Source organism: Conger conger, chromosome 2, assembly GCF_963514075.1.
Source record: "Conger conger chromosome 2, fConCon1.1, whole genome shotgun sequence".
Lineage (NCBI taxonomy): Eukaryota > Metazoa > Chordata > Actinopteri > Anguilliformes > Congridae > Conger > Conger conger.
In genome coordinates this window covers 10,115,111-10,382,847 of record NC_083761.1, presented here as the reverse complement: position 1 = coordinate 10,382,847, position 267,737 = coordinate 10,115,111, and the positions used below count along the sequence as shown (strand labels likewise).

The 267,737-nt window shown below is 40.3% G+C and overlaps 1 protein-coding gene across 1 annotated transcript; it reads right to left on the bottom strand.

Annotated features, from left to right (window-relative positions):
- Positions 1-67,324: 67,324 nt before the first annotated feature.
- Positions 67,325-264,809, bottom strand: sorcs3a (sortilin related VPS10 domain containing receptor 3a). The gene is made up of 28 exons (XM_061225390.1): positions 263,906-264,809; positions 180,054-180,121; positions 153,920-154,019; positions 144,747-144,905; positions 123,760-123,833; positions 115,663-115,727; positions 114,846-114,964; positions 111,486-111,575; positions 109,941-110,120; positions 106,296-106,442; positions 102,001-102,103; positions 100,887-100,963; positions 100,675-100,766; positions 98,547-98,654; positions 97,780-97,897; positions 95,656-95,789; positions 90,392-90,505; positions 89,421-89,592; positions 82,372-82,558; positions 81,598-81,731; positions 81,316-81,439; positions 80,479-80,591; positions 75,138-75,269; positions 74,746-74,845; positions 71,853-71,958; positions 70,328-70,488; positions 69,616-69,715; positions 67,325-68,526 (listed from the first exon to the last, which is right to left on the bottom strand). Exons 1-27 carry the CDS (start codon positions 264,620-264,622, stop codon positions 69,657-69,659), a joined length of 3,753 nt encoding a protein of 1,250 aa, XP_061081374.1. The 5' UTR covers positions 264,623-264,809; the 3' UTR covers positions 67,325-68,526; positions 69,616-69,656.
- Between the last annotated feature and the right edge of the window lie 2,928 nt (positions 264,810-267,737).

Sequence of the window (267,737 nt, the reverse complement as noted above, 5' to 3'; positions counted from 1 at the left end):
TTCAAGAAAGGGCACAGAGGTAAAGGAAAGTATGTTCCCCTGAAAGTTTTGACATACAGGGATAGTGACCAAACAGAAGAAGGGTTGCTTAAGCCTTCTTCCCTATACAAACATTGATTGACAGTACTGTAGTTCTGAAAGCTAGAAAGAAAAAAGTTAGAAGATCACATCAAAACAAAAAAAGGAAGGTTGGTACGGGCTTATTTCTGTGCTTGCTTTGCTGTGTGCATTCTCAGAGGATCCTGCTCAACTGGTAGTCGAACTTGCACTCCCCACATCATCATGTCTCGCTGCAGAACATTTTCATGCTCCAGTACAGTATTCAGGGGCACCCTGACTGCACAAAAAAAAAAAAAATATATATATATATATATATATATATATATATATATATATATATATATATATATATAATTATTGAGATGAGCTCAAAAGGCCATCATGTCAAAAATACTTTTATTAGCACTTCAATGAAACCATTTTAACCAAAAACAATGTTTCATAATTATTAGCACCTTTGGTTTTGTACTTGGTGCATCCACCTCTAGCAAAGATACTAGCAGTACTGATTCGAAGATTCAGGTTGACTCGCTCAGCTGCCCGTTCATAAATTCACATAATTCATGGACATTCAAGGACAGTCACCTTGTCATAATTCTGTATGGCTGAGTCAGCTGACCTATGGAATGCCCCACACATCTTGCCCATGTTATATAAACAGAATGTCTATTTTTGGGACAAACTTCCATACTGGTCATTATCAACCAGGTAGCTACAAGGCATTGACTATACAGCATGCAGTAAAAGGAATATTTGAAACATTACCAGATAGTTTGGCCTAGGCAAGGTTTCAGTGAAGGCCCATTGGCATTAGGAAAACGCCTGCTTGAGTAACTGTGTATCATTGGTACTATGGACTGCTTGCTTGCTTTAATTGCATGCCAGATGCCCTTCTCCTTCCTGGAAATCTGGTTGTATTCTTGTGACAAATCAAAGACAGGCTTTTTTGGAATAGCCCCCATGATTCACCCGGGAACCCAGGCAATGAAATCCCACATGTGTGGAACGGGAGGAGAAAGAGTCGCGGCACGAGGGGCTATGTGGAGGTTGTGTTGCTATAGCAACCTGCTAGGAAACCCAAATGGCTTTGGGGCAAAGGAGCCTCGGCTGCTAGTTAAAGTTCAGCACAGCTGAACAAGTGTTTGTCAAAATTCTGACAAGCAGAAGCAAAACTCCCATTATTCCGTTTGCCTGTCATAGTATCCCAGAGGGTCGGGAAAAGCAGTCCAATAATTTTAAAAGCCAGCTGATTTATACCCCCTATCATAATGGCCGTGTAGGAGAGAGTCTGCTGGGAACAAAAAGCAGGAGTATGGATTGATCTTGAATAATCAAAACCGGGAGCAGAACGGCGGGGATACAGTGCTGTGTGGTTTCAAACCTTTGCGGACGTTGCCCCAGACGTGGCGTGTGACTAAATCGATATGCCGTTACAGGTTGTCCCCTCCGGGTAGGAAACCTACCTGTGGTTATGGCATGCTGCTGCGAGTGTCAGAGGTGGCAGGTCCGGGGCTCCGAAAGAAAAAGTCCCGCCACGTGCTTCTTCTAGCCAGCTGACTTCACTAGTCTTGTCTGTGGAATTGTGCTAATTATCCAATCACAATACAAGTGAGTAGGGAGGGCATTTGCTTTCTGAACCTAGATTTCTCACGCCTGGTGAGCGCTGCTTGTTGAATTAGATGTAACACAGCACATTGCATTCTTTGCCATCTTGTTTTGCATAATATATTTATTACTGAAACATCATAAAAATATCATTATCTTCCCTGTATGAGCACAATTACAGTGGCCCAACACTATGGTATTTATGCAGGTGACCATCACATACTGGCTGCAAGGCAAAGTCGCTTTTGACACTTTTGACTTTGACTAAAGCTGTGAGCAAAAACGAATATGCAGTAATAAAAAAAGTTATGTTTCCATGACCCAATTTAAATCTTAGAGAGAAAAGAAAAAGTAATTACTCTAAACATAGTCTTGGTTACTATCCTGTTGTTACCCCCTGGTAGAAGCTTCAACTGGTTTTAATGATAATTCAGCTTGTGGCCAACTTTGCTGTGTGCTGTAATGAGTCTCTAGTCCTGCTGGTCCCTAAACTGTCAAAAAGCAGCTTCCCTCCTGGTAACTGAAGCTATTCACAAGGTTTTTTAAATCTTTTTTCATTTTATATTTCTCCAAAGAGGGAGCTATACACAGCTAACATTAAGTTAATTTTGAGATTAATCCAGAAATATAGCCCCTCACCATTCTCCATAAACTGATTTTTGGATGATTGTGCTGCAAAAAAAAAATTTCTGATAAAGGAAACTACTTAACACAGCAGTCCATGGCTGGCAGGAACTTCTTGGCAGACAGTAGATGAATAATGGGTTGAGAAGGAGTTCAGGACCCCATCCTGGTAAATGTCCACAGTGCAGTGTCCATTTTAGGACATCATCAGGTATCAGGCTTTAGCCCTTAAACAATAGAAACTAAGTCATCCCAAAGCCCATTTGTCTTCATTCTGAATTGATTGTTGCCTTCATTCCAGGTTCTCATATGTCTCAGCTTTTAGGTCTTTAGGTACATTGCTGCTCTCATTGATCTAAATGGCACTAGCGCCAGGTGTAATATTTTGGCAGTCCTGAACAGAAGACAGAGTTTGTGAAGACAGAGGAGAGGAACGAGGGGGGTTGTCGGAACTGACCACAGACTGAGGTGGTGATGGCTGATCCAGATAGACATCCCTGTTTTTTTTTGGGACTGTCCTCAATTCACAACGAGATAAAGCAAATCTTTAAACTTTACTGGTAACACTTTGCAATAAGGTTCCCTGATTTGGCATGGACTAATGCAGTTGTTAATGAACTACTACTGAGAAGTCAATCTGTATAGCCCTTTAATGTATTTGTACATGAGGTATAGCTAATTTATATTGGAATGAAAAAGTCAGTTAATGTATTTGTTAATGGTTAACTAATTATTTGTTATTCCTATGGTTTGATAATGTATAAATGACATGCAACAATATGTTAGTTGTTACTGAATGAATTATCCAATGAAAATTTAATTTCATTAGTCTACCCACAAGTGAAAATGGGTAGTTGGATTCCTTAAAGTATGAGCTTCTTTTGCATCACCAGTGTACATTTCATTTTTAAACTATACCTGCGAGAACATAATTGAGATTCTGCATAAAATAGCTCAGAGATATGTATATTCCATGGGACTAGGCTGGAAAAAAACATTTCTTTACCTTTTCTTGAACATTTTCCACACTGTATGTGGGTGGATATAATGTATTTTGCTGAAACCAAGTTTTCCCAGCAATGGCTGTCAATGACAGAGGAAATAATGTGCTGAACTTTTTATCTTTTTCCAGCAGAAGTGACATTAGCTCAATCATCCTTTTAATATTCACATTTTCACCCACATCATAGAGGTGTCGTATGGATGATCAGCTGAGACTGTCATTTTGTGGAAATCAACAAAACTGCAGTTTAATGACATTCCACTGTGAAGGACAGGAAAGTTACGACAACCATAAAAAGGTTTGTTGTTTTCTTTAATGCTGTTTTTGTTTATGACACATTTCACTGTGAGCACCATTCTGTCATCATGTCATTGCTATGTCATAACAAGGAAATGTTTTATGCAGTGTGAATGAGCATTTCTGATGCAATTTCTTTTTCCTCAATAAGACAAAAATCACATAATTTGAGTCTAACACATTACTGGTCGTATCTGGCTGTATAAAATAATGTGGATGCCTCTCAGTGAACCATGATATTGAGAAGCATTAGTAATCATCTGAGGATGGAGATGGTTCACTTAATGAAATGGGCCAATTATTACATATGGGGCACCGTTTAGGAAAAATCATCCTTTTAATGTACGTTTGTTTGGCTATATAATGGCTTGACTGTCGTGTATATTGGTTCACCTCATACAGTATATTGATTAGATCTGCACATTTACATATTTGTTAGTCATTAATATAATATAATATAAACTGTTTTTTCATTCTTTCTTATTGTGTTAAGTCTGTTAATTATAAGTCTATTGGTAGCATTGGCTGAACTGCTTTCTTCCCCATTCATCTGCTTACAGAAGTAGCTATGCTAGCTGTGGAACAATACACAACTGTATAAAGTCAGTAAAGAGTAAAATCAGACCAACCCTGATTTCAAGATTCAGGTTTACTCATTCAACTGCCAGTACAAATAATTGATGGCAAGCACCAGGTCTTATTTCAGGACAGTGAGGGCAGTTTACACTAAAAAGTCTTAATTTGACTCATACTGTAGATACTCAGTTATTAGTCTTAATTGGACTCAACAGTAGTTATAGTTAGTTCTAATTATCTAGAAAGACAGAGTACAACTCAAGATCTCGGTAACACTTTACAACAAGGTTCCATGAATAGGCATGAACTATTGTAGTTCAGTAACTACTACTGAGAAGTTAATCTGTACAGCTTTGTTAATATATTTCTGCATTCATCATTGCCTATTGTCATTAATTTTGTAATGGGAAAGACACTTAATGTATTTGTTAATGGTTAACTAATCATAAGTTCATCCTATGGCTTCACAATGAATAAATATTAATGTAACAAATAGGTCAGCTCCTTATAACAAATACATGCATTTATCCATCATTAATTAACGTTAACAAATACATTAGTTAATACCAATTCATGAACCTTATTGTAAAGTGTGACCTAGATCTTTGTTTTGCGGCATTAGAAATTAGGTAGCATAAGCTTTTACATAACAACAAAAATCCTTTTACATTGATCAGTGCTCAATGTCATCTGCAGTCCATAAATAATGTATCCTTGGGCACTTCTGTCTTCCCCAAATCCGTCTAAGCAATGACAGTTTTCCCATTTGTTTTTATTTGCGAATATATAAAGTGTATTTCTCACAAGAAGTTTTATAGAAACACAAAATTGTACATGCTTATTTGAATTATCTACATTGTAAAGTAAGCCATACCATTAGTAAACTGGCAGACACTGCAATCTCTGACGAAAATTGGATTCACTTCCACCCAATTTGAAGAATAGCAGGTCCAAGGTCTGTTGACAATATGGCAGTGGGAGGAGGAGGCTTTGCCAGAAGCAATTTGTCGGACCTCTGACAGGTCTCCCTGCGTCTTACCCACCTCTCCATGTCATCATGCGCCATTAAGACCGACTCCGTATCGTTTCTGAGCGCGTGTAACCATTGAGAGGACCCTCTTTATAATGGTAATCCTGGTGTTCGGCATTTCACCTCTGCTCCAGGTCTCAAGGCCATATGCTTCACACGGACATCAACTATAAACCAACAACAAACAGGAAGCTAATGGGCTCAAAATGAATGGGTGCTGTATTGTAAATGTCTTGGGTTGTTCAACACCCACTCCATATGAGTTTACGGTATGAGATTGTAGTATTTTATTAAACTAATTTTATTAAACTTATTGAATCACAAGTAAACCATTTGAGAGCCACATAATTGTTTTCACAAGTTAGTAAATTACAAGTTCTTAATTACCCTTTATTACTACACAGTTGTTTTGTTTTAATTTAGTTGTAATTGTTGAATAAGTAAGAAATAGAGTACTGTTTGAGGAGGGCATCCTGTCAAAATAAACAAATTATGGCAATAAAGGGCTCACTGTTCACTTACATCTCCTGCACAACTATGTGACTAACAGCCACATCTTCTCACAAATGAAAATATTTAGAAAATTGGTTTCATTACATATTTTTGTATTTGTATTTCAGTGTGACTCATGGAAAAAAGCAACAACTTTTTTACAGCATGAAATTAATTTTAAACTTTCCAAATGTCACCATATTAACCCCTGCAATCTTCTGAACCTGTGAGGTAAGCCTGCATTCACACTTTTTAAAATGAGTTTTGTAAAAATACGTTTATCACAATAAATATTGATAAAAAGGTTTATGCAGCTTAATATTTGTAGCTGAAACTAAAAAAGAAAAATAACCTAATGACTTGGGATAACATGTTCCTCACAATTCTTTAAATATTTAATCTCATTATTTATATTAAATATATTATATTAAATCCCAATTCAACTCCTTGCGAAATGAAACAAGAAATTGTGTCTAAAAGTATCCGTGCGAGGAGCACGAGCCTCGTCAGTCAGATGATTATTTCAGTTAATCCAACCACAGCTGTCACAACTACTAATATGATTGACTGGCAATACTGCAGTTTCGTCTTACTCATATATTATCAGAGACCGCTATGGGCGGGTAGCCCTGCCAGATAATCCTCTCTAGATTCTCATTAGCAGATCGATTTCTGCAAATTGATCTAAACTGTTTTAACTGGAAATTGAAATGTTGGTGGTTGGTGGGGAGAGATGTCAATAAACGTTAGAAACAATTAATAAGGATAACCCAACCATACTAACTGAACTTGGCGGGTGAATTGACTATTTGTTTCCCTTTGAGCTTGAAACCCCTTCATAAGACATTGAATCATATAGTCATATCTGTTGCAACTCAATGAGGGTCAAATATCACACATTCCTCTTCTGTCAGAAAATTCCCCAGCCACTGACCAGATGGTTTATTACCTAGCATCTTAAATTACATAATCAATCACTTTACAATATTAATATTTACAAAAAGTATTATTAAGTATATATGTTTATTGTGGTATAGACTGGTTCTGAAAGGCCCATCTAACATACTAAAATATTTCAATAGAATACGACAGCACATAACTGCCCATAATATTGTCGTTGGAGACAGTGTCATGGGCAGTTCTGGAAAATATTGCAAAGGCATTAAAATAAAAAATAGTAACCAATCAACATGGGTGACTCAGGTTTACCTCTAAATTTTACTCTAAGGATGGAAGGTAGCTGGAGTTAGTTTAAAGAAAATGAGTATGACCAGCTCTAAAAGGAATCAAATTTGTTTTTATCATACTCATTATAGGTTTTGTGCATTACTGCATACTGCCTGCTGGTACTTATTGTAAGCGCTCAAACTTTGTTCTGTAATGAGCGAATCATTGAATTTCCCCTGCAGCCATGCTCTTTAAATTCATAAATCTTTCCACTTATTTATCATTTGTCCATTTATGTCTTAGTCTTTAGCCTACTTACACATCAGTGATGAACAGCTATGTACTGATAACTGATGGAACTGAAGACTAAATGTTCTGAAAACCAAGAAACATGAATATTTTTCAAACATACTTCAGTTATTTTAGGTATGAATGTAAAATTCCTCATCTGTAGGAGGCCAATGAGCAAATGGGGAGAGTTGGGAAAGGTCATGCCATGTTGCATTGATTTTGAATGTAAGGACCCACAAGGGAAGGGAGCAGTTGCTTGAAATGCTAAAGAGAGCTGATTGATCATTGTTAGTGAGTAAATGTGCCTTGTGGGAAATTATTATTGCTTTCGATTTGCATTAGCATGTCTCTCCTGTATGTCTTTTTTTTGTTTTTAGATAAACTGTGGGCTCCAGAATTGTTGGCACCCTTGATAAATATGCACAAAAACTGCTAAATAGTACCGTTATTTAAATAAACGTTATTTTCTAACATGTGTGAATTAGTGTGCTTTATTAATGATTTAATGATTCAGTGGATTCAACAAAAGTCTTCCAATTTTTGAATAACACTGTATTGGCAATTTAAGTTTGTTTGATTTTATTTACAATCATTGTTAGGGGTGGCAATCATTTTGATACCTATGGTCTACAGAAAAAAATGAGATGACTTGAAAACATTGAAACATGAGAATCAATGTGTTGAAATTAAAGTAGGGTGAATTCAGGTAATTAGAGACACTTACATTTCTAAGTCTAAGACTGGTGGTGAGGGCAGACTGAAACTGAATTTACAAGCGTCCCAAATGACCTGAATTCACCCTATATTGTTTTCCTATATGTTTGAACATAACACATAGATTATTATCTGTGTTGCTTACTAAATACAGCCTTTTTTTCATTTTTATCAGGGGTGCCAATAATTCTGAAGGCCACTGGAGGTATGCTCTGTTTCTTGGCTAAGAATGTGTAACTTATATCACCAGAATTTTCATGGGAAACACTTTCTTCTGGAGTGCTCTCAGACTGGCAAGAAAACTTGCACTTACCATTTATAATTCACTCTCGTCACGTGCCTTCTAACAAGTAGCAATGACTGGAGGTGATTGACAGACACTGATTAGTCAATCAGAGCTCATTAAATGTGAACATCTGTCATTACTTTAGGGGGGGGGGGGAATAACAGCAACAATAACATGGTATTGGAAACCCAGTCGTCTTGTGTGACAGTTGAATTTGCCTATGGTTGTCATTAGTAGGAGGAGAGCAACACGCCCTTTTTGATGCTTGTTAATTGCATCACTTACTGTGCCGTTTCTTAGTGGGAGACATCTGACGAATCCGCCCCTTTGTCACCACCTACTCCGTGGACTTACTGATCCGGGAGCCAGCGTCTCCCTGTGCTGACAACTGCAGCTAGTTCCTGCCTGACAACCAGCTCATCCAGAACTCCTGGCGCTGCCTGACTAGTCTTCTCTCTCCCCTCGTCTGTTCTCACGCTCCCTCTCTCTTCATCTCTGTCCACGCACGACCGGTCTCACTCTTGTATCGGCTTAGAACTTTGGTGCCGGCAGACCGCCAGCACCCCCTGCACTTACAGCTTTTCCCTATGGGCTTACACTGCAGAACAGTGTCTGTCTTAACAAGTGTTTTTCATCTTGTAATAAGACTTAAGGTCTTAGGACTAAGTGCATACGTGTAATGCTCTTATTCCATTTGCAAATCTTGAAATGAGTCATAACTATCGTACCTAATTGGAAATATGTTTGCCTTATTTAGCAAAAAAAAGTACAATTCATAAGATTTTAAGTCTCAATATTGAGATTGACTTATTTTGGGGTTTTTGCTGTGCACGCCTTGCAGAGCCTCTGCTTATCCAGCTTCCCAGAGTAAGAGTGTTGATCTGAGATGAGATTTTCCTTTTGACTCAAAATGGATAAGGTTAGGACACCTGATCCTTCATCAGCACTCCTGCTTTATATTCACAGATTATAATAACCTGGCCCATATTCAGGCGCATACAACGTTGAACCATTTTCCGTAAAAAAGCCTTTACATTTCTTCTCTATTTGGTTCGGACCTGCTGTCTATTTGCAAATTGAACAGACTTGTTCAATTTGGCCATATTAACTGCCAAATAAACAAAACACATTCCCTCGACATTTATCTTCTCAGCAGCAGGAATGCACGAGAACAGTGAAGGAGCTGTTTCGCTTACAGAAAGGTCATTTTACCCACTGACCCCGACGTGCAGCACTTGTTTTACATGTGAAAAATGACATTTCAACTGAGCAAGTGTCGTGAGTGTCTCCGCGTTATCCATGTGGATCGGAAAGTACTTCATTAGCATCACTGAAACGGTTACACCTCAGTGTGCAGTGGCTTGCAGAACAAAAGCCTGTCTAACACGCGTGTTAGTGAAGAATGATTGTATAATTCCTGTAATATCGCACGCGTCCTTGCCAGGTTTGGCACTCCATTTGTTCCCCTGGAATAAATTCCCAGAGGGATTCGTCTGTAAAGCTATGCGTCAGTTTATCCCTTCGGTTCCTCGCCAGTCTCAAAATTAAAGAGAGCAATCCCGTGTCCTTTCGCAAATGGTACGCAATATTTAACAGGGAATTTATTTCAAGGAAAATCACGTAAAGCGCAACTATTTCATTAATTTAATCTTGAGATTTATTGAAATGCCTCAGGCCACATGGAAGAATGTTGCACCAGCGGGATGATTTTTGTACACAGTCCCCTGGGCCAACTGACATAACGGTACTCCCACCAACTTTAGACATGCATCAAAATATATGAGGGAAGGCATCTTTGTGTTTCCGTAATACGTTATTCGTTTATTTTCCTCGGCTGGACAGACAATACTTCTTTTTTTTTCACTCTCTAGGCAGTTTTCAAATTGTAATTACAAATCAAGAAGCTGTCAAACCGCCAATAATCAAGGGGGGGGGGGCTACAAGACCGTAACAACAGCAGAATATTTAAATTAAACAAAACACCTTCAAATGTGATACTTACTCATTTGAAACTGTTTATCTGAGTAGTCTTTAACACTAATGCAGGCTTAATATTGTGAAGAACTGCAGTATGTAGACAAGCCAAACATGTGTATTATGTGAATAGTAAATACTGGTCCTTTGTGGTACATGTTGTGAGAGGTCAGGCGTTAGGTTTGGTTGGAGAAGTAGAGTATCAGGGGGTAGGGAACTCCCAGTTCAGGAAGAACATCCAGCTGTATACATGGACTGTAAAAATGTGTCCTGGATATGGGCATCTGTTCAATTCCAATATATAAATGTGAGTGTGTGTGTGTGTGTGTGTGTGTGTGTGTTTGTGCATGTGTGCGTGTGTGTATGTGCTTGTGTGTGTGTGCGTGTGTGTGTGTACTATATATACAGTAAATTGACATAGTAGACTGCCTCATTTTCATTCTGTGTAACAATTAAAAATCAAGTTCTAACTTAGCATTCTGTGATCATCTAAATTAGTGAAACACAGGCTTGTCTGATCTTATCCTGGCAGGCGTTTTACTCCATGGAAAACAGAGAGCTTAAAAGCGCAGCCCTGCAGCACAACTGGGGAAAGTGTTTAGAATATCTGCGGTCAGAGAACAGGTTTGCCGCTGGTGCAGCCAGGAGCAGCGGGCCGGAGGAGGGGTCAGGAGCAGCCACGGGTCAGATGACTGGGTCGTAAAATATTTTTAATAATTCACACATAAGTGGAATGGTGTTTCATAATACCTCCCCTGTCTTCCCTTTGGGCGATCTAACTGCAGGTCAGGATCACCCACATTACGGAGAGCAATGCCTTCTTCTAATTCGATAAAAGGATGACTTTTGATATATTGCACCATACATTTTTACTTATGCTGTTTTAATGTCGTTTGTCTAATGTGGTTAAGCTCAGAGCAAGGTGCTTTTTGGCATTATGATTGCATTCAGTGTCTCCTGTGAACATAATGCATATTGATTTTTTATGGGCCTCCAGTCAAAACTGAAAAAAACCGAGTGCCAGGGTAACAAATAATAACGGGGTGGAGGTGATTCCCTGTTCTCTAATACCGTGTTGGGGTGCCGTGAGTCATTGTGGTCTTTGTTTTATTGTTCCAACACATCAATATTACCGGCTCATTATGATGGAAAATGGTACAGGTATTTTAGTAATGAGCCTTTGACATTTGTGGCTTGGTGGAATGGGAATTTATTCCAGAGGGCAGGCCTGATAGTTTTTTTTTTTTTTTTTACAAAACATTATGGCATGCACAGAATGAAATGTCAGAAGAATATTGCTTTATTTTTGTGATCATTTTTTTTTTTTCTCTATTTGACAGAAATTGTCCAACAGAACATTCAACAGTATTTTCTCTCCCACCCCCCAGTCAGAAGAATATTGTTGAAAAGAAAGATATGTTTCATAGGGCACTAGTATGCATATGTTCCTGGGGAGACAAACCTAATCTCCAATAACATTTCAATGAAGGATAAGAAATATCCATGCAAAACCCTTGGACAAGGCAAAGCTGGCTAGCAATAGATGCTAATGGTAAATGGTTGGAATTTATATAGCGCCTTTATCCAAACGCTGTACAATTGATGCTTCGCATTCACCCATTCACACACATGCTCACACACCAATGGCAAATGCCATAAGCGGCCTGTAGCGTAGTGGTTAAGGTAAAGGACTGGGACACGCAAGGTCGGTGGTTCTAATCCCGGTGCAGCCACAATAAGATCCGCACAGCCGTTGGGCCCTTGAGCAAGGCCCTTAACCCTGCATTGCTCCAGGGGAGGATTGTCTCCTGCTTAGTCTAATCAACTGTATGTTGCTCTGGGTAAGAGTGTCTGCCAAATGCCAATAATGTAATGTAATAAGCATTTAGGGGTTAGGTATCTTGTCAGGGACACTTTGACACACCCAGGGTGGAATCAAACAGGCAACCCACCGACAGCCAGACGGCTGTTTTTGCCGCCTGAGCCATTGTCGCCCCCTAATGATACACAAACACTGGCACTAGCTTCCTATGCAGTAGGACACCATGCAGTTCCCACCTTTGACACGCTGTTACATTCAGTACTATCTACTCTGCAATGCAGACGTCAACAGCAAGCCCCGTGACCCTATGCACAACTACAGAGACAAAAGTTTACAAGCTGATGAGTGAAAAATGACATTAGCAATTAATAAAAATGAGCAAGTGTAAATTTATGTCAAGCCGCCCTTTGCATTGCCAAGTCATAAGAAAAAAAACGTTTTTTAGCTTGTTGCCTTTCACACGACGTGTCAGAACGAGTCTCTGTGCTGACAGCAGCTGCCACACTCTAACACGTGGCAGACAGAGGACACCAAAGATGCGTGCCACCAACAGGAAAATTAGCATTTAAATCTGCCGCAATTAGATCCTTAGACATCAAAAAGACGAGAGTCACGGTGGAAGACTTTGCTGCTGAAACGATTCATAAATTATGTGAACTCAAAATCGCAACTGCTGAGGGACTACTATACGGGCACTAAACTCCCGAGATCTCCATTGTGTCACTTCTGCTAATTCATCATTCTTTGACATTGTAAGTAGACAATCGAGGCTCTTTTTGTAATTAAACTGCCTTGTGATAATTTTTCAATTATATGTCCTGGAGGTAGCATAAAGTTCATAAATTATGTTGTAAATTCAGTTCAATTGCACCAGACTACATGTTTTTTATTCTGTGAGCAATCTCTCTCTCTTTCTCTCTCTACCTACTGATGATGCTAAATTCAGCTGTTCTTATCAACCCGGATTTGTGCTCATTTCATTCCTCTCACTCTTTTTACATCCTGTCAGTTTAATCAGAGCTCTTTGATGCTTATCGCAAAAAAAAAAACAAGACTCTGAAGTATCCCAACTTAGTCTGAAGTCAAAGAAAAATGATGACAACAACAATACATGCTCGAAAATGTGCTAATCATGGCATTATCACAGAGAACATAGAAATAACACACACTCTTCCACAAGTAGATGTTTTCAAGCAAGCGCTATTTTCAGAAAGCTAGTATATGCAGGTGTTGGAATATAAGGACCGGTTTGCAGATCAAACCTGTCATTTTCATTCTGAGAGAGAAGAATAGTGACCGCCAAGGGGGGTTTTCTTCTGAGAGAATTGCTAAATCACAGATAGTTTTGTTTGTCCGAGACAGTTAATTTTCTGTGTTGGTGAAATTGTTTTGGCGAAAAGTCCACAATTTTCTATTTGGCATTCACAATCCAAATAGGTGCAAGATTATATCCTGCTAAAGTTTCAAGAAACCCATCTAAACTGAAGTCCAAACTAGGAGATATAGATGTGATGTTTTATTAGACCACAAAGAGTTGACTTGATTCGTTAACCATCTATTCATCATCTATTGTACCATTATATACACACTCTGAGCAGAGCATTTTATTAGGTAAACCTATACACCAGTATGTTAATGCAAATATTTAATCAGCCAATCATGTGGCAGCAAATAAATGCATATAACATGCAGACATGGTCAAGAGGCTCAGCTGTTTTTCAGACCAAATGTCAGAATGGGGAAGAAAGTTACTTTACATGGAATTATTGTTGGTGCCAGACAGGGTGGTTTGAATATCAGAAACAGTCTCTAGAGTTTGCAGAGAATTCTGCAAAAAACAAAAACCATCCAGTGAGCAGCAGTTCTGCGGGAAAAAAACACCTTGTTAATGAGAGAGGTCAGAGGAGAAGGGCCAGACTGGTCGAAGCTGGCGGGAAGGTGACAGTAACAGAAATAACCACACATTACAACAGTGGTATGTAGAAGAGCATCTGAATACACAACACATCAAACGTCTTCAGTGAATAGGCTATAGCTACCGAAGAAAAAATAAATACCAAATAAAGTGCTCACTGGGTGTATATACCTTAAAATCTTATTAAAGGTTTAGCCTTATACCCTATAATAATACATATTCAGATTTTTTTGTATATTATAGCTATCATCCATCTCCTATGTGTCTACTCAGAAGCTAAAATGGCATTCCTTAGAAGTGTGTCTGCTTTATTATAAAGTAAGATCATGATCAAGGCCATGCTAAAATATCAGCCAATAGATGGTCCCAGTCTTTTTTTGAAGTCTGTATTTCTATTTCCTGAACAGTACTCATGGAAATGTAAACTGTATTAATTTTTTCATTTTTTTCTGGCAAGTGCTCCAAATGATATTCTTAAAATATCTGCTGGAATGAAATTACATTGAAACTAAATATAAAACTGAAATTCTCAAACAAGAATATTGGAATAAAACAAATGAAAGTCTTTTTCTGTGGTTGGGGAACTGAGAAAGAAAGAACACTTTTTGCTGCTCCGGTGGGCAATCTCCCGCAAGTGCTCTTGATCGTCCATTAACCGCAGACATGTTGCCTGTTCCTTTAGATCAAGGACCGGGCCTCTCCGGAGTACTGCGGCTCTATAAACACTATCCACGGTCCTGTAGACCCCACTGTCAGACAGCGAGCCCCTGGTTCAAGCTGGGTCAGGGAGTATATAGGGCACCACTCCACACTGCCTCCCATTGCAGTGCACATGGGTGAGATAATGCATACATATTGCAGTATATGCATTTTCTTCCATTCCCTAGATGTATTAAATACTTTATCTTTGTCTGTCCCGGTTTTTCTACCTGCTTCATTACAGAATGGCCTTAGAGGTAAGAGGAAGGTGAAACACTCTGATACGGTATGTTCTTAATGTACATGTCTTAGCCCCACTCAGAGTTTACCTTCACCGGAAACTAAAAGAATTGAAACAGATTCCTTTTATTTTCCTTCTTCAATTGACGAGTGTGTTTTTCGTGAAGATCTTTCAAGATGCGAAGGCACGCGCTTTGCTGTAGAAAATAACATTCTGACAAGGACTCCTCCCTGACAGTATTTCAACAACAATGAATCCCTCCGGCTATTCAATGCCAGAGTTATTTATTCTGTTGCTTATTCATTTGTTTTCTTTATACATGTTTTAAACGCAACATGGCCTATCCACCCCCTGAATTCAAATGGCTTCCTATTATATGTAGAAGAAATGTGTAATAATCGCTGAAATGTACTTTACAGCGTATAGGAGTGCACAATAATGAAAATGCATAAACATTTTGAGAACTTGTAGTCTAAAATTCAACTCAATTTTCATATTAAAACATACATTAACATGCAGGATACATACACTCACTGAGCACTATTAGGTAGACCTGTACACCAGCTTGTTAATGCAAATATTTAATCAGCCAATCACGTTTAGCAAAACAAAATGACATGGTCAAGAAGTCAATTGTTTTTCACACCAAATGTCAGAATGGGGAAGAAATGTGATTTAACTGATTTTGACCATGGAATGATTGTTGGTGCCAGACAGGATGGTTTGAGTATCTCAGAAACTGCTGATCTCCTGGGATTTTAATGTGCAGCAGTCTCTAGAGTTTGCAAAGAATGGTGCAAAAAACAAAACATCCAGTGAACAGCAGTTCTGCAAGAAGAAATGCCTTGTTAATGAGAGAGGTCAGAGGAGAAGGGCCAGACTGGCCAAAGCTGACAGGTAGCTGTAGGTAACAGTAACACAAATAACCACACATTACAACAGTGGTATGCAGAAGAGCATCTGAACACACAACTTGTCAAACCTCTAAGTGGATAGGCTACAGCAGCACAAGACCAATCAGTCTAAAAAAATAAGTCTAATAATACCCTGAGTGTACATCAGTAATCAAAACAATATTTGGTTAATATGTCTTTTCAAAGGCATTTGTAATTTAGGCATTTTTTGCGAGACTTATACGCCAGTAGACAGTTTAGAGGGAAAAGCAAAAACTACAACTTGCCTTGTCTTTTGATTCCCGTTGCCATTAATATGTCAGGAAAAAGTAATTCATATCTTTGATCTGCGCCCCTATTGCAAAGTAGTGGTGATTAAAACTGTTGATTTAGCCTTTACTTACAGTCAAGTCCAACTTCAATGGCCAGAAAACTAGCTGACTTTATCAGCTTTATCAGTGATTATAAAAGGTATCTATCTTTTTATTTGGGGTGGCTCCTGGTAGAATTGCTCAATATTTGCTTTGTCTTAGCCATAGCTATATCTAAATCAAAAGTGCATTTTCCAAGGAAAGTGTCTTTTGCTATTAACTTTTCAATTGCATTTTTACTTGAATTGTTTCAGCAGATAGCAGACACTCTTACACAGAGCAAATTGCACCGATGACACTTTTGCATGCAGTCCAATTGAGCAGCTTGATCTTTTACTGAAATGACGCAGGAGTAGTAGCTTATTAAAATGCACAACAGCAACAGTCCAGTTAAGAATTGAATTTTTGAACAAAGCCAGCTCCCTTATGCCATTCTGCCACCCAAGCACAGCTCTCGCCCTGGGCAAGATTATTATTATTTTATTTGAAAAAAGTTGGTGAGGGGGGGGGGGGGGGGGATTGGGGGTCTGCCAAATGTGACCACAATCACCTCCCCAGATGCTTGTGTTCCCTATGCCTAGGGCTGCCACCATCACTTAACAATACCCAGTATTGTCACTGGCAAAAAACATATTCAATTAAGCCTAAAATTAGAACATCAGTAGTTTAAATTTTCATCAAACATTATAATATATATTTTCTCATTCAAGCAATATGAATGAATTCCATCTTTAGCATCCTGTACAGAGACATGCAGTCAGTCGTGAGGACAAAATGGCACCCTGCAAAGTAGCGTGACAAATTCATGACTCATTTTTCACCTGCCACTCTTCTTCCCATGGTGGCACACTCTGTTCCTTCAACAACAGTGACATAATCATGTCATTGCTTTTGTAACACAAGACAACTTCCTAGAAAGAACTCATTTTTTCCCTAAAGTACTTCAACAGGGGGGGTTTTTCTGCTATGGAGCTGCTATGGAGGCCTGAACCTCCGAGAGAAAACTGCTAAACCCAGGAAAGCCCTCATCTACAGCTTGCTGTGACTCCGTAATCTCTGCTCTGACCTTTTCTACAGGAACTTCAATCCAACTCCCATGGATACCGAGCCTCCTATCTGTGGGGGTCATATTCCTCCAGTGAAATATAATATGCCTGAAAATGAAGATAAGTCAGACTGAGAGCCAGGAGGCCAGCCCATAACACCAGGTCCCACATTGTGTTTCTGCAGCACCAGGTCTCTGCATTATCACACACATTGGGTTCACTGTTGGAGACATTATTCTTTTCCCGCGCCTTTAATAATGGTGAGAACAGACTGATGCTGTTCTCCATAAATCCAGTGTGGATCCTCTCCCCATGGCTGGATGGCTAAATGGATGCATCTTCTTTCCTACTGATGTCCTAATAATAATTGGACTGTGCCTGGAACCGGGAGGGTATGTTGTTGTTGCAGCCCTCCCTGCTGGTAGCTAATCCGCACGTTCTCCATCATGTGGTGAGATAGAGTGCATGGCCTGTGGTGAGAGCATTGACATTTCAAACACAGAGAATCAGGAGAAATGAAAGCAGGCTAGCCAGTAAATAGATAAATAAAAATTAAAAAGTACACCACAGAGTATGCCCCGCCGAGAAAGAAGTCACATTAGTTCTATTAACTGTGGAAGGGTGAAGTCGTCACTTAGTGAAACCGGGGAGGGTCTGCAGCCTGAGAGAGAGAGAGAGAGAGAGAGAGAGGGGAGAGAGAGGGGGAGAGGGAGAGAGGGAGAGGGTGAGAGGGATGGAGAAAGACAGAGATCAACAGATAGAGAGAGGAATGGAGAAAGAGAGAGAGACAAAGAGACAGCCCTCTGATGCTATAGGTGGCTGGCCCCTCTGTGATGTTAGTGAGAGCACACAGCTGTGTACTAATGAGATTCTCTGTAGCTGTGACTCCACTGAGCATGAGGACAGGTCCGACCGCATGCTCACCAACGCTTTGATGACACCTTCATTCAGCCTGCCTGTCTCAGCCCGTTTTCTGATGCACCACGCCAAGCATGCTAATCCGCAGTTCACAGCTTCATTAAGATAGATAGACACACCTTCCCCTACTGCTTACCGACACCACTTCCCGCAGCAACTTAGGTTTCCCAGGAGGTCTCCCATCCAAATACTAACCAAGCACACACCTGCTTAGCTTCAGCCTTCAGGAGCAGAGTGCATTATTGTATGGCTGCTGGCTAAATGGAGCCGATACCATTTATACAATTGAAATCCCATGCTCATGTCAGTATGAATCCCAGTAGTCTTTCTCTTCGGGCTGAACATATCTTAGATCAGGTTTCTTTTTATTTGTTTCTTTGCTTTGTTGCTATTCTTTTTCTCCATAATTTTATTGTCATCTGACCAGCCTTGGTTACTTATCTTATCATGCGCTGTTTTTCCAGGGAGTGTAATTGAGGCAAGAACTACTATCAGGTCCCTTTCTCCAGTCTCAACATGATAAAGGGTGAATTAAACCTTAATGAAGATTGCAGTTACTCTGAGATATCAGAATTTATAGAGTTTATCCCGTAATTAATGGCACTATTTGACCTCTGGCAAGTTTTAGCGGAATCAAAATAAATAAATAAAGAAATACAAAAGAAACAAGAGAAGAGGTTCTTATCCTGTGCCCTGAAGTAAACTTTATGCGTAGGACTTAACAGTGATTGAGAGGAGCTTTCCATCTCTGAACATTACTCCGGTAGTTTGACATTTTCCAAATGGTAAAAGGGCTCTATTTTCCCCTTCCAGGCCGCAGCATACGGGACAGGACACCAGGCAATGTGCATCCGAGCATCTCATAGACCAGAGGCCCCCCACAGCTGGGACTCATCAGCAGCTGGGGAGCCCGGCTTTTATCACGTGTGATCTGGTGGAATCCACAGATTCAGTTCATAATCTTCAGTCGTCCATTGCCTAAAGGATGCTCTACATTTCAGACGCCAAGCAGCTGTGTCTTAACCTCATCAAGCACGCTGCCAATGGCAAAATGAGCGAAATGCGACAGTACATCATGTACTCGCTTAATTGATTGATATTAAACTGGCCAGAAAGAGCTTGTTATTTTTGCTCTGAAGCATAGAGCAATTGCAGTGCCATAGGCCAGCCAGAAAAATCTATTTAATTCAGTTCCACCATTATTTGTTTTAATTGACAACAGATAGCTAATAAAGGTAACACATTTCATCACATTGTCATTCATAGCAAAAAATGCTTACATCCATGTCACAGTACCCTTTAGCATGTTTTATTTATTTCTTTATTTCAAACACAATTATATGTTCTGGAATTGCACCCAGGCCTGATAAATCACAAGGTATTTCATTAGAATCTATCGATATAGGCTTTAAACTGTCTGTGGTTTGCATCATTTCAATTCAGAGGTCTATTTCAATGTTTGCTAAATTCAGGCACACTCACTGTAAATACTGTATGTATCCGAATTTTATGAGGTAACATACAGACATGTGTGCAAATGTTAAGTTGCCTGAGCATAAATGTACATATCAAATCAAAGCATGTGAATACTCTTGAATTATACCTACTACTGTATATGTGCTTATGCAACAATATATGGGCCAACAAATTTGGTGGGGACTTTTCCCAGAAAATTGCAAAGACTTTGTAACTGCAAAAAATGGAGGCAAATAAGTATTTTAGTTTAGTTTATTTCTATAAAACTTGGTAGGGTCAACTGAGAATTGAATTCTCATTGGCTGTGACAGATTGGCGTATCAGACGGGATAGAAAATGCGATGGATTTTGTTCCCAAACACATGTAGGGTGGATAATTAGATGGCCGGATACAGATAGCCCTGGGGTTAACACCTCAAATCTTTCTAAAAGTGTCATGGGATCTTTAATGACCTCAGTGAGTCAGGACCTTGCTGAATGGGTCCCTAATGAGAAAGAACAGCAGAGAGTCGCTCCTCTAGGCTAGAGGCACTGGATTTTATTTGGGCCTGAGGAGAGAGTGTCCACCTGTCGGGCCACAGTCACATCCCTCAGCAACAACTTTGTTTTTTTTTTCCAGGCCTCCCATTCGATTGCTACTCAAGCCCCAGCTTGCTGAGCTACAGCTCTTTGACATAAGGAGGCTACAGGGTGGTATGTCTGCTGGGTGGCAGCGAGTAGCTAGTCGGCCATTTTGCCAAAATGACAGAGAGCAGTCTTGAATTGGAATTCTCCGCATCGGGCAGAAGCATTCTAAAATTAGACACTAATAAAAACTAGTTTGACTTTCACCACAGTGCAATTCCGAAGGGTCCCAACACATCCTCGACAGAGTAACTGAACCTTTTCATTAAAAAAGAGAGGCTTTTAGTCAGATATTACTATTCTATGGGTCTACGGCAGGGGTTTTCAGCGTTGTCTGATCCAGGAACCCCCGCCAAGGCTCAGAGGCATCCACAGGACTCCCGTCATAAGTTAAAAAGGGTCATATTTTCTTTTAAACAAGGTTTAATACTTTTGTATTTCCCAAACCTATATATATATATATATATAGTTATTGCGTATGAAGTCTGGCCAGGGACCCCCAACAGTATCTTCAAGGAGCTCCAGAGGTCTGTGGACACCCTGTTGAAGACCTAAGGTCTTATGAAAATGTACACCAGGAGTCTACTAAGGAGGTCATGACTGGGGACTCCATACTGCACATATGCTTGGTTAATAACATTAGTCAGTCTTTATTAAGTGTTAATATCTTTGACAAGCAAGTTGAGAGATCATCAAGATTAGATCCAAAAAAAAAATGTTCCATTGAACTTTTCCCCCATGTATTTGTCATTCAAAGTCGAAAGTGTTGGTTGAATGCAGGCCACACTGCCTACAGCAAAAATATAATCATTAGATTTTTTGGCTGCCAGAATGACTGGCGTCAACTCACACTTCAGAACTGAAGTAAAATGTACAAAAACGTCTCAAAAGTTGTTATTCGTGTGGGTGTTTAATCTATGGAATAAAAAAAAAAGTCTTGAAAAGTTTTCTTTTTTTTTTTTTTGAGCAGGACTTTAATATTTCAGTCAGGATGTAATCTTCTGTTCCAAATCCAGCACACAGAGGTGATGTGATATCTGCCGCAAGTCTGTACATTTCTGGCTAACTGATATGCATCAAGCAATGGGCCTCATGCATAATTGTTACCTTCTCGGGGAAGACTGGCCTTGTAGAAAGAGAAATGCCTGTAGCTATCGAGGTTCTCTTCTCCGATGAACAGAATAGAGGAGAGGAGAACAGGGAATTAATGTTCCTTTACAGACTCACAGCAAACCATTATACCCGTACACATAAAACCCACTTCAAGGTTCACCGCCTCGTGTGTTCAGAGATGCTCACTATGGTTACTATGGCCTTCCTGTCATTTTGAACCAGCCTGATCATTCTCCTCTGACCTCTGACGTTTGGTCTGAACAACAACTGAACCTCTTGACCATAAGTGCATAAAGCATTGCTGCCACACGGGTGGCTGATCAGATATTTGCATTAACGAGCTGGTCTACAGGTCTAGGTACTGTAATAAAATGCTCACTGAGTGTAAATACAGTACAAATGTAAGGTCAAGGGCAAGAGGAAAGATGACTTTGAGTCCCAGTCCCCCGCTGGAAGAGAACACGGGTTGTTTCTATAATCGAGCAGCATCCAGGCGGGGGGATGGCAGCACGCTCATCGTGCCAACTGTCACTCTCGCAGCTGCATTATCCGCCCCCACGGGGCGGGGCCACGTCAGCGCCGCTGTGATGAACAGTGTGAGGCTCACGGAACAGTGTTCTCAGCAGGGTGCCCCGCCCTGCGTCATGTAATTATATTTATCCCTCCGACTGACGAGAGACCACGAGGCGCCAAAACACTTGACCTTTCTGTCGGACCGCAACCTTCCAAATGCAGCCCTCTTTTACATTTATGATAGTATATTAGCAAATAAATCATGTTGCTTTGTTTGACAATAACTGCAGTAACTATTTAAGTTATTTAAGTCTGACTATTTGAAATCCAAGCTTTATGTGCAGTATAATATCGGCTATATGGAGTTATTTGTGTACAGTAACTTAAATGAGAGATACAAGAAAGATGTCTGACTTAAATTTAGACATTCAAATGTGTTTACGTTCCTGATAAATGTGTAAGCTTCTTCGACACCATTTTCACATTTCACAGAAATGCTTTTTCTATTGTCTACAATATCCATGATCACATCAACTTATAAATGGATCTTTGATCCATAAAATACAATGCTAAACGTTGGTAGAGATGGAACCTGACTTGTTTCTCTCTGATAGGCAATTACTTTTTTCCCATTTTACAAGCACATAGTGCAATGATTTGCTCGCATAGAATCACTGGCAGAAGCTGATAAGATATTGAATTTTTAATTGCATCCCATCAGGAGAACAGCTAGTTAGCATATTTTGCTTTCTAGAACCATTTTGCAGACTTAGGCCACAGGAAGCAATAAAGTCTTGTTCAGTTTGGACTGCAAGATTGAGAGAAGTGTGCAATAACTGCCAGCACAGTTGGAGGCAATGTGGGAATCAACTGAAAATGCTCAATGCTCATCCGGAATCTGAGAAATAGAAACAATCTTTCTACAGCATATCACATTTATTTATTTATTAATTTCACAAACACAAACACTTTTTTAGATGGAATCTGTTACTGTTACAGTCTCCTGTTTCTTGGCTGATAGAATTGGCTGCGACAATCGTTTTCTGTGATTTAGGATTATTGAAAAATAACCTTTTTTTTATTCCATTTTAATTGGCAACATTTTTTACTTTACTTTTTCTTATATATTAATAAATGAAATAGACTGAACTTTATGTAGAGCATGTATATCCAATTTTCTTATTTATTTATCGGTGCTTGTTTCTGGTTACGTTCTTTCCTGTCTACCTTGATCCAAGTTATCCATTGATTTTTCTCATTGTTTACTTATTTATTTATTTTATTTTATTGTCTTTGTTTTTATTGCTTAGAGTTGAGGGTAGATGTTTTTTTATGTTCTGGGGGGAAATCACTGAATCACTGACTCTTAAAAAAATGCTGTTAATTTTCAGCTCAGTTAATGAAACGGCGTGTAAAGTATCTGAGGAGCACTATTGATGAAATGTAAATTTGAGTGCTGAAACAGCAACATTGCAGAACCTGGAAATTAATTACCATTTTGGCTGCCATTTCTCCCTTATCAGTCAATCCACTGTGATGACTGAATGTAGCAATTCATTTATGTACAGCACTTTCTATTTTATACTTTATCACTTTCAGATATCAATGGCATGCTGTTTTAACCAATGAAGGGACATTTGAACCATAAATACATGCAAAGTTGGGGCAAAGAGACTCCAAGGACAGCATTAAAAATGCAAAATACTTATTTGTATTTATTGAAATGCTTTTGAATGCCGTTTGTATATAATAATTTCCTTCTGACAGTGATTTGATAACGAAGGGGATATTATTCATGTCTATGACTGTCAGGATTAGCATATTTGTAGCCTACTATATAAGTGAGAACTGTATTTTGTTTTCAAAACTCAGAGGCCAATACTGTACTGAAAGAAAAGCTGACGACTTGACAGGTTTGCATACGGGTAATAAAAGAAGACATAAAAGTAAATGGTATAAATTGTAAATCTCAGCGGAGCAATTACTAATCCGCCAGCGACAAGCTGAACTAAATGGACTGTGAATCAGGGCACCTGTCCCTAATGATCTATGGAAAATCCTGGACATCAAAATATTAAGAGCTGCATCAGGCCGTGCTGCTCTCTCGTGTTTCATTCTAACTGCAATTTGGCAGTTTGGATTTACAATGTCAAGTCTGAAGTCACCAAAGGAGAAATAAACACTTGTATTTGTTAGTTTAGACAAAAGCTCTGCTTTACAAATTAAGCCTTTTTAATGCAGCGTAACTGCTGGATGTTAAATTAAGCGTATCCGTGACAACTGCCCCTAATGTATTAGAAAAACTATGGAGCTTGATTGCCATTTCAGCCACACGTACCCTGCAGTTTTAATGCCTTATTAAATGAGGCTAGCGCAGGAGCAGTCAGCAGTGGGCCACTGTGAAGAGGACTGAGAGGCTTTTTATAACACAGACAACTGACAACTTCACAACAGACAACTTCCCTTCAGTATATTCACAGCTATAGTTTCTAATCCGAGCATTCCCATTTAGTTTTTCTTAAATTATTTGAGAAATGTTAATGCATTTCCGATGTGTGTTAGGTTGAATAGGAAAATTACAAAATGATACTCAAAAAACATGAAAACATGAAAAAGGCAGCTCTTTACAAAAATATATTTCAAAGTATAAGTGGTAGCATTTATAGTAGAATATACCCACGTAATTCTTTTTTGTTTTAGATTACTAGTGGCATGCCATATCTTCATGCAAATGAATAACGTACAAGACATAGTCTCTCTCTGAACTGAACTGTCATATGTTCAGAACCCAAAAAAAATCATTCATCAATGCTGTTCAATGAAAAACCAACTTGTGCCATGTTTATGAATCTTTACCCGTTTAATATATTTAGAACAGCTTAGTTACAGTCTTGGCATCTGCCTTGTATTTTTTATTCTGGACAGTCTCTAGAGCATCTGGAAAGGGATTTTAATATATGACTGTATACATTTTTGCCAGCATTTGAGACGGGTCCATGGGGGTTGGACCCCAAATGCACGACTCAGAAACAATAGTTAGATAAAGTCCCATCAGGGCTTTATTCTGGACGAATCCCAGGAGCGTAGTCAAAACAAGCAAAATCCATACACGTGGATCCAGTCAAACAAACAATAAACAAACAAAAAGCACGGTGCCGAGGGAAGAGGCAAACTCGTAGTCGGTAGACGTGCAGGGAGGTCCGGTAGCAGGAGAGCTGTCAGCAGGGCAGAAGTACAGGCGGACAGCAGGCAGGGTCGTAGTCGAGGGCGATGCAGGAGTCGATACCATGAAACAATCAGCAAGGCAAGGATACAAAAACGGTAGGCGAGGACGTGGTCAAAAACAAACGATGGTCAACGAAACAGAAATCAATAATCAATGGTCGGTAAACAGGCTTGGATCTTAACGTGTAATCAATGACAGTAATGCTCAAGCGTTGCTTTGACGTACAAGAGGCAGACAATTTCGCGAAGAACAGTAGTGCGACTGGGCTATAAATGCAGGTGTAGACAGGTGTAGACAATTAGTTAGAGAGCAGCAAGGGAATGGAAAACAGGTGCAATGGATGACAAGTTTAACAAGGTAATTAGTAATCGTTAGTAATAAACCTATCCTGCCCTAGCATTAGTAAATTAGTAAATGACATGCACGAGAAATGTAAGGTAACATGAACACATGATTAGTTTGTTAGTTTTACCCAATCCTGATCTAGCGTTAGTAGTTTTAGTAAAATAGACAAATGGAAACAATTAGGGTGTGAGTGACAGAAAGAGAGAGAGAGAAAGCCGGAACGCAAGGTTTGCAGAAAGACATGTAAAAGTGTATGTTTAAACAACGACCAGTCAGCGTAACAATAAACATAAATCAAAACATAACACTAAACGAACTAAGACAATAACCACTCAACATAACAAGGTAAAATCATCGTAACTAAACATAACTAGACATGACAAGAAAATAAATCGTAACAAGAAACAAACTAAACAACATGACAAACCTAGACTAACATAATACATGATAAGACAATACGAGACTAAGACAAAATGAATAAACATAAAACATGGCAAGACAGACCTGAAACGTGATAGCATTGTTCTTATTAAATTGTTCAAATGAAAATCGAATCAAAATGCATTTATACAGCACATTTCACAAACAATTCTCACAACATGCTTCACAGAAAACCCTGGCTTAATTCCCCAGAACAGCAAGCCAAGTGCAAACAGTGGCAACAAACCCCCTGATGGCAGTTAGGAGGAAACCTTGGAGGAACCTGAACCCATCCTCCTCTGGCCAGCTCAGAGTGTGGGGTTTTAATGAGCTACGCGGTCAGTCGGTCAGTGTTCAGATTACTGAAATTAACCACCGCTAGGTCAGGGTTCTGAGGTGGAGTCCCAGGCAGTCTGTGGGGCCAGACGGTGACGGACGGGGAGGGGGGGGCAGGCGATCATGAGGGAAGAGCGGACCACAGTGGTGGGGGAGTCCACATCATAGCGTGGGATTCTTTGGATCGTGAGCAGTTTCTTTCTTGTCCTCTTTCCATCACTTGAGTACAGGTTAAACCTTCCCTCATCTGTCCATTACACTTTGTTCTTTATCTGTGCATACTTTTTCCCAAGCCAGGCCATTCTGCGCTTGAGGCCTCTCAATGCTAATCTTGCAGTGAACCCTCTGAGGTTGTGCCAGACTGTGGTGTAGTCTTTTCTTTGTTTTAATCTTTGACACATCTATGCCCACATCATGAATGGGTGTTCTTGCTCTGTTTGACAACTGAAAAAGGGCTTTGTCTTTTCACAATTGAAAGTATTCTTTTATCATCCAGTGTTCTTTCATCTACTACTGTTGGTTGTATGCTGTTACTGAGCTCAGCCGTGCTTCCTTGCTTCTTAACAATGTGGCAAACAGTTGATTTTGACACAACCGATGTTTCGGTTTCTCTTATCAATTTATACTGCTTTCCCACCCCATGATGGCCTGCTTTACTGGCAGTGACACTTCCATGGACCTCATGTTAAAAGAGAACAGACTCCAAATGCTAATTCCATACCACGAATCGATGCTAGACCTTCTGTTAGCTTCCTGTGCGTGAACTAATGATGCAAAGGCACGCAGCTGGGATGGCCACAAAACTGCTGAGTAGCCAATTGTCCAATTACCTTTGGTTCCCCAAAATAGGAGGCTACGTAAAAAAGGGCTGCAGTTCCTAATCGATTCACCCAATATGCCAATATGGATTTAAATGTGTAAAAGGCTGGCAGTGTTTAACATTTAACCTTATATGCTCATTTTAAATCCAATGTGCTGGAGTACACAGCCCAAACAAAAGAAAATATTTTGGACTGTACAATACATTTTTGGTTATGTTGACGAAACAGGGCATAACTAATAGAATTGTGAAATCATGACTTCTTGTTCATACATTTGTGAATTTGGGCAGCTATCCGATGCGCTGTGATTGAAGGGGTTCCTCAGGAGATGGACTTTTATAGTCTGTTTCTGGTCAATAAATCCAAGATTCTGTTCCATCTGTGAAGCCCTTTTTTTAATTAATTCAACTGCCCAGCAAGCTCTCTGGAGGTCTGGTTTTGTGCAGACTCAGAGAGAGATCAAACTTAATTGACCTTTACATTGATATTTGAACCTAGCCAGATTGCTCCGTATCCTTTTAAGCTGTCACCCCCCTGTTGTTTCATGTCAATTACCCAGTCTATAAATAACCGACGGCGTTCGCGGACACGCGCTCGATTTATACATCACGGGGACGCCTCGTGAGTGCAGTCAGTGGCCGGCTAACTGTGTAGATTGACCTCCTGCGCTCTTGTAATTTGGAGAATTAGAAGAATCTTGAGACAACCACTCTCACAACACAACACTTGGCACGTTATCTGGCACTGGCTGTTGCGAGGCTTTTCATTAAAGCCTCGATTCGCAGAGAATTGCACCTCTGTAAAACTGGATACTGAACGTAGCACAGAAGTGCTGAATGCTTGTATTTTACCTCTGTTAACCCCTCTGCTGCAATGCCGTCAAACCTGGTGCAAATGCTCATTCTAAAAGAACATCAAGGTCTAAATTAAAACCGGTCAGGAGAAATGTCTTGACATCCATCTCTTTCATCTCTTTTGTTGTTTTTTTTTGTTGTTTTTTTTAGGGGGGGTAGTTGGCATCTGCTACTAATTTCATTAAGGTTTATCATAACATATTGGCTAAAAAGATCAGTGGTTGCTTGAAGGATACAAATCAAAGATTGTTCGATTTTTTTGTGGTCTTTTCTAATCTGGCTGATAACACAGGAGAATACAGGAGCCTTGTGAAAAGTGTTTGTTTGAGTTGTTTTTCTGAAGTGCCAGGTGCAGCCCTCGAGCTCATCCTCCAGCTGTCTCAGCGTCGGCGTTTCTCCCTGATAGGGTATTTATTTACGCATTCTTCTGATCCTTCCATTAAATCCCACATTTTACTTCACAAAGGAGAAACTTTGGCTGAGGCGCGGGAGATAAAACTTGGCGTGCCGGTCCCTGGAGTCTCTGACTGTGTCGCACTCCACCTGTTCCTGGGACATACGGGACAGACTTCACACGCTGACACGTATACATAAAACAATTAGGTGGCCGTTTGGATCTTTATCGAAATTCAAGTCAGCACTATCATTTGTGTCTTTCCTCTACCTTGGTACAGGAAGATAAATGGCTCAAAATTGGCTGTGTCCTTGCCAACCATCTCTTTTTATCAGTTTGTGTCAGTTTGTGTCGCCTACACTGTTTTGTCATTAATGCTACCACGAACATGTTTGTCATATTTCAACGCATTCGGAGTGTCCATTTGGCTGTAATATCAGCCGTGATTTTCTCCATCTGCACATTTCGGGTTGAAAGCTTAAGCAGAGATTTTCTCTTTTTCAGGAATGAATCCAGCACTTAGAAAAAGGTTAAATTGTTTAACGTTTGAATCGTAATCAAATTGACATTTTGCTGTGAAAGAATTGGAACGAAGTCAGCGGAGCTAGAAATGGTGGATATTGTTGCAGTTAAGAAGAGGCCAGAGAGGTCTACCTTGACATTGCATAGGCTGGAAATTACTGCTTGCGTTCAAAGTGTAGGTAATAGGTAAAAAAGGGCTTCAAAAGAAAAGGAAGAGAAAAGTGAGGCTGGAAAAACAAATTATTTCCAGGAATATACACTGTAAGGAAATATGTACAGTACATTTCAGAAAACCAAGTGCTATCTGATATGGAAAATGTAAAAATGCTGATACTGTAACTACAATTTATTGCAGCCTACTGTTGCAATTGCAGATATTATATATTGCAGACTTTTTTCTATTCCATTCCAAAAACTGAGGCAACAACATCTAGCCATCCAGACATCTATAAATCTCCTGTTGATTTCAACTCTAAATAAATTTAGTCTAAAGTGTATCTCCGCAGTCCTTACAAATTTTGACCGGCTGACTCAATACAAAAATAAATTATGCTAAAATGATGTCCAAGCCGACCATAAAACATGAGGTTGCGTGGGCTGGGTTGCATCCTGGCAGGATGACCTTGCTGATTTATCTAATATTTATCTGATTATTCCAATCAAATGATCAGGCACTGACAAGATTTGTTTCCGAAATGTTTTTCACACTAAAAAGTATCACAATATTGTGACCATAGTGATATTTTAGTGGTTGTCAAGCTTCAAAATAGTGGTCAGTACGCTACTGGTAGATCAGCCAAAATGTTAATAAAAATCAAGCCTAAAATGTGTTTGCTAATCTGAGTCTCGGGGTTTGAGGAAGCCACCAGGACACAAGCCAGACCGAGAAACCTGGAGAAGGGTTTAATGAATTGCAGCATACAGACAAACACAAGCCGTAAAATGTTATGAGGAATGCATTCTCCAGCCGAGCACAAACTCCTGTAGAATACATATCAGGACGTCGTTTATCCTTGTTCAGTGCTCTGCTTCGCCCTCCGTGAATACTGTCCCGTGTCATTCTGCTGCTTCCTCGGGTGTCAGACAAAGCTCTCTCAAGTAGAAAACGCATCAGTCAAACTGATGTGGAGATTAAATGTCTCCATGCCCCAACGAAACTCTAAAAACCCATCTGCAAACAAAACTTTTTAACAGTCCACAAGTCTTGCAGCTGCATTTACCCAAACAGAACCTTACTTAGTTGTACTTCAGCCGTTCGGGTAGTGCGCTTAAAGAGCACCGACACATGCAACCCCATGTAATTCTGTGTGAAATGCTTGTGTCTGAATATACCGTCATGTGAGTTTATCATGGAAATGAGAAAATTAAAGAAAGCGAGTTTTCGAAATAAGTGTTTGTCAGCGGGCAAATTAGAGTGATCCATTGATACATTACTAATTAAGGAATCATTTCCCTGCTTAATTGAAGTGAATGCATAATTGCAGGGAAATTGCGAGCACATGGAAAATGCATTTTGCCAATTGAAAATTGTCAATGGAAGACAGGGGAGCGCATCTTTAAATAAACAACCCTGAGGATTTGCACAATGCAAAACGGCATTATTTCTGCCGCCATTTTATTTTGATATATTGTTATATGAAAATATGCCAATGCCCAAGCACTTTTGTTCAACTGAGGAAAGAACTGTAAGCCAGTAGAGAAAATATTCACTATTGGAGGACATTTGTACAACTGAGACCACTTAGGCAATTTCTGTCCATAAGCAAGGATGACGTTATAACAGGGGGATATTGTAGCAGTGGGGTATTAAACATCTTATTTTATATACATGAACCCAGCCTTTTTTTTGACTATATATGCTTCAACACTTTAGATATTGCACTGCACATTTTGAGGAATGTACAGCGGTTACATCAATTATCACATTTTAATACAAATACACGATCCCTTAAGACAGATATATTTAAGTCTCTGGCAAGCGGTAGTACTTAAGTGTTATAATTGCTTAGAATACCATAAGTATTTTGATTTACTGTTTGCCAGGTGTTTCATTAGTGGTTGTCTTTCAGAGTTTTCTTCTCAAGTAATTTTGCTGTACAAAGCATCTGTAGTAACTAAACCTTTTGTACTTGAAATGTGAATATATTTTCATAAGAAATGAATAAACATGGTTTGAAACACCAAGGATGTAGTCTTAATGCACTTATGAATCACAACGTGGATTGATGCCATTTTCCAATTTAGTATCCAGGGAGCAAATGAAAAATAAACTAATATTACTTTTCATTTTACTGTCAGGTGTTTTGGAGGGAAAAAACAACATTTATTTCTTTGTATCATCTTTGTGGTGTTAAACCGTTCACAGGACAGAGAAAATAATTTTCAATAATGCAGCACAGAGTGTAACAAACTGCACTACAGGGAACTGATTTCAATTTATCTGACTGATGAATTTATGTCTTTTGATCACCACTCTTTCATCAACCAAATTAAATAAGTGCGCTTGCTATGGTGTTCCCATACTAAACATTTATATTTGATTGACTTGAAGTTTTTTTTTAAATGAAGGCATGGCAACCTCAAGCAGTCTTTCATTATTTAGTTGCATTTCAGCGTAATGAGAAAGTGAATCATTGTGAATCCAAAACTGGGTGGAGATATAGGTTGTCAATCGCTGACTGATATTAATCAATCAGAAAGAAAATCCCTTGTCAGTCAACGATGACACATTGCTCCATAAATGTAATGAAGCCTGGGCATTTGTAGGCCAGCAATTTAATCCAGGGTGCCATGTTAGTGGTACTTTTAAGAAATAAAATCAACATGCTTATGTGCATCTGGAAGCTGTTACAGTGCTGACAATACTGCACATTTATGAAACTCAGCTGCAAAGTCATTGCAATCATGATGCATTGTGAGGGTTTTCTCTTACTTTAATTGCTTATGTGTTCTTGTGTGTGTAATTCTCTGCAATTATGAGTCAATGGGGGTCGTGTATTCTCAAAGTTCCTCCCCAACTGCGTATTCTTCTTCATGTCTCCCTGTCCTGCAGGTCTCCCCACCAGCCCAGAGTCTTGAGCCCCATTCTGAGCTCACTTGCCCATTCTTTCCCCTAGCAATGAGTCCATTAGGTTCGCAAATTAGCATTAATTGACTTTTCCATTCCAATATGAATTGTACAGATGAACTTCTCAGTGGTAGTTAGTTAACATGTACATTATATCTTGCCAATACATGGAACCTTATTGTAAAGTGTGATTGGTTTCTTCCAATATACCTCCTTGGGGGTCTTTCCATGCCAATGTTGCTCTAGGCACGTGTTTGTGGGGGGTTTTGGGTGAGGTATGCCATGAATTGAATAGTGAAATGCTTTATACAATTAATTATATGGCTATATGCAGTACAAATGTTTTGACTTGATTTTATTCCATGGGCCTGGGTGGGTGATGTCTGAATCAGTATAATCCGGGGCAAACAACATTGTATTTTGTTATACAGTACTTACTGTACCACTGCATCCAACAGAAAACTTTTGTTTTTGATCACATTTTGTTTTTATCAAAACCTATTGTTGCCAGAATCTTATGGGCCCATTTAAGCTTTGAGGTTGAGCTTTGCAAGCTGTGAAAGGATTTTTTTATCCGGGTGACTGTTTTTGTGAAGGAAATTTTCGCTGATGTGCTAAGCAATGCATATCAGCTTTTCTCTTTCCTTTTAACCTCACTTACGTTCTGGGAAGACGTACTGGAGAGACAGTAAAGTCAGCTAATGTGGCGATGCGTAATGCCAGACCCTGCAATCTGCAGCAAAGTCAGGGTATCACAGACAGGCACAGTCAAACATTACTATGCACACATTTTGCCGTCGTCGAAAAAAGAGAAGCATTCTCAACGGACCTCCCCTGGTTAAATAGAGGATTCTAAATAATAATAATTAAAAAGTTAACTTCTCATACGACTTGCTGAACTTGCTTGACTTCCGTAAAAAATAATATTGCAGACATGCTTTAATTTGCGTAATTAACAACAGGCAGCCAGAGCCATCAATCTTAAAATGATAACACGTCTGCTGTTGTGAATGATATGTAGGTCCTATTTTTTTATTACTATTTTTTTTAATCCCTCTACTTTTTATGACTTCCATCCATCCACCTATTTTCTTAAACCACTTATTCCTGGGACGTGTCTCTTAACTACTGTGTCCTCAGAATATGCTGCCTACTGTTTTGTGCGTATATTTTAGTAGGTGAATGCTGAATACCCTGAATACTGATTATGCCCGAAACAGCAAGTGAGCGCTCTGGATGGCAAAGTTCAGTAGGAAAAAGCTTATCTAAATGTAGTATACTCTCAATCCCCAGATGGTTTCACCTTTCAGGAAGTAAACCATACTTTTTAGGAGGTCCCACAAAGAAGAAGAGGCAGGGTCATCTTAGGGCCCAATCACAGTGTAATAAATCAGAGAGGAAAGGGGGGGGGGGACTTTTATTACTAAACAGGGTGGACTTCATAGGATACTTCCACTGCACCTTTGAAAAATAGTATGGAGGATGCGGCGGACAGTTGACAGTATGCTCAGCAGACAGTACTTTATTTATATTTTGAGGACACATATTATCTACTATTATCTAGGGAAAATTTGGCTGATTTAACAACTTTCTCATCCGGTGTATTCAACATACGTATATACAGTATACTTAATAGTAGAGAAGTAAGCTGTTCTGGACAAAGCCCTGGTCTGGGTCGTCCCCACCTGGAGCCTATTCCAGCATGCAGTGGGTGAGAGGCAGGAATACCATCGCAAGGCCCGAAAACCATTCACTGACACATGCATACCTACAGGCAATGTAAAGTCTCACACTAACCTTGTGCATGTCTTAAGACTGTGAGAGGAAGCCAGAGTGGACACCCACACAGACGCATGAAGACCATTCCAACTCCACAAAGAAAGACCCTCGGTCAGAGTTTGAACTTGGTACCTTCTTGCTGTGAGGTGACAGTGACTATTGACTGCACCACCGTGCCGTCCTCCATTTTATGGCTTTCCCTAGATACCTATGTGTATCTAAGAGCCCGATGTCTCATCTCCATGCAGGACTGCAAATTGCAGTTTCACAAGCATTTTAAAGTGGGATCTGTAGGAGTGGGAGTAGGCCCATTCACTGAAGATGTCTGCATTCATCCTAATTGGCAATTACATTGTAAAAGATCTGACTCGTGTCAAGTGCATTGCTCAGAGTAATCACAGTGGTAACTGACATTTAACCTATTAGTTTGCCCGGAATTTAGATTTCCTTTGAGTCGCAAGATTCGGGCGAATGGTATCGAGCGGAGTCTACACATTGTATTGTGAAGTGTTATTATGAAAGGAATCTATGGCGGCAGAGAGGCTTTAATCTGTGGCGCGGTGCAGAAAAAAACAACATCTCACTGCGGCATTGAACATCCTCTGAGAGCTACAGCATGGTGAACATCAGTTGAATTCAGGACTAAATTAACAATGGAACTAATAGTGCCATGCTAAGACTAAGGCCCTGCTTAATTCCGGAGGGAACGACATCAGACAGCAAAGTGTAACTAAATCAACCTCAAAGAGTGCACGGGAAATGCTGCAAGCATATGGGCGATCCACATACTGCATAAGTGCTGAATGTGTTCGCTCCAGACTGCTCCAATTAGAGCTCTGCATAAAGAATAAAAAATTATTCCGCTTTGTGCTTTTATTCATTGTTCAAATCATTGTTTCATTCTGCGTGTTCACAGTGGGATAATACTCTCAATAACACACCAATATTCATGTTGTCTGTTTTTGTTTTCTTACAAATAGAAATTTCATTTCAGTGCAGTGAATTAAGGACATTATTTGAGAAGAAATATATTGTATGTACAAACACTGGTCCAACACACTTGCTATAGCGGATTCCAATAGAGAATATTCTACTAGTTTATATTGGGTTGGACATTACATAGCTTTTAAAAAATGAGCCCCTGCCAAACAAACCTCACCCACATACCCTGTGTCTGCCCCCCAACTCCTGACCCCCAATCCCTAGCACCTTATTCTCCATCTTAACATTCACTCACTGAGCACTACTAGGTAGACTAGGTAGATGTGTACACCAGCTTATTAATGCAGCCTGTAGCGTAGTGGTTAAGGTACATACAAGGTACCCACAAGGTCGGCGGTTCGATTCCCCGTGTAGCCACAATAACCCTGCATTGCTCCAGGGGAGGATTGTCTCCTGCTTAGTCTAATCAACTGTACGTCGCTCTGGATAAGAGGGTCTGCCAAATGCCAATAATGTAATGCAATGCAAATATTTAATTAGCCAATCATGTGGCAGCAAGTAATTGCTTGACCATGGACTGATTGATGGTGCCAGACAGGGTGGTTTGAATATCTCAGGAACTGCTGATCTCCTGGGATTTTCACACAAAACAGTCTCTAGAGTTTACAGAGAATGGTTCAAAAAACTAAAAAAAATCCAGTGAGCAGCAGGTCTCTGTGCAAACATGTCTTCCTAATGAGAGAGGTCAGAGGAGAATGGTCAGACTGGTCAAAACTGTCAGGAAGGTGACAGTAATGCAAATAACCACACATTACTACAGTTTTACGCAGAAGAGCATCTCTGAACACACAACGCGTCAAACCTCTTAAGTGGATAGGCTACAGCAGCAGATGTCTAAAAAGTCTGATAAAGGTATTTATTAGAAAATAGAAAACAGAAAACATGCACTTGATGTTGTTCTGGCCACCCATAATCCCACTGGAAGGTCACTTGTAAGAGCACTCCTAGTACTACTGCCTGGACGACTAAGATGGGGCTTGAGGAACCTTTGGGCACCTGAAGACACAGAAGAGTGGGATTTGGGACCCAACTGTGAAACACACAGTGTGAGAGTAACAGTGGGAAATCGGTTTTCTGGCTGTGGTTGTTGGAGTAGTAATAATGATAACAACCCATTGGATGGCTATGACTGCAGATTTCCCCTTCCCCCTCTCCCTCCCGGTCTGCTGTGGAGCTTTTGGGGAGTCAAGGATCATCTGAGAGGCTTTCAGGCACTCAGCACCACTATGTGTAACTGTGTAGGTGTTATTTTAATGATCTGTCTCTCTCTCTCTCTCTCGATCCTCCCTCTTTATCCTTCTCTCGCACCCTCCTTCCCTCTCTCTCCCTTTCCCTCTGTCTCTCCCTCTTCTTCTCTCCTTCCCTCCCTCCCTCCTTATCTTCCTCCCTATCTCTCTCTCCCTCCCTCTCTCTCTTACTCCCTGCCTCTTTATCCCTCTCTCTCTCCCTCTCCTTCTCTCCCTCCCACCCTATCTTCCTCCCTAGCTCTCTCCCTCCCTCCATGTCTCTCTGTCCCTCACTCTCTCTCTTTATCCCACCCACTCTCTGTCTCTCAGTCTCTCTTTATCCCTCCCTCTCTCCCTTCCTCCTTCTCTCTCTTACTCCCTCTCTCTCTTTATCCCTCCCTCTCTCTCTCCATTCATCTCTCTCTTTCCCCCTCCCTCTCTCTCCCTCCCACCTTCCCTCTCTTTCCCTTCATCTCTCTCTCCCTCCCTCTCACTCTCTCCCTCCTTCCTTTGCTCTCTTTCCCTTCATCTGTCTCTCTCTCCCTCCCTCTCTCTCTTTCCCTTCATCTCTCTCTCCCTCCCTCCTTCCCTCTCTTTCCCTTCATCTCTCTCCCCTCCCTCTCTCTCTCTCCCTCCTTCCTTCACTTTCTTTCCCTTCATCTGTCTCTCTCCCTCCCTCCCTCTCTCTCTTTCCCTTCATCTCTCTCCCTCCCTCTCACTCACTCTCTCCCTCCTTCCTTCGCTCTCTTTCCCTTCATCTGTCTCTCTCCCTCCCACCCTCTCTCTTTCCCTTCATCGCTCTCTCTCTCTCCCTCCCTCCTTCCCTCTCTTTCCCTTCATCTCTCTCTCCCCTCCCTCTCTCTCTCCCTCCCTCATTCCCTCTCTTTCCTTTCATCTGTCTCGCTCTCCCTCCCTCCTTCCCTCTCTTTCCCTTCATCTCTCTCTCGCTCTCCCTCCCTCCCCCCTTCCCCCTCCTCCACTTATGCTCTGCCTCTTCTTACTTTCACACCATGACTCCACAAATCACGGCACCCTGGGGAGAATTCAGATGAGTAACCAAGGTTTTCCCTCTCCCTCTCTCAGGTAGCATTTCAGCTTCCGACGCTGATAAACTGCCAAAACCCGTTTGATGAATGTGCGTTCAATGCCAAAATGCAGGCCCCATATTGAAAAACTGCTGCCCATGCTACTTCATGAGAATGCTATTTCATCACACTGTGTGCGTCACAGTGCAGAATAATACAATTCATGCAACCTGCAAGGATCTACCTCCGATAATGTCTATTTCAATCAAGGGATAAGTAACCTGCATGAGAAAAAAACAAACTCTGCTGGTGAAATCATTGTGTCTATGAGCAACACTTGTTGAGAACTCATTCTGGGGTACAGCTACATTTTACAGACATGGCCAGACATGGTAGGGTGGCCTGTAGCGTAGTGGTTAAGGTAAATGATTGGGACCCGCAAGGTCGGTGGTTTGATCCCCGGTGTAGCCACAATAAGATCCGCACAGCCATTGGGCCTTTGAGCAAGGCCTTTAACCCTGCATTGCTCCAGGGGAGGATTGTCTCCTGCTTAGTCTAATCAACTGTATGTCACTCTGGATAAGAGCGTCTGCCAAAATGCCATTAATGTAATTAATGTAATGGTAGCATGCGCATTTTCATGAATAAAAAATGGTTACTCTGTAAATTCAATGAGGTCATGTCTTCTCATTAAATGCTCAGTTTAAGCCTACAGTTGAGGCATCATTTGTTTATTCAAAGGACTCCCTCGCCTTGTCACCCTGACATCGTAGACTGACATATTTCACAAAAGCATTTCTGCAGTGCAGAATAAATTATATATTCTTGTCCCACAACATTAAGCAGATTGTCATTCATGAATTACATGGATTATTAAAAGCCATTGAAACACAAACAATCATTGATGTCAATCATTCAAAAAGATTATGAAGGCATTATGCATACTACATTTAAAAAAAACAGCATAATGTTCTTTATCACTAGAAGCATACTGTGCTGACTGTACATGTAATTCCATAAAAGATTACAAATCTGGCAACCCTCATCCACTGATGCAGTGTTCTATTCTGAGGCTTCTATCCAGAGGTGAGCCTCACAAAGAATTTTAAATGAAAAAGCACACTTGTATAATTTACAATGCCAACTTTATTTACAGTGTAACTAAATTATGATAATAAACCAAATGAAGCACATATTTGGTGTTACTGCTAAATTGGCACGTGTTTTATTCTATGGAATAAAAGTGGTATAGCAAGAGAAAAAAGTCTTCATTGGTAGACAGACTTCAGCCCATGCCCGATATCTGCACATTCATTTGCGTTACTGTCACCTTCCTGTCAGCTCTGACCAGTCTGGACCTTCTGCTCTGACCTCTCTCATCAACAATGCATTTTTGCCCACAGAACTGCTGCTCACTGGATGTTTTTGTTTTTCTCTAGATTCTCTGCAAATCTAGAGACTGTTGAGCTTATCTCAATAATGAAAAACATGTTTTATCATGTATTTTTATACATTGTCAGTCAAGGGTGCCAATAATTATGGCGCCCCCTGTATACTGTACAGGTATATGATTCTTTTTATACTGTATACATACTTCTACTTTATGTCAACTGTTTCTTCTCATTTGCATTATTAACATAATTACTGTTGTGCCAACTAAATAACACCTTCCTATCAGAAACATGAACTTGCCCATGCAGTAAATATTTCAGCTTTCAAAAATGTATTCAGGGGAAGAACAACATTTTCTCACAAGTGAGCTAATGTCTGAATTGTCAGAATGGATTATCCATGATTTGAATAATTCTATTTGCCTGTGGCAGGAGGCAGACTATGAATTTCAAAAATGCAGTTTATACAAATCCTATGCATGTAATCAGTCATTTATAACCCCAAGAGCAAATGATCCCCAGATTGTGGAACTTCTGTGTGGGGATTTGGAGAAGTACAGGTTTTCTTTAGCTTTCATTGTCTCCAACTGGTTCTTAAGAGGATTGTCTGACAGGACGCATAGACTGCAACTCTGGTGTGTTGCTCCAGGAGTGGCAAGACTTGCTTTTGACAGCCAGGCCCCAATCCCATTGAAATATTTAGGTCCCTGGACATGAGTTAAGTGCATTATTTGGTTTGTGGTTGTAGAGACAGAAGATGCTGGTCTAACGAGTTCAACGTCAGAAGATGCTTGATGTTTTATGATCCATCCATTTCAGTATTAGCGCGTCACTTAATTATACAGTATGGAGGAACTGGCATCAAATGGGAAAACAAGGCACGATAAAATGAGAATCTTTTTGATGCACGGCCAGCACAAACAGTGTAAAGTCAATAATAACTTAATAAAATCGTCATGTTGTTTATGATAATGACTCCATTTGGGAACCATCAGCAACTTGTTTTAGGACAGTCCTGCTGTTACACAATTTTGGAAGTTTGGTACGCATGGAAGAGCGTTTGTATTTGTTGGGCATGGTTGTACCCATTCACCAAGAGTATCACATCATTGGGGACATCCCCCAATTACATTTTGCTATTCATGATATGCACATTTCTGACATGTTGGAGAACTACAGTAGTTGTGCCACCTCGAATAGAAATGGTTGATTTTATATTCGTACTGTATACTGTATGTTTACAGTTTCCGGATCACTGTCAGCCGCACACGGTAAAATATTCAGTGTTAGTTCAGTTCAAAACAGAGGGGCTGCCCTCAAATATACTCAGAATTGATTTAACTCTTTCCTGCAGGAATACCACTTTTGTACATTATGCGTAAAACTTCCCCATTTCCAACTTGTTCACACATAATAATGGTTTCCATTTTCAGTTTCAGTTTAGTATTTGGAAAATCCAACAGTGAATCTGAATCGAGCAGTTTAAAATACCCAAGTCCAGAAATAAACAGTATAAAATGCACAATAACGGGCCTGCTCTCACATAAACACTATCCGAAGAGCTATCATTGGCATGACAAACGGCTTCTTTCAGCCATATCTGCACTGCTTCGCCACCAGCATCCAGATAAACGCTTCTGTTCCCATGAAACCAGGTTTGAGCATCTCCAGAATAATTAATGGCAAGTCAAGAGTAGTCACACCACCCACCTCTTCAGTCTGACCCAGACACTATTTTATGAAGCAGAATGAGAAATCCCGGCTCTTTGAGAAAGAAACTCAGGCTGAGTTTTATGCCTTCAATGCTGCTGATATGGCTTGGTTCACATATTTGCCCGTGGGAATAAATATTGTATATGTACGTCTTTGATTATTTATCTTCAATGACACAGGTACAGGATTAAATTGTATATCATATGGTGCAACAAATGCTGTAAGTTCTAGGGATTCCGCTTGGCACAAGTTGTATAAATTACTTTTCAAACTTTTGAGCAAAGCATTTCTTAGAAGCAGAGACCAATCAGAAAGCACCCTTTGTTGAAATGCTATTCCACATTGCAAATATAAGATGAGAGGTTATATTATGTATCAGATCAGTGTGCATAATCTCGGTATTCTGTCATATTCAAGTGTGCTTTGAGCTGTTGGTGAATCACCATCTCAGGGGGAATTACATCGAGATTTGACAGGCTGTTCATGAGCCATCTGTAATCAACTTTTAGCACATGGGAACAGTGCATATGTAAGACACCACCAATGCTGCTACTTTCAGCTTAGTTTATTTTGGGAAGTTTTGTTCATCTTATGCAAGATCAATCAGCGGTATCTTATACGAGATCATTTTCATATTTTACATATTGTGCGTCACTAGTCATAGACATCCATCCATCCATCCATTATCTTAACCCGCTTATCCTGAACAGGGTCGCAGGGGGGCTGGAGCCTATCCCAGCGTGCATTGGGCGAAAGGCAGGAATACACCTTGGACAGGTCGCCAGTCCATCGCAGGGCACACAAGCCATTCACTCACACACTCATACCTACGGGCTATTTAGACTCTCCAATCAGCCTAACCTGCATGTCTTTGGACTGTGGGAGGAAACCGGAGTACCCGGAGGAAACCCACGCAGACACAAGGAGAACATGCAAACTCCACACAGAGAGGCCCCGGCCGACGGGGATTCGAACCCAGGACCTCCTTGCTGTGAGGCGGCAGTGCTACCCACTGCACCATCCGTGCCGCCTAGTCATAGACATGTATGTTCCAATTTCCTACACAACAATCTCTAGAATTTCTATTGCAGTTCCTAGTGATATTGTGTATTGTTGGAAATGTGTTCTTACAACAATCTATTTTGTTCATTTAACTCTGAAAGAACAAAATAAAACTGAGTGCAGGTCTTACATTTTTCACACACACACACACACACACACACACACATGGGTTATACTAGCAGCTTCTGGCCTGACAAACTTATCTGTAAAATATGCCATCATATTTATTCTAATTCATTTGAAATGTGTCACTGATGTTAGTGTGAAATGTGTGCACAGTACAAATTACACTCACTGAGCACTTTATTAGGTATTTATTAGACTTTTTTACTTACTGGTCTCTGCTGCTGTAGCCTATTCACTAAAAGGTTTGACACATTGTTTGTTCAGAGATGCTGTTCTGCATACCATTGTTGTAATGTGTGGTAATTAGCATTACTATCACCTTCCTGTCAGCTTTGACCAGTCTGGCCCTTCTCCTCTGACCTATCTCATTAACAAGGTGTTTCTGTCTGCAGAACTGCAGCTCACTGGATTGTTTTTGTTATTCACACCATTGTCTGCAAACTCTAGAGACTGTTGTGCATGAAAATCCCAGGAGATCAGCAGTTCCTCAAACCACCCTGTCTGGCACCAACAATCATTCCACGGTCATTTAGATCACATTTCTGCATTAACAAACTGATGTACAGGTCTACCTAATAAAGTGCTCACAGAGTGTATATTAGCATTAAAGATCATATGACTTAGTACAACAATGCTTATATGAAAACCAGTCAAAGAAGATACAAGGAACAGGTTTGAATAAGAAACAAAATAATAGCTTTAAACTGATTCTATGTGGTCTCTAAATAAAGCTGAATCGAAAAAAATAAAGTCACATATGTTAGTTTATAACATGCGGGGGATCAGATTTCATCAACAACTTTCAAAACTCTCACGAGACTAATGCAATCCAAAAGATGTGGAATTGAGGATTGAAAATGTATTGTGCAGAGGGCATATTTTGTGACAAAATATTTATTTCTTAAGTCATGAAATAAACATGAAAAATTTTAGTAATTGCAAAGTTTAATTGCTATCTGAAGTATGACTAAAGATCGCAATCACAACCACTAAATCTCAGTTTACCTACCGGCTTGTGGCAAGGTCCAATTAGTGTTGAATTGAAAAAAGAAAATTCATGCAGGACGAAGGCCTGCTGTAAGGCACCAGTGGGCTGTATTTGACTGCAAATAATGTCAGGAGCAGCAAAGGTCTCTGACATAGGAATGCATATATAAACTGCTTAGCAATGCCTGCTCTGTGAATATTAATCAAGGACTGGTCCCCCACACTCGCTGAATGTTTCATCCTCAAGATAGAATGCACTCAGTAGAGTGCAAACCTCCACGAGGACACAGCAATCTTCATTTGTAGGCAATCCAGTCATTACTTTGAGAGATATCTTTGTGGTGCTAGCAGAAAGGTCATGAGCCCACCAAAATCAACAGGTTTCGTCGTCTGATGAACATGAATATTCTCCGGACAGTTCATGGCAATCTGGCCATTACTTTTCCAGGTATGACTGTCACAGACGGACAGAAAATCCAACTGACATAGTATATCATGACATAAGCTCTTTAGCAGAGGTGAAAACCAGTTTAGAGGAAGAAGCAAAAGATGGGCAAGATGCAGCAGAGAAATGTTAAACAAAGAAACGAAACACGGTGTCTCAAAAAGAAATACTGTTGACCAATGAGCTTCACTTCAATGGGCTGAGTCTCTGTGGGAAAAATGAGTGGTTTCTTGATATTTACAAGAAACTTATGGCAGTGTTGAATTACCCTCTGCATGTCTGTTTCTTTCAGTTCAATTTGACATTGTTGCATCTTGTGAGGATGCTTTTCAATAACCGGTCATATAAATATTAACACATGTTTTCAAAACGCCATTTTTTTATTTCTTACATGGGATTATCTCCCTTTCACTGGGTTGTCTTTCCTATCTCTGTTCTGACCTTGTTGTTTAGCACTTAGCCATACTAATATAATCAGGTACAGAAAAACATCTACATAATCATTACCTTCCAGTTTAATGATGACAGAATACTGTTTTCATCAGTCCAACATCAATCTCTGCTTTTTTTTTTTTTTTTAACAAGGACAACAAGGGCCTTTTACTGGTTGTTTATTAAACACTACCAAATGTACAGTGTGGGTGGACCATTTTAATTATGGTAGATACAGCACGCTTTGAATGTGAATCATTAATAACCCTGCTGTAAAATCCAGCTATGCCAGCTTGGCCAGCTTGGAAATTGAGCCTGTCAAACTGGTCATGAGCTGGTCTGGCTGACTATGAGCTGGTCAACCAGCATGGCCAAACTAGTCATAAAGCTGGTCTAGCTTGGTATGAGCTGGACAACGAGCCAGTGCTGGTAGCTTGTCTGAACAACTGTTTAAAAATATAGCTTGAGCTTGTCAAGCTGGGAGCTGGTCTTAACTGATCAACCAGCTGAAGCATATCAAGCTGGGAGCTGTTCTAAACTGATCACTCAGCTACGAGCTATTTCATAAACTAGCTTGAGCTGTTTCTTTTTTCAATAGGTAGGCGATCAAATTTCCTGTAGATCCTTAATTTGAGTAAAATATGTTCACTATATAAAATATATTTCAACTATATGTCTGAAAGACTTTCAGAGCTGAAGTTTCTGTGGAGAGGGAAGGTAAGAATTGAAGAATTGAAACTGAATGTATTATGTAAATAGCAGAACAGAAGGATTTAAAGTGCCTGATCTTCATGTGACAAGGTAAAGGTTTTGGCTATTAACATTTTCTTTTCCAATGCATATGAACGGTTTCTGCATGAGAAATGTGCTATGTGTACATAATTTTGTGGCTCTTATAGCCTTGAGCTATAACTGAAGGACATGCTGCCTGAGGGACATCCAGAGCTGGATGGACAACCACCATCTAAAGCTCAACCCAGGCAAGACTGAAATGATATTCATCCCTGCTAAAACCTCTCCCCATCTGGATCTCTCCATTTCCCTCGGGGATACCACACTCACGCCGTCACCCAGTGCAAGGAACCTCGGCGTGGTGATGGACAGCAGACTGTCCCTCTCCGAGAACATTGTGGCGGTGACCCGGTCATGCAGGTTCTTCCTATACAACATACGAAGAATCCGCCCCTTTCTCACCCCCTACTCGACCCAGCTCCTGGTCCAAGCGATGGTTCTGTCCCGCCTGGACTACTGCAATTCCCTCTTGGCTGGCCTCCCAGCGTCTGCCATCAGACCCTTCCAACTCATCCAGAATGCAGCAGCTCATCTGGTCTTCAACCTTCCCAAATACTCACATGTCACCCCCCTGCTTACTTCCCTCCACTGGCTGCCTGTCATGGCTCGCATCAAATTCAAAACATTGGTGCTAGCCTTCCAAGCAGTTAAAGGGTCTTCCCCAGCTTATCTACAAAAAATCATCAGACCCTACACCCCTGCCAGACCTCTTCGTTCAGCCTCCACAGGCCGCTTGGCACCTCCCCCTCTCCGAACCTCCGCATCACGCTCACGACTACTGTCTGTTCTAGCTCCACGGTGGTGGAACGAACTCCCCGTTGAGGTCAGAACTGTAGAAACTCTCCCCACCTTCAAGCGCAAGCTGAAGACACACCTCTTCAAGCAGCACCTCTCCCCATCCCTCCCTACCTCCCTGTGAACCTTAATTGTTGTCTCTGTGACTTGCTTTGTGTATCGGAATTTTTAGTTGGCTAGGTAAGCAGTGTTTGGATAGTTAACTTTGGTCACTTTTGCTCTGTTTGTTTCTTTCTTTGTTCTCAAAAAAAAAAAAAAAAAAAAAAAAGGGCCCTCGTCCTTATCTTTGTTGTACAGGTAGCAGTTGAAATTGTACTTCCCTCTAGGGTCTTTCAGCGAACTTATCCCTGGTTATGGGTATGCACTTTGTTGTACGTCGCTCTGGATAAGAGCGTCTGCCAAATGCCAATAATGTAACATGCTGACAGTATAATCTTTGCTGTACGTTGAGAATGCAGAAGAAGAACAGATGACAGAGACACGGGACTCGGCCCACATTTAAATCCAAGCATTTCGGTCTGAAACAAGGCTTCTGAAGGAGGACACTGGTGGTCTGACCTGCTGAACTGGAACAAAGTCTAATATGACACAATGCAACTGAAATGCCTTTTCATGCTCCCATTCTGACAGTGCTGTCCATACTTACAGCACTATGCATAAGCCCCCTCCTCATGTGAAAGGGTCCCATCTCAGCTTATATGCATTGTCTGAAATACAAAACGTGCCCCCTGCCCACCCCAACGACACAATTCTGCTTAGAGCCCCGGAGAGCTTACTGTAGGGATGCCCCTACGTCCCTGTGTTAAACTGTACTGAATGTACCCAACTATATGTGAATGACTCGGTTTTTCACAGAGCTGCTGTCACAAAGATGCTTAAAGAGAAAAAAAGAAAAGAATTTGGGAAAGGCGAGGTCTGAATCCTCAAAAAACCAGCAAGAAAGGGATAAGAGACTCTCAGTGTGAGGATTTAACACTCAGTGCCAAACCCCTGGCAGGAATAAATCTTGGGAGGAACTCGGCTATGGAGGAAGCCCATCCTTCTCTGGCCAGCCCAGTGTCAGTATATTGTTACAGTAGTTCCTGTTATATGCCAAATAAAGGCCTGTGCCATGTTTTTCAAAGGTATTCTCTACCTCGTCACTGTGAAAGACCAGTTACTTTTGATCCACCTGCTCATGTTGTGCAGGCATTCAGTGTACTCCTTACAGCATGTTGAGTAGCTGTAGGATTGAATGAAGCAAGGCCTGGTATTGTCTGGTAAGGAAGCACTAGGGTATTGTGATTGAAAAGCTATCTGGTGTTCATTTAACCTCCAATTAAATGAACCACTGCCCACATTATACAAATGGCAACAATTTGACAGTTCTGTTTACACTGAAAAACTGTGATAAATTATGAATATTGTTATACATTAATGGCATTTGGCAGAGGCTCTCATTCAGAGTGACGTACAGTTGATTAGACTAAGCAGGAGACAATCCTCCCCTTGAGCAATGCAGGGTTAAGGGCCTTGCTCAAGGCTGTGCGGATCTTATTGTGGCTACATCTGGGATCGAACCACCGATCTTGCGGGTCCGAGTCATGTACCTTAACTACATCCTAGGTTGAAAAGCAGAAGAATGTTTGGCATTCCCAGATGATGCTTGTAAATTCTGTGCACTGTCTACAAGCCACTCCAAGGTAATATCAAAATTTGTTCCAAAAAGCTATCAAGATGCGGCCCAAATTGCAGGTGGGACACTTGATCGATAGAGTGGCAAATCAGTAAAATACTGATTCAGTGTGAATAAGTTATGAGAGAAAGACTTTAGCAAAAGTTTCAGTTTCAAAAGGGCTGGAAATGGATTATTCATAATGTTAAATGTGTTTTGATCTCCTCTGAGCCAGCATCTTGATTTTTTTGATCCATATATTGAATTTAATTTAGCACCATAATACACATTTTAAAATGCTGATTATTAGCAACAAAAGGGATATTTCATACTTTTAACATCACCTCTGTAATTCTAAAGGATAAAGCAGTATTATAAAGAAAAATGGGGAAAAGAATAATATTAAATAAAAAAAAAACATAATAGAAATGTGATTATACTGAATATTCCTTGCAATATCTGCCTCATTATTGGCATTGGCATAAAATGTATTGAATGGAACTTTTTGGTGCCTGTTATTCTGTGCAGTAACGCTACATAACAGCTTGTTATGGGTTAAATGACTGACAACATTATTTGTGGAAATGAGGTGAAGTAGAGAAAAAACTATACAATGACATTACAGCATAAAAACAGTCTATGTCTAGATTGTTTACTGACCTAGTAATGTATGTTAACCTAATGTCATTCTGAATGATTGACCTGGGGAACAAAATAAGATACACTGTAATGATTAGGCCACAAAGAGCAGTTCTGCTTTAGCTCAGCTGCCTGCATTAAGAAGATCCTTTTAGTATTTATTGTATTTTCCAAAAACACTCAATTATCTATTTGGCTATAGTGGCTCGTACAGTGAGTTCCCAGCTGAGGAAAAAAAATTCCACTTGGACAGTAACTGTGGAAGTTCGTGGAACTGCTGAGGGAGTTCTGCATTAGCTGTGCAATGGTTTCCATCACACTGGGATTCTAGTCAATTAGCGGTGGCGCTTTCTCCCAGAAATCACTTCCACTTGCTGAAGAACATTAATCAGCAAGGACATTTTATTGATGTATTTTTTATTAAAATTTGATCTGATACACACCAGCAGGAAAAAATGTGTTTCAGCAAGTGCAAAAAATATAAATTTTCAGCAGACACATATAAAATAAAAATAAAAATAAAGCATATTCAAATGTTAATTTTAACAGTGTGAAAGACTTTCCATTCAAGAAATAGTTGCATTTCAATTAGATTTATGTATTCTGTTATTATTCTGCCTTTCATGATATCTGTATAATAGACCATATAACTGTGCTTATTCATGGTCATTTGAATCTTTTTGTTATCCTGATCTGTAAAACCTTTCCTCGGCTGCCTAAGTTCTCTTCATGAAGCTGGGAACACTTAGGGGAAAAGGACATGCTTTTAACACAGCTGGGCATCCCGCAGACTGCCGCTGCCCTTGGTTTATATCCTAAATGTGTAACTAAAGCTTGTGAAACGGGCTGGCCGCTACCTGTTTAAAGTCCGCCGGAGACAGGGCTCAGCGTGCTTTAGACCGTTTCACGCAGGGCCCTGAGTGCCAGAGGGGACAGGTTTAATGGAGGGCCCCTGCTCTGTGAAGAGAGACGGGGCCCGGCTGTTACCGGGCCAGGCGCTTCCAGGAGGAGGCCAAGGACGGCCGTCAATCAGAGGCACGGAGCCGGCACTTCCTCCGAGCGTGGCTCCCTCCCGCTGGCCTTTCCCCTAACTCCCGAGCCTGTGCCTTTCATCTGGAGAAGGTAAGTTGAATCGGTTGGAAAAGCCCACAAGTGCAGCACTCCCCCGGGGTCTTAAATCTGCACATTAAGTCAGCCTTTTTCAGCCTGGATCCATCGCCCGCTTTAGGCCCAAGGACAAGTGATACGGTATGCTTCATTTACCTCCGCATCTGGCAGACAAGGCCCGGGAAGCTCACGCAGCTATAGATACGGATGACACTTTCACTTATATCACTGCCAAAAGTACAAGGAGGGCGCAGAAGTAAAATTGAGTACTGAGCGGATGAGAAAATATTCCAGAACTGAGTTTGGGAACGTCAAAGTTAGATGTTGGCACCTGGGGCCAGATCCCCAAAGCAGGATAACAGAGTTAGCTGGATAACTGCACAAAGTACTTCCGTCCAGAATGTCTGGGTTTTACTCAATGCAGTTATCTGGATAACTTGGTAATCCTGCTTTGTGGAACAGACCCCTGGTGAGAGGGCGGTACCACAGGCATCCATCACCTTCTTCTCACTCTTCTGTAGCCCTGGGTTTTATCTAGTTTATGTTAATCTACAGAAAGTCTGTAAAGTCTGGTGGGCCTGAGGGTCAGTTTTAGTTTCTCACCAAATAGGGCTGCATGATATACCATATACTGTATTTATCATCATCCAGATAGGAACATCGCAAAAGATTCCTTTATTTATTCCTAGTATTTATTTAAATGATGTTCTGGTAAATTGATTGGTTGTTCATGTGCAATTTGTTAAAAAAAAGCATGTTGGAAATAATGAATTTAGATTTTATTAAATGGGCATAGGCTATTCATTGTCTGGTCTTAGAAAAATACTTGATAGATTTAGTACCATATTTGGATGCTAAAGTTGTGCTCTTGAGAAAAGTGCTTACCCTGAATTGCCTTTGGCTATAAACAAGGACTAGGAAAAATGTAACTACATATTTTCTTGTTCTAGGTTCCTGTCTTTTCAATCCATGGCTAAACGCTATAGCGATGAGATGATCAATATTTTCTTCAACATAATTCTGGAAGAAAATTGGTAGCAGAGAACATTATGCTTTCATAGACTGAAGTACAGTAACAGTCAATTGCTTAGAGAATAGGGAGTTTGATATCTGTCCACAACAGTGAAGAGAGGTCCAATCTACAAGGATGGAACCACAATGACTAGAGACGGTTATTCATTTGACCCCACTTAGTGAGACCCAGACTCAGGCTTATTCATACTGTTAGTGTCCTGGTACAGGCATCACGGACACGGTGGGTAGTGGGGAGAGGGGGGTTGAATCTGCTACAGAGCATATTCTCCAGTAATAAAACAGACATTATTGTTTAAACAATATTTTACTATCACGGTAAAATATTCTGCGTTAAATCAACTCCTAGTGAGTACATGTGGTCCCTGCTGGATGTAAGAGTTGGATAAATACTGGACATTTTATGGCCAAAAGGCATATGTATCAGATTCATGGTACGTTTCTTTATACTGCAGTAAGTATATGTATATACCAAAATGTTTCTATGCTTCTGTTTCCACATCCCTGTAGATACTGCTGACTCAACGGCGCAATAGCATCCTTAAATCCTTTTGCTTGACAAGGAGCAGGGTGACGTTAATCTGGTCAATCTGTCAGATCTCTCTATCTGCCCATGCCTGAGGTTGAAAGCATGAGAACCAATTGTGCTTCCAGAGAATTTAAGACAGGGCCATCATTGGAATTATTTGGAGACAATATGTCAGCTCTCAATGCTCGTCAGTTCATGAACCTCAGCAGTAATATATAAGAAAATAGAGGGGATTGCGAATTGCCACGTTTTGCTATGATTTGAATTGTGTGTATGTGTGTGTGTGTGTGTGTGTGTGTGTGTGTGTGTAGCAGGTACAGTACACTTTTCTGACTCGTCAAATACAGTGCAAGGAGGAGCTTGACTGTATTTTAACATCATTCTGAATTTTTGTATTAGCTCAGATAATTCTGTACAAAGATACATTTCCGTTCCGGCACACCAACTCGATAAGCAGACCACGTGAGGATTAGCACTGTGCTCTTCGGTGTGTCACCGAGCTTGTCTCCGGCGGCGGAACATATTTGTCGCCATTTTTATTTTTTTATTTTATCTGTCATTATGAAGAATGAAATGCAGAAAGATCACCAAGCTTCATTTTTTCCCCATTCCGAGCGCAGGCAATCTTGAAATAGTGAAAGATATAGTTGGCCTTTACAGAGGAGTAGGTCAGACATTCATTACATCTCGGTTGTCAATCACTGTGCTGCAGAGCTCTGTGATATCCTTCCCCAGAGGAAGTCTCAGACCTGGCAGATTGGCGATGCTTCGGAGCAATTGTGCTCATAAGTGGGGATTCCTTGAGAGGTTATAGATGAATATAACTACAACTTAACAACCAGGCTCATCAAGTGGGTTCCACTCTTATATTACATTATAATCATCTAGCAGATGCTCTTATCGAGAGTGAGGCTAAATATAAGAGGATGTAAGTGCATGTAACGTGCATGTTACATGAGCTACTGCACCGTGCTGGACCTGGCTAAAATTCCCAGATCAGAAAGATCACTAATGACTAAGAGCGCTCAATGTAAGTACATTTTTCCAGCCTAGAAACAGTTGATATTGATCACTGCGTCATATAGCTAGCATACATACCCATCCCCTGTACATTCGATATAATGCAAAGACTTCATACTAAGTATAATTCAATATGTTTTTTTAATGCAATGCGCTTACATAGAACTCATAGGTGTTTTTTGCACCGTAGTCATTGTTAATAAATCATTTTATAGTTTAAGCAGTGTCATAGTAAATGTATTTAATAATTAGCTGCATCATTCAGTAAGTGTAATGTTGTGTCGGTGTTAATCAGACTCATGGGGTGAATATCATATTACAGGGTGAGAAGGTACAGTAATGTGACAGGAATCTGACCTTTGGTTCTGATATACTTATCCTGTGATTAATATTCTTTCCCATTTTCATTTTGGAGTATGCCTACCAGCAGCGGAATCTTTTGAGTTGAAATTAATTTACTGTACATGAAGTACTTCACTTGAGAAGATTTTTTCATCACAAAAAAAGTTAGGCAGCTATATCCGAAGCCAACTTTGTAGTTTATGATTCTGACAGGCTACAAGTTCATTTTTCATCTGGGCAATCAGACGCGCCATTACAGTCTAATCATCATGACTATGATCAGTACCATGCTGGGGGTTCAAACAAAGCGGGGCCATTACTCCAGGAATGAGTGCTTACCTGTTGGGTTTGGCAGCAGTACACTGCCCACCTCATTAAAGAAGTGTGGCTCTGGCACCGTGTGCCTGTCACCATGGCTCCGGGCATCACAGCTTCCCGCCGAAAACAACCACACCCCCGACCATTCCGTACTTCTCTGCAATTTTTCAGTTTCGGGCTAGTTTGTCACAGAGACAAAGTGCTGTCAGAACCGGTAACTTCAATATATGATCTCCATGTGCAAAATAAAAAGTCTAGCAATCTTGCCGCTCACCTTTGAAAATGAAGTGCGGTCATGATTTGAGTGGACCCGTTGATCTACGGAGGCGCAGGGATGAGTCGGCTTTCAGGCGAGAATGAACACTCTCTCCTGCGTTACTGTGATTGGGGGCTGACTGCCTTTGATCAGAACACATCCAAGGCTGGAAGCTGTGGTGTGATTTAGCTTTTTGACTGATTCAGTCAGCAGTCTAGAGGATTTAAAAGGTCACCAGGTGTATTTTATTGGTTGATTTGATTTGATTTGATTTGATTTGATTTGATTTGATTTGATTAATAATAATAATAATAATAATAATAATAATGAAAGGATGTGGTTAAAAGAATACATTCTTGGACAAGCTGAAAATAAAATTTTTGTACGTTCATTCAACTAATCCAAATATCTAAGTCTGAGTATGTAAATAACCACATTTACAAAGAGAGAAATCTGCATTAAAAGTCTGTCACTATATCAGAGACATTTTTCTGCCATCTGTATATCATTATTGTTCTATTTCAGTACCTGTTTCCTGACTCGTGTAGTCCCTGAACTGCGCAAAATTACTTGTTTTAAAAGATTTGATGTTAGAATTCAGAATCCGACATTTCATCAATATTTACTAACCAAGACGTGGGCTCATTCCAATCCTTTATTTTTCCTCGCTTCTTTCCTTTCCTTGCTTCTGACCCCAGAAATCGATCGAGGTCCACCATCTTTAAGCACATTCCAACCAATTAAATGTTCCTTCCAGTGCTAGAAGCAGAAGTTAAGAACTCCCAAACTTTCCTTTCTTGTGAGGAGGGACAAGCACATCCTTTGTGGAAGTATTTTTTCCCAAACTGTGACATATCGACCTGGGTCCTGAGATGGGTCCACCTCAGCCAACCTGCCATGACCTGTAATGACGTTTGAAGGAAGAAGGACACTCCGTTAGCCGAATTCACATTTTCTGGACTTCCTTGTCTTTACGGCTTTCCTAACCTCTCCCGATGGCTGGAGCTAGGGGCAAGAAAAGGAGAAAAGAAAAGGGATTGGAATGAGCCCATGAACTGGTGTCTTGGTCAGAGATTTTGGAGTCATCTCCCTGGACCTCCCTGGACCGCCAATCAGGCCCTTCCTTTCAGCATCCAACAGGACTGTGCAGGCACCGAAAGGAAGGGCCTGATTGGCTAGTGTCCTCTTTCAAAATCACAACATCCAATCAGTATGCTTGCTGCACCTAAGCATGTCCTGTGCTTGTATTATTGATGGCTATAAATGGTTTCATTTGGTATCAGACCTGTATACAACGCAGTAGCACGGGAACATGCAGAAGCTGTTTTGTTAAGGATATGCCCCAACAAAAAAAGCAAGTAAGCACTTCAATGACACATAATGGATTATAGCCTTGCGGTTTTTGGACCTGTTTGTTTTGTGAATATATTGAAACCGGAGAGCATTTTTTTAGGATCCCTTTGATAAATATGTGGATGCTGAAACGTGCATCTTGTAAATAAACGCATCAGCAGAACGAGTGAGGGTACTATTTCTCAAACTTTTTTTTAATGGAATATGCTAAAATAATGCATATTCAAGCTTTGAATTACAACAAATAGCCTTAGGCATGTCATACTGTACTAACTGATCAAAAACTCCTGTACATTTGGCAGCTTCATTTCCATGTGAGGTGTCTTATGCATATTTATCAATCCATCTGCTCTTAAGGTAAACAAGACCATAAATAACTACATGTAAATGGTCCGTATTTAAATAGAGAATGTGCATGTCTCACGAGATTTGTAAATGTAAGAGTGATATTTCATGCGCAGGTTTAGAGGTTCATAGGTTTATAGGTTTAGAGCTGGAATAGAGAGATATTTTAATTTATTGAAAAGTAGAGTGGCTTTGATAATAAATAATAATAATAATAATAATAATAATAATAATAATAAATACATAAATGCATAAATACACAAATACATAAATACATAAATACATAAATAATAATAATAATAATAATAATAATAATAATAATAATAATAATTTGGTAAGCAATGTAATTGATTGTATTATGAAAAAACCCTCCCTATGAAGTGTTTGTACATCCCAGAGTACATTTGTAATATATAAAATGGATAACGTAAGTAATAATAAGATCTACTGTACCATTCTACCCTATAACCTTCTGAATGCAAAATTCAGTTAATTAAATAGTACGATATATTATATATCCACTTTTGGTTTTGACGTGTTGTGTGTTCAGAGATGCTCTTCTGCATACCACTGTTGTAATGCGTGCTTATTTGCGTTCCTGTCACCTTCCTGTCAGCGTCGACTTCGGCCCTTCTCCTCTGACTTCTCTCATGTTTTTTCCCCAGCAGAACTGCGGCTCACTGGGTTTTTTGTTTTTCTTGACCATGGCTGCCACATGATTGGCTGATTAAATATTTGCATTAAAAAGCTGGCATGCAGGTCAACCTAATAAATTGCTTAGAAAATGTTCAATTTTACGCTGGTTTTATGGCTTGCAAGCTCACACTCCATCATGGTGCCTTATTGAATTCACTTATTGTAGCCCTGTTCCCTTGTCTGCTCCGCTTAATTATCCTACCTGGTATCCTATCTCACAATATACTCTGGGTAATTACACAACTGGAAATATTCCTCGCAATCTGGCAAGTGTTAAGAATCAATTTTGACTCATGCTCATTTTCGATTAAGCCTCCTTTCGATTTAAACCGAGCCTGTCCTCCCTCAAAGCGTAGCGGTGTATGAGATTGCTTCATTGTCTTATCCTATCACAGTGAGGAACGTCTTGCATTATTTCAGCAGTTTTTCTACTCCACATCTTTGTTTGAAAAATGCTTGGGGTCATTTATTCCAAAGTCTGAAAGATGTCCTTCCCAGAGAGAAACTATGCTGAAAGGACTTCATATCTCTTATCAGGAAGGCCATCAAAGGACTCTGTTTTGCCTGTCGCTATTTAATGTCTGTCTATGTCTTTCCTAAATGCATATTTTTAGTGCCTAAATATAAGTATGTCTCATATTTCTCTCTGTGACCAACTATTGCCCTGGAACAAAAACAATGTAATGTATTTCTTTATTTTTCTCTTTACTCTTACCTGAAGCATTGAGTGTAGACCTTGCAAGCGTTGACAACAGGGCAGCCTGTAGCCTAGTGGCTGAGGTGCATGACTGGGACCCAGAAGGTTGGCGGCTCAAGTTCCGGTGTAGCCACGATAGGATCCACACAGCTGTTGGGCCCTTGAGCAAGGCCCTTAATCCCGCATTGCTCCATTGTGGATTTTCCCCTGCATAGTTTATTCAACTGTAAATTGCTTTGGATAAAAGCATCAGCTAAGTAGCAAATTATTATTATTAGTATGTGCTGGACTAACTGTATGTCTGCTTGACGTTGAATTGACTTACAATTAATTTTAATTTTGACTAATTTTAATTTTGACAAAACTGTCGTTCTCTCTTACTGATATCTAATCTGACACAATCAGTCTCAAACTGATTGGGGGCATTGACCTTCTACCATTCCTGTCCCTCTCTGCTCTTCTGTTTGTATTATTGTTTTGTAGTTAACAAATTGTTTTAAAAGTGGTATGGTACATTTGGAAAATGGACTTCATGAATAACCGACTGCATACCTGAGGGCTCCATCAAGGGAAGGCCAACGTTGTATAGTGCATAAACCAGCCACACAAAGAGGGTGATTCTGTGCAAATGCTAAAGCCACTCACACACAAAATACGTGTGTGAAAAGAGGGAAACGTCATCAGGGAGAAAAAGCAAACACGGGCGCGTGGGTTTGTTAATACTCTGTCAATGCAGCTGATGCATGAGAGCAGAAAATGGAAAAACTGAAAGGCCTTAAGCGAAGCCGCATTCATCTGGCCTGAGCACTTCATTTAGCACAAGCTCCGTCTGAAAGCATTTCAACGCAAGGCTGTTTACTCTGCATTGTGTGATTCTACTTTGCATCTCATTAAATACAAGATTTTTTAAAATCTGTTTGTGCCTTTGTGAAATTACGGGTAATTACTGCACCTAGAGGCAAAACATAGAGGGCTTTATCAAGAATATTACATTTTTATCTCAACAGGTCTTCCGGAATTAACAAAACAATCAGTAAAACATTTTGTGAGGCGACACTTTTCATTTGACCCTAATCAATACTTGTGGTTTTTCTTTTGTTCAATAAAGGCCTACAATTTAACATCGTGGGGATGCTGACACATTGGGCTGGCACTGAGATCCAACAGACTTGTTTTGTGTTTTTACTGTTCAGTTGTTTAAAATAATCATTCAAAATAGAAACAGTTGACCTTATCAATCATATTAGTTCAAACATAATGTTTGATCTAATATTACAGGCAGGTTATACCCGAGGTACTGGTGAAATGTATATTACAGCATGACCGGGCCTTTGCATATCATACATGATGCAAAATCTTATGCACACGAGACTTCTCTGTCGCCCTTGGATGAGGGACAGCTTTTGATCTGGCCGAGTGGCGTTATTTATCAAATATGCTTTCTGAATTTGATTTTGTGGCAGACTTATTAAAAGGATTAGAATTATGCCTTAGCCCTTGCTAATCTTGTCTCAGTCTGTCTGTCCCCAAGGGAAGGGTGAGGTGACGTGGCTACATGGTGTTTGTACAGGAAAAGGCACTTCTGTGGCAGTTAATTACAAATTACTCATTAGCACCATTACAAAGGGGAGAGGTGTTTGTTAGGTTACAGTTCACTTCCAGTATTTCTTTACTTGCCAAAATACCACATATATTCTATGTATCGCAATATGAAAATGAAGTCCAAACGGAGGTGCCTTATTGTTTCAGCAAATGTGTTTTAAGTGTACATTGCTTTGCATAAAAGCGAAATAAATGTAATGAAATGTAGTGAAACGTTCACTATTTTAAATGAGTAGACAGCCAGCCCCCCTTTACCCAAAGCGGGGTTTAATAATAAGGTACTGCAGATGGGATTGCAGTACAGCGGGGCCATGGCAGGAAACTGACCCTTTGAGTAATTGTAGGAGGGTTTAAGGACCATTATGGATGCTAACATTATCAAACCCACCTTGCTGTTTAACAGAATTAAATCAGCAAAAAGGGCTGTTTTTAAATGAATGAATGGCAAATATTCTGAAACAGACTGGTTCAAATGTTTATATTTTTGGATGGCTTTTCCTTATTTGAAGCTTGTATTAAATGAAGTGATAATGCTATCTAACATTCAAAATTGTTCAATGTCGACAAGGATTATTTGAACACATTGCTGATAAATATGCACACCCGTCCATTCTGGTACTGTTCTCTCCGGATAGGTTTCCTCATTGGCAAAATTCTGTGCAATGAATTCAACTTAAAAGCAACCAAGTTGGTGTTTCTAAATTACATTGATTATAGTGTATATACTATAGTTGCCAATGTTGCTCACTTCAATTTCATCCAGCTGTTTGGTTAAAGTTTAAAGTTTAAAGTTTATTAATTTAATTAAATAATTATATATTCATGTTGTATAAACAGTCCATCGGGAACACAATCAACATGTATACTGTTATATATTTTCTTCACTATTCCTACTGGTACTTTCTATCGGTATAAATATTGTTTGGAAACAGCCATCCAGGGAGTTTCCAGGCTGGTCAGTACAGACAGATCCAACAGAAGAATGTCATTTAAGAAAGAAAGAAAAATAATTGCAAGGCCTTTTTCTGTGCTTAAGCAATGGTGCTGAGCAACACAACTAGCTGGTACTGTGGATTCTTCTCTTTTATATGGCAATATGTTACTGTGAAGGAGGTATCATTTTGAGGGGTCCTCCATAACAGTGTGTATAAACTGGCTGTATACAGCAACACAGCATTATTCTAACACATTCATCCAGAGAAGCCCCCCTCACTGGGCTGCGGGAAGCAAAGCTCAATGTATATTTTCCCTTTTCAATAAGTTCAGAATTGTCACTCCAGGTGGCTGTGAACTCACCCTCCAAGTTGAATAGTTTAAGCTTGGTCCTTGTGGAGACAATACTGAGATTTCTGCAGTATGAAATGTAAGCTGGAATTGTAATATATTGTGGAAAAGAACTCCAGGACGTAATCCAATACAGACCAGGTGAATAACTTCAGCTAGCCCCCTCCAGCTAGTCAAATGTTCTCCAGGTTGGGTGCAACACATTCTGACCAATTTAAAATAAGATGACTCCACAGGTACAAGAAAACTTCAATCCACAACTTTTCCCCAAGGCATTTATTTTATGACATGAAAAAAGCTATTTATGTTCAGTTTTAAGATCAGTTTTTACAGTGAAATAATTTAATTTAGTCTACTTACTGTATAGCAGTAATTGCTCCAATTTATATATGGAATGCATTGAATTGAAGAATAATTCAAAATGATCATATTTCTATACAGCTTTAACATATAATATGTTCTATTTTAGAAATAATAGTACCAGACATTAAATCTGAAATCACAGTCCAAGAACTTGCCTGCAACAATTAATTTTTCAACAAGAATTGAATTATGCACATGATTCTGGGACAGAGGATGGGGCTCTACTGCCAAAGTTAATTTAAAAAAATGCACACTTGCCATGTACATAAAGCATTATAGCTGACTGTAGGCACTATTTTATTTCATCTAGTTATCTCATCTAAATTCAAGCGAATAATATACAGTAGAAACCAAAATATTTACAGCCATCAAATCTATCTTTACATTGTTGTGAAAAGATGCAGGTCATTTCCACATGTTTTTGAGGCTGCAGTTAACATAGGTTTAAATAGGTACACACCGGTTTACTTATAGAATGTGTAAAAGACAGCTTATTACCCAGAATCCTCTCAGTAGTGTAATCTTTTCCCTCTGTTGCTGCTTCTGACAAACTGCAGAGGGTAACTGCAGAACACATTCTGCGATATATAAAGTTACTCCTGTTTTTACTCCTGTCTGGAAGTTGTTGAAAAGGACATCATAGCCACGGTAAGATATGGCAGTGGATGGGACTGTTTTGTAAGGACCAAACAACCAAACTAGCTCCACACTAACAACACTAACTCACCACAAACTAGTTCCACACTAACAACACTAACTGACCACAAACTACCTCCACACTAAACACTAACTGACCACAAACTACCTCCACACTAACAACACTAACTTGCCACAAACTAGCTCCACACTAACAACACTAACTGACCACAAACTAGCTCCACACTAACAACACTAACCGACCACAAAACTACTTTAGCACATATCAGCCTCAGTTTAGCCAAAAAAAAACAAAAAACTGTGGTATAGAATCAAGATTACAGTTGGAGGATTCTAGAGGATCCTGTACAGTTGGAGGTTAGTACAACCAAACTAGCTCCACACTAACTGACCACAAACTACTTGATTGCATCTCAGTCTCCAGACCTTCACCAAGCAAAAAAAAAAAAAAAAAAAAGAACCCAAAACAAAACTGTGGTTTAGTTGGAGGATTGTGAAACATCCTGTATGGTAGAACGGCTAAAGACTCCTAAAATATGCTTACTACGAAAGCAGGCCCTGGGGTGTTGGGGGCCCGAAACAAGAACACTGCTGTGGCCCCGTAGTGCTCCAGCATAAATCACACAATTGAACTGAGTGGCTCAGGGATGGTTACGGCCCTAAACGACTGCGCTGAGTGTTTATGCCAGCGGGCAGCTCTGCTTACTGACCTCATAAAACACTCAGCAGTGTTAACCTCGCGAAGGGAGGAAAACCAAAACCCGGGCTTGCATTAATCTTATCTTTTTGGGAAGCATCTTTGTGTGTGTGTGTGCTTGTGTGCGTGTGTGTGTGTCCCGGTTATATAAGAAAGATGCACTTCATTCCACCATCAGCGGTTTCCCGCTAACAGCATACGGGTCTATCAGTAACCCTCAGTAAAGGTTAGTGTCTGTGTACAGGGTTTTAAGAAAGCTGTAATGCATGGAACAGAGCTGCCAAGGTGAGGGGGAGAGACAGGACTTAAGATTAATCTAACCTACAGCATAATGAGTCCGCTTCCTGCTCTCCCAGGTGAATAAAGACGAATGGGCCTTGTGTATGCCAGGTTGCCCGCCACAATATCCATTTCATGTTGGAGTCCCATCTGCCAACGCCACAAACTGCACGAGTGAAATAAACTGTAATCGAAGGAAGCCTATTAACTGACAGAGTACTTTCATAGTCTGGTGAAAGCAATCCCATGGGCAGAGTTGTGAAATGACAATGCTGTCATATTTCCTGACAGAGGTCTTTTATCAAGCCTGGTGAAAATTCTGCTCCCAATCACTTAAAACATAAATAAAAATCCCAGTTTGTTTCTCACCGCTGGAGTTTGGAGGTTGTGTGGATCTCAAAAGCAACACCCATCAAATTAAAAGCAATTTTCCTGTCAGAATGCACAGAATGAGGGAGGCTCAAATGGGTTCCCTTTGGTAATGCACTGACACAATTTCCATCCAAAGTACTAATTATTCTATTACTCAAGGAATATTAACTCGCTGGTTTTGATCACAAGATTTGCACATTCCCTTGTAAGGACACAAAGAAAACATTTAAAACACAAACACAAGCTTCCTAACAAGGAGACATAAACAAAAAGCATGTATTAATAAACTTTAATAGGAACTACTGCTGTGATATTAATTGCCATGCAATGAAGCATTTGAATAATAAAAACAAATGTCAACACATCAATATGTTTGCAAGGATGTTGATAAACTGAAATGGTTCTACGCAACAGCTTTAAGATTTTTTCAGTAAGAAGTTATTCTTTTTTTCCCCCAGAGTGCTTGGTATGTATTTTCAAATTCTTGGGATCTGTTGGTAAAGACTCTAGTGGGGCCCTATAGGTCAGACATCAGTAATTGAAGAATATACACTCAGTGAGCACCTAGCACTTAGGTATTTATTAGACTTATTCACAGTCACCTTCCTGTCAGCTTTGACCATGTCTGGCCCTTCTCCTCTGATGTTTCCGTCTGCAGAACTGCTGTTCACTAGATTTTTTTGGTTTTGTTTTTTGCAACATTCTTTGCAGACTTTTCAAATTCTATAGACTAGTGTACGTGACATCCCAGGAAATCAGCAGTTTCTGAGATACTCAAAGCACCCTGTGTGTCACCAAAGTCACTTTGATTTTTTCCCCCTTCTGATGGTTGATGTGAACATCCTGACCCATATCTACATGATTGTATGCATTGCACTGCTGCCACACAATTGGCTGATTAGATAATCACATGAATAAGTAGGTATATTTTTATCCAAGGAGACTTACAGGTGATTAGATGAAGCAGGGACCAACTCCCCAGGAGCAATGTGGGGTTAAAGGTCTTGCTCAAGGGCCCAACAGCTGCACTGATCTTATTGTGACTAGACCGGGGCTTGAGCCACCAACCTTCCAAGTCCCAGTTATGTATGGTAGGCACCGCTGGATTAGAGCCTGGTAACTGGTGAGAAAGAGGCAGGTCTCTAACGGCTGATAACTGGTGTCTGAAATGTGTTTGAGTGAAGCTACTGCAACGCAGTGACATGAAGAACCGTGGCCAATATAAATACAGGCTTCCCCTGACAAGACAATCCAAGCCATGTCAGACTGTGTTAAAGTTGGCTCGCGACATCATCTTGTCTCAAACTAAAGTATAGAGACCAACAGGCACTCATGTTCAGCCCACTTAAAAGCACAAAGAGACAGTGTCAATCAAACTGTATTTTAACAACAGCAAAATAAAAAAAACTTAGTAAAGTTTACTGTGCAAAGGATTCCAGGATGACAACTTTAGCAAAATAGACACTAGATGCTGTTGACAAGGGAATGCATTATGCATGATAATAGTATATTTTAGTTATCCGCCTAATTGTAATTTCTCCCCAAGGTATAGTTGCATGCATATGTCATCACTCTAACAACCTCTGTTAATGGGATAGTTCTAGTTCTCATATTACCCTAGTTTATTGTACATTGCTGTATGATGTTTTAGACATTTTTAATGACGCTTTTGACGGCCTTCCAACTTTACAATGGCAGCTAACAGGCATCCAGGAGGCTTGCGTCCGAAAACCAGAGAATTCATCAGGAACTCCAAAGCAGTGTGTTCAGTGAAACAATGTTTACAGAGGTTGTAACTTGCATATTTACTTTTATTCATAACCGTAAACATAAATATCAGTTTTTGTACTGCGCCTGCACCTTTTTCTTGAGAACAGCATCTTCAGGTAGCATAGGTCATACAAAATAATTTCAGCTGGAAATAATTTTTAGCACTTTTTTCTTTTCTTTTTTTGAAGAATTATCATCAGGTCATAAACGTTTATACAGTAGAGGATGTACAAGCTCTGGAGATATTTATAACTGTTATTTCCTGCTTTAAACCACTAACCCCTAAATGTCATACACACTCACTGAACATTGTATTAGGTAGACCTGTACACCAGCTTGTTAATGCAAATATTGACTCAGCTAATGATATGGCAGCAACTAAATGCATAAAAGCATGCAGACGTGGTCAAGAGGTTTGGCTGTTTTTCAAACCAAATGTCTGAATGGGGAAGAAATGTGATCTCAGCGACTTTGACCATGGAATGATTGTTGGTGCCAGACAGAGTGGTTTGAATGAATCAGAAACTGCTGATTTCCTGCAGAACTGCTGGATTTTTACATTACAACAGTGGTATGCAGAAGTGTCTCTGAACACACGTCAAACCTCTTAAGTGGACAGGCTACAGCAGCAGCCTAAAAAATAAATACATAAATACCTAATACCTTCATTTCTAAAAACCACCCACAACCCAAGGTATTGTGACAATGACCACCTGGCAACTTAATTTGGAAACACTTGATTCAGTGGATGTCTTGTGCATCACAAAATGTAATGTTTCTCCTGCTCCAAGGGAACTTCGTTTTGCAGCCGTCCTAATGGAAACATTGTTACAGCTGCTGTCGTCTTGAGACACTATCTCCACTATTTCTACAGCACCTAACGTCCAGGGGGGTATTTCACAAAACAGGATTACCGAGTTAGCTGGATAACTGTGCTGAGCAAAACCCACATTGCACCATCTCTTTTTACTCCTGTCCATGTTCCACAAATGGGAAGGTTTTACTCAGTGCAGTTATCCAACTAACTCAGTAATCCTTGCTTTGTGAAGTACCCCCCAGCTGTCTGGAGTACAAGCATCCGTCCTGGAATCCAAAAATGCCTGAGAGATATATTCCCTGTGTGGGGGGCTGAGGTATGCTGCCAGTCCCTATTCTAGCCCATAAGAATGCATTCCAACTGCAGAAATGGAATGTATTTTTTATGTCCACCAAAGTGCCTGATCACCATGGATACACACATACTGTACCTGGCTTCAGCCTCCCGGAGGCCCCATTCTTCTTCCTGTTGGCAGCCGTGACATTTTATTTCAGCTGCAGCAAGTGCAGGATTCATCACGGTTTGTAACCACAGTCACATTTACAACAGCACAGTAAAATCCCCATAATCACATCAACATCTGCATGCCAACAAGCGTTTCGGCTCGAGTGCGACTCAACATATCGTTTACGTTTCTGCAATTGCTTGGCATTGAAATTAGATTTTTATTTTGTAATTGTTTTCTTGGAAATATTGGCACTACGTTAAAAACTTGGTTATTTCATCTGAAAATGCTAATATCAATTGGATTCGCTTTACAGTAATTAAGTCTCATTTACATCTTAAATATGTATTGCTGGAATGGGTGCTTTTAGAATAGCCCAGAACCAAAACTTTATTAAACTAACTTCTTTAAACAGGACCTATATTTGTGAATCTGCAGTAGGATCAGCTGCAAGGGAAGCCTGCCTGTAAAACAGCCCTTATTTTGTAAGATTGGACACCCCCGTCTTTAGATACGACAAGCATACTGTACATTTCTTCATGCCTGTGTATGTTTATAATAGTAAAGGCTGTAGCATAATTTCTCCTGTAAGTGCAATATGCTCTCCTGTGTATCAACATACTGGACTGAGCAGTTGACTATATTTAGAACAAACTGTTAACTTATTTATATTTTCACAGATTACCCATTTTTCTCTCATGATCAGAGATAGATGAGATGCTCCACTTTTCTGCACACTATTTAATGTGCATTTATATGCTGTATATGTATTTACTCAAATAAATATAATACACTAGCAAATAGCCATACTTAGGAGAATTCCAAACAGAGCATGATTTAGTATGTTTTTATCTTGTGAATGTGCCCGTTATTTCAGTAACATAGCTCCCTACACTCATGTAGACAATACATACAGTATGGAACTTGAATAATAATCAGCAGTAGCCATTAACCCGTGTATGGTGTGCAATACAAAACACAGAGATATTGAGGAAAAGAGGGTTCTGATGTACAAAAATACATTTATTTTAAACCATTTCAAAATGACAGCTTCTTTACTGTAGAAATATTGACATGGAGATGTAACTGAAGGGTGATGACACATGCTTTTTTCAGACTGTGCGATGAACAGTGTTACAATGATTTGCCCTTTCAAACATTTTTAAGTCGTCCAAAATGGTGAATTGGGTCTTCACAAGTATAATAGTCTACTGTACAGAGATGACTATATAATATAGACATATTGTATCAAATGGCCAATTGAAACAATACAAAAATAAAAACAGAGATACCTAGAAAGTTGTTTTTGTCCAATGTTCAGCTGATTTATATTCTCTGGAAATTTGAGACATGCACTTTAGCACAATTTTGCATGTAATGTTTGAGTGTTGGAAGGAAAAGGATTTAAAAAAATAAATGAACAAACAAAAACTGTCACCCAGATAAGAATAATATGGTAATAAGACCGAAAGCACACAGGCCAGGCACGCATGCACGCACACACACACACACACACACACACACACACACACACGCACAAACGCTACATATACAGTATAAATGGGTCCATGTTACTTCCTAAAAGTTGAGGTTTGCACTGTTGTGATCAATGAGCCTCGCAAAATAACAAGACATGTTTCCCATTTCTGAGGTGCTTTGCGCTAGAAGGCGCATGCGATGGACATTCATATTCCATAGCATTTAAAATGTTATGCTGTGTGCTGGATTTTATGACAAAACAGCACATTAGAGTTGTCATTGAACATCGCATTGCATACAAATTCTAATGACATGGATTGTATATGTCAAAGAGACAAAGATGCTCCATTCTCTTCCATTATTAGTATTTAAAAAAATGTATTTATTCTCTGCATGTATTGAGACAGATTTGGAAATCTTATGAAAACAGCACAGTGAGTATCTGAAGAAAACTGGTTCAGATGACACAAGACATATTCATCGGCTTTGCAGAAATACTGTATGTAATTTGGCATACATGTGAAAGTCACCTTTAAGCATATAGACTTTTAAATAATATTTTGCTACAGGATAGAATCGAAATGGGTATTTCTGCATACAGTACCAATGTTCAGCTCCAGCATGGTGGCATGTGGTCTTTTTATAAAGTGTGTTTTATCACAGTAAGAACTCCTGCTTGAAAGCGAGGTGTGGGTAGGTGTCTGAAATGCTCTGCATCCTTGACATGGCATTGTGAAATGAAGGGAATTAATAACAACACTCATGCACAACCATTCAGTAATTCTACCTGCAAAGGTCCCCATAGACACTGCGGAATTAATAAAAATACCTCAGTTTCTCAGATCTGTCAGTTGTGAGGACTGTATAATATATAAATAAATAAAATAATAATACAACTATTAGTAGACAAAATCAGAAAAAAATAGAAATAAATATAAAAAACCTGACCCTACCTGAATTAGAACTTGAGGTTAGAAATCTTTTGAACCCTACGTAGATGTTGATGTGTTTTAAATATTCCCAATAGTGGGCATTACTTTACATTACATTATTGGCATTTGGCAGACACTCTTATCCAGAGCGATGCACAGTTGATTAGACTAAGCAGGAGAAAATCCTCACCTGGAGCAAGGCAGGTTGAAGGGCCTTGCTCAAGGGCCCAACAGCTGTGTGGATTGTGGCTACACTGGGGATCAAATCACCGACCTTGCGGGTCCCAGTCATGTACCTTAACCACTACACTACAAGCCGCCACAGTGGGAGTTACCCAACTTGGATGTCCAGGGGGTGTTTCAAGAACCTGAAACTGCAGTTATGTAGGTAATCTATGGATCATTTGTCTCAAGACAGGTGACCTTACTATTACATGCTCTCGCACTGGTCCAGAAAAGAGATCCATCTGTCAATGAAACTTGACATGGGATGGCCTATGATAGCAATACACATTCTATCTATGAAAATTGAAAAAGAAAAAATCAAATAGAAACATATTTGTAATAAAAGGGCAAACCATTGAAAAACTGTGATGGGTTAATGATTGATTAAAGACTGAGTGGGGTGACTCAATCTGACACCAAGCCTTTAGGATACGTCAAAAAGTCAATAGCAAACGTATGGCAGGACTGCCTGTCTCTATATAACACCTGTCATTTCACTTTGGAAAATCAAAACAAGTACAACCTTTGCCAAACATCATAACTCGATACAGATATAGATTTTTTCCTGTCAGTATCACTTCGGCTATTTGGCATCAGTATGAATCATCCACTAATCACAGAACAACTATACATAAGACTTTTTTTCAGGATGTTTCATAAGTAAATAAAACAGGTATATACAACAGGTGCTTATCTACAACACACAAACCGCGTCCTCAGTATTAACATGCACAAGTCCAGGACCTCATTAAACAAATCAAAATCTGTTTTTGTAAGTAATGTCCCTTAACACATTTTTTACAAATCAGACTGTGGTCAGTCAGGTCTATGGTTTTGTCCTTTGTACACTACTCCCATGTGGAAATCAGTTATACGTATTTACAGAGAAAGATAGCATGATATATATAGCACAAGTAAACCCTAATCCATTGTAGACCAAACACTTTTTCAAATATAAAGACACAAACAATATACTTTCTGTACATTCTCACATACTGTGGTTGTTCCGGTATTTTACTCATGTAATGAAATGAATACAGTCATAATACCAAATGTACGATGTACTGAGGATTAAAAGGATGGCTGGGCATAATGCAAAACTTTGATTGAAGGAAGATTACAAAATAGAACAAAACACAAGTTAAACCCATTTTCTTGATTCAAGGGAGATAACAGAATAGAACAAAGCTCAAGTCAAACCCAATTTCTTGGTTTAAGGTGAACGCAATAAAATTAATGTGGCCTAGCTTCCAAAGGCAATCAAGCTGCCTTTGCAATCTGAGTTTAAAAATGAATAGGCATGCATCACAACTACTCCTACGACTGCACTGTCAGTGCACTGACGGTCAATTCAGTCAGCGAGTTATTTGTCTGTGGATTGTCTTACTCTCGATTTTACTCTTCACAATAACTCAAAACCCCAGCTTTTAAGCCCAAAATGTAATTATTTAACCCAAAGAAATAAATGTATGGTAATCACTAATATATGTTTCAGTTCTAAGTGAAAATCTGGAAAGGGGTGGGGGGGGGGATGTCCTCATAAAACATAACCATCATTAAAAAAACATTTATTTAATAAAATTTAATAAAATTTAATTCTTCTGTTAACTGCTCTGAGATAATGTGTTGAATATCAGTGATTTCACTCTGTGCTTATTTCTGTCCAGTTCTCTGCAGGCTGAAAGTGCCCAGGGAATATACTGAACCTACCATATTCAAGTGCATTTCATTCAGCTGCACTAATACCTCAGACATTCACTGCTGTTTTCCAATGCGTAACATAATATCAATTCACTGTCCAAACACATTTCACCAATGGCCATGTTATATCATCGTACATTCCCTAAGCTCTGTGGCTGACCAATATTTCCAAATAATGACAGGAAGGATGTCACTTCAAATACTTGCTTATGTACTTTAAAACAAGTGTTTATTAAATAGTATCTTATTCTGTCAAATGAATATTGAAATTACTAGAAGCCTCTTGAAACACAAATATTTAATTAATATTAAGCATCCAACTGTATAGATCAAATGTCCAACATGTCTGAATTACATTTTACATTACACATTTGAACAGATGTATTGAAGCTCAACAGAAATATAATATCACGGTTGACATGTACTGGAATAACTTCAAATTACATTTGTGTATTTCAAATTACATATAAAGATCAAGACATTATTCCATGTGAAAATACAGTTTACCTACAATGATTGCACTGATAAAAACTTAAACTTAAGTATTTAATATATCCTATCGAAGGAACAGCTAAACTCTCTGAACTGAGCTGGACATCCAAAACAAATCGCTGAACTACTCAAGGTCCATGCAATGAGTCATGTCTTTGCACATAAATCAACTAATCACCACTAGAAAAATGCTAACAATATTAAGTCATGTTTAAACATTAGATTCACTTCACTAATGCTGATGTGTCAGTTTCACTGTTGCTGCTTGAGAAAACAGTAGTGGTCGTTTCTCAAGGCCATTTTAACACTTTAAAACACTTTTAAAAAGCACATCAACACTAGTGAATGACAGTTAATTAAAATACTTGTTCAGTTATATAATACAAAATATATTATATAATTTGTATTATACCACGTAGGCCTAGTACAGATACATTCATTTATAGCTGGACGTTATGTGGCCATTTGGACACAGTCATTTTGGAACCATGAATTATTTAATATATTATGACCATTGGAACTGGCCAGAATGAATTCATACGGACTTACAAATGACCCATGAAATGTGTCCACTTCCATCTAAAAAACCAAAAGCAAGCTTTGTAGATATGTGTGTTGCAATGTTGTGTACCACTATGTTGAGTAAAAATTCAAGTTTATTACAATGAAAAGCACTTGTTTAATCATATTTGAAAGAGGTAGTGTTATCCAGGGTTTAACCAGTATTATTCTGTATGATGGATTTAACGGAAATATATGGGCTTTTTATTCTTTTAATCTTTCAAAGGCACGGTAGGCCATGCAGAGTGGAAACCACTGACCAATCGAAAAGCAGGATGTCTTGCGGGGAACAATGAGTGGCAATGGCCTTCCCGATCGCTGCATCTTGAACGGCACCACCCGCAGAGTGTGCCTGAAGTCGAAATACCCATATATCCATAAGAGCAAAAAGGTGGGAAACTCATTCGGAAAGCACTTAGGTGCTTTTGACATGCCATTATTTCAAGTCAGACTCAGAGCCTTACTTCTAAGATGGAAGCTGAAAACCGGCTGTATTGTACGTCCTTCGAGAACCTAACGTATGGGTTTAAAAGATACACGCTCGCACACATGCATGCACACACACATATGCATACAAGTCAGTGTGTAAGAGTTTGGACAATAACACAATTTTTGTTGTTCAGGGCTCTGTACTTCAGCACATTTGATTATAATAAAACAATGAATACGAGGTACAGACAGGTACTTTTGGTCCCCTAAAATGGGAGACAATGTGTAAAAAGGGCTGTAATTCCGACATGGATATGGAATCACCTGATATGGATGTAATTACCCTCAGATTAATGCTGACAGTCTGCCACATATTCATTATTTCATTTCAAATTCATTGTGGTGGAGTACAGAGCCAAAACAACACTCATTTTGTCATTGTCTCAATACTTACAAACTGCACTTTGTGTGATTTCGAAAAATGGCTCACTCTTTTGAACTGTTTTATAACTGTTTGTTGAGGCATAAAGCAAAAACAGCACATCTGTATTTACTGTAATAGGATAAAACCACCCATAAACATCAATGGGATTTATCAATTCTGCTAAACATTATACTTCTTACTGAAACCCGTGTGTGACTTCAAGAGGAAAGAACCGAAGGTTGACTCTACCATAATGAGTCAAATTAAAGGTATTTTATAGACATCTCAGATGCTGCCAAGTAGAAAATAAATCTTTCAGAACAGCAGTTAGAAGTGTCTTTAAAATCATAAAATGATGTAATGACCAGAGTAAAATACATCAACAGCCTACATGTGCATATACTTTACACTTTCTCAAAACTAGGAAAGGTTTATTTATATTTAAAAAATGCCTTGTCAAGTAGATTTAGACTTGAATGCATAAATCTTATAAAACAAGACACCCATGCAAATCTGTATAAATGAGGTCCTTAAAAAACTATTAACATTGACTGTGTTTTCAGAATTACAAAAGAAAGAAAAAAGAACCTTCAAAATGGCGATACGTCTGTACACACACATCCCCCATTTTAGACACTCGTGCAGTTGGGGATTTCCCTTGTGCTCTCGCATACATTTCCCATGCCTCCTGCCGAAAAGGAACACAAAAACAAATACTGCTAGTTCAGCAGGAAAACACTCTTTCATATGAAAAGCATGTCATTTGCTTAATGATGTACATTTATGAAGGAACTTAACAAGAGGGTAATGAAATGGCCAACTGAGATTGGGAATTTGGGCAGGGCACTTGGTTTAACAACCTTCTCATTTAGTAAAACCTGGAACTGTAAGTAGCGATGGAGAAGAAGGAGGAGGAGGAGGAGAAGAAGAAACATTATATGCAACTGGGACTTACTGTGAAATGCATAATGACTTTGATGAGAATTGAACATGCTAATGAAATAAAGTTACACTTCAGATAAATGTCAAACCCAACAGTCACACTACACGTTGGCATGACTACTGTTGTACACAACAGATGGTATAGTTTCACAGGTATATTTTGTCTTATATAAGTATCTGTATAATATGAACAAATTTGCGTTTCAGGACAGATGCTCCTACCAAAAACACTGGAGGTATTTGAAACAATTCGACCAGTGGTTTAGGGGGTAATAGGTGTTTTTTATAACTTTTCCTCCGATGAATGAATGAAGGCTTAATGCACAGGACAGACAGACCCAAAGGGCACTGGCCTCACCTGTAACCCTGACGTCCATGTCCTTCTCTAAGAGCTCCTTGGGAGTGGGGAACTCACTGAGTGATATTTTCGGTGTGCTCTCGCTCTGACTGACTGAGCCGATCATCTCCTGCTCTTTCTCGTGGTTAACCTCTGCATATATATTGATCCATGGGATTTTTCTGGAGAGCAGAAGATGTAGAAACACGCAGGTCAGTACTGTTAAATTAGGAACAAGGTAGGATTACATGTGTCTCCTGATTTCATTCAGGAATTATTCATGAGCAGATTATTAATCTCCGACACAACAGGAACTATGTTCCACTGACTCATAAGAGAGCAACCACTCTAAACAACATTAAACAGAGGAAAAATATTATTTCCGGGTAGGAGAGCTAAGTGACACACATATAATTCTGATTGTTAGTCATGCCCTAGCATGTTTTCCACCTGCCAAGAGTGACTCATACTGACATTTGAAATGTTTCTGTTTCTGGCTGTAATTAGGACCGACAATCATTTCTTATTTTTGAGACCATTTTTGAAACACGTTTCAACTGTTTAATTGGTTGTTAAACATTTTAGGGATTGGCATGATGTTCTCTCATTCATATGTATGACATTATTCAGACAAAGTATTCCACAAACATATTTCAATCTACAATTAATTATTGTGTATAATTGCTTTATTTTGTCAAGTGTAGCATTTCAATAAATACGGGTCCTTTTTAAATTAATGAGAAAAAAAATCCATATCTATTATTAATACTAACTTCACTTTTTTTCTGGGTCTTCTCTACATGAGTTATGAGCTTCAATAAATAATGCAAAAAGTAGCAAACAGTTTTCTGGCAGAGGTGACACTGTATTAACCAGTTCCATGTTAGTTTCTCTCCACCTTCAACTTTCTGAAACTCTTATTAATTTAGATGATTGTGCCTCATGCATAATAATGAGGCTGAATTCATTACGCTGGGTTTCTCCACCGCTGGACTGAGACCTGGAGCGGGGGTTCTGACGGCCCACAGAATGCTCTCTAAAGCCCCGGCTCCTCACTGTGCTCGTGATCATAAAAATAAACCAGATTGATACAGCCGCAGCGGTGTAGATAGGTGGCAATATTTTCTCTGGGATTGCCTCTGAAAAGAAAACATTCCTGAATGCTACGCTAATGATCGTCACGGATAATGCTTTGCCACTTTGCCTTAGCTTAGTGCTGCCTCTCTAAGCTTGCTGATGTCTCTGTTTCACTCTACGTGTCTGTCGCAATTTCAAAAACAAATATTTACTCGCATATTTAAAGTGCACCTATAGCAAATGGCACGCTGGCTGCCTTCTTAAAAGATGAAGAACGAGGGTACAGATGGTACCACGCAAACCTTTTACAGTTTGAAAGCATATAACTGTTCACTCTTTAAATTAATTGCTAGTGTGAACTCGGGTCCAGAGTTGAAAAGAAAAATAACAAATGGAAAAAATAATAATAACCAGGGAGGGAATTGTCCATGCTCTTGAGAAAGAGCACGGACAAGAGAAAGGATGTTACCTTTTGAACTTGTAGATCAAGAAGACGGCTAAGCCCAAAAACACGACAGAGAGAAGCATCAACATGGCCGAGCTACTGTGTCTCTGGCTGGAGTCGACCAGGGGAGCTGCAGATTGGAGAGAGATGAGAGAGATGAATGATATTGCTGTTTTAAGCACTGGAAACTATTTGGCACGCCATTAGCCCATCTCTGCAATTAGCAAGAAAAAAACAAAAACAAAGCAAAACAAAAACAAACAGAGTCCTTCTACCATCATTTCTGGTCCAATAAAAGCTTGTTACAGAACCACTCAATTCACTAAATTGACTGTAAAACATTGCATACAAATTTGAGGGGCGTGTGTGTGTGGGTGTGGGTGTGGGTGTGGGTGTTTGTGTATAATATGAAATCTACAGCACTGTTGTTCAGAAGATTTATCAGAATAGTAAGAAATTGCAAAAACTCCAGCCACTGCTAATGTGCTCAGGACCTAGAGGACACCTCTATGAACTGTACCACCTTGCAATAACTCTCAATGTGGTTAGATGTTCACGTGTACCAATGCCATGGAGGTGTTACAATGGACAGCACAGAATCTAAGCCCAACAAAATCACACAATCACATGCATGTAAATCCTGAGTTTGACTGAGCAATACAAAAGACCACTCCAAACACATTAGACTGCAAGATGTAATGTTGAATGGTGTAAACTGTAAAAGAAGACAAGTCTTGATATGTCCACTGTTGCTGTTCTGCTCATCTCATCAGTCGTGTTGCGTTGGCCATTAAAGTTTCATGTTTGTCGAGTACTGCAAGTAACTGCAGTACATGTTGTTTTGCTGCTGCAGTCAGTTTGCATGTTCACATTGTCACTTTCAGCATCTTGTTATAAGTCTCCTTTCTGCAGAACCCTGTATACAAGACATCGGCTTGTACATTCTTGGATTGTACATTCCAGGAAGAACAGAACAAGGGCACATTTTAAGGCGATGTACATTTAATGGGCTGTAGCAGCTTTAACCCGTGTCATAACATTGGTTTACACATTAAAAAGAATAGTCTGTGTGAAGTTCAATTAAATGGAACATCTTTTCACTTGAATGCTTTGTGAAACTCTGCAAAGAATGCAAAGATCACTAAGTTGCACGGCAGATTTTTCAGCACCATTCTCCTTGTTCAAATAACATTAGCCATTATGTGAAGAAGATGCCACTGATGTGCAGTGCTGCCCATTAATGTTTCTTTGTGAAGAAAAAATGCTTTTCTGTCTTTAGAAAAACTGCTTTAATCTTAGAGAAGCAATCTCTTATATCAGTAATTGTGGAAATGATCTTTCAACTTAAAGCATTGCACATTGTACAATCATTGCTTTTTAGTGTGTGTGTGTTTCATATATTCAAGTCCTATTCATGCAGCTCAGAAATTGTGTATCTGCCTGTCAAGTAGACCAACACATTTATGGCACAATCTATATTTTAGACAATTACATTTCATCACAGCATACAGAGTATATGTATGCATGCCCTCTGGTACACTATGCACAGTGATTAAATGTCACAACAATGCTCAAACAAAATAAAGCTGTGTAAGGAAAATTAAGTATATACACATTTTCTGTCTTTATTTCTTGATTTAATATTAGAGGGAAATTGGGGTTAATAACTATTAAGGCAGATTTGTTTTTATCTATTCATTCGTTTTATATATTTGTTTTGTTCTGTAAACAGCTGTGGCAAGCGGTGAAGCCGGTGACCTTTCCGACTGCAGCTTGGAGGCTTTTCAGACCTTTGTGTAGTGACAAATGGAGGACAATAAGCCGGTCAAGCGTGAGGCACACATTACGCTGTGTAATATGGGCGCTAGGTAATGCACCTGTTCACTACATGTGCGTGTGCTAGCGGCAATATCCAGGCATGTCACCGAACACACACTGCACATACTGCACTACGGGTCCTGCCAAACGCACACCGATGCCGTTTTAAAAATGGAAAGCGGTGATGTGGTTCAGCGTTCATCAAAACCGCAGGACGAATTGGACGTGATCTATATAAGGCTCTGTTCACAGTATATTAAATTACCTGGGATGCTCCGAGGCTTTTGACAAGGTCAGAGAGTTCACCCGGCCTCTGCAATTTCAGTCCAGTCTAAATGTGACAACTCTAATTTCCAGGAACATCAGCAGCTTTTCTTGTTAAAAAAAGGCAACCACTTTGCATACATTATATTTTCGGCTACTGCTGTCGACTGTGAATCAACAACCTTTTTTATGAACGGTAACCTTTTCCTCATTTGCATAAAATTGAAAAAAAAAACAAATGTTAAAAAAAACCTTAAAGTAGTTATTAAAATGAGTAAAGATCCAAACAGCACAGTCATTATTTGACTGCACTAGTCTATTGCAGTTTATTTTGGCTTTTGCTTACTGAGAGATGCAAACTGGAGACAAAAAGCAAGCTGTCAGTCATTAAAGAAATAAAAATGAAAAGAACACAGCAGTAATGAAGGTCATTCACAACTCATGGAGGTCTTTCAGGAAAGGACATCAAAATACTTTGATACACTTGATATACTAACTTTCATATAACTAATTTAAATAATATATTTATTGGAATTGCTAATCATATTACTCTCTTTGTAGAGTCTTACTTTTTGTTTTTTGTTAGGTCTTTTAAAGATGGCAGGTAATTTTGGCTGACATTTTACATCAGAGAAAACAAAGACCTTAATATTAATAAGATACTGCCTCCGGTTGTTTTGGGTTACAAAGATATTTCTTTAGTAACAATAATGACCACATTGTCAAATTGTCATTTGTACAATAACAAATAAATGATATTATATATTGTATTATATATTATATGTTGTAAATAAATAAATAATGCACATCACAGATTATAACGTACATGTCTTACCCAAAGTTAACTGTGTGATATAGACGATTACTCGATCCCCAGGTTTCAGTTCAAAATCAACCAGATTTTGGTTCAGGGCACTCACCAGAATCTCTGATATCTGGTAAAGAGAATAATAAAGATATATAGCAAATTCCTCTAGTTTTCCCTTAAGGATCCTCCCATCTGTTGATACTGTATATTCACATAAGTATTGCAGCATTAAAAAATCACTTTAGCAAGATAAATACATAAAATATCCATCGGTTTAAAATGTAAACATCATCATTATCTTACAAACGGAGTGCAAATATCATTCAGTGAATAAAGCGTATAGCAAATTACCAGACAGATTCAAAAGGCTGTGTCTCCCTGAAAATGAAAAGCAATAAAAAAAATTTAAAACAGCTCACTTGATCAAGATCCTCCTCAATTTTTTTCTTTCCTTCTGACTGATTCTTGTTTGGCAGAAGGAAAAGTTCAGCAGCGGTAGGTAAACCAGGGAACACTGCCACCAGGAGCTGCTCCTCAGGAAACTCAGACACCTGTTGGTACACAACAGAAAAAAATGCACAAAATAATGAAATAGCTCTCAACTTTTTCTTATAGAAAACTACTACGGGGTTTATTGGGGATAAACATTCAATTGAGATATTGGGGATAAACATACAATTATCTCTCAATAGCACAATGTGAAATAATTCCTGAGACACTCATTCTCACATGCTCAGAATTTCAAAGTTGGCTACCTCTTCATCTTAGGGCAGAATGTCGCTTGTTAACATGAACGTGCTTCCGCATGTTTTTAGCTCTCTGCAATTCGGCTGTCCCTACTGTGTAATTATTGTAAACAAATTGACTCAGTGTTTGCTAAAACCACAGCTTTGTCTGGCAGTTCTACAATTCTACAACACAGAGGCCTTGGAATTCCCCATCTTTAAGGTCTATTATTGCCCATTTAACACTTTCACTTGAGAATGATTGAGGCATCTTTGATGCAACCTTCTCGGTTCTAAGATTAACCATTTACTTGTCAAATGGAAACCATTACTCCGAAATCAGGCCCTGTCATAACTCATTGTTGAAAGGTCTGGGAAGTTATTGAGGGAAGTCTCGGAATAACAAGCTTACTTCATGGTTCCTCGCCCATTTGGGATAATCAATTTTCATTGGGTGGGGGTCGATGCCCTGCTTGGTCAACCAGGACTGTATTAACTCTTAATGATCCGCTTGGTGCAAATGGCATGCACAACTTGCAAGGTGACCCTCTCTCTCACCACCACGTCATTTCTCATGTCCTTACAGATTATTCACTCAGCCGTTCATGCCAGTACAATTTGGCTGGATTCAGGCTTAGACATGCATGTATTGGTTCTTAGTAAATAAAGGATTTGTATCACTCTTAAACGGTGTCGGTGTCGGGTGTCGGGAGTCGGGAGTCAATGTCGGGAGTCGGGTGTCGGGAGTCGGTGTCGGGAGCTAGACCCATTGAGTGAATTAATACTTTGGTAACTTCGTCTATAAGGTGACATATTCGATTACTATATTATTTTTGAAATTTCTGAACTCACAAAGTTTGGAACATCAATTATTTTTTTGTAAACATAAACATTCAATTAATTTGATTCAATTACACCCAGAATGCAATTTCTTATTAAGTTAGCTGTAGATCCCTTTGATATGATTTGTAAGTTGGAACGATTGAAACAATCGACTCTGAAATGTACTGACGTTTTGGAAGGACGTTGCAAATACAGATTCTGCATGCCTTCACCATCCCTGTCCCTTTTGGATGATGACGATAAATTGTACTTGTCTGTTCCAGATCTTTGGAAGATGCTTTGACAGCCACAATTATTTTTACAATGGCTTGCACATACAATAGTCCCAAACAAGCAAATAAGTAAATAAATACATATTTTTTCTGTTTTTTTTTTGTTTCCTTTTAACAAAGTTTGGCAAGGTAATTTTGGTGATCCCTGACATTACTTTGCCAAATAACATTTCAGAAAAATGAAAACATAAACATGTACAGATAACTCAAGCTTAAAGATGGATTCTGAATGAATCCAAGGCACAGCAGAGCCATTGCAAGCTGCAATGTTGATCACGTTCAACTACAGGGTAAAATGATACAGCATTCATCAATACGTGTATCCATTTATTTAACACAAAAATACAGTGTAATATCTGTCATCTATTTGTCATATGCTCTTATCTGCAGGAATTTAAAGGTCACTAAGTCAAGAATGATATAGCTCATGTCATTACAGTAACATGCATAAGAGTAAAGGTACAGAATAGCAAGTAGCATGTGATAAAGTATCACACTGAAAAACAGTGTCAAGATAAAAGCATACAAACATGAATGAATTATTTTACACATAGATACACTTGACACACTTCAAGGTGATCACATATCACTGGATAGACATGGTGCCTAAATAATGATCTACAACAGCAAGATAATGGCATGTCAAAAACACTACGATAGATAAGGATGATGAGGTACTAAGAGCAACGCTAATGCGTGTACTGTTCAATGTTCAGAGCGAAATATGAAGTATTTCTTTGACGCAATATTTAAATGTCCCCATACCACTTCTGTAGTATAACCTTACTCATAAATAATGACGCGACATGGATTTGGTTGCATTAGCAACTCACATTTTACTTATGTTGTCAATTCTATTACTAATCGTTATAGTCCTTTTAGGGAACACTGCCATAAGGCTGACATAACATGGTCATACACATGACATAGCAGTCACAAGATGGCATAACAGATGTCAGTTGATGTCAAATTATATTAGACTGTCATACTATTATCTGTAAACATTATCTGTATGACAAGTATATGTCATTCGACATAAGCTGACATCATCTGCTATGCCATCTTGCGACAGCTGCTCTTTAATGTGTATGACCGTGTGTAATTTTATTTTATTACTGTAAAGTTACACTTTACTCAAGTTGTCCTAGAGCCCTTTAAGATGGATTCTTTTTGTTGCATGAATATTGTTCTTTTCACAACAATTTACACCTTTTTTTTCATCCAAAACTGAGGCACTGAAAAGCATGCATGTAGTCCTCCCCTCTGTCTGCTGCAGTCCCATAGCTGTGCTGAAGGAGTCCACTTGATGAGCGGTCGGTACCGCTGTACTGCATAATCCCGCTTCACCAGAGGAATCACTCTTTTGTGGTGAAACAAAGACAAACCTGCCAATTGAAACACTCCCTCCCCATGCAATGCTACTGCCAATTACGCTCCGCCCCGTGGGACTGCCAGGCATGGCCAGAATTAGATAACAGATTGTGTGGGGCCCTTCGGTACAACTGAGCAGAGTCTGGGCTTGATGAGCTCACCTGGCAACCCCATGTGAATTATCACAAGCCATTAATATTGAAATCTGACAAAGGAGTATATTAAAATTGCAGGCATATAAATGTGAACAGCGAGATTTAAAAATAATGGATAGGTCTTTTGTATGCAGTGCACTCCACCTGCAAAACAGGTTCAATTTATGCCGGTTTTGGCTGAAAATAATGGGAGATCAGGTAATCTTGAACATTTTTTTCAACAGCCTGGTCCTGTATTAAGCTGCAGGCCTTCTTGCACGCATACCAAACTTTAAAAGTCCATAAATGAGGATTAGACTAACCTGAATGCTCACTCATTTTAAACAGGAATCATCACTTCTGCAGAACACAACCTCAAACATAGGAGATCCAATCAGAAATTAATTTATCTTCACAGCACAGTTTGGAAAGTTCTGCAAACACCCAAATTAACGAGCCAAGCTGTATTTGTATCACTTGTGTGTACTTGAAAGCCAAAGTAAAAGAACAAACATCCAAGTAAGAATCACAAATTAAGTTGCTGCTAAACTTCACCAAAAGAGAAACAATTATTTTCTCGTATTGTTTTTGTGTTGTTTTCTAATCATAAAGCTTTTTTGTTTCAGCAAAATGTTGAAGGCATAGCAAAATGCATGTTACACTGAATGAAACTGAATGAAGATTTCACACTGTACTGTGTATTGCACTATCCACAGACATTAATCATTACGGGAACAAAGGCAGAAATACTGTTGTACCAAATAAAAGTTTGACACCAGTAGTAGGCCTACACACGTGTGTTAGCGTTTGTTCTTTCAGCTAACAATATGCCGAAAATAAAATGCTCTGGGGTTTCCGTGGCGGAACAGGAGGAGCAGGAGCCACACTTCTCACTGTGTCGGTTTTGATGAAAGTTTGGTCTGGAAGCTCTGAACACGGCAAACGATATCAATTTGAGGAAAAGTCACCGCATGACTGAGAACACACTAGGGCGGGCGTGAATCCTACAAAGAGCTGACTCCAAAAGTAACCCCCTAATGCCCGTGTCATTTTTCACAGAATGGCTTTGGGGACTTGAGGGCCTTGCATTGGAACAGTACCACCTTCAGCTGCACTACCACACAGCTCTCAACACAAATTACTGTATCCACAGTGACCTCATCCCTGCCTTTCCAGGGTTTTTTACAATACATATGCTCCAAATAAATACATAAATAAGCCATCTTAAAGGTTAATTGCAAGATTTTATTTCCACTTCTTACATCTCTTTGGGATTAGGAAGGACTTGTAAAAATAAATGATTCCAATTTAATTACCTTGTCCTTAAATACAGCTTAAGGAAAATGCTGGGGTTTTACTGCAGCATATTAATTAAATATGTGTTAAATCAGGTGGACAAAAGCATTCACCGCAGTTAGTCGGCATTCATTAAGGCTAAAACCTTTGGAAAAAGACACAAAACCCTTTTGGGGGCTTGTTTATTAGTTTTGTTTTCATTAAGTGATAGCTTTGGCTGTAACACAACATGATCAACATGGGTATTTTTAGAAAGAAAATGAATCCTTGTGAAATTTAAAGCCATGGTTCCCTCCCACCACCACCACCCCTGTAACACTGGTGGTCTGCAGATCAGTTTCTAGTTGGAACACACATCAAATCTGTGGTGAAAACACACAACATTTCCAAAACAATATTCTTTCTTTAATAACCCCATTGTCACTGAAACAAACTTTATTTTGTTTATTAACAAAAAAAGTTATTTGAGTAAAAGCCAAAAGGTTCAGGAAAATAAGAGGAGAATCCAGAGGCCCTTATAGAAGGCTGTCATTATTTGTTTATCTTTATATTATTTTATTAACATTGTAAATAGGCAGATGCTGGATTTATATTCAGATTCATGAACTTAATTTGCTCTAATTGAAAGTCATTGACCACCCATTTGCACCGAACAGATGAGATCTACTGCACCCTGCAAACACACAGCAGGGATAATGGAATAGGTCCAGGCATGAACATACTCTCAATGACCTAGTCCACCACGGCACATACAGACAGACGGACACTGCTGTACGTTCCTCACAGACAGACAGGGATTATGGAGCTCCATAATGTCTGGGACAAAGACATGTTTCTTCGTCTTCTTCCAGATGTTGTAACCAAACATTTCACATGTGGTTAAAGTGCATATTCTCAGCTATTATTAAAGCGGGTGATTTTTCATACATTTTGGTTTCACTACGCATAAATTACAGCTTGGGAATGCTAATTGACAAATTTAAATTGTGGAGCATAGAGCCTTTTTACAAGGAATTTAAATGTTTTGTTTCTTTCCCCCTGGAAACAGTAGAGAACTCACCATGGGAACTTGCAAGGACCCTAATGACTTTCAAGCAGTAAGAGAAAAGTGCCACTCACTTGCAACAGGGCTTTCTTAATCAACCTGCCAACATCTTGTCTCCACTCGGGAATGTCAGGGTTGTATTCATCCAGATTAGGGGAGAAAGATAAAAGCAGCGATTTGAAAAACTCTGTGAAAAGACAGAAAAAGGCCACCGTTTCAGTTACATTAATTTGACAGTCATCCACAGGCCCCTTTACCACTCAAATTATTTTTTGTTAATGCAACAAAGGTGAGTTCATCATTTGTCAAGCAACGATTGCTCAAGCTGCTTCTGTGATGATTGTAATTACTTTTTCAAACTTTCCACCAGTGATAGTATCTCACTGTGCCAGCTATAGTTAAGTAGGATATTCAACTGAAGACAATAATGAGGATATGAAATTATTTACATCTAATTATTTACATAATGTCAAGGGGCAACATTAGCTCAGGAGGTAAGAGTCGTCTGGCAGTCGGAGGGTTGCTGGCTCGATCCCCCTGCCCTGGGGGTGTCGGAGTGTCCCTGAGCAAGACACCTAACCCGAGCTGGTTGTTGCCTTGCATGGCAGCCAATTGCCGTTGGAGTGCGTGTGTGTGTGTGTGTGTGTGTGTGTGTGTGTTTGAATGGGTGAATGGGTGAATGAGAGGCATCAATCGCAAAGCGTTTTGGATAAAAGCGCTATATAAATGCAGTCTATTTACACATCTAACAATACAAATAGTACAACATGTGCTGTAATAATGCAAATACTGAATGCTGTGTTTTAAATATGAATGTAACCATAGCAAAAAGAAATGTGGGATACAATCAAATCCGTGCAAAGTATCTTAATTATAAACAAAGAAAAACACATTCACATCATGTGCTTTACCTTGAACTGCGATTGTCTTTGTGTCTTGGGATATGATGTCCCCAGAAGACACCTGTACTGTAACAGATGTCATGCCCTCTGTCTGAAAGGTGTGTGCGATGCTTCCATCCAACGTTATTATTGGCTGGAAAGAATAAGAATGCAGAAATGTGTGGTTTATGATTAAATCCCACACGAGGAATCTGAGAAACACACAGTACACAGTGCAGTCAACAAGCTACATTTGCTGTGGCAAGAGCAGACTCCAATCAGCATCGGGCCAGGTTCGGTTAGGAAGATTACCTCAGTGCTGTTCCCAAACCACCAGAAGTAGGTAACGGTTCTGGAGTGGCTGGGCCAGACGACAGCAGTGATGTTGACTTCCTTGTTCCTGATGGTAACGAATGGAGCCAGGAGGTGGACATGCTCTACTGGACCTGAAATAAATCACTGGCTTTAAACGTCCAGGCTGGACCAATGAAGCAAATTAAATAAGTATGTTTAAAGTGTAATTTCTTGTGGACAACTACACAAACTGCGTACTTTGCATTGTGTCTACCACAAACTTCACTCTGTCTACACTGGACCAAACTTTGGTATGTGTGGCTGTATCACAATGCATGTTGTAAACTAGAGAAACTACAGGTAATCGTGGATTACAGTACTATTACTAATAGTAGATCTATATAGATAGATACATATTAATAGTGGATTCCCATAACAATTACTGTAGTAAATACGGTAACGGTGGATTCCCCAACATACTCAAATGACGCTTACCTTGTATTTATCTGGGTTCAGTTTTTAAATCCCCACCTGTTTTAATGGAACTAAACTTAATCCAAGTTTTAAACAGCAAGACTCAGTTTCAGGCTCATCTAACACTCAAACACTTCAAACAGTTAGCAGGGAGATCAGTTCAGAATTGTGTCCAATGCAGTGCCAATGTCAATACCCGGACAACCATGGTACAGCAGAAAGCCAAGAATATGTGTTTGAAGTGCTGTCTTTGGTAAAAAAAAAAAAAAAAATTTTTTTAAATAAAATAAAATAAAAAAAGAACGTCTGACAACGTACACGTTATGTGCAAGTAGAGGGTAGTGCTGTCAAACCCGAGGCTGTTTTCTGCGAGCGCCGTCACTCTGAAAATCCCCGCCGTTCTGTAGACGTGTCGGATGCCGTCCTCGATCCAGCTGAGATTAGAGTAGGAGACTGCAGTCCCATCCCCAAAATCCAGCTGGATGTTGGTCCTCATGGAGTCCCCCTGCAGAGATCAGGGAGAACCTATTCTCAGAGGTGCTTCTGTTAGCACTCTCCCACTGTGTACACAGAAATACAAGCAGGTTCATATAAATATTTCATTGTAGCAGATACATATTTTGCCTGTAATATCTATGTAGTATTTCGATTATAATTAGAAAAATTAATTTTCTTGAAAACTATCAAAAAAATACTCGTCACATTTTGTAATATTTTTATCCAGGAAAAAGCAAGTAGGCCTGTCATGATTCTTTATTCATGTTCAAAAGTTTAAATGAACAATAATTTCTCTGAAATGGTTTAATAATTCATGTGGAAATGGATGACAATGAAATACATAATCCAGAGCCAAACAATATTAATGAACATTTAAGTATCTTCATTCTATGAAAATAGAATAAATAGATCACCTAAAATAACTTCACATTACATGACTACACAATCTTTTTTCATCATATCTAAATCTAAGAGCAAATGCACAATCATTTCCTTATGCATACAAAGCTGTTACAATATTTTAACATGATATAGTTCACGCCAGTTGCACAAAATAAAATACCGTTCATTGGCAAATACATGACTCAAATGACAGGTTTAAAAGCCTGTGGCAATGTCCTCAATTACATGCAGACTGGTAATTTGTCCCAGTCACCTGTTGCTATGGCTGATCTGAAACTTGTCCTACACTTATATGAAATAAAATGACCTCTCTATACACTCTGTGTGACAGCTACTGCTAGCGCACACAATGCTATAGCACATGAGATTTGGAAGGCAGTGACTGGGCTCTGATTGTATATTGCGTACATTATGTTCAATTCTGGATATTCTCTTATGAATGGGAAGCTTTGGGTGACACATATCTCGATGGCACTTCCCATGAGGTAAGCCAATCCAATTAACGCAATGGCTATAGATTTCCTTCAGCCTTAAACCCATCTCGGTTTGCACATGTCACGCAGCATGTACACCAAACAAAAATAAATTGGGCGCAGAAAAAGCATAATACGTCAATGGTCAATCTTGTGTTTCATAGACGTTTTATGTTTTTTTGATGAAAGTCTGCTGAAGTTTCACTAAATATAGAAATTCAGGTTATTAAACTAAAACCTCTGGGATTCGCCGGAGTTTTAGCAACCTTTTCCTGAGAGCGACACGTACAGCACAGCACATCTTCACTCAAGTAAAACCTTCTCATGACACTCGTTTAAACAAGATGTCCTCGCGCCGTGACTGTGATTAGGCACTGTGGACCCACACGGCTTCATTGGGCTTAATGAAGTCCCCAGGCAAGAGATCACAGGCCAAGTCAGAGCAGTCTTCACATGCACAAACTCTGCACATACGGACAGGGAGGACAAGACTGAATGCGTTGCGTAATTAGTGACTGAACGTACTGAAAATGAATGAACGTATGGACTCCTGCTCTTGGCAGGGGTCTTGGGGGGGCTATGTTTGGCACGCCGCGTGCGTAGACGGTGTGCCGCTCGATGGCCCCAGAGGCTCCGGCTTGAACATACATGCTTATCCCGACCAATCCGTGAAGCCCAACTTGCCCTCTGGCACACAGTAGCACACTGCGACGGAGATGTACTCATTTGTAAGATTGCTGTTAATGAACAGTAGCACTAAAGGCCTCCACACGCAAACCATATTTATTTTCGGCACGCGGTTGACTTTCAAGCACCGTGAAGCATTAAAAAAACATGTGTTTGCAACGGTCGGGTTTTAACCTAGGCACTTTGTGCCAGTTTTAGCTAAGAAAATTAAGAACAAAACAAAACAAAAAGAAAATGCATTTGCAGAAGCGCAGGAGATTGTAAATGTAATGCAATGCTACTGAGGCGCATGCCGTGGTTGTTATTCAGCGCTTGTTGTTGCTCGTTTCATCACTGTTTTCCTGTCAGGCATCCAGAGATCTTTCATCTGCATTTGACAGAGACGACTCGAGGTTACAGAAAGCAGGCCTAAAGGCTACAAGTGCGCGTCTCGAAAGCTAACAAAACAAAGAGCATTATGCCGTGCAGCCACGTTCGCACGCGTTAGCATTTGATTCACATAAACGGAAGAGTGCATACAGCAGAGTAATCTATTGTAGAGCCACAGATACTATATCAATCTTAGAACAGTATTCACTGAGGCTATGGCAAAGCCTTATTAGAAATAATACACCACCGGCAGGAGCAATATTGATATGTACCCACCAGTAGCAATAATATCATCAGAAAATATTTCAATGTTGTGGAATGAGTGTAGTTCATGAGTGACAGGGAGAACCTTCATGCCCTGTAAATGTCATGACACAGTAAGTTGGGTGGAAGTTTCAGTGTGTGGGGGAAAACATTTTTAATAAAATTTTCAGGCAATATGAATCTAGTTCTAGTTCTGAAAAAACGGCCACTATAAGGAGACAGAATAGAAACTTCCAGCTGTTTTCACAACCACAAAATGGTGCTGGTGGTGGTCCATAGCACCTTAACCATGTCGTATGCAAGACAACCTAAAAACAAAACATATAGTACATTATTCTAAAGAAGCTTAATCCATGGATCTCTGAAAACTAGAGGGAAGTGGGGCATGTCATTTTTCAATATCGAGTAGTAAGAAATATTTTTTTGCTGGAAGAACTTTTGAAGATCAGCGTCTTCATCTTGACAATCTGTCATGTAGGACTGCTGCAACCAAGAGTCATTAGTACCATGAACATTCTAAAAACACTACTGCCTTTATGGAAGTGAAAATTGTTATGTTTTTGCTGAATACTTACTTATCTTGGGATTTTAGATCAAAAGATTAGTGACATACTGTATTTTCCTGCATACTGTATATGTTTTATCATTTTACAGAAACAGATGAACTTAAAAGTAAATCAGAGCAGTGCTCGAATATTTGGTTGCGTGGCACTTAAGTGCAATGACTGCATCAATTCTCCAAACCAACTGAGATGAACATGTTTTTTATTCTTTTGAAATGCCAATCCAGACCTTCACTGCAGCAGGTTTCAGGGGATCTTTGTTTTGGAGGGGTGTTTGAATGGATTTTAATCAGGTGACTGACTTGCCGAATCCGAAACATTCCACGGATAATTTTCTTGCATATACAGTGTGTTTGGAGTAATCGTCTTGCCACAGGATGAAGCACTGGCAGAGGATGTTGGAATTTCTTCGTACATTGCCAGACAAAATCTGTTCGTACACTTCAGAATTCATCCTACTGCTGCCACCATTACATCATCAATAAAGATGAGTGACCCTGTTCTAGAAGCAGCTATACATGCCCAAGCCATAGCACCACCTCCCCAATATTTCACAGATGAGAGGGGGTGTTTCGGGTCATGGGCAGTTCCTTCTTTCTCCTCAGCTTTCCATTGCTTTAGTAAAGGTTTATTTTGGTCTCATTTGTTCATAAATCTTTATCCCAGAAAACAATTTTGGCTCGTCTCTGCATTGTTTCTGTTTATTCTAATCTGGCTTTCCATTCTTGCTGCTGATGAGAGGCTTGCATCTTGCAGTGTAGTCCCTATAATTCTGCTAACAAAGTCCATGCCGTATGGTGGCTTGTGATATCTTCACCCCCTGCCCTCTGGTGACTGCTGATGGACGTAATTTTAGGGTTTTTCTTCACAGCTCTTAGGATTTGTCTGTCATCAACTGCAGCCATCTTCTTTGGCAGTTATCTTCCTTGGCCAACCTATACAGTGTTCATTATTGAGCCTTTTTTCTTTTTTTTTTTTTACTTTTCCCAACTGCTGTATTTGAAATACCCAGTTTCTGTACTCTTTTTCTAAAATATTTTTTCTGTTCTTTCAGCTTACAGATTAGTTGTTTTTCAACCATAGTTAGTTCTCAGGTCTTCACTGTGGTGTATGCCTCTGACTCCAAATGCAATCTCCACAGATGAAAACGAAGCATAAAATCAATAACAGACACACACTGCATTGTGTGAAAAATTCAAGCCAAAGAAAACACCTGAGCAACAGTCAAAACCTGCCAGGCATCCATTAACTTAACGCCCAGCAGGAAATGGGGGGAGTAAGAGTTGATTGTCTGTACTTTTGACTCATATTAATCTTTTGATCTCAAATCCAAATGCAAAAAAAAATAACACATTTCATGTACTGTTACCATACTTTTACAGGGCAGTGTACAAACAGTATGTCTGTCAAAACAAAACCCTACAACATTCCAAAAAGACATTTACATTTTCACACTTGGGCTATGAGACATAACAGTACTTACAGTATCAATGTAAAACAATTCAGGGGTGAATACTGGTGGGTATTTTACATTTGACCCTATGGCTCGGAAGAGTTGAAAATCCTTACAGTATGTGGCAAATATGTCTTTATATCGGCATGTATATTTCATGGCATATCATATCATATGCAAACTTGCAAGAAGTTAAGACCTTTTTTGAATAGACATATATACATTTTCACATGGATTTAGTATCTTCACACACTAGAAACTCATTTCAGAACTCACATAAACATTAATACAGCTAAATCACCCTAACACATGAGAGTATTTGAACCACTAATAACTGTTCAAATATGCAACAGTGTTTATTTTGAAATTATGCCTATTGCACATTCAAGCAATGCAACTACGCATAGAGCAAATGCACAATAAAAAACCACACTTCATAATTGGAATGAAACTTATTACAAACATCAGACAGTAAACAAAACTTTTCTAGAGAAAAGAGATCAGAAAAAAATGAATGGGATTTATTTGATATGTTTTTTTCTGTTTCCTTGGAATAATACAAACATTGTGTGAGAGCAGACGTCGTTTCTTAATCTATCGAAGGGATTTTTCCTCCCTAAAACTGCCCTGTGTAGTACCTCGCGCACATTAAATATTTAGGGCCTTTCGCTCTGCCCAAGAAATACCACCATCTCAGGCTTCATGAATATAAATTAAAGCTGAATTCAACTGGAGGATTTCCAAATGCATAAGACTGCCGCCATGAGGATTCGTTACCCCTCTCCGCCGCCCTCTCTCGCACCCCCCCTCCCCCTCCCCCCGCGTTATCACTTTTTCATATCTGAGAATCCTCCTCTTAATGAAAGAAATAGGCCTCATTTCCTCAACTCATCACACGGTAATATGACAACTGTGCCACGGAGGGACCCCAGGAGAGACACACTTACCTCCGGCCGTGCGGAAAGACTGCGGCCTGCCTTATCAACCGAACATATTCCCCAGAATTTAATGTAGACTAGAACAACATCATCTGGGAGCTCTACGCCCCAGCAATACCCAGGGTCCCCCGCAATATAATGCAATAAGGGCTGGCTCTCCTTGAAAAATTCCTGTTTGAGGTTTAGCATTTTGGTGCTGTCAACTGTAGGCAACGGTGAATTCATGCATGTCTTTCACATCAAGCAGACAGGGTTAATCGTTTTGTCGTATTTTTGATATTAAGTAAGTCATTCCCAAGCCATTTTTTGTTCTTTTGTTTTATTTAATACAAAAAGATCCAACTCGGTTTTTATAAACTGAGTAGACCACACATGGCAATAAAATCTATAAGAGCAAGCATAGCAACTGGGATTTTTTTTTCCCCATTCACAATTTTGTCATTTTTTTTCCAACACTGTCATTATTTGATAAGAAATAACCACCGAGACTGCAGGCTTAAAGCAGAATTCATGAAGGCTTTCCAATATTTTTTTTTTCTCCATTCGCGCTATCATAATGACAGCTTTATGGTGATCGCCAAGAGGAGTTTTAGGACGGTGCCACTCTAGAAATGTGTGTGCATTTACACAAAGCCCACGATTTGAGATCTATATTTTTCTAAGTAGTCCCTTCTGGATTTTGCAAACCTGTGGTTCGAGAACTTATTACCCCGCACGACCTCGACAGGTCTGCACACACAATAACAAGTCACCCGGAAAATGTTTCGCGAAAAAAACTGTTAAAAACACATTTTATTTTATTCACTATGCGTTCATTCCTATGCGTGCCCACCGTGGGTTTCGATGAACTGTGTGCATTTACGCAGTCGGCCCATCGCAGGCTCAAATGAGGTAGCGGTTCCACTGTTTTCTCTCTAATTAGGTCTCAAACCTGTCTCTGAATATGCTTGGCGAGAGGTGTTCCAAGTCCAAATAATATTTGATTCAAATGTGTTCTGTCATCACAAATGTGATGTCGGAAATATAATTATGTTTTGAAAGCAATTTAAGTCCTGAGACATATTGTTTTCTGCACACATTTACTTTGGGATTTACCATCCCCAGGGTTTCAAAAACCACACACTCTCGTCATTTGTTCTGGAACTTTCCGTTGTGTTCACTACTCACTTTGAAAGCCCTGAGAAAACGCTCATTCGTGTTATTCAGATATCTGTTCGTGAAATCAAATGAAAAAATGGAAATCATCTGCAAACACAAGCACGTGGCTGTGCAATATGTTTTGCGCCCTTTGGGACCCCGGCTCATGATGAAATCAAGGCCAAGAATTAGCACGCAGGCGTCGTGGCAACACCCAAGTTCAGGAGCCGTTACACAGTCATTTCCCTTTCAGCCAGATCCAAGATTTTAGGCAGGACAAGGAGGTAGGTAGGGAGAGTGGAATGAACATCACATTCAAACCCCAGGTAAGGGATATCGTAGCCAGCCAGTCATATATCCTGCACATGCATATTTTGTAATCAGGCTTGCGTACAGCTAATGTAATGTCAAAGTTTGGCATGGTTTTGAGGCAGCGTGGGATTTAGCTTCGCTTGTTAGACACCTTTCCTTTCCGTGGAATGTTCTTTCACGCACGCAAGCGACACACAGCAGGACTGGCACACAGCGTGAGCCACACACACAGAGTGAGCCGCACACAGCGCGAGTGGCGCGGTTGACTCACTTCTTCCAGGTGCACGAGGAACGTAACATTGCTGCCGAGAGTGGCAGTCAGCCGGCCCTCCCGGGTGTCGAGCTGGAGGCCCCGGGGGGCCAGGTTCGGACACTGCTGCTTCCTGGCCGCGTACATCTCCTTCACCCCCTTCGTGCAGTTATTGGAGACCACCTTACGGTACCTGGGGAGGCCACATCCCAATGTGTAGAGGGAAAAAACACTTTTTTATCTACAGTATATGTGCGTGCGTACGCACACACACACACACACACACACACAGACACATACACAAGCACACCACAGTCAACACACACACACTGCACACGCACACACTCCTGTGCATGCACACACACACACACACACACCCACCCACACCACACACACTGCACATTTGCAAATAAATGTACATACACACGGGCAGAGATTTGATAGATACCACTGTGCATATTTTAAGAGAATAGATCCGATAAGAATCATCGGTTCTATCAGTCATGCTAGAAAGCGAAGAAACATATCTTCAGAGACTGTAATTAGGCTGCCCAATGATGTATGACCTCCCCGCCCCCCACTCCTGCCAAATAATGCCTGAAAATCTAGTGAAACAATCCACCTTGTTAATAACCGTACGAGCCACCAATCTACAGGAGGGCGCACAGGCCTGACCTCATATCTAAAAATATCTTTAACTATCACTCCTCAGGAAGGGTGGAAACAGCTTGTGCCTTCTTGGCCTTAGCTGAAAACCAAGGCTGGAATAATATCACACGTGCTTGGGATGTGCCCATAGATCAGACCACTTTGACAGAACACTGTATGTTTATATTTAGAACTTCTTTCAATGACTACAAAAAATAAGGACTGCACTAACCCTGATGTGAGATACAATAAAAGGAAGTATTATTTAATTGAAATTAAGTGAAAAACAAAACATGAGTTTAACAAGGTTCATAACTGTAACACATTTGAAATGTTGTACTCACCCAGTGCTGTTGAGGTAGTTTTGCCCATGACTACAACTTCTGGATACCATAGAAGGGTTAAACCAAAAAGCTGGAAGACAGTTCCCATCTGTCCGACGCTCATATCCATAATCACTATCACATACAAAGAATGAAAAGTATTAGAGCCATTGAAAATGTTCTGGCTCAAATCTCAAATACACATTTTATACAGAGAATATATACTCAGTGAGCACTCTATTAGACTTATTTTTTAGACTTACTGTTCTTCCGCTGCTGTAGCCTATGCACTTAGAGCTTTGATGCATTGTGTGTTCAGAGATGCTCTTCTGAGTACCACTGTTGTAATGTGTGGCTATTTGCGTTACTGTGCCCTTGCCACATAATTGGCTGATTAAATATTTGCATTAACAAGATGGTGTACAGGTATACCTAATAAATTGCTTATTGAGTGTTGTTGGCGAACAGTGATTGAGATGATGAAAAGAACAACAAATCAACCCTTAGAGTACATTACAGATGAACATGAGTGACATTTAATCAGTATGAATAAATTAGTCATCATTAGCATAATTTATTTGGCCCACAAGTATCGCTAAGTATAATTAAAATCAGGGGCCTCTGATATCATACATGATAAAGAAAGTACTGACAAAGAGGGACATTTTACAAGGTGCAATGTACATTTACATGAACACTCTTTCCAGCATTTACATAAAAGACATTTCTGCATGAGGGCAATTGTAAGACTTGGGAGCACCGATTCAGGAAATTTGGGCCGGTGAAACACATGAGAAGTTTGAGGGTCGGTCAGCTAACAATTCTGCGAGGAGTAACCCTCTCTCTCAGACCGAAGCTGAGCCGTGTCAATCCCGGGGAAAAAGCAGGTCATGAGCAGGGTCTTGCCCCTGAGTCGGATAACACGGTTGACCCTTTCACACCAATGGCAAACAGGGGATTTGCCCAGGTCATTGCTTTGGTGTGAAAGGGGTATCAGCAGGGAATGTCCTCAGGACTAACAGCCACACCATGCCAGACATCTCAGTGCCAGGAAGGCAGTATCTAGGGATCTTCAAGGCAATCAACAAGACTGTTCTTATCTACATATCAAAGGATGGCCCATCAGTGCCTGAGAAAAAAGATCAATAACACACAAAAACTCTTCACTTGCCAATTCAGGGCCAAGGTTCCCACATAAGGTCTAGCTGTGTCGCCCATTTTTTCCTAAAAAAAAACCTGTGAAAAATTCACTACTCACTGCTCAGAAGGAGAATAATTTGGCCAGGATTCAACAAATGAATGTCAACAACTTTGATATAAATAGGTGCAAGGATATTTCGATTTTTAGTTCATTAGTTAGTAGTAGTTCATTCTAGGGATTATTGCGCTCCAGCTCCTTAGACTATTTTTGCACACACATACCTTGACTCTTAAAAGAGAGAAAAAGTAAAGAACTAATGTTGATTTTCATCTAGGCTTTCATCTTAAACCTGGCTGTTGGCCCTCAAGGACATTCGCACTCTTAAAGGACGCGGCTGTAAAACCCAGCTTACCCCCTTTCCTGATCAATGATATCAGACTTGGCTTGCCGTCAATGGGCTGACCTATCTCAGATCATTACATTACGCAGCTCCAGCAAAGATAAAATGGCCCCATCAACCCCTCCATCCTTCTTAACACTTTACTTGCAGTGTCGCCTATGGTGGCCCTGAGAGGACATCTCAGGAAAACCTCCATCAGCCTCAGGGAAATGTCCATCAGTCTATAGGAAACCCCCTTCAGTCGATGGAGATACTGTACTAACCTTAGTCCTCCCTCCTGATTTCCCCCGCCCCCCTTTCTGATATTCCTATCCTCCTTGTCTAACCCCAAAAAAAAAAAACTTTTTTATGATTACTATATGTTCAGAACAGCATTTCATGTGTATTTTCCTAGTTATGGATGTGATGCTTTGACTTGTGGAAGAACCTATGCACTTGTAAGTCGCTTTGGATTAAAAGCGTCTGCCAAATGACTAAAATGTAAAATGTAAAATGTACTGCTGTACTACTAGTCTAGAGCAACTTTTTCAGCCACGGCCATGCCAAATCATGCCTCTTTTCTGGGCTTTTTGGTGTGACGTGTTGTGTAAGTCTTGAGAAGCTATAGGCCTAGCTAGTTGGCCTTAGCTGTAGTTGGCCAAGCTATAGGCCTTATCTTTGTTGTGCAGGTAGCAGTTGAAATTTTACTTCCCTCTAGCACACTTATCCCTGTCATGGGTATGCACTTTGCACTTTGTTGTACGTCGCTCTGGATAAGAGCTTCTGCCAAATGCTATTAATGTAATGTAATGTAATGTAGTTGGGTTGTTGTTTGTTTCAGCGACCATCTGATTACAGTTGTTTACCTTGACGTACTTTCCCAGCAATAGAAGAAGTTGTACAATCCAATCTATCCAATTTCTTCACTGTAGGTGGCTATCATGTAATTAATCTACTGTTGTACCACCTTAAAGGAAACACTGGGTACTGTGATAATGGTTATTGAGAAAATGTTGATCTGTATAACACTGCTATTTCTTGTCTAATTAGCAAGATGGCTAGGTTAGCTAGCTAGCTGTATAAATATTTATCTCTCAGTATTAAAAATAGATATAATATAAGATAATAAAATGCAACAAGCTCCCGGTAATTCAGTGATTTGTTTATAACATGAGTGCATGCCAAACACTACATTTCTTACATAATTCCATGAGCTGCTGTAAATCACTGCACTGTTACCTAATGGAAAGTGAGACATCACAGGACCCTGTATTCCCTTGTTCAAGCGTAATAATTAATATTACTATGATCCCCTCTAAACTGTGTGTACACACTTCAAAGTCAATTAAAAGTTTCTGTTACAGTTTTTAATTAAAAAGTTTTAGAAATCCTTGGATTCGTATTAAACCGGAATGTGCATTTGAGTTTGGAAATCTCAAACGCTAATCAAAACAAACAGAGAGAATAATGGAATCCAATTAAACTCATAATATTTAACCTTGGTTGGACACCATTAACGTATAAAAGTCCATTCCGAATTCCATTTATTCAGATTGCATATGACACCAACTTAAGAGCCAACATGACACAATCACAGCCTCCAGCTATCTATTGTTACAGTCAGAAATACAAATAATTGTTCATGTATTTTCAGTTTCATAGTTCAATTGATATTAAATGTTCATGGATAAATTCCATTTATCTCACGTGGGCTCAAAAAGACCACAAACAAACACATTTTCCAATGTGGCCCTCCACAGCTGAGCTTTGGCACAACTTAAACAAAGTTATGAATGGTGCTGCAATGTGCAGCAAACACTTTCCATAAATAATTCATCAGGTGTGCTTATTTCAAGCATCTAAGAGCTTAATTGGTAAGCCGGGTTAAGCCCAGCCTGGACTTTTGACATAATGAATATTTCTTAATTTAAATGTTAAAACCTTGATAAATCAAGACATACACCTTGAAACGAGAGATTCATAATTATTTTTTTAATTGAAGATCACCTGAATGTGTGACTATCTGCAAAACTTTCTAAGCTCGGGTGGACTTCAAAAGTACTCTCACCTTGTCTGCCACAGTAAATGAACTCAAACAAGCCCCTGCCATTCTTTTGTCAAAATTGGGCAGACCCTCTGTACTAATAATCCCACCCTGAGACATTTGTTCACTTCTTTTTGTTTACTTTCCTCCCCTCAGACAGAAAAAAAGGCGAGAAGGGGAACAACAGGCAATTCAAACTTCTCTCCATCTAACGGTTTGTGCTGAAAATAAAAGTACAGAACAAGAGGCTATTTCTTTCAGCACATGCAGCAAACAAAGGCAAGCAGGCCCAGATGAGGGACCTGGAAGGTGCCAATCCAAAGGTTAATGATAACAGTGGAGCTCTCTCCAGACGCTATTGAGATGCATAAACTATTTCATCAAGCAGATTGTGTGGGATCTCATTTCCCCCTTCCTGGACTCCAGCCAGCACCTGTACACTGGCTGCCTTGTAGAGGAACACCACCCCTGAGAAACCCATTTTGTGGAACACAAGGTGCTCCCAAAACAATCGGTTTGCCAAAAATACCTTCGCTGAGGGGTCAAAAGACTCAGGCATATGGACGTTTTTGACAGTGATGTACTGTGTACAGCACAGTTGAGGTCAGTCGGATTGCAAAGCAGTGAAATCAGTTCTATGTGAATGTATTTTGTTCAAATAATTAATAGGTAACACACGATTATGACTTCATATTTTTAAAATTGGTTAATTGAAACTGAATGCTTTTCCTGAATTGATTGAATTTGAAATTGACAAAAACACTTTTATACAGACGAATGATACCGGTAATCCACAGTGCTATGAGTCATACAACCAAAGGAAAATACATCTTCTCCTGATTGTAATTACTAGCGAAGAAGGCAGAGCAGCTAAATCAGATTAGAATTTCCAGGAATACTTCAGCTTGCCATAAGACCGTTGATATGGAATTGCTGTCAACCACAAGGGGCCCGAACATGCTATTGCCACACAATACATCAAGAGATGCATTCAAGGCTTACATTTTTAAACTCGATACATTGGGTAACCCAGATTTCCCCAACTGCCTCCAAAGTAAGTTTAGAGTGAAGGCAATCATTCTGCTGAAAGGAACACAGCTAACGTCCCGGGTGGGACATAACCCACAGCTCTCAGCATCTCAAGAGTCCGGCGTCTTCAAATGCTAGTCTGAACTGTCCCTGAACTTTGCCACTCACAGCAGAAAAACAGGCTTAAAGAGAGGTTGGTTCAGCACAAAGACAGGCACTGTCGGCTCCAGAGGGCCAAAGTAGTCATCAACCCACGTCAACATCACGACGAGTGCTTTGAACTGTTTTCCTTTTTACACTGAGGACTAAGGGAGAATTAGACCTAGAAAGAAAACATTGTCTATCTCTGCTCCCTACTGGCCGGATAGGAACATCAGATCGTACCATATCTTTGAGGTCCATGTGTAATTACATGCGATGATATTTAAACTTGAGACGTCCACTGAGATGGAACACATTAATTATGTCCGCCTAATTTGAGTGACCTTGGTATAGAGGTTAGGCTTGAACACAGTATATCATCAAACATTCATTGTTTGAACATTGTAGCCTAGCTTTTAGGTCATTGTAGCTTCTTTTTCCAAACAAGCAGGACACTGAGAAATGGCTGGGGATCCTTTCACTGATTTAGAGCTTTGTGCCGTGTGAAGTGCCATTTTCCACCATAGAAAATGAGAAATAATTAAACGTACCATTCAAAATCAGAGGCTTTGCAGATACATGGCTCCGCGGATAGAATTCTGGCATAGTCACGTCCCAGCATGCAACGGTTCCCTGGCCTCCGTTTCATGTAGATCTGCTTCTCTCCCATTACACAAGGCTCACCCTATGAAAGCACAACAGTGTGGAAGAAGCAATACATATTTAATGCAACACGTTTAAAAAAGAAAGGAAAATATAATCATTTGATTCTTGATTACAGACTGCTCGATGCATTTGATATAAGAGATGGATGAATAGACAAGCTGACAGACAGATAAACCACATTTGTCTTTTCAAAAAGGAAATGTGTGCTAGTGGTGTTAAATCCACAGCAAGTGTAATGGCGCAGGACATATTGCCTCAGGCGGTAAGAGCAGTTGTCTGGCAATTGGAGGGTCGACAGTTCGATCACCCGCCTGGGCTGTGTCGAAGTGTCCCTGAGCAAGACACCTACCCCCAAAAAATTACACCTAACCCCATCTACCATTTAGATCCAAATAAATAAAACACAGTCTGGTGATAGGCGTTATTGGGCCTGTTTTACACTGAATATCAGTATTACATATGGAATAAAGCAAAACCTGTTCTGCTTGGTGCAGTCCAAAAAAATGACCAAATATGACCATATATTTTTTTTAACTACTATTAGAAAGTCATGCGCACAAGTTAACTTTCTCATGCGCAGGCGTTACCATGTGCATGAGTGGGTACTTTACTTTTCTTTTTTTTTCTTGCAATGTCCCTTTAGGGGCTCCGTATAAAACTGACTTTTGACTTTTCGGATAAAAAATCCTGCATTCTGTATATTAAGGATAACGATTTAGCATAAATGGCAATAATTATGCTGGACAAGCTACAAACAATAAAAACGAAAAAATAACACAATACAAAGCTATCAGATAATTTACAGTCTGCTACGGATTGGAACTTTGGGAAGGTGACATTCCTGCATTTCTGTCAGCTATGCATTAAGTTATTAATTAAGTAACAGAAGTCACTCATCAAATTCTTCTACATTATATGCAGATATTTTAAAGAAAATTAAATATGATTCAGAAGTGCCATAACAAGTTCTACAGCTTTTAAATGATCTATAAAGAATAACTTCTTTGCAAGCTCCTGTTCAACTTTTCTTTTAAACCGAGGATGACATGTGGGTCTAATGACTAGATGTTATAATGGGCCGTACATTGTGTTCTGAAATGCGTGTGACCTTAGCTTCAACAATAGAGCATTACTTTAGAGTGAGGGCATTCACATCAGTTTTACATAACCCATTTTAATAAATTGGTTGTTAGTTTCACAGCGACTATGACTGCGTTGAACCAACCAATTTATGCATTCAAAAATTATTTTCAATTCCTACGCCTAAAACATAGTCATGTTTCACAGAGGGTGCTTTTAGCTTGGAGACCGACCAATTTCTTTTCTCCCAGACCCAGAATCAACAACTGTGGCTTTTGAGCCGCTCAACAGCATTACAAGGGAGTAACCACCAATCAGAAGAGTGTCCCAGTGACCACCGCTGGTACCCTGCGGCCCCCTGCCATGGCAGAGAGGAATTGCGATATTACGCGAAGGCAGGAAACCCTGACTGCTTTAAATACATACCCCACAGCTGTAGACTGCTGGGCACAGCCAGGTAATCACATAGAGCTGGCTCAAACTCATGAATATAAGGCCCAACGCATTCACCATCACCATTCAGGAGCCCCTTAAGAGCTTCATGGCGTATACCAAACAAGAAATACCCACTGAAATTCAGAACTGGATATTTATTCATTTTATTTCGCTTCATGGTCTAATGCTAAAAAAAGAAAACTGAAATACATAATTTCATATATTTTTGTGAGATAACTTCTAATATCATGGTACACTGAATCAGGAATTTTCCTTCCACGAGATTCAGACCTACAATATCCACAGGTTGAGTTCAAACATTCTGACTTACCATTGCAAATTCAATTCAATATGAATGTGTAATTTCATTAAGTCCGAAGAACATATTATCTGATAGGTCAGAATGGACAAAGGCACAAATGTCAGAGTTCTATAATAATAATAAGCATTTCATATTTCATGCATTTATTATTTATACCCTATTTTAGTCTCACCTGATTATGGAGGTGCCAGGTCTGATAGTCTCCCTCTGTGCATCTCCTGGTGAAAATGGACCTGTAGTCTATTTTTATCAGCTGCCATTCAGAACGGTGACTGAAGTGTCCAAAAAATCTGTAATAATTCATTTACATGACATAATGAACAGTTACAGGCTTAATCAAAAATTCAAATTTTAATGGGTTGCTCATTAAAGGTCCTAAAAGGAAAGTTAATTTATTATAACACAATAAAGGTAATTTTATTATTAACTTAATTGCAATACAACTCAACCAATCACAAAAGGACCTCCATGCATTATAGTCAAAGTCCTCTGGGCATTTAATAATCATTTCTACAGCCCAACCAAACAGTTGGTCAGTATCAGGAAGCCCACACAAGTCTTTTCCTGGGCTTGTATATGTGTCAGTGTAGCATACGGGTTAAGCACACTGGGCTTGCAATTGGGAGGTTGCTGGTTTGATTCCCAGGTGGGACATTATTGTACCCTTCAGTGAGGTACTTAACCTGAATTGCTCCAGTACATATACGGCAGTATAAATGGATATAAATGGATTGTCTGTGAAGGAATCTCGGCTGTGTAAGTCATTCGGGAGAAGACCCTGCTACAGCTATCTAGCTAGGCCAGATACTAGATATGTGAAAATTGCAGGATTCAGTGCGGAAGCTGTGATGTTTTTGTTCTGAACTCATGCCCCCAAGCAAACAGCCCCCCCCAGACAACAATTATGTGACTCCATTTTAGTGAAGAACGTTGACTTACGTCATTATCTGATTCTCTATGCCAGGCTCTATGAGGACTCCATCCACGTACAGAGGCACTAAAGAGACACTGTGCCTACTCCACTGTCTTCCTTCATCAAAGCTTACCCTGTTTGCAACACAAGAAATCACATTTGCTGTCAGAGAGAGAGAGAGAGAGAGAGAGAGAGAGAGAGAGAGAGAGAGAGAGAGAGAGAGAGAGAGAGAGAGAGAGAGAGAGAGAGAGAGAGAGAGAGAGAGAGAGAGAGAGAGAGAGAGAGAGAGAGAGAGAGAGAGAGAGAGAGAGAGAGAGCACATACAGAAGGCAAGAGGGACAAAGGAATTCAGTGGCTGGTGATTGTGAATTATTTCAGTATAGTAGTACATGAAGGACTATCCGATTGCATAAAATGAGTTTCAGCTCTGCTGAAAGAAACCTGCCGCTTTTTGCTACCAAAGCACAAATACAGATACGTATGTCAAGCCTCTTTCAGTGGAGGTGGAAAGTGGCACTGTAAAATTGTGAAATCAACTCCTATGAGTTGTGTGCCTCAAAAGGGATGATGCTATGTGCACGGGCTTGTCGACAATGAATAAAAACACACATTTACAATTACAATTTACAATGTAGTCAGTTGGCAGATGCTCCTACCCAAAACAACATGCAAGACTGCATTTCATGTGATAAGCAAGTAGTACAAGAGCTACAGTAGAGAAAAAGTGATAAGCATAGGTGTCACTGTCAAAATCTATGCCTCAAGACCTGTGAGATAAAGATACCTTTTTGGGAAAATAAAAACAAAATATCATTAATGTACCTGCATAAACCACAGAAACAAATATTTCCAACCTTTCATTGCAAATTCCCACCATTATGTGTCGTCAGCTTATCAACGCTACTTCAGTAGAGAGAACGTTGAAAGTCGTTCTGGGACAAGATTAAGACGACAGAGAAGCAACAGCTCGCTTGTTGCTTCGAACTTAAATTTGCCTTCATCTGCCGAAAGTGCATTGACAAATCTGGCAAAATTAACAGCTTTGACGTGCATCCATTGCAGGAGGATATAGGGCTGAAACGTGTTTGATGTTGAGGGGAAGGTTGTCTCCTGTGGACGTGCACTCGGAGAGCAAGTTCAGCCATGGGCAGAAACTCCAAACATAAAGTGGGAAGAAAAACACAACACCACACTCCGCAAGTTCTTGGCCTTACATTTCAAATTCTTCTAGAAGCAGAAGAGATTTAGATTCAGCCAGCTAGAACTGAACTGCAGAGAAGACTAAGCTTTTTACGCTTACAGGCAGACATTTGTTAAGGCTCAGGATTCAAAAAATGCAATTTTCTCCCCTGTGGAAGTAACACAATTGCGTGTATTAATATTGTGGTCAGAAATGAGGTGTTAACTCATGCTGTCACAGAGTGTTCAGGGTTTAATTCAGAACAGAAATGTGGTTTTTTTTTCAGCGTTCAAGAGAGGTAGGTGGGGACATGAACCCTAGCTTTTGTATTTTGAGTTTGTTATCGGACTTCCCTACTACATCTGTATTTTCTGAAATTTGGCCACCACATTTTAATGGTAATTATTCTGTGTCTCTCAGAATAATCAGTACAGTAATTCATCAGGTAGTCATTACTTTGACATGTAGCACATCTTGTTATACTTGTTTGTCCTTTGAATAAACATAAGCAGAATATAAAATTCTAAATATAATATTTTGAATGAATAAAATAGCATTTTATTCACACCTGAAGAAAAAAAGTATTGAAATATGCACTTGATTGATCTTCAAAGGCAGAACTGAGGCATTGGGTAAAAAAGCTGAATTATTATCAAAATATACACAGGCCTTGACACAGTTATCTCATGAGGCAGTTCTCTTCAAGGTAGTTTCAGTCAGAAAATATAAAGAGGTACCTGCATTTCAGCTTTAAACAAAAATATAGTGACCACAAACAACCAAGGCACACGCACAAAAGCAAATAAGAATAAGAAATAAGAAATAAGATGAAATTGAGTTTTATATTGAATTTAAATGATTCCACAGTTGGACAGTAGGCTACAGCCCCAAGGGCTTTGCAGAAACAGTTAAGACAACATTCACAAAATAAGCACCTTTGTTTTCAATGAATCCAATAAGATTTTTATACATACCAGATATTCCTAACTGGTACAGTTGCTTGTTTGACTGCAACCAGGGCCCCTCCTTTATCCAGAAACCATATACTGTGCTCTTCCTCAAAAATCTGGAAACCCCCCAAGAATACATAGTTATATCACTGTACAGTATGCCCAATTAAAAATAATTAAAATACGCATGGCATGGTGTTGTTATATCAATCACCTGTCAACCTGTTCAATCTTACCTGTCTCCAGTTATTCCCAGCATCTGAAGATATGTACATTCCAATATTACTGAATGAAAGCTCTGATCCAATGTTACCTAGGGAAACAATTCACTCATGAAATCGTATGTCAGGTCTTGAAAACTAGCTATCTTTGTAACCTTTATGAAATCAAATGTTTTTTTTATTCAACAAAAAATCTCACAGAACACTGTCTTTTTTTACCCTTGAAACCGGTTCAATATCCCATACATGGAAGACATACAGCGTGTCATTATGCCAAAATACAACTCCAGCCAGAAATTATTAATATATACAACAATTGGTATAGATGCTATATTTGTATCAAACTGCAGCAGAGAAATCTACTCTCTGAGATGAATAGTTTCATTTCCCCTTGTGTCAGAAAATGTTTTGACAGTTTCTTTTTGCTCATGGCCACTAATAGTACCATGAGAAGAAGCAAACTGTCTGGAATCCAATAAATCTAAACCTTAAAAATCTTTCAAATCATATTGAACTGAGTCTTCAATTTGTCATTATTTGTGACCAACAAATTGAAGTATTATTTTAATCATAGTTTGCTGAGATAATATTGATTACCACTTACTTTGCCATCTTGTGAAGAAAACCAAGAACCAACACATTATTGTTATTAGTGTGTCAAAGTTACTTAAAATGACCTGTGTCTTCTTCACATTTTATGCACGTGTCAAATATTATGTCCAAATTTGAACAAGGATATAGAGAATGTGAATTGGAATTTGGTCACTTACTTCATAAATGTTGCAAATAAATACATACAAATGAAATGTATTTTACTGTATATGAATAGACACATATTCAAATTATGCTCTGCTTAGAACAAACCATTAAGTACTTACCGTCATGCCTGTTGAGCAGAGGAATCACTTAGCTGGTTTGTTCTGGTTTGATTATACAGTAAATATACTACATTTAGGACAGTTTCACATTCACAGATTAAGCTTAGTCCTACACTAAATTGAGCTTTGTATGGAGAATCCATCCTCCATTCAAAATCGAATTTATTCAAGAACTAGGCTTAATCCATGTCCGTGAAACCCAGCCCAGAATGAAATGCTACTGAACGGCAGGCTGAAGAGTATGCGCTCACCGGTGGCAACGATGATCCCGGGAGCGGAGCTCCTGCTGGCCATGCTTCCGGAAGTGTACGGGTTCTCGGGCATGTGCAGGTGAAGATGCAGGGAACAAAATGGCTGTCGAGACAGAGGGCACAGGACAAAATGGCTGTCAAGACAGAGGACATGGGTTTCAGTTGAGGCTGGTCAAACCAATTACACACCACCAAACAAAAAAAACGTTCAACATCATATGATACTGTGAATAATTTAACCAATGATGGTCATAAGCCAATGACAACCAAGTGTCAGTGTAATACATTCCACTAACTGCATAGGGGAAAAAGATTAAGAGATTAAGATCACGATTTATGGATATGCTCAGACTTCGGAGAATTTCAGAAACTGTGGCTTGTGAGAAATGACCAACGAACCCAAACCCACCCCGTTAAAATAACATATGGCATCACTTCAGTAGAATGCTATTTTATAGATTACACAGCCAACACTAAGCAATCACTCATACTATAACTGGATATTATCTCACATGTTATCACTAAATGAAGTGGCATTTTGCAACTACTACAGCGATGACATATATATCTGCTTCATAATGACTAAATAATGATGACATAAACACTGATAAAACAGCATAAACACTGATGTGTTCATTTGACACATCAGTGAACCAAGGGATCCATTTCAACATGCTGATGCAAATTCAATGGCATCTCGACTCCCTGTGTCATATATTACACACACACACGCACATGCACACACACAAGCACGCGCACACATGCACACACACACGGACACACGCACACACACACTTCATCGCTCTATTTATCCTCCCTCATTCTGACTCTTTTCTCATTCCCCTTTCGATGATTTCCTTTAGTAATTTGGTATCATTTCCTAAAAGTCAATATAGCAACTTGTACATTGCACTGAATAATTGAAAAGGGAGATACAGAGAGAAATGCATGGTTTAGTGGATTATAACTGATACAAGGAGAAATGCAAAGTTTCATGATCTATCGTTTTGGTATTTTATTTTATTTTGCAACAATCCGCCAATGTCTGTGGATATATACATGGATTAGTACTACCAGAGTTTTAATTGCTATTATCAGTCATTAGAACAAGGAGGTGGTTGGCTTGATATGAAAGCATCATGCCAATTCTCCCAGGCTACCGAACACCTCAAAAGTCAATTATATCTGTTCAGAGAGCAGAAAAACCAAACGTCCCCCTTCATCTCTTCAACTGATAGCATGACTTTGCTAGGGACACCAAGGGCAACTGGATTTAACTTCGTACTAGATTTCTGTGTCAGTAATGGCAGTAATGGTGTAATATGAATGTACTGTGTTAACATTCGAGCCATTTCAACCCCACATACTGTACCTCATCATATGCATTCTGTAACTTTTTTTAACCCTTAATTTAATCATGGGAGAATCATCGAGAAGGTGTTCTCCCTGGAGCAGTTTTGAGGTGAAGGGCCTTGCACAAGGGCCAAACTGCAGGGTTATTTTTGCGTTTTAGGGACCCAACAATCGCTCCGGATGCAGGTCATCCCTATATGCCAACCAGGGGCTCAAACCAGCAACTCCACTGTTTCCACCCTACCATTAGGCCAAGGTACCACAGAAGAGAGTGAGAAGACAGAGCAGGGAGTGAGACTCTGGAATGGGCCTAAATCTATGTCTCCAAAACAGCTTTTCACAAGGTATTACGGTATTATGCATATTATCAATTACATTTGTATCATATTAAAAATGTAATGCAAGAGCCTTTTCTCTGAGGAAGTAAGCAAAGTTATTCCAGAAACAAAGCCATTTATGTATGAACATCTGTTATTTCAGAGAGAAAAAAAAACTATGAAAGGCATAATTGTTTCCCACATTGCGGTGCATCATTTGCTTGAATGCATACTATGATTCAAAATCATTAATGAACTATTATTATTTTTACATAACTAACAGAAGAAAATGAACCAGAACGACTGAGGCAGACACAGATGTAACTATGCACCAACCAAAGCAATTAGTACTTATGTTATTAATATGTTTTTTTGCGTTAAGAAAAACAGTGCCTGACAATGGAAAGGCATGTAATCAGAATCAAGCGAAGGAAAAATTACATAACATTACATGCATGGCATTTGGCAGACGCTCTTCTCGAGAGCGACGTACAGTTGATTAGACTAAGCAGGAGACAATCCCCCCCTGGAGGGTTAAGGGCCGTGCTCAAGGGCCCAGCGGCTGTGCGGATCTTATTGTGGCTACACCGGGATTAGAGCCACCGACCTTGCGGGTCCCAGTCATGTACCTTAACCACAGAACAACAAAATATACAAAATCTAGAATTGGACACAACAGACACCTGACACCTTACATCTGACTTAGCAGAGCATGGTGTGGGACTCATGTCTGACACTCGAAATCTGAAGTCAGAGGAGGGAGCGAGGGGCAAGGCTGACCTGAATTAAGACAGCACCCAGGTGGCAATGGGCTCGAATTCCCTCGGGAGATGAAGGGTGACCACCCAGACAGAGCACACACACACAGCTGCCCAGACAGAACCCACACACACAGCTGCCCAGACAGAACCCACACACACAGTTGCGCAGACAGAACCCACACACACAGCTGCCCAGACAGAACCCACACACACAGCTGCCCAGACAGAACCCACACACACAGCTGCCCAGACAGAACCCACACACACAGCTGCCCAGACAGAACCCACACACACAGTTGCGCAGACAGAACCCACACACACAGCTGCCCAGACAGAACCCACACACACACAGCTGCCCAGACAGAACCCACACACACAGTTGCGCAGACAGAACCTACACACACAGCTGACAGAACCCACACAGTTGTGTTGCACATCAGATCAATCAAAGTGCAGGTCCGAGTGTGATAAGTGTGTTTAACTGACATGGCACTTGTAGAGATTGATTGGCGGCCTGACATTGATGTTCGACAATGATGAAAATCCCGGGACCTAACTCACCACCAGTGTGGAGTTACACAGTGTCTGCAGTTCTGGAAGGGCACAGTATGTCTTCATTCTACTCACGTAACAAAACCCTCCCCCTTCCCTGCCCAATGAGAATGGCTGCTTCATAACCGGTGCTACTTGTCAGAAGGGATTGTGTTGTGGGGCTGGTTATGTGAAAGGTCTAGGGCCCAGTCGCCAGCAAACCGGCACCATATTTGACCAGATGTCACACTAATTTTTACAACTCGAGCACACCCACAATAAGTGAAAAATATGATCAATTAACTAAATTGTTTGGGTTTATCACCTAATTAGGCAGTGCAAACCAAACATTAATTGTTCACAATTAGGTTGTAAGCACCAGAGCAGCAATCCTGTAAAAAGCAAGATTAAACCAAAATGGCACACCTCCCTGAGACCTAATACCCAAAATAAAAAGGGCAAGTTCAGTGAAATCAAAAAGAAGACACAATATGGACAAGCAAGAGTGTACAAACACATATATTACATATTATATAATATTTTGTTTATATATATATATATATATATATATATATATATTAACAAGGCACTTGACATGATTAAATTAATCAAGTGTGGAATTCTATCACACCATGTCATTGGGTGAAATAAGCAAATTGCCAGGACACACAAATAAACGAATGGCGGAGTGAGAATAAAATGAATTTGCTCAGCACTGGCATTCCGTGCGAACATCACAGGCAGGCAGCGAATCACTGGAGGAGAGACCACCATCAGAACAGCAAGGGCATCGGTCACCACAGGCTGAACAGGTCACGGGAGAAAATGGCACAGAACAGAAAACGGAGCCTGTAATGTTTAATAACCTTTTTATCAGTAAGCTGGAAAAGAAATAAGCTGTTTCACAAAAGAACCTCTCTGGGTCGGAAAGGCGTACTATGGTAGTTACTGCTGCACTGCCAATGGGAAACTCCACATTGTACTAGCACCATACAGAAAGACTCATATATTTTTTCATTTGTTTGTAAATTGCAGTGCATCATTAGCACTGGCACTTGTATGTAAATCAAAGTACTTCTGCAACTAGAGGACTGAAAGGCACAAGAAGCCAAAACAGACACTATCATTAGTATCAAGTCAATGTTAAGGAAAAACATTAATTAATCCTGTCCATTTGCATACATTTCATCAGAGACTTTCTGTCAGGTGTACAATATTACTTGCAATTTACAAACTGTGAGAATAATAACACACAATTTTGAACAGAAAGTTGAAAGAAAGCTATGTGAATACAGCACGTGAATATACAATGTGAAGATCTGATAATGCTTACCAGAACGCAGTGGATCTCATTGCCAGTGAGGTCTACAGCTGGAGCCTGTAGTAGACGCCAGTCTCTGCCTTTGTTGTAGGTGATGTACGTCTTCGCTTGGTTCTCAAGCTTTCTGTTGGCTATGAACATTCCTTTAATCCCTGCTACCTAGGAAAAATGGAAAAGACTAAAAACATGTACTCACACAAATGAGCTACAGATGGAATTCCTTTAATAATAGGATTCATAATCTTTTTCTTCACGCTTAGAATTGCATCTCTGGAGCAACACAGACGAGCCACACGATTCATCGAGCGAAAGGTCACTAAAGTCAAAAAGTAAATGGAAAAACCAGTAAACGTGGGTTTATATCAAATGACTGTTTAAAAAAAAGTGTTCAGATGTCCACAGAACTTCTCCAGATCTGGGAGAATAAGTGGCACTAATAGGCACTTCACTTGACAGTGGCATTGAAATTCTGAGGGCAGACCCAACATGGTTAATGAGCCACCCTCCTCAGATGACCACACATGCCATTCAACATGGTAATTATTTATCACCCGTAAAATAAATTCCCTCCAGTGAGTTCAAGAGCAGACCAATTCTGAATTCAGACGTAGTGCAAATTCAAGATCTCCCGCATAAAAAGGTAAATATACAGGTAAATGAATGCTGGTAAAAAAACATTTTGCCGTCAATTAAATGATATTGAGAGAATATATATTTTTTAAAAATCTGTTTTTCAGAAAGAAACTGGTGTCATCTGGGAATGAAATGGATGAAATTCAAAATTATGTGTGGAAATGTGAGCACATTGGAAACACACAGTTGACAAACGTGTACCTTTTTGTCAGAGGCAAACAGATAAGGCAATGCTCTGTTACTATCTGCAGACAACCTGCAACAATTTCCAATGTGCGATTAACGAAGGTGTCCGTGATCTATTGCAGATATGGATCTGCTGCTGAGTCGGTCCTCCTGGGGTTTGAGAGTGTTAGCAGGAGGCTGAAAGTGTATCATGAACAGTGCATTAACTAAATCATCTCATGCCCCACTCGCTAATTCAAAGATATTTTTAGCCCTTCGGCAATGACCAATTTGGGGGTTTTTTAGACATGCAGAGGGACTTCAGTTGAACCGTGTCATCAGTTCTGCAGTGCAGTTCCATACTTTGAGTGTATTTTGCACTGTAATAGTTTTCACTCTGTGGGCGTATGGAGCGAGAAAGCTGAATCACGTTACTTTCTGATTCAGCGATATGGATTGGATTCAAATGTGTTAGTTAATTTATAAATTGCTTGCTGCAAGATAATTTAGATGAATCATGTTTTGTTCTTTTTTTCCTCTAATCAAGAAAATGCTTAGAGCAAGTAATGAGGAAATGCTTTTTAAGTATCATCAATCATAACATTTACACAAGAAATTCTGCTAAGACACAGATAACAATTTGAGTCATTCTCACAAGAAATGGGAATGAACAAATAGAAAAATGTACCAAACGCTAAAGAAGAAACACATTGGAATAAATTACAGCAGTGGTACAGCTTAACAGTATCCATTTACAGAACCTGATAAGAATACTTCAACTGTCCTGAAGTGTTTTGGCAATGGCTCTCTACATATCTCATGCAAGTATTGAATGAGTATTTCCCTTATATAATTTAAGGGAACAACTTTAATTGCTGCTCATGTGCCTCAATTACTTTTTTTCTAATGAGGAGGGTAATATGGAGTAGGTTACCTTATCAATAATAATAATTGAAAATAAAATACCTTGCCCTTGTAGTTTCTAGACATTAGAAGTTTACTAGACAGTTTTCTTTTCACTTATCATCACAGAGTCTATCTGGCTACTTCTGCAGTCCTTAACACAACACGACAAATGTCTATTTCATGGTGATCATCAGTGAGGTTTATCAAGTATTGCCAGTGTTGGGTCAAGTATAGAAGTATTAACAATTAGTCATTCTACAATTACAATGTACATTAGTTGTTAACTTTTCAAATATGTCACCACTCACCACTTAGAACTGATTTTGACGATCTGTCATCATGCTCTTTTTTAGAACATGCATGTTCAACTGACTGTTCAGTAATGAACCAACTCTGGACGTGTCCTGTTTCAAAGAGTATGTTATTTTGCCTGACTTGTAGATCATTGGACTCTTGAGGTGACTATAAGTTGCTGATATTTGCAGTATTTCTGCCAGGGAGGGGGAGGAAACTGCAGAAAGGAGTGGGGGCGGAGCCAGGATGGGCTCTGGATGGGCTCAGTCTCCCATGGTGCAGAATATATGATTTGGGGAAATGCGAAGATCAGAATTCGTGGACGGGAGAGTGCGTGGGAGGGTGTAGGAGTGACTGAGACAGATAGGGAAGGGCCATTTAGGGCTCTGTAGGTGAGGAGGAGAACTTTGAAGCACAATCTATATTTTATAGGGGGCTACGCCAGGTTATAGACGGGGGGGGGGGGGAGTTATGCAAGGACTTGAAGGGGTCGGACAGGGAGGTTTTGGACCAGCAGCTGTCTGCTGAGAAAACTGAAGGGTGGGTCAGAGGGTAGGGCCCCAGTGTCATCCAGGCAAGAAAATATGCATGCGCCAGAAATTGTCTAGAATTATAATATTAATATTTTTTCTGCTATTATTCACCATGGTGCTACGTGAGTGATATCTTCATTACCATATAAATCTGCTCCCAGTTCTCCCATCACAGTGCATGAGAAGCTCACCTGAAATCTGCAACTAAAAATAAAAAATCTCTTCATGTGTATCTCTGAACTACTACAGCTATGTTTAGATCCAGCTTTTAACACATTTGCCTCATAAGATATAATATAATGCTTCAAGATGATGTTAGGTTATTATTATTATTAATATTATTATGGTATTCTTTATGCTTTACAGAAAATGCATTCATGTCTGAGTTAGAATATGCTATTTTTGCGATGCTACATTGTTTACCAGAAGTGTTCAGTTTTATGCAGTTCTTATTAGAAAGCTTATATTTCTCGTTTTCTTTGGAAAAACATGACAGCAAAAAGGATTGAAACTGTAATATTTTAATGTAAACTTGAAGGAAAATGTACTCTCTCTTATTATTCCACTTCATTAGAACAGCAGGCTATAACACTTAGGCTGCAGCTTATCACACTAAATCAATAGAAACAGTATTATTTAACGACCAAAAATGAAAATACGCTGCTGCTACTGAATTTTCCATTATTTGTTGTCCCTCTGGAAAACCATTTCCTCACTACTTGATTGCAAAGAGTACCATACAGGCTAACAACTGGTTACTTGATTAGTTAATACGGTACCAATGGTCAGTAACAAAAGTAAGCAAAGCCTTTTCAAAAATATCCCATTCGCACATGAAATAACCACAGTGCTTTGATAGGTAACTATGTCATATAGGTCTAATGAAAATGTGTTTCTTTTCTTGTTTTGCTTTTTTTCATTTCTGTAGCCACCTATTGATATCTCGAAGATATCCCTGTAATATAACATTGTTAGTGTTTCCCAAGCTCTTATAACCACATAAGATGACTCAAATCCCCAAAAGGTTTTAATCCACAGGAACACAGACACCGACTGTAACAAGCAAGATAACAGTTCAGAGGTAAACAATGTGGCCTTTGAAGCTACACTGGCCATGAACACATACCTCATACAGGTCGATCATGATGTTTCCTTCCAGTCCCTTACTGGTTTTGACATTCTCCAGGGCCAGAGTGAAGTGGATCCCCCGCGGGTCTGATATATAGAGGTTATACGTGTCGTTCTGATTCCACTCCTGCACAGCAGCGAAGACCTGGTTCTCATCCGTACTGACGATGTGCATGTCCTGTGAGGGGGATGCTAATTAGCCGGAGCCGCAGGGGAGCATTGCTTACACGGGTGGACAAGCCAGAATGAACTGACTCTTCATAAACACCCTACTGACCAGCAAGAGACCTTAACCTCCTAAGACCTGGCGTACACATGCGTGGACTCTACATTTTGGGCTGTACAACCATAATACTTAATTCTGCTTAACTGGGGCCCGATGTACACATACGTGGATACCTCAAAAACTACATCATGTCAAAAGATGATGCTTAGTTTTTATACTTATCAGGTCCCAATAAGCCCAAATAGCAAAGAGAAATTAAAAATGCATACCAAAAAAGAGTGTGGGTCTTAGGAGGTTAAGATGGCAAACATACAGTGCATTTACATACACTCAGTGAGCACTGCATTTATTAAACATATTTGTTATGTCTTCTGCTGCCTTAGCCAATCCACTTAAGAGGTTTGATGCATTGTGTGTTCAGAGGCGTTCTTCTGCATACCACTGTTATAATATGTGGTTATTTGTGTCACTGTCCTGTCAGCTTTGACCAGTCTGGCCCTTCTCCTCTGACCTCTCTCATTAACAAGGCGTTTCTGCCTGCAGAACTGCTGCTCAGTGGATGTTTTTTTGTTTTTCGCACCATTCTGAGTAAACTCTAGAGACTGTTGTGCGTGAAAAGCCCAGGAGATCAGCAGTTACATAAATACTCAAAGCACCCTATCTGACATCAACAATCATGCCATGGTCGAAATCACTTTTCCCCACATTCTGATGGTGCACATTAACTGAAGCTCCTGACCCGCATCTGCATGAATTTATGCATTGCACTGTTGCCACACGATTGGCTGATTAGATAATCGCATGAATAAGTAGGTGTACATGTGTTCCTAATAAAGTGCTCAGTGAGTCTACATGTTCATACTCCAAGCCTGATTGTGGCAATACTCTAATTATTGAAATGGACATGTAAAGCCAGGTATAAGGTCATAATTGTATATGTCTTGGGCCGATTTAGTTCAGGTTTTTGAACCTGCACATCTTAAGCGGGGGTTGAAGATCCAAGTTGAGAACAAGCACGGCCATGCTGCCACGTAAAGCATTTGAGCATAGGCCAATTATGGAAAGAATCACGTAAACACATTACTAACATTATATCCATGTCTACACAATAATTTAAATACTGGCATAAACTAATTACTCCCAATAACCGGCGGAATGGTGAGCATGTAAACATAGCCAGTGTTTTTTCAACATCTGCTGATTTCCCTGGGGCATTTAAACCCACATTTTACCTTGCAGCAAAACCAGAGACATGAAGGGATTCTACTGTCGTTCATTACAAAACCTGTTCCAGCTTTTTTCATCAAATGTACTTACCTTCGGAAGGGAGTATTTAGGGAGTTTAATACGCATGAACGGTTCTCTCTGATAGGATACGTAGTAACTGGCCCTTCCTGCTGCAGTGACCTACAGAACATAACAGAAACAAATATTAATTCTGAATTTCCTGTCTTGTACAGTAAATGTACAAATTTAAAAATTTTCCAACAATACTCAAAGTCCAGTATCCTGTTGTTTTGTGTGCCTTTATTGTACCTATACCAGCATTCAGTAATAAAGAGATCTACAATGTTACAGATATTGCTTATATTACATATTTTTGGGAGGGGGTAGGGGGCTGCATGATGAGGTGTGGATTTAGAAACATCACATACGCTTTACCCAGAACACCCTACTGCAAACCCTTGGCAGAACAGGACAGAAGCTGCATGATAATCAATCACACAACACCTACAGCACACGTATTTACACTGGACTGCTATCACCAGAGGATATCTGCTCCTGTAATAATTACAGAGAGTACCTGTACTGATCCTGGGCCAGAAAGCCTACAGTTTTTCAGTGAGCCAAGATGTCCTCGGTTAAAACTAATCCCGTTCAAATCAATATGTCTGATTTTACAGGATACAGGCTTTTGATACCATGGGGTTAAAAGGAAAAGACAATAAGACTCAAAATGAGTTTTTAGTTCAAAATAATCTTTTTTATTTTTTTATTTCTTTGCATATGCACATGGATATATTGTATAATGCCAAAACATACTGTAGAGATGGGAATTAATGTTAGTGAGACCAGATACCTTGCATATGTCGATTTTAAGGGTTTTAAAACGGGAAACAAAGCTTACTCTTGTAATTGCCAATTTGAGAGAGAGATAGTGAGAGTGGTAATATGCATGCTTGTGTACGTGCATATGTGTGTACATATTTGTAAACAATATGAGTTGACTGACAGTCATTAGCTTTGAGTTCAGAGTAAGCCAACCTAGGCAAAGTCTGTCACCTTTCACTTCTCTCCAAATAAGACACCGAAGGCGAGTGACTGAGCATGAACAAATGAAGGTTTTAGTGAAAAACATGTTTGTTTGCTGATAGTGATACCTTTTTTCTTACTCACTTTATCAGAAGGCCAGTTCTTAAAAGTGCCTTGTGTCCTATTTAATGTTTTTGTGAAAGATTTTGTATCATCTCACTCCCTTGTTTAATATAAAATAAATTGTGTTTATTTTACAGAAACACACATTTCTATGTGAATATTTCTATTAAACCAGTGCCCAAAGTCTATTTTTCACTCAAAAGTAGAGTATGAGCTGCTGCTCATTCTATAGTACCTTTGCACAGTCGCCTTTCATTGCAAACACTGACATTAAACAGCAAAAAATGAATGTTGTATTGCAGGGGACCCCAGTTGGCAATTCTGTGAAAACCCTCCACATTGCAGATGTGCAGATGTGATAATAATTACATTATCAGACCTCCTCTGGTGATCCCATTTCACAGTCAATAGTTCTTGTGCTATCGCGGGTAACATCCGCATGCAGAGCGCTCTGTATTGAGAAACATAAGGAATTATCTTTCCATTTGTGGAGAAGTCTATTGGAGACTGGGACTCCTGGCCAAAATTCAGAAGATCTGGCACTATTACCATTCTGTCTCCTCAGAGGCTATAAGGCAGAATGTCTCGCAGGACAGTCAATACCCTCATTATTCTTTGTCGAGAGAAATCTTTAACTCTCTCAACCAACGCCCAGTATTGTGTGAAGAAACACATTCTTATTGATATAGTTTCCAAGAAAGAAAAAAAAAAAAGAAAAAAAACACTTTCAAGGTTGTTAGAAAATGAACCACATATCCCTGTGCAGTGCTTAAACCAGTCTCTTCCAATCATATTGCAATAAATCCATTCTTTTGCCCCTCTACTTAACACAAAAGCAATTCTTGAAGTGGGAAAAACTAATAGTGGGGACACATTTAATTTATTTTATTTAATTATTCCCATCATTGAATTTGCACAACATGAATCAACTTTACTTCAAAAAGGCTTGTTATTCGCTGTATCAAAACAGCTCCCACAGTTTTGTTGAATGAGATGGAAATAGTGGGGGGTCATGTATATGCTAATGGCAGGTTTTCTGAAGCAGTCACAGACTGCAGTTCAGTGCAGAACTTAAAAAATCAATGGTAACCAGAGGCAGCTGAACTTCAGAAATTTAGAAGGATTGATTTTCTTTATGAAAATCTTTCAGCTGTGATATAATGTGATAAGAACGAGGAGGTCTCAAATTGTCGGGAGTTCAGACAGTCACATCGTTGGGCCTTTGAAAGACCAGGATGTTGATTAATTTCACCCAGAATTGGGTCATTCTCAGTAGCTCACACCACAACTACAATATTACGCTTTCAAAGTGTAGACCTCATAGAAATCGTTGTGTCATATATTTACTACTTGTGTCAGAGCAAATATTTGTAAAATATTTAAAATGTAAAAATAATATTGGAAACTGCACTGCCATGCTGTACTCATAACTCATTGCATAGAGTAAGTATGAGACTTTCTCCTGGACACATTATGATTAAATTGATATCACCAAATCTGAATTCTAAGAACCTCATATACATAGCCTAGATCATTCTTGATCATCTGACATGGTATTCATAGTTGCAATAGGCATCTAATGAATTTAGTTAAAACATTTATTAAATTGTTAAAACTACAATAGTATATAACTGGATTAAACTCTATTTTCTCCTTTACACATATAAATGAATAATATTTGATACATTTAACTATGAAAAAGCATAATATAACCCGGACTCAAACATTCAAAACTGTGAGATTAAAAACTTAACCTTTTACTTTGTGCATGGAATAGGTTGAATTCCTCCCAGTGAAAGCATGAATGCTTATATTATCCTTGTTGAAATGGAGGTTAATAATGCTAGAAACCTGCTAACATGGTTGAATTAAATAAACAGACCCACAAAAGACACATTGAGAATAACATTACAGCGGTTTCAAAAAGAGAAAGACACATTTGGTAGCTAGACTACCACACTGATCTGTCAGGAAGGGAGGAGACACAGTGGGTCAGGGAAAGCTACGTTCTGTTCAAACCCTTTTGCTTTTTTCAGTAAAGAAGCAAAGAAGACCTGCATATATGCCGCTGACCCAGCCATTTGAGTACAGCAAAGGTGAGTATAGTAACTGTGATGTTTTAAAATGTCTGCACTGTCAGGTTAAGCCCAATAGTATTTTTACATTGTTATATATATACACATATACGCAAATACATTAACTGTCACACAAAGGCTAAAAGTCGGCACGGCATAACACACATCTCCAAAAACTTGTGGTTAGTAAGTACTTGTGCCAACCGCAGTATGGTAAAACACGTACCTGAATGAACACATAGTTATCCTGAATCACAAGGGAGTTGGTATCGATGTATCCTGGGAAAGGGTGATTTCTGCTCGACTCCGTGCATCCTTGAGCTTTGCATGTTATATACTGAGCACCTAACAGGAACAAGGGGAAAATGCCTGAAGTATTCATTTTAAAAATGATTTTAAATGTTATATATTAAAACCTAATAATACAACAGCTACAGTATGTTTTACTCATGTGTTTGTATATTTGTCAGACTACTCAATACATTCGAAATTAAATTGTAAACTGTAGACCTAGAACAATGTAATTTTGAGTTTTTACCTTAACATACTATACATATGTCAACCTTAAAAATAAAAAATAAAATTTAAGGGAAAGAAATAGTGACACACTTTTGAGTACAAGTTAACGTCTGAGGCCAGAGGCCATCCCTTTTATTTATAATTTTTTTTGCTCACAGGTGTTCTACATAGCCTCGATAAATCTCTTTAATTAGTGGTTAGAAAAGAAGCCATATGTTTCCTCAACGTGCATTCTGGACTGATATTCAGTGATGAACATCACTAAGAATAGGACTACGCCGATGGAAGACCTCGGTCTGGTGGTATTGAGAATTATGGCACCAACATCCAGTGCGTGAGAGAAAAGAGAGATGAAAGGAAAGGCAGTCTACTGGCCACTGCATTTATCAGGGAAGTAATCCAGGGCTAGGCCCCCGGGGATGTGCATTAAACCCAGGGAGGAATGTATTTCAGTCTGCTTCCAGCGCCATATAATTGGAGGAGGAAGAGGCTTTTTCCACGGCCCGGGAATTAGAGCCACTCACGTCCATCAGCGGTGTGGAGCTCCATGTGCACCAGGTCTGCCTCCCTGTCCAGCCCCATTATCGACCTGAGAGAGAGGAGAGAGGGCAAAGGCAGGGAGAGAAACGGTCTCCAGGGACTATCACGCACAGCCAGAGGCAACTTTGGGGGGGGGTTTCAGTCCATACAAAGACGGCAATAATGTATTGCTGCTGTTGTCGCTGTTGGCCCCAATCCCCACCACTTTTAGATGCACAATTAATTCACCACCTTTACCAAATTTTATTACTTACATAAATAGACAATCTAACTAATGATGGTTGTCTTATTGAAGTACCACACTACAATAAATGAAAATCAACCTGCACTTATTGTATTCCGAATCTTCAGGAATGTACAGTATGAGCTAAGTTATAAAAAGTTGTCTGACTCCTTGTGTCAGTGGTTACCAATCCTGTTCCTGTAGGCTTTTACACCAAACCCAACAAAGCACACCCCATTCAACAGCTAGAGATCTTGTTAAGCTGCAAAATAGTAAAACAGATTAGGGTTAAAGTTAAAACCTACAGGATGGTAGGTATCCAGGAACAGAGTTGGGAACCACTGCATTATGTTATGCATATTAATGCTGCAAAACCCAAACCAGAAGTAAAGATTTCGATTAAAAAGAGTTTCTATTTTAATACCTTCAGAAAGTATTAAAAGTGCATGCCATGTTGTTGGGGAATCCCCCCCAGTACTTTTTCTTACAGCAACTCTTAAAAAGCATACGCATCTTTAAACCCCTCTTCATTTTTTTTTTTAAATGGCCGCTTATGGGGTCATTCAAGAAAGCGATTTACCCAGCATTAACCCAGCAGGGCCTTAATATTATCTCTTCAAACCTGCAAACCCCAGGATCTGGAAATATAAATCCTAGCCCCTACTCTGCCCCAGGGTATTGTAAGTGAGGTGCATTATTTAGGCAGCAGTGTGTGGGAACACATCTCGGAGCGAATACTGCGCATGCCAGCAGTACACCATATCCTTTACGGAACCGCTCTCTCATTATTTCATGAGAACGAGGCCCTTTTTTGTGAGGATTCATAGAGTTCACTCAGAGTGTGCTTATTTCCTTGCTCTGAAATGAAAGATAGAAAAAAAATCTATTCTGAGGGGGGGAAATGTGCATCACATTTGAATTGCATGTTTCCCCTATTACTTCCTGCTTGCAGGTCATAACTGTTCACAACACACATGAATTATCTTTTGCAGTGGGCTTTGTGTACCTAGTTATTGACTAGCACTGTATGTCAGCCTCTTGTCAGCGAAATGTCATCCCGTGTTAGCGGAGATGATATCAGGAATTCCTCTGACACGGAATGCCATTTAATAGCTCCCTGAAAATGCTATATCCCGGAATCAGAGTTTCGGATCTCGAGAACACACTGCATGTGAGCGGATGGTTCCAGACACTGGCTTGTGTTTGAGCATCCTAGCCAGATTAGTCTGTGCAAAGAGCTGAGGATGGATCAAGCATATTACTGAGGATTATGCTCTGTGCTGGAAGTAGCTGCAGATTTATGCCAGTTACTTTGGACACAGCCTTAGGCAGGCAAAAGCATCTCAGGAGCAATGAGCCAAAATGCAGTCTGAAGCACATCTGTGATGAGCGCGCACATCTAGAGAAGAACAGGCTTTGAGGAGCAGATCTGATGAGAATGAACAAGAACAGACAGGACACCCCACCGCACTGCATTACAGATCCAACCCAACACCGGGATGAACACACCCCACAATGAGAACAGAGAGGCCACCCCACCGCACTGCATTACAGATCTAACCCAACGCCGGGATGAACACACCCCACAATGAGAACAGAGAGGCCCACCCCACCGCACTGCATTACAGATCTAACCCAACGCTGGGATGAACACACCCCCCAATGAGAACAGAGAGGCCACCCCACTGCACTGCATTACAGATCTAACCCAACGCTGGGATGAACACACCCCACAATGAGAACAGAGAGGCCACCCCACCGCACTGCATTACAGATCTAACCCAACGCTGGGATGAACACACCCCACAATGAGAACAGAGAGGCCACCCCACCGCACTGCATTACAGATCTAACCCAACGCTGGGATGAACACACCCCACAATGAGAACAGAGAGGCCCACCCCACCGCACTGCATTACAGATCTAACCCAACGCTGGGATGTGCACGTTTGCATCATTGTTCGCGTTTGTTTGTTGTAAAGTATTTATGGAAATATAGTGAGTGTTTACACATCGTATGCGCAGAGATCAAATAATGCAATGTGACAACAAAGGAAACTGACAGATCTCATTGCCTGCCAGTTGCACAGTGTTATTTGTGTGAATAGATATGCCTTTCTACACCTACACAAACTTAAAATTGTTGTGAACTAAGTGAAAATGAACACTGTTTAAATATAGTGCTATAATTACTGGACTTGCAGCTACATTAATGCAGGGATAATGACAGAGAACATTTTTACAGTGTTTACAACAACTTACCTAGTTACATAAAGGTAAAATAAAGACAACACAGTGCAGTGATAATTCTATTTATCTTGTGGGACATCTTATGAATTCAAGTATATCTTAACACATTTTAGAGTCACCAGACCAACACCCATTTCCCCCCACAACTGTACATTATGTATTACCCTCAGACTGCAATATTCTATATACCGCAAGAGAATTTATGAATGTGGGTCCAATTTGACCACATAGGCTTTATTTTATGGTGAACATTTTATATTAATTATGTGCAGTAATTCAGTAATTCATTTAATCATCGGCTGTTATACTGGCAAGCTGTTCCATAAATAACTTCCTCACCAAAGGACAGCTTTTTAGGACTCACATTTTAGCATACAGTTGAAACGGTGCCTAAAGACATGGCAATCATAATGATTTTCTGCCATCGATTTTCAGGGATCATTTTTGAAAAGATACAGCTCATCAACTCAATTTAACAACTGTTGCCTGACCCTAGTTGAAAAATGGTAACCAGTTATAATAGAGTAATATAGTAATTGCTCATGTTTTGGCCTTCCTGCCACACTATAAATATACGGTGGCTTTGAAGCAGATCTTCTACTGTCTTGCACCCCTTGGTCCCGTTGGTATGTATACGTGTCTGGGTCTCTGCCATTGTTCTCGCCATCTCATTTGGTCTGGGCTGAGGTCGGCTGCCTTTGCTACTATCCATCCATCCATCCATTATCTTAACCCGCTTATCCTGAACAGGGTCGCAGGGGGGCTGGAGCCTATCTCAGCATACATTGGGCGAAAGGCAGGAATACACCCTGGACAGGTCGCCAGTCCATCGCAGGGCACACACACCATTCACTCACACACTCATACGGGCAATTTAGACTCTCCAATCAGCCTGACCTGCATGTCTTTGGACTGTGGGAGGAAACCGGAGTACCCGGAGGAAACCCACGCAGACACGGGGAGAACATGCAAACTCCACACAGAGAGGTCCCGGCCAACGGGGATTCGTACCCAGGACCTCCTTGCTGTGAGGCGGCAGTGTTACCCACTGCACCATCCGTGCCGCCCTTTGCTACTATAATTATTTTAATTTATATTTGCATTCGTATTATTATCTGTAAACGACATCCATAGGTGGGCATGCCCTTGTTCATTCAAAATGGTCCTTAGCGGTCCTAACCTTATTTGGACTTGGTCTTGACCCCGCTCAAGGTGGTCCAGACTAAGCCCTGATCTTTAGTGTAAACCCAAAAACAAAAAGAACATGTAAATGCAAAAAAAAACAAAAAACGCACATCTCTGAAGTGAAACTCACAAACAGAGGAAAAACAAAAAGCAGCATTCAGACACACAGAGCTGGCCACTCACTGCCTCACATATACATAACAATACTGTCCAATTAAAATGTCTTACAAGACACAACAAACTCGCCAGCAAACCAGCGATTGTTTTCCACACAACACGCCACACAGTACTACAGGGGAGCTTGCGTCAGCCAGAGGACAGGAATGTGCATCTCTGGGCACATTTAAATTGGGCAGCAGGGGAGCGTGACGCCATTTCATTCGGCGAAGATGAACACAGGACCAGCCCGAGAAGCCGCGGCTGATTGAATCTCAATCGGCTTTGCCTCTCGCCAATTAATTGGTCAATTAAAATATTTGATTACGCAGGTCACTGAGCTCACCTGGTTCCTTGGGTCAGAAGTGCTTATTGATTTTAAGATGGAAAGGAAAGCTGCCACACCCTGCAGCTTCCCAGGGCCAGGGAGACTCTCATCCTCCTTTCCAAAAATCTGCTGTTTCTTTTACAGAAAATGAGTTATATACTAAACAAAATAAAAGGCTGAGTAGTTGGCAATGCACTCCACAGCCCACTCAACCAAAACAACAGCTTACAGTATCATCAAGTGCTGGCTACCCATCTTGCCTCTCCCTTGTTCTGTTGTATTGTGTTAAATGTTTGGGTTCGAATGTGAAAAGCATATCCAAAAAAACTGCTTAGGCTACCGGCTGTCAGTGTTCATTCAAGATATCTTTTTGAAAGTTTTACCTGAAGTTGAAAAAAGTGTCTGATTTACATAATGTCAGTTAGGATGCTCAAAGAGATTAAGAACAGCCCAGGTTTCTCAGACCGCATGTCCCTGTAGCTTAGAAAGGGTTTACAATCGATGCTGCATCCTCACCAAAGGCCAGAGAGTATTCCCCATCCACAGACCTTGAATGCCTTCTGAGAGCGACATTGAAGCTAATTGATAGACGCTAGCGAATGTGCACTGAAACCCAAATTGCCCAGCTTGTTTATCTATGCAGGTGCCAAAATGTTTGACAGTGGAAATCTTGCCGGCCCTTAACAACTTCAAAGAGGTGACGTGATCCCAAACAGGTTTCTGTCCCTCAATTACTGGAGAACTAGCAACTGTGTATATAATGAGCCAAGCCTTTTCAACAACCCAGGCATTCACCAAAGTGTGAAGACAAGAACATCAATGTGTTATAAATGTATAATTTACTACTACTAGTAGTAGTACTACCACTACTACTACTGCTACTGCTACTGCTACAACTAAAACTACTACTACTACTACTACTACTACTACTACTGCTACAACTAAAACTACTACTACTGCCACTACTACTACTACTACTACTGCTACAACTAAAACTACTACTACTACTACTACTACTGCTACAACTAAAACTACTACTACTACTAGTACTGCCACTACTACTATTACTACTACTGCTACTACTACTACAACTACTACTACTATTAATAATAATACTAATTATAATAATAAAAGTCTGACTTGAAAACAAAATACCTGGATGGACTTTCAGGAATAGAGAATCAGGGGGCAGGGATTACCAAGTGCTCTAATTGCAAGCCAATTAACAGGCACCGAAGGAGCAGTCCTGCGGTTCTGCACTAATTGAATCAGACGGTAAACTGGGGGATGAACGTGCCATCAGAGAATGGGATTACGCTCGCCTTAATGCACGTGTAGAGTTCCTCTGGCCATTCAAATGCCTGCAGGCAGGACCAGCTCGACAAATTATCTCAAACAAGGCCAAATGTAATGAATATAAGATAGCAACAGAAACGAGAACCGCTCCCTATGTATCAACACTCAGTTTTGTATCATTTCTGGTCATTAATTTGGCTGATTCAGGTCCAACATTGCAGTGACTGTTAAAGATTTCTCTAAAGGACACTGTATTAGCATTGTCCCACCGTAGGACCAAATTACATGGCTCATCTGTTGAGCACCGATGGTCAACACTCATGACAGCATAATCATAATGCACAATAGTGATACAATATATTTTCATCTTAAATTCAGGAGAAAGTCATGGCCAGTGATACTGATTTTTGTCCTAAATTATTCCACCTCATTGCTAAAAACATCTGCTTTTTTTAATCAGTCCATGGCAGACTGTGGGCAGCCCCATTCCAGCAGGAATCATCAAATTTGGCTCTCGAATGCACATCCAACCCTGCCCTTCCTTTCTCTAGGGTAATTAACTGAACAATTAGTGCAACTGATTGGCCAAACTGTCCTCACACCTAACTCCTAGGAAAAGGGAGGGTGGAAAGCCAGAAGTTATCTTGTTATTTGATAATCCTGGCCTTAAGGCATTCCAGGTCTCAATCCCAAAGTTACCACAGATGGTGGGTTTTCTGCAATTCATATTTTTTGATGCACATAAATCAGGTGACTGTACCTAACTGACATTACAGAGATAAAGCATCACTGCAGAGGCATATGGCACGAAACAATCACCAAGGAGCTTGTAGCAGCGATGTATAAAACAGCAAGCATTTTAAAGATCACTGGGTTATGGATTGTACTTCAACCATAATTCACTCAGAACACATTTACTCTATTAGCAGCATGACAGTGAAAGTACCATAGCGTTGCATAGCTCTCCAGAACAATAGAAATAAGTGCATGAAGAGAAGATGAGCTTGGTTTTATTCCCGTCTCTGGACAGTCTAAACGACGGGCAATCCTGCCGCGCCTCACTCAGAAAATGCCGGGGGAATAATTTGACCACTGAATGACCAGCGATGATTACGAGCAGGCACTTATGAGTGTTTACAGAGTACCAAGGCCTCGCTTTTCACCATTTCTCTTTCCTTCTTCAAATAAATCTTACTCACAGAGCACTTAAAAATATCCACTGCCAGACAGGATGATTCCCTTCAGAACAGCATCATTGACAATTCTTAATTTTCTTCAAAGCTCTGCATGTGAAACGCTCTCTCCACTTTTGGAGAGCACTTTGCACTTCTGTACAAACTTCCACAAGGCTCCCAAATCGGTGTATTTTAGCACTTGAACTAGCTGCTTTGTAGCTTTTTTGTATGAATACATTTCTATTTAAATGAACCTTTGAATCAAGCTGTGCCTGCTACAGTATGTTGCGTGCTCCTGGATGTGAAATCTTGTGCTTGTGTAATGCATAATGCATTACGTGTGCTTTTATAAGTGTGATACCAAAACCACCATAAGCACCAAATTTGCTTTACAAACTTCAAAATACATAAACTGATATTTTTTAATCATCAATAGCATGACAGACCTCAGCAGGCAACCAGGAAAAAAAATGATTTTAGCAAAACTTTAGATAAACCAAGACACTGTGAAAGATGTGAAATAGGAAAAAATAAATCATATGATTTGAGTCAGGTCCCATGAGAGCTATCTGCTTCCAAAGGAGTTTCATTTACCCTTTTCATGTCTGTCATGCTCAACAAGGCTCCCAGGTTTCAACCTGGTGCTGCTTTTAATTGATTGGCTGTTTAATACCTTTTTTGCACAGCAAAACCCTGAACTGTGACAAGCAGACAACTTACACAAACAAATTTGTACTTCCTGTCTGGATTTTCAGGTCCTTATTTCGCCATCCTCTGACAACCTTTTACTTTGCTTTGCACTTTGCTTTGCTTTCAAAAGTCAAACGCTTACATTATGGGAGTGTGTTACACATATAAATACATGCTAAATGTAGAAGTTCACAAGTTCCATACATTAGGGGATTGGCATGCTTTTTTGTTTGTTTTCTTTAGATTTTTGATGTTACATTTCACCATTTTCAAATAATTTTCAAGAATTCCTGACTGAAATTGCCCACAGTAAAATGTTCAGTGTTATAGTAACTCTTACAGAGTACACCTTAACATACAGTCCCCATTTAATTTAATGAACACTGAAAATGTACAGTACCTGGGCCAAACACTACCAGCTTCTACTCAGAACTTTCTTAGAAGGCAGTACTTTACACAGACGACAGAATTAGGCTGTAAATGTGCATCTGCCGTGCACACTTTCTGGTTATATGAGAGGTGGTGAATTAAACGGCATTACATTTTTAAATCTGAGTTCCTAACATTTAAAAATGAGTTGAGCAAGAATTGTTTATAAGCAATTTAAAATGTTTTGTGCCAAATGTTGGGGAACAGATCACCAACTCAGTGTGAATTAATTTTTATTGATAGTCTAGACAGCATAAATTATCATTTGAGCGTGATGATGAGTCACTTATTTCAAAGCACTGCAGCAATTACTGAGAATAAGCAAGTAAAATAGGCCTGCGTGACATACCAGTAAAATCTGTTTGGAGTCACATTTTCATGGACAAACTGCCATTTTCTTCCAAAGTCCATCGAGCTGTACAGCTGTGGAAGAGAAAAGGGAAAAATATTAGTATACTTTCAGCAGAAATTAAAAACACATTCAGAGCATACTGTACATAATGGTAATGGGTTAAACTGCCATTATTTAGGCATATAAACTGTTTTCTATCACCAATGAGCAATTGAGACAAACGAAACGACAATTTACCTTGACAATAGTCTACAACTTGAAAAGAGATTTAAATGACAAGAACATGTCTGACCTTACCAGGGTATAGCTACTAAAATACTAAAATGAGTCTGTAATGAGCGGATATAAACCTTTATTATGACTGAATGTCACATTAAGATTTAGAACCTCTTTCATAAGTGAGATCTATTTAAATCTGGGCTAATGCAGAAATTGTCAAATTGTCAAAAAAGTTTCAAAAAGGTTCAGGACAAAAGACGCTACCATCCTTCCGTTTTTATCATTCATGGCCTGTCAGTGGCCATCAAGTATATCCATTCTGTTCAAGTCCATCAAATGAACAAATTATGTCTGATGGCAAGGTTGGACAGGGAAATTGGGAGAACATACTGTTACGAGCTCGTGTGAGTTCCCTTCCTGCGGTGACCTGCTTGTCAGACACAGCAGTCTTCATTAAATGACTTTGCTTTACACCTCTTAGGCAAATGTTGTTTTCCACTCTTTTAAATGAAAGGAAATGAGTGTTGTAGGCCATCATTTAAGGCTTTCAAAATGTGTCTGAAGACATCTTCTGCTCTGGGGCTATGTACATGTTTCCAGACGCATTCTAGGGCAATAATATCTAAAGGGAGAAGACCGCTTTTTAGATGAATTGCTTTCAATGCTTTCAAGGCAAGGTTTAATTGAAACTGAATTAAACATGGAGAAGTGACATTTGCATGTAAAAACAGACAATTAGGAGCATTATAAAATCTGATAGCTGCTGAAACACAGTTCAATCGACACGTGTTCCATTAATTGTATTCATTTTTGCATTAATCAATTAGAACAGTAGGTTTTTGAAAAATTATTTAAGTAGTGTGATAAGTTCAATGATGTTTTCTTTTATTACTGGGTATGCCCCATCTGTTCCCAAACTCATTAATCATATTTTTAATGGCACCTAAACCATGCCTAATGGCTGAAATTGTATTATAACAGCACAGTCACCTTAAGCCATGGAACAACCACCTAAGCACTGATTGCAATTAGGTTTTTCATTGCAGCACCATGAACTCATGTAAACAGAATGTACTGCTGGAGATCTGGAAGAGGATGAATTTTATCGATTCGCCAAAATAATTTTAATTAAGGGTAACTGTTCACGTTGCCCTGCCAACCACTATGGATTCAAAAGCACTTTTCAGTTGTTTTGAAAAATAAGCGGAGTAAACTAATTGGTACAGAATCGTTTGATGGAGAGTGCATGTTTTCGTTCAATAACAGGCACGGTTATCGACTGAAATCATCGCTTATATGACAAAGCCGTCCTATCGGCCGTGTTGACGGGAAAAGACTGCCAGTGTCAAACCTCACTCTGTGAAAGACCAGGGAGCAGCCAAGTCCAGCACATGAGTTCAGGACTCTATGCTGGAGCAATCTCACATAAACTGACTGAAGCCCCACCACACATAATGATGTTAATGGAGGTACTGCATTTTTAGTCTTCGCTATTGCCCAATTGCCACGATTCCCCCTTACCTTTGAGAAATAGCATGGTTATTAAATTCAAACACCTCCACAGATGTGAATACTTGCATTTCCGTTCCCAATTAAACCTGCCTTTCAGTAAAATTACGCACACTGCTCCTTTTCCTGCTTCCCTTCTTGTGATTAAATGTTGCTAAGCAACAAACTAGATGTTTTTGAAAAACTGTCAGGACACAGGGAGATAGGGCAACACTGCGTGTGTTATGTTGAGGTGAATTTGACAATTTTTACCAATGCACATAATTAAAAGACAGATATTAATATGATTCATATAAGACAGACATGTCAGAGATTAATGTAGGTTGCAAATTCAATCAGCAGCATGAAAATGAAAAAACAGACATGATTTCTGAAAGAGAAGAATGATGTCCAAACTTAAAGGAAGGCTGTCAGTCAGTTCACAACCACCCTCATTAAAGGACTTCAATCTGTATGGGGAAAATGAGGGATTCATAACTACCCCCTGTGCATTGCATTACATTACATGTTATTTAGCAGACACTTGTATCCAAAGCGACTTACAGTTGATTATACTAAACACGGGACAATCCCCCCTGGAGGAATTAGAGGGTAAGGGCCCAACATTTGTGCAGATTTGCTACACTGGGGATTGAACCACCAATCTTGTGGGTCCAATCTTTCATGTACCTTAACCACTACACTCCCAGCATTTAGGAAACAAATTAATTGAATTTATCACATAAAAACAGCATCAACTGACAAATCAACATATGGGAAAGCATGCCGTATGTATATATTATCACGCCTGGGCATAAGCATATGTTTCCCCGCAAATAACCATGCTTTCATCAGCCATCTTCCCATGAGGGATTACACGCACATTTGGAATTAAACTGTGGTGAAAACAATGTTTTATTCCAATGCGCCAACTCAACCACCCCAGAAGGAACACTTTTACACACAGCATGTTGGATCTTACACAATATAAAATGTCTCACACAATGGAAGCTTTCTCTCGTCTTTTTGTTCTACGCTGATAATCCACACCCGCCACAATGAATCGCAGGGCACCTGCATTGTGGGATTTGATATGCAACCCAACAATATAACACTCAAATGATTTCATCACACATTCCATTAAAAAACTGAGATGTGGAGTGGTACAACCAGTCCCAGCTGAAGTACGGAAAATAACAAGCACAAATTATGGTTTTCCATTTCACCAAAACGGCTACTGAGGCCGAGATGCAAACCCCACGTACAGTAACATGATAGACACACACCTCAACCACATAATCCCCCAGGGCACAGGGAAGCAGAGGAATTACATGTACACACATGGTATAATGTCAGCGTACTGATTGTGTTTATTTACTGCATGTGTGCGCTCGCAATTAATTACGCCAGTGTTTATTCTCCATTATATTGATTAATGAGGTCATAGTGGCACTCCCTGCTGCGTGCATTACAGAACACTGTTATTTTAGTCCGAAAGCAGGAGTCAGCAACCCAGTCAAGCTCAGTAATTTCACAGAACTTATAACTTATCTGTCAGATTTTTTTAAATTATACACATGTATACATGCCCACTTCAGTTCTGTTTTCACAAGAATAATTCCAGACAAAAGAAAACGTGATTATGTAGTTTTGATTAAAAACCATTCTGCATTCTGAGAAATGAGTGTGGGTTTTCCGCTGGCTTGTATGAAACAATGTGTAAACATACCCATTTATATCTTCCTGTTAAGTGGACCTGTTGTTTTTCTGTGTGTTTTAAACCCACTGCACAGTACTCTGTCTGTTCTGTGGAATCTTATGTTCTATAGCCATCCCAAAGGTGAGATTCATATTTGTTAAGAGAAGATTAATGGTCGGCAATATACATACACTTTATGAACTCGTATAATATTGGCGGTAAGAAAAATACACTAGCTATTAAAGAAATGGACTAACTTCAACGACTAGCAATACAATAGGACTGGGATGGGATAATATGGTCATCCACCCATAAGTGATTCATCCATATTGCTATTTTAAACACCATACACATGAACTGAACACTAAAAAATAATCACTTCAAGCACTGGATGTAGCCTATTCTCATGTAGCCCACTCTCATATAAAACTTTTATCTATTTCCCGGAGTGACTGTGTGAGATGTTCATAACTGAATGTTCTAATGCTGATGTAACTCACTGCTGGTAATAGAAAGCAATGGAATTTTGCGTAGATCACTTAGAATAAAAAATTAAGAAATAAAAAACGGACTCTTGAGTCGGGTTAAAGTACATTTTTCCAGCAGGACACCATTCTCAGCGGCACAAAGCAGGTGCCTCTCAGTCTGGAGTCCAGCCAAAGCTCCTAAACCACAGCCGCCCAGAATGTTTCCTCACTCATTCGTCATATTTAAAAGAAGCCATTAAAACGCGGGTTGGTGCGGGACCTCTCCCGGTAAGGCCTATTCTTCTGAGGCATGGGGTGTCCCAGCTGTGAGCTCAAGCACCAATCACTGCTCTGAACGGTATCTCTCAATTCAACAGAGTCAGAGAAAAGTACATTCAATGCACAGCTAGTGGGAGCTGCCCTGCAATCACTGGAGGACCAGCCCTGCGCCTTATACTCCTTCAGACAGGAAATCCTACGAGTGTTTCACATATGCACAAACAGAGACACACTCACACACACTCACACACACTCTGCTTAACACACACACACACACACACACACACTGTGCTTAACACACAAACACACACTCCCCTTAACACACATACACATACACACATATAGACACAAATACAAACATACACACACACTCCCCTTAACACAGACACACACACTCTCCCTCTGTCACACACCCACATACACACACAGCACACACAGACACACTCACACACACTCCCCTAAAAAAAAACACACACACACACACACTCACGCACACTCTCCCTCTCTTACATACGCATACACATGCACACACACACACACACCCACCCACTCCCCTTAACACACACACACACACACACACACACACATGCATGCAAACACAGTTATCGGAGATTAGAAAACAACATTGGATGTAATATTTATTACTCGTAGGTATGAAAGGGGTAGCTTACACAAATGCTCCAGGTTCCATCCCAAAACCACTGGAGTGGAAAATGTAGAAAAGAGAACAGCATTTCCATCTGCACTAAAGTCAGTCCCAGCCTCCCAGTGCATATGTACTGCATATCAGCAGAGTCCCAGCAGTGAACAGTAAAAAAAAAAAAAAAAAAAAAAAAAAAAAAAAAAATAGAGATTAAATCAACTGAAATGAGACTAAAATAAGAATTACGGCCCTTGGAATTACAGTAATATAATTTGCAACATTGCGTTGTATTCTTTGTGTCCCAAACCAAAACAGTGATTTACTTTTTTTTATTAGCACTAATGAAGCTCTAAATGCATTGGTTATGTGTTTATGTATTGCTAACAAATCGTTCTGCAGAGAGTGTAGTAGCTGGAGAAAAAAAAAAAAAAAAGTCAAATGTATTCTTAGATTTACTGGACTGGAAGAGTGCGCTGTTGACAATTCTATTGAGAGAAGCCATGGTAAAAATCTATGCAAATACGCCATCTGGAAGGTGAACCATTTGGTTATCTGGGAATAAAAGGTCCATTTACTTACATGATTTGCCTGAATCTGTTGTGATTCTCAGATGTGCCCTATTAAAATATTTTTTCTCTAGCAGATTCAAGCAAAGAAATCATCACAATGAGCGGGACCACCAAGTGCATGTAATGAGTCACTGATGCTCTGAATGCCTTTAAAGAGCCTTAGCTTTTTGCCAGTGATTTCATTCAATGGCTGAACTGAAATTGCTTGATTCAACCTCACAATCTGTTAAGTCCTCTCACAGCCCAAATCGTCAGCCAGTTATCAAATAAATTTAAGCGCAAATGCTAACCAAGAGATTATTCTCCACACTCAACATGGCTTTCATTTATGTACTCTGCAATTTATAGTATGAGAGAGACATAAAAAGGTGACACATTTTCCAAAGAGGATAATAGATAATAGAGGAAATATACAGACCGTCACCATGGCTATGAATGTACAAAAAGCTGGGACAATGACCTAGATTTATTAAATATTTGGGCTTGTGAAGAAAATACAGTAAAAGCAAATGCTATTTTTCTTCATCAAAGTTGACTGACAGTGCTGTGGGAATGCAACGCTACACATACAGTAATAAATACCGGTGTAAATAAAACCGATACTTGTATAAACCCTCATTAAGCCATACTAAATACTCATAATACAATACAACAATGACAATTTCATGGCATGCAAAGGTATGAATAAAGCTAGTGTATTCCAGGCTACATTTCATGTGGTAAAATGCATTGTTCCTTTAAGATGCTTGTTCTCATTTCTGCCTTGGTCATACCTGTATAATCTGTAGTACGGTACCAAGTGCAGGCATCTCCATTGCGTTCTCATTCTGAGCTGACTGAACTCCAAAATGCGACACTGTCCCCTGTGAGAGCAGTGATCCTATGGCAACCCACATTCGCATAGAACGTTAATGAATTCTGCTGGCCTATTAAAACATGATCCATGCTGGCTGGAAGTAAATTCCTTCTTAAATATGCAGATTTATTTATTTATTTGTTTTTATTAACATGTGTTATGTGGTAGCAAATATTTAACAGGCTATCATGTGGCAGCAACTTGTGCAAACATACCCATAAATGCAAGCAGACAGGTCAAAAGGTTAAGCTGTTGTTCAGACCAAATATCAGAATGGGGAAGAAACGTGATTTAAGTGACTTTGACCGTGGAATGATATTGGTGCCAGAGAGGGTGGTTTGAGTATCTTAGAAACTGCTGATCACCTGTGATTTTCAAACACAACTGTCTCTAATGTTTTCAGAGAATGGTACGAAAAACAAAAAACATCTAGTGAGCAGCAGTTCTGCAGGGAGAAATGAGTGGTCAGAGGAGGAGGGCCAGACTGGTCGAAGCTGACAGGAAGTTGACATTAACACAAATAACCACGCATTACAATAGTGTTATGCAGAAGAACATCTCTAAACACACAACACATCAAACATCTAAGCGGATAGGCTACAGCAGCAGAAGATCAATAAGTCAAAAAAAAGTTTTAAGTATAACAGATACCTAATAAAGTGCTCACTGATTGTATAGTAGATCAATTTCCGAGTCTGGTTTACACTTTCTTCTCTCTTTTTTTGTTTTGAGGACATTTATACAGTGACTAGCCAAAACAAACTGCCTCATGCATGAAAGCATTGTGTTTACCCAGTCGCAAGGTGTTTAGACTCCCTGGTGGGAAATTATTACACCATGTTTTGCAATGCGTCTGCATGGCTGCGTCTGCTTCACTGCAGGGTTTTACAAGGGTTCGATAATAAAAACCCAGAAACAGACCACCTTACAATGAATTCAGCTCAATTAGGTTGTCAAATGTTTGTTATTATACAATTATTGATGGTTACTATATACAATCATGCACATTCTTAAGTCTAATTGTATGGTATCTGAGAATGAGAAAGAATGCAGGTAGTTTTGATTATATACAGTGTTGTACTGACTGCTGGGCAAGAGGGCAAATACATTCTGATATGATTTATGATACTGTCACAAAAATGACAGTATATGTTACAATAGCTGACAGTTTATTGTTTAACCCTGATTTGCAGTGGGCCCATAATCGTGGCTTTCACATACTGGATCATGAAACCATCTATCAAGTGTCCACACTGTTCCATTCGTGGTTTTAAAGTACTGCACGATGAAAACAGTTACTGTTGTAGTCGGATTTGGTTGATTTTATTCAAACAAAAGACAACAGACGAAGTGCATCACCCAGTTAGAATTATTGAGGTGTGAGAGACCAACATAATGAAATAACATAGATAACAATAATTAGAAAAAAATTACTGCATATGAATATTGTATAGAAATAATAGTTCTATGATTTACTAATCAGAGGTCAAACATAGAACAAATAAAACTAAGAACTAAAACGAAGGAATGAATGTTAGTTCATGTTAGGGGCTAGTAAATAACAAGGCTGTTTTTACATGCAGTAGTTAGTTCTGTTATCAATCTCATAAAATCAAAAGCAAACCATTAAGTTTGGGCAGTTTAGTCAGTCCCATTAACAAATAAATAAATAAATAAATAAACAAACATTAACATAACATGCTGCACTTTTATGTTAGCCATTGTATTGATGTGAATGGATAAGTACATGTATATTAATGTGCTTCAAACTCTTGACAGTAAAAAAAGAGTCCAAGGTCCAGTGTTGTGCACATAGATACCCCTGAGACTTCCAGGGTGGAGTCAGGTTACCATGGGTTCCAGTCAGGGACACGTGGAGGTGCACAGACCTCCTCTTGGGTCCGTAACACAAGGGAGATACTGGAGCTAAATAAACTGCTCCTCTCCTCCAACAAAATGGCCGTACGGAATTTAAATAAACTGGCCTTGTTTATTCAGACGGATGGCGGCATGCCAGGTCTGTCTCGGTGATCAGTCAAGGTGTGAGAGATCCGGGCCGTCGAGGTCCCATGCCTGGGCGTCTGACAAATGTATTTACCGTCAGGAGAAAGTTTTCCAAAGAGAAAGTTTCAGTGACTTTTTAGACAAAAAAAAACTACACTGACGTGATGGAACCTGTGACGTGTCCTCTCCCATCGGTGGTGGCCGATGGTAGATTTGGTGGCACCCATACGTTTGATGGCATTTGGAGCTGTCAATTAAACACGAATCAACCCCCTAATGTGAACCCATGCATTAGACCAGATGGTGCCCATTTTGGAGCAGCGATGTGTAAATTAGGGGATTTGAACTCGGGCCTAAATCCACTCTCCATGCATTACACCCATCGCTATACACTATGTAGTCTTGCATTCACAAAGGCACCTGTTTGCATATGATTAGTCAAGGTAAATACACATAGATTCAATAATTATAATCATTAATTTCAGAAATGATAATAAAACATAAACAAATGAAATGTAAGTATGAGTGTCTGTACCTGTAGATGATCCAAGTGTGTAAAAGTGATTATTTATGTAAATATCACAAGCTTTTGTCAGTCAGTCACCTGTCACCAACAGTACTTGGGTAGAGCAGTTGTATTTGTTTAAGCAAGCCACATTCTCTTTACTCCAAGTGTTTGCCTTGTGGTCGTGAGTGTGCTGGTGTGTACTTTCCAGAATAGAAGGTTACATACATCCCCAGCCCTAGGAGAAGCTTTCTTATCATTCTTCTTCTCCTCTAGATTTTTCCCTATAAGACTCTCAACAGAAATGTTACATTATTTACTGCGATATCCCAAAATGTCACAAGATGATGGATACACAAGCCAAATCTACCATAAAAAAAAGTTTTTTTATGCCATTAAAAGCATTTCAACCAGAATAAACACCTAAGCCATTTTGATAATTAACCATGCGGATGTGGCAGCCCTTCTTTGCCCTTTTGTACGCCTTCCACCGCTGAGTGTTGCACAAAACCACAAAGCAAGAATGGACTAAGACGAAAACCACAAAGCGTACAACGGTGCTTTTAGTCCTTTAAAAAATATGTGCACATCTTAGCACTCTCCTTGCTTCATTATTAAATGCGTTCCATAGGAAACAAAAGCAGAAGTGCTTTGAGGTGAGCGTGGAGGGGAGGACAGGCAGGGAGGAGCCCGCCTCGTCTCAGCGGCTAGCGGGATGAGCACTAAGGATACCTGCCATCTGGAAGCTCACTGAGCTGGGAAATGCCATGCCGTCGCCGAGACACTTTCCTCCAGTTCACGCCAGCCTTACAGGTCACAGCATACAACGCCACAGAGCAATGCAGACCAGGACGCACACCGAATGTCACCGCATCCGGCAACACACGCACGCACACACGCACGCACACACACACACACACACACACACACACACAATGTCACTGCATCCGGCAACACACACACACACACACACACACACACACACACACACACACACACACACACACACCGAATGTCACCGCATCCGGCAACACACACACACACGCACGCACGCACGCACGCACGCACGCACGCACGCACGCACGCACGCACGCACACACACACACACACACACCGAATGTCACCGCATCCGGCAACACACACACACACACACACACACACACAACATGTCACCGCATCCGGCAACACACACACACACACACACACACACACAATGTCACTGCATCCGGCAACACACACACACACACACACACACACACACACAATGTCTCTGCATCCGGAAACACACACACACACACACACACAATGTCATCACGTCCGGCAATGGCGACGGCAGCACAAAGGCCACTGGACACACACACACACACACACACACACACACACACACAGCAGCACAAAGGCCGTCAAATGGCTCCCAGACACACATGCTGTCTGCATGCTCAGAAATAACGTGAGCTACAGCAACGTTAGCCACCTCAGCTAGTGCCGTGTGCTGAGCGTTCTGGTGCAAAATGGCAGCCGTGTATCACTCACGTGGGTGCTACACATTGGGGTGGTTCACGTGAGTTTCCCCCACATCGCTGTTAGCACTATGAGTGTCTGGACAAGCGCTATATAAATGCAATGCTTTATCTATCTATCTGTCCATCTATCTAATCTAATGCAATATGAGTACATGAGGTGGTGTCCATACATACAATGTAAATGTACAGGCAGGAAACGCAACTGTATATGTACACATCCATGATACATATCTTGAACATATATACAGTCTTGATATCTGATTTGGTCCTGCATGTAAACATCTATCATACATATCTAAAACATCTACGACACATATCTCGTGTCTGATATCTGATTTGGTCCTGCATGTAAACATCTATCATACATATCTAAAACATCGACGACACATATCTCGTGTCTGATATCTGATTTGGTCCTGCATGTAAACATCTATCATACATATCCAAAACATCCACGACACATATCTCATGTCTGATATCTGATTTGGTCCTGCACGTAAACATCTATCATACATATCTAAAACATCTACGACACATATCTCGTGTCTGATATCTGATTTTTCCTCCTCACAATCTCATTTGCAGCGGCCTGGCGAAATGAGTTTTTGTTTTCGACCCGCTGCAGCTAATGCGACTCGCGATTACGCCCAGAGGATCCTGAACGAGCGCGGAGGGTTCCATTTCCCAGACTGCCTCAGTGCCCGGAGTCAAAGGCCCGGAGACGCGCCGACGCGGGCGCCCGCTGAGGCACACGTCCCACGCGATGCGTTCGCGCGCGTCGGGATAATTCCAGCGCAGCCTGCGCTTAATGGACTCCGCGGCCTCCCCTCCAGGGCATGTCAGGAGAGCTGCGCTCCCACCACCTCCTTCTCTCTCTCTCTCTCCACGCCTGGGCGCGAGCGCCCGGGTTTCTGCATAACATCGGCGTTCATTTCTCACAACGATGGAAGAATTCCAGGTGAGTTTTCTCTTCTGAAAGATAAAAAACCTTGAAGCACAACCATTGTGTTTTCTGGGTTTTTTTCGTCGTCTCATTGCTGTTCTCCCTGCCAGAACTGTAGCAGAGGTTTCTCAGCGATCGTGCCACACCGCACACTAGGTTATCCATCCGTTGCTTACAACACGTTCATTGGAGTCATATCATCAAATCATCATATCAAGCGTCGGGCGGCCTGTAGCGTAGTGGTTAAGGTAAATGACTAGGACACCCAAGGTCGGTGGTTCGGTGTAGCCACAATAAGATCCGCACAGCCGTTGGGCCCTTGAGCAAGGCCCTTAACCCTGCATTGCTCCAGGGGAGGATTGTCTCCTGCTTAGACTAATCAGCTGTACGTCGCTCTGGATGAGAGCGTCTGCCAAATGCCAATAATGTAAAAGAGTCTTAGGATGACATTTTACATAAGGCTTAGATTCACGTATTGCTACTTCACGATTCATAAGCCCACAGTATGGGCTTGATCAGGTTGACACTCAGATGTGAGAAGTCCACACAACCTCTGGGAATGGGCTTTGCCTATACAACAATACTTCTTCTGGTACTGTGAAAGTACGGAAAAGATTCATAACAACTGAACCACCAGCCTATAGTTATGCAAGCTAAATCTTTGCATATGCCAAGCACAATCGATCCAACCGAAAACTGGAACACTATTTTTCAGATACTATACAGATAAGGCTTCAATACATTGCATACCGATACGACATGGCTTGTGTTGATCCACACCCAGTTGCTGTTTCCTCATAATTCACTTGCTGTGAGGAGAGAAGAGTAAAATACATTTTCAATCACGGTGACCTTGTGTGTCCTGCTGGCATACCAGGAGAACCAGGAGTGTTAACTTATACCGGTGTTTAGACAGCTTGGGGAAGTTGAGTCATGCTTTTTGACAGTGTGTCTTCTTTGTGCGTGAATACGGCTATACACTCAGTGAGCACTTTATTACGTATTTATTTAGACTTACTAATTCGTCTGCTGCTGTAGCCTATCCACTCAGAGGTTTGGTGTTTTGCCTGCTCAGAGATGCTCATCTGCATAGCACTCTCGTAATACGTGGTTATTTCAGTTACTGTCACCTTCCTGTCAGCTTTGACCAGTCTGGCCATTCTCCTCTGACCTCTCTCATTAACAAGGCGTTTTCCCCCATTCTGATGGATGATCTGAACATTAACTGAAGCTCCTGACCCGTAATCTGCATGATTGTATGCATTGCACTGCTGCCACACACTTGGCTGATTAGATAATGGCATGAATAAGTTCGTGTACAAGATGTTCCTAATAAAGTGCTCAGTGAGTGTATGTTCTGCTGTAAAAAACAGACCCAGCCAATTAACTTCTCTGTAGTCCCTTTTTCAGGGAGCTGTTGTGTAATTATTTCATAGGTCAGTGTATTTTCAGCACAAAAGTACACTGCTTAGAAACTAAGTACAAGCATCACGCTTATGATGAAAGTGTTATGAAAGAAGCACATATGATGTTCTTTGAATAAATAGAAGAAAACAAATATGAGAGGCAAATGCAAAGACTTCAACTTCATTAGGTCATCTGCCAGAGAGCAGGATCTGAGGCGACGTGAGAACTATGCACTCTAGGCGAGCGTGTTTAAGCAGGAGAACTACTGTAATGTTTAGACTACCGTGTTACGCATTCTTAGGGGAACTGTCAGCTAAATCTGATAGGGTTGCATTTTCTGAAGAACATGTGTATCCAGAGCTGAAAATGATGAAGTACCGCTGCGTAAATAGCACGAATGACTATAAGGTTGAAAGGATCAAAACAAAGTTATGAAGATTAGCCATTCTGACAAGCCAAATCAGGCAGGTCCTTTTGAATGAGCTGGCAGCTCTCCCTACCAGCATTGAGGCTAAAGTGAAATTATTTGATCATTGTATAATGATTATTATAAGTTCCGTATATCCATAACATGGCTGCAAGTCTTGTACTTCGCTATTAACTTCCTTGCCTGGGAACTCCGCAAGATGCGTGATGTTGACAGGGTCAGTACATGCTAGATACCTACACCAATACAATTTTTTAATGGGAAGCTTCTTCCACAGGACCTACTCTATGTGTTCCTTCTCACTCGGAAAGCATACCTTCGAGACCCCGGCCTGCAGAACCCCACACGCTACTGTACCCAATTACTCTCTCCGTAGCCAATCCCCCCACTTCAGACCTGTCTTCACACGTAAACCGTGAGAACCACACAGCCGCCCCAATACCACCGCATACTGCTAGCTCTACACTAATCTTATTGTCAGACTTGTAACGGATGGATTCAGTGAAACATTAAAGACCATTTTTTGTTGCTTTGAAGTCACTGTTGGTGGGGGGGGGGGGGCGAGCACCGGAGAGGTGGGGGCACTGGACCGTAATATGAAAACCTTTGTGTATCCACTGAGCCTTGATCAAGCCCTGCAAACTTTGTGCAGCACAACATCTGATAAATAGATAAGATTCCTCACTGCAAAGATAAGAGACTCATCCGTCAACCCTGGATCCATCGTATCCTTCTGTGTTAGAATCATCTAGAATGAACTGTGAGCTAAACTACGGTATGTATTAGGGAATTAATTCTGATCATTCAGATTATTTAATATGCTAAGGCAAATTATTCTACAGGTAAGTCTTTCTTTGTGCAGTTTTCAATTTGACCCCTTATCCACATAGTATATTGATAAAGAAGTAAGTAATAATAAGGATATTTTGGCATATCTTTTTATTATGGCTTCATATAGCTTTGTTACAGTATTTCTGTACTAAATCACTCTGGGGTGCAAATGTATTTTAAAATGTCTTCATGTAGCGCTTGAGACACTTATTTTAATTTTGACATGATGATGATGCAACGTTTGTAATAAACAGCAAGCCGCGAAACAGAATAACACTGCAATACACTGCCTTTCATCAGGCAGGCATTTACCTGCATAACACGAGGAGTGGGCGATTGATTAAGTGTCAGTACAAATGTGTTATGATAAAAACATTGATACTGAGCAACATAGCCACCCATTTCTTTCATATCTTATCAAAAACACACGCACGTCTAATTAGGTGCATATTCCCACAGAAGTTTGATGAGAATCCCATGATATACTGTAAAAATACAGCATTTGCTATTTCAGGGCAGCTGGGAAGGAAACGCTATGTCAAAACCTGTGTTTTTAGAGTACCTGCATGTGTTCACAGCAGCTAGATCCAAATACGTATTATTCATGCTACTGACATGAAGATACTATTAAACCCCCCACTGGCAGCTTTGCGTTTAATGACAAGGTGCCCAGTCAATCAGCCAAATGGAGTAATTCAATGGAACTAATTGCCCCAAAAAAGCAATATGGTATTAAGACCATCATAAAGTTAGAAAACATGTAGAAACCTCTTATGAAGATCAGACCACACTGAAACAGGACCCACTGTCCTCAGTCTAGGCAGCGCTATTGGGCTAGTGGGGCTGCATAATCACCAGACACTTACTTCCACCACTGATCAGATTTATGGGGTTCCAGGCAAGTTACGATCATTAGGGGGATTGAGGGGGTGTATGGAGTGGTAGAGACTGGGGGGGGGAAGAAGCGTGGCAGTGAAAATTACATCTCGCTTTCTGGAAATACTGCACTTTTTCTCGCCCTGCCATAAATCTGTGACGCTCAGCTTATTTGCACAGCGCCATTTTCTAATGGAGGCAACGACGGATTTCACACCCGGACTGATAATTGCACAGTAATTTGTTAATCACACGCATTGTACTAATAAGCCGGTATTACCGCGATACAGATGGAATCAGTTTTAGTTCAAAGGCACCTAATTGTACCCGCTGAAAAAGGGGAAAAAAAGAAAAACATCAGCGAGTTTGTATTTTTTGGATGGAATTTACGAGGCAGGGCCAACAGAGGCCCTCAGCGAGGCCTTAAACAACTACAGACTGCCATCTTGTTTTGATTGTGTGATTCCAGAGACACAGTCGGGCCCCAGGGCGGGAACAAAGCAATAAGTAATGCTACCAGCCCATGGTTTTGAGTCCTTGCCCAAAGAAAGTAAGCAATACCCAATTTGCTCATGTTGCAAAAATCAAGAACTGGCAAAAATGAGTCGTCCCATTTCTGGACATTTTGTACACAAGACCTGCTGCTACTGTATGCAGGAGGTACCTGGGGTATTTCACTTTATTTAGCCTTTTGAAGAAAACATAGAAAGGTGGATGGAAAGGTACTATTTATTGGATGAGTCCCAGACATAACTGCAGTCTGTTTACTAAACAAATAGTCTCAGTAAGCTCATAACCAGCACAACTTCCCTGAGGCAGACTACTTATTTCATTTTCAAACACTTGCGGATATTCCTCAAGAGGACTGAAAATTAATTCTGCCTTCTATTGATAATTTAGCTAAATGTATCTAAATGTGTCTTTTTTTTGGGGGGGGGGGGGGGGGGGTTCTGAGAACAAAGTTTAATGCCCATGAATGAGAAGCAATTTTGTAAATGTGATAGTTCTGAAAGGACCAGGCTGTTGCCTGATTCAGCCTGCAGGGGGTGCTACTGAGCAGAGCTGGTATAATGAATTCAACCCCAGTTTCATCCAGTGATCCATAAAACCAACCGTCTTGGCACCAGGGGAATGGCCACTGGTACAAGCATGTGTATCATCTGTTGCAAACATTGTAATAAACATTGTAAGCTTCTTGTTATTTGTCATTTCTCATTATCACTGGTTTTCACAAGCCACATAGAGCCTCATTGGACTCCCTAATAGGAGACCTTGATTATGCCTGTGGGGGCATAGAGGGGTGGTTTTACTAGCAGGTTTTAGTTTGTGAGGCATGGCCGGGGACCACAGGACCCCTAACATGTGTTACTGAACTGGTATTGATGGAAGAAATCCACTCCACTCATCATCGACAGTCTCTCAGAACAGAATGTATGCTGATTACTCCCGGCACACAAAAGGTTCTGAGAAAACCAATAGTGCTTACTTGTAGTGGAAACTGGCTGTGAATTTTCGAAATGTTATTTAATTCAAGTATATGTGTGTGCGCGCGTGTGCGTGTGTGTGTGTGTGTGTGTGTGTGTGTGTGTGTGTGTATGTCTATGTGTATGTGTGTGTGCGTGTGTGCGTGCGTGCATGCATTTGTGTGTGTTTGTGTGCCTGTGTGTGCGTGCATCCATATGTGTGTGTGCATGGGCACATGTGTATGTGTGTGTGCCTGTGTGTGTGTGTTTTAAAGATGTAAATGTTTTCAGACAAGCTATAAATTAAGCGCTTGTTACTAAGAAAAATTCAATACTCGCACTGCTGAAGAGTGGCTCATGTCAGAGAGAGATGAATACAACACCTTCAGACACCCAGAGACTGCACGGGGGTCAGCGGTGTAACACTAAATCCGTCACGTCCTCATTTTGTCTTCCCCACAGACATGCTGGGAAGGTGGCATCTAGGTGATCCTATTTGCAAAGGAAAATGTCAGCCTTCTCTAAGATTGAAACACCAGCTTCCTGATACAGAAGCAAAAAAAAAACAATAGAAATCTTGAAATATATATAAAAAAGGGGATATTATGTTTGTGTAAGGGGCATATAGAAATATTATTATATTTCCCTCCTTTGACAGCATATCATATGGCTATCACAAAGCAGCAGATCTGAAAATAGACTACAAAGTCCAAGATATTAATGTCTGAGGTTTATAATAAATCATTTAAAGCTTATTGCATTACTTCCTTTCAATATACAGGACCTCCACTCAAAATGACTGCACTTCAATAAATGCAGTATACTGTATGTTATGTAGCTTGTAGTGGCACTCAGCTGGTAAAATACCCTTGGAGTACAGTCTGTAAATGTACCCTGTTGAACATGTCAGTTCAACTTGCCAGTTTAGACCCCCTATGGGGCATGGTGGGTAAAACACCCTCAAGGAGCTTCCTCTCAGGCCTATATCTCAGATACACTCACAGATCAGCAGTCCATTAGTCAAGGGACAGAAACAGATTTAAATAATGGAATATACTGTTTATTCATTGTCTCATACGAGTGTCTCTTCTAAATCTGGTATTCTTTCATTAATCAAAAAAGATTCGTTTTGAAATCTTTCATCATTATTAATTATTGTGCATGGTCTTGGCATCAGTATATGCCAGAATTAAAAATTTTACTTTTCAATTCCAAGAAACAGATGCTAAGAATCCCTGAAAAGCTGACACATTCAGAAATATCACAACATAATCTCAATAGATTCATTTTCATATGGAGAGTAAATGGCATGGCTTACTGTTCAACTCAGAGATAAGTCAGTCATAATCCATGAGGACAAAGGCCAACTGACAAATTTCACCTTTTGAAGTTCTAATTTGAAACAAAAGCATAAAGGTTGCATAAAGATGAACTATCAAAGCTTTCGGCTGGATCTTATTCTAAGTGATTTTGAATGGCGTATTCAGACAGATGGTATTAAGCCAACTAGGCCAAATGGCAATCAAAACAAAGATTTGCATGGAAGACATGCCTTGGTGAAAAAGACATGCCGTCTATGAAAATAGAAGCGCATATTAAGATAAAAATAAACAGCACTTTGATCTTATCAACCTAGAATGAGCAAAAATGTCATCATAAAATAATAATTAATGAGTAACATACTAAACTTTGTTTCAGCAGTGTTGCGCATATTTTCCACCACTATTCTGGAACAGACGTCCATCTGCTGTTTTGACAATGCTCCCCTATAGAAGCCTGTCACTTCCACTGTGGTCTGTGTCCATCTGTTTAAATCTCCACATGGTGTGTTCAGAGCTACATCAGCACCTTCTCTCATTTCCACCAGATTCAGTTTCATTTATTTCCCCACACGTACTCTGTGCAGTCTGCTGGCTAACAGTATGCCCGGAGTCCAGCTCCTGAGTGACGCTTATCAGATCCCATGCAGACCGAATCGAAGGCTTTCTCCTTGACACCACGTCGTCTTGATCTGTACAGAACTGCGGGCCAGATTCACAGACACATATTGAGCTTAGTCATAGACTAAATTCAATTTTGAGTGGAGGTTCTCCATACAAAACCAGGACTAAGCTTGATCTGTGCCTGTGAAACCGGGCCTTTCAGTTCAGGGGCATGAAAGCCATCCAGGTGCTCATCAAGCTGATGAGCTTTACAGTTCAAGCACGGAGGCCAATCCTCAGTGCATCAGCTGCCCCAGTACTGTAGCTTCAACCCAGCCCTTATTCAAAGGAAATTAAAAGGCAAAGTTATTTGATTTACAGATACCACCAAGAAAAACAGAGTGCCCATAATTATTATCTTAACAACGTGTCTGTGCTTCAATCATTCATTTAAAGAGGCATTGGCTCAATACATACTCGATTATTAAATACGTAATGACACACAGATATAAAGATGTCCGGTCCATACTTGGGAACTCCAAAACAAAATGTTACTCTTTGTTATTTACCAGCAATACAGAATGCGATTCAGTCAATTAAAAATGTATTTTGGTTGACTCAAATTTGTTTCTCTTGACTTCTTAAGTTTCAGGGTGAGGTAAGTTCACACAAAATGAATTTGTGGTTCCTACTGACTGAGGTCCTCCCTGCATAGTGGCAGACCGCAGTTTTACATGGAATTCCAAAAAGCCTTTAAACTTCCCCCAGTTATACTACAGCTTGGCAGACACATCCACAGTAGATCACACATCCAGAACAGAATGAACTCACTTCCAATTGCATTGCAGCATACAACAGAGCAGGCAGTATTTTTCATGAATAACTGATAGGCCCCGGTCTGGAGTCTAGTTATTGTCAAAAAAATAATAATAACAATTCAAATGCTCAGTCAATTAAGCTCCACATTAAAAGTCATCATTATCATGAAACATTTCTCACTCTAGTTGTATCCAATACACTGCATCATACTTTTGCCTTTGCATTACAGAGAATATTGATTCAATAGCTATACAATTGCTGCACAGTAAGCTGTTCAGTGTTAAATCAACTCTGAGAGAGTCTGTTTTACTCTGCAAGAGTACATTTAATACCTCCTGGACTGAAATGAACTCTATTAAAGTCGAACTGAACACTGAAAGTTTTACAGTGGACAAAAGGATGAACCCATCTCTTTTTTTTTTTTTTTAAGTGCCAGGCAAGAAAGTCAGGATTTGAGATTCCACCATGATTGGGCTTCCAGTGGACTTTTTCTTAAAGGACAGTCACATCGATTCATCATGACTGGATTCCCATAATGTGCAGCACTGCTGCAGAGATGGTCAAAGAGCGATTCAGGAGCCAGCACAATGCCGACCTCACTCAAAACCAGCACATAACTTGGTTCACTTAATGATAGAGTTCACTTTCTCAGATTTTTTAATATTTTTTATTTTAGTTTTTAGTGCATGCGTTCAACTGGACCAGACAGGTTTTATGTGCTGTGAAGGACATATCAGATACTTCTGAAAGTTTGTGATTACCGGCCAGCTTTATATTGGCAAGTGGAGGGTTTATAGTTGAAAGAGCATTTGAAGAATAATCAGATAACACACACACGTGTCATACAAACTCTGGAGGCATACTTTCAATGAAAAGGCTGCTTTGGAGTTACATCAAATAATACCATGAACCCTGAATGGCCAGAAGCTTCTGGTAGCGTGAGATGAATATATACTTCGTTTAAAAGTGTCTGGACCAAGTCATGATGCTAAAACGGAAAAACCCCAGAAAGAAAATGCACAGGTGTGGCGTGTTTCTTTATTTAGTCTGATTATAACAAAGGTGGAGTAAGCTTTGTGTGGTCCCGGATACAACTTGTGTTTTGGGTTTGTTTGTTTTTTCATTTTTCATTCATTCAGAAGGAAGCATCACATGAACTGTGATGCTTCCTTCTCCCTGTTAAAGCTGCCTGACGCCTGACCAACACAATAATGACTGCCGGAGGTTTAAAAGCTGCTTTGTTGCTGGTTTGTGTGGGAGTCTGCAGTCTTGTATAAGCTATTAGTTGACAGGGACTTTCTTCATGCTTTTCATTTTTTTTTTGGCCTTAACCCCTGTAGAGAGCCATTGTACAGTCTGACAACATTGTGCATGTTTGTGGCTTAAAAGCATTCTGGACTGAGTGCATGCTGTATGTTCCACTAAGACACACACACACACACACACAGACACACACACACACACACACACACACACACACACACACACACACACACACACACAGAGTAAACAGCAAACAGTACAGACGAGGAGCTACTTGTGTCCAACTAAATCCAAATTTCAGTTCAGAAAAGCATCATAGGAGCTACTTGTGCCCAACTGAATCCAGTCTGTCATGGATTTCAGTACAGAAGAGCCATCGCAGGAGGTATTTGTGCCTGACTAAATCCAGACTGTCGTGGATTTCAGTACAGAAGAGCCATCGTAGAAGCTACTTGCGCCCAACTAAATCCAGTCTGTTCTGGATTTCAGCCACGGATTTGTAAACATATTTATCCAGCAGTAAATATTTTTGGCTCCAATTTGTGAATTGAGAATTTCATTAATCAAATGCACTGGCATTCAGGACCAGGAGCAGCTCCATTACCTTTGTGCTGTTCAACACAGGGGCCACCCAACAGGCAGGGGTCCATCGCCAGGTACCCTTTCCCAATCAAACACACTTTTACTGTCCTATTAATGACCCACCCGAGCAGTGTGCGCACGCCCGCATCTGCATTACCGTCCAACGGGTTAAAGAAGAAGCGAAATTCAAGGCTCTTACCTTTTGGTCGTGGCTGTAGGCCAGGACCCAGTCTTCGTGCGTCGGATGAAACAGCAAGCTGAGAATGTAGAAGTTCATACGGAATTTCTGATAGCTGGCGCCTTCGTCTGTGCTGATAAAGATGCTGCTCTCCAGCTCTGGGTCGCTCAGCACCATTATCTGAACGAGACAGAGAGACAGACGGTGAAGAAACAAGAAACTAAGAGATCTCCACGGTGACTGACAACTCTGTCTGCAAACCAAGTCAATCATTAGAAATGTTCAACTTCCAACAAATTTTTTCTTTTTTAATTCATGACAGATGCATAATATGACTGGGGCCCACATACATGCTAGTTGGCCTCAGTGGCTTCTGTAGCGCTGTCAGTGCTTTGGCAATGCTGTCTGGTGAATTTAAGGCTGTTAAGGGTAAGGTGTGGATACAGTAATGCCTCCCAGAGGAGGGCTATTAAGAACAGGGCTATTATGAGATGTTTACCATCATCAATAACGGGTATCTGCTGATTTACGGGCCGCCTCGTTTATATTTTATGGTCTCTTTATGACCTCCTCATCACTGCGGCTGCTTAAACGGTCTAGGGGATGACCTGAGAGTCCACAGGGTCGAGGATGCAAAGAGTCAAACCGCAAAGCTGCTCACAGAACGGGCATGCCTTCATAGTGTTCAAAACCCAATGAATACACATAATATTGAGTGCACTTTATTCTAATTTAAGTGGGATACGTTGTCTGTCAATACAGGTGTGTGAGATGTACATTTAGCATTCAATCAACCCATTAGAACCATTTTTCGTCCATATTATTAAAACATATACATTTTAAAAGAGTTCAAACCTTTGGCATATCGCAGTAATTGCCACAAAGCCATATACGCATGTTGCACCTGTCAATTTTCGAGGTTTAATAGGTCTAGCTTTAGTTGTTCTTGTCTTCAATACGCTCCAACAGAATGAGCATTCATTCAGCCGTGTCAGAAAAATACACTTTGTTTCTCACATTTCATAAAATTAGGCGCGAACTGACACCTGGCTTTAATAAGAATTAAACTGCCTTGCTCAGACTCCCCTTCAGAAAGAAAGGGGACAGATTCGGGTAGCAACAAGCACAAACGGCTGTGTTTTCTTTTCTCACCACCATCTGAATTGGAAAACCAGCAGCACATTTGTCACTGACAAAAATACCACCCCTCTTTCCAGGGCTTTAACTATGAATCCTCCCCGGTGGTGATTTAGATAAATTGTTTTTCATTAAGAGCCAATAAACAGCCTGCAGATTCTCAGCCAGGTTTTTTTGCCGGCCTGGGCCTGGTTTTGCCATTCATTATCGTCATGGGAGTGGCAGGGGAGCCCCCCATTTCACCAAGCATCTTAAGGCTTGTCAGATATAATTTATAGTTTTTAGGCCCTAATCATTTTCCATAATATTGTATTAAGCGACACCAGTTATTATGAAGGGAAATTACTTTTCACCTTGCTGTCTTGATTTCTCTGTCGGGGGTTCCACTTTGGAACCATGGAAGTCCTTGAAGGTTTGTCTCCCCGCACAAACAGTACAAAAGCCTGCCTGCTCCCTAATCAAACCTGAAGCTTTTCTGAGGACTAAGGCCTCTTGGCATTTGTTGCAAAATGTTTAATATTAATAGTCAATTATCTACAGTACAGCCTCTCCATATCCTCTGAAGATGTACGTAGTTTCCTTAAATGTGGAATAGAATTACATGTATTTCTGAACTTGATATCAATACATCAAAATTCACAGAGATGATTAATTAATGTTGAAAGGCTCAGTAATGTATAGATGAGAGCTGGAGAAGTCTTAAATACACATAAACACAGGTTGTTGCATTAGGCATGTAGAACCGGAAATGGTCATTGAATAGGTAACATCTAACTAAAGTGAATACCCAATATCTTCCACACAGTCAGATAGCCATGCTGTACTCTTTACTTATGAAACAGTGACTAGCTTGACGTGACGTGGGTATGTATATTATGTGAATATACCTCTTTAAAGACAGAACAACAGATCATTACAATTTTCAATACAGGGGACTGAGAAAAAAACATTACAGGATGGATACATACATACATACAGTACACACACACATACAGTGGTGCGCATAAATGTGGGCACCCCCGGTCAAAAAGCCTTTTACAATGAATATCTAAGTGAACAGAAGCCAACCTGAAAGTGAAACTTGACACATTTCTTCAAATTGTAAAGCTTTTAGTTCTCGCTTTTGGATTTTTTCCCCATTCTTCCTGGCAGAACACCTCAAGCTCAGAAATATTCTCCAGCCTCCTTATAGCCATTTTTGAGATCTCTCCAAAGATTTATATTCATTAATAGTCTGGGGACTATGGTGACCATTCAAAAACCTTCATCCATCTTTCCTGGAGGTACTGCATGGTTGATTTTGAGGTATGCTTTGGATCATTGTCTCCCAGGAAAACCCAACCGATCTTCAACTTCAATGTCTAAACGGACCTTTCAAAAATTAGGCACTAGAATTTCTTGATATTTGCTGGAATCCATTCTTCCTTCCACTCGCACAATATTTCCTGTGCCCCAAGCTACCACACAACCCCAAAGCATAACGGATCCACCTCCATGCTGCACACCATGCTTCAGGCAAGGTGTTTTTCTCTGCAAGGGCTTCAGCCTTTTTCTCCAAACATACCTTCTTCGGCGGTGGCCAAAACCCCACTGTACATACATACAAATATACTGTACATACGTACGTACATACATACATACATACGCACAAAAACACACATTCAGTATTCAGTATTCAATTGTAACAGTAAGAGAGAGCATATGCATCCAGTAGGGACTAGGAGTTGATTTAACACTGAACATTTTACTGTGTACAAGAATAAATGCAGACTTATACAGTATACTACAGTATAGGATGATATGTGCAGGCAGATGACCATTACATAAACAACTGTATTGTTCTGCTTAAGAAATTCTGCAATCTTGATCGATCAAATATAGAGAGAAAGAAATATAATTCTGACTCCATTCAACAAAATATAAATATCCTCTGAAATAGAAAGTGCACCTCCCCCTGAAATTGAATGCGTGTTTTAAAAATCACTCTGGCGCAGGATAAATAAAACCTACTTTATTCAGTTATCTTTCACCATTTCTAAAATTCCCTATTCAAACACTTTCCTGGGCACACATGGATGAATATGCTGGATGTTTGTATCTTTGTTCAGATGCTTTTATATTGTCAGGGGACATGCAGTTAAATAACTCCAATATACAGCAGGATATACCCATCCTATAAACCATAAACCATATTGGTCCAACGATGTTGTTTTTACCCACATTTAATAAAATCTATAATTCTTTAGACCAGCAATATTCTCACAGGTTATTGAAAATGTCTGCGTATTTTGGATGACCACACAACATTTTATTAAAGTCCCCAATGCTGATCATAATGATTTAATATGTCCATAATATTTATTTAGCTTTAATTGCTAAATAAATAGTTCCATAATGTACATTACCTTCTGTTTGGTAAGCTTTTATATGATGCAAGCCTTATACTAGTGGAGTAATATAGTAATTATGGTATGTTTACATAACAAAACATACACAGTTAAGTAATATAGAAAGAGAGGCCATGTTGTATCATGAATACAGTCATGGATACAGAGCTACAGGGGTGTCGCTAGGCACAATTTGAAGAGGATATAAAACAGCTAAATCACATAGAAACAATTAATTAATGACACAACTTTATACATTTTATAATATTATTTGTACTGTAAGTAATGGTTTGTGCTGTTTGGTCAGTTTACAAACAGGCTGCTTGATTTGTGGTTACCATATTGGATTTGCAATAACTGCCAAACGTGGTCTCAGCCAATCAGCATCCAGGATTGAAACAACCTGTTTAACAGCGTAATTCATTCATTCATTCATTCATTCATTATCCTAACCCGCTTATCCTGAACAGGGTCGCAGGCGGCTGGAGCCTATCCCAGCATACATTGGGCGAAAGACAGGAATACACCCTGGACAGGTCGCCAGTCCATCGCAGGGCATACACACCATTCACTCACACACTCATACCTACGGGCAATTTAGACTCTCCAATCACCCTAACCTGCATGTCTTTCCGGAGGAAATAATGGAAATAATGGTGAACATAATTACGTCATGTGGTTTGTACCATTTTAATTCTCACTGTAAGCTGTTCTCAATCAGCTAGTATATGGGTATGCAAAAATGTATTTTGAAACATTTTACATTGTTGGCAACATTAATAAGGTCAGCATAATATATAGTCTAAATAATGAACGTGTTCTGACTAACACTCCCTGGTTTGAACCACCAGACACACCAACTACAATGGCAAATGTGTCATCATTGTCAATATCATCTTTCAAGCGACTATAGTACTATAGTGTAGATATTTAAAGTATTTAAAAAAAGGAATGAATGAATAAAAATCATCATGATTTTCACTGGAGAAGGTGAAGGTGCTGCATGAAATAACATATTTCCTTTTGAAATCAAGATGTCAAGTCATCTACAATCGAATAAGCTTTCACACAATAAATGCTCAGTATATGTGGACAAATGCACCACCACAGCACAGTGTACTGAGGTTAAGGAGTAAAGAAAATGTGATAGAGCTTTGAGGGATAACCTCCAGAGGTTATCTGCAGGGCTGCATACTAGCTTGGTATAAAGAACTAATCTTAGTGGAATGCACAAACAATGCACCACACAATATCGGAGTGCCAGCACTTGCTGGAAGAGCTATCTGAAGCTACACACAATAGAAATGGGATGGTTCACTGAAAATTAATCACGTCGCAGCTGATCAATTGCAATTCACACTGGGAGCTACAGAACAATAAAGAAAAAGCTTAATTTGTTGCAAATTCCACTATTAACATCTACACTCAAAAGTGCACACATGAACATTCTTCATGGGAAGATATTTCCAGTGCTACTGAATGCAAATAGAATGAAAGAACAGAGACCATTTTATCAGACCATTTTTATCTCCTGACTAACAGCAATGCTCTCGAACACACACTGAACAAAAGAAGCACCACTTATACACAGTATTAAACCATTTGAAACAATATTAAAAATAATTGACTTTACATCGCTTGAAGCCCACTATTACAAAATTGATTTCCACCTCATGTGTAGTGTACCTGTCGTAGGCAATTGGGGGTAAAAAAAAGTATTTCCATTCCAAAGTGGTTTTGCATAAATGTATTCCTGCATGTGGCTAAGCAGGCCCTTGCTCTAAAGTCTGTTCCATTCAATGGCATGAATCCCACTGTTTGAGAGACAGCGCGTTCATCTACCACATGCTGTAGCTCTGCAGCAGTGCCGGGACCAGTTCCAAGGCTCCTTTTTGCACTGCTGCGGAAAAGAATTGATGGTCATTGAGGAAGAGAGTGCGGAACCCAGCTCTGAGCCAAAAAACCAGCAGCCCAACAACCTGGCCGCTTAGAATACCCTGCACATCCACAAATTTCTTTCAGGTGATAATTGAAGTTCGCTCTCGGGTTAATTTCCAAAACAAACCCTGCGTACGTCATCGCTCCCGGTGTGCTTAAAATGCGCACGTTTTATGCCAGTAAACTACCACGTTCAGTGGTACTGCGGAATGAAATTTTAACGATACGAGGGTAGTAATTACCAATTCAAATCCTTTGGGCTGTTTGTTGTTTTAAGCTGCACAAAAAAAAAGAGAGTCTTTCAAGAGTTCTACAAATTATTCAATAGCAAAATGTCATGTTCATTCATTTTAGGCATTCTACGTTTAAACAAAGTACTGGTACTGGCCATGTGGAATTGTACTGCATCCAAGCTCATTTTAGGACTCATTCTTTACTGTTACTGTATATTTTGATGCCATTTTGGTTCCTTTTCTTGCAGAAGCAAGAGCACTTTCCAAAAACAAGGAGGATGGAGGATAAGTAGGCAGAGAATTGATAAATAACGGGTTCAGACCACGGAGGGGGTAAGGCGCGGCAGAAACAGAAACTGACGGCGGCCCGTCGTGCCGCTGGGGTCCCCAAATCACCGAGCGCTGTCAACACTTGTCCCCGACTCGGCCCTAAGACCCACAGCCACAGCCCGCAGCTGAGAGGACATTACGAGAGACGTCACTTAGGCAGGTAGAGTCTGCTGGTGGGGTGTGATTATAATAATAACATAACATAACTCAACAAACCCCAACTCTATCATAAGCTAAATACGTGTACACGCTGTTGAACAGGGTGTCCCGGCAGCTGACCCTGAATGTGTCCTGGCTTCTGGTACAAAACTGTAGGTGGATGGAAGATGAGGGATGAATTAGCAGGATCCCGGTTCATTGGCTCACTAGTGACCCAGAGGGATATTTAAAGAGGCAGGGCTGTTAGACAGAACGGCAGGGGAAGCAGAACACAGAAGAAGCAGGATGATCTGGGGGCTGGGGCAGAGAGGGGGTCAAAACCCACACAGCTAGCCAAGTCTCATTTATTCATACATCATTTCAAATTTAGCAGCTCATAACGAGCCAGCTATTACATAAAATAATTTGGAGCCTAATTCTTTTAGCATCATTACAGTCCAATGTCCAATGTTGTGTATTAAATCACCAAAACTAATTGTACGATTCCTTTCTACTAGATTCTGATAGGAAATCATTCAAATGTAATCCTGTCACCACACAAACCTTCTGATTGATAGAAGAATAGTTCATATGAACGCCAGGTTGTATCTTTACCATTTCTTACCACTAAAGTGGCAGTAAATAAATAAGGCAGACAGTGATTACAATAACCACCCATAAGAATTGTTGTAGCAGCTTTAAAATCCAATATAGTTTTCCTTGAGCCGCTTGCAACAGTTCTGTCCAAGTCTCATCCAAATACCTCCATTAAACGTTGACTTAGGGAGCTGTGAAAGTTGACAGTGGAACGAGGGAGTTCTGAAGGTGGAGAGTGGAACGAAGGACTTTATGGTACTGGAAGGAGGGAGTTATGCTGGCAGAATGAGTTTTGAACTTAGATGGTGGAACAAGAGTTCTGCCAATTAAATGAGGGAGTTTGGTAGGTGGAAAAAGATGCCTTGAATTTTGCACCGTAGCTACTGTATGCATTGCAATGAACACTACCTACACGCTGTGAAACCCATGGTAATCAGGAAATCCAATATGAAAATGGTGCAACCCACCAGTTGTGGAGAGAAACGTCTAAACCTAATTTAATTTATTTATCATAAAATGAATGTCGTGACTGAAAATACGATACGTTAGTCAGTAGTAGACAAGAAGTGAATAACTGCAGACCTTGAAGGAAAATAAAACATACTGAAATCCTCAATTTGACTTCCCCCGCCTTCAGCTGATGTTATCATGCTGTCTTATGCTGTCTTAGACTCATTTTCCCTTATCAAACAGAGTATTGACATCCTGGCAATTATACAGGACTTAGAGACTCCACTGGACTGTAGTGTATTGAGAGGACTGTGTTTTGTTTACTCCTCTCTAAGGTACAATCAAATGGCTTCACCAACTGCCCGGAAGCCAGACGGAACGAGCCGGGGCAATTAAAAGTGCGCATTGGTAATTAAGAGCGAACCTGAACCATCTCTGGCGTGGATCTTCATTGAGGTCATCACTAGCGCTTCTGCCCCCCTGCGGTGGGTTGTTAAACCCAACGTTGACCTTGAGTGCGGCCAACCAAAGGCTAAACCTGCTCACCGATTAGCACAGCCACTAAAGTCTCTTAACTGCTCCTCTTAAGGTAGCGATCCGGCCGGCCGGCCGCAAGAGCCGGCGGGACATCCGGCAGGGCCCGAGCGGAAACTTCCGGATCAATCATGTATGAAGACGAGCCGAGGCGTGAGAAGCAGCTGTAGGTACGGGGGGGGGGGGGGGGGGTAAGCGTGAAAGGAGCATTACAGAAACAGAGCTCCCTTATGGATAAGCGCAGAAGCTATGCATAATATAGCGCGAACACATCTGACAATAACCATATGGAAGCGTTACGCTCAAAGCGCCGCAACATCAGCTCGTCCCACTCGTCCCACAACTCCGTGTGTTATCGCGGGAACGTATTACCATATCAGTGGTCAGGATCGCAGACAGCAACCGGGAATAACAACCGTGTTGGAAGCGGTGTTGCAAACGGTCATTGGAAAGTCCTTTAATAATCAGATTTCTACTTCTGCCAATGCAAGGAGGTGTCGAGGCTATGCACTCACTTCTACGTGTAGTCTTACTATCCACATATATGTCTACGTCTGTCTTCAAAGAAGCTAGAAAAGGTTTCGATAAAAATCTCCCAAAACTATGAGATAATTGTGAATATTAACATATAGAGGTGCATCTGGAGGTAAAATGACCTCATTACCAGGAGAAATATTCAGCAAGACAGCAGTACCTTGAACCCTACATAGTTAAATATATTGCGTACCTAATGTAGCACCCTACTTACAGTAGTTCCCATTATAGGCTTAAAAACCATCCTTGGGTGATCAACAGTATGCACGTGACACTAAGGCAGAAGCAAAGCATGGTGGGATGCGAGCAGGGCGATGTTAATGATAGTTCTGATAACACCGCAGTGCAGTGCTATATATTACAAGCTCGTTGAGATGACAGGACCATCAAGAACAGACACGCTCCTTTAACTGACATGTTAATATTCACGTGGAAACATTCTGTCTGAAGCTGACGGAGCGAGCGTTAGATTTTAATGTAGAAATACGCATTAAAAATTGAGCATGGCACAGTGTTTAGATTATCTGAGGAGTAGATTGAATTTGCGCTGCAGAACTACATGATTTCCTGGAATGTAAATGGTACAGAAATGTTAAGAAATGACTGTGTCAGTAGTTTTGTGCTGACCACAACATTATGTTATATTGCTTTGCAGATGGTTCTTTAGACATCATACATTTTCATGTAAAATGTACAGGATATAGATTTAAATTGTAATGTAAATCTTTATGTGAGTTATTTATTATATATATTTTGTAGATACATTTTCATATAGCATTTCCAAGCAGATTTTCCACGATGTGCGCACTTCCAAATATACTATATTAGAGTTTTATTACATCAGTGTTCTTCTTGTGTTTTTGACACATTCTTTTTAAAATTATTACATTATTACAAAAAGGGAAAAATGTCTCACCTTTTTCTTGTTTGTAGGACAGACGTACAGGTAGCTCAACACTCTCTTCAGCCCAACTTTGTCATTCAGTTTCTCATAGGTGGTTCCATAATCTGTCGACCTGCAAATGTAAATAAAGCACCCTTTATGACTTATGATAATAGCGTCTCTTCTTTTTACCTTTAATGCTGCAGAAGAAATAGGCATTTTAACCAGTAATGTACAATGAGTTCCATAACTTTTGGGACAAAGACATACAGTATATTTTTCTTGATTCGGCTCCAAGTTCATAAACAAACAATTCACATGTGGTTAAAGAGAGGATCCTCAACTTTTACTCAGCAGGGTATTTTTATACACTTTGGCTTTACCATGTGGAAAGTACTGGAGCTTTTATACCAAGTCTCCTCATTATGGAACTCGCTGTACGTACAGTCCAGAATGTGTTATTAATTTGTTACCCGCACGCACACAGTAAACATACACTTCTAACACCATATAAAAGACACAAACACCATTCTGTGCATGTGAATGGTGCACATTTCAGTTCCAGTCATACTGAAAGGTTGAGTTGATGTGTCAGGTTCCACAGCAATCCTGGACATCAATACACACAATAAATGGTCACTGTTTCATAAACTGAAATGACAATCAAGACGAGAAGAAGGCTGCAGAAAGGATGGCTTCAGTACTAATGTGTAGCCAAGGGAGACCGGCGTTAAGAACCTCGGCTTAAGTCTAAGGAACCTAAGAAACCTCTCAAAAACAAGGCTAATAATTAGCTCAGCTAAGCTACTTGAAAGCTCTGAAGGATCCACACGTGTACAGCCCTCAAAGTCTTCAGCAGGACACAGAGGAAATGTAGGGATTATGAGCATATTTCAAATCGCGGAAGAACAGGCAGAGCTCATGAATGCAAGAGCACATTAATGGGTCAAGATGCATTTTAAAATCAGTAGAAATGTCCCAGAGATAGTAGAACGCCGGAATAACTATGTGTGTACGTGTGCATGTGTGTATGTGTGCGTGTGTGCGTGATTTCCTAGAATATATCTGTGGAAATAATTTCTTGTTACATGAAAATGTATTAAATATATGTAATAAAGTAATTGAAATATCCAACATCAGTAAGCCTGGCTACACAAGATGGAAGGAATGTGGCAATGGCACTTGGTTGCACCTGCAGGACAAAGCTCCTTGTATTGCAGGTGCGACCAGCCCTCAGAGACTACTTCAGCGAACACACCTTCACACGTCAGGAGGGCTCCGGCTACATAATCAACAGACTGGATTTGCCCACTGAAACATAATTTGCCTAAACAGCTGGCGGGAGAAAACAACATACCTTGCAAAAGCATGTTGTTTTCCTCAAGCAATATTAATAGCTAGAAGTGTGATTTAATTACACCGTTTACACAATGTGTTTACTACTGCTACATAGGAAAGCAAATTCGTTAATATAATGATATTTGTAAGGTCAGTTAAATTGGCAGTGTACATTTTTAAATGAGCATCAGATCAACAGCATGAAGGCCAAAATGAACAAAGTTAATGAATACTGCATATAAGGAACTAATATAGCCCTGTGGTTCCCAGCTCTTGAATTGTTAACGAAAGCTACTGATTATATCCCTGCTTCTCACACTAGCATCAGGAATCCACTGTACTTACTGACTAAATTTAGTCACTGCACGTAGTTGACATGATGCATATCACCGTACTGTATCATGCATCCAGCAGGTTACTGTAGAGATGTAAACAGTGACATAAAATAAGCAACATGACACAACAAATCACTTAAAGGTACAATAGGTCATTTCAGACTTCTAACAGTCAAGAGAGGAATTGCAAGAACAAACACACAAAAACCGCAACACTGTTTATCCCTCCCCCATCTCTGTGAACGCGCTGACGTTGAAACACCATTGGCTGTGGAAATTAGAACCAATTTTCAACCAATGAGCTTGAATTATTGTACAGTTATACAATGTTTTGGTACAGAGTGCCGGTACATCAACTGCATATTTTGAAACCCGAATTTAAGGACTATAAACACAAGCAGAGTCAACATGTCAGTGAGCCTTTTTCAATCATAGGAAGGGATTTACAATGGTGTTGTAACAATATTTTAACACAAAAATCTTACCGATTGTACCTTTAACCTGTATGATTCTCCATCATTGAACTTGTTACTTTCTACCCCTCATACTTCTCAGCATATTTTAAAACACAATGAGGCAAACCCAACAGCACATCCTTCAAACCAATTTGGTCCTGAAAGCTATCCACATCTCAGATTGCAATCCCTTCTTTTCAGAGTAAATTGGAGAGCTAATTTATGGCAGGCTAACAGAGTGAAACTAATTTAAAATGTGTAACCATCCCAGTCAATGGATTATAGGTGTTAACAAGTCCTGTTGCGAGATATTTTTGTGTTAGCACACAATGATAGATTCAAGAACATGGAATTAGAGGGAGAAAATAAGTTTAATTTATTTATACTGTACACAAACAAAAAACAAATGTTAATTATAGGCTCAAGTCAAGGAACATTATGCCAAAACATACTAGAGCCTTGTTAGTTTTACAATGCAATTTTCAAATGGACTGAAATTACTGTAGGACATCATTGGAAGGGCAAACTTGCAAAATCAAAATTGCCTCCTGATTTGATCTGAATGGCTGCTTACATTTTACGGTCAGCCACTGTGAATTAAAATGTCCAATAAATACTCCCATTTCTCTGTGCTCAGCCTTACAACCTGGAACATGTGGAAATGATTCATGCGGTTTTAAGCTCCATTACGTAAAATGTTATCTGGCAGATATCCCCTCAGTTCACAGCCGTTTATTAGAGTTTGGAAAGTTTAGAGAATATTGAATGCTCTCACGTCTACATCCGGGCACTTCTGAGGGCGTGAGTGATATATCATTTGCCAGTAGACATACTAGGTTGGAACTTTCTTCCCCCAGTGACGGGAGACTAAGCGGGGTTGGGCTCAGTAAGTACTTGGATTGGAGACCACCTGGGGAAACTAGGCATGAGGCTCGTTGTGGGCCAGTGAAAGGGACGGTCTGTCTGAATGAAGAGGAAAACAATTTCCCTGCGTGGTCATGGGGATACTGCCATCTTTAAAACGAGACCGCAATGCTCTTCATTCAGAATCCCCAAAATGCAAACCTTTCTCTCTCAATCAGGCACTGACTCATACTTTAATTTAAATGGCTAAATAATGCGATTTCTCTGAGCACCACTTCCATCTTATTCAGCCTGCCGCACATTGAAATAGAACAGCATAAATAATGCACGTGTATCTGGGACAGTTGTGTTCAGGTGGTGGGTTTTGTGCTTATTTTCCCATGGCAATGATGATGAATCCACTTTTGTCTCCAGTTTGTCCTGTATTAATAGACCACAATCACATTCTCGTATTACGCCATAACCAAAAAAGCTGAGCTTTACCTATCATTTGCAACCAAGTCACATCCATCCACCACTGAGTAATATCCTGGGACTAGCTCTAAATTAATAACTCATGCTGTTAATATAATTAGGTTGAAGGAAAAATGTTGCAGGCTCAAAAACACATGGCTGCCCATATATCTTAAGACTAAATAATTCAGTTGTGGAAATGAGCTGTTAGCCAACACGGTCCCAGAGACATTACATTTATGTTCCACGAATCTTTACTGCGTTATCAATCCAGCACCAGCGTTTGGTAATTATGCTCTTTCAGCTCTACTATCCTTCTTACTTTTTGTTGTCTGTTTTTTTTTTTAAATGATGTCTTCCATTTGTTGTTAAAACGCCAAAAAAAGAAAACACCATAGTGTTGGAAGAAAGTCAATATTAACATCCTAAGTATGGAGCTGTTTCAGGGCACAAGTTAATTTAAGACAGAGAACAATAACAAGGATTCTCCTTTTATAGCTTGTGGTCTTTATTTATTTATTTTTTGCCTCCGTAACTTACTGTACATTGTGCAATGGATTTCTCTGAAATTACAATGACAATTTTCTCATTCTCGTTGGTTCTTGAGTGCCCATGATATTGGACACAATGATCACAAAGTGTAATAACACAGATCAAGTCAAGGGATTGTGTGAGAGTTCAATTTCCCAAGGATATTAAAGGAAAGTTAAGAGGAGGCACAGGCCCATCTAGGCAGCATACGGTATGAACACAGGGGCTTAGTCCCAGGAGGAGGTGGACTAGATGCACTTCACTGTTCAACTCCCTTTATGTCCACCGCAATAGCAATATGACCTAATCAGGATATTGAGAGCTATATCTATTGCATGCAGTTTTCCCTGCTTCTGCGAGGCAGTAAATGCAGGCATACTTCCATAAACAATAATCTGCACAAAGCTATGGAGTTTTTTTTTTATGGCATTTTCCTGGAAACAAGAAAATTAAAAATACATGAGAGGCAGCAGGGAGCTGAGCTGTAGTCACAATTAGCATGCAATTACCACAATGCACCATGCCTTCCAAATAATGAGCTTGTTTCCCTGTGACAAGGGATGTCTTCATACCCGTTTTAATCATTTAATTTTCGACTAGTTTTGTCCACGTAGACCGCGCTTATCCTTCTGGGTCCAGCACCTGCCATCTAGTTCCTGTGTGATCTGGAGAATTGTGTGTGGGACGGGGACAATGTAACTGATTAAAAAAACAGATACGGTCCAGATTGTTAAACATTTTCATTCGCAAAAACATGTCTCTGATTGAGACAATCATAGCCCCTTGGAAATTATGCAATATGGCCCATAAGATTGCTGTTGCTCGCACTGTAAACAATGACTTGCTGCTTTCTAAAGAGTTGTTATATGAATATTTGTTTAATTTTAGCATGTAAAAAAGCGTAACAAAATATTTTATCCACGATACCGTATTACATTGATTGCGTTAGGGCTGCTGAGTAGCTCACTCAGTGAAAGCACTGCTTGTAGCACTCGAGTCTCGAATTTAACCCAAAATGTGGCTGTGGCAGTGCCAGCAGCACTACTGAAGTGATGCACAATCGGATTTGAATCATCTGAGGGGAATATTGGAGGGATTCATTTGGTGGGTATAGCTGTGCGTGCCCATGGCTCACTCCCTGTGCAAGCGTATGATTGGGTCTCCTCCACCCCTATCCTGCACATGCATGGCTTGTGGCTCTGGTGTGAAAAGCGCATATTCCACAGGAGAGCGGTCTTCTCTCTCCCCAGCCCGCTGCAGGGGGGGCGTATACACGAGTGCTCTTGGAAATAATTTGTAAAGATGACATTCCAAATTTGGGTGAGATTGGAGGTGCAAAAGCTTAAATAAGAAAGAAATAAATAAAAAAGAAGCAAATGGTAAGTATGTTGTCTCCCACACACTGTCACCACCTCTGACTTAATTGGGTGGGGGACAACTGGTATGAGCCTAACATTGTAGTAGCCATGAAGCTAAGATTTGAATGACTAATACACAATTCTTCCAATAAAATAACTAAATTAATTATTTGACTTCAGACAATAGTCATTTTATAACATACCACATCATACATCACACATTTTTATAACAGGTGTCAGCTGCAGTGGTATAGAACAATAGTTCATTTCATAAAGCAGGTTTTCATTCCAAAATGGAAAGGTGGAAAAGCACGCATGTTTCTATGTGAGCATCAAATGAACAATAAAGAAGTCAGTAGCCAGAAATCACATCAGGGATTTCTGTGAGGCCATGCCAGATGGCTGCCACTAAAGCAGAACAATGAAGTGCTGGTGTGCACGAAATGTGGAGATCAGCTTTGGGTATACGACAGCAGCATGTGACTTCAAAGAAACGGACCGGAATTCAAACCAAATCACTTTAGTCGCTCACACACACACACACACACACACATGGAGGACACCACCTAAAGTATGCAGATGTTTACACACTTGAGAGGACCATTCCGCTTTGGTTTCACCCGAAACAACATGTTCTGGTCTTTTCTAAGCCCCTACAAAGATCTTCGCATCTGCTTCAGCTGGATGCTGACCAAACCATACTGAAGCATGTTTGTGTAGATAACAAGCAGGCCATATTGAGGAGGGGAGTCGAATGCTTGGTGTCAGGAGGAGATTAACAAAAAAAAATCACTTACCTGAAACTACATCTGCACCATCCTCAGAGACGACTCTGTAGTCAGATACCCTGAGGCAAGAACAAGCCTGGAGCTTCTAACACAATCCCTGAGTGACTGGTGCATTTCCACTTGTACGGTACTTAAGACAGACAATCGGAGTCAGAAGCCAAAAAAATCCGAGGGCCAGAGGAAATTGCGCTCGCAGGAAATCGTGACATTTTCTGCTCCAATGTCTGGTCTGTTTCTGTGCAGTCCAGAACTACGGTGAATGACAAAAGTAATCTTGCTCAAACCCTCTTACATAACAAAGTCAGCCGAGATAGCGGGCTAATACTGCATGAGGGCAAAACACACGGTAACTGGGAGCACATGAGTGTTCTGTCTAGGGAATAAGTGCATAACAGGTCAACTAGCTATGAAATTTTGATCTGACGGCACACTTTTTATGGAAAAAAGAATTGATTGGGAAGAAAGAACAACTGGTTATACCAGGTCAAAACTAAAGGGCAATATCCCAAAAGACGAGCTTGTCAAAAGGTTATATTCTGTCAATGGTGCATAGCACCGATACCTTATGTTGTTTTTAAAATTCACATTTAAATGTATTTTCTCCCAACATTTCTTTCATTAATCAATAGTACATTAGCACACAGAGCTTTCACAAACATGCTCTTTTTTCTATAAAGGACAGCTTCAGGATAATAAGAAAGATCTCGGTGTTATTTCACATGAATTCCTTAAAACTAGCTGTAGACTGTAGAGCCCATATGGCATCGTCTGTAGATGTCATACGAATCCCTGCCGCGGCACTTTGTTTACCGTGACTTCACCTACAACCCTTTTCGCTTTCCCTCTATCTCAATAATGTAGGAAAAAATAAATATAAATCAATAGATTTAAAATAAATACAAATATAGGGAAGGAAATGTAATGTAAACAATTGTAAATGGACTGTAAACTATTTCCTTACATAATGTTACATTTCACATTGTGCACCAAGTCACCTTTTCGCCACTGTCATATGCACAGCTACATTAAAGCTTACGCAGACTGTACTTGAATCTGTTCTACGGCAAACCAGTTTCTATAGAGGCCACACAGTATTACAGGAGAGGCCCACCAGTGGTATGAAAATCATACCTCTAACTGATGGAACATTGTATAACTGTACAATAATTAAAGCTCACTGGAAAATGGGTCCTAATTGCCACAGCCAATGGCGTTTCAAAATCATCATGTTAAAAGAGAAGGGGGAGGGATAAACAGTGTTGTCCTTTGGAGGTGTTTGTTGCTGCTATTCCTCTCTGGACCATTAGAAGTCCGAAATTACCTATTGGACCTTTAAGAAACCCTGGTCTATACAGAATCCCGCCCTACCCCATTGAATGACTACTAAAGCGCTAATACGACAGTGTCCCTCAGGCATCAATTACAGCAGCATAAACTCGTTAAAACAGCATTCACGGCATCCTTTGAATGTTTTCCCTCCGAGAGGTTAGTGTCGCACATGTAAAATAAATCCATCATGCTCTGTCTGGATTGCTGTCACAGCTGTCAGGCAAAAAGGACACAGCCATGGATACGCCCACTCACAATTCTCACTGCACTTTTGGAAATGGTGGACTCTCACACAGAGAGAGAGGGTTTGTGCTACATGTGAGTCATCTTCTAAAAACAAAAAAATGGAGGTGACATTTAATCCCATGAACAACTTACTTAAAATACAGTAAAATAGTGGGTGTTCTGTTTAAGTTTAAGTAGAAAATGGAAACTGGATGGATGAATAAGTTAACTGTTGCCTGGGGGAACTCAATCCTCTTAGAAGAATTTCAGCATGATTACGATGACCAAAAGCCCTTGGTTGGAATGATTTCCTCTTTACGTTAAGGCATTATTCATTCGTATCTCAGTGCCTGTTCGTGTGTATGCTGTATAGACTACTTGCTTTTAGTCTATGATGTCAACCCCCATCAGGATAATGTCAGCTCAGTTTCAAATATTTACAATCTGCATTTTTTTTTGCACATTAAACACAAACACTGAGTAGCCCAACTATCAGTAGCACATAACCACGCAAAAAAGCTACAAATTGTTTATGGTAAATACATTTAAAAACAGAGCCAATACTGAACAAAGTCATGAAAAACAATACATAGAAAGTGGTTAAAGTACTTTCTGATGTCACCCAATTACCCTAAAACCCATCCATCCATCCATTATCTGAACCCGCTTATCCAGTCGCAGGGGGGCTGGAGCCTATCCCAGCATACATTGGGCAAAAGGCAGGCATACACCCTGAACAGGTTGCCAGTCCATCGCAGGGCACACGCACCATTCACTCACACACTCATACCCGTGGGCAATTTAGACTCTCCAATCAGCCTAACCTGCATGTCTTCGGACTGTGGGAGGAAACCGGAGTACCCGGAGGAAACCCACGCAGACACGGGGAGAACATGCAAACTCCACACAGAGAGGCCCCGGCCGACCGGGATTCGAACCCAGGACCTCCTTGTTGTGAGGCGGCAGTGCTAACCACTGCACCATCTGTGCCGCCGACCCTAAAACCATTTTTTTATATTTTATTTCCATGTTAGCTAGAAGGCCAATTGCTGTAAACAGAAGTATGCATATACATTGTCAACTGTGTAAGTAAGTAAACGGCAAGAAATAAGAAATCATTTTAAGTTGCTGAAATCTGTCTCCAGCTAAATCTCCACATCTTTCATGGCATGGTGAACCGTAAACTGACAGAAATGACAGGTGACTAACCGCATCGCTTCAGGGTGGTAAAACGAATCGTCATAAAATGGCCCTACTGCTCTGGGGTACATGCTTCTTCTAAGATAGAACTCTGTCCCTACAAAACCTTTACTCCTAAACCATTAACAACTGTATCCCTGAAATAAATCGAGACAGAGCCATGACCAAATTCACTTAGCTTAGAGTTTAAAACTGGAACTTGTTGAAAGTTTTATGATGATCATGAAAATCCATTCAGCAAGCAATGCATAGTGAAATAAAGAGGAAAAAACACGGACAGTATTTGTGAAGAATGTTTTTGGAACAGCAGCAAACACAACTTTTAATAATCTCCTCTACCATCAGCAAGCCTTATCTCAGCAAGACAGCTAGTATTGTAAAAGCCGTTTGGTTGCTTATCTGTTTAACATACACACAAATGTGCAAAAACACACCCACAAACACACACAGCAGACAGCCACACACACACACACACACACACACACACTCTCTCTCTCTCTCTCTCTCTCTCTCTCTCTCTCACACACACACACACACACACAAATGCTCGCACGCACAAACCGCATTAAAATCCTTTCAGTAATTTAGCAGAATTCATTGAAGCATAATTGAAAATGGCTTTGGAGAATTGGCGCATTAGGGCAGGAGATGTGTGCAGGTGCTGGGAGAGCAGTGGGAGTAGAGGTTTGCGTTGTCTATGAAAGGGGGTCAAAGTGAAACTGGAGCGTGGGGGAAGTGAATGATAGACCCAACGCCTTCACTATTACTGCCTGAGCTCTACCAGGGTATGCACTTCACCTCCCTACATAAGGTTAACTCAAGATATGAGAACCATAAAGCTCAGGCTAAAAGCAAGGACACCATTTTGTTTGCTTTTCAAAACAAACCAAAACCTCTATGTGTCATCTGATGCATAAACAGAGGGCACAGTTTTTGGGGTTTTGACAAGACTAGTTCTATGCAGTCATGTACATGCACCTGAAACAAATTATGGCAATCAGGAAGAAAGACTAATGCAATATTGATGTTCAAGATTAACTTTGAAGAAAAAAACTGTACATGCATCCGTGGTGAGAAGACATCGACGTAAACATGAATTAGACTTTTTTGTTTTCAGTAGAATGACTGCATTAAATTGACAGCATCACATGGTTCCTGAAGAAACAGGTGTTCAGTTCCTGCTGCTTTCGAGAACACTTGCCTTGTCAGTCTAATGTTGTCCTTTATACCAACTCTCAGTTTCCATATTATCTATGGAAATTTATTTATTTTACATTTTTCTTAAAAATGGTTCGGAATTCAATTCAGCAATCAACAAATGAACTCACCAAACAGTGTTCCCTCATTCCATTCCTGGGATATGAAACAGAAAATAGGATGTGTATTTGGTCCTTATCAATAGTACAGCCATCAAATGGTAAATGGTTGGCATTTATATAGCGCCTTTATCCAAAGCACTGTACAATTGATGCTTCTCATTCACCCATTCATACACACACTCACACACCAACGGCGATTGGCTGCCATGCAAGGCACTAACCAGCACGTCAGGAGCATTTTAGGGGTTAGGTGTCTTGCTCAGGGACACTTCAACACAGCCCGCGAGGGGGATCGAACCAGCAACCCTCCGACTGCCAGACGACTGCTCTTACTGTCTGAGCCATGTTGCCCCCATAAGCCATCATTATCAATGATAGAAAAAGCAGCTGTCACACTTTCCATTGAGAAAGACATTTTTCTACAACCAAAACTAGATTAAGGCATGTCTATTGATACATATTATTGATAAATAATGAACGGAGGGAAAATCAATAGTGTTTAAATGGACTGAAGGACAAAATGAAAACAATTCTCTAAGAGGTCAAAGATAGTGGGTCAGGGTCACTGAAAAAATCATTTCTCGTTCAGAAAGCCGACACTGAAATAAAGTCTCCCTGCTGACAACTAATTTGATTATTGGGTAGTACTACTACTATACTACTACAACTACAAACAATAATTCTAATACTAATATCAATACTACTAATAATAATAATAATAATAATAATAATAATAATAATACTTTCAGAAATATCCTCCAAGTCCATGTCAGGTTACACAGCTTTTGTAAGCAAAGGATAAATATTCAGCTTCAAGTAAAGCTCATGGGGTCATTTAAATCCACTTTCTTTGCCTGTCCCAAGGTCACTTAGATGCTCAGAGAAACAACAAGGCATGGGTATCTCAGCGTAATGTATGCCCTAGATTGTCAAGCAGTGTCCAGCTGTTACAATGGTGGCCAATCCGATGGCCAGATTAGTATTGTCCTCTTACTGCCCTGAACTTACTGCCTTTCCTTGTACGTCACCCTGGATAAGAGCGTCTGCTAAATGCTTTGTAATTAAATCTAATGTAACTGTGCAATGCATCTCCACAGTGTTCCAGTTCATGTGTTCTTGCTTCCCAGTCCTTTGAGGAAGGTCTTTGTCCTTGACGGTTTTGGTGAGAGTATATCTGGGTATTTCTGAGAAAGGCGGCTGAGAGGCTAAGAGCCTTTTAAGATGGTTTTGCTGTTGTACAGCAGGCCGATGACCCATAATGGAAAATGGGTGGAAAATGACATTTTCAGAGGTCATGAAATTGCTTGCATGACCCGTGACAAAATGGCCCTACAGTTTCAGATGCATTATCTTTGGCACTCATACTTCAAAACTGATTAGTTCAGAGAATGCTGGAATATGATCATTGTTGATGTGACACCGTGCAGTTATTATACTTTGTGAAATGCAATGGTTCATTGGCAGATCCATGATTTCAGAAGGGGGGGGGGGGGGGGGGGGTGTTCAGTGTCAGGAAGATTGCAAATAGCAAGAAGTCGTGAATTGACAGGGGATCTCCAAATTTTCTTCAGGGGGGAGGGCCTTGCGTCGAAATAGACACAGTTCATTCAGTCAAAAATAATTTATACCATTTTGCTTTTAGTGCATGTGCTAAACTGTCTGTCTAACATGCTGCAGACCAAACCCCAACTCCACTTAACTGATCTGTTGGCAATCACCATATGAATCCCTTCTGTCTGCTCAGTTAATAAACAAGCAAGGAGTAACAACTTGGAGACTGCAGTATACCACTTTCACGGACGTAGCAACATCTTCAATTGCCCATATTATGAAAGTGATTTACTGAGAATTTTCAGGGGTAAATATCATTGGTCGATATATGCAAAACAAAACACCAGAATTCAGTATGAATAAAACACAGAATTGTGAAAGGCAATCTAAATGTACACATATTCTTCACAAGTTCAAATGAGAGACATCAAAAAATTCTAAAATAAAATCTAAAAACGACTCCATGACTGACGTGATTCAACAAGGCTGGTCTCTGTTGTGGGAAAAACAGTTGTAGCCATTCTGTATCGCTTGGGGAAAAGAGGCCTGCGCTTTGAATGTTGCACTGACATTGCTGCTGTAATTGTGGCCAGAAGGAGAATGACTTAAAACAGGATGACTTTGAGATGTCCAAGAAATGTGCGCAATAAAAGATGACATGGAACTGCTCTATCACACACTTGTCACGCCTAAAAACAAAGTCTTTTTTCCCCCCCACATTTCATTTCTTTGCTCGTGGCTTCTCAGTCATTCTGACTAACTGTGGATTCTCACCTTCTGAATGACCCAATGTGCTCCCCACAGTTCTGAAAACAAATGGGAATAGCTCTGTACTAAACCTTTAGAAACTTCTAAAACAGACTATCTATGCTAGGATATTGTCTCAGAAGCTCAGGAATACAACAGACACTGCTGGACGAGTGGGACACAGTGCACAACAGGCTCTGGCATCTCCCACGGATGGGATGGTTTCACTCAGTCCAGCCATGACGCCTTGCTGTGAAACAGCGACCCCCACTGGGTGCCTGCAGGTCAACCTGTTTCTTTGAGATTTTATTGTATTTGACCTTTAGTTTACAGGGTAGGTTGACTGAGCACACATGCTCTGAACCTCAGAATTCATGCTTTTATGCATTGAGTTGCTTCCACACGAATGGCTGATTCGATATTCACATTAACAGTCAGGTGTACAGGTCTACCTAATAAAGTGGTCACTGAGTGTAGATTACAACAAGTCCAGCTTCCAAGGTATTCAGACCACAGCACGGAATTGTTTTAGTCTCAGGCATGGCTTTCATCAATAAGCAATCGGAAGCATCCAAGGGGAAGTCATTACAAAAGAAATATATGTACATAAAATGGACAGCATGTAGAGAGCATAATCATATCCCTGGAAAACAAAGACCTTCAATCAAAGACATGCCACACAAACAGTATCTGGTGGAGAGCTCCCCCAATGAATACAGATATGGAATAACCATTTGGATAATGATATAATGGGCAAACGATCTTTAGGCAATGCGAGTTAGTGCAGGAAAAACTTGAGTCAGGTGTGTTCAATTGCTTCCTTAGCGCAGATATAAGAGAACTTCAATATCTAGTTATGGTTCTTGGCTTTTGTATGCCTTTGGAGTCTGTTACTGCTGTTGTCAACATAAGGACGAGAGTGTGCCAAGGAAAGTCAAGGAAGCCATTACATAAGAAAAACAGTCAGAGACATCGGCCAAAGCATATGCGACAAAGTACTAAACATGATGACTTTAATTTGCATAACATTAATATGTCCCAAACATAATGGTGCCCTGGAACCTAGGGAACTGTGTAGAAAAAGTGTTTAAATTTCCACATCATGAAAACAAAGCATATAGAAATAACCTCTGATAAAAAATTGAGTTGTGAACCACATGTGAATTGTTTGATTGCAAATCTAAAATTGGAAGCATATATGTGAGTTTATGTGTGAGTGTCTGTGTGTGTGTGTGTGTGTGTGTGTGTGTGTGTGTGCATGTGTGATTTAAAGCATGTGTGATAGGGGAAATGTATAGATCATGCTACAGATCATACATTTTCAGAAGAAGATCATAAAACATGCTATTCAGATGCTGGGAGATAAACATGAGAGAAAAAACTACACGGCATCTGCATTTTTTGGCAAGGACCTTGTGCTCTGACACAAGATGCCATATTTTATAGAACTGATGCATACTGCAGGTAAAATGTGACCATGGAAGGCCACGGGTCATGGAACTAATAAACTCCAAACATTTTTTATTACATTACTGTGTCACAGAGCTGACCAAAAGCAGAAATACAAGAAGAATCCTGCACAGGGATGTGCTACAAAGAGGAGTGGTTCAACTGCAAATGAACTCTAAGCGTGGGAGATTTGAATTAAGATTGAGAAAACCTCAAGTGAATTAGACCATTAGTGTCAAGGCAAAGAGATTCATCTATTGATATCCCATCAGTCCAAGCTGACACTGGTCTGAACTGCAGCCTGGGCAGGTCTGAAATTGTATTTACACTCCAAACACTCGCACTGCTTTCCCGGAACAGAAAGATCTCCTTTAAATTCAAATATGTTTTCACACAAACTGAAATGTCACTACAATATTTACAGTCAATTCCCAACATGTCTATACGTTTAAACTTTGACATATGATATCAGCATGATGCCTCCGCAGGCAAGGTGGCTTTAACATTTTTTGAACCTGACCCTGTACTGGTCTCAATACTCAGGAAAGCTTTATTCCAGAATAAATCTTTAAATAAACATATTAAATTTTGATCCTCCCTGTAGGAGCGATTATTTTTGCATGAGGGCAGAGAGCTTTTTAGGTCACTGTAAGACAAATACAGTGGTGACATCCCTCTGCTCTCGCGCTCTCAGCACCAGTCCCGGCCTAAAAAGAAACACAGCTCATCCTTTGGCCACCTCCGTCTCCGAGAGCACCCCGTCAGCATTAACGCAGACAAGAAGCTGGAGTGTGTTCCTCTGCAATTGATCGTGGCCGCACCAGGGCAGTATCATAGATCCGCTTTCTTGAGGAGGTCAATAGAAGCCCCGAGGTCAGGCTCGACTGTTGCAGATTTATGTTTTATTTCTTTCGTTTTTTTTGCTATGTTTGGCCTACACAGTGATTTATAATTCGACACGAGTGAAGTCCAATTTCACATCCAGGTCATACGATGGCTCAAAAGCAACAAAAACATATCAAACCTTGAGACAGTGTACATGGAAAACATGTCACGTGTGCTGTTTACTACCAAGAGCATAGCTGAGGCTCAAGCAAGGTTTGGAGGACTGAAATAGAATAAATTCAACTGAATAACTGCAGAGCCTATGCCACGTCCATCATCGGTATCATCACAAGATTGTAAAATACAACCTCAGTTCACATTTTCTGTCATGTTTCCACCTTTATCTCAGCCTTAGTGAATACAATCAAACAACAACTACCCGTTGACGGTTTTTCAACTCTAAAAGAAATGTGAATGAAAATAATTGGCTGTTGAAAACAACCTCCCGCTATGTCATAATTAATCCCAGACACAGAACGAGTAGTTGCATGTCCCCATATTAATTATTCCACACGGAAAGTTGGAACACATAAAGTTCTATTGGAAGTATTCCTGTTTAACTTGCTGCTTAGCTATGTTTGTTAAAGGTAGTGATGCAAATCAGTCAAAATTGCTTCTGTGCTTTGCATTATCTGCATTATTATTATGTGCTTCTATTCATTAAGCTTTTATCGAGAGCTAAAGGGCAGTGATGCATATTTTTGTTCCTTTTCTATCTGGGTTGGGAGGTTTAAAAAGTAAAAATATCACCACCTAACACAGTTATTTTTTTATTTTTTATTATCACGACAAAGAGCAGGTCAAAATATTTTCATAAATCATGGTAAAACTACTGTAAGTATTTGATAATCACAGACTGGAAGCAAAAAGCAAACCAGAGGCCACAATGTCTTCTGCTCATCAAAACAGGAACTCAAGAAAAGAGCATGTGCTCTCACTCCACAATGTTTGGAAGCTAGCAAGAAGAAATATGAGTCTAGAGCCAACGATCTACAAAGCCATTATAATGAACATATTTATTGTGGACATGTACTTTTTTATGTTTTTTTGCTTTGTGCACAAAGAGAAATGTGTTAGAATATAGTTATATATGAAGAGTTGCTACTATCTTTACTATACCCAATTAGTATAAGCAATACAACATAATGCAAATACCACCTCTCCTCATTAGTGCACAGAGATCAGATTTGCAATCAAGAGGCATACAGCAGAGGCCATTTTGCAGTCCAGGTCATATACTGTATATTACTAAATACTTTACTAATCATGCAATATATTTTATTGTGACAGTTGCTCATGAGCAGACACACTAAAACAATTATGCATAATGGTCACAAATGTATCCCAGGAACAACGATGAATCATCATCAACATTTACTTGGTTAGCATGTGCAATAATGACCTTTGTTCCGCACACTCTCAGGAGTTAAAGGGTCAATAGTAAGTTCAGAATCGTGTGAGCTGAGACAATTATAAGGTTGTAACTGACATTTGACAAAAAAATGAGTTTGTGTGATAAATATGTTGTTTATATGCCACTAAATACATTTGTGGTGTTTTAAAATGTTTTATAAAATGCTACAGCTAAAAGTCGCATCTGCTCGGAGCCCATTCACTTCGGAATCATTGAAGCTCAGTATGCCGAAACTACTCAGAAGGCAGACAGAACCGTCTAATTCTCAGCCCACGACGGAGGGCAACGTTCGCCCCAGGGCCACGAGCTGAAGAGCCCTGCTGTGGGTGGCAGGCTGAGCCAACACTAGCTACATCTCCACAGCAAAGGAAAGGAATAACCGGGAGGCGCGACAGAGTGACACGGAAGCGATAGCAGTCCATCAGGGCTGCTCCTGCCTGCTCCAATGAACGGCCAGATTATCTCCGCGCAGCAGTTAAGCGGGCGGGAGCGATACCCAACCTTAAAACTCCGCGGCTGCAAGCGCTAAGCCCGAATGTGGCGCACTTATCAGGTTCATGTGCGCTCGCTGTCAAGTCAACTGGACAAACTTTTCAGGAGCCGCTCGAACGTCCACTCATGTCTGACCGCTTGACATCCAGCACCAGCGACGCGTGTGCCTCTTGCAGATACACAAATCCAAGACACCTCGCACAATTTGCCATTGAGAAACACAGACCAGCCTGGGAGAGTTGTAATGGGAAATTCTTGCATCACTCCCCCAAAAACTGGCCCTTGACAGCTTTCGAAAAGCTTATAGCCCATATTCCTCTGAGTGATGTTTAGAGCTACACAGAAAGGCAACAGTACAGTAATGAGACCAGAAATGCTTGTGAAGCAAAAGCGTAAAAATGTCCCAGTCAGATGACAATAAGCCTTGTTAGGTTTACATTTCTGAGCTTAATGTATCAACAATCATATTGTTTCCTTTTTAGCTCGGTCACATTGTGGCAACACCACCACATTATGAAGCAAAGTTGATTTATATGCCTTCATTTCTCCAGATGATTTATATGCAACACATTCCGCATGCACAATCCAATACAAAATCACTTTTCCTCTGCTGTCACACACCCTTAAATCATACTGTAAATTTATGGTACACAAATGCAATTGTTCTCTTATGCAGTTGGCTAGCCCAGTTTGACATATTATAAGCTTAAAATAGAAGCTAAGAAGCAGAAACAGACATCAAGTAATGAAAAAAACAAAATAAGATGGATGTGCGGAATATTTTCTCTGCATACTATACCATTGTGAACATTTGCCTTTCATAAAATACTTACATTTTGTCATGCACGCATGTGCTAGTGATTCGTGACTGAAGATATTAGAAATAGACATCAAGACTCACTTACAAATTGTGTATTTACTGTATTCGCCTTACAATTGTTCAAAGAAAGCAGGTCAACAACAGCAGTGTTGGGAAGAGAGGCAGAGTCAGTCTCTCTGCTTCTGCCTCTTTCCCCCTCACTGACGTAGCAGTTTCTGGGGCCAATCAGCTGTAACCCATCACAGAGCAATGAAAAGATGGAAAAGTTTCTAAACTTCTGAAAGTACACCCAGCAATCTTTTTATTTATTTATTTTTATTATTGGAATGGATAATGTTGTTTTTTTTTCCAGGGAAGTAAACAGCAATCTGATAAATCTGCTGGCAGAGTCAGAACACTCTTCTTGGCATGTCACTGTCACTTCTCTTTGCACGGTCAAATAAACGTACCGCAGCCAACCCATTCAACTCCGGCTGTCTGGCTTGCCTCATGATTCATAAATTCTCCATCAGGCCTGGAGGTCTAAGCAATTATCAAGCAACAAAATGCCCAACAAAAATACATATAACTGTCTAAATTAATGGAGCTCGTCTGTGATCGGAGGTGTGCCTGAAGCAAACCGATCTTTTCTCAACATTCCCTCCATTTCATTGTCAATTTAACACAAAGTAGGGAAATCTGCACTCAGTCTTCGGACAATTCTGATGGATTCAGGGGATATGCAGCGTTTCTGTCAATCCAGCAATCGCAATCTTCAATAGCAGGTAAAAAAAAAAAATCCAACATGTTCATAACATATACATTGTTTTTACATCAACATTGCTAAGTAAAACAACAGTTTACAAGTAACTGTCAATGGGCCCCCACACAAGTTTACCCTGTATCCCCACTAATTAAAGTTGTGACTTATGGTAAAAATACATCATATGCATTCCCATCCATCTTATAGACAAACATGTTCTGCAAAGTGAAGCACCGATCCCTGTAGCAGCTGAAATTGTTATGAATAATTAACTATGTAATTGTGCTTGAGCCAGATCCCGTTGTTACTCAATGCAAAGTGCTTAATATAACGGTACCTTTAAGATGTTTATTTTCATCAATACTATAGCTAGTGTTGCACCAGGAGATGTTTGGCCCCAGCACGTCTGAAATTATATCGGAGCCCCTGCATTAGAGCATGGTGCCCTAACCAAAATAGCCATCCAGCGGGCTCAAGTGTCATTGAATGGTAAATGGTAAATGGTTGGCATTTATATAGCGCCTTTATCCAAAGCACTGGACAATTGATGATCCTCATTCACCTATTCATATGCACACTCACACACAAAGGCAATTGGCTGCTATGCAAGGCACTCATCAGGAGCATTTGGGGGTTAGGTGTCTTGCTCAGTGACACTTTTGACACACCCAGGGCGGGATCAAACCGGTAACCCTACGACTGCCAGACGATTGCTCTTACCACCCGAGCCATTGTTGCCCAATGTTCAGCAATCAGGTCATGTACACGTGGCATCCAAACATGGCATTATCCCAAGGGTCACATTATACCAAGTCCACAGCGAGTTCAATATAAGCCCAAAGTAAACATTTGGGGCGGAAAAATCAATTACACATCCCCACTCAGCAGGATAATAAAGTTCCATTTACGTCTGCCACATTTAGGGAGTAGATGAGATTTAAACTTGATTATTATAAACAAAAAAACTACCTCAAAGAGAGCTTCAGCATCCTAATTGTTTGAAATGACATTGGATTCATTGTAAAGGCCCATGATCAAATTCAGCATGTACTACTGTGGCAGAAACCAAATTAGAATGTGCTCCAGGACACGGGCAGAAGCCAAGATCATATAATTAAAAAGGTAATAATTTAAATATTGCAAAAGGGAACAGAGAAAGTGACCTCCTTCTACCTATGGCTTATGGAGGGAAACATCACTGCAGGCCTACAAAATATGTCCTTAAAAGAAGGAAAATGGAAATAAAACGACTTTATTAGGAACACCTGTACACCTATTAATTCTTGCGATTACCTTATCAGCAAATCATGTGGCAGCAGTGCAATGCATAAAATCATGCAGATATAGTTCAGGTGTTTCAGATCAACCATCAGAATGCCGAAAAAAGGGTGATCTAAGTGACTTGGACTGGATTGTTGGTGCCAGACAGATTGGTTTGACTATCTGCCGAACTCCTTTTACACACAACAGTCACTAGAGTTTGCAGAGAATGGTACGAAAAACAAAAAACATCTAGTGAGAAGCTGTTCTGTGGGCAGAAACACATTGTTAAGGGGAGAGGTCAGAGGAGAAGGGCCAGACTGGTCGAAGCTGACAGGAAGGTGACAGTAATGCAGATAACTACACATTACAACAGTGGTGTGCAGAAGAGCATCTCTGAACACAACCTCTAAGTGGATAGGCTGCAGCAGCAGAAAACTTACTAAGTCTAAAAAATAAGTGTAACAAATACCTAATAAAGTGCTCACAGAGTGTCTATACTCAATCACTTTTTTGTTCTTTTGTAACCACCATTGTAAAAACACACAGTCCATACATTCAGTACAGCTACTGGTGCGTCTCGCAGTTGTGTTGGCACTTCTAGAACAGGCAGAAAGGTCATATGCATAAGGTAGGTCCCTTTAGGAAAGACAGCTCAGGTGTCGGCCTGGAAAATGCCATGGCCTTTCTGAGCATGCTCAGAAAAATGATGCAGTTTGAAAGTGTCACTCCCAGCTGTGCAACAAACCACACTGACACAATTTCAGCAGGAGGCAAACGGCAAACGCCAGCACCTCAATGGCTGTCTCTCCATAAGGGAAATCCAATCTACCAGTAGCCATTGCATTCAAACATCTGCAGTGTTCACCTCAGGCCTGACATACTTCGATTTACTCCAGTCTTATTCCTTCAGTCAACACAAACTGCCCTATTGATATCACGCAAAAATGATAAGACTTGGCTATTACTGATTTTGCGACCTTGGAATTACAAGGTTCTTCATCTTCATTCTGAAGAGTTTTGAACTACTAAGCTTCAAATTGAATGGGTTCCAAACAGATACGATGAGCGTTTTGCATACTTAAAAACCTTTATTTTGTGCCCTATAAACAACATATTTATGGCTAATTTAAACTAATTTTCCTCAAAAAGGCCAGAACCTTATAATTTCCCATTTGCTTTGGATGAACGAGTGCTGTTCATTCAAAGCCCAGGGCCTTCACACTGTATTCAGCAGCTAGGTCATACCATGGAGTAATAGAAGGAGAAAGAAAGGACAGTTATCATCACAATACTACTACAGCAATACAGTAATTCAAAAGGGATTCTGAAGTTCCTTAATATTATTTCAGTTGTAGGCTGTTTGGCCCTGACAGTTTTTGTGTTCCATGAAGGATATTCATTTTAGATACTTACAAATATTGTAGAAGCTGCTATTGGGGTTACTTGAAGTATTTTCTTACTTTAGACCAGACCAGATCCCCCTGAATATCCTAATACCAGATATTGTGAACCAGCAGGTCATCCAGAACTTCTGTTTAGTATCGATAATACCCTTCAGTACACATAAAAACTGCCAGGCCAGTTGAAAAAATAAGATAAAAGAAAAAAAATATTAAGAAAAACTCCAGAAAGTGAACTTACCCTTTCCCTTCACTCAAATGTAAACCGTTATCTGATTGAATAACACAGAACTTGCAGAAATATTTTTAATGTAGTCACATGCATTTCACTGTACAGCTACTGTACTTTTTTCAGATAAGAATATATTTTGAAACTGTACTGCCTACTATGCAAAAATGCATTGGTGTATTCTAGCTAGGAACACTTCTAGGAACATGCAAGTGTGCTGATATAACATACTGCATTTAGCAGTTTGTCAATGTAATGAATGTACCTATTGGAACTTGTAATTTATTACTAATGTGCCTGTCAATAAAACTCCAGTTTCATGCAAAATCGGTAAGCCATCTGCCTTTACTGCTCCCTACTTTCCCCCAAAGTAGAGCTGCATATATTTCCTTAGGAGATGTTGACTAATAACCAACTGTTTTATCTCAGAAAGCGGGCTTTTGTCCAACCTGTCTCATCCAATAGCTCTGACCTCACATCCTATACTAACGATTCTGGGACAGAATGTAATTTAGAAAAATATTTAAAATGTATTTTTACTGAAATGTAAGCCTTGCTGTTCTTTTGATGCCAAGGCATCCAGCCACCCAATATTCCAGCCCATGTGCAGTGTAATAAATACTGCCCTATAAAATACATTATCAGGACATATTAAGTCTCTCTTCTGCAATAATTTTCCAAAGTGCATTTCTGGTGGTTCCTGAAGAATATTGCATTTTGAGAAAAAAAAAAAAAAAAAACACTACCAATCTAGTCTCAGTTTTCATTAAATGACATTTCTCGCACTAATTCATTCTGATTACAGAGATACATATTTCAGAATATGCTAAAACTGAACAGTTAGCCATCACACATTTGTATCTTCTGAAATGGACCCCACACAATAAGCTCAATGAAAGACCAACAATGATGGCCACTTGCATAGCTCAGTGATGAATCTTTAATGATCAGATGATGAATATGTGCATTAGCTTTCATGTATATCTATAGTGGAATGATGAAAGCTTTCCGTGTTGTTCAGAAGCCTTTCGTTTTTTAAGACAACATCAACGCCCGACCCAAGAGTATGAAAGTGGTATTATAGTCATGTAGTAACAGAAAATCACGGTCATTTTCAAAAGACAATATTGCCAATACAGGACAAATGGCAGTATTTTTTCAAGACAATGTACTAAATATATTCTCAACAGTCTCTCCCCAGAGAGATAGAAAATATGTGTTTGCTCATGTTGAAATATAAGGGCTCTCTGGGGCTACACAGGAATAAACAAACATGGCAACTGCCTGTCCTTTGGTATTTCCACAAAACAGCTCCATTTAGCTGCTACTTATTAGCAAACAGACTCCATCTTATACATCCAATTGCTTTGAAAATGTTCAGATAAGACTTCAAAAGTACCTGACACAGTACATTCATATTACAATAGTTTTGATCAAACAGCCCCCAAGACTTGCATTCAACAGTGAAGCCTATTGCTCTTTTGAGAAAAATAAACTTTACAAAGCGACCGGTCTTGTTTTCTTTGTTTAAGGTCAATTTGTTCAGCAAATATCGACAGTCCAGCTTTCAAAACGTATCTAGGCATTTCTAGTCCCCTGACCTTTTTGTCAAAAGTCAGCATCTGCCTGCCATTTGGCTTTTAGCACAGCCGTAGCGCATGATCTTTCCGGGCCGGATTTCAATGAGACCGATTGTAATTAACAGCGAGCATGTCGACGTGGTGCAGAGCAGCGAGCGGATGCCCTCGTCACCATAACAATATCTACGTTTGTATCGAGTGTCAGGAAAAGGCCACTGCCCTCTCCCACTGGTCCGAATTTGAAGGAAGTGGACAGCGTTATTGTCGCTCTTGTTTTGTCATTGTGTGATCTTACTGCTGAGACATGAGTCACAGAGATATACGGGAGCCCGACGGAGAACGCATCAGCATTCACTCAGCTCCGGCACTGCGCTGGGCTGGCTGCCAAAGAGGATTTAAACTCTTCTTAAGTTGGTTTATTAAACATCAGTATCTATTCACTCGGCTCGCAAGTACACTTTGAAAGGCCGATAAGAAACGCCGTCTTAAAGTGCGTTTGAAATGGCGGGCGTGGCCCACAGCTAAACCTGCGACTAACTTCTCATGCGTGCCTTATGATAGGGGCACGCTTAAAATATAGATTTTTGTTCCTCTATCAGGCTTCGCTAAACTGATGAATTGCCATGTATGCGATTTGCGGCCCAATCAGCATGCAAAGCTTGTGTACACCAGCTTGTTCTCTTGTCCGCGCATTACTCAACAACAAAAAACTCTGCAAATTTTGATAGGCGTTCAATATTGTGGTGAATATATTCAGCCCTGCTGGAGGTTGCCTGAAGCATGATATTGACCTTGGGGATCTCAGGGGGGCACACGCGTAGACAGACGGCCGGTGTGCTCAGACTTCACAGTCACAGCAGACAGTTGCAGCAGACGCGCGGCTACGCAACACAATAATCAGTGAACACAATAATCATCAAAGAGTGAACTTAATTAGAAAACAAAAGGATTGCACTTCGCAAAACAAACAATCGCACAAAGTGCTGAGCAAACTGAATTACGCACACAGGAACAGTGTTCTGTAAACCAATGAGGCAGTTTCACACCAATATATTTTCAAATGCATACATACAGTATATTGCAGCATTTATATAAAAACAGTCATTCCATTCATATTATATGTTTTATTATGATTTAGTAATTGCCATTAACAACAAGGTTCACACAGTAGTATTAACATTCACTGCAAGTAAGCGGCCTGCTCATTTCAGGACTGGTTGAAGACAGTTAATTAGAATTATATTCACCACGCAGTTATTATTCTGGTGTGCATTACTTGTACTACTGCAAATTCGAACAAACAATTTTTTGATTACTTTTTTCAAACTAATTAATATAAATGCATCTTAATTTGTCACTTAGAGCCTAGGGGAAAATCTTGTGAATTATGCAGTGTTTAATTTTGTTTCAGAAATAAATATGAGACTAATGTAAAAATATAATAAGAATGAATAAAGTCAGCAAATCGCCTCTGATACATTATTAAATACACTTTATGAATATTCATATGAAAAGGGAAGCGAATGTTTCAAGAGTCTTACAGTAACCAACAACTGTCCAATAAAGCCAAATACACTGTAAATAATAAACAAATATTTTCCAAATCATTATCATTTGTATTATGCTGTTACAAATCTGTTGCAATATTGTACAAACAATATGCTTGCTACATGTTAACTAAATGTGTTATAGGATGCAAGGACATATGCTTTCCAACTAGTTCAGTATGTAAAGCTTCTACCTTCTCCCCAGTCTCAGACCACCCTCCCTGTCATCGTTTACATGAGACTGTATGTCACAGTGTGGTAGCTGGCCTGATATGGTAGCTGACTATTTCATTTGGAGATATGCTAACTGGTAGGACTGACTGATTGCTTTTATTTTTCGTTGGGGTGGGGAGTGGGGGTGTGGCCACAATCTTCCAATCTTTCACATATTGTGATATAACAGAGTTTCTACATTACCGCAAACTGTACTGCAGTCATTCATTCACAAGATATCAATAACCCACATATGCAGCCTGATAGTAAACCACTTCAAGAGTTCAGTTACCGAGGTGACCCCCGCAAGTTCCAATGCCTTGACATTGTAACTAACAGCAGCGATATTGCCAATTGTACCATAAACAGAAGAAAAATACTAAGCATTGTCACACAAAAATAAACCAAAATGTACATCAGAGCAATGCAAGGTTGTTGAAAGCAGTCTGCTGGCATTCTGATTGCATCAACATAGAGGGTCACAGGAAACAATACGATGGGAGAAGTAACAATATCTAGCTGGGGGGAAAACATCCAACTGCTGGTTAGCTAACTAGCAAGCTAGCATCACCATTGTTATACACAACTTGAAAGGGAAGGAGGGTGGAGTAGTAACAAGATGAAGTACTATACGTGTGGCGAGAGTGTACCCGGACAGAGCAGGTGGAGGTATTAGCCAAAAACTCTGAGGAACATCAACAGAACAGTAGATATACTGTAGAAACACTTCTGGTGGTTGCCAACTCGTTGTCCAGAATGCCGCATCGTATGTCATTAGTTCTATCTCATTGTGCAAATTACTCCTGTGCAAGATTTATTGTTTTTTGACAGGTAAAATGGTAAGAAGAAAAGGTTTTTTATCATTTATTATAAATTGCATGCATACCCACCACTACCCCAACTTGTACTGCAACTCCCAAGTGACTATATAAAGTGAGCTTTGAGAGCAACACTTTGCATCGTTGGTATACTATTCAAAGGTAAACATACCACAGAGTTTCAGTTTTACATAAATTCATTAAACTTTCATGACATTCACACTCTGGGCTTCCTCGCAGTAAGCAGAGAAAGAGCTCTGGAAATTTAAAACCCGAAAAGGATGTTCTTAAAACACCCTGGGGGACGTGACATCCCACACTGTCTGCGCAGTACACAGGATTACATCCTGGTGAAGACGTGACAGGCCGCTGTTTCTCATTCCTGAGCTCCGTCTCAGTGGCAGGGGAGTCAGGAGGGTCTAGGGGACATTCGGGGACAGCGTCAGGCTGAACAGGACCACACACGCACAGACAACTCAGAGCCCCAACACCGCATCGCCATTCACAGGAACTGCGAGTAATACAATTATGATAAATTATTTTCAGTCATTGGATATTCTCTCCAATTACTGCAAATTGCATATTCATTTATTTATTTGTTAGTTTATTTATTCATTTATTTGTTTAATTTTGGCTGAGATCAGTAAATGAATCATTTTTGCAAGGTGCAGACGATTTGGTGTAGAGTGCCTGCAGACGCCTGTTGACTGTGAGCCATGTGTTCATTTCTTAGTTACATGTTAATTCCAGTGAAAAATTCAAGACCTCAAGCTTAATCAAGGGATTCATTAATTCATTAATTAATATTAATGTTGTTCTTACCTCCACAAAGAGCTTTCGGTGACTGTTCCCAGGTTGAAGTCATACAGTTTGGTCAAGATCAGAATGACCTGAAAGAGGAAAAATAGAAAAATTATAGTTGGAGTACAACATATTGCAAGCTGAGATAATGAGTACTCCGTCGTACTTTATACCTACATTAGCCTTTGCATGTTCCTGGGGATGAAAGCAACATGTGTGGCCATAGCACCAGCTCATTCAATCAACATGTAGCAAGCAAGCCTGAACATGACATGCAGATATGCCTGTATATTCATAGAAAGGAATGTGACCCAAAATGTAAATGTAAAGTCTGATTCTTTATTTTAGGCCATCATCCCACCATGTCCATGCCCAGGTATTTCCCCATTCAATTTGTGTTGCAACAGCCTGTAATTTATGTTCATACACTACTACCTTACAAAAATGTATTGGTCTGAAACACCTACTGAAGACAATTAAGAAATACCCTGTCACACACACACACATATTGTATCTGTATGTGTGAATTGCTTATTATTTAAACAAAAACTAGGCATAGCAAATTGCATTTGCAGCATGTGAGATAAAGCGAGAGTTAAAATTGACTTCACACCCGTGAGCATGAAATTGACCTTTTGCTACTCAGTATTCCAGTTCTGACCTCCCGGCACAGACTGAGCAGATCATGACCTGAATATTTATTGCAACCGCACCGAATAAACTTTCAACTGGGCTGAAAGCATTGCGGTGTCATAATTATAATATGATCTGCATTAGCCTCAAAAGTGTTATTGTATCACGGTGAATGTACAGTAATGGATTGCGGTCGTTTCAGGCTAATGCAGACCATATAATGTATATACTCGGCTAAATGCAGTACAAGTGAATAAAGTGCAGAATAATTTCTTCATAACAGGCTTTTAAGTATGCATCAGTCAGGCTACCTGTGGCCTTACTGCTCTGTGCTGTTAAGAAGTTAGTTCCAGCTTTTATTTATTTTTTTGGTCACTTTTCTCAAGGCTAGCTGACTTTCTGTGGCACATCCCTCAGCTGTTAGCATTCATCCATGTTGAAGCAGGCCGATATAAATCCAGAACGACTTCACTGGAGGTGACTCCCTGTCTGATCTGCAGCTTTGTAAAAATAAAAAATAGCAGCAGTTGTTAGCCTTGACCCATCCCTTTTTTTAACTCCAGCTTCCAGACTCCGCTGGCTGACCTACCTGCCCCAGCAGTCCCTGGACTCGGCTGCCTCGAGCAGGAGACCAGCTGAGGCTTCACTAACAGAGCTGGCGCTACAGCCGCAGGCCCATCCGTATGAGATGGCAAGCAGATGGTTTGGGCCAAGCTAGACCACGCTTGCCAAGCAGTCCACCTAAGATAATGCTGGACTGTTGCCATGCCGATGAAAGGCAGTGCGTTTCCCGCCTAGACGTTCCTGTGGGGTGGGCATTGACAAACAGAGAGATCGGCTGCCTCGGCTATGGAAATCACAGAATAAGTAGAGCTCCCATCGATGGGATTTTCGATGGTAAATCCACACAGAATGGCAGGAGGTCCATGCTCTAGGGCAGTGAACGTTTTTGTCCATTTCCTCAACAAAACAGGGGAAACAATCCTGGCAAGGGTTGCTCAAAATCAGGGGTGAACAACAAGGGCCGATCCATTTCAGGACTTTGTACCAACTTCCGGTCTTAATTATTTAATTGACTCAATCATATCTTATCTGACATCTATATGAGTGCCGGCTACAGCTGCAGGCTGCAAATTTATCCTCATCATTTTACTGTGCTCAAGTACAGGCTTGAACCAGGGTAATTTATAGAGCTGTCAGCATATGAAAAAGAAGGCAACAGGTTGGTACAAAAACCAGTACGCAGACAAGCCCTCGAGGACCGGAGTTGTGCACCCCTGCTCAAAATCAATCAGAAAAGATCAGAGATCCATATAAAATATTTACATATACCTTTTTACATTGATCATATGAGTAATTAACTGTCTGAAAATGAAATTAATAGCTTTGTGGTTGAAATGTACAGCACATGTTAGTGCAGGGGAATTGACATTTAGAAGGTCATGAATTTACACTGCATCCACTGCATCTGTCGTTTTGTTCGTTCACATTAGTATGCCAACCATTCAGTCAACGCACCTAACTTAATGACACACACACAGAATGTACCAACCAATCAAAATCTTCTGAAAAGAAATTACTGCAGAAGGCCATGAATCCGGTAAAGATTTAATCCTAAAACCCCAATTGACCCACAATTAACAGTAGAAATGTCAGTTACGCTCGGCTTGGATTATCATCATTACGGTTTAATTAACCAACTGTGGCAAAAATAATATTAGCATAACTAAATGCAGGGTTCCCCACAAAGACCAATTTAAAATGCCAGACTCAATTTTGAACAGTGTTTTAGTTTACCAGCACTAATGATGTTATGATAGAACTAATGACATTTTTGGAGACCATCCCACCCTTTCCTCCAAGCTGTCATTCATTTCATTGTATTACCTTGAAGTGGCTTGTGTCGAGGGCCAACGGTATGCACCCAAATAACAAGCTCCTGAAATTAAACATGCATAAACATATACTGTGTCTGGTTGATCCAACAATCAATCACATCTGTGGAGACACCCTACTAATGCTGTCAGACACTGTATGTGTGTGTGTGTGTGTGTGTGTGTGTATGTGTGTGTGTGGGTTACAGTCTTATAACTCAATAAAATTGTGGACTATGGTTACACACACTACTGTTAAGTATATGGGACTTTAAGTACTTCAACTAATTAAGTACATGTACTTAATCAGTTGATTTCACATACACAGTACTTCATAATGCTGAGTGCAAGCACTGGCCATAATTTAAAAAATAAATCCAATTATTCATTTTTTGAGTGTATATGTACATACACAGTATATAATGACTAAGAGGCAGTGTGAATGCCCAAAGCAGAGGTTGTAAATTGCTCAGGGTACTATATATATATATATAGTACAAGCATGTACATAAATACACACATAGAAATACACACACACACACACACACGCACACACGCACACACGCACAAGACTTGTCTAGTCTATTCTCAAACGATGCATGACACAGTCTAGCTGCAATGGCGTCGAGCAATAATTTAGTAGGAGTAATAATTTCAAGTCAATCTAACGCTTTCTGTTATCCATTACTCCAGGGAGTACTAGACCTAATCTATGTAGCACTGTCCACCAAATGTGTGGTGTTTAAGGAATGGGGTATACCACCCTTATTTAAATTGCTGCGTTAAGTACTGAGGGCCATAGTGTTTACAATCAATGTCTCCCTGCATCTCATTAAAAGAAGTGTTTGATTGCGCTGTGCCATATGTGCAGGGACGGGTCCAAATTGCCGCAAGATGATGTGCTTGGAAACAATGAAGCAGATGACGCCCCAGTGGCTGCGGGGCCTAAACACTGTCCATATGTCGTAAAGCTTCCCCACATTTCAAGTATCCGCAGCACGTCATCGGACAACTGCAATCAAACCAGGGAGGCATAGCTATTCCACAGTGTCAGCTGCGACTGCTTTATCTGGATGCGCACTGCCTCTGTGAACACCTCTGTACGGTTACCCGCTGCATTTAAATTCAGAGAACTTAACATGATTTCACTTTTTTTTTTTAATGGTCGGCAGCATTCCGCGAGTGCCCCGCTGCTTTCTGTCAGCATTCATCTCCGTAATGAAACGAGGAACACACATCTTTTCACCGAGGCACTGTCTGCTTATAGCAGTCCAGTATCTGTCTCGGTGTGGATGCAATTTTAACTCTCAAAGCCAGCGCACTTCAGACGGAAGCCCTTAAGCGATTCGCATTACAATCACACTACAAATACCATAATGTCAAGCTTCGATGTCAGCTTTAAGTAGTCTGCCAAGCATAAAAGAAAAGGACAACATTCTAAGGGCCAGTGTGTAAGCTTGCAACTTCCATTTGCATAATGCTGGCTGCAAAATAACCAAAGGACCCTTCTTTTTATTGCTTCTAAGTCAGAACGGGAGTAAGGGAGGCCATTTTGAGATACTTAACAAGCTACCGCTATAACACTTCCCAATATTTCTCACTTTGGACTAATGCGCCATCGCTTAAAATTTCGCTACGCTTTGATCACGTTTCACATGGGCCTTGTACCGACATTAGACTAATTCAGAAGTATCAGCTTTCATTGGTCATGCTTCACGCCCCCTTTCACAATCTCTGCATTAACACTCATGCTTATTAATAAAGAAGAATACGCGCATTTAGGACTGAATGTGAGCAGTAATTCAAGGTCTAATGACCATCAAATTGAAAATGGATGCATTTTTCTTCACACAATTTCTATCCCATTACAGCGAAGTGAGTGTGAAAGAAACAGCCAGGGCGTGCCACCGTCACTGCAGAACGGAGGAAGTCCACAGCTCACTTTTATCACGGCCGAGATTTCCCCCCAGTTTGCGCTCAAACTCCGTGATATGACAACTGCAAGCCTTAATGGAGACTGCTGAAGAAAATAAGCTATGGAGGCAAAGCTGGCACGACAGTTGTGATGGGCATGGTGCTCATGGTTAAATAAAATAATAAAGGGAAGAAGGGAATAAATGTTCAGATATCTTATGTTAGCGTTATAAAATGTCAACCAATCAAACGGACTCATATTACCACCAGTATCAAAGGGATTGATAAAGATGAGGCAATACCAATAAGAAATTATAAAAACAAGGCACAAACGGTACAAATTACTATGACTGATAACATTGTAAACACAAGGACATACACAGCGAAATGACAATTTTAACATATTATAAGAACTCATTTTGTTCAGTGTTAATAGCCTTGCTAATCTAGTTTGGCCCATCTGTGCAGGGTGGTGTGATGCAGGTATATGCAGATAATTTGATTTGAAGCAGAGCAATTTAGTTACCCTATCCCAGAAAGTGTGTGTGTGTGTGTGTGTGGGGGGGGGGGTGTTCCCAGTGGGCAGGTCTAAAGGATCATTAGTTAGAACATTCTCCTGGAAAACCTTGAAGGAAACCAGACCCAACTGGAAATTAAAACGTGTACTAAGGCAACATTACTCCTTATAAAACTCCTATGTTATAGGAAAGTATGTGTCTAAAATATACATTTTGTTAAACTATATTCACATTGTAAGTGATCGCTCACAACCAATGGAATATGAAAAGGGAATTATATTAGCAAACAATTTTATTAGCATTTACAGAATATCTCAAAGTGACCCTTTTAACGTTATAAATACAGTACACTTTATTGCTATTAGCAGATATTGTCTATTAAGTAATTCAGTCTAGTCAAGAAGGCAAATATTTTTGTTGTCAGGGGAGGACAACAAAAACTGTCTTTTAATGAAAGCTAGTTCCTCATCTTGATAGCTAGCATATAAGAAACAAAGCACAATAGATGAAATGAAGATGTAAAATCAAACCCATCTAAGTTTTACTAAGGTTCTCTCTAAATATCCAATTCAATCAAAAGGGAGATTAAATTAACATCGCATTCTGTCAAACGCAATGGGGCCGAATTGCATGGGTTGCAAAACTAACTGAATATCTAAGACATGTAAGGCCTTTAAGAAGTCAGTGCTCATTATTACGTTTAGGCATCTGAAGGGTGCATCTTAAAAAGGCTATCATTATCATTAATTGCATTTGGCTTTAGGCAGATCCCTTTATACAGACAGACTATTCTCGGTGTCTTGTGCACTAAGTGCTTCTTTCAGTGTTTCATTAGTATGCATAGCTGTCCAAAACAACAATTTAAAAAGTGACAGGATACGGTAAATATGTTTGAAAGCAGAAATTAATCTTTAAAGATTCCAAACACATGCCTCACTAACAGAATATTTAAAAAAGAGAGGTGGTAACAAGACACTTTGTGACAAACACGCATGTGGTTCTTGGGATAAATAATGTATTGCATTCATTTGTATTGTTGCTGTACCCCGTAGGAAGGAAGAGGACTGTTTTATTTGATGTTTACTTCAATGAACTGGGAATAATAAATGACTCAAACTTCCCTTGTTATTTGCAATGGTGTATTACAAATAATCTTTGCATTAAAATCATCTTCAAAGAAACTTCCCATGACCCTTCAAGTTCAACCCACGGTGATACCATCAATGACATAAATGATTAAAGAACAATGCATCGTTTGGCATTTAATAAACATATAACATATTGCAATGGTTTGATATTTTTTGAAAATGCTCACTGCATTTAAAGGTAACAGAAAGCGTCTGCTCTCCACAAATTTCAGTGACACTGATGTGAAATGCAGGGTATCCAATTCATTTTCAGTATGCACAATTTAAAATAGATGGTGAAACGTTTGAGAACCACAATGACCAAGAAACGGTATCATTCAAACACACTGCTGTGAGAAAGAGTGATTCACACTGCAGACAATTCCACTATTCTAAGAAAGGGAGTTACAAAAAAAGCACAATGTTAGAGACACTGTGCGACAAAGCCACATCGCAGTTTAGCTAAGAGGCAAGCTTCCTTTACGTATCTTCTCATCTTTGGAATACTGATTGGGCATTTAAGGCATTCCGCGGAAGCGCAGAATCAGTCAAGGTGTCGGCCTCTCTGCACAAGCCATTCTTCAGCGGAGGGGGGGGAGTAAAAATGATACAGTGTGCCTGAAGGATTGCTAATTAAAATCAATGTAAATGCGCTGAATTCTCATTAACCCAAATGGGAGTACTTATGGGTTTGAATTCTAATTAAATATATCCTTGGAATGTGAACGGAAAAAAAAAAGTAAAAATGATCCGTCGGTTTCCATAGCGACGGATATGCCCACGTATCACACCCATGACACGCGGAACACTTTTATCTGAATGTTTGTCAAGCTTCATAAGCGGTCTCTGTGTGAAAGTGAGGCCCTGCTTTTGACTAGATTAAAAAAAACCTGATGTGTACAAAGCATGAGCGAAGATGAAAAGAATAAGGTCATTATTTCATAATTCTTGTATCGACAGAAGAAATGAGACGCAGAAAGATCAGTCAATATCCGGCTTGTTGCTTCTCTCTGGTCTGCTCGACCCTGTTGAGACCTGGCCTACCGCTGCGCCGTATATGGAGGTGAATGTGAGCACAGCGCCCCCCTGGTGGGATAAGCGAATAGGGGCTTTTATTCCGTCCTCAGTTGGGGAGCCAGCCAAAAGGAAACACAGCAGCGACTGCCAAGAATCTGTCTCCATTTCCCGGGAAGGGCCCTATGCAAAGACAGAGGGCGTCACCCGGAGAGACACGGAAGAGTGAGCAACAGGATCCTCGGCTGATGCGCGCGAGGAAGCCTGGCTATGTGAGACTAAGCCCGGCTGAAAATCCGACACGGAGTCGCAAGGCAGAACGGAAAACCCTGCTGGGATGCAGAGGCAGCCCCGAAGGCGCTGGGGACGGGGTTGATGGAGGGGTGAGCGGCGCATCTCCTCCACAAGGACACCCTGCCCCTGACAGAGGACAATCCTGCAGTCGCCAAACTGTGCTCCACATAGTCCCACCGCAGGTAACCACACCGCGCTGGCCCGTCGCCCCTCCAGAAGTGACCGCGCCGCCCTGTCCCACTGGTTGCACAGAGGTCACGCGAGCACGGCTTGCAGGGAAGCCAACCGCCACCGGGGGCGTCAGGGGCAGCGCACCGCCCTGCTGGAGGCTTGTCCCGTTGACCGAGCCAGGCTGCTACCCGGAAGTGTCCCCACACCCAGGACATCACCTGCGGCCGACCTGTGCTTCCGGTCTCCACCGCAGCACACCGAGGGTCTGCCAGCGCTGTCACTGCCTCTGTGGAGACCAGACAGGGATTTCCCCGCTTGTGAAGCCACCGTCGGCTGTCTCCAGGGGTGACCGTTTCCAAAGAACACGTGTCTAAAGACGACAGAGGTCACAGCACCTGCGTTCTGTAAGGGCTCATCAGTGCTCTGCACTGTGCGTACAACTCCATACTGAAAGAGATCCCCTGGTGCTGCGTACTGCAGAAATGCTGAAAGATCACTCTGCAGATGACGGTTGTGTCTTCCCGGTGTGCAGGAACCTCAGGGGTGTCACTGCTGGCAAGGCTGGCTCGTATGGCAGCGCCAACTCCAGTTAGGAAGAGGCCAGCCCTTCTGCAGCTGCTCCCCCGTGAGTCTCCGCAGCTGTCAGGAACTCCCGAAATCTGGGGGGGTATTCAGGGCCAAGCTTCACCTGTGGTTACGTGCACAGCTGAGGCCGAAGTGGTTAATGAGGCCCTCCTGTTCCTCCTTGTCTTAATCTGGTCTGTTATAATCCCGGAGACCGACACAGACACAGCCAGGCTGACAAAAATATAGGTCACAAGCCAACTTGTAGGATTCAAAATTATTATTATTTTTTTTTAATAGGAAGATGGACCTTTTTAGACATATTTGAAAGATTTGAATATCTCCTCAAACCAACACTTTAAAAAAAGACTTATAGCCTACTTACTCTTTTAATTCATATTTCAAAGGCATCAAAAGCTAGTTGAAAGTGCTATTTCTCCCATGCAGTTTCACACAGTAATAACTATAATCAGCGTTCACTCTGACAACCTCTTTAAACTCCTGATGCTCTTGAATTACAGAATAGTGTGACATAGATTTGCAAAGATGTTTTTTTTTTTTTAAGAATTTGGCAGATAATCAGTGTCAGATCCAGAGGGCCTCATGAACTCCCATAATGCACTGGTGAACACGGACTGGGACTGCACATATTAAGGTGAGTACAGGCAAATTTATTATTTGATTTCTTTTGAACCATATTAGTTTGGATTTCTCCCAGTTTGGATTTCCAATTGTATTTCAACTAATTCTTCGCCAATTCAGTAGACTGGGTGGCTCAACAGCATGGCCAGCAGGTCCTCGAAATGTTTTTTTACGTTTTTCAATGTGTTTATGTTTATGATACATGTCTGAATTCAACTAATCTGCATGACAAATACATTTTAAAGAACTTGTATTTTAAACATGCATGTACAATTTAATTTATGAGCAACAACAACAGTGTCACGGTAATGGATAAACAATGTTTCTTTTTGAGTTTAGCCACTTCTTTACATCTTACATCCATCCTTCCTGCTGGAAATCAGTAATCCATAAAAAGCCTCAGCTAACTCGAGCAAAAAGATAGAGAAAAAAAGTTTCAAACATGGATGTTTAGATAAAATACAGTATACATACAGTATAGCTTCAAACAGTATATTGCATGGCCAAAATGGAACAGCTATACAATAAGCTAAGCTAAGTTATTCTTCATGAGTTTATTTCTGTCCAATGTTATACTTCCCATTTGTACAGGGGAAATGTTTCCATAGTAACAGCAGAACCTTCCTTGTAGCCACACAGTACTGTTTGATCTATTGGCTGGATATTTTGGTCACTAACAGAATGCAATTTTTTGTATCTGATGATACCATAAGATAAGTATGTGATGTGGTTAGTCTACTGGAATGCATTTCTGCGGTACAGTAAGCAAAGAGACAGTGAATACAGATTTTGCAAACATAGAAATTCAGTAAACCATAGAAATGAAGTTAGAAATATAAACTAAAATGGTAAGGAGCAGATGTGGCATTCAAAAATTCACCTCAATTTTTAATTCAAAAATACAATGCGTGTGTGTGAGCATGCGTGTGTATGTGTGTGTGTGTGTGTGTGTGTGTTTGTGCGTATCGGGTGTTCAACCAGTTGCACATAAGAAAAGCAAAGCGCATTATTGTATTTCAAACCCACTCTTACATAGATGTATAATATGACAACTTAGTGACTGAAAATACATTAAAAAAATGGCACATGCTTCCAATACACAGTAGATGTCCATGCCTGACTAACGGTACCTGTTCTACGTGCGGTGGGCTGCGTGGATCCTACGAAACGTTAAGTCAACAGTCTGAATCTCTTCATTCATCTCCTGGAGCTGGCAGAGCGCTCGTTCTATGTGGCACAGCTGGCAGGAGCAGATCACAGGCCCCTAATCAGCCCTTCCAGCTACGAGCAGCCGTGAGTCAAAGGCTGCCCTGCTGCCTCAAACATCCACTCCCCGTGTGACAATATGGTCAATTATGTATTTCTCAGTGTGTCACCCAGCCGTAAGCACCACAGGTGCATGCCGGATCTGATCCAGCAGAGTGGCACATTACTGCACAACTCTCCCGTCGTCCTGGTGGGGCACCGCACTCAGGAAGACACGAATAACGTCCTTTTAATATAACCAGAGAAACAAATGACCGACCGCCTTGAGTTTACACTCCCAATGTCGTGAGGTGTGCGTGCGATTCCCGCGAGGCCAATACCCGTTAGCACGTCTAATCTCGTTGACAGCATTTGTTTGATAAGAGAGCTTCCTTTCGACCAGGGAGGACCGAACAGCTCCCTCCCACACATTAAGGCGATTCAATTTCTCTATGTGTTCTTTAATCGATCTATTTGCATCTGAAATTATTTGCCTTTAAATGATTAATCTCACCATTTGGAAAGTGGAAATGTTGTTTTCTTTTTTCCCCTGCTGCGGCTGGTCTTTTTTCGCCCGGTGCATTTGGCACTCAGACCGGCCCCTGGAGCAGCTCAAGCGAATCGAACACTATCTGAGTGAAGGAGCTGCAGGCTCGGCAAATGTCACCACGATGTGGATAAAAAACAAAGCCGGTAAAGACTCAAGAGTCCAGACATCGCCCTGCTCTCCTCTTAATGTAACCGAAACACGGCCCAAAATGGCTGAGGAACGCTTGAAGCCTGCCCGGAGAAGCGCAGCGTTGAGCCGCAGCAATACAGTATGTGCGAAGCTTATACGGCAGCCCACTGGATGGCTGTAAACAGGAAAGCACTAGATGAAGTCCCCAAGGAGCCTGGAATTGATCTCCTCGTCTGGCCAGAAGTGCTCTTCAAATAATCAAAAACAGATCAACGAACGCCACTAATCCTGCAGATTGTCACTGAGCATGCTATGAGAAAACTCATCGTCAAGCAAATTCTTCCCAAAGTGTACGCTCTTAACGAGAGAAAGAGGCGTGAACGTGGGCATGAATCACAGCTAACACCCAGTCCTTACCAAGGAGCTCTGTCTTCATTGATATATTGTATTTATCCCCACCTGAGCTTCCTCTTGTCTTTTTTGTGCGATTCTGATTAAGTGCCATTTGCATATTTCCCCAGAGACCGGGGGGAACGCTAACTGCAGTAATACCCATACGTCTGCAAGCCCGTCGTCTGAGGTGACAGGACACTAAGACGCGAGGACAGCCGGTTAACGGAGAGCAGCCTCCGAAACTCTTAATTAAGCTTTTGAGCAGTCCCCTGTCAGCAGTGCAAACTGACGGGGAATAGGTAAAGAATTACCCTTTTATTTATTTCATTATTCTACAGCGAGCGCTCGGCGGCGGGGGCCGCGCGGCATAGCCATCAATCAAGCGCAATTAAAACCGCGACGCGTCGTCCTTTTAATGCGCCGAGATATGACTGACGCCCGGCGGAAAGGCCCCAGGGGAAGGTGTCAGCCTCGAGGGGCGATGATCCATCGGCTCCCCGTAACGCCACGCAACAACGGCAGGCGACTCCGGGGCGATTCCCATTAGCACCTGACAGGAGGGTGTCAGCAGCGCGGGCTACGGCGATGACGATCCCGGGCGAAGCCTTTTATCATCACCGCGTATAAAGCTGATTGATCGCGCTCTTAAAAAAAACGGTTTTGTTTATAAAATAGGCTATTGTTTTCCTAGCATTTATTTCACATTCAATATTCATCGGCCGATGAATGAAAGCAAGAAAGAGAGAAAAAAACCATAAGGGAAGACAAGAATTCTCTTTAAAACATGTTACAGCATCCAGCACTTTTTCTGCTTTCATTTTTCATTTCCATTATTCATATATTAATTTCTCTCTGGTGAGTTTCCGTTCCTAAAGGCAAAAGCATAAATGATTAAAATGGTAAATATTAATTTTCAACTGCAAATTTACAATTCTGAGGCCTTGATTGAAGACCTGAGTAAAATAAAATAAAAAAGTTAAAGTAAAACCAAAGGACTGAGACAACAACATGAATTTAAATAGTTTTTTTCAGGAAGCTGAATTCTTCCAATATCCTATGAAGTATTAATGATTTTTAGATCACCCTGTGGGTTCATTTTTCTGGAAATCTTTTTAAAATGGGAAGAAATCATAAAGTTAACCCTTTAATTGATTCCAATGCTCCATCACATTTTATCTGCGTGGCACTTTGTGATTTTACACAATGCAGTGCCCTGTTATTTAAATCACAGTCCTTTCTACCCTCCCTTTACCTGGGAGTCAGGTGTGGCCAATCAGTAATGTATTGACTCATTTTATATCATTTTGAAGTCAATTCTTAATTGTTTGTTTTCAAAATCGACCAATATGTGTTTGCTGAACAAAAAAAAGTCCAACTGAACTGAGAAGACTCAACCAAAACAACAGAGCAGTTTCTCCACTAATCATTTCCACAAAGCATTGCACTTTAAAGAAAATAGCTTTAAAGTTTTCAGTTAATTGGTTACATCTACTCAAGCAATTATTACGGCATTCTGCACGTGAAATCGGTTGGCGCTACACATTCTGACTCATAGAACATTAAGGGCGAGTTCCACAGACAAAGATAAGGCATAGTTCTCCACCAGGGATGGGCAACTAGTCCAGGTGGGCTGGTGTGTATGCAGGGTTTTGCTGACACTAGTTACCCATGACTGATTTACTTGTGAAGACAAGATCATTTTTCAGCTTATATCACAAATTTAATTAATTCTTTCATTCATTCATTCATTATCCTAACCCGCTTATCCTGAACAGGGTCGCAGAGGGGCTGGAGTCTATCCCAGCATACATTGGGCGGAATACACCCTGGACAGGTCGCCAGTAGAATCTTAGTAGAAACTAAGAGCAGAATCTGGTTTGAAATCCAGAAACGAGAATCCTGAATGGAGATTCTCCAAACAAAACTCAATTTATTCCAGGACTAAGCTTAAATGGTGTCTGTGAAACCAGCAGTAAGGATTGGAGGAGAGAATGCTTAGTGCCACGAATGCTCTCCTTTTGCCTAGCCTTTGTATGCCTTTATTTCCAGTGCTACAAGCGCAGGAACAGCAAGAGAACAAAACCTTCTAAGCGGCTGAACTGACCGAACCAACGCAATGCGAGTTGCCAAACACAAAAAAGCACAAAGGTGACCAGACAAAACAATTAACTATCTGATCCATTACAGTAAAACACAAGGCTCAATGCAGCCGAAAAGGGACAGAGCAGGTCCTTTTTTCTTTAGTGTGCCGGTACTGTGGAGGTATACGGGGGCTGAGGGACACCGTTGTCCTCGAAAGTCAAATGGTAATCTGGAGCGTGTCACGCCAGGCCACATTTTGGCTCACCCCCCATCTTAAGACTGTCACTCATCTCAGTGAAGGGACAGAAAGCAAGTGATGACACAGTGGCACCCCGCCAGGCATTCACCACAAGGACAGCCATCAGGCCCTGCTGTAAGTCATGCGGTTTGAGTCACCACAACATAAGTCTCTTTTTTTATTTTTTTACCTGGAGAGGCAGCACTTTAGTGTGTCCAAGGCCAGCTTAACAGCAAGCACTCTTCTTCTATGATGGAGGTCCTCACGTCCCACAGGAACAGCTTGTGGCTAATGTTGTGCAAAGACTTCAGGTTCTCAGCGGGTAATAAAAACAGCCCCAGACAGACCCACGAGGCTCGGGCCTGAACAGCGGGATAAAAACAGCCCCAGACACATCACTAGTATGCACGGGGAACATCAGGCTAAAATCTGCAGCGTCAGCAGGACAGGTTCCACCCCATAAACGCTTGCTATGGCAAATTTGTGATATGGTGTCAAAGTATTTAAATATTAATGAAAAATAAAGCTCAGTGAAATGTAACACAGTGCAGTGTAAACTGAAGAAAAGGTACCTTTCATGGGCTGATCTCTCCCGTCTGTCCTGGTTATAGTGGAACTGTTATGTGTTCATGAGACATTCTGTAGTATACTGTGACAGAAGCTAATGATCTCCTCAGGAAAACGCTTTGATAGGAGATGCAGGCTTCCGTGTGGCATCACACACAGCAAAATAATAAAAAAACATATCTGTCATGTCAGCTCTCAAACACTCGGCTTCTTTCAGATCAGAGCTGCCCTACCCTGTTCCTGGAGATCTACCATCATGTAGGTTTTCACTCTATACTTTCTGTAACAAAGCACACCACAATCAACAGCTAGAGAGCTTGCTGAACTGCCGTGGAATCAGGCAGGCCAAATTACGGTTCAAATGAACTCATCCAGGGCGGTAGACCACAACAGCCACAAACTGATAACCTCCGAAGAGCAGCCTTAATAATGTTCCCATGTCCAATATCAGCACTCCGTGAAGGAGATTCAGTTTCTAGAGTCACTTCCAATGTGGCGACAGTCTGTATGCACCAGTTTTTTCACAGTGTCTTTGGTGTAGCCCCTCTGTTGTGATGAATCTGGACTGCGAAATAATCAAACTGAAATAATCATAACTTTTATGGTCAAATGCATGTGGTGCTACTTTTGTGGCACGAATTTTGCAATCCATGCAAAATACCGGCCTCTGCAAAATAATGTCATTAGACTAAGGGCCCTATTTTAACATTCAAGGCGAAACTGTCAAACACTGGCCTGGGAAATATTTTACATAAATATGTGCTGCTTTTGCAGTTGTATTGAAGTAAAACATTATTTGCATCTGTGTTATGTGTTCATCAATTCATGTGCAAACGTATAGCTCTGCCAAAACAGTGTGCCAGTGTTTATGACCTTATCTGGGTAGGATTACAATGCGAAACATTATTCCACACCAAACCTGTGCGAATGTTTCGATTGACACACTCGTCTGTCAAATATGTTTTACTGCAAACCACGAAACTACCGAACCTGGCATCCCGTTTGTTGCGAGATGGAACTAGCAATTTCACTCGTGCCTCTGCACGGTAGCGAGTACGCCGTCACCAAAATAGGACCCTAAATGTGTTTACTATTTATACTGGGACACAAACGTCACATGACGAAAGGCCTGAAAATACACCCAGACACACAGTGCTTGTGTCTGACATCCCAGCCTCACTACCTCTAGCTGGCTCCACTGCGTGCTTTGTGGGTCCCACAGCCGCACTGGACAATAAGGATATAAACCAACAGCGCCAACCGCTTACCATCAGGAATAATGGCCCATTCCCTTAATTCACGGTAGCAGACGCGGTTCGCCAACACCTTGCCTCTGTGGCACTATGAGCCCTCATCTGTGTGTGCGGATCAATTACAAAAGCGTCGGCCTCTGCCAAATTATACTTCTCAAGACCCAAATCATGGATCTGCTGGAAGGCATTAGCCCCGTGTTCCAGATGCTCACCGCGTGGAGCTGGAATGCGATAACTGGATCTGTGCAGGCTTCGGCCTACGAGCTGGGACATCTCCGCTCTTTAATTCTGCAGAAAGTGGCAGAAGCTCAGCGTAACACAATGTGAGCGGAGATAAACTGACACCCTGCTGTCTACAGTGGTCTCGCTCTGCGGTAACTGCACACATCACTCGCCCAAATCCAACCCTTAGCGTTAGCAAGGATCAACGGCGGAGATTCGGTTTAGCGATGACCTGTTCTTTAAGTCTTAAAGCCGACAAACTCCAGGAATAAATAATGCTCTGTTACAGGCACCATTCTACAGTGCAGGACGGTTTGAACACGTCCCGCAGGGCCCAAGGTGGGCAGACATCAGCAAAGTTTCTTGATTACACAGACAAAAATTTAACATTTGTAAAACAAACCACACACAACAAATATTGTTAGTCATTATACTAATACTAATACCACAAGTTCCTTAATGACGACCACAATAACAATGACAGCAATAGCAGTACCATTAGTACTGCAATTACTGCCGCTAATACTACAACTGTTAATAATATTAATACTACTCCTAAGAAGAATTTTGTTCTGATGATTAATATGAAATTGAACATTTAGTTAGAAAGGATGCCGAGTGGAAAGCCTATTTTTCACAGTCCTAACCCAGTACCCAGCATCTCTTCCCTCTGAAACCAGTCTACAGTTTCAGAGGGAAGAGATAAAAGTAGATGGCTCCATGTTCTAGATCAGACCAATAGAGTTAAATTCATTTAACGGGCTGATTTGGGATCTTTTTCTCTTTCCTGCTCTACTTCTTAAATAATTCAGAGTGCTCATCTGTAAAAAAGACATGCTTTATAAAAAGTCTATTCTATAGATGAGATCTAAATATATCCCCTCAGTCCATATGATAGATTTTCACTAAGCAAACCAATCAAAGAGCTATTACTAGTTGATTATGTGGTGTTCGTCAACATGGGTAAAATTAAACCTACACGGTAAAATGTCCCGTGTCCAATTCAACTCTAACAGAGTTTATAAGTGGAGTCATAACCCTGTGAGAATTGATATAACACTGAACATTTTTACTGTATGGCACCTTTAACCTTTTATTACCGGACATAATTCTGCTGAACTTCAGCAAATGTATATCGGGTTTTACTGAACAGTATGTGGTGTCAATGGCCATTTCCCTTTTGGTTAATGTAGATGACGCATATTGAAGTAGTTCTATTATGCATAATTTTTTCTATATATGTCAAACATACAGTATATTAATGAATGATAATACATACGATTAAAAGTGAATGTATCCCTCCTAAGGGAAATGGAGCCTGTTGTCCACAGCAACATCTCATTTAACATCTGGACTCCTTGCTGCCTTCACCACTTGTAATGCAAAGTAAAAAAAAAAAAAGTCATTTTACAAAAGGCTTTAGGCTACCAGCTTGCTTTAGGCCTCCCTGTGTAATCATTCACTATGACTAAAGCTTTACAGTATAAAGAGTCAAGTCACTTCAAGACAACAAACGAGAATGAACAACAGAATCCTGTGCAACTAACGTCACTGACCTGTGCATTTTCTCTGAAAGGAAGGCAAAGTACAGTATGTTTATTTATCAAAAGGAGCTTCAAAGCAATGTAACAGGCTAAGTAACAGTGCTGAACTTTAACAAATAATATTTTGAAAAGTCGCTGTCACCATTTGCCACAAGCTCTGACAGAAAATTACTGACATTTTGAAATGCATTATCTCCTCTATGACTAATTTTCAGAGGTAAATAGTGATGCAGAGATATAGAAATATTCAAAACACCCTGTCTGGCACCAACAATCATTCCACTGTCAAAGTCACTTAGATCACATTTCCTCCCCATTCTGACATTTGGTCAGAATAACAGTTGAACCTTTTGACCACTTCTGCATGCTTTTATGCATTTAATTGGTGCTGATTAAATATTTGCATTAACAAGCTGGTGTACAGGTCTGCCTAATAAGTAAGTACACTGTATTTCACACTCGACCCATAAATGTGCTTCACTGTATTACCTGAAGGTACTATAATTGGTCTTAAATGGTAGAAATACAGTAGTGAGTAGTAGCTTCTGTATTGACCTTTTACAAATATCTACTTTGTGGCTTCGGGTGTGGATTAAAATAAAGGATTAGGCAGTCTATTAAGGCCGTTAGATCTCATTAACAGATGCTTAATAGCTTAATTATTCTGAGTGCCCTAATGAGGAGCTCCTCGTGGTGGTCCTGACGATGCAGAGAGCATTCATTCAGCCTGCCAAGCCTGCCAACATTGGGTCAATGCATCCCAAGAATTTCTCTCTAAGGTCGCACAGACTGGAAACCTTGAAAAGAAATATCAATGAATGTTGTGTCAGCATTCAATAAGCCATTTTTAAGAATAAAGATGATTCAAATTAGTAACTGGATCAATGAATTACTGGAATTTATGTGAAGGTATTAAGATGTTCAGCTGCCATATTGATTTATTGATAAAAGCCCAATGATACTGGGTTGCAAAATAAAACTTAAAAAATAAACACTGAGGTCTACAGCCACTGAAATAACAAGCAAAAACAACACACACTAAAATATCCAGTGTAAGGATCAAGTATGACGAGCAATTTTCATTTGATTTGAATACAATGTACATGGTCCATACATGGATTCATATGAGCTCTGTTGGAAAAAATGTGGATAGTTTAAATGAAGAACTTAGTTTAGTACATGAATACGGACAATTTTCTAGCACCAGGACACACAAAAAAATATATGTCTAAATCACGTGTAAATTGTAGTTAGCGTCATTTTGAAGGAAGGACATACGATGATATGCCTGAAATTGTGCGCACTGCAGGATTGAAATTACAGGAGTAATTCCGTGAAGATGTGCTTTAGCTGCGGGCCTTCATTGTGTTGCTATTCTCGTACACATTATCCGCAGAACGGTACAGCCTCGCGTATATCCCCGGAATATATCATCCATTTCATTTCCCGCCTTGTTTTGGCCTTCTGAGTTGTAATTCTTAGTCGGTGTGAAATAAAACTAAGTAGAAGTAAATGAAAAAGCGGCTCGTCTTGCCTGTGGAAATGGTTGTTGCTATTGTATCACAGTCGCTTTGCAGACGCTCTTATCCAGAGTGCATCTCACCCAGCACATTTCTGTGAGGACCATTTAAGTGCTTTGGTATGGTAATGTAGAAAAAAGAAAATGTCATACTCCTTTTTCCCTCCAAGTGTATACAGTAAGCATCAAAAGCCAGCCAACAAAGTAGCCAACAATGCTAGGTAAAGTTTATTCTGAAACTAACAAAGTTGTCCCTGTACACAGTAAAATAAGCAGCGTTAATTAAACTAGCAGAGTCCAATAGGGACCACATGTAAGAGTTGATTCAACACTGGACATTTTACTGTGTAAAATAATGCAGAGCGATGTGGACACGGTGGTGTGTTTGTTTAGTCGCACTCTGCCTCAGAAGGTAATGAAGCTGACTGGCACGTTTTTCAGAGGTGCGCAGGAAAAGCAGCACAGCGCCCCAGGGCATCTGAAAGAAAGCCGTCGTATAATAAGGTAAGCAGTAATATCTCCAAGACACACTGCAAATAGCAGCATTGTAACTCCAAAAGTTGCTTTCATGTTTATATGGATGTAAAACGTACAGGGGTTAAAGTAAAATGTCACCTGTCAGATACAAAATGAAGACCAGAACCTACAGTGCAGTTACCGGTACTTTTAGATGAGACATCACTCCGGATGAAGGCCCATAATCACTAGGGGATTACAGCAATTCCACTCTCACCTGAAAATACCCGCAGGTCAGATTAAATCAACTACCCGCAGCTCAGAGGCAGCTCAATTAGCATGCCCCAGAATTTGTGTTATTGTTTCAGAACAGAACTTGTTTCCCCAGATGAGATCCATATCTAGAGATGCACTCTGCAACGTCGTCCCGTTTAATCGTCCTGCTTAACTCTGACGACTGTTTTAATGCCTGGATTGCACTCATGTGAGCTACAGACCAAACAACACAGAAACATATTACAAACATTTTACATTCCTGGCATTTGTTAAATTGACCAGTTACCAGTGGAAATTACCAGGACACTGTAATGCTGTAACACCTATTTGTATGGTAACATGTCAGTGATATGTCGGTGTGGAACAATCTATTTGTCTTCACTGATTACCTGATTGATTGGCCTGCAATCTAAAATTATCAAAGGATATTCTCTAAATGTACTCTAGAAAGTTTCTTGTCGATATAATCTGCATAGTTTCATAAGAAAAATATTTGAATTCTATGAATACTGAAAACAAATGAATACACAAACAGGCATGCAAACTCAAATACAATCACACTGCACATAAACAAACACACTTGCATATATACATAATTTTATTCTTCTACAAAGAATATGGTAGAATAACATGATATGATTGCACAATGTAAACTTATTTGTATCTTTCTGGTTGCTTAAAATACTTTGCCAGTGTTCTAAATGCAAAGAGTCAGAGCACTTCAGTTTATTGTTCTAGGAAATGCTGTTTAGCAAAGGTATTTCATAGGCAACACACAACATTCTGGAAACACACCGCAAGGTTCAATAAAAAAGCGTTGGTCCGTATTTTCTAAAGTGGGCCAAATTCCCACTCCATTGTAAATTAATTAAAATGGCAGTTTGCCCACCATTGAAAAATGGTTCCCTGCACTGCATTATGCAGCAATGTTATTGTAGACTTTCTGCATTTTTTCTCATAAAAATTAAATTGGTCTCACAATAGACTTTACTTCAGAGTGGATTCAGAAGGTAATAGACATGCAATCAATCTTCCTTAACTTCACTATACTCCTTTATGATCAGCAGTAGTGTGAACATCACTGTCTGAACGACACAAACTGAGCTACATCACCATTCTCTACAGAGTAGAGGCAGCAGCATTATTTCAGACACAGTCGTGAAAAACACCAAGATTCATTGCATGACCACCTTAATAAATATTTCATATCATCTTGAAGCACAATGATTTAAAATAAAAGGGGATCTTACCAGTCACTCAAAACAAAAATGTTTGCCATTATTTCAGACATAGCCAGTAATTCAGTGACACAAGAAACTCTTGACAGCTGATGGAAGGTACTGTAGGTCCTACAGTACAAGCCTGATAGAAATTGGAGACGTGTATGGACTCACCTGAAGACCTGGCTTAACACTGACGGTCCCACAGGAGTTAATAGAAATACTGCCTAAATAAATGCAGCTCCAAAAGCTGACATTGTTTTATGGCCAGGAGAGTCTATAACAAAATGCCTAGCCACTGCAGTGTTTATAACAACTATAGATTAGGGATAACATTTTTTTAGTGCCCTGTGTGAAAAAGTCTAAATAAGTGTCTTCTTGATTGAAGGCTTTGAGATACAATCATCCCTTGATTTACACCTACACAGTGGTTTAATCAGCCATATTCAGAATCGCTGATGATAACTAAATGTGAAATGTGAATTCTAGATTTAAAACTGTATTACAGCAGGGTTTTTTTATTTATTTATTTTTTACATTTCCTTCCCACCACGGAAAGATATAAGAGTCCCATTGATCTCACACTCTCACTTTCGATTCTTCCAAACCCCACTTGCTGCACCCTGTTGCGCTGTGCTATTATGTTTAGCCAGCAGGTGTTTCGAAATAAAGCTTAGGCTGAATCCATCTCCTTGCCTTCTCACAGACGACCTTGTAAAGCACCCAACATAGCCTCATGACTACGACCCAAATAAAATGTTGTTTGTTGTCCTAGGCCCAGGTTCTTACCCCATTCTTCCATCTTCCCGGTGACGTGTGGCCTCTGTCCGTGCAAATGCTTAAATAACATAATCTGATCAATTACCACTTTCAATTAGTCCTAACGAGCGTGAGGTCACGACTCATTTTACGGGCCCGCGGATGCCAAGTCTGCAGTATTTAGGGCAGCCCTTCCCTGCCGCTATTTGCTGCCCCATTAAGTAACATAGCAATAGTGTGGGTACTTATAAAACAGAATATAAAACAAGTTGGCCATACGTCACTCCCAGCCCTTATTGCATAGCTCAGTAGAATGCAGAAGCGCTGTTGTCAGTATGCCCGTGAATAAGGGCGCGTGCTCGGAATGAGCAAGCCGCAGACGCCACGCTAGGGAGACGGCAGCCGCCCTTAGCCGCCTCCAAAATTAATAAAAGACAGCCGTCAAGAGTTTCCCGTGTTTCTGACCTTTAAGACAGTTAGCACAAGCCAGGCTCCCGTCACCTCTTCATTCCCTGCCGGGGCTTTCCCATGACTCCTCGCAAGCCCAGCCAATCGAACGCCATCTCTCAGGCAGCAGGACTCGGGCAGATCAATTCCATCGAAACGGGGGGACTTTAAACCTTCTGCTGACTCAGAAAATATTGTGAGGTATTGGAAAATTGCAACCGGGTCTACTCTATCACAAACAATGATCCACTTTGTCAGTCCTGTTCTTCAACAACTGTCTCTAAAGATCCCACCAACATACCCAGGTACCCACCCCTTTTTAATTTTTTCAGGAGTAAAAAAAAAATAAAAAAAATATTCGACATGTTACTGAGGATGCGCTGCCATTTTAAATCCAATTTTAGAGAAGACATGGATATCCCATAATATGTTTTTGTGATGTGCTGCAAAGGCCTCAGTTTCAGAATGTATACCCTGTAAGGGCGTGAAGAAGTGACCACACGCTTTGTCGCTCAAAATCTCTTTCAGCCAATGAAATGTGCTGTGGGCCCTGGAGGACGGTTCTTGAGGAGCTCGGATGACTGGCCGATTTGTTCCTGTACATAATTACGCTGAGGTTCATTTCACAATGTGAAATTCATAAAGGTAACTGCCAGATCCTCCCTGGGAAAACTTCTGAGGTTAGCAAGAATCTACACATGGCTGGCTTCAGCTCATCATTGCCATGACAAGGAGGATGGATTCTGACAATGAGAGAATGAGCGATGAAACTCATGTTGGCTCATTTTACTGCCCAAGTTCCCCGCCAAAATGAGAGCAGCATCCAGGAAATAGTCATAGTCAGTGAGACTTTCAGGGAGCATCTGAATTTACAAGAAGATACATTTTACTACCAACAAGCACTTTTAGCTCATAAAGGACTAGTTCACTAGTGGTTCTTTGACTACCACAATACGTAACTAAAGTACAGTATATATTTACCACAGGTTTGACCAATATGGAAAAAACTAAGTACAAGAAAAGTTTCAGCTAGCAATAATACATGGCTGCTTGCATTTTATGTAAAATTTTCTTAAAAGGTAATTGCATGACAGAGCAATGTGAATGATTTACCACACGCTTTAAAAGGCATCTACTCAAAGTAATTAGCTACAGATCTCAGAGCGTAAGACGAGGGATCACAAGTGCCTCTGACTGACTTATTTATCAAAGTCCCTCATTTCAAAAACCCGAACTCCACAAGAAAATCCCCATGTGCTTCCATGCAACTGGAGGTGACCTCGTTTTTTTCCCCACTGGCAGAGGAGAAATGCAGGCAAATGGTCCATTTCACCACAATGATGTAGGTAATCTTCCCAAAGTGTGAAAAGCACAGGCAAGACGAGATCCCTGTTCATGCTCCCGAATTTCCATACGTCCCCACAGCTCCTGAAGCTATCCATCACCCTCCACTCTGGGCCAGACAGCTGTCTGAAGCTGAAGAATGTTCACAGTCCACCAGTCCATCAAATTGCATCTAATAGTTTCTCAGATGAACTGGGTGCACCAAAGAAGTCATTCTGAAAAGTCATCCGATCCTCTTGCAGCACATGATCATGTTGCAACAAATGAAGTACTATAATTATGAGCCCAGTTAAACTACAGAGCATTTCACTGGGTGAGATACAGTATGTTTAATGTATTTCCATATTAAATTAACATTAGTAGTCTCCAGAATCAAGATTTATTTTAATTTTCTTTGGGGGGATGGGGGGTTTGCGGCTTCTTCCATTTGGTGTGGGTCTGTGCGTGTGTGCGTGTGTGCGTGTGTATGTGTGTGTGTCAGACTTGGTGGGTACAGATTTAGTCAAGCCATCTCTTCACTAACCCCCTGTTCTGAGTCAGTGCCATCCATCCAGGACAGAGCAGAGGTATCGGTACGTAACATTTTACATTTGTTAAAGCACTGGACCATCCTGGAGTTTTTCATTTGCAACAGCAGATAGTGGAGGAGGAGTGTCACAAGTGCCTCATACTTACACAGAACATATTTTCAACGTCAAAAAGTACCAATTTACTCACATGTGAAAAGTATGTATTTAATATAATAATTGTATGAAGGACAATTACAAATATTGGTCTCATTGAACAGTTACTTTAAGTAATACATCATATGTGACTAATACTGGAGATGCTGCATTTGGTTTTGACTGTATAAAAACACACAGTATATGCAAGCATGTCTAAATGCAAACACAAGTACACAAATAATATCAATTTTACTGAGATGTATTTTAATTAACCAGGATTTGCAGACTAGCATTCCAATTAGATGACAGATATGTGTAGATATTTTGATAGCAATGCTTTTTGGTGAGTATTATATGAATAACATATACACAATAGATTATATTTTGAGAAAATGTGATAAAATCAGTCTCACAGCTCGCGCAAACGCTTTTGGTAGGAGATGACAGATAACATTCTTATTAAGTACCAAGCAATTTTAATCATTTCTTTATCTGATAAGGACACACCTGAAATTGCATATGCATTAAAATTCAAAGCTTAAATATCAGTATATATGAGACTCACAGGGACTAGTGGGCAGAGCACTCATCATCAGGAAACAGCCCTGTACAAAATTATGGTTGTCCAGCAAAGGGATTATTATTGCAATTCTATCGAATGGCTTATAGATTTTAAGATCATGTTAGACTTAATTTAGTCATTATCCTTGGAAGACAGTGTTTCTCTGTAGGTCAGCCCTGTTAACCCAATACAGTTCCCGTTAGTACACTTTATATACGTTACAGAGTAATATTCCGAAAACAGCTTTTTTCCTTTGTGCCATATATTTCAAATTGAATATCAAATTTTTAGAAGCCTCTTAGTGTTTTAATGGTAGGAATCATATTGCATTCCTTTTACCAGATTCTACAATATCAAAAGAAAAACATATTCAGGAATACAAAGAGAACCCAGAACCCAGCCAATACACACATTGAATTGCATTTGGTCCGTATTAAGTCATTGCATCTTGACACTTGTGTCCCTGTGTAAAATATTTATTTTTGTTATTCTAATGAATGGTTAGAAGATTTTAAGATCATGTTGGATTTAAATTAGCCCTGCTCCATTGGGAGCTAGTGTTTCACTGTAGCTCAGCATTGTTAACCCAATTAATTTTCTGTTAGTACAGTAAACTTTATTTAGTATACAGTTGGACATTTCCAACACTCTTTCTTTTCTTTTCTCTGTTTTTGTTCCATATATTTCCAAATTAAATTAAATTAAATTAAATTAAATTAAAGAAGGCCTCTACCATTTGAAAAGAAAAGCATTTTTGGAACACAAAATTAGACCAACATATTCCCAAAATGCATCACTCATGTTGTCACCGTACAATTAAAGTAAAATATATCCATCTGTGAATAATTATGATGTCCAATTATGATGTCCTCATTTGCTATGGTTAATGGAGGAATTCTCAGAGTAAGTCATAATCACCATGCCATTTTGAGAGTTGTTCAAAACATATTACAGTGTTTTCTGTTTTTAATTTGCTTAAAGCCCATTTATAACAACGTTCACACATAAAATCAGCCTATGGCACTGTGATGAAATGAGGAGAGTGCAGATGAATTCTCAGAGAGCAGATAAATTATCACAGAGTGCAGATGAATTCTCAGAGTGCAGATGAATTCTCAGAGTGCAGATGAATTCTCAGAGTGCAGATGAATTCTCAGAGAGCAGATACATTATCACAGAGTGCAGATGAATTCTCAGAGTGCAGATGAATTCTCACTGAGTGGAGACAAATTCTCACTGAGTGCCATTGTCAAAAGGACAGATGAGACAAACCACCCATTGGTGTCGTGGGCTAATAGTGGTGAACTCATCTGCTCCATTTGCAATGAGCTAACATTTATCATTGATGCCAATAATACAACATAATACAATAATACAACCTGACAGCTGCGAGAACTCAAGATGTGGATTAAATCAGTTCTTGGCAATTCAATTGCCAAGCAAATTGATTGCAAAGGTCTTCCTGGTAAGCCGTACTGTTTGGAACCTAAAATCAACCATGTACAGAGCAAAAACAATTAGTGCCTTACATTTCTTAAAGAGTAATACACAGCTTTAATTACCCCTTAATAAAACCCATAAAATGTGTCTGTGGGCTTTAATGGTTCCTGGACATTTCATATCAGAAGTTTCTGATGACCTTCCAGCTTTACAGGGCTTGTGTAAGGGCACTAAACGAAGTGAATGCACTTCAAGAAACTAAAAGCTGCTCATACAACAACATTATGCTTCCAGCAGTTGTTTGCACATAATGCCAGATTATTCTTAAAACATTGTGTTTCATCTTATTTTCCATTGGAAATGTTTGGCACATGCTCCCTGAGGCCACTTTTGATATTTATTTTTATAAATGTCAAACAAGACTATAATGAACACTAATTCTTCTGCTCATATGTAGTGCATAGAATCTGGAGGCAGAAGGATCACAGTCCAATTTACTTTGTTTCACAGTTTTGCAGCTTTCTATATGGTTTAATAGCATTATTCTAGATTTTGTAACAGAATAACATATTGTCAATTCAACTGCAGTAAAAAGTGCAATATTTTCAGGTTTTTTCCCATTACAAGCCAATTAATTATAATTTTTCTGTATCAGGGTTCATTCATATATGCAATACTAAAAAACTATGGAAGACAGCACTTTCCCCGGGTTGGCCTTCGGCAACCTCTAAAATGGCTGAGCTATTTGTGAATTCAGACTTATTTTCCTGATAGGTCAATGAGTGACATATGCAAATATAGGTTCATCTGTATCATAATTTCAGGCAAGCTATGATATGATGAAATTTCCTACACCCCCCAGGTTTGCAGCAACGTGAATGTATATCATTTAAACATTTAAATGTATAAAAATAAGGTAAATTAAGTAGAAGGTGCTGAGAGCAGCGTGTTTATTCACAGTAATATATTATTAATGCACAGCTTTGCCCAAGGGGAATCTCTACAAATCATTCCAGCTTCCATTCCCCTCAGTGGGATATCAATCATTCTCAAAGCGAATGGTGTATTATTAGCACTGGGAGAAAACTGGCGAGATTTGGAAAAGCCTATTTTAAACTGGAATCAAAACTCTGAATATTTAAATCAAAAGGAAACACAGTACATGTACGCTTATAGCACTGCATTTAATTAAACATGTAGTGAATACCTAAGGATGATGATGATGACCACGATGATGAATTGTGTTAATTTTATACAAAATCTAGGATAAGAGAAACTCAGTTTCTCGCTTTGCATGTGCATCAGTTTCTGAGGTGATTGTTGATCTTGGAAGAGATTTATTTTTCATTAAAAGTATAAAAAGTATAAAAGGTAAAAAGTATAAAAAGGTACACTCGAATGCATAATAAATACATCGCGTGAACACAGCAGGTGTTCAGACAAGTAATCCACAGGCTTACAATGACATTTTCAGACCAGTAAGTAAAGCTGCAGTGTCACTAAAGCCGGTGAACCATGCTAACCAAGAATACATCCTACTTACATTCAGTATATACAGGAGGGACACTATGGAGAGAGAGCTCTGTGGGGGCAGGGAGAGGAAAACGTGTGTGTGTGAGTGTGAGTGTGAGTGTGAGTGTGAGTGTGAGTGTGTGTGTGTGTGTGTGTGTGTGTGTGTGTGTGTGTGTGTGTGCGTGGGTGTGGGTGTGTATACGTGTGAGCGTGTGCGCGCACATGTGTGAGACAGAGAGATACATTAAGCATAGCTGCGTTACTATATCTACTGTATGTATTATTAGTGTGTTTATATTAGTGGCAATATGATCTGATGTGGTGTACGATTTATTACTGGGCGCTACTGCTCCAGTGCCTTATAGACGGTCACTGTTTGGTACGTGCGCCACAGTACAGTGTCCACACAGTATCATAATATTCAGGCATACATCAAAATTTCATGACAAAATCTGGAGGCTTTTCAACGCACTCAGCTCGTTCTGAGAGACAGTTCACTTTATCCCGTGACCCTAACTCATGCCTTTTAAAACACATCGCAATCTAAATAAAATATTGCCGGTCCAATGTTGCCTTAAAGAGCTTTTTTTCCTCCCCCTTGTTCTTGTATTTTATGCATTCTACTGAGAAGCCATTCGGGCTGAGATGAGCGGACTCCATGGCAACAGACATATCCTGGTCATTTATTTCATTTGAAAATCCAGCTTCATACAGCAACAGCTCCAATGGAATCAAACTGGCACACTGCCGTGGCCTGGGTCACGCTTCTCGACCAGGCCGTGAAAACAGAACAAGACCAAGGCGCTGACCTTGAGCTGGTGAGTCATCACCGGAGGACCCCCCCCCCCCCCTGACAGAAGAGGGTGGGTGGACGGGGGGGAGGGGGGAGTTGCGAGAGCAGAAGAAGAAGAGGCTATGAACTTTCCTCCAGCCACAAACGGGTAATTTAACTCGATTCTGTCGAAGCAGCGCCCGAAGCCAAACCCGGTGTTTTTACAACCCCTCACATCATCAACAACATAACAAGCCCCATTGCCTTTTGGGGAAGGGATGGAATCTTAAACTCTTTTATTTCTCCACTCCCTGCCTGCGTACTCACTTACCAGCCATCCATCATCTGCTGTCCCTTGCCTCCTTCCCCGGGCTATTACCTGTGTCAGGTGCACCAAGCGCTATCGCGGCTAGCCCCTTTCTTTGTATTTCCATTTGTCTTCGCAATGCTGGCCCGCATCACATTAATAGAAACAGCGTAATGGACCTCGCTTATAAGGCTCAGCGTACAGCCTGGTCCAAAAATGACGGTAAGGAAGATGGAAAATATATCCGCGAACAGTACAAACACCGCGGGGTCCCAGACCTACGCAAAACACGCCATCGGGGGCTGCACGCGGTTTCAGCATACGTGTTCATTATTAAACGTGTTCTAATGTTTTGTTACACACAGGGGTTTACAGCAATTCACAACCAACTCGAGATGATAGTGTGTTTGTTCTGATGCATATGCTTGGTTGGTGCCTTGCATGGCAGCCAGTCACCATTGGTGTGTGTGTGTGTGTGTGTGTATATATGTGTGCGTGTGTGTATGTGTGAAAGGGTGAATGAGAGGCATTGCCTTTGAATAAGAGAGCTACAAAAATGCAGTCCACAGTCCACTCAGGTATACAACCAGGCACCTTGTGTGCAACTTACAACCTAATTGTTCACGCCAAGAAAATAGGATTTTTTCCAATGCTATAGTAACTATGGTAACAGAACATAGAATAAAATAAAATCAAATGCCTCACTTGGCTCAGCGGTGGTGGATGAATTATCCATACGGAGTAACCTCCTCTGTGATTGCCCCAAATGGAGGTAATGAATAAATAACGTGCGATTTACAGCTTAATGTAAACCCAGAATCGAGATGTCAGGCAGCTATGCACCACATACAGTGCTTGGAAAAGAGCACGATTTACAATCACATCTTAAAATAGAACTGTAAAATCAAAGGAGCAAAGCATTTGAAATGTAAAGATTGCTGGAATGTGTCATTTGTAATGTTATTAAAAATGAAATTGGTTATGAACCAGAAGTTAAATCAGAGGTCTAGCTTCGATCAGAACATCATTGATATTTAACTCGGTTATTAACCAGAAGTTAAATAAGAGGTCTACTGCAACTTTGATCAGAAAACATATATACAAGTATAGAAAGAATGACTAAAGACAACACTGCCCATGGGGTAACATTGTTAAAGCTATCCATGTGCTATTTTCTATAGTAGGGCTTTTTAGTGTTCATTTCTTTAAATAATTAAAATCTGTATAGTCCATATATACAGTCAGGTCCATAAATATTGGGACATCGACACAATTCTCATCTTTTTGGCTCTATACACCACCACAATGGATTTGAAATGAAACGAACAAGATGCGCTTTAGCTGCAGACTTTCAGCTTTAATTTGAGGGTATTTAAATCCAAATCAGGTGAACGGTGTAAGAATAACAACAGTTTGTATATGTGCCTCCCACTTTTTAAGGGACCAAAAGTAATGGGACAAACTAACAATCATAAATCAAACTTTCACTTTTTAATACTTGGTTGCAAATCCTTTGCAGTCAATTACAGCCTGAAGTCTGGAACGCATAGACATCAACAGACGCTGGGTTTCATCCCTGGTGATGCTCTGCCAGGCCTCTACAGCAACTGTCTTCAGTTCCTGCTTGTTCTTGGGGCATTTTCCCTTTAGTTTTGTCTTCAGCAAGTGAAATGCATGTTCAATCAGATTCAGGTCAGGTGATTGACTTGGCCATTCCATAACATTCCACTTTCTTTGCCTTAAAAAACTCTTTGGTTGCTTTCGCAGTATGCTTTGGGTCATTGTCCATCTGCACTGTGAAGCGCCGTCCAATGAGTTCTGAAGCATTCGGCAGAATATAAGCACATAATATTGCCCGAAACACTTCAGAATTCATCCTGCTGCTTTTGTCAGCAGTCACATCATCAATAAATACAAGGGAACCAGTTCCACTGTAAAGGCTTTTTTAGATGTTGTTTGGCAAACTCTACTCTGGTCTTCCTGTTTTTGAGGCTCACCAATGGTTTACATCTTGTGGTGAACCCTCTGTATTCACTCTGGTGAAGTCTTCTCTTAATTGTTGACTTTGACACACATACACCTACCTCCTGGAGAGTGTTCTTGATCTGGCCAACTGTTGTGAAGGGGTTTTTCTTCACCAGGCAAATAATTCTTCTGTCATCCAGCACAGTTGTTTTCGGTGGTCTTCCGGGTCTTTTGGTGTTGCTGAGCTCACCGGTGCATTCTTTCTTTTTAAGAATGTTCCAAACAGTTGATTTGGCCACACCTAATGTTTTTGCTATCTCTCTGATGGGTTTGTTTTGATTTTTCAGCCTAATGATGGCTTGCTTCACTGATAGTGACAGCTCTTTGGATCTCATATTGAGAGTTGACAGCAACAGATTCCAAATGCAAATAGCACACTTGAAATGAACTATAGACCTTTTATCTGCTCCTGGTAAATGAGATAATGAGGGAATAACACACACCTGGCCATGGAACAGCTGAGCAGCCAATTGTCCCATTACTTTTGGTCCCTTAAAAAGTGGGAGGCACATATACAAACTGTTTTGGATGTAAATACCCTCAAATTAAAGCTGAAAGTCTGCAGTTAAAGCACATCTTGTTCGTTTCATTTCAAATCCATTGTGGTGGTGTATAGAGCCAAAAAGATGAGAATAGTGTCGATGTCCCAATATTTATGGACCTGACTGTATATTGACATGCATGTGCGTACTAATAGAATGCATCGTAATAATGTCTTTATGGAATCAGCTATGAGAAGCCTTGAATATATCATATTATGCCAGTTATCACACTGTAATATATGTCAGTGCATCTGGTGTGGTGACACGACTGATGCAGCATCGAGGCTAAAAGCTGTTACCACCCAATAAAGGGCACATATTTCAACGGCTCCAGTTGGGAGCTCCACTCTCGAACAGATGTGCTTCTGCCGTGTCCATTTTTAGCACAATTTATAGCACAACTTAGAAGAATAGCCAAGTCTGCTTGCCTGCTAACCATGCGAACTGAACGCCACACGGTGAGTCCCTCTTCCTTCTGAAATGAGTTCCGTATTAATACTGCCCACACATACTGGCTGAGTAAACAGATTAATGTTACTTCTACACCTGAACTTTTTCCCCCCAAATTCTACTACAAAAGGACACAGCAGCAGGTTTGCTGATTTACTGTGTTACAAAAATGTTCAAAGACCACCCATAAGGCAATCTGTGCATGCTGTAACTTTGCAAAATCATGTTATTTTTTTTGAAGACTAAGCCAGGGCTAGCTACAATTTCTACATAGCTACTGTAGCAGTACACATGTAATGCCTGCATCCTCAGCTATAGCAAGTCCTACAAACTCTTAAGGTTAGGCAACTAGCATTAGCCAAAGTTAACTAATGTAGCTAGCTAATGTGAGTTCACAAAAAATGCTAGTAAACAAATACAAGTGCCTAATTTTTATACTTGATGTTGACATTCAGATTTCACTTTTCAAACATCTCTCCATTTTATTTCTTGAAAAACACCAGTGCTTTGTTTCCAACTACCTTTTTCCATTTACATTTTAATGCATTTAGCAAATGCTCTGATCCATAGGTCTTAGCCAGCCATTTCCTACTTAGCTCTCTAGTAAGATGATGCCACAGTTTTTCACGCTCTGAGAACCTTTATGAAGCACCTAGTGCTCGAGATGAGACAGAAGCTACGCTGAATAATAAAGGATTAATTCTCGCCATATTCACTAAAATTGTCCTTTGCCCCATTAATAACACGGATGAAATTAATGGCAATAGTCCTAGGTCAGCCTTTGAAACAGACACAATTATTCAAATGTGAATTCATGTATGTTAAATGGAACACAGATGGACGTAGTTAAATTCACTAACCAGCCTCAATTAAGATACATTTATACAGCACTTTGTGATACGCATAAAAATATTCAATATCCACAACTGACAGCACTCAATAAATGTGAAGAAAGTGATTGATTGAGACTGGCAAAGAAGCAGCGCTGTAAGAAACACGTTTCCTTTCCGATGCTCCAACATAAAAACCACAAATGGGTAGCACCTGTACATAGTAAAACCACTGCTCTCCTGTCACAGATCGATAGCAAAGATCAAAATTCAGTCTGACAAGAGAGACTCTGTCCTCAGATGTGACCCCCGACCCCGAGCTCTACAAAGCCTACAGGACAGTGTATCACTATATCCCGCTGACCAGAAAGACATCATTTAACAGCCATTCCGGAGGACTCATTTTCTCCGTCTTTAAATGGCTGCACTCCAGGATCCCTGCACTGTAGCCTCTCTACTTCATCATCTAATTTGCGGGTCTCTCTCCGGAAGATTCCGTGCCATCCCTGCACCATTAGCAACAGGCACTAGGACTTTGCCAAAACATTTCCCACACTTCTGTAATTCTGTACAGAAGAAACAGAATTAAACTAATTATTTCCATTGTCCTCATGTTACTTGTGTATCTTCCATCGACCCACCAAAGCCATAGAAAAGGACTGGATCACAAGAGTGCAGTGCTAATTTTTTCCACCTATGCTCATTATACTACAACCATTATATTTCAACAAGTTTACACATCTAATTGGCAAGGTTTGGTGCCCTCTTCTAGTTTACTGTTTTTGCATTGTGGATATTATAGCATTTCCAAATGCAAATCACTTGTTACAGTGCGGTAGATCAACTGTGTAATCTGAAAAAAATAAAATAAATCATATATAATTAACTATAATTTGTCAATCATATTTATCACAGCTTATTTAAAACCATTTTTGTTCACAAAGAATTAAAATTGTAATTACAAATCATTGTCTTTTATGTTATTTTAAATGTAAATACCCTACAGGTTTCAAGGAAAATTTCCTATACTTTTCCAATAATATATCTTGGTAGATTCCCTTATCCTGGTTAATACATTTATATAGTGCAATGCATCTGCCGAATCAATATGAGTTAAGTACCTTCCCCAAGGGTATAGTGCTAGTGTACCATCTGGTAATGGAAAGTGGAATTTCCTTGTCCCAAGGCGCGATCTGTAACCAGTATGCCATACAGACGTCGATTTCCCCTTAATACATTCATACTTATTTGGAGTTACTCATACGTATGGAGTCAGTAGAACTAAGGTAGACTGAAATGTTTTGTAAAGTGAAATAAAGTTGCAGTACCAGATTGTAATTGTTCAAGGCAAACACCAAGCCAGGCGTCTCTCTCGAGTCAAATGAAGGACAATGAAAACCTGCATAATGCGCAACTCATTAGTGCTCTGATGTGCCACATGCCTCAATAGATTTATCGAAACCCATCAGCATCCAGACACCTGTTTTCAGATCTTCAAGGTGTAACATTTGAAGAGGGCACGCGGATGTAGCAGCAGCAAAGCTCAAACTCCAAAACAGGCACATAAAAAGTAGCACCCCGCGTGCTAACGAGCGGGAGCAGGAGCCGGTGTGAGCCAGCGTACGAAGAGACGCACCTCGCCGGCCTTCCTGCTCGTCATTCAGAGCCATGGATTCGGCGTATTCCGGCACGGCAAGGCGGCACGACAAGTGTCACTTCACACGGGCCGATGGTGTGTTGACAGACGCGTAGAGCGCTATTCCATTTCCCCATATATGGACAACAGAAATGAAACACACAAAGCCTGTCCCCTTAAAGTAAGTGTATGTCTCCTTTGTGCACATGCTCCAGTACGTTTGTGAGTTATTTGCCATTATGCTGCAGTTGTTCTTGCCCATTATCCCCCACGGTTTGTGCTCCGGCTCCCCAGCTGTCATTCCAGAAAGCCAGCGTCTCTCACAACAGGTTCTGAAGATCATTTCTCAAAAGGCTGAGAGAGAAGCGCGCGTACTTTAGCAGATGCGATGCTGCCTTTAAAAAAAAAAAAAACGCTTTGCAGAAGAAAAAAGGCAGCCGAAGCTTGATCTTAGAGCAGTAGAGCATTCTACACAGTAGCTTGAACAGTGCAGTCAACCTTAATGATAAGCTAATGGTAATCACATTCAAAGGGATGTATTTACAATGATTAAGTATGCACTATGTAGTATGCAATCTAAAATAGAGGAGTGGTGAAAGAAGTAGTTGCTGTAGAATTCACACACACACACACACACACAAACGCGCGCGCACACACACACACACACACACACACACACACACACACGAGGTTCATTAAAATAAACTGTTGGACCTTGGAGTAATGCTTGATTTGGCTTCGAAATAAATGTTAATCCCACTTCTGTGTGTCTCCCCTGCTTCAGCAGCCATTGGAGAGCGAGGTGCTCGTAGCTAATCCCTTCTCTGAGGCCGATAAACAAGTGAAATACAGCAGACATCTCCCGTTTGAGTGAAAGAGGCTGCGAGTGGCCTTTGGCAAAGCTGCTGGTTCTTTACTTCATGCCTCAACAATCTGGTGACAACCAGTGTTCTGCAACCTTGTAAACGGAGGATAAAGGTTATTACAATAGCCAACCGTACCTTTTTTATTTTTTACCCTCATCTCCTGCTTTATGACTACTGTATGAAAGCAAGGGTACGGTGTGAAATTAGGCCATCGCCTTGTTTCGGGGCTCGGACTGTTGCCCTGCTGACTGGACACACTGCAGTGACTGACACAACAGTGGTCACATGATTGCATTTACCCTTCTTTGTCAGTTGTGTTCATGTCAAGAGCTGTAATGCTAAACCGCCATCATTAACTTCTGAATGAAATGTGTCCTGTAAAGAAATGTTTTGCGACACTGTGTAATTGCAGCTACATGAGATTCCGATCCAATTCTGTTCCACTACCGGAGGCTATACATGTAGGCTGTGGATTCACACTGAACTGGGGATTGAGTGCTGCCATCATGGACACTTGCACATTGCCATTTTGTTAAATTCGGCTTTCAATGGGATGATTTGCATCACAGCAGATTTTTTATGTACACTCGGTGAGCACTTTATCAGGTGTTTATTAGACTTATTTTTTTTAGACTTATTAAGCAGCCTATCCACTTAGAGGTTTGATGCATTCTCTGAGATGCTCTGAACACCGCATACCACTGTTGTAATGCCTAGTTATTTGCGTTACTGTCACCTTCGACCAGTCTGGCCCATCTCCTCTGACCACTATCATTAATAACATATTTCTGCCCACATAAGTGTTCACTGGTTGTTGTTGTTTTTTATTTTTTTATTTTGCACCATTCTCTGCAAACTCTAGAGTCTGTTGTGCATAAAAATCCCAGGAGATCAGCAGTATCTGAGATACTCAAACCACCTGGTCTGGCACCAACAATAAAGTCACTTAAATCATATTTCTTCCCCATTCTGACATTTGGTCTGAAAAACAGCTGAACCTCTTGACCATGTCTGCATGCTTTTATGCATTTAGTTGCTGCCACAAGATTGGCCAATTAAATATTTGCCCTAACAAGCTGGTGTACAGGTTTACCTATTAAAGTGCTCAATGAGTGTATATAAATACAAATATAGATTGAAAAGCGAATTATTTAGAGCTGAAATCAAGCCAAAACAGGAACTATTTGAATATAAATAATGGGAAAAGGCCTTCGTTTAAGTTTGTGTAAGTTGTATACCAGGTTTATGCATGTGAAAATGTACAAATGAGGCTAGCATCTAATGTTGTTCTGGCTTTGGCTTACATCAAGAATATGAATGCTGACTGAACTTATTTACTAGGCCTAATACTAGAAATGAGTGTTTTTCTTCTTTTTTCTTCTTTGACTGAGGGAGGCACATTGCTGCTTAATGCAATATTATGAGGAAAAAGACTGTCATGTCATTATTATATTTCAAGCTACCAACTGCAAAAGGAATTTACTAAAGAGTCTAAACATTGGTTCTGCTATCGTTAACAGAAATTAGCATCAGCGTGCACTGAGAAACAAAAAGCAGAACGACAGTAAGACTGAATAATAATATTTATTTAAATAGAAATCCAAAGGTGATTAAACAAATGGAAGTTTAAACCAATAGTGTTATGAGGAATGTGCACTGGTGTGTGTGGGTGTGTGCGGTGTACAGACTGCAAGTAGTGACTTTGTTAGAGTTAAAAGTAGCCATGTCTCTCGGAGAAAACCTTTTATGATTCATGCATCTCAAAAAAAAAAGAAAAAAAAAAAAGAAGTGAACTTTGTTCTGAACTGTTCCTTTACCACTGGAGGGAAAAACTCTAAATCACTACCGATACATCAACATGCATGAGTTCAATATCAATCATACCCATGTTAACAATATACGTTTAATTGTACTGAAAGCAAACATTACAGAATAAAGATTACAGAACAAACTGAATATGACGGAATGTGAATATTAATAAGAAAATAAAAACTAATAATAACTGATGTTCGAAATCCACAAAAAGAACAATGTGATCAGAGCATACAAAATATATGATTTCATTGTTTAAAGGTCCCATACTGTGGAAAATGACTTTTCCCTTGCTCAGTGGATTACAAAGGAGGTGAAGGTGTTATAAAAAGTAACAAAACGCAGTCTCCAAATAAATCCACACAATCCGTATGAAGAAAATGTGCATTTTAAAAGGGTAATCTGTGAATTTATGACATCACAACGACCAGTTAATTGGACCTAGCCAACCAATCAGAACAGAGGTTCATTGATATCACTGAGCCTTAAAGACACAGACACTAAAACAGCCTGTTCTTGGTGAAGCTCATTAGAGACGCTGGAGACTGGACATGTAAAACTGGATAGAGATTGTTTCTGGTACTTAAAACCACAGCGCAGAAACGCCTTCAGGACCAAAAATAAAACACAAGAAAGGTGTACAATATGGGACCTTTAAAGTGTTGATTCATTCATTAAATTTCCTTTTTCATGTTCTGAAACAAAGTTGGTTCTTATTATTATCTGCCATTTGCCGACTCAAAATCCCGATTTGGTTTGTGAATTAACCGTTTGAGGACGCCTGGGATGGTGCCAGGCAAAAAAAGCACTCCTCCCGATCAAACGTTAATAAAACTAACATTTCTCAACGCATTTTCACTCCGAAAAATGCGTATGAAAGCTAATATTCTTGGCAAGCCAACAATAGCATTTACACATGATTTGGCTAATGGCAAGCAGAGATATCCAGATATAAAAAGGGGGGGAGGGGGTTCCCATAAATCAACAAATAACATCTCCTTCTAAAATACGCCCTCGTTTCTTTGGTCGGTGTTATCATAACATAAATGCAATGTTTTGCCAATGTTATACCATGGCCCTACAGTGCAGCAACATTGTTATGTGTCAGCTACAACGTTGAGGAAATGAAAATAACAATATTATTTATATAGAGCCTAACAGAGGCCTGGGTTTTTCCATTGGCAGGAATGGTTTATGTAATAACAGGGAGTAGAAACCACAGGAAAATACCTGCAGAAGCACAGTGAAAAGTTTTTTTTATTCGCAGTGTGGGTGACACATCAAGAAGTGCTCACAGCCCACTCGTGTGTATTGCTGATGAGTAATACCAGGCCACGAAGAGGTTTATTTGATTTAGAAGGCCTCTATCGATGGAAAACAAGCTGCTGTTTGGCAGCGCTGTAGCCCTGAACAACTGAGCTGGTCAAAGCCTTGCTTTGGTAAACAATATACTCACCTGCACACTATTTTTCTCCTTAAGAGAAACGTATATTGTGCGACAAAGACCTTTTGGTCCAAGTAAGTCTTCTTCAAACAAGCAAGAACGAAGACTGCAGCAACAGCAGGCGGAATGTTTTCATGGCTCTAAGGCACTCACCCGCAAGCTTTCTCTTACTGATGACAGTTTACACTCCATCGGGCGACTATCGCTGCAATCAGGGACATCGCTGGCCGCAGTGACATTCAGTTTATGCTTCATCAATGACATTTAAATTAAACAGCGACCATAGTCTGACGTTAGAACATTCACCTGAACACGCTGCGACTTCAGTCGAGCGACGGAGTGTAAACCAGCCGTTAGCAGCACGCGTGTGCCCGGCACATTTCCGGGAAGACCAGCTGCAGGCAAAACAACACTGGACAAATGAAACCCACCCTGCCCCTAGTCTTGCTGGGCACCACCATTTAGGATCACAGCACACAGATTTCATACTTTTAAATACAAATAATGACGTTTTTACAACGTTGCAAATGTGTTCACAAAAGCACAAAACATGCTAAATGTGTGTGTGTGCATGCGTGGGTGCATGCCTGTGTGTGTAAATGAAATTGTAATTGCAGCATGAATATGAATTCAGCCTGAACACCTTGGCAATGTTGTTTTCGATCCACGAATTTACACATACCCAGTCAGGGGCTGTAATCTTGACTCTATTCACATAGTGATTCCACTGATCTCTCCATGAAGTATTATGTTAACACATTTGTTTTCTTCACTCAAATACACTCATTGTCAACTTACAGACGTAGGCCAGCCCACATGGAGAAATCCAATAAACAATGTTTTCTGCAGAACGCATAACGATGAGTTTTGCCAGTAGAGAGATGGATAAACCCAGAGCATACATCACTTTCACATCTGCTGCATAATGTATAACATTATATACATGTAATAGCATTTGGGCCCATAAACAAATCAATCACCTATGTCAAAACCACCTAATTGGCTCATCTAGAAGGCTCCCTCTCTCTTGCGCTCTCTTGTGCTCTCTTGCGCTTTCTCCTGCTCTCTCCTGCTCTCTCATTTGTTCTCTGTATTTTGTTGAATCTAACCATCGTTGTAAGCAAGTAAGCTGCTTTTGGATGGTCTGTGGTCTGTGGTAAAACATAAATAACATGTTGGGATGAATCTGAGAATGTGTCTTTGAAAAGAACTTCAATGGAATGACAAGAATAAGCACGCCGATTCCCTCCCTCTGATCCGAATCGATAATAGATTTTCATTCGATTGCCGGTAAGAGCGGCCTTAAAAAATTCCCTCCTTTACAGAGCGCAGACTTAGCATTCCAGCGGCACTCCAGCTTACCACAACCTGGGCCAAAAACACGCCGAGAAGCCACAGTAAGCTTCGCCTGTGGCAAACTGCAGCCGGGCCATTCCAACAGGCATTCCCTGCGAGCTAATCCATCGGATGCGGGAACAGATGGTGGGGAAGGGTTGTGCATATCGATAAATCATATTTCCTGAAACTAAATAAAGTAATAAATAAATACATAAATAAATAAAATCAGAGATTCCAGATTTCATTTGGCAAATGCAGATGAAGCTCTTCTCCCTCAATATGAATCTGCCCGGGCATTGTTTGTCAGGAAGAAAGCCTAAAAACATGAAATCCCAGCACAGTGATCGCTATACTGCCATGATTCAAGAACAGGAGTAATTACTCTGCTATCTATTTGTGTTCCGTTTTAATAAAGCGTCTAAAAGTTGCCTGGGGGCTTAATATACTGTATGAAGAGCAAGGATTCAACCACACTCCCCCAAAAAACTGCTTTTCAAACTGCTGCAATGTAAAACCAGGAGCTTTTCTATCATTATATAAATAAACCGTACTTTCTGCCTACGCTAAGTTAATCAAAGATTGGAACAGACCATATTTGACTATTATTCCAATTTTGGCTGCAAAATCCACATAATTTCATTTGTATATTTGTTTCTATTTCTGGACTGGCACAATGCAACACAATGCCCAGACACAGGGTAATTGACCCCTGCGTCTGTTAAACAATAATATTATATTTCCATGTTTGACAGCTTCCCAGACACTGTTTACTCTATTTTAGAAAGAGTGGCGTTATCAGACTTGCTGGTTTCACATATTTAACATAATGATAAGCAGTCTCATATGTAATTACATTACATTACGTGGCATTTAGCAGACGCTCTTATCCAGAGCGACGTACAACAAAGTGCAAATCAAACACAAATATATAAAATATAAAATATATAACATATGTCTCTAGCACAGCACCTCCTAAGCCATTATCTGTGCAATTTTGACAGCACAATTGAGAGACCTCCTCTAATACATGAGCCCCATTCCTGTTCTGAAGAAGCATTTGCTATGATGTTTGCATATTAATATCCATGTACACTTTGCTTTACAGTCATTGAACATACATATTTCCCTTATGTCAACTCAAAATAAACTACACATAAAGTTGCATAATGCTCAGTCACGGTATGGTGATACAGACCAGCAGACTAGACTTTGTTAGAACTTCAAGGCATTAAGCCACAAAAACACTCAAAGGTCTATTTAAGTGTATCATTAGTGCCTGCACCATGCATGCGTGTGCTACAATACAAGAATAAGCAATTCACTGAAAAAAAATATAGAAATAATCAACCGCATCTTGCAATACATTTCGCCGAATCCAACAAATCTGGGCAGAAATGAGAACTTCCTGTTTACCTGTCACCAGTTCACCACACTTTATTATTCCCTTTCCCTGATCTTCTATATTGGTCCAAAGTTTTTATTTGCAGCGTTCCTTCCTCCTAAAGCTTCTTTACACTGATTATTTGGACCCTGTTACTTTGCCCTATTAGTATTGCCTGGACCTCTTCTTAGCTCCCTAAGATAAACCAGTCTTGGTTAAAAGAAATGGATCCAAGCGGCCTCTGTCTAATTGCCTAATTCTCAGTCTTCTCATCATGCCCTTCATTACATATGTATCTGGGGCTGAATAGATGTTTCACTTGACCATACATTCTGCATCTATCAATATACCTTCAAGTCACAATCCAATTATTTTTCTACGTTCTCAACTCTGAGCCATTCACCTCCCTCCCCCACTCCAGTTCACATTCTGCTAATGATTGTGCATCTTGAAATTAGTCTCTTGCAGCCTTTAAAATGAAAAAAATGAATATTCTCCTGACAGCCCATCTCAGACTGTGCAGTTACCTTCACTTCTAATTCTGATATCTGTAATTCTGTACTTCTATAATTCTATAAATATATTTCCAGCTGTCGACTTCCTAATTGTGTGCATGTGTGTGTGTCCGTGTGTGTGTCCGTGTGTGTGTGTGTGAGAGAGAGAGAGAGAAAGAAAGAGAGAGAGCCCTGTCTACCAATTATAATCAAGTATTAAACACCCACTATAGTGAAATGTGTTTCATTGGGCAAAATGTGATTTGTGAGAAAAACCACAAAGCAAAAACATGTGTATAGTCACTTAGAAACTTTTCTGAGGGATGTTTTCAAACAAAAAGTAATGGTGTAAAAATACCCTGAAGGGTGGCTTCTGTGCAAGCGAAAAGCTACACATCTGCCCTGTTTTCCAGTGAGCACCGTGAAATGTCACCTTAACCATTAGGACACACAACCAAAACAGATTCAAGCCATTAGATGCATTAGGATACATAGTTTTTAGAATATGGCATATGAAAGAGAGGTACTGATGCAGGTTATTTCTTCATGATCTACGCATAATTGTCACATTACTACCTTGGCCTGACCTGATCAAACAGACATTGCTTCACTCTCTCTCTCTTCTCCGCAATAATCCAAGGGAATTCCTGAGGCAATAAAAAGACACCCAGAGCCTCTTATCTACGAACACAAATCTAAAGTGTTATGGTGCCTTTCCCCTGGAAGGTTTTACTACCCATCTGAAGAAACAGCAGAACAAAAAGCTATTTGGAGAGAGGAGACCCGGCGTGGCCACACCATATCACTGGGTGATTATTGTCTTTTGGATTTAAAGTTCTAATGCCTATTCTGTGACATTCAATTGAGGAAATCAATTGAAAGTCCTAATTTCCATGGAGGTAATGGCTGTTGGACGCTGTCAGGGGAGAATATATGTTTGAGGCTGCAGCCAGGCAAGAGGAAAGGTTTGCGGTATAGGACTGGCTTGTACTATAGCAATGCCATTAAGATCCTGAGGCTAGGGATTTCATAACTGGGTGGACTTAACAATTATGATTACCAAACATTAACTTTATTGCTAAGATCAGGAGTAAATTTAGTATTTTTGTTAGAGGCATTTAGTAGCTTAGCTGAATTAACTACAGTACTAAGTGGTGCATGTTGTGTCTCCTTAGAACAGGGCTGACATAAATAACCTTTTTGATGATAATACTATGGTGTTTATTGAAAACATACATTGCCAGGGTTACATGTATTAATAGTAATTATTTCAGTTCCTTGATAAACTGGTCCCTGCCAACAAATTATTCTTCGCTAATGAATCTGATATTTCATCAGTTCACTGAGATAATTGTGTTGAAAAATAATGAATCATTAAAAATGAAAATGTCAAATATTTTAGTACATGTGCCATTTAGGGGTCTTCTGTAACTAAATCCTACTTGCCCAGCAGCATATTGGTAAATAATGCACAAAACAGTGTACAGTTTCTACTAACTTGATGTCAAAATATCAAATTAAATACTTAGGTATTTGCAACATTGTTTCAACCAAACATTATGTTTATCAAAAATATGTAGTAACGCATGAATAGAACAAAACAGGAGGCCTATCCAAATATTGAGACCCAGTGCCAGAGTGCCAGTTGTGGTTGTAGCTGCTACCCTGGTAGGATTTGAGTTTTTTGGGTAATTGGTTAAAGGCTTTTATTTATTTATTTCACCTTTATAGGCAAAAGTTATTTGAGAACAATTTCTAATTTACAACACTGACCTGGCCTGACTTGCATTTAAAATGAGACTATTTCACTTCCAGCCCTAAAAATAAATGTATAGCCCACTCCACAGCAGTGCGTATACAACATATAACACTTCCGAGCTGTTTAATGGCCCTTGGCGTGAGCTCACCACCCCAGACAAGCATAATTCTCCAATGGGTTTTCAGGTCGGCCTGCGCTCCTTAGCTTAACGCTACAACAGATCCTCCCAACGACATTTCGGGTATTGAAGGGACACCATCTGTCCCCAGTGAAGGCCACCGCACCTCTTGGTGGAGCTCCCTCGGGGAGTACTTTGCAGGGGGAGGGTGTCAGCGGAGACCGCACGCTTCAGTCTTCCTGGCACAGGAAGGTCCAGAAGGCACAGCGGTAACTCAAGGGGTGCTGGGGCCCATTTAGATTTTTGGGGAAAGAAAAGGGGGGGTCGGGCATAGAAAAAAAATACAAATAAAAGAAATCATCGGTAGATGGGTGGAGCTCACAGATAATTAGCAACACTATTAGCCTCAAGCTGCCTACTTTTGGGTGAGACACATCTGAAAAGGATCACAGCATTTGTCTAATTAATTCATGTGAGGTCGACTGACAACATTTTTTAGAAATCTATCCAGCCAGCAACCCCACCCTCCCCCATCACAATTGACAGTTCACCGAAAGATTCACTTTCGACCGCCATTTTGTGATCATCATTTACCTGAAGTGTGGACGTGCACTGGCATTTACACACGCAGTGGCACAGCGGTAACTCGAGGGGGGCGCTGCGGCCCATTCACATTTTTGGGGAAAGAAAAGGGGGGAGTTGGGTGCACAAAAGAAAAAGAAAGAAAACGGAAAAACAACATTCTGAATTCCTCTCCCAGCTGCCCTTATTGATTTACCCTCTCTACAGGGTTTCTTCCCATCCGTCAAAACAAGGGCCTAAATTCTATCATTAACAGACATTTTCATCGCTGGTGTCCGATTGTATATATGCTTCAAGGTAAGTTTGATTTATTCGAAGGCCTGCAAGGATGTTGATAGTTGCCTTGGCAGGTAAATTAATGGTAATGGAGCAAACTGGCGTGTGTCCAGTCTCCGGGCCCACCCCGGCCTCCCGGAAGAGATGGCCCATACTTCATTTTTTAGGGTTTCTGCAGTTGGCGCAGGGACAAACCCAAGCTGGGCATACTTAGGGGCAGCATAAAAGCTCTCTGGGAGAACACATTTTTATTTGGGTATGCGTGTAGTTCGTTGTGCCAAGATGCAGGTCATCAGTAACATTCATCCAGGAACAACATTTTACACACACAGCACACCACTCTGATATTGATTGACATTTTGCGGTTAGTTAGGCATTCTAACCACACCCTTATGGACGTATCTCTCAATAATCATGCAGGAATCGCGACGCTCTGTGAAATTATAATCATAAGGGTTGTGCTTGAAGGCAGAGTTGAATTGCTGTCCTGCTACATACATGGAACCTTTCTTCTAGATTTGCCAATAGTCCCATATCATCCATGACTTCCTGTATGAGTGCCATTTATCAATTGTTTTCACTTAGGTAAATATAACTCACCAAATAAGGACAGCTGTATTATCACCACAACACACTGACCTAATTAATTTATTAAAAAACCAGCAGAGTAAACACCAACAAGGCCCCTTATACTGTTCACTCAACCCTGCCTATCCAGACCACAATATTTCGCCTGGTCATAATCTTAGCATATGCCACTCAAATGTGCCTTACATTTGGCTTGCACCCCCACCTCCAGCATCATCGACTCACCAACTGTTTCAAAGACTGCCGGCTTTAAAAAAAAAATTTTTTTTAAGTGATGTCCATTTCACAGCTTTTAAGCTTTATTTAGCATCTATTTTTTCCCCAGACAATGAAAATATAATCATATTTTTAACACGGCAACTTATGCAAAGCATTAGCTGACATACTGTATCTGTTTCCCAGTGGCATTTGGTGTACTAGCCCTATTAATCATTTCACCAAGAGCTTCTGCATATAGTCCTCGATCGAGATTCAACCCATTTTCGAATCATTAGCCACAGAATTCCCTGAATGGTTCTGAATTTAGGAGTGCATCCATTTCAGTCTGAGCCAGACAGTGTTCAGAGAGCAAGTGCTTACAGGAGAACAAGAAAGGATGGGTCCTGGTTATGGCACAATAATTACAGAATGCTTCATTACATTACTTAAAGGAGTAACATGGTGGTTGGTCACACTTTCTAGGTTTTTATATGCAATTTGCACAAGACGGCATTGGAGAAACAGGATGAAAGTATTGAATATGGCCGTTCTTTAGGTTTGGAGTTTTTAAATTTAACATTCTATTTTCGGTTGAGAATGTTCTCCTAACCACTCCCCTTATCCCTCCCCTATAACCCATGACCCATAGTTTGTGCCACTGGCCCCCAGGCAAGACAATGCAAATATTTGGCTAACATTTGGTTCACTTAAATGACAGTGCCATTTAAGGACTATTAGACTATTTTTGCATATATTAATTTCGCTTTATCTAGTAGCTAGCTAGCTACTAGTTTGCTTTCATAAAGTGAGGTTATAGTTCTGCTTTTATCTTAACTCAGCTAGCTAGCTAGCAGAAATTATCATTGGAGTCAGCGTCCTTACCTTAGTATATCAGCTATCAATAAGTTAGCTAGTTTGTGAAAATTCAGTCCCCCAAGAAGAATGTGTATCATGGAGGTAGCTATGGCAACAATTGTCAATAATTGTCCTACTGAACCCAATGGAAAAATTATTCAGGAGAAACAACCCTTGAAGTGATCCATCCATAAGTGTAAAAATACATATATATTGTAATTTCGTAACTAAAAAAAAACATTTAAAAGGAAGGCTGCACAGGATATTTAATGATTAAATCACATTTGATTTTTTTACAACAAGTAAAATAATTAGATAAATCATTGCTGTAATCTTGGCTTGCAAAACTAATGATCAATAGTGCAAAATAAAAAAAATTTAAAAACATCTTGCCAAGCAAGGCTGCCTGCTCCTGTATAGGCACTAATAGTGACATATTACAGCTCTTGCCTTGGAATCCTGCAATGACATTGCTATCCTATTTAGCAATTAAGGACAGAGGTCTACTTAGGATAACACAATATTCTGAGCCAGCCAGTAACATGGCCAAATAAATGAGCAGCCTTAATTACTTAAATTGAGGCACATACTCTGATCTAATAAAATCCCAGTCAAGTTAAGTCTGACACCAATAACTCTTGTGTGGGTGCAACTGTAGGCAGTCAAACCCCTTTTTACATAGATGTATTTTCAATGAGTGTTTATTTCAATCAGTCAGCCATGCAAAATGAAGTTAAGGCACTAAAGCACCCCGCTGCCCTCAATATAATTTCGCAAATGTGTAATCAATGTCATGCCAAATAAAAACACAATATGGCCCTACTGAACTTCCCTGGTATATGGCCTGCTTTGACCTGTGCTCATACTCGTTGGTAGAAGAGTTGAGCTCACAGATAATTAGCAACACTATTAGCCTCAATCTGCCTACTTTTGGGTGAGACGCATCTCAAAAGGATTACTGTCTAATAGATGAATGTCTAATACATTCATGTGAGGTCAGTTGACAAAATTTTAAGGAATATATCCAGCCAGCAACCCCCCAATCACTCCCCAATCACAATTTACGGTTCACTGAAAGATTCACTCTAGAGCGCCATTTTGTGAGCATTTACCTGAAGCGCGGCTGTGCACTGGCATTTACACACGCAGTAGCACCGTGGAAACGGAGCGGCTGACGACTATATCAGAAGGCCTCTCAACGTCCCCCGAAGACAGCCACGAGAAGGGAAGTCTCGTGAAGATTTGCGGAGGTAATGAAATGTGCTCTGTCAAAGTCGTGGTGTCGGCATCTCGTGTGCGGTCGCGGGCATCTTTAAAAGTTCACTACAAGGGCAGGTGTCGTGGAAATGAAGTATAACTTATGGCGCGGAGACTTGCGCTGCACAGTTAATGGTGCTTGTAATGGCTGACAAAGCCAAAAGAACAAGAGCTTCTGACGGAGACACCGGGATGGTGTTTAAGCTTTGAGAATCAATACATTTAAGAGTGCAAACAATAAAATACATATTTTTTTCTCATTATTATTATTTTTTGAACAGACTACGGCCCAGTTGAGTTACTGGCTCCTACGCAGAGTGGATCAGTACTGTTCATGGACCTTTCCCAGATTTATACTCTAACCTAGGGCAATGAAAACCATCACTCAAAAGAACAGTAGTTGAAGAGAACATCAAACAGGTCCCCGCCATTACACGTGTTTGATCTATTATTTATGATGATATCCTTTGCACATAAGAGCCTGCCATCAAAATGAGGAATGAGAAATCATTTATATAGGCCTAACCAAAACAACAGTGGGAATAACATGAGAGGATATACAGTAGGCATGGCTTATTAAGCATGTCTGATTTAAACTGAAGTTATGGAGAGGTAGCACAATTCACACATGACAAAAAAGTAATTATCTAAGGGGGGGGGGGGGGGGTATGGAGGGAGGGGTAAGTGTGATAACCTGGCCAGGATGATAACAGTCATACTGAAAGTACAGGTGTGTGAGCTACACCAGAAATATGGGGTTAGCACTCCTCAGTCAGTAAGTACCATGACACTTTAATGACACCGAGTCAGGACTTCGGTTTATAGACCTAGACCCATCTGAAAAAGTACCATCACAGTAATTCCACTGGAGCACCCGCTCCTCCAGCAGGTCCAGAGGAAATACTGCCCCCTACTGGCCTGCTCTGGGGAGCAGCCCTGGCTTACCTGGAGGATCCAATCAAAACACTGTGTGTGCTGGACCCCGTGTGCTTCCAGCTATCTGGCATAACAATGCTAGGCTTTGAACATCTTCAAATCTTGAACATCTGTTGTTTACCAAATTATGTATTTCGCACACACATAAAAAGGTTTATAATTACTTCTCTTAAAAGTCCAGAGATGCAGTTTCCCTCAATTCAATGTCCCCAAATTTGCTCTAACAAGATTACGGATTGAGTCATTCCTTTTGAGTAAGCTACCTTAGATTGGAAACAAACTATTATGGTACGGCTTAGTATCAGCTAAGCACAAGTAATGGAAATTTTACTGTTGCCTTCATAGTTACAAAAAAAATACACAGCATTTAAAAAGTGTGGATGGATGTGGCTTTTTAGCATTTTCAATCACACAATTTGTGCTGCAACAAGCATGAATTTTATATATTTTTATATTGTAGAGCAGTCAATTTTGAATTGAACAAGTGTAATTTTCACAGCAGCAGTTGATTGGTAATGACTGGAATATATCTTAAAACCTTCAAGTTAATCAGAGAAGAAATTAATTTTCAAAGAACTGTTTCCAAAAGTTTAAGCTTTTTGTCAGGGTTTGGAATGTATTGCACTGCTGCGTATATTGTTAATTAAACATTTAAAAAATGAAAGACAAAGCAGTTTCAACAACTACATGAAGGTAAAAGATTCATGAATAAAAAGCAGTTTAGATTGTATTTAATCTCATGCAAATGCAAAACAACATTACATGACTGAACTAAAGCTTTGGTTGTTTCAGACACGGAAACATCTTTTGGATCTAAAACAGAGTAGCAGTGCCTTTAGTTTGAGGATCCAATCTGGACATAATGGTATTCATAAATAATAAAATCTGAAGAAGAAGAATACAGCACATCTGACTGCTCAAACTAAAAATAAAGAATAATATGCATTAATTAATATTAAAATATTTGTGTGACACTGAAAAACTAAATTATAAAAATCAAATTAGTGAATGAAAATGAAAAGGACATCCTGTAAGAAAGATCAATCGATCCTGTCATAAGCAACATTGATACGTATTGTACATGAACAACCAACTACATGTTAATAATCTTTGAAATTATTTTACATATGGCTTGTCTGGTCATTCCATTTCATAACGTGTAATGATTGTTAATAAATACCCCATCTTGAAAATGAACTGTATTCTACTTATATTCTACATATTGCAACATGGCCCCTCTCATTTGCCACATGTCATTGAATCTGTATGTACCCAACCGTGCTTTGGAGGGTTAACAGGGTGCTTTCGGGTAGCTGTGAAGCCTATTGCCTAGGACTGACAGCTTCATTTAGATGACCTCTTATCCATTATCCGTTACAGTGCAGTGGTGGCTGGTCAAGATGGTCCAAACATAGCAACCTGTTACCTCTAACATTAGTCTGCCGTTACTACACCAGAAATCTAGGGTGAATGCATCTTGATACACCCACTGTCTGAACATTTAGGTGTATTATTGTTTTTAAGTAGAGTGCTGGTGTCCTTTCTGAAACATTTATACTCAGCTACAGGCATGCTGAGCTCTCCCCACGGTTATTTCAAAGCTTCATAACTTCGGCAATCGCAAGTGTCGTAGCGCTCCTCTTCCACGCACACGCCTCTATCTGTTTCTATGCGCCCAGCCTTCGTATGAAGTCACTTTAAAGAATTACCCAGACTGCCGCTCCTCCGTGTCTCTTACTTCTCCCTTCCCCAATTGCATCAAAGTGGCCCAAACTGAATTACGGGCAAACCGATCTTTATATGAGATGTCCTCTCCCTTATTGGTATTGTCTCTGATAGGGATTTGGGCCGGGGGGGGGAGCTCAGTTCTCCGTCTAGACCAGCAGAGGTTCCCTTTCTGCCAAGTCCCTAGTTAAAATACTCATCAGGCACTCTGAGTACATTGCAGCTGGAAATATCTAACGTTGGGTCCCTCGGGCCCAAGCATAGCCGACGCACATTCTAAAAGCCCCCCTATCTCAAAAGTACCCACAGTGCTCCGTATCAGTCATATTAATAATGGTCCCATTTGGTACAATAGCGTAGAGCAGGCAGTACTGCAGAGAGTTGTACTGTAAATTCATCCTATCATAGATGAAGCGCTGTAGCTATACCTGTACGTTTGGTTGGACTGGGTAGGAAAAAGTCGACTGGAATTTTGTGCCAGAAAAATGCAACGTAGTAGGATGAATGATTATTCTAAAAGAGCATGGATAGAGATATGGCTATTTCTGATGCAGTAAAATAAAACATGAACATCTGTATGCTTCAGTTATTGTACAGACAGCATTAGAACAGTATGTAGCACGGTTGATGTCATGCAATTGGGAACATACATTTGCTACATACTTTAGCCAGTCACATTAAGACTACATGCAGATTCCAATTTGTGATAGTATATAGTTATATTTAAGTATATAGTTGTATATAGTATGAATCTAATGAAAAAGACCATTATTATCTTGTGTGTGTATTTTCAACTTTCAATAACTATACCTCAAAACAATATCTAAAAATCTATTGAATATTTTCAATGTATCTACCTATTTTACAAACGGGAAAAGAAATGCTGTACCCTAAAGGCAATCAAAAAGCATTACACTACATAGAAAAGAGGCAGACACAGACACAGCAGTCGCCACGCATTAGAGACATCCATGTTTGTGAAGCGGTTTCTGAGATGGAATGGCATAACCCACAGATGAATGAGTCCTGTGCTTCCATTAGTCTGTTCCGACTTTAAATTAGTCATGGCAGTCGGAAGTATGAACAGATGCTAAACAATCAGAGCAAAGAGAATTTCAGTGAACTGAGCAATCGCCACACTCCTCCTTTCAGTAGGAAGCAAGAATGACCCACGCAGAGGAAGAAATGTTCCTTCTGCTTTCCGCTGGAACCCTTAATTATAGCCTGGTGAGACTCGCACTCACTCAGAAAAGCTCTTTCATGATTCTCTCCTGTCAGAGCCCTGTGAAACAGCCAATCTTGCTATCCACTACATTTTTCCCCCCAAAAAAAAGAGCAAAAATAATAGATTACGCAGGCAGAAAAGTTATAAAAGACTGAATATATCAGAATCACATATCAAGACATGCACTAAGGCTAGATTTAATTGTTTTTGTACAAAGACAAGTGAACATATAACCATACCGAGGATGTTTTCTACAGGTATCAATTTATATTTAAATTCCAGTCAGGCAATTACCCAGATTAACAGACATATACAAAACGTCCTTTATTTAATCCATTAATCTAAGAAGTTGTCTGTCGGGAACAGAAGGTACTTTCATGAGGTACACCTAGTCATTTGTCACTATCCGTTATTGAAACAGATTCCTCTTCAAACATGAATGCTTGACATAACATCAGTCTACATCTCATACTTAATTAATGCATTGTATTTTCTTTTCATACCAGTTAAAACCAGAGGACACCATAAATAACAAGTGATAAGTAATTACAGAGGTAATTACGTTTATTTATTTATTCCATTTTTTAATGTCCAGGCAAACTTTTCCGTATCCAGCAAGTACAATTTTTGTTAGAAAATAGATTTCTAACCAACATTCCTGACTGGACAAGTATGCAAAAGCAGAGAATCATTAACAGCATTCCCTGCTGTACAGCACCTCTCTTTTTCAAGGTGCCTTTTATCCAGGTTGGAATTTCACACAAAAAGTTCATACCGTATACACGTGGGGAACATGGAAACCAGCTGAATTTGTCATGCAATCAAGGTCTTTCAGGAACATAATCTCAAAAGCCAAAACTCCAATTGACTTAAGACAGACTGCGGTACACTAAATATAAACACTAATAGTGCAAAGGCAAGGAGTGGCCATTTGAAACATAATAAAGGAAGGAGGAATCGAATTTCAAAGTGCCGCACCATACCAAACCCAATAAAGCAAGGTGGAGGGTCATGGATGAAAACCCCAGCCGGACCAATTCCACTGCACATTGGAGTGCCCCAGCTAACTATATCGCCCCACGATAAATCTCCACTAGCTTTCCACAATGTGTAAATCAATGTTATAGCATGATTGGTGGGTTCACTCAAACAATGCAGGGTTAGACTGCCGCATTCTCGGGAAGTCATCCAGAATTTCTCACACCCAAAAATCGAAATGTAAAATACGGCAAATTATACCACGGTCTGGGTCAATACTCAATTCTGATTGGTCTGGATGTGTGCGCTAAAAACACACCTACCTATGTCAAGCAGTTCTCACATTCTCAATTCACACACTGGCTACAACATAGCTATCTAGCCTCCCCTGTACTATAAAATAGCTATTGTGCAATACCGAAAATAAATTATGCTTAAAATATGAATAATAAAACATATATTAGAACTTTTCTTTTGGGTTTGGTAAAAATGGTTAGGTCGTATTGACAGTGCAGGGATATATTTAACTACAGTTTTTCTCCCATAATTCTATGCAGCGGGTTTTAAAGGAAATCGGCGCTGAGAGCAATTGAATCACCACCTGCTGTGCGGAGGCATCAGAGGCACACAGCGCTGTGTTCATGGGGGGTTCAGGGGCAGGGGGGATGCAACAGGAGTGACAGGGATCAAGGCAAAAATCACACGGTGCCAAGTCATAAATTATGGCTGCACGCACATGATTTACTTAAAGAAAAAATGTGCATATTTCAAATAGGAAATATAACAGATGAAAGGTTTTGGTTCAAATAAATACTTCAAATCATTTCTTTACTTTTCTGTTGCCGTCAGAATAATTTTTCGAACACATCATAGTTTTTCCAGGTGAAATCTTCAAGTGGCGGGATTTGCTCGTCGGTAAGTGCAAAGCACTGCCAGGCCTGAGGGAACAAACTCATCGCCTCCAGAAGCAACCATCTTCAGAAAGCACAGACGACCCCTAAACAATGCTCTCTCACAGCCTGCTACAGGAAAGTGACCACGCCAAAAGTGTGTGTTTATATTTTAGAATATGTGAGAAATGCTCACTTCATAGTAATTAAGCATTCCCAAGCTTTTGCAGAAGACACAGCAAAATCATTGCTAAGGCACCTTCACAGATATCGAAATAAAAAGTTATACCCCTCAACTGTTCTGAATCTTGCTCTGCTATTACCCATAAACAAGCAATTAATACCGCAAAACAATGAATACAAACAGAGGAAGCAGTGCCTCTACAAATATCACGTATGAAACAACTCCCTTTTGGAAATTCTTCATTTGGAATTTGTTTTATCTTTGATAGGTTTCTGCAAAGAAAAGTAATTTTGTAGGTGCTTGCTGGATTATAAAGAACACATGGGGAGTTCAAACTTATTTCTAATATTAGTCAATATGTTCTCTCTGAGGGATATGTGCCCAAGTCCAATATAGCATTAATAAAGCCTATTATTGATCCAAATAACCCTCCGGATTCAGGATCAATTTCTAATATAATGTATTTTCAGAAGCCTAAAAACAGTAGTGCTGGTTACTTCTTCATTTGGATGCTAATCATTCTAATTCATCCAGCAAGGTTGCAGTAGGAAAACATTTTATTTGTGTGAAAATTGTAAACAATATTCTTGCAATATTCCATTGAGTCTGTATTTATATCAATTGTAGCAATCAGAAGATAATTCACAGTCTCGCTTTTATCCAGAGGTTTTATTCTAGCGGATATATTTTTATAAATTGCACTTATCGATCTCCGCAAACATAAGGATAAATGCACACAAGGCACGTTATGGAAGCAAGGATCTGCTCATCTCTACTGATTCTTGAAGTTATTGTGAAAAAGCGCTGATTTTAAAAAAATCTGCCAACAAAATGTTCATAGCATTAGCAGCCTTCAAAGCGAAGTAATTATGTCTTAATCCAGGGGTACCCCTGAGGGACAGGGGCTCTGCTGGGCTCAGTGCAGAGGGCAGGGCCGTCAAAGTGGGTTCGATCATGTCACCTTGGCACATCAGGCCGAGGTGCAACGGTCAATCAACGGCTTACAACATTAAGGCCCAAGAGTTACATTTTCATTCATTTTTAATCTTCCATAGACCTAACCCCCTAACCCTCAAACTTCCCCTATACATGTATTTTCAAACAATCTCCTGAAATAAGCAGGAAGGGGTTTCCTCTGTCTAACATATGGGCTTTTTTCTGGCCTTTAAACAGCAAATTACCCCTTTGACCCCTGTCCATAGCGTATATAATAACTGTGCAGCGTTCGCACTGGCAGATGACTGCCCATCCCACATCCAGCCGGATCAGAGATATGTAGCTCTGGAAAAGCGTCTTTCACGGTGACGTTGTACCGTCTCACGTGAAGAGTTTGTGTATCTGTTGCTCACACACAAGATAACAGCGACTCACCTTTAGCAGTGAGTGAAGTCCTTCCCAAACACAATTTCCCCTTATCTGCATCACATCTACTGGCCCGGCGTATCTGACGACGTCAGTGCTAACTTACTTCATTTCCACACGCTGCAGTTAGGACCGGGGCCTTGCTGATGTTGATGCTGATGCAGTGTTTTTAATTCACCAGGGCGCGACAGCCCCGTTGCTGGCTTGATTGTGTTTACGGATAAGGGAGTACATATCCTTGCATAGCACATTTCCACAGTCGTCAATGTTTATCTGTGGCAGTTCTACTCGGAAATGACAGTGCAACTATGCGAAGCACTGAAATGGCCAACCACGGCGAGATTCACATTTTGAAGTAGTACCACCACCACCACGGCCGAAACAAAGCTATCAAAGTCAAACAGGGAAAAACCCGTTTTCTGGGTCCCTTGTGGCAAAACTCCCGGAACAGGACACAGAACAACCAGAGGAGGAGAACAGGCTACTGATACACAGCCAGTTTGAGATTCTGGCTGTAAAGTTTTGCCAGCCCTGACGTACAACAAGCCAAGAATGCAAATCACCCCCCTTTGCTTGCACTCATTCGGGTAGCATTCCACACACAGGAGGAAATATTTGCTTGTTGGAAGTGCTCTCTGATTCCGTTATTCTTTTGGCTGAAGGCATCTCATTGGTATACCAGGCTGAAAACCGCTCTGGGGAAGGAAAATAAAACAAAACAAACTAAAATGTTTGACTTGTAATTCATCAATGACAGAAACAATGGCACAAAATCCCTGGGCGGGATGTGACAAAATTGCTGTTCTATCTTTGAGAGATATGCAAACTGACATCTGTGAAAATGATGCCTTTAAGGAAGGTGTGGTTGTTGCATTACGGCTGCATTATCTTCTGCTGGCCTGCACTGTCTACAAGCGAGAGGCTCAAAATATTAAGCACATAAAAAAAGCACTGTAAAATTAAAAGTACGATGCAATGCAAATAAAATGTCAATCATGATGTTCATGTTTTATATCAAAGCAGGCCACAGTCGTGCTTACTGTTAAGCCATGGTACTGTATAATAGATGACATGTAAGAAAAAACAAATGGAGCTTGAAAACCGATCCAAAGCCGATGTAAAGCCAATCCAAATCCATGCATATGGAGAACTGTGCGAAGGGCTGTGGGTGGACATGGGGGTGGGGGGATGGGGGGGGGGGGTGGCGGTTGTGGTGACAACCCTCACTCGGCAGGGTCTTTGTTACAATTAATGATGTGATGAATTTATATATTTATTTAAAACTCATTAGAATTAAACCCCTAAGGGGAATCATCCAGTTTTGCTGAGTCTCTCCAGGGAGCGTGTGAATACATTTTGTTTGGTCTAGATAATTAAAAGTCACTTTGGCCTTTCAAAGCCCTCCTTGAGTTGGTTTCAGATAGGAAATTATAACCGTGTCAAACACTTGGGAAAATAAATGTTTATAAGACTAATTAAATTGATAGTAACGTAATGTATTTTGCCTTCCCGGCAGTGTCTGGCTATATTTTATTTCCTTATGGACAGTTAAGAGAATTGAGTGAAGATTAAAATCAAGTTCTTAGATATTTGTACTTTTATATACAATATGAATATGATAAACTGGGAATATTTTGATGATTCAGTCCCCTAATGGCTGCTATATGGCCAGACGGTTTTGAATGCCACCCTGTTCATATTCATATCCATATCCTTAGTGCTACACAAACACCATGCATGCCCAAAACTTAGAACTGTGACCTTTTCACCAGTACCCATTTGAACTCCTTCCCAAGACTGCAACACTGCAATTTCTAGTTTTCATGTGGCACTACAGTACATCTATTCCCACAGTTTGGTCCCAGGAGATTTTCACATTTCAGCTTCGCCGGTGAGGAGGCAAACTTTGATAGCAGTACAGAGCCGAGAACACTGTAATCAGTGCTGGGTCTGTGACCGCACTGTGGTTCACCTCACATGGGCTTCTCAACCAAACTAATGTGTTGTTGAGTTATCTAATAACTTCATAACGATTTGCTATTTAGCCACCGATCTTCCAGGTCCCGGTCATGTACCTTAGCCACTAGGCTGCAGGCTGCCCCAACCTATCGGACATGTACAGGACATGAGCAAGGTGTAATAAATCAAAACACTGGGATTAGTGAAAGGACTTTGAACGTGTAGAGCTTGACGTGCGTTGTAACGATCCGTAAAGGGTTAACCATACCTCTGAAACAAGCTAAGGGGTCTCGAGAGAATGCCAAACTACCTGGGAATGTACTGGAATGACTGCTACAGCTCACAGATGAGACCATCAAGTTCAGCTGACGGGACAAATGGATCCTGGAACAGCATGATGACACAGAGCCATTGAGGAGATAGATTACATCCATTAGATTAGGAGCATTTTGCATGTTACAGTTTTAATTAGGGCCATTCTGACATATCCATATTCCCTTACCCATCGCTTGATTCAAAAGTTGCTGAAGACTGCATTATGCGCCAAAACGTGGCAGCGATTTTTGGCTGTGATACATGTATAAAATTTACATTCACAGCATAAGGGTCATCGTTCTCGTTGCATTAAATAATTTTAAGACTGTCCGTTTCAAAAAAAACATTCTTACCTGCAGCAACAATTTGGCACTTGCAAGCAGAAATTTCAGGATCGATTTATTCAGTGCAATGCATCATTGCCTCTGTATCTTCCTGCTACAGTGAATGTGTGGAGAGATAGCATTGATGTGCACACCTCTTTCCACCAAACACCTCCCCTGCACACACACACACACACACATTTGACTTTATTTATATACATTCTGATTTACTTCCAACCAAACATTTCATCCATGAACTTAATCAGGATCAGACCGCATTGATGAACATTCAGTGCATTTTCCAAGTTTGCAAGCAGACTTAGTCAAGGTCATCTTGGTTCAATCGTAGTTCAACTCTCAATGAAAGTATGCCTTATTTGTACAAAATTTGTTTTCTATCGTCTGACTTTTGAGAAAAAAACTTGTATATTACAATGGCACAACATGGACTCCCACTCTCAGTGGTGATGAAGGGATGGCTTCGGCCAGCAGTGCTGAACTGAGACGGCCTCTGTCTTGGGAGATGGGCTCTCTCAGATTAGGAAATGGCAATGGCAAGGAATTAAAGCAAAATCGTTTAAGGCCCTGGCAGGTCTTTAAAAAAATGTCAACTGTCCAAGCACTAATTATGATACAAATTAATTTGGCTCACATATTTCCCAGATGCGTACATGTACAAAGAAGCAAAAGTCAATTAATTCTCCTCATTTCCCCCAAAAAAAAGTTAATCTCAGTCGTGCACGGTTTCAGCATGAAAATACAGAGGCAGTCAAAGGAATATTGGAATATTTCCGAAAATCTGACCTAAGACACTTTACGCCTGGTAAAATGCAATCGTTTTGGCGCAAAAGGAAAATTTATAAAAATCATGATTGTCAAAAGTAGATATGATGACACGGCTTATGGAACATAATATCAGTGTCCAGAGTTACCAGGGCAGCATTTGTTGGCAATACCTGGCCTTTGTCTACACCTCTGTATGAATCAGTAAGATTCATTGTGGCATTTCTGAAATCTGTATAATCTTTCAGAGACAGATCTTGGTGGTACGGTAAAATGTGTTTCCAAATTCAAATTATCCAGTACATTGTCACAGCAATGAATTTTGTGAAATTATTATTTCTTTACGCACGCACACACTCACCCACTTGTGCACACACACACACACACACACACACACACACACACAGGCAACTTCCAAAAGAATCCAGTCATTTTGAAGTGGAAGCACTATCATTAACAAAAAAAAACATGTGATGGTCCACATGAAAAATGCAACAATGTCATTGGCTGGAGCTTCATTTCAGCTCTCTATCAAACCTCACTTTCCAAAATACATATAGGCGTATAGCATAACTATAACCTCAATGACACTATTGTCTGAGCCACATAAATAATGGAAGCTGAGCAGAGACAAGCCTCTTATCGAGCCGACCAATAAGGTCACAGAAAACATGTTTTACTGTGGGTGTAAGGGGGCACCAACAGACTCCGAATCACAAATTAGATATGGTGTTCTTCAAGAGGTCAGCCATTTTATCTTCAGACCTCATCTGCCTTCACTGCACCACACTGAAAAGTAAGAAATGAACAAAGGATGGGACAGTAAAGTGCAAGAAAGAACATACAAGTATGTATTTGTGTGTATTACAATGACTACGTAAGGATACGTGCTTGTGTGCATTGAGTTGCTTGAGTAAAAGCAGGCTCCATTTTCCATCACCAATATATAAGAAAGTTTTTAGGTAGAATACAAATGTAAAACACACACAGACACAATGGTTTGGAAAGAGCAGATTGCTCATCTTATCTATCAGATCGCCTGCTGACTGTAACATTTGAAGTCTATATGAAATGTGAGAGGCCGTTAATGGATATTTCCAAAAAGCACCGACAGGATTCCCCATGACAAAGCGAGAGGAAAAGTAAGTGATCAGGAACACAGAGTGAATTATGGGTACTGACGGAAGAACTGGTGCTCAGAATCCTCGCAATATTACCAAGATGAAACCAGCAGTTCATGAACGGGCAAGTAACACGTACCGCTGAGCCCTGGAGACTGATGCAACATTGCTATTTTACAAGAATAATATCGGTTTCAAAAGAAGATAATAGGCTTTATATTGCCATTGAGATTGCACCAGTATTGTACGGTTTCACAGTATGGATGCAAACCGTATTCAATGGTTAGCCTATTTGGAAAATGTAATGGCATTTTACTGTATGTATTATAACCGCTCATTTTTGTGGCAACACTCTGAACTTCTTCATATTGACTTTCTAGTTTACCTATTAGTTTAATACATCAAAGATACATCACAACCTATAGACCAGTGGAGGATGGACATCCCCCTATAGCTGGGTTCCTCCTGAGGTTTCGGGGAGTTTTTTCTCACCACTGTTTACCTCATATGCTACTTGGGGGCTTAGTCTTCCTCCCTTGTATAAAGCGACTTCGGGTGCTCTACAAATAAAATAACATTTAAACTAATTTCATCAGTTATGACCACAAGCTGTTGTCACTCTCCTCAACAGCTTGTGGGGCTAATACGATTCCAACAATGTTGTCACTCTCCACGAGAGCTTGTCGGGAACCTGGTTCTTTCCTAAGCTTACCATCCTAATCTTCCTGGGGTAAGTTGCTCTACAGTTGTCAGAGCCCCAAGCTTACTGGTTTGCATTTATGAACATAAATGTATGGCTTCAAACTCAGCTAGTAATATTAATAAACGCTCTTTGTATGTTGATCTTTTGCTATGTATAACAGATAATTTAGTGGCTGAATTTCATTCTAAGATATCTGTAATTAATATTTGGAAGAGCTTACATTGTTATGTCTTGTTACTTGTCACATACAACTGTGTGTATGTGAATATATATTACCATATATGCATTCCACTTCATATGGGTAACCCGTTGTGAGTCTTTTTGAAACACTGCATTGCTGATTTTTCTTTAGGAAACGGGGTCTTTTAAATATGGTTTAAAAATGCAGCACTTCTTTCACTACAAGAAGACATTTCGCTAAACTGGCCTATGGAGGCACTAATCAGCTTCAGTCTCCCCAGGGCTGGCTCCCCCTTTATATTTCTTATAAAAGAGTCTGAGTGCCAGTGAATAAGGAGCATCAAAGTCAGTGAACAGAGCCAGGCTGAATGAATTTAATTCTTTGCTGCCCCTGGAACACATTAAACATTATCTTGCGTTATTAACAAGACCTGAGAATAATCTATTTCACAGACCTCCAAGACATGCATTAAATAGCATGGGCATTTCTTCTATTCCCAACTCCCATGCAGATCAAAGGTAAGACAGGTTCATATACTTCGCTCCTTTTCCAAGCGCAACGGTTATTAATAAAAAACCGAACGCAAACAGTTTCCACACCAGCAAAGGGAAACTCCAAAATGTAAACTGAGATTAATTAACCTCCCGCAATCACTGAGACTGTGCGGTATCTCCATTCAGAAGAGGAGTTTAATTAAATGTAAAACCGTGTCAAATATACCACGGTCTCATTACTCATTATTAAATCAAAGATTCATATCCTTCATTAGGGACTCTTTTCTAAGAAAGATGACGTTTGGCGGGAATCACCAAAAGGCTTTGGAGGAGGAAGCTCACAGCAAACTTAATCGATTAATTACATGAGCAGCCAAAAACGGTCTCAATGTTCTGCAGAAGCACCTGCCTAATATAAACCTTCGCCTCATAGCCCCTTCAGTGAGGAAGTACAGAGGATATTAACTTATTTTTTTTCCAAAACTGAAATACTTTGATGGAGTAATGGTACCTGGATTCTGCCGTGATCAAATACAGTTTTACCCTGTTTTCTAAGAATCTAAAATGAAAAAATGTTTCGGATGGTGCAACAGCCGAGTACAAACTCCCCATTAGCTAGCAGCTACAGTATCTACAGTATTAAGTAACTCATTTCATTTCTAGCTTAGGGTGATTCTGTTCAAAATCAGGACTAACCATATGATTATATCTAGACCCAACCACTTCTAACATACTAATACTTGGCGAAAATATTAATCAAGATTCAGCATCTGCATTGCATATTTCTCACCTCAGATGTTTTCAGAAACATATTTTAGTGTGCTTAGACTATTTAGATGGAATATGAGAAAGTTTATCAATGGTCCGCCATTTTGCTCCAATTTTGAAAACGAGGAGCAGAACCCCAAGAGGGGTCTAGCCAATCAGGAGCCAGCAGCGTCCAGAGGTAGGCTACGTCACTTGATCCCATAAATACATCTGTCGGAGAAAAGATTTACTTATTTATTTTAAATGATTTATTCCTGCTCTTCAAACGAACAGCTTGGGTCCCCGAACAAACTGCGTCCTCGCCAGAATTGGTGTCAACGCCCCTTAACGCTCACTGTGCAATCGCGATTCCTCCGGTTGGTCAGGCGCCTGCACTCGTCCACCAGCAGTCAAAAACATCTGCCGCAACGACTACGTAGCTCAGCTGGCAGTTCCCTCACATTAAAAGAGGAAACAGCTGGTTTCCTGTTTGGTTACATGTTTCATAGGATGCGTGCAGGATCTGGTATCCATGAAACAGACCTGAAATTAGGATTCTCTAAATTAATTAAGAAAAATGATCTATATATGCCATGATTTTGCCAAGCCAATAACTATTAAAATAAATATTTTAAAAAAATGTTTTAACTAGTATCACACGAAGCTATCAAACTGTCCAGCTATTCTGAATAGTACTAATTCACTCACAGACAATCTCTATCACAGAATTTTTAACCAACCAATTTTAATGAGAACCCCTGCGGATAGATATTATTATGCCAACCCTCTCACCAAGGGGGTTCAAAGTAGTGGACTTTATGGTGCTAATGATCTATTAAGACCTCTAAGTTATTCAACATATGCGCAACTCATTTTACCCAGTGTTTCTAGCTTAGGCCAGTAAAGTAAACCAGTAAAGTGTATTAAAACATGCGGCAAATGGTTTCTTCTTTGATCAACTTATACAATATAGAGTTCTATTTTTTCATACAGTAGCCTTTACAGTTGCCATATCAACTGCAAGTGCCAAAAACATTCTTATGCTCTACATTAATTCAACGACAAATGACTCCAAAGCAAATGTTTGTAGATTTTAAATTACTTCATTTAAACAGCTAAATTGTACTTATGTCAGCACCCCTACCATTGCATCTGCAAACTCTAAATAAGTTATTTGTAAGCATTAAATTATACAACTTAACAGCAGTTAAAAAAAGAATAGCACTAATTACTACAAATTTAATTTTCATGCATTAGTCAAATTAAAACTTTAAATGTGCACGACTATTTCCAACTGGTCACATACAGCTTATGTAACACTGCAGATGACCTTTTGGCGGAAACATGAATGCATAAATACATACTTTTTTCAATACATTTCTTGTTTAATGATCCATGGATTCAGCCCTTGATTGACTCTAATAATGAAAACAAATCGTTATTTTTCCAACGAGTTCCAAGCAGACCACCCACTGTTAGTCTGTGCTGCTTTCTCTGTTCTGTAGCTAATGGCATTCTGCTATGTCAGAGGCAGCCTGTCATTAGCTGAAAGATAGCCATCCCTTCCCAAGGTCAGACCAAAAGGAAAACAAAAAGGCACTCTGATATCTAACACGAAAAGATGACTCGGAGGACATCAAATGACAGAGACTGAGGATAAATGGTTTAAGCTCTATTCTGGAGGGATATCAAAACCCATCTGGGAACTTGAGCGGAGGCAGTTTACACTAATTCATTTATTTAATTTAGGAACATATGTTTCAATTTAGTCCCTTTTAAATTGTGGGTAGTTAAGACAAATCCAATTAGAAGTTAGTGAAAACATTAAAGAACCATCTACTTCATTACCCATTTGCTTCCTAAAGACATCAATGAAAGTAACAATGGGGTACAGGGACACTAAACATGTACACTTTTGACAATAACCTGTATTGCAAATGAAAATTATTTGAGAAATATGTTATTGAAACATCATGCGGTATCTATGAATGGCTGTGAAACTATTTTGATATTCTTTCACTTTTGACATATTCACTGAATGCATGGCTCCATCGCATATTCATCAGTATTCAACCACAACATCGTTTTTGGAAAACAGACTGTAAAGGAGAGCTGTTTACGGTACCACTGCTACCAAATGAGACAAGGAATACTATACCAATTAAAACCTTGCATCCCCAGGTAAGTGCAGACTAGCAACACTTGTCAGATTGAAAACCTTACGGTACTTAGAGCCTGACTAAGCTGATACTCTGATGTGGGGTATACATACGTCTGCCCAACTTTTCGATGTGCGATTTGTTAACTATTAGTAATTATGGTGCGTTACTGTGAGGTAGTGAGCCGGAAGTCCATGAATGAACCTGAACTGGAAGAGGGGGGGTCAATCACAACCCCCTCACTTTTACTTTTAACTTCAGCAAGTCTCCGTTTAGCAGTTATAAATAAAAATGTTACATCAAAGAGAGCACGGTTCCCCCAAGGGTCCTGGCTAAATTCCAGCCCTAGCTTTCTCAATCTGCCTACCTAATAACCCCCTTTATTGTCTTAATAATTCCCTCCCTCCCCACCTCAGCCCGTGTGGGGCGAGTGTTCTGGCATGAAATGATTGCATCAGCCATGTGGATTCAACAGTGAAATGATTTTCCTGTCGTGTGAATGAATCTACTCATGCAATACGACTTATAATCACACACACACACATATTATTAAAAAACAACTCAAATTCCAGAGAAATTGAATTGAAAATTCCCTTGAACGTCGCTGTAGATGACTCACTGCCTCTCTTCCTTACGAAGTTACCAGTAATGAAAATTAAATCCATTCAATAAAAGCCACTATAAAGGGCCACACAGGTCACTGGTTTCATGATAGCAGGTCCTTAGCATACTATGGCGGTGCTTATATTTTAATTCACAGTTTATGTGACGGTACACGCACCGTATGGTGTATTCGCCCTGCTGAACATCCAGATCACCTTGCAGTCCTGCGCAACGGTAAATCCCTGTGGCAAAGCTTTCTCACAGGTAGTCCAGGAGGTGGTAGGAGCAATCTGAAAATATTCCATTACAGAATAAAACTGCATGGTGTCACACTCTCAGGCAGATATTCAGATGTCTGGGCATACACATTATGACCATGAAAGCTTACTCTCTTGGGGGAGGGATCAGAACATTGTTTCATTAAGCGCAATTAATGAAAACAGTTACAATGAGCAGACACAGAAAAGGAGATGGATATCAGGGTAGATTAGATTGCTAAAGATAGGACAGACATCACCCCCAGGTTATGGAAGTCCCATCAAGCTCTCGCCTTATCTTCTCGACTGTGGTACAGCCACAGACAGCCTGAGAGTTGGTGAGCTTTGTCTGCCTTCTGATAGAACAATTTCCACACCACTGAACTACGTTTCCCATGCTGCCCCAGGGCAGCGGAGCAGGAAATGATCCCGCCAGGCTCCTGTGTATTCAAATCTTTTGAAATATATTCATCAACCTCTCGTGCGCTCGCCTCCAGCTCCGTGGGAATTGTTCTTCTTGAATGAGCTGGCTACAGAATAACTGTTTGATAAGAATATAAACATCTAACCCTGGCCAGTATCAATGATTTTGTGCTCAGCTTTTGAATTTGAATGCTCTTACACTGAAGCTTGATAAAAGGCCCAGGATCTGGTAATTACTTTGATTTCACAGTGATACGATCAAGCATGGTGCCACTTTCTTTAGTAATCAACCCATTAAAGTAACACCATCGCTGTCTCTGTGGGGACCACGGGAATACGTTCTGTAAATGATATATGCACACTGGTACGTCTTTCATGATTCTAATTATCTGCTCCAGTAAAGTGGTCTGATGGAGTGGATGCTTATGTGTAGCATCTTGAGCATTGTATCTTTGTTTTCTCAGGAGGCTGATTACAGATGACATTATGAAAAAATAATGCGTGTCAAACAAGATCAGAAAGCAAATACTGGTATGGATTGTTGTTATTTCAACTGAAAATGTGTAGGATGGCTTTCAGTGGTCCAACTTTGGGCACTGTAATCAATCCTTTCATTGAGGTCAGCGTAATCCTGTCAGTGTAATCCTCGCATTAGTTTTTGCATTAGTATTCCTATGTAAAGGGTTTATTTTAAGTTCTGTATCGTTCATTGGGGTCAAGGTTTTCTATAGAGGGAAAATCCTTGTGTGATAAGCAGGTCAATTGAAACCATTAGTGCACATGCTATTTCCAAGCGTTAATGCGTAGTGAATATTAGAATCATTAAAGCCGAGCTGTCAATCATACACCCAGTTTATACTGCCTCTATTTTACCACCAGATTCTGATCCGTATTTAAAAGGTGCCATATTGTACACCTTCCCAGTGTTATATTTAAGGTCCTGATTTCCATTTTTGTGGTTTTGAGTACCAAAAACAATCTCTATCCAGTTTTGCGTGTCCATTCTCCAGCGCCTCTCATGAACTTTACCAAGAACAGGCTGTTTTTAACTGTGTCTTTAAGGCTCATTAATACTGTGCGAGGCGCTTGGATTTCTCCAGGCTACAAGGTGGGCCGAGCTGAAGGCGGACCTATGCAAATTTGCATATCGTTGTGATGTCACAACTTCACAGAAGTCCAAACGGCTCATTTAATAACACATTTTCTTCATACAGATTGTGTGGATTAATTTGGGGACAGTGTGTTGTGTCACAGTGTTTTATAGCACCTTCAACTCTTTTATAATCCACATAGCAAGGGAAATTTAAATACATTAGAAATACAGATCAAACTGGGATTGCCAGTGTGGACGGCAGTTCCATCACTGTAATGTTGCTATGGACGACAGCAATCAGGCAGTGTGGGGCTGAGGTCACCAGGGCGCCTCTCATATCAGTGCTCACTAGCACCTCCTCTGGTCTACTGGATACCTGCAGTATGTCCAGCTAGTGGACATACAGAGTGAAAAGGCTTTTTTTGGCATTTTGGGCAACACATCTGCTCGTCTTTCCCCTCCCAAATAAATCTGTGGGTTTTGCAGATAAGGGCCCATGACAATTGGGCAGTGAAAATTGAGAGCAAATGGGATTCCATGAAAGATAAATGCAACAAATATATATAAGATGAGGCCACCAGGGTTGCTAAGTCTACAAAGGCCAAACATATACTGGTTTACTCTGGCCCAACATATACTTTGATGTCCATACTTTGGCCTATAGCTTCTGCATTAAGATTCTGCATTAAAGGCATAATATGCCATTTCTTGATATAATAAATATATTTCCTACATACATTTTATCACTGGCATTATTAGGCTATACCTTGAATATCTCTGCATTAGCTATTTTCAACCTTTGGACTAGGCTGGTGTCGGGGACGGACCCTCCCACAAAATTGAAGTGGTGCAAGCACAGGAAGTGCTGCGGTTTACATACTAATAAGGAGAAAGGCAGTGGTCTTCAGGCTGTAGCGAATTACTAGGCTACTGGAGGCTGGGACTGCAGGCTGGGGAAGAATTGCTTGATGAAGAAAAGTCAAATTTATAGGGTATGGTTGTATGACTGAGTCAATAACTAACATGAAGCCAGACAGTGTATACACTGAGAAATAATCGCATTAGAAACGAAATGTTTCCTTACATGCTTGATTGACAACAGTTTTGTCCAATTTGCTGCTAAAGACAATTTCAGAGGATGATCCAGTACAGTAACATAATCAATAGGATTATCGCACCGTGAAAAGGCAATCACCCAAATGGCGGGTTTAGCACATGAAGGACAGAAAAATACATCTGTAGTTCCAATATGAATGGCAATTACTGGTTGTAAACAGAGTCGTATCTGATTTCGCCAAACCCTTGGCACATCCCTATAGTGAAAAGGCACTTTAGTTTATCTAATCATAGACATAGTGCAGAACAGAGAGCCCCATGGAACATAAATTGCAGACATTTTGATGATTCTCACATATTCACTGCAGCTGTCCTCTACTGTGTGGAGGTGATTGGTAAAACGTACACATCTCAGCCAAAAATCAGCTCAAGAGACTCATTCGAAGCTATCACAATCAGCTCTAGAGAAATGATTACTTGGTACCTTGGCTTCAGCCCTTGCACTGACAACCTTAGATCCTTATTAAAGTTCAACAGAAAGCATACATACATTACAACTTGCCAGGTAAAGGATTAAGATAGCTCAGTGTGAATTATGAACATTTAAATAATTTGATCTCAGGGGACAAGAAAATGGTCATATCTGTTTTCACTTGGGGTTTTCTGATTCAAAAATACATTGGTATAGCAAAGCTATTCTAATTTCTAATTTAAATAACAATTTACTCCGAACACATTATGCATATTTCATTCCTTGGAATTATGATACAGTTACCATAACAACATATTTAAATAATGTCAACTGCCTAAACATGGCACAAATCTTTTGGCATGCAAATGTTCAATTATGGTGAACATAATTAGTACATGAATGAATATAGAATAATCAAAAAATGTATGTTTATGTAATTCTGATAAAGTATGAATGTATCGTTATCCACCTGCATAATGTATATGTCCACCTTTCTCTATCTCCCTCTATCTCCATCTCACCCCTCCTCTCTCTATTGCTCTTGCTCTCTCTCTCTCTCACTACCGCTCTTGCTCTCTCTATCTCTCGCTCACATATTCATGAGTTAAGCAATTAAGCCCTCATAAACTCTTGAATATTTAAGAAATAAGACATGGACACATAATGTAAATATGTCACTAATGCTTGGGCGTACAGAGAGGACAGAGAGGAGCTATATAAAGACAGCGATGGTTGGAGGAAATGTAACATTTAACATGTGCAGCCAGCCGCACATGCCTCTGAAAGTGCCCTGACCACATGTTCCTCAAGCAAAATACTCCCTCTAGTGCTAGCCAGGGGCACTGCCTCAGGACGGTCCTGTGGGTAAAACAAACAGCCACTGTAAGCCAGCAGGCATGACAGAGGATGGCCAGACCGGGCCAGTTTAGCGTATTAATTATGCACATGTAACGCACCCTGTGCAAGGAAGGACTAGCTGAATATCGCTCCCACCTCACGGCCAGTGGGTCTCTCTCAGCCGAGACGCACCATGCATCCTGCAAATAAGCCTTACCCCCCCCGTATCACATGAAAAATACACTATATCCACTTATTTGCAAAACGGCTCAGGCTGAGATCCACCGCTGTTAAGCGGGCAACACAGATCATTAGAGAGAAGTGCCCTAATCGTGTCCTTCCTGTGTTTTCCTTGCGGTACTTTAAAGGCCAAATGAATCACAAATTCCATCTTCAGCTCCTTCCATCTTAATATGTGGGCTGATTCAGTAATACCTTCACTTTAATGGCACTCCAGTGAATGATTGTAATCAGCACCTGCCTGCCTGCACAAACTGAGAGCTGACACATGTTCTAACCATATTCTGCTGTGCGCAGGGGCTCCAGACATTAAACTGTGGCAGCTATGAAATTAACACATCCGCATTACGAAGGTTCTGCACACACGGCATCCAGAGGTTTAAACGAGAAAGATTAAAGTGTGGGCATGTATGTGTGCGTGTGTATGTGGGTATGTGCTTGCATGTGTGAGTGTGTGTGTGTGTATGTGCGTGTGTATGTTCATATGTGCTTGTATGTGGCCTGTGTGCATGTATAAGTGTGTGTGGGGGTGCATGCACGTGCATGTGTGTGTGCATGCACGTGCATGTGTGTGTGCATGTACGTGAGTGTGTATGTGTGTGTGCATGCGTGTGTGACTGTGTGTGTGTTTATGTATATCCGTGTGTGTGTGTGTGTGTGTGTGTGTGTGTGTTCAGCCCTCTTCCATCCCCTTACACAATAAAGTTGTAGAAGAGAAACAGAAAGGCATCCAGACTGTGATAGTATCAGGTTCATTTACACTTGGACCTTGATTAAATACCTAATGTGTAGCACAGGCAGGGGGGAATTAAAGGCAACAATGTCCACAATATAGCCCTCATGCTACAAATCATCATTTTGATTTCCAACAGTCTCATTTAAACTCCATTACAGTTTGATATTGACAGAATAAAATCAGATAGGACCTAAATGAGATTTTCACTGCCGATAATTAATAACTCCAGTTACTCTGAGACACTCAGAAAAAGCACATATTCATAATTCATGTTTTATATAACTGACTTACTTTCCTGAAAAAAGGGATTATACAATAATGTATTCACAGTTAATCAGAGGGGGATAGTTAACTAAGCTTACTTGCCTCATTGTCTCAGATTCTGATGATGAATTTTAAGAAAGAAAAAAGACTTGTAATCTTCATACGAGAGTTTTTTCAGTGGCTTCTCTGAAAATAATATGTAAAGCTAGAATGTAAGGGAAACGTTTGAAATTATTTCGCTACAGCAAGCCATGTCCACAGTAAAGTGGAACTGTGTAAAATGAGCCCGTATCATATCAAAGTATTTATTTGTATAGTTCGATAGGCTTTCCTTCGTACATACAGCAGGCACAAAATAACATCTATTAGACAAGGGCGGTACAAGTCTCAAGCTTGTTGGCATGCAAAGCAAATCCAAAGCAAAGCAGCCATCTTGGAATTTCACAATTTTATAGGCTGATGGTCTAAAGTTGTCTCTCGGCATCACTGCTCCATACTTGATTTTCCATATTTCCATATTGGTATTCCATGCTGTGAAGGGGTAGGCAGAAGGAATGAGGAAATTATCCCGTTCACAATAAAAATGATTCATTTCCAAGTAAGGCGTTCTGATATAAAGCCGGGAATAAACATGAGAAGGAAAACAGGAAAGCGTGCTGGGTTTCTGAGTAGCGCACCCTACTGTGCACAATTGCTGTGATTCAGAGTTGATGCATGAAAAGTTAAGCAAAGATTTCCTAAATGTTTCATAGAGTTCTCAGTCAGTTCCCTCTCCGCCATTTAGTGCACAAGCATTTTGTGCCTGCGATGGATCTGCGTTGCTCATGGTCTATTAACTTTTATTTTTTATTCATTAGTCCAGGATTGACATTAAAATCTCACTGTCCATTCTTGGTAATTGCTAAAAGTCAGTCAAATAAATGGCAGATGACTTCATTTCAGCCCTGAGATCATTTTTACTTCCTCCACTCCGTATAAAAGTCAGACATTTTGAGTGCTGGGTACTGCTTTGTCAGTGAAATGAGTCACGGAGATGCTGACATGGCTATGTGGGAATGTGAGATTACAATCCCTCCTGTCTGTGTGTGTGAGAGAGAGAGTGTGAGAGCATATGTATATGTGTGTGTGTGTGTGTGTGTGTGTGTGTGTGTGTGTGTGTGTGTGTTTCCGTGTATGTGTACGTGTATGTCTGCGTGTGTGCATGGGTACGTGTGTGTGTGAGAGAGAGAGAGAGAGAGAGTGTGAGAGAGTGTGTGTGTGTGTGTGTGTGTGTGCGTGCGTGTGCATGCTTATGTGTATGTGTATGTGTACGTGTACGTACGGTATGTGTGCCTGTGTATGTGCATGGGTACGTGTGTGCATTAATTTGTATGCGTTCCTATGAATACATGTGTCTGTTTGTGTAGGTGGATAGGTGTTCATTCACAAATTGGCACATTCCTCATATCTCTATCACTGGAATATTCAAATTTATATAATACATTTAATTTGCAGATAAATAATGCACACTTTTTCTTCAAAGGTGAAGTTGGCATCCATTCAAAATGATACCTCTGCTACAGTAGTGGATATAGCAGATCATCTTCAGGATGTGAGCTTGCTATGTTTAAAATAAATGGGAGCTCTGGTCTTCCAAATGAATAAGAACCTTACTGTCAGTGTTTCAAGCCTCCCAGATAATCTTCAAAATCACTATGGCAACAGGTAGGTGACCGTGAGATCCTCTCTCAACATTGTTCCCTCTATTTAATTAAGTCCTGAGATTAAGTTAGACTTGTTTAAAGTGTTACTGGGTGATGTAAAAAAAGGTACTCAAACAATAGGCAACATAATTATATATCTGGCAAAGGTATTTATTTTCGGGTTGACATCTGTGGAGGCTCTAAGGATTGAGAGAAGAACTTTTACAGTGTTACAGTACAGCTGAGTGTCTTATGGCACACGAAATAGGCTACATGAATAGATTGGCGTTAGGGAGGCTGAAAGTTGGGAATAAATAATTAGTTTTAAATAAAGATGAGAAATAAATAAGCCAATTACAATTCATGTAAAAGGTAGATGCACATCGTAATGATCATTAGGGTATAAAAAAGAAGCAAATGAATAACTGTGGAATATATTGGTGGAGTTGGTAAGGGTTTGGGGAGGGAGGAGGAGGAGGAGGGCAGAGAGAAAGAACAACATTGGCAGAAGTGAGAAGAGAAAAAAGTTTAAAAATAAACGAAAAAATAAAGTCCTAAAATTAAACTAATATAGACATAGATCTCATTTATAAATAATATAGATATTTAATCAAGCTTGTTTTCAATGGCTGTTGAGTGAGCCTTCAACAAATGCACAGGTGGCTGTCCATTTCAGCAGTTTAGTTTGAATTGATGCCTTTGCCTTTTGATTTAAGTGAAAACCATTACATGCTGTTCCAGACTGCCCCAATTCCCAGAATGCACTGTGAAGCTATTTGTGTCCCTTCTGCCAGTTAGCATGAGGCTAGCTCAACGATAAGAAGTAGGAATACATTCAAGTTTCACACTGGAATACATAAACCAGATTAGAACACAAATATTTATGTAGCTTGCTTACCAAGAACAGGTTTTGGGGGAACAACACAATTTGCTACTGTAATGAGATAAGATTCCACTGTGGGGAAGGGTGTGGTGCAATGCATCCTGGGAGTCATATTATGGTTACCCAGTCAGCAAGCAGGATATCGAGCCACAAAGAATTTCAAATTAACTTGTATTCTTAGTCCTTAAAAAAATAAACCAATAAACAGCTCTTCACAATGCCTACCACCATTGTAAGGTAGGGTAAGGGCCAACCTATCTTTCTGTGAATTGTAGTCAAATTCTTGATCAGAAAAAAACTTTAATGCCTGCGCACACAAATCAGTTAAGAAACAGCTGTAATTTTGTTCGTGACTTAGCGAAACACATTAGAAGGCAATATTCAGTAATATATCCAGCATCCACACTTTGTTACTTATACTGATTTCAGTGGTTAGTGGTCCATTCAATATGCCACAAACAAAGGTGTATTAAATGTGCAAAGACTTGATTTAATGGCAAGCTGAGCATAGCTGAACAAGGCTGAGCAGTTTCAACAGTCAAAATATTTGCTGCTGGTTCAGGGAGTTGTAATCAGAGATTTGTTATTTCAAAGCGTCTTTGGGTCTCTGTTGTTGTACCCCCAAGCTAAGTATTGAACTTTAATGTTTCACAAGACACCCAGCTGTACAAAAACGGATTGTGTAAAGTGGAAGCCAGCCCAGACATATGCTTAATAAAATAACTACAAAATGTAATGCCATGGCTGATATTAAACACTACTACAGTACATACTATAAATCAGTGTAGTTTAAGAAACAGGTCACCAAGGCAATGCATTTTTGTGTTTTAGTAGGCAGAAGGGAACACCAGAAAACATATGTAAATGTCAGCGTTTCTGACTTTGTAATTGTCTAATAGCAGTTGTAGTAGTTTCATGTTTGGCAGTAAGGAAAGCCTGATATGGTAGAGAGGAGATTAAATCGGAACAAGATTTAATCTCCGGACACTTTGCACAGTTTCGCTTTGAGAAGTAAACTACACATTACACTGTGTCCTTTCACCACCGCAGCTCCCAAAACAAGGCACTTTAATAATTCAGACGCATGCATGAAAACTCATCTCTGTTTTACTCTGCCCCGTTACGTTATTTTGTTCCTTTAAGTCTGTGATTATGCCATGAATAATTAAAACTCAGTTCAACTAAATTGATTCAAAATGCTTTTATCTTTTTTTCTGTTGTTGTTGTTGTTGTTTGGTTCCTCTCGTTTACAGGAGGTAAATACCCGCCTTGCGGAAATGCAAGGGCGAACATCGTTTGAGAGCGCCTTGTTGGTCTCACTCCTGCTGCATTCTTCAGCAGTCACGGGAGAAAGACAAGAGGCTCGGGCACGAAGCGCCGATGCACGTGACTTCAAAACATGCTATCATTAGAATCTTTCCACCATTAAAACAAAGATGCTTACGCTACACGTTTCCCAGTAATGGGGACGTTTAAGCGAGTCGCTATCATTAAAATCTAAATTGAAATAAAAGGGAGTTGTTGATAAAGTTAATGCCCCAGATCCAGCTTTTTATGGTGACTAGGAGCCTTTTTCATAGTTGATCCGCAAGTTCATTTTAATTAGACAGCGTGTTAATTGATTGCGGTTCCTGGGGTGTAGTATGTCAACATTCGTGCGTGTCAGCCACAGTTTCAGTCGTAACGAGACGCTACTGGCCCAGCGGCATGGCAACGCGGAGGTATCTCTCCCTTCACGGCGAGGGTATCATTTCTTATTTATTCATATTCCCTTGCGTGCTCATGTTTTAGAAATTGCAAGAGAAATACATTAAGAATACTCCATTTTCCGTTGGAGAAACTCATGCAGTGGAAGAGGAGATGGCTGAACAGCAGAGAGAGCTGGGTCCTGAGACTGGACGGTCTCCAATGGAGTGTGCACGGAGCACAAAATAAGCTATTTTTAGTTCATATTATACATGTATTAGCCAAAACATGTTGAATTTCTTTTTTTAATGTCTACACTGTCTAACCATAAAGGCATAAAAACGGTGTTGGCTTTAACCATGAAATGCAATGCACTAAAAACGACCATGGTGCCACTGGTTCGGTGAAGATAATTTGGTTTCATGGTCTTCACACCCATCCTTCAGAGGGCCTTTGTGGAGACATTGTACTTTTCTACAACATGCACACATCTACCACAGACGCACTTATCTAGGTCACACCGTATACCAGACATACAGTCCCCTCCAAAGGTATTGGAGCAGCAAGGTCAATCCCTTTGTTTTTGCTGTATACTTAAGACAATTGAGTTTGAGGTCAATAGATGTACATGAGATGACAGATCCAAATTTTAGTTTTTATTTCCTGGCATTTTATCTAGATATATTAAACAACTAAGAACATATCACCTTTTGTCTCAGACCACCAAATTTGTAGGTGAGCAAAATAATTGGAACATGACTGACTGACAGGTTGCCCAGATTTAATCCTGTTAGATTGATTGGTTAAAAAAGAAATAGTTCTGAATGTCTCCTCTTGGTTTTAGCTTTGGGTTTTGCCTATGAAGACTGCATTTGTGTTAGAAAAGATAAACCAACATGAAGACCAGAGAGCTGTCTTTGGGAGAAAAGCAAGCCATTTTGAAGATTAGAAAAGAGGGGAAATCGATCAGAGCCATTGCACAAGCATTGGGGATAGCTTGTACAACAACTTGGAATGTCCTGAAAAAGAAAGAAACTGCTGGCGTACTGAGCAACCGACATCGAACAGGTCGACCAAGCAGTAGTTGACAGAAACATTCTGAGAGCTGTGAAGAAAAACCCCAAAACATCAGTCAGTGACATCACAAACAATCTCCACAGGGCAGGGGTGAAAGTATCTCAATAAACCGTTTGAAGAAGACTTAAATAGCAGCAATATAGAGGCTATACCACAAGATCAAAACCACTCATCAGAATCAGAAGGCAAGATTACAATTGCAATTGCAGATTGCAAAGAAGTACAGAGATGAGCCACAAAAGTTCACTCATGGCTTGGGCTTTTATGGCTGCTTCTGGAGAGGGCTCACTAATCTTTATTTATTGACGATGTACAGTAAATCATGGTGGTAGCAGCAAGATGAATTCAGAAGTCTACAAAAACAGTCTGTCAACTTACTGAGAAATGCGTCCAAACTAATTGGGAGGAACTTCATTGTGCAGCAAGACAATGACCTAAAACGCACTGCCAACACAACAAAGGACTTCAATAGCGAGAAAAATGGGGAGGTTTTAGACTGGCCAAGTCAATCACCCGACCTTAACCCAATTGAGCATGCATTTCACCTTCTGAAGAGGAGACTGAAGTGAAAACCCCCCTGAGACAAACAACAACTGAAAGAGGCTGCAGTATAAACCTGGAAAAGCATCAAAAGAAGAATGCAACAGTGCTTTGTTTCTAAGTAGTTTAACACATCTAGGTGTAAATACCAGGAAATGAAAGCTGAAAATCTGAACTCCTGTCACATGTTCATCTTTTCATCTCTAGCCCAAATGTATTCAAAACCATGGAATTGGCCTTGCTGTTCCAATACTTCTGGAGGGGACTTTACGTATACGTATACTGTGTGCGCCAGACCAATGCTCTAACATTCAGCTAAATGATACCATTACATGGGGGAGATGGAATGATGATGATGATGATGTAATGAGGGCATCTCCACTGCACACACAATCAAACGGGAGAAGGTCAGGGCTTAAGTACGATACAGTACCACATGAGTCACACACAAAAAAAAACTACATCATATTACAGTTCCGGTTGAAATCTTCTCCCATAAAATTTTCACTCCCATGAAGACATAGTCATTGTGGAACTGTGATTTGATTCAAAACACGATACAGCTTACAGACCTCGGAGTTCACTTGAAAGGGTCCCAGTGCAGACACAATGGAATTGGGCTGAATAGAGATAGAGAATGAACTACATGGGTGGAACTGTCAGTCACTTGGAAGAGACATGTTTCAAAAGAGACAGAGAAGAGCATATACATCGTGCCCAGAATATCATATACAGAGAACTATATTTTCCGAGCCACCAGTGAACTAATTGATACAGTAGCTACTGCCCTGGGAGACAGAGCACAGCATACAGAATGAATCCCTCAAGTTATATCACACAAACAATGGTTTCTGGCCATTTTCCAACACTGAGCTGGTAGACATTACAGTATGTCTCATCTTTAAATATTATAAAGGATAAATCTCACATTTGTTTTCTTTGTATCAGGCTGTTGCTTCAATCACATGTTTGTAGAAGAACATTTTCCATGAGCCTTTGACGGTATAATTACTTCCATAGCCAATTTTGCAACAGAAGTAAAGAAGAGGAATGATACCCTCACACTGCTGAACACTGTATCCCAAGGAAACAGAGTCCTGCGCAATACAGGATGTTCATGGTGTTTTGAACATAAGCGGATTTGCTCCTCTTGTTTCCACAGCTCATACCCCTCAGTCAAGTGCGTTTCTCCCCCCTCACCCTCAGTGCCCCCTCAGTGCGTTAGGCGCCACGGTGATATTCAATATAAGAGCTGACCTCATGAAAACAAAACAAAACATGAGCATATGTTTCTGAATAAATGTATTTCTCATTTTTCCCTTTTTCTCCCAGTTTGGTAGCCAATTGTTCCCCATCTAATCCAATTAGTGTTAGCTGGGGGATACACCGCCCACACCCCGTCCCTCAGCGGCCCGAAGGGATCTTGCGATCCGAGAACAACACGCCTTCTTCAAGCCGTCTCGTCTCATGCTCCTGACCGTGATTCCGTGGCGCCCGGGGTGCTGTTGTGCGCGGCGATCCGCTAACCATGCCAAGTCCCTCCCTCATATTCGCTAACCCTGCCAAGTCCCTCCCTCATATGCGCTAACCCTGCCAAGTCCCTCCCTCATATGCGCTAACCCTGCCAAGTCCCTCCCTCATATCCGCTAACCCTGCCAAGTCCCTCCCTCTGGAGCAGCAAGCCAATTGTGCTGCTCCATGAGAGCCGACCAAACTTGGCTTTTGGCAGGACTGGGAATCGAACCCCGGTCCTTAGTGTGCAACTGCAACAAACTGCAACCGCAAGTCCGCTGCATCTTAGCCTGTTGGACTGAATACAGTGCAAAGAATGGAAAATATTTCAGTTACTGTAAAAACATAATGTTTGGTCAAATGGGTTATATACTGACACAGTGTAAAAAAAGAGCAGTAAACAAAATAGAAAACATGTCTAAAAGTTTCAAAAATTAATGTTTTGAGATATATTTGTATTCTTTATTGCAAAACTGCTGCTGACTGGATTTATTTTTGTTTTTTGCACCATTCTTTGCAAACTAGTTTCTGAGATACTCACACCACCCTATCTGGCACCAACAATCATTCCACAGTCAAAGTTACTTAGATCACATTTCTTCCCCATTCTAACATTTGGTCTGAACAACAGCTGAACCTCTTGACCACATAAGCATGCTTTTATACATTTAGTTGCTGCCACATGATTGGCTGATTAAATATTTGCATTAACAAGCTGGTGCACAGGTCTAGCTAATAAAGTGCTCAGTGAGTGCACATTCTGAATACAAAAACACTAAACACTAAAAACACTACTGTAAAAAGTAGGTCTTGTAAAAAATTTAAAAGAAAAACAAAGCGCAAAGGAATGGGAAATGGCCTTTTCCCAAAACACTGGCAAAACTGTGAAATCCCCTGAACCCAAACCACATCAACACCCTCCTGGGTTGACCCATTTTGAAAAAGATCCACTTTGGGTACACTTAATGAGACAAATTAAGGGCCGGATTCTCTGGCCCACTGCAGACTAATCCTCCTTTACTTCCGCGTGGCGTCGCGCCACAAAACCGCATTCAAGTTGCAGCGAACAAGGGCTGGAAAACAAATTTGTAAACACTAATTAGAAGAAAAAGTGAACCCTCTGGATGAGTAAATAATTTATGACACCCGTTTCCCCCTTCCACAGCAGCTACCATTAGAGGGTAAATAAAAGGAGACTTAATAATCCATTAGCATCTCTAAATGAAAGAACAGGATCCAAGGGTGGGGGAAAGACAAGTCTAAACACACCCCACCCCCTTGTACGTTCTAAATCACATCAGTCTCGTGAGCCAAGCAGTGTTGAGGTATGCCAATGTGGCCCTCCTCAGCCTTGCAAAGCTTGTGTTTTTACACAGAGCTACCGTTTGTGCAGACGTCTGGTTTTGGCCACCACGACATTACCAGTAGAGATACGTTTACCTGTACTTCTTTCATTAAAACGAAAGAAATCTGGAAACGGGTCTTATCATAAACAATGATTTTCACATACAGCACTGTTTCTCTTCATTTCATTTTCACTAAATCGCAAGTCTTTCAGTCCCCCCCCCCCCCAAAACCAAAAAGAAGCCTAACTGTTGATTTGCATACTGAATGTGGCAGCGCAACGATCGGCACAAGGAAATTAAATGGAGAGACTGCGAGGGGCGGCCCGATCCATTTCAGTCTGACAGGAATGCCTTATGGCCTTCCAAATCTTCCTCCCAATGTGCATCAGGGAGGGAGAGAGGGAGCGGGCAGGAGAGGGAGAGAGAGAGAGGGGCAGAGAGAGAGGGAAAGGGAGAGAGACAGCGGGAGAAGTAGAGAGAGAGGGAGAGACAGAGAGGGAGAGAGGCAGAGAAAAAAGAGAAAGAGGCAGAGAGAGGGGGAAGAGGGAGGAGAGATGGAGAAAGGGGGAAGAGGGAGGAGAGATGGAGAAAGAAAGAGGGAGAGGGGCGCAGAGAAAGAGAGAAAGAGAGAGAGAGTCCGCACAGGTAAACATTAGAAGAATTTCCGTCGGATATTCTAGATTCTGCGCCTGTTGCATTGCATCATTCATTTTCTCGGCAGATGTTCTCATACTTGGCATCTTACAGTCTTTCAGTTTTAGAGCTTATCCATTTGTGCAAGTAGACATTTACTCTAATGATTTCTGTCTCAGCACATGTCACGCACGGATAGTGGTAGCCATGCTTCATCTGTAGTATGCACTTGCAGCCTTTTGGTTAACAAGTCCAGTTCCATAACCATTACACTCCTCAAAGGCATAATGTTTTGTAAACGCATGCCATTTCCATCGATTGTGTGGGGTAGAAAATGACCTCTGAGACGCAATAGACATACGGTTATTAAAAACTTGTGCTCTGGCACTTTATCCCTTGCAGAACGCAGAACCAGTTGCATCCATCCCAAACTGTATGTTGCTAACTGAAAACTGAACAGAGTTTGAGCACCAGCACATAAAGAACCTAGAGCACACACTCCATAAACGGCATATGATTGCAGACCTACATTGTACCAGGTGAAATTCCCGAGCGAGGGATAAAGTGATATCATTACATTATTGTAAAATAATATTTTCAAACTGTTCACAGACCACTGCCCCCACCTCCTCCGCCAGGACCCAGGACAACAAACCCACTTGTCTCCCTATGATGGCGGCCTTGCGAGCTTCAAATCTGGATCAAATCTTTCCCACAAGCCCCAGAGACAGCTCTCACTGCGAGTCACTTTGGTACAATGCAATGTAATTATAGCAGGTCATCACCAGGAGATTCAGCGGCCGGCCAACGTGCCGAACATGCCTGCACCCACAGCTGCCTGCCTTCAACCTCCACCGCAGTTAAATAGAGGACTTCAGGCTCCATCACTCTGTCCTTGAGCTCTTCATTCATCACACACAGAATCAGGAGCGAACCGACGGAGATAAAGCACAGGGACAGAACACGCGCTCGAGCAGACAGCCCCCTGACGAGGGAAGAACATCTCAAAATGGACGCCGAGGGGCCAACGTGAGCAGGCAAAACAATAACCCCAAAACCGTAAGGGCTATCACTTGAGGTTATAAAAGAAGTTCATACAGCACATCTATATTATTTTAGACAACGGCTGAGTGCATTTCATTAGCGCAGAGGCAAAAACATCCAAACAACAAAGGAGGGCTGCATGATATGAGGAAAATATGCGAATTGAACAAATTGCACATGAACAGTCAATCTATTTAACAGAACATCAATGTAAATAAATACTATTCACTGCAGTTCGCGAAATCTTTTGCAATGTGTTCATATTGCGCATTCATATCTCGACGAAGATAAATATACGATATATCGTGCAGCCCTAAAACCAAGCATGTGAAGTATTAAGAAAAGGCCAAAGACAACGACCCAACACAGTTTGAGTCATCTTGTCTCATTAAATGATGATTCAGTCTTCTGTAACTAAGAATTGTGGACAGTGCAAAGTGATATAAACACAAACGTGATGGTAAATTCCATTGAGGACCGTGGCTGAAAACTAGGACTGTGGGTCAAACCAGAGTACAGTACAGTGTGCAAAACACAAGGGAAGAGACACAAAGCCAAGAGCAGCAGACAGAGCTACTTTTATGATGTAAACTGCCTCACAGTATCAGAGTAAAGTCCCTGACACCGCCTCAGTGTTCTCATTTTCTCAACAGCCTCCTTTCTGTGTATTTCTTATTTTTCATTCATCAAAGTTGTAATGCACTTTGATGCATGATGCTGTGTTCACACACACACATAACAGCAACATGGAATGTAGAAAATGTAGCTAATATACTGAATCTCATTGATTAATGCAAAACATTGTAAGTTTAAGTCACCTATAATTTTCATTTTTTTGTTATTTAGCTGGCACTTTTATCCAAAGCAACTTACAGCTGATTAGACTAAGCAGGGGACAATGGAACAATGGAGGGTAAAGGGCCTTGTTCAGGGACCAAACAGCTGTGCAGACCTTGTCCAGACTCCAGCGGGGCTTGAACCACTAACCGTCCGGGATGTACCTTATCCACTCGGTAACAGGCTGCCGCAACTGTCAATAACATATCACAGTATGTATAGTTTCCAGCTTTGTCTGCAAGCTACCCACTTAATACAGTGAACTAAGTATGACATACTATTGACTGTTCGCCAGTTGTGTCAGCTATTTTCGCTCAAGAACTACTTTCTATTGATATGTTATCTGATATTACTGTACTGTACTGTACTGTAGTAGATAGTTGCCAAGCGAGCTAACTTGCTCATATTAGAGAACAGAAAGAAATTAAGTGCATGTATAAAGTCAACTTTAGAATCCTGGTGGTAGCTTAGATAGCTTCACAGAGTACCTCCTCCTATACTAGCTAATCAGCTAGCAAGTAAAGTTACTGTGCTGATCTTCCCTCGAGGGAGGTATTTCCTGACTAAATTTGTGAGATGCAACAAGCAAACAAACTAAAGTGATCTGCCAGGAAGGTGATGAACGATGAACAAACCAAAACAGAACTCAACAGTCCCGTAACCTTGATAGAAAGTGTTATTCTATAGTAACCTCATATAACTGATCCCTCCCCTGTCATAATTCATAACCAGACCCCACTTGGGGTGGCCTCCATATTTCATCCTGGCATTTTGGGATTCCCCCCTTGAAGCAAGAGAAGGGGTCATCAGGAAGAAAGCATACAATCTGGAATCAAACCCAGGCCAGCTCTTCCTCTTGCTCAGCTCTGTCAACCCAGCTGATCGCTTCCAGTTACAATACATGTCACTTTTCGCCCCCATAGCCTACCAAAAGCCTTAATTGGTATCATGACAAAGCTATACAGCATTTGTTATGTTATTATTATCATTTACTTGACAATTAAAGACAACTCTCCCATTCACCAATGGCAGCAGGTGCTGCTGCTTGGATTTCAACAGTGGAAATATACATAAGAATATTTCTGTGTACCAGAACCTTATTAGGGAGACCTGTACAACAGCTTGTTAATGCAAATATTTAATCAGCCAATCATGTGGCAGCAACTAAATGCATAAAAAGCATGCAGATGTGGTAAAGAGGTTCAGCGGTTATTCAGACCAAATTTCAAAATGGGTAAGAAATGTGATCTTAGTGACTTTGACCGTGGAATGTTTGTTGGTGCCAGACAGGGTGGTTTGAGTATCTCAGAAATTGCTGATCTCCGTGGATTATCACGCACAACAATTCTGTGGGAAAAAAGGCATTGTTATTGAGAGAGGCTAGAGGAGAATGGCCAGAGTGGTCAAAGCTGACAGGAAGGTGACAGTAACTGACATAACCACACATTACAACAGTGGTATGCAGAAGAGCATCTCTGAACACACAACGCATCAAACCCTCTACGTGGATAGGCTCCAACAGCAGAATACTTAATAAGTCTAAAAAATAAGTCTAAGAAATACCTAATAAAGTGCTCACTGAGTGTATGTGCTTGCCCTTCATCTATAGAATCCATCTCCACTGCTAAAGAGATGAGAGATGTTACATGCTTCCACTGTAGCCTGTTCGTTCTCATGGCCATACTGTAGGTCAGACACAAGCAGCGGAAAGCCAGACAGCAATGGAAGGAATAAAAGCATGCACACACGTCCTCCCCCCCAAAATGCTGAAATCCATGCTTAATATCAAACCAAGGTAGCCATTCATCTGCAATTCTGAAAAAAGCAGTGTATTGTGTTACCATTTTTGTTGTTATGTCATAAAATCCATTGATTTATAACAAGTTTCAAGTAGAAAGACTGAAGGAATGCTGCATTTGATTACGTTCCAAAAATACCTGAGGCTTTCTGCTTCATAGCCTCTCTGCTAATTAAAACAAAAGCTCCACACTGATTTTAATATCTATGTGTCATTATAAGGGGTTTGGGTTTTTAAACAGAATGCCATATCCCTTATTTGGTTGAATCTGAATAGACAGTATCCAGCATTGCACGCAAGGCACTCACAATGTACGCACAGCCGTTCTGTGAACAACACATACAGTAACACAAAAACATAAAACAGGCTTCTTCATATGGCTGTTTTGTTGAAAGGAATGTGACTGCCTAATGCATTTAACAAGCAAACACCACACAAGTAATTGTTGTGATGTGTTGTGCTTTAATGTTGTGAAAATGCACACTGTGCTTCACAGAAGTGCCACGGTAATCATGAACCAGGGCAGATGGGATACTGGGATCATCAGTCTGGTTCAGAAAGCTTTTACGGAAAAGGCCTTTGCTGGCTCCTATTTTCAGTCAGAGTACCAAAATAGTCTCGCACACAGAAGGCTGTAGTTACTCCAACAAAGTCAACCAGTTGTTTGGTGCTTAAGGAAACACAATTGCCACCTGTAAAAGCACTTACTGTACAGCCTACACTTCCACAGACTCACTGAATGCAGTCTATTTATTTCTTTATTTTTATTTTTTTTTCAAAAGTACTTTACCATTATGAAATGCATAGTGGCAAACGTGTTGCTTCACTCAAATGAGAGGTTTCTTTTGATTGTACCCCTGGTTACCATATAAGCCCATTTCTAGTACAATGTATTAGCTCATATTGTTTACCAGCTCTCTAAAAGACCACACAAAGGGTATACTGCAGGCACTTCATTTGAATACACTTTCAAGTACTGTACTCCACCTTTTGGATTCTCTGTGTAAGTGCAATGCTATAGTAATGATCTACTATGAGAATGTTTCTGTAATTATTTGGATCGTAAAGGGTTGTTCTTTGAAATATCGGAGACAACCATCCAACAAAGGAAGTGATCAATTAATTCAGAAGCATTATGGTTGAGAATCATCTATTAAAAAGCAAAGGGTATTGCAGCTTAATTGAACTTAATGTTTTATGTTTGATACTTACACATGCATGTGGAGTATAAAACGAATCAAAAACTGGGAAACTCATCAATATTCTTTTGCCTATACCATAACTAATTCCATTACATCCTGGGGTAACTGTGTTCTGAATGGACTGGAACATTTATCAAGATATTTAAACTTTTTGCAGTATGATTTTTCATGCATTACCTATAGGTAAATTGTTCAATATATATTACGTCAATGAAAAGTTTACTTTTCAATTCACAAACAAATTAGATGATTTCATTATTAAAAGTATAGGCAGTTGGCAGAAATAATGTCACTGTAAAATATTTACAGCCCTATCCAATCAATTACAGTATAAAAGAAAATCGAATCCAATGCAATGATTCAATCATTTAGTCCTGGGAATATCACCAAAACAGAAAATGCCAACGATAAATAATTTATTTTACTTCCTTTTTTACTGAAAACAAACCGTTAACTTAAAACTGCGAGGGAATAGTTCTAAGATGCGATTTCTGGCTGGCGTGAAACAATGCAGCTGTACATTGTGGCGCGAGGGAGCTGCCGCAGACCTTTGAGAGTAGACTACGCATCATCGCAATTTGCAGGGGAATAACTGAGCCCGAATTTCTTTTTAGGTGAATCAGTGGGGGGAAACTAGAATGAGTCCGTGGTGTTCGACTAAAAAAACACAAAAAAAAACAGGCTTTTGGTCACTGTATGCAGCACAAAAAAATGTGTACACCTGTTACTGTTAAGGAAAAGCAAATTCGTTTACAATGTGGAGCGGGGGGGGGGAATTAATACTTTTATGGTGACGTGAAATTAAGATTTAAGACTGGTATTACTGTAATCCAATCCATAGGAAATAAATTCTGGGGACTTACACTGCTGTTGTGGCCAGACCAGAACACCATTGCCTGATTGTGAGCGGAATCTCCCGTCAAGGCGAAAGTGGTGCTGGTTAGTTTCGGCTCATCTTGTCTTGGATTCTGCACTTTTCCATCATCCCTGTTCCACCTCACTTCGGGCCTGCTTAGTCTCTCTCCGTCCAGAAATGGACCTGTGATTCTGTCATCCGACGGCGCTCCGTCGTGAAGGGCGCTAGTGGTTCTCACTCCTTCGCTTAATTCGGATAGTTCTGGTCCACTCCGCTTTTGCCTTTGAACCGTATCCTTTGAATCAATCTCGCTTAATTTGTTCCCCTCCTTGATAATTGCATAATTTGATCGTGCTACTTTTTCACTGACCTGAGGCGAACCATCGGGGGATACTTTCATGTCAACTCCATCCGTGCTTACATCCTTATCCGATTTGTCCACATCCTCGACAAAACCCGCTGCTCCAACAGCAACTCCTGTCTCAGAGCTAAGGTCTGTGGATCGTTGAGATTCCTTGCGGATCTCTTTTGGGAGTGTTGTTCGCCTCTTCACCAAGTCCACGCGCTTGTCCAGTTGTAATTCCTCCCGGTTTAGTTTAACTGGCGAACCGCACGATGCGCAACTTATCTCAGCCTTGGCAATTAACTGAATTTGAGTGGAGATCAAAAGCCAGGTACACAGAGCTAAGTGCAAGCCTGGGTGCAAGCCAACCCCAGTATCCATCGTTGTGGTAGGAATGTTATCCCGAAAACCTTTTACAGCGACTGAGGAACTAAGCAACTCTTCCGAAGTACAGCGATTGTTACCGTAGCCCGTGTTGCCTGGAATTTTTTAGAAAAGTGCTTTTCAGCCAAACTGTTCACGTTCCAGGAGCCGATCAAGTGTGCCACCACGTAGGGGAGGAGCTGAATCGAAGCCAATCTGCCGAAGCTGCGCCCGGAAGAGAGAGAGAGAGAGCGAGAGGGAGAGAGGAGGAGAGAGAGAGAGAAAGAGAGAGAGCGAGAAAAGAGAGTGAGAGCGAGAAAGAGAGAGGGAGATCAAAGTGAGTCCTGCTGTAGTTGTTTTGCTGTTGTGTGAAAATAATAATTGTTTTGCGAATACTTCCGAAGGCTGAATAGAGTAGCTTACATGAAGCACTCTGTTTTGAGACTCAATTGCCACGACAGCTGTAGTAGCCTACACCAAATATCGATGACGTCCCGTATTAAAAATGCTTTACAAATCGGGTGGGGGAATCAAATTATTTTGCTGAACAGGTTAAGCGAGCTGTGCGTCATTTCTAGAAGCTCGCTATAACCCAGATAAAAATAAATTGCCTGCATATGCAAGGTGCGTGTGTTAGGGTAGTGAAATAAAAATAAGTTTTTTTGTTAGATTTACGTAGCCTATGTTTGAGACCGTTGAGCTTCTGATTAGGCTATATCGGCGCAATAGAGCATTGCCAGTTTACAGTAGCCTATGAAATAATCTTTTCAAGCCTTGACCACGCTCACACTAATTATTCATGTTCTGTAGCCTAGTTGGTCAAGGTGCAATGGTGTAAATATTATTTTCCCCAGTTTGGTGAAATCACGCGTTTTTCGGTGCGAATGTTTCCAGTATCACAAAGTGCGCTTGCGTTCTAGCCTATGTAGGCTATCGCACTGGAATCTATTTAGTAAGAATATGTAGACCGATATGAAAATATTTAAATTACGTTAATAGTCCAGTCGTAAACACTATAACACGTCATATAGTAGTTGCTAAATTATTATTTTTACGTAGGCTTCAGTATGTGTCCATCTAAACAAACGATGCCATTCTAAAGCTCAAAAGCATACGTTATCAAAGTTGTGAAAATGTCTTGCATATGGTGTGATGTTGATTTTGAACCCGAAGAATAATAATGTCAAATATGAGTGACATTAAGATAATTAATCAGATATACTTACTGTAAACCTGAATAGATATGTCTTTGACTTTTAATAAAAATGAATGATACTGGCAAAATAAATCACATGCTTATTAGACAGTATTTGTGTCTTAGCGTACACGTATGCAGTGCGCTATTGTCCTTCATTAGCTAAATGGCGCAGTATATTACTTAAAAGACTCATGTCAAAGGAAGTTCGATTAACAACAACAAAAAATGTTTCAACGATGGCTATAATTTGGAATTTGGCAGAGGAGGATGTAATTTGGTCAGGGAGCCTTGGATCTGGGCGATTGGCTTGAAAGCACTGGCAGAGAGGTCAACCAAGTGGAAGTTGCAACAGTTCAAACGGGGGAGGCATCCGAGCAGCCCGGACTAGCAGATGGATTGTGTGAATAATGTGAAATGGGGGGGGGGGGGTGTCTTTGGATGTTATATCGGCAGAAAATCGTGAGTCGCTGGCTGACATAGATTTTCGGTGAGAGTGACCTTGGAGTCAAGTGGTTCTGCTAGTGTCACAGAGGTCATGGAAAGGGAGAGAATGGCAAGTTCAAAGAAGGGATGACCACAGCGCATGCCAAACAGGCGAGGATTCCTGCTTCTGAGAGAGGAGGGAAAGCACCGAGAAATCGCAGCGTCTCAGCCAGGGGTGCCAAGCTGAGTGTCTGGAGGGCCGCGCTTGTTGTTTCAGACCCAGCTCTTATTAATTAGGCTAATTAGCCTAATCAGTTACTCAGGTAAAAGATTTCATGCTTTGCTGCAAAAGATAAATCACGGCGTAGCTGAGGGTGTTAGACTGCATATAGATATTTCACTGGAGTCTGTTTTCCTCTAGTGTGTGTTAGCATAAGCAACTAATTAGTGATTATGACCAGTTAAACCAAGTGAACAAGCACCATAAGTCACAACAAAGACAGCTTTCCACAAATTGAACATGGCACCACTCCACAGCGGCCGGCATTCATCATGTACGAACTGTACCTTATCCGACCTGTTCTGTTTGTTCTATGACCTTGGTACTGTATGTACTTTCTGGTACGTCGCGTTGCATGAAAGCGTTTGCTAAATAAAACGTAATGTAATAATATGCCGTGAAACCTTATCTTTTGCCGTATTGCTACGGTTGCGTAAGTATAAACTTTGCCATGTTTGATAAACCATAAGAGAGATGAGAGGGGTCGTTGAGCAAACCTTAGCAAAGACACCTTGGAAATGAATAGCATACAGTGTGTACAGCTGTCCAGATGAGTGCACACGTATGAGGACGGATCAGTCAGATTATTTTTCATTTGTAGTGTGGCACTGCTAGCGAAGAAAGACAATGTAGGTAACATAATGTTCCAGGAGCACAGTGCAAAGGCAGTTGTTCCTGCCGGGAGATTAAAGCCAAAACACAAATCCGTAGTCTCAGTTGCTACACATGTACAATTCAAACTCAGTCGCCGATTAAAAAAAAAAAAAAAAAAAAAATGAAATCATTGATATAGTTAGCAAAGCAGTATCACCTAGCCAAAGTTTTTGACAGGTAGGCTGTCTGGTACGAGCATAGGTAATTGGCGAACTGTGACAAACACTTCAGTAAACATGATTGACATCATGATTTTCATATCTCAGACTTGATGCAATGGTATTGCAGATTCCACTGCAATCATTTGACGGCAAGTCATTCTCAGCATCTTGTACTAAGACCCAATTTTGGAAAATTGCACAAAGTATACATTAGTCGCTTATTGTTTATACAGTATTTTATTACCTTGATTTTGAAATTAGATTTTTTTTCCACCTGTAATACCCTTTCCATGTCAAGCTAATGAGGAATACCATGGTGGCTAGTTGATTCACTATGGATTATAACAATGCAAGCTAGCCATTAGCACACGATTTCAATGTATATAATTGGCTTTCTCATTCCTGAAACTGGCCCTG

Bases quoted from the DNA above. Each gene is read 5' to 3' on its own strand.
- sorcs3a (XM_061225390.1), bottom strand. From the start codon at position 264,622: ATGGATACTGGGGTTGGCTTGCACCCAGGCTTGCACTTAGCTCTGTGT. The intron at 154,020-180,053 runs GTAAGAACAACA...TTACATTTGCAG, and splicing joins ACCGAAAGCTCTTTGTGGAG to GTCGACAGATTATGGAACCA. The intron at 71,959-74,745 runs GTAAGACATGTA...TCCAATCTGCAG, and splicing joins TATCACACAGTTAACTTTGG to CTCCCCTGGTCGACTCCAGC.